A 244,260-nucleotide genomic window follows, 5' to 3' on the forward strand; every position below is an offset into this window, starting at 1 on the left:
CCCCTTGAACTTTTTCAACTCATGCAAGTGCCTTGCAGTTTTTATTCAGATTAATTTCAGCTGATCTACATGGATACTCTAGACTTTTAATCAGATATATATTTTTTGTTATTATTGTGAAATGTTTTGTGAAATTTATGGTTACGTTTTCACATGTAAAGAAAGAAAATTCCCTTATAATTATGGACTATGGTGTGTTGGTAAGTGGGGAAAACATCTAAATTTAAATCAGAATTTAAATGCATGAGACTCTGATACAAATAGTGAAAAGGTTAGGGGGGTGTAGACTCCCTGTAGGTATTGTATAGTGTATAAAAGCAGAGATTGGAATACTTGGGCTTCAAGTACATGGGTAGTACCACATAATTTAAAGGTTGATTCATATGCACTGTTTGTATTAAATTACTACTTTAAACAACTTTACATACAGATTAAACAGTAATTCCCATTATTTTCCTTTGGAAAATATAACTTTTCGCAAAAATCCAAAACCTAGGCTAATTATGTTTTGGGTTAAAGCCAAATGGTGGAGTAAACCGTGCTTCTGGGTATTAGACCTTGGTCCTCCATGGTGAACTGTGTGAAACCATTAACAAAAACACATCTTTTGGATTTACTTTTGTATATTGCAGGTATACCACTGCTAAGTGGAAGTTCATTACTATGTCCCTATCCTTATTAGGGTCAACTACATCATTAGGTCTGAAAGACACCAGGATATTTTAGCCAAAAACCTGGTTGTTTCTGCCTGGAGGCATAAACTTGGCCACCAGTGAATCTTCCCGAAAGACAATGACCTAAAGCACACATCGAAATCCACAAAGAAATGGTTAATAGACCACCAAATCAATTATGATCAAATTTCCTGTGTTTGTTGTTGTTCCCCTTAAAGATTGTGGCAGTAATGTGAGACCACATCCATTGTAGTCAGAGGGAGTGTGGCCAGGAGTGTGCTATAGCGTGACTGAGCGGCCTGTGTATGGGCTAGAGACTGGGAAGGAGCTGTCAGTATGAGCCTACTCTAGACAAGGAAGTATAATTTGCAACAACAATCACCTACAGTATATCCTTGTCTTTAGCTTAATAACTGATTTAACAAGAATTGCCAAAGTACTGAACCTCATTTTTTAGGATATATTGTACAACTCATTACACAATAACCACACTCACCATCTTAAACTCTTAAGCCCCCTCTCCTGGCCCCAGACTGATGGTGCAGCAGCTAACCAGCAGGGCTATTATCCTGCAGTGGGAGCCGGCTTCACCCGCAACTACAGCCTCAATGTCCAAAGTGAATAGCAACCTCCAGAGGTTGTAGTTGTGGTGCCAGGAGACCAGCTGTGGTACCAACTGAATGGTGTTTCAGGACAGTACAGGATCCACATGCTGACATCCTGAGAATGCTTCTGGTCCGATTATAGCTGTTGCTGTAGATTAGGACTGAAACGGGCGGAGATGTTGGAACTGTTCTATTTACTTTATTATGCTTACATTTTTGTATGTGCCCACTTATGAAAGTGTGTAGCTGTATCTGTGATTGAGGGTGTGTGTGTGTAATTGTTTATAACTATACTTGTGAGAACCCAAAAGGATAGAAAAACAAGTAAATTTTTACCTTTGGCATTTTGCCGGTAAGGAAAAATAGGATTTTATATCTGAATAATCCCCACAAGGGAAATAAAGTGTGAAATATGTTTGTGTTTCAATCTGGAGGAAAGCGTTTCATCTGCACCATTCTGAGGTGTTCCATTCCTGGTGTGTTCAACATTGTAATACTGCTGACCTGCTGACAGTGGAGACAGGTGTCACAGCATAGAGAGATCAGTGGAGACAGAGGTGTCGCAGCCAGGGATGGCGACAGCAATGACAGGGCCCAGGACAGAATTTAACGTTTTGGACCCAAAAAAGGGCCAAAAAAGTAGTAAATAGTAATGATATTACTGTCCAAAAAACAGGTCATAAAAGTTTTATTGTTTAATGTTTCAACTCATAAGTTGGCAACAACAGAACACAGGTAATTTATTATGGAACATATTTTCAATAAATAACCTACTAAGTCACAGTCAGCCATTACCTAACAGCTACACATATTTTGATGTAATTTTTTAGATTTGTCCTTCAATCAAATTTATTTATAAAGCACTTTTTACAACAGCAGTTGTCACAAAGTGCTTTACAGAGACACCCGGCCTTAAACCCCAAGGAGCAAACAACAGTAGTGTTGAATTTCAGTGGCTAGGAAAAACTCCCTAAGAAGGCTGAATTTTAGGAAGAAACCTAGAGAGGACCCAGGCTCAGAGGGGTGACCAGTCCTCTTCTGGCTGTGCCGGGTGAGATATTAAGAGTCCAATTGGAATAATTTATACATTTCTCTGGGCTAAATCCAGAGGCTATTTGATTTTAGACTAGGTCAGAAGTATGACCAGGTGGACAAGGACAGGGACAGCAGCGGGCCCCCCAAACCAGGTAATCCGCAGGTGTGGACCAGGCCCTCATCTCCTCCTAAAATTTTAAACTGGAGGAAACTGAGAAAAGTTGGAAGTGCATTCCTCATATCCCCCAGCACAATAATATAGCAGCGTAACACCTTGGAACTGAGACGGGGGGGTCCGACGACACTGTGGCCCTACCTGGGGGAGGCCCCGGACAGGGCCCAACAGGCAGGAAATCAATCCACCCACATTGCCAGGCATCAACCAAAGGGACACCCACCAACCGCAACCCCCCTGAATGAGGGCAGAGTATTGCCAGCAGCGTACAGCCCAATTGCACAAGTGCGCAACAGAGAGTCAACAACAAGCCAGTGACTCTTCTCCCGAAAGGCATTGGAGGGAGGGCATCCCAGTGGCAACGAGAGCCCACCTGGCAAGACCGCAAGGGTGGACAGTATCAAGCCTACTGGTCACCTTCACGCCCCCGGGCCAGGGTACACCTAATTATAAACCGTGCTGTAGAGATGAGTTTTTAGTAGACACTTGAAAGTTTGCACTGAGTTTGCATTTCTAACCTTAATTGGCAAATCATTCCACAGTAGTGGAGCTCTATGAGAAAAGGCCCGCCAGCTGTTGGTTTAGAAATTCTAGGTACAATTAAAAGGCCTGCATCTTGCGACTGTATGTTACGTGTAGGTATGTATAGCTGGATCATTTCAGCAAGGTAAGTAGGAGCAAGTCCATGTATTGATTTATAGGTTAAGAGTAAAATCAGCCCTAACCCTAACAGGCAGCCAGTGTAAGGACACTAGGACAGGAGTAATGTGTTCAATTTGTTTTGTTCTAGTTTGGATTCTAGCAACTGTGTGCAGCACTAATTGAAGTTTATTTATTAATTTGTCTGGATAACCAGAGAGAGGTACATTGCAGTAATCAAGTCTAGAAGTAACGAAAGCATGGATTCATTTTTCTGCATCAGGTTTTGATAGAAAGTTTCAAATTTTTGCAATGTTTCGAAGATGAAAATAAGCCACTCTTGAGACATATTTTATATGTTCTTCAAAGGAGAGGTCAGGGTTAAGGGTTACGCCAAGGTTTTTTACAGTTTTTTGGGATACGACCATGCAGCCGTCGAGGTTCACAGTGAGATCTGCTAACAACGCTCTTTGTTTCCTAAAACAAGCATTTCTGTTTTCCTTGAGTTTAAGAGCAAGAAAATCTCTGTCATCTACTTCCTAATATCTCAAACGCATGCTTCCAAAGTACCTAATTTAGGGGCTTCTCCATGCTTCATTGAAATATTTAACTGTGTGTCATCAGCATAACAATGAAAGTTTACATTGTGATTTCAGATTACATCGCCCAGAGGGAGCATATATAGTGAGAACAATAATGGGCCCAGAACCGAGCCTTGAGGAACACCAAAGCATACCTTTGACTTGTCAGAGGATATACCATCCACACTAACAAACTGATATCTTTCAGATAAATACAATTTAAACCAGGCTAGAACATGTCCACGTAGCCCAATATGGGTTTCCAGTCTCTCTAAGAGAAGGGAGTGATCAATAGTGTCAAAAGCAGCACTAAGGTCAAGAAGCAACAGGACGGATGCAGAACCTTTGTCTGAGGCCATTAGTTGCCTTCACGAGTGCAGTCTAAGTACTACTGACTGGAGTATTTCATAAATGTTATTTGTCTTTAGGAAGGCATTCTGTTGTTGGTAAACACATTTTTCTAAGATTTTTGAGGAATGGGAGGTTCAATATTGGCCAATAATTGTTTAATATGTCGGGATCCAGATTCGATTTTTTTAGAAGAGGCTTAATTTCCGCAATTTTTAGTGAGTTTGGTACACATCCGGAGGAAAGGGAGCAATTTATTATGTTCAGCATTGGCTGACCTAGCACAGGAAATAGCTCCTTAAGTAATTTTGTTGGTATCGGGTCTAGCTGAGAGTTTGTGGGTTTAGTAAATGTGTTGAGCGATATGGTATCAAAAAATTAAAGTGTCTCCATTGACACCTGGTCAGGGAGGTTCAGGACATTTTTAGGACAACTGAACTTTTGAGGACCAAAACTATTTAACTATTTAGTCAGTTATTTGTTTTCTAATGGTGATGAGAAACTTTTCATCAAAGTAGTTCATGTATTCATTACAACTAAAGTGAAGACCCACTACACTTGCTAAGCTTTGCTTTTTTGTTGACTTTGCAACTGTATCAAAGAGAAATTTTGGATTGTATTTGTTCACCTCAATCAGGTTGGAGAAATAAGCTGATCGAGCAGACGTGAGTGATTTTCGGTATTGTAGTGTACTGTCTATCCAGGCTAGTCTAAATATATCCAACTTGGTGGAGCGCCACTTTCGCTCCAATTTTCTGGAGGCTTACTTAAGTGCTCTAGTATTGTCTGTGTACCAGGGAGCAAGTTTCTTGTTGCGTATTTCTTTTGTTTTTAGTGGTGCAACTGTGTCTAATGTATTTCCCATTGTGTATAGATCCTCGATTTGATCGTTTACAGATTTATTTACTCTGGGGGTAAATTATTAGATCTACAATATCTATTTCTCATGACAGGACTTAATCTAAGGTGTGATTGTGTCAAGGTGTTGGACCTGAGACATGTTGGATGAAACCCATTGAGTCAATTATGGCTTCAAAGGCTTTTTGAAGAGGATCATTGGACTTTTCCATATGAATATCGAAATCGCCAAAAATGTGAATACTATATCTGCCATAACTACAAGGTTAGACAAGAATTCTGGAAACTCATTGAGGAACATTGTGTATGGCCCAGGGGGCCTATAAATAGTAGCTATGTAAAACGATTTATCGGCCTGGTTAACTTTCATGAGTAAAACTTCAAAAGAATGAAATGAAAAGAATGAATCCTTCCATTTCTGTGTTCCTAGTTTTGGTTGCATGGTGGCAATGTTTTAGCCAGATAGCTACTGTAGTTAGACACATTTATATTGGTTAAATTTGAACAACTTTGTAGGATTTTTTCAGTAAAAAAAACAATTGCTGCATTTTGCAATTACTCACTGGTCAGAAAGTGGTTCTGCACTAATGCCCGATAGAGAATGATATTCCGAATAAAAATATGAAAAATTGTATTACCTGTTCCAAAAAAAAGGGCTAACTCAGAGTTCAGCGTTCTTCTTAGCCTTGCTAACGTTAGCTTAGGGTTCCTGGTAGCTAGCTACAGAGAGTTGGTCTTAGTCTTCTTTCCCTTCTTTGCAGTTTTTGTAGTGTATGTTGTAGTAGACAAGGAAAGAATTGACCGTTCATCGTCCTGGTCTCTAGCTGCCATTACAGTTTCTTACAATAAGCGAACTTCGTTCCCTATGGCTTATTTATGCTATATATCATCCAGGTAAAATGTGTATTCACAAAATAAGCCAAGGAGTAAAGACTGCCTCGCAGAAGGTGATTGGCTGGAACGGGATTGCTGGAACAGAACTAGCTGGGAAGTAGCGGCATGCTCCAAAAATTATAAATGGACATTCCACTGGCACTGTACATCTGTTTTTTTACTGAAGAAATCCTACATAGTGCAGCTTTAAGAACGTTGTGTTGGCACTAGTGTTAAGGGTATCACTCTGATTGGCTGTAACCATTTGTCTGTGAACATTGTTATAGAAAAAGGTTGAATCATAACGCTGTATGAAAAATAGCAAAAAGCATGAATCCCTTCATCAATGCAATTCTTCTGTTTAATAACTGTGTAGCTTTCTCAACAATACGGAATTCTAACATTGAGTGACTAGTTAATAATTGTATTAAAGCCAACCAAATGGGCCCCCATGACCAACCGTTCACTGTTGTTGTCCCCTGTCGGCGGCACTGATCAGCACAGAGAGAGCAGCTGAGACCAGCTGGAGTGAAACTCTCCACAAGTCTTATCAGCCTACTGCACTCTGTCAGACCCATATGTTTTCCTGCCTGATTAGCGACAGACTGCCGACTGCCTCCGTCTGTGTCTGATAACAGCATCTGTTCTCTGCAGGTTAAAGCAGAATTTCTGGCCTCAAGTACCTGACCTTAGACATGATAGTCCCTCCTGGATCCCTGAAACTAAATACACAAAATACTTTTTTAGTGGTGGGATGGGTAAGCCTAACTCTTCCAAAATGAAAAAAGAAACTGTTACATTGCATATACACTCACCTAAAGGATTATTAGGAACACCTGTTCAATTTCTCATTAATGCAATTATCTAATCAACCAATCACATGGCAGTTAATTCAATGCATTTAGGGGTGTGGTCCTGGTCAAGACTATCTCCTGAACTCCAAACTGAATGTCAGAATGAGAAAGAAAGGTGATTTAAGCCATTTTGATCGTGGCATGGTTGTTGGTGCCAGACGGGCCAATCTGAGTATTTCACAATCTGCTCAGTTACTGGGATTTTCACACACAACCATTTCTAGGGTTTACAAAGAATGGTGTGAAAAGGGAAAAACATTCAAGGCAAAAATGCCTTGTTGATGCTAGAGGTCAGAGGAGAATGGGCCGACTGATTCAAGCTGATAGAAGAGCCACTTTGACTGAAATAACCACTCGTTACAACCGAGGTATGCAGCAAAGCATTTGTGAAGCCACAACACACACAACCTTGAGGCGGGTGGGCTACAACAGCAGAAGACCCCACCGGGTACCACTCATCTCCAATCCAAATAGGAAAAAGAGGCTACAATTTGCACGAGCTCACCAAAATTGGACAGTTGAAGACTGGAAGAATGTTGCCTGGTCTGATGAGTCTCGATTTCTGTTGAAACATTCAGATGGTAGAGTCAGAATTTGGTGTAAACAGAATGAGAACATGGATCCATCATGCCTTGTTACCACTGTGCAGGCTAGTGGTGGTGGTGGTGTAATGGTGTGGGGGATGTTTTCTTGGCACACTTTAGGCCCCTTAGTGCCAATTGGGCATTGTTTAAATGCCACGGCCTACCTGAGCATTGTTTCTGACCATGTCCATCCCTTTATGACCACCATGTACCCATCCTCTGATGGCTACTTCCAGCAGGATAATGCACCATGTCACAAAGCTCGAATGATTTCAAATTGGTTTCTTGAACATGACAATGAGTTCACTGTACTGAAATGGCCCCCACAGTCACCAGATCTCAACCCAATAGAGCATCTTTGGGATGTGGTGGAATGGGAGCTTCGTGCCCTGGATGTGCTTCCCACAAATCTCCATCAACTGCAAGATGCTATCCTATCAATATGGGCCAACATTTCTAAGTAATGCTTTCAGCACCTTGTTGAATCAATGCCACGTAGAATTAAGGCAGTTCTGAAGGCGAAAGGGGGTCAAACACAGTATTAGTATGGTGTTCCTAATAATCCTTTAGGTGAGTGTATATCTGTAGACACATGCTCTCATTGAAGAAGTCAAAACAACCAAAACTACGACTCTTTTAGTGAAAGCGTTTCTTAAGGGATGGTAGGCCCTCTAATTGCCCTCGATGGTTGGAGCTGACTGACTGGCGTTCATGAGCTAGCAGAGGCAGGGAGCAGTAGATCTAACGTGTGATTTTAAAGACTGGGGTAGAGGCGCGTATTTACAAAATGCACAAATATTTTAAGAAGATGCAGGATAACAAACTGATAACAGAAACAGGTCAACTGAAATATGAAGGCTAAATATCAACTTGACAATTGCCTGCACAGCATAGAGATTGATATAAGGTGCCCTCCCTTATTATTGGGACTGTAAGCATTTTCTTTCCATATTAGATTATTTTAAAATAAATAAACAGAAACCGGGCAGGCTCTGGACCTTGTAGGGCAGGGGTGATCAATTCTTACCCTACCCTCTTACCCTACCCTACCCATTTGGCTAATCTAAAATAGCTGGTGCCTTTCATAGCGCTTTCAATATCCATGCCTTCACAAAATTCATAAAGGTACTACTATGGGGATCATGCTCCAACCTACTCTATGGAACTGCATTTGACCAGCAAACACAACTTCTTTAGACTAGCTCAATTAGAAATAAACCACAACTGATTCCCATTTATTTAATTTGTATGACATTTTCAGAAATTATATAAGATCAAATAGGTGAAACCCTCAAGAAAAATGGATGCTTGGTGAGAGCAATCACATACATTTTCTCACAAATGTTGTGATTACTCCTTTTTGCACTTTTTGTATGCTACTTGCTACTTACCAATGTAACATGTTTACATGTTTTTTCTGTGTATTTCAGGATCCCAGAGAGAACACCAATTCAAAAACAGCCCCTGTTTCCCCACTCATCCAGTAGGGGTCAGAACCATATTTATTTTAAATGTGGTAGAATACATCTCTTAGAATGCTGCTAAATTGTGTATTTTTTTTTACATGTATTTGTATATCTGTTACAACTGTACGGCTTTACAGTACTTTGTTAAGTCCATGACATCTTTGTCCTCCTGTTTAATGGTGTCCTACTGTGTTTTCTGTGTGAAGGCCACCAGAAAGTATTTTAAAATACTGAATATGTATCATTTGTTCTTTAGGCAAACTACTATAACTTAATACTGAAATATAATATAATTCACTGATGTCATTCTAACTCTTGGTACATGGGTACTACAGCATCTGTGGTCCAAGAGAGGCCAGAAGGCTGCTGTGCGAGACTGGAACCAAACCTACATATACCTCTAGATGTAGTGCAGAAATAGACACACAATGTAGACCTAGCTATAGAGTCCTGCTGACACTTGGTCATGTTAATTACAGGACTCTAAAAGACTGGACTTTTAATGCTTTTTCAGAGTCGTGTTATCTTTCCAGATACTGAGCACAGTACTCTGCTTGGGTTCAACCCCTACTGTAGAGTTTTGATTAATGCCCACAATCCCTGGCACTCATTTTAATCCCATAAAATGTTTTACTAGCTAGCATCAACCGGCCAACCTAGTAAACATCCCTGGTCAGGATGTTTTGCTGTTTCAGCAGGAGCCGGAGAGGAAACATTCTGAATTGCAAATCTATTGAAATGCTTTTAACAAGGCAGGAACGGCTCAGGACAGTGAAACACTTGTCATGCTTTCAGAGATCCCAGCCTACAGACATCATAGTGTACTATGATGCCTGACACTGAATAACCATGTCAAGTGGCTAGGAAAGAGTTGTGATGTTTACAACCTCAGCCAGAAATGTGCATGAACACCTGTTTATATGCTCTGCTGGCCTGCAACGTGTTGTGCAGTTCCTACCATATCCAACAATTGGAATCTCACTTGTAACCTGCATTAATTAGTGACAGATTCAGGAACAGTGTGAAGATACTATCTAAGCAATTTAAACTGGAATAAAAATGTTGTACATGCTGTACTGTAGGCTAAATGAATGAATTTATTATTTCAGAATTTATATTTAAACGTGTGTACCAAAGGTCAACCTTCAGTAGAGGACAAAAAGGTTTTATAATCCCATTAGTAAATACCAGCTCGGTTTTGTATTTCGATGCCGGGCTCAAGTAAATTTTCCAGGTGGTACACTAGTATTTACGCCAAACTGTGAACGTAGCGTAACTGCAACGAAAGGAAGTGGGAAGGAGGGATCAGTGGCTGGCATGGTGTATGGAGGTGGTGTGGAGAGGGTAATCGTTTTTGTTGTACGCCTTAACTACTCCGAAGACGGGGGTTTTCGTTTTCAGTCCTGTCCGTAACCACAATAAGCCCGAGAAGGGCGCACGATTTTAACATTGTCGCCGCTTGAGTCTAAATTTGGAACGAGTATTTTTACTTAAAACTGCACACCTAGGTGTCAACATCGATTGTCAGGTAGGGAAGTGTAGACTAAGATCCGGAAGAACTCGCTGTACAGGTTCTTTGAAGACAATTTACTCAACGAATTCTATGGACTCACGACTCGTAAACTAAGTTTTCTAACAAGTTACATAATCTGACAACGTCCATCAAGAGAAGTATAATGGAGGACTTGAAGAAAAAAAAGCTGTATGTCTTGATGGATGTACTGTGCGTGATAGTGGGTAAGTAGGTAGCCTACAGTTGCTAAAGTGTATCAATTTTAAGCGGTGCTTGAACGTAGACATTATATAGCCTGGTAAGCACCAAGTAGGTCACATGAATCCAAACTAGAGTTGTCATTATTGTTCCTAAAGTTACAATATATGTACTATGGGTTTTCATAGTGCATATTTTGGTCCATTTTGTTTAGGTCAAATTCGAACTTTAGCCTATGGCTTTTTTTTCATTACAAAGGTCAAATTTGGGAGCTCAAATAGATGGTATTTAGGTATCGGACCTATACACTTAATGTTTTGTCGTCCCCAATGACCATGGTCCTGTTCTAGTCTGGGCTTGTCCCGATCTCATCAAAGAAAAGCCTGATAAAAGCTGATCGTTAATATAGCACTGTAGTAGATGATAAGATGTGTTATACCTGCATGTTGATTTTTCAACCCAGCAATCAATTGGGTTTTCCATGTGCAAACCTATCCCACTGACATGGTGATACTCAATTGCATCATGGGCAAATAGGAAAAGTGCATTATCTTTCCCATCATGAGCCATTTTCCGATACACTGACTGGGTTTGCAGGGTTTGAGCTGAGTTTCAGGAAGCTCAGTGTTTGTTTATGGAAATTGTGCTCCCCCTTATTCCCTATTTTCCTCAATATGTAGTCTGACCAAAATCCCTGTAAGAATGTGCCTCTTTTCCACATTCAATACATTTTCAAGGATATTGCTTGCATAGTTTAACCCACAAGCTACTTAATACTCAATTATTTCAATATGAACTCTGTTTGGGCATTCATGGTGCAGGCTGTCTTGCATTAATGTCATAGTGCATTAATGTGTCTTCTGTCAAAGTGATAGTCATTGAATATACTGTATGGGACAGAATAAAATAGGCTACCCATCTGAAGTGAAGCTATACTGTAAAAAATACATTGATGTTTTCATCATCATCCACTCTGAATTATTTATCTCTTTGCCGCTACCAATATCAACAAGGCTGAATATCTCCCGACTGTCTAGATATGGGGTTGTTGTTACATGGAGAGTGCAGATCCTTCACTTGGCCAACTATCACTGTGAAATGGTCGTGCCTTTGGCGGCACATTCCTTTGGGGTTGTTGTTATGCAGTTAGAGGACAGTAATAGCGGATTTGATTAATATGTCTGTTGGGACCTGCTCCAGTGAATCATCCCCGGGCTATAAGGAGGATCTATCCCACCGTGGGATAGTCCACATGTGAGAACACCAGTGCCTGTCTGGCTGCCTCTCCGATTAACTCTTCGGCTCACTATGTCACAGTCTTTGGCTTCTATTCTGTCAGTCAAACTTAGATGACCCTTCCCTCCCCGTGCACCCTCAGGGAGAGGGAGACCTCGTAAAATGCCTGCTGCTCATCTTAGCAGAATAGAAAGTATTTTTAGGCACAACAGTTATGGTGTGGCCACAAAAATGTCTTAAATGCTCTCTACTGCCCAATCTGTTGCAGTACTATGAGAACAATGTTATTGCTGGCTTGCATGTAGGACAAATTGTTAGAGCTTCTAAGTAAGAGTCCAACTGAATCACTACCATGGTTTGAGGTATTTGATATAAGGAAGTGAATGGTACAGTGGTGTGTTCTGTAGTTTAATTATTAGAAGGTGACTAGGCAGTGTGAATGAAGGGGTTTGCAAGAAGCAAGAACCAAAAGAGGTTCTATTCTTTCCTCAGGGTTATTTCTCTGCATTGTCTCTCTGCAGGGGTGTTCTAAGACCAGGGGCCAGTAATGTGGTTTAGAAAGAAAATCTTTTAAAAAAGTCTATCTATTCGGGATAGGGCTACATCATATTTTATTCTACTTTAAAATGTCTGTTAAAACCTAAAATGACCCCTGTTTGACAAATAGATTTTCAAAACCTGTAATGCTACTTTTTATCTATCCAGGATCAGATAATTTCTTGTGTAGTCAGACCTACACTTTGCCATCTACTGGACAGGTTGTGATACTGCTTCTATGCTGTGATAAGGAAACAGAAATGTGTACTACATTAATAACGGTCTTGATTAGAAATAATTAATTATCAATATAACAAAGTACCACATACCATCACTTTAACCTATTCATCCTTTTTTTTTAGGTGTCATTTTATTTTCTTTAACTACATTAACATTTGGTTGTGGTGCCTTTCACCAGTATTAATCCATCCTTGTGGGATCAAGACAATGACAAAATGTTTTTAAAAATCTCCCAGAGGACATACAATACATTTTCGTGTTTTTTAAAACCCAATTTGGAAGAACTTGCAGGACTGCCGCATACTGGATGTTTTTCCCTTTTCACACCATTCTTTGTAAACCCTAGAAATGGTTGTGCATGAAAATCCCAGTGACTGAGCAGATTGTGAAATACTCAGACCAGCCCGTCTGCCACCAACAACCATGCCACGCTCAAAATTGCTTAAATCACCTTTCTTTCCCATTCTGACATTCAGTTTGGAGTTCAGGAGATAGTCTTGACCAGGACCACACCCCTAAATGCATTGAAGCAACTGCCATGGGATTGGTTGATTTAGATAGTTGCATTAATGAGAAATTGGACAGGTGTTCCTAATAATCCTTTAGGTGAGTGTATTAATGCCCAGGGCATAGCCTGGCTGAATCGGGTGATTGCTGGTTGCATTTGATTTTTAAGACTGGTGCCCAGGAGAGTGGGCTGGATTCCCGCTTCAAGATGACGGACGGGATGGTTCAACGCAAAACAAGGATGTCAGTGAGCGCATGAAAGGCTTTAGGAAGAACATTTTAGGTTTTCAAACAATTGAAGTATTAAATTGTAAAATTGTATATTTTCCCCAGGCTATTTAAAGTAATCAGGGTATTAGGTGTGTTTTAGTTGGCTGTAATTGTTTTATAAATGTTTTATTAAAGAGAAGTCAGTACTAGTAAGTCATCGTCTTTACTGAAGTTGTCATTCTTTCATTTTTAATGTTTTTGTTTTAGGCAATAGAATCCTCCCTCCGTCACCAGATTACGTACACGGGCCATTATGTTCAAAACCAGTGGTCAGTATAGAACTTGGTTTAGAAGACGAAATAAACGTGACATCCCATTCTCCCTTATTAAAACAGAAAGCAGTATGTCCCCTCCCCAAACAATCTGCTGCCTGCCTGATTGTCCTTCTGTTTGGGTTTGTTGATTAGTGGTGATATATCTGAGACCTTTAGAGATGGTGAGATTACTTTTTTTTTTTAATATTCTGTTTTTGGATGAACTTGGCTTTTTCAATGCGGTGATCATCTGAACGAAGTTCACCTTTAATCCTAAACCCCAATAGGCTCTGTGCACAAGCTTATGGATGAACTTCCGCTTTAGCCAGATGTCGGCATATCAGTTTCCGGTTTACTTAAGGCGATCACCCGCATCGCCCCAAAATTTCAATTTTTAGTAGATGTCTCCAAGACCTGCCTAAAATAAGCATTAGTGATGTCCATCGAATTGTTGATGCCTGGTCCCCTGCTCCAACAAGCAAGCGGAACAAGGGATTCAAACTCTACGTATCGAGTTATCTGCACAACTACGAGAGTAAGTAGTTTACTGTGGTGTAAGCTAGCTAGCAACGTGTTCCTTTTTAGTGTAGTATTAGGCAGGACAATAGAACGCATAAAAATTCACCCTAGCCTCAAAAATGGCAAAAGAACGCTGGCTGAGCTGGAACGCTAGCGCGTCCCCATAGCAAGTGAATTGAAACAAACCTTTGTTCAGCCTCTTCTAACCTGAATTATGCTTAAAATTCGATAGCCGCAAAAAAGCACCAAAACAGGTCTCCTCTTTTATTTTACTACTGTAACCTCATTTCACAACGAAACTGAAAAATAACAACTGGCATAGGAAGTAAACATCTGGTCCTATATGGTATTAATTGCGCTTAAACCTGCGTTACGTGGAAGTATATAGAAAAATCGCCTTTTCTGACTATTTTTAGTCTAGCGTTTGAAGTCATTTTCCTGATTAAAATGATGCCCCACTTGTACCTTGAAAATTAAATGAGTCACATACATTATATTTCTTTTATTTCCCGTACAACAGCATCACTCATCTTGTTGTGAATTTAGGTGTTTACTAATGCGGATGAGTATTAGTAAGTAAACCGGAAACTGCAATGCAGACTTCCAGACAAAAGCGGACGTTTGTTACTACGCTGGTGCACAGAGCCTATTGGGTCAATCCAATAATTTTTTGAAAAAGCAGCCGCAAGACTCCTGTGTTCTCTGCAGCTGGCATCCAGGTTAATAGCACCCTGCTGCTAACCCTAGGGGTAGGTTCAGTTACCATGACAACACAGTTCAATTAAGATTGGAATCCCTGGAACTTATTTTAAGTCCCAAATCAATGTCTTTCCAGTTCCTTCTGTCAACACTTTCTGATCAATTTGATGAGGTAGGGGTAATTACATTTTTGTAATGCTCTGGAAATCTTCATAGCATTCTCAGTGTTACTTCTCAGTGTTTTATCTTCTCAGTGTTCTATCTCAAACACTGAGAAGTAAAACCAACATTTTCTTAAAGACCAGAATAAGCTTTGCAAATAAATATATGCTGTGGACATGTAAATGATGCTACACTAAGATAGATGCAATAACAAACAAACTTATCCGGCACCAGTGACTAGCCCAGGTCAAACTCAACAGCTGGGATGATAATATAAGGTATTGTGAGGTATGTGATTAGTTTCCAGGACAAAGAGGCAGGTTCGAAGTCACTAGTTGGAAGATTCTCAAGCCCACTGGTTTTACAGCCAGGGAACACCCATGAAGAATTACCGTAGTTGTTTTTCAGACAAAAAGCCTCAATGCTTTAGAGAAAAGAGTCAATGCTTCTGTTTGTTTAATTTTTGGGGATACTCATATGTCCCCTAGTTGATTGAGTTTGATATCCAATCTAAACTACTCACTGCTAACCCTCTCAATCCTTTTCCCTTTTTGGTTGAGAAATGGCTGAGGTTAACCCCTCCTTGGTTGAAGTTTTCATAGGTAGCACTACAATAGGCCAGCAGAGGGCCATTTCCATGTAAAACGAACCACCAAAATTTTAAGTTCATAAGAACACTTCAGATGTGATTATTTTTGTGAAATTAACCCTCATATTTAAGTGCTCAGCCAGTTTCCAGAGAATGTAGAAATTATAAAATAGCTTTGATTGGGCAAGGTGGTTTGGACAAAAAATATATTAGAAATTCATTCTGAAAATGTTGAAGATCCTTTGTTAACTAATATGTACCTTTTATACTTCGTTCAGCTGAGGGAGTTATGTTATGAAACTTTAAATCTGCAGTCTTCAAGTAAATGACTCTTACAAAAAATGCTTAATGGAAATTGTTGAATGGTCTTTGAAGTGTTCAATTTGGCAATCAATTGTTTTTGTTTGGACTCGTTTAAAAAAATAATATAATCTGGTGTACATTTAAAGCTGTACACTGCTCTTTTGTGCTTTATAACCTAAGGTAACCTCAAAAGACACCTTTTTTTTATGAAAAATGCAACTATTTAATTGTGTGCCTTTTATTTAGAATAATGTGTATTTTGAGCAACATATGATGAGACACTTTTTTTTCTCATTAACGGGTTTCTTCTCCGCTGTGATTTGTCTTCTCCTGTTTTTACCTAATCAAATACAGACACAGTCGAGAAGATATGTGACTGTGTATGAGTCATGTTCAGTCTCCAAACCCACATCACTAGACCCCCAGGGGCTTGGCATGCTTACTGGGGACCACGGGGAATTTTCAGCTTTAGTTTGGGATTTGGGATCTTTTTCAAAGTATCTCTGGCAGTTTCAAAAAGTGGGTGCAGGGCAGCAAAATGAATGCTCTGTGATCAGTGAAAGTCTCATTGTGTTTTCTCCTTTGATAAATGCCACAATGGGGACATTGTGGCATTTCTTCTTAGGTCCCTTTTAGATAGGAATTGCGAAATTATTTCTAAAAGTAATTTGGTCGTTTTTATGGTCACCATTTTAGACTTCAATGTTTGCTGCATTGTTTAATCATACAGACATTGCAGTAGATGTTACCCAGTCCATTCTGTAACGTTACTTGTATTGGGTAACATTAGCTGGCTTGCTAATAGCATGTATTATTGTCCTGTTTAATATTAAAGGGGACATTTTTAAGATGTTACCATTACTACTACCGTAACTACACAAGTAAACCAGAGCACATCTGCAGTTAATGTTTCAAATATTTTTTCTACAAAGTTGTTGAGTGCCTGAGCTATTCCCTATTAAAACCGTACGTCTGTCAGTTCCCTGGGCGGAGCTTCCCTGCAGCGGGCGGTTCCCTTGACCGAGGTTCCCTGCTGCGGGCCGCTGTCAGAATCGCGATGGCAGTGCAGGAATTATTAACATTACGCTTAGAACCTTGTAGACTTTGTATTGCTAACCTTCTACTAGTAGTAGAGCCACTGAAAAAAAAAATCCAGTCCACTGAGTATCGCGCTGCGAAATTACTGCTGCATTTATACTAAGCTGGAGACAATTTACAACGGCGAAGATCTGTAGGTCGTCAGTAGTGTAAAAAAAAGTAATGCATCGGTTTTGTTACCGCGGTTCTCTTCGCGTAGCGTACTGTACCTTTTAAACATTAAAAGAGGACGTATAATTCACGCCATGGTCAAATAGGCAACGTTTAGTCTTGGTCTGTGTGAGATTTAAGTACCATCTCTATGGAGCCAAATTGAGCTCAAATGTATTGACTGTAGGAAAAAAACGTTACTGAAATATTTAATAGTATGAAAAAACTGAATTCAAGTCGTCCGATCTTAAAATGTCTTGGTTCAAACACGTTTTTTCCACGTTCGCTTCGTACGATTGAAATGTATTCCCACCTTCGTTCGAGTCATGTTTTCTCGAAACCAAGTTTTGAGCCTCTATTGGCATTGAATTCTCTCACCCGATTAACCATGAATCACACCATTATAAGGTGAAAATCATAGCCTTTCCATGCACTGCTTACCCAGTGCAACATGTGGAGAGTATTTTAAGAATTGTATAAACTAGGCAAAATGTGTTAATTTAAACAGAATAATAAACTGTTATTCCCAGTTTGCATCTACATCACTGTTGCCATGGTCACAGACACAGATATTGTTGAAAGTTTAACGTATTCACGTGACTGAAGTTAGACAGGGGTTAATAACCATTTGGAAACATCACGGCAAAAAAAAAATCCAGTTAATGAGTTAAGTATAAACTTTTACCGCATTTGAATTTAGTTGTTTTGCCATTCCAATAAAACCATTTACATTAAGAACTACTGTATATTAAATTAACATTGATAGTTATTTATTAGTTAAATAAACCATAGCACACACATTAGACCGTGCACTGATAGGCCTGACAAGCCGTGAGTTTGCTGTGTTTTATATGCTCCTGTTACCCTGGTCACCCTTAATCTGGGGAGAGATTATGTTGGGGTACATAGTACATGTCTGTGACCACGGCAACAGTGACGTCGATGCAACCTGTGAATAACAGGTTATTCTGTTTAAATGTACACATTTAGCCTATATCATACAATTCTTAAAATTCACTCCACAGATTGCGTTGGGAAAGCAGTGCATACTTTTCACTTTATAATGGTGTGATTATCGGGATTATCATAGCTAATCGGGTGCGAGAATTCAATGCCCAGGTAAAGCCCCGACTCCACGCCAATAGAGGCTAAAAATTTTGTTTTGAGAAAACCTGATTCGAACGAAGGTGTTGAAGAAATTGTGATCGTAAGAAGAAGCGGTCGTTGAAAAAACGTGTTTGAACAAAGACATTTTAAGATGGGACGCGAAAATCCATTTAATGATTTTAGCATAAACTTTTTCCACGCTTGAATCAATTTTTTCATATGATTGTATTTAGTTTTTTCATACTATGAAATATTTCAGTTACGTATTTCTTTTCTTACAGTCAATACATTGGAGCTCCATTTGGCTCCATACATCTCAAATATAGCTTTTCCATTAGTGTCATTTTCATGCCAGAGCTGTGTGTTCGATTCCAATGTAGGACCAGGATAAAAACTATGTATGAACCTATTACTACTGTTCATAAGATGCTCTGGATAAGAATGTCAACTAAATTACTAAAAGGTAATATTGGATAGTACAGGACCTACTTCGGGGAAAGGATTTGACTCAATAATATGTTCTTTCAGCTCACTGCCCTACAGTTTCATATGGTTAGATGCGGTTTGTGAAGGAAACAGTGAAGCTTGTCTCTGGGGATTCTGGATTCTTATCCAGTTTGGGAAAAGGCATTATGTCAAGTTCTCAAACCATTTCCGATCTCTGATGATGTCACAGGGAATATTCATCCCAGGGCAGTTCAAATATGGAAACTAAAGGCAGTTAAATAAACAGTATGGGGTGGACAAATAATCAAATGGGTATGTGTATTGCAACATAGTTTTCTAGCAGTGACTAGAAACTTTGTGAATAATACATTTTATAGCTTGGATATTATTGCATTCAGTGAAGTGAAACTATACTTTGTTCATATAATTTCTGCATAGAACCTAGTGGCAGTTCCTACCTAGTGGCAGTTCCTACATAGTGATTGTTAGTTCCCAGATGTATGATTAAAAACTGTGTGGTCTCATGTCTTGTTGTTTGATCTAACAGAAGTCAGACAATTCCCCAGACCAGATTTAACTGCCCTCCATCTGCACTACTTGGTGCTCAGAATGCGTGAATGATGAGATCGAGAGAGAAACGAGGGGATTAGAAAGCAAAGGGTTGCAGGAGTTTTTGCTGTGACTGACTGGGGAAGTTGGGCGCTCCTCCTCATGTGAATTTGGACTCCAAAGCGGAGGTTGTGCACTCAGCACATACCTTCCACATTAGTCAGTCTAGCCTGCCAGAGCCGACTGTGGGCTGGGAGAAGGGCCCTAATCCCCACTCTACACTATGGATGATGAGGGAGAGATATGGAGGCAGAGTATTGGCATGATGAAAGATAACAAAGGGTGTGGTTGCATTGCCAGAAAGAGAAATGAACTGAGAACTGGAGGGAACATTTAGTGACCCTCACAAGTGTGGAACGACAGGCCATCCAGTCCCAGTGAAGCAGAGTGTTCTAGCACATGGCCGAACTTTGACCTTGTGAGAAGACCATTTCAGCCTGAACCAGTCAAGTCACAGCGCAGGAATATCCCACCTGATGAATCAGCTATTTAGTTGTTAATCATTGTTTCAACATGTTATTAGTCAAATACAGACTGTAGCAGATGTTGCAGGAATACTTGCAGGTGTTGGTTAGATACTGTAGGTACATGTGTATAATAAAAATACAGCTACAAATGTACAAATTCTAATCCTGTAAAACATCACTTCTTCTTTTAACAACACTCTGTATACGTTAAGGAACTGGGACCAATTGCTGTAGTTTTGAAAGTGAAATGTTTTCCCATTCTTGCATTATGATTTTAGCTGCTAAACAGTTTGGGGTCTCCTTTGTCGTATTTTTTGTTTCATAATGCACCAAATATTTTCTGCGGTTTTTCAATGACAGCCGGACTCTCTTACCACAGATCCATGCTGTTGTAATGCGTGCAGAATGTGGTTTGGCACTTTCTTGCTGAAATAAGCAAGACATCATTTGGATGGCAGCATATGTTGCTCCAAAACCTGCATATGTTGTTCATTATTAATGGTGCCTTCAAAGATGTGCAAGTCACCCATGCCATGTGCATGAATGCACCCCCATACCATCACGGATGCTGGCTTTTGAACTGTGCGCTGATAAAAGCCAGATGCTCCCTCTCCTCTTAAATCCGAAGTACGCAGCGTCCATGATTCCCAAAAAACTATTTAAAATGTTGATTCATCAGAGCACAGGACAGTATTCCACTTCACCACAGTCCATCTTAAATGAGGTCCCAGAGAAGGCAGCAGCATTTCTGGTTCTTGTTAATGTATGTTTTCTTTCATTGTAGCGTTTCACGGCCATCCAATATTGTTTTTCTACTTTGTCCCTTGTGTACTGAGATTTCTTTGGATTCATCATCAACGGTACATAATAATAATGTTATGTAACGTCGATGATAAGATCCCCAAACTCTTTGCAATTTTACGTTGAGAAACATGATTCTTACATTTTTACACTCTGCCTCTGCGGTCTTTCACATGGTGGTGAACCCCTCCCCATCTTTACTTCTGAAAGACTCATCCTCTCTGGGCTTTTCTTTATATACCCAATCATGTTACTGACCTGTTGCTAATTACCCAAAATAAAATGTTCCATCAGGTTTTTTTGGCGTTACTCCACTTTTCCAGTCTTTTGTTGCCCCTGTCCCAACTTTTTTAAACACCCCGTGAAGCAACAGCTGGCATCAAATTCAAACTGGGCATATGTTTCAACAGAAAATTTCTCTGTTTCAACATTTGATATGTTGTCTTTGTACTATTTACTATTGAATATAGGGTTTAAATAATTTGCACATCATTGCATTCTGTCCATGTTTAAATTTTACACAGCATCCCAAATTTCTTGGTTGTAATATTCCAGGCTGTGTGTTCAATTAGTTTTAGTTTACTGTATTTATAAAGCAGTGCAGATGCTGCCGAGTAAAATTGAGTCCATGGTCTGGTGTCCATGGTCATCCAGATGCAATTAAATCAATGGTCTAGTTGAGTAGGGCAGTACAACCATCAGGATGTTTGAGTCGTGCAACCATCAGGATGTTTCTGACCCGTCTATTACCTTTCTCATTTCAAGGCATCCATTATAAGGAAAATGTAAGATTTAAAGTGAGGACAGTTTGTTTTGTTTCGCAGGAAATTCAATTAACTTTGTGCATTGAAATGGCATTGACCCCAACCCTGGCCTCCACTGTGCAGACGGAGGGGATATGATGAATTGCGTGGCTCTTTGCTTCCAATGAGATTGTGGTCCAGATCATCCCATGTAATTGCGGATCAGCTGTCTAAAAAAAGCTGGGCTCCATTCAGACCTCTATATTTACAGAGCATGATAGTGTGGGAGGACACTTGGATTGAAGGAATGACATTGAATGAATTAGATGGAGAGTCTGAATAAGAGAGCAAAAGGGGAAGAGTCTGTGGCATTGATGGAATTGATCTCTTCGAGTCAGTTGCTTAAGTTCTCTAGATGAAAAGCATATATATCCAATGGCTTTAAACAGGTGGTGGACCTTCAGGTTTTTTCATATTGAACTTCACTTCAAGGGTAATTTGCCTTTCCTTGTGTTTTTTTGCCCCAAAATAGTATTTCTTTGCCCCCTGTTTAGGAAATGAATACATTATAGTATCTCTGTAGATTATTGTAAAATCAAAGGTAAAGGAGAAAAGAGCATTCATTTTTGAAATTAGGTTCTTTAATCTGAGGCAGAATACATTAACTACTGCTTCCTGTGACTTCAAAAAGCCTAATTACAGGTTTCAATAGGAGATATTTCACTGGCATCATTCCAAGTAGGGCCTCATATTTCCCTCAGATTGTTGAGTCAGGTGTTTTAGTTTCCTCACAAAGTGAATATATTCTCCTTTAAACTTTCTTTCCTCTTTGACTGCTTTGTTCTGTGAGTGCTTTAATTTGGTCTGTTAAAAGACCTTGTTCTGGAGTTCAGTTTGGGCGGTGGAATTTTCTTGTGGTATCCTGGAGACATATTTTGTCTGTCTATTTTTGCCTGTCAATGTGGCTGCATTTTGTTTGTGTATGTCTGTGTGCATGTTTTGGTGGAAGAGGCTTGGAAGTCTTTCAGATATTTTATGTAGACAGACCAAGATTTATTTTTTTACCAGCGTTGGTTAAGAACCAATGTTTTCATATTAACTTTTAGATTAATGTGTCTTTTTTTTTTGTGATGTGTCTGAAGTATAAATACAGCATTGTCTTACCGACCTGTAGTGTGTCATTTAAGTTCTGCTGCAACACAGCATCGCAGGAATTACCTACATATGTAACTATTTTGGAAAACACAGTTTTATTTTCAGTATGGAAATATCAGGTTCGAAGTTCAACATATAAGTGACATTTACCTACCATTGAAAGTTACATATTATGAAGCTGATTTTCCAGCACTTCACACTAGGGACACACTGATTCCCATTTTTTATGGATTCTGCGGACTGAACATTGAGTATCTGCCAATATCGAATACCGATCCGATACTGCCATTTTTTACTTTGTTGACCTGCTAAGATTCACACAATTCTTCTACCAGACTGAATTGTATGTCATACAATGTTTTATTACCAACTTTCTCAATATTTTAGATTATGAAACAACATCAGATCTTATTAAAATATTTTAAGTCATTCCCAATTAGAGCATGGCATTTGTGGGAATTCTATAGCATTGTAGAATGGGAAAGTGGATATACTTGACCAATAATTCACTGTAGTGAAACTGGGCATATGACAAACTCTGTTTTCCTTCACGTTTATACCTCATTATCAGCATTTGGTTAAAAACATACAATTCCATGTGAATTGACACATTTAGTTTCTTGTCCAGTCACGATTTGATCAAAGTGGTTCTAGAATAACTTTACTGTAGTCTAATGGTCCAGACTGAGGACAAACATTCAAAGTGGCGTTTATGATGATTTCAGAAGTGATGATGATGTCCTCCAGAAAGTTACATTCAGCTCAGATGTTTTTTAGCAAAACAGTGCCAAAGTATGACTCTAGAAATCATACGCACTGTCATGAACACTGAATGCGAGGGATATATAACCAAGAAACATAAGCCCACTCTCCTTCACTCTTTCTATGATTGATGTCTGGACTTGAATAGGTGAAGGAAGCTGGTAACATTTGTTCCCCGACTTTTCTCTGTGATTCTGTCTGACTTCTGTCTGTGCCAGCTCGAGACAGGATGCAGTGCCAATGAATTGCCTTTCAATAATCACATAAGCCTGACTGGTTCGACAATGTGCGTCCCCTCAGGATATAATGGATGGCCACATTGTCTTGTGGCACCACCAGACAGGATGGAGGTGCTGAGGGCCTGGAGGCACTGATGCTTTTATTACAGGGTTCTATTCCCTCACAACGCCTTCACTGCTGTGTAAAACCAGCTACTACAGAGTTCTATTCCCTCACAACGCCTTCACCACTGTGTAAAACCTGCTACTACAGAGTTCTATTCCCTCACAACGCCTTCACCACTGTGTAAAACCTGCTACTACAGAAATCTATTCCCTCACAACGCCTTCACCACTGTGTAAAACCTGCTACTACAGAGTTCTATTCCCTCACAACGCCTTCACCACTGTGTAAAACCTGCTACTACAGAGTTCTATTCCCTCACAACGCCTTCACCACTGTGTAAAACCTGCTACTACAGAGTTCTATTCCCTCACAACGCCTTCACCACTGTGTAAAACCTGCTACTACAGAGTTCTATTCCCTCACAACGCCTTCACCACTGTGTAAAACCTGCTACTACAGAAATCTATTCCCTCACAACGCCTTCACCACTGTGTAAAACCTGCTACTACAGAGTTCTATTCCCTCACAACGCCTTCACCACTGTGTAAAACCTGCCACTACAGCTGTGTTGTGCTGCTTTGGGTGGGAATCCTGCAGCAGCTGGCAGGTGGGCTACAGCTGCTGGTGTGCGCACACACACACACACACACACACTCTTAAAGAGCACAGAAAAATAATAGTTGGTGTTGGCTGGAAAACGAGTTTCCCACTTTTTCTACTTATATATTGTCTGCCAAACATTTAACTGCCTCGTTTGGTTATTTTTTCTGTCTGATCTACATTTGTGTGAATCTATCTCATCTTCCATTCCCAGTTTAAGTTTCCATCACCAGTGGTTGTCTCATTGTGCATTTATGCCGTGTCTGCAACCTAGTGTCAAGGTTAGGTGATATGACCAGTTGGTACAATGATACATCTTTATCCCAAAGGCTTTTGTTCATTCTCTAAGGAACACAAAGGAGATTTTATTAACTGGTGTCCTTGGGCTCCTCCACCCAGCCAATGTCTGTTTAGAGCAGTAGGGTGGGTGGGGGTTTGTAAGTTAGTTTCCTTGTAGCCATGCCAGTGTAACAAAACAATGGCACTCTTCTTCCCATGTGATGTAGAGTCTTTAAACCAGACTACATGTGACATAGATGTCTGTTGAAATTAATGTTGACTGGATGTTCAATTTATGTTAGTTAGATCTAATTTAAATATTTTGTACATTTATCTTATTTGTTATGTGAATGTATGTTATTACCTTTTAATTTACAGGAAACATGTACGGATGTATGTCAACACAATGTAGTAAAAAGTAAACAAACGAGGATATCGCAAAAAAATTTATTTGACAGTAAACAGACAAGGATGTATGTCAACACAATTTATTTCACTGTAAAAAATTTATAAAATAGGATGTATGAAAACAATGTAGTTTACTGTAAACGAACAAGGATGAATATCAACAAAATATTTTACTGTAAATGACCACACCAATTTGTTTTTCTGTAAACAAACACATGTTTTTTTTTTTAAAACCTTAATGATTTTACTATAATTTAGTCGTTTTTCCAGAACATTCACTCAGATGCAGGTGAGTTGCCTTCCCTTCACTACCATTGTTTAACATCCTAGTATGTATAGTCTACGGGAATATCAAAGGTCCAATCTAGGGTTTTATATGTTTACTATTTATACATTGTAAACATTACCTTTACAAACTAAAAAGTTCTGGTCTGGATCTGCCACAACATGTAGCTGTAGATGAATAATAGTGCCTAAGGGAGTTCTCATATATGCCTTAGGTCTTGGTTCCATTCCTGGTTTTACACAGAAAAGCCCTAGGCATATAGAACAAGAAAGAATACTCTCCTAGTGGCTGTGCCAAGGTATTATTTTTCACATTATTTCCAGATGTGGCTCAGACTAGAAGATTAATTAATTATTAGTTTGAATTATATACAGGAACTGCAGTAACAAACCTGTAAAGTCATGCTGTGTTTCTGGCTTTTCATGACTTCAAACAGGTCAAATGTGTGTGGATTTGAGGATGTTTTTCGAACATCTCAAGGACTTTCTCCATCCACTCAGTAGCCTTGAGCAGCTATATCATGGCTTGTTATTGCACCCCACCATATCAATCCCTTCTAAGTAGCTGCACAGAGAAGGGGTGTGCATGCACCTCTGAGTCCATATGTTTGTAAAGCCTTCAAATGCAGATTTACAATGACAATTCATAACCTGCTTTAGTATGCTGGATTATACGGTGCAATGAATGTGATGTTTGGTATAGCATTCCACTAGCCAAGGATTTCACGTAATGAGGGCAGAAACTACTCAGAGAACCTTGAAGAAAAACAATTCACCTCCCAGATTGGATTGTGATGTAATGTCTGGGTTTCTGGAAATGGAAAATATTGTTTCACTGACTGAATTTTCTTTTAAATCGTTATACTTTATCTAGCATCAGTAGCATTATCAGCAAACACTACTGAGGTAAATAATTCATCACCCTTTGAACTGAATTCTTTATGTATTTAAAGGTGCACTATACAGGTTTTCACGCCACCTATCAGCAGTGATTTGAATATCGGTCCTATAACTCCATTAGGATCTGACATTTTCATTACTAACAATGAGCGAATACTGACTGGTCTGAAGCATTGTCACCTCCAACCATCGATGCTGGAGCAATGAACACAGACTTTCATTTTATATGGGGTCCTTTCCATAACATAACTAAATAAATAGCTAAACCAATCAAAAAGTAATCTGGGCTGTATATTGCATCAGATGCATTGCCATATTTCAGAGGCTACAAACACCCCGGCCATCTACGTTTTACTTGCGGCAGTGGGTATAGTGTCAGTCCTGACACTGCCAGAGACTGTTTTTATAAAATTAACTGATGATATGTAAGGATTTTTAGTTGATATTTGTATGCTGCATAAAGCACCTTTAAATAACTTTTTTAGTATTTCATCATATGGTATTTTACTGGTTTGATCTACAGTTTTAACAAAATTAATTAGGAGCAACAACAGTCACATGATCTGCCCATTAAAAGGCCAACTTCCTAAAAAACATACTATTCTTAAATGTTCACACCTTGTCTAAAGGTATTTTCACCCTTTCTTAGATTGTCAATCACTAGCCCACTCAATATGAGGTTCAGTTGCACAGCAAATTCTACCTTGTTCATTTTGATAACATTCATAAATAAGCTTGCAGGGCCTTTACTTCAAAAAGTTAAAGAAATATATATATATTTTATGGTAATTAATACATTTTGCTCTGCTTGCCCTGTAATGCAGCCAGCTTCAGCTGTTAAATTGTTGTTGTTGATATTTTGGCCTTAGGGCTTATCAGCAAATGAAATAAATATTCAATTGGAATTTAATCTAGAGATTGTTCTGGACTGGATGAAACATTCTCTTTTTTGGCCCAGACATACACCTTAATTCCTATTCGAGTATGTTTAATAAATTGTATTGGTGTATGATGAAGCTGTGTTTTCAGGCATTTGCTTTAGCAGACAATGTTTCTGTACACACAATACATTTTTTTTTTGGCATTTATCTCACAAAATGTGTGAGCCAATTCCTTTGGAAGATCACATTCTCATCACGTTACATGCCTTTTTGGGGGGATCATTTTCTATGGCTCAGCAGGATATTTTGGGTACTTTAGCCAATGTATGCTGGCCATTTTCTTTTTTGCCTAATCATGATGACCAATCCATGGCCTACCAGCCTGTTTGCTTTTGCTGAGCCCTGCGGTGCATTTTGTAGTTATTTGTAACCAAAAGGTTTGCTATGTTTTGGTTACATTTTGTCAGATTTCTGATCCTTATAACGGCTTCCTTGATTTTCAATGAGACCTCTTTTGTCCTCAGGTTGACAGAGCAGACTTCAAAGGCACATGCAAAGCCTTGAATTGAGACTTTGACAGCTCTCTCATGCCTGCGCATAATGTGACAGAAAACGGATAACTAAACAGAAGTCTGTCAAACTAATTGTCCCAATACCTTTGTTGCCCAACAATACGAAGGCTTTCCATAAAAAGTGTTCTAAATGTTAAAACAATATGTACACAAATAAAAAGCTAAGAATCTATACTTTGGACTAACAAACCAAAAAACGTCTGACAAGGCTGGTGCACACTTTGAGAGGCATGTTGGACCACTCCTCGCATATTCCAAGATCCTTGATAGTCTTTAGTTTGTGTTTGTGGTCTGCCCTCTTCAATTCAGACCACGCAATTTAAATTGGGAGACTAAAATGACCATTGCCCAACACTGAAATTGTGGTCCCATTACCATTTTTGTGTTTATTTTGATGTATGTTTTGGAGTCATTGTCTTGTTGAAAGGTCCATCTACAGCCAAGTCTCGATCTCTTGGTAGAGGCAACCAGGTTTTGGGCCTGTTACTTAATGGAATTCATTATGCCATTGACCTTACAATGAGCCCCTGGACCACTATTAGCAAAATAACCCCAAAGCATCAATGATCCTCCACCATTTTTTTTTTTACAATGCGGATCAGGGTCTTTTCTTTGTGTGTAGTACCTTTTTCCCACAAAGCATTGCCAAAGGTGTTTATGGCCAAAAAGGTAAATTTTTGTCTCCTCTCAATGCAACAAATTATTCCAATTCTATTTCAAATATGGCTTGGTAAAGTTCAGGCACTGCAATTTGTGCATTGGGCTCAGTAGGGGCTTATTTTGTGCAAAGCTATTGATATTACAGTGATTTGTAATAGTTGTTTTTGAGGCATGTTAATCCCAAGATTCCACTAGATTGGGCATTTCTGAAACAGTTATCCTTGGATTCGTCTTTACCGCTCTTGCCATCTGGGATTTCTTGGCGACTGAGACATAGTAAAAAGTGAAGAAATTCATGACAGGGGTGCCTGTACTTTTGAAAGCTATGTTGTGTAACCTTTCTTTAAACACATTTCTTTACTATCCCATCAATTACGCAGGGCAGTGTACGATCGTTTAAAAAAAATATTATATTTTGATACATTTGTGTTTTAAAATCTTATTTTGAAATGTTGTCCCTTTTCTGGAAATAATAACCTTTATCCATTTCACTGGTTCAGGTGCTGGGGATAGAAACCAAAACAATTTGATCAAATAGATATCATAATTTCAGGCAATTCTTCAGTTGGACTGAATTAACCCATAGCCTGTCGTCTTGTTTCGTAGCTTCGTTGCCCTTCATCATCATGACGCTTGTTTTCCGGCCTTACAAGAGGGGTGTGTACTGTGATGATGAGGACATCAAGTACCCCCTGAAGCCAGACACCATCACGCATGCCCTTCTGGCCGCAGTCACCATCTCCTGCACTGTCGTCATTGTGAGTCCCTACGTTTACCTTCCTTTCTGACACCCTGGTCTCACTACATTGTTTTCCAGGCCAGTTGGACATACAGGCATAAGCAGCCAACTGACCAAACCAAGCAATACAATAACTGCCGTACTGGGGTTAGTCATTGAAGTCTCTCTTCTGATTAAGATATCTTCAGGGGAGGCCTACCTGGTCTACAGTAAGAGGATCCACTCCAACTCTCAGTTCAACAGGTATGTGGCAGCGCTCTACAAGGTGCTGGGTACCTTCCTATTTGGAGCAGCTGTCAGCCAGTCATTGACAGACCTGGCCAAATTCACCATTGGACGCCCACGGCCCAATTTTATGGCTGTCTGCAACCCCAAGGTCTGCAAAGGCTACATGCTGGATATCAACTGCACCGGCGACCCACGTGACGTCACTGAGTCCAGGTAGCTACCAGGGTAGACGTGTGTCAGGGAAATATTGTTAATGGCAGCATTGCTCTTTCCCAGTGCATTGTGTTCTACTGAAATGCCTGTGAACGCAGTTTCAGCTAAAGTTGAAATAGGTTTTTAACAAGGAATATATTTCTCCATCCCCCAGGTTGTCTTTCTATTCCGGACACTCCTCCTTTGGGATGTACTGTATGCTGTTTTTGGCTGTGAGTATCCAAGTGTTCTAGAAGAAATACAAATGTAGACTAGGAATGTCCTTGTGTTGAGCTATCTTAAGTGAACCTCTATTTGAATCAGGAGAAATGAGGAAGATATGAAAAGGCAGACCAGAACAGGCTTTACAGAGAGGGATTGTGCTCATGTAAGGGCAACTTTTCTGCTGGAAAATGTGGACATTGAGGCAGAGGACCTGCTGGATTAGACTGTTATTGTCCAGAGAAGGCATAGGTTGTTTCCTGTTACTGGTTATCCAGTTAAACAGCCCTCGGCTTGGTCTTTTTGTAGCCATGAACAGCCTGACAGACACACCGACAGACTGCCCGAAGCATATGAGCCTGTCCTCTGTGCCAGTCATAGCCATTGTTCATTTCCTCTGCTTTGTTCAGTCATGTGGCAGGCCCTTTGATTTTCCCTAATAGATGTGATTCATATCTCCGTATCGCTGCAAGTGTCCTGCGTGCTGAATGGTTAACTTGAATGCTGATATTGAGTGTATGTGCGGTAGGTGGTCAATATGGATCCCAACTTACACACCATCTCCTGCTGGAGCCCAGTAGCTGCCCAGAGACAGGAGTGTGCCAGTTAGACATTCTGGCAGCAGCTCTCCACATCTGGAAAGAGTTTTCAGTCCATAGGCACAAGTTACACCAATATTCAACACCCTTTCACGGTTTATGCAGTTGTAAGCCTAAAATATTTAAATTTTTGCTTGTTACTTGATTTAAGGAAAGAGTAATTTAGACTGTTACATGTTTATCAAACTAAGGACTACGTAGTGCTTTCATAAAATATACATGTAGAATGGACTCCCACACACTGTATACAAGAAAATAAACATTTACCAACAAATGCTTTTCAGACATTCTTTGAGGCGTATTTCTGGGACTGAAATATGATGGTAGGCATAGTGTAACTGCAACCAGTTTACAGACAAATAACATGCCTTATTTGATGAGATGGTTCTCTACTTACAGACAAAAAACCACTAATGATCTTCATCAGCAGTAAAGGCAGAAAAACTGATATGAAAACTAAAACATCTCCTCCCTTTCTGTAGCTGTACGTCCAGGCGAGGTTGAGGGCCAAATGGGCCAGACTCCTGCGACCCACAATCCAGTTCTTTCTGGTGGCCTTTGCAGTGTACGTTGGCTACACCCGTGTGTCCGATTACAAGCACCACTGGAGTGACGTTCTGGTGGGGCTCCTTCAAGGCGCTCTCATTGCCATCCTCACAGTGAGTGTTGCCTGCCTGCTTTTTATTGTTCCTATTTCCCTCTTTTGACTGAACAACGGTTTTCAGACGTGGGTGAGTCATATGGGACAGCGAAGCCGTGATTTGTATTACAGACTGCGGCCTGCAATTTGAGACCCTCCTGGGCCTGGCTTCTCTGGGCTATTTTGAGTGTGGGAGGGTTTGAGCAGCTTTCTGTGTGTTCCTTTCAGATGTGGACCAGCTTCATTGCCCCCCCCCCCCCCACACACACACACACACACACACACACACACCACCACCACCACCAGACATATACAATCACACTTTCTAGCCCTGCACTTGGGCCCTCTTACTTTGTCCGACCCACACTATTTCCTTCCTTCCTTTCCTCCCTACAGGTGCGGCATGTATCAGACTTCTTCAAGCAGCGTCCTCCCCGTTGCTCCAGACCAGAGACGGCTGAGAATGAAGAACTGGGGCGCAAACCCAGCCTCCAGATCGCAGACGCCGAGCACAATAACCATTATAGCTACCCAAGGCCTGTGTGAGAGGGACTGACCCAGGTGGCCCTGGACTATATCAACCACCCTCACAACAAACTCTCACAAACCACTGGACTGACAGAGGGGGCTCCGAACCCTCTATGCCCTTGGAGCACAGCTCCCTTCCAAAAACATGACTCACTCTCCCTATGAGTGCGAGAAGAATTTTGTACTGATGTTATATGTTGGCTTGTTTTTTAATATATCCAAATTGTGTTTTTATGTATTTTTTAAGCAATGGTTTAGGAGAGAATACAGGACATTCAGAAAACAAAGAAAGAGAGAGAAATTCCATTCTTTGAGAAGATGTCTAGAGTTGTCTTATTTTAGTGCACCTTATAGCTGTAATCAGAAGTAATCAGAACTTCAGTGGGAGTTGGGATTGATGCTGGTGAATGTTTCACCTATGTGAAATGGACCGCAGACCGTTAGAAATGGGGATATTGATTGTGTAAGCTTTGTGTGTTCATGAGTTATATACCACTAAATCATAAACTATCACTGCAAAAGTTTGGCACAAATATTTTAGAAAATTTGAAATTACTAATATAACTGCAAATGATGTGCATTTTGGCCCCTTTTTTAAAGAATATATAAAAATGTAAGAGAAAAATAATGTTAATTAAGATGTTCTAACAGTAACATTTCTCCTTTGACAAGAATCAAAGGTATTTGGAAAGTGTCTTTTAATTTATTTTATATTATAGATTTACTTTATTCATAAGGTTGGAAATTCAGTTGCAGCTAAATATATTGAGACCCGTACACCTTTCTTAAATAATTCCTTATTTCACAAATACATTGAAGGAAATGTCCAGTCTCCACACCTTATTGAATTTTCAGCTTTGTTTAACCTATTTTTTTTTAAATCAATAGCTGGTTCTTTATTGAACAGCCTTTGGCCAAGATAACTGCAGAAAAAAGCTTTAAGCTTTCTACACCTTTCTGCTGATAATTTGTCCAACTCTTCAGCACTGCTTAACTTTTTGAGGAATTCCCTCCACCAACTGCTGTTTACAGCTTGCGCCATAGGTTATGGATGTGATTCAGATCTAGACAATTTCTTGGCCACTTCAGAACGGTCCAGTGTTTCTTAATCATTCCAGAGTGCCTTTGATGTGGTTTTGTTTATGTTGTCCTGCTGGTGGAATTATTTGACAGTACAGATTAGCACTGCTTACCAACGTTTAAATCAAGTATTCAAGAAAAGGGAAACCCTCCGTTCAAGCATTGAGGCTACATATTGCTGTGGGCTTGATTTGCTGTCTTGTTCTGATGGCCTTGAATGTGTGCAAGGCATCATGAAAGTCATTAAGAGCATCCCTCAACTACTCAAATACCATTTTGGTTAAAAATCCTATCACAATCGATGGATATTATAAAGGTGGTTTCAATATTGTGTTTAAAATGCATTCTGGGACTTTTGAGAGTAACAAACTATTGAAACCTCCCAATGTGAGCTAGATGTGTAATAATGCTGTATCTTCAAGAAATAGAATCACTATCATACCTCCGTTAGCCATGAAATTTGAAGCCATGAAGTTTGAAAGCGAGTAGTTTTGATAAAATGGGGCACATATTAGCACATACAAGACAAACACATAAATCCTGGAATGCATCTTTAGAGAAAACCGGGAATTATTTAGGAAATGTACAAGGTTACCAGTTTTTTGGCCCTAACTGTATCTATTTTGTTAGCATTGTTTAGTTATTCATAGGTTACACCTGCCTACACCACAGGGGGGCTTGGAAATACAACAACGTTTTTTGAATAGCTCAAATTTAATAGACTCCCCGCCATATTAACTACATAGTTTTTGTTATACTGCATCAAAAAAGTTTGGTGACCTCAATATGATGACAAAAGGTTTAGCTACTCTTTTTTGTTTGCCTTTAGAGATGGTATCTTGTTTTCAAGTCATAGTAATGCACTTTAGACCAAATCTAATCAGCTAATTGAGGGTGCATTTTGTAGATTGCTCAGTTGGACATCAGCCCCGAACCAAACATTCAGAACAGTGTTGTGAGGACATATAAATCAATGTAGTGTGCAAAAACAATTACCCCCTGCTAGCCACTATGAGCCACAAATACTGTATCTGCTTATCATGTGACATTTTTCATAGTGCATGGCGAATGTGTGTAAATATGCATGTGAGTAGGTTCTTGTGTTTTTTTTTTTTCTTCTGTGGCCTATGTCAAACCAGTGTCTTCTTGGACTAGAGCCTATAAAGAAAGCCACAAAATTATTTGTTTCCAAGTTCACGGCATGAACCAAAAGCCTCAATGGGCCTTTAAGGGTTGCCATGATATGGAGCATCATTGTAGTCATTTATTGAAAGTTGGTATACTGCTTTATGCAAAGTTCAAATGTTTCCTTTTTTGTGTGAAGGGAGTAATGGGACTAAGTAGTGAAGAACTCCTTCACAGTGACTAAGTCCTTCTTGGCACCGGAGGACTGACGACAGATCAAGTCGGCTCTCGTAAACAGAGGCTCATCTGGTAGTGATTGTGAGACTCGGAGGGCTTACTCTGACCTGGAACTGTGGAATGGCCAGGCCCTCAGTGCAGACTTTTGGAGACGTGGTCCCTCGACTTCAAGACTTTTAAAGACTTTGCTTTGAATTCCAGAAATGAGAACCACCTGGCGTTTTGTTGTTAATCATCTTGCCTGTGTATTACCGAATCACTCTGCCTAAATGTAACCATAAAACAGTAGTATGAAAATGTTATGTGTTTCAGTGACATCCAGGTTTCCATCATCAAAGGCCCTGGTTAGCTTTTTTCTGTGTAGTGCGCTAGCCTTGTTCTTGGTAGTAGTGTTACCTAATGGCACTACTCCCTTTAGAGGATTGGTTTCTTAGAATGTGTCTGGGTTGGCCGTTTTTTGTATGTCAACATTATGCTGTTCTATTCACTCATCCTTCTATTCATAGCTGTGTCCGTATACATACACAAAAGGATTTAAAAATAAATATAGAATGTTCTTGAAGAAGTCTACGAAGATAGCGTTCATCAGGGTTTGACCTTCGATGTGTGCATCTTGTCATACATTCCGTTCCTCATTTAAACCACATTTAGTGTTTTGTAGTATCGTTAATATCTGCTGAATAATGGAATACTAGTGTTGGACATTTATTTCTCCCCAGAAATTGTATATGTCCACACAGTTGCATTATTATGGTGCATCCTACTTATTTGTTAACTAAAGCATCTTGTCAAATTGACTGAGATGAGCAAAGGTTAAACACGAGCGGAAATCACTCTGTGCTTGTTGGGTGATTGCCCTTTACTGGCTCCAGTCAATTTAACCACAGGAGGCCGATAAAGTTGTTCTTTAGAATTTCTGTATATATACATCTATATAATGCTTGCAGAAAATGTTTCAGATCCATTCACTTTCTCCACATTTTCTTGCGTTAAAGAAATGTTTTAAATGCAAAATTTTATCTTCAAACTACAAACCTGTTTCCAAAAAAGTCTGGACGCTGTGTAAAATAGAATTTTAAAACACAATGCAGTGGTGTGCAAATCATTTAATCCCTTTTTTTTTTATATAGTACAAAGAGAACATATCAAAGGTTGAACCAGAGAAATTGTATTGTTTTTTGTAAAATATATGCCAATTTCGAATTAGATGCCAGCAATACGTTTTGAGAAGGGGCAAGTTTTTTACGCAGTTGCATCTCTTTAACAATACTCTATAAGCGTTTTGGAACTAAGGTGACCAATTGCTGTAGTTCTGAAAGTGAAATGTTTTCCCTCTCTTGTTTGATGTAGGATTTCAGCTGCTCAACAGTTCATGGTCTCGTTTGCAGTATTTTATGTTTCATAATGCGGCAAATGTTTTCAGTGGGTGACAGGTCTGTACTGCAGGCAGGCCAGTTTAACACCCGGACTCTTTTTCTACAGAGCCATGCTGTTGTAATACGTAAAGATTGTGGTTTGGCATTGTCTTGCTGAAATAAGCAAGGCCTTCCCTGAAGAAGAAGTCTGGATGGCAGCATATGTTGCTCCAAAACCTATATATATTGTTCAGCATTAATAATGCCTTCATAGATGTGCAAGTCACCCATGCCATGTGCACGAATGCAATCCCATATCATCATGGATGTTGGCTTTTGAACTGAGCACTGATAACAAGCCGGATGGTTCCTTTCCTTTTTAGCCCGGAGGACGCGGCGTCCAGGATTCCTGAAAAGAAGTTCAAATTTTGATTAGTCAGACCAGTTTTCCACTTCGGCTTCTTCCATCTTAAATGAGCTCATGCACAGAGAACACAGTGCTGTCATGAGGACCCAAAGATCATGGCCACCCAGTAATGGTTTTCATCCTTGTCCCTTATGTACAGAGATTTCTCTGGATTCTCTGAATCTATAAATGATAGTATGTACCATAGATGATGAGATCCCCCTAATTCTTTGCAATTTTATGTTGAAAACGTTTTTCTAAAATGTTTGCACTACTTGCCCGCGCAGTCTCACAGAGTGGTGAACCCCTCCCCATCTTTACTTCTGAATGACTCATCCTCTCTGGGATGCGTTTTTTATACCTAGTTATGTTACTGACCTGTTGCCAATTAACCTAATTAGTTGTGAGATGTTCCACCGGGTTCTTTTTTTGTATTATACAACCTTTCCATTGTTTCGATGTCTCTGTCCCAGCTTTTTTTAAATATGTTGATTGCAATCACATTCAAACTGGGCGTGTATTTTTAAAGGAACAATAAAAAAATCAGTTTCAACATTTCATATTTTGTCTTTGTACTATTTTCTATTGAATATAGGGTTCAAATGATTTGCACACCATTGTATTCTGTTCGTATTTCCATTTTACACAATTACACATTTCTGGAAATGGGGTTGTACACATTTTTTTAAAAGAAAGCTGACAACTCATGTGTGGAAGTATTCATACACTTTGACATGACATCCCTAAATGAAGTCAGATACAACCTGTGTTCTTTTGATAATGCTTGAGGCCACCTATGGCCAATTTAATTGACTGGGCATGATTTAGAAACACAAACCTGTCACTATAAAGGTCCTATGTTTTACTATTCATATCAGAGCAAAACTCCACAAACTCTCCTTAGACCAAGGAGTTAGAATTGTGGCAAGGCATACATATGGTGAAGGTGATATAAAAAATACTCACTATGGACTCCATCATTTTGAAATTGACTTTCAGAAGTACTAAGTAACTAGGCGGTGACCATAACCCAATGGCCATTCTAACTAAGGCTCAGAATTTCTCTGCCAAGATAGCAGAACTTGCCTGAAGGAGATCCATCTCTGCAGCAGTCTATCGTTTAAGGTTTAGTGGCTGGACTTAAGCCATTCCTGAGTAAAAGGAATATGACATGCTGCCTAAAGGACTCTTGAGAGATGATAAAAATATGATCTTGTCTGATCACACCGAAATCAAACTATTATGTCTGCATGCCACTGCTAGGTCTGGTGAAAACATGATATTGCCCATCACCTGGCTAATACCATTCTTATTGTGGTTGGGATACTAAGCAAGACAATGCTAGAGTGGTTTCGGGAAGTCTGCGAATGTCCTTGAGTGGCCATGGCAAAGCCTGGACTTGAGCGCCATTGAACATCTGAGGGGAGACCTGAAGAAAACAGAGTTCAGCAATGCTACCTATCCAATTTGACAGGGCTTCAGTGGATCTATAAGGATGAATTGAGAGAAACTGCCCAAAACCTGCGGTCCACAGCTGGTAGAGGCATACTCAGGAAGACCACGAAGTTATTTAATAAAGGATCTAAATACTTACAGCAGTGGTTTCAAACCAGGGGTACTAGGACCCCCTCGGTGTACATGGCCTCTCCACAGGGGGTACTTGGAAACACTCGTGACAATATAGGCTTAATAGTTAAATTAACATGAGGGGGTACTTGTGGGGTACTCCGAGCAGTGCAAAATCTTTTTGAGGGTACATTAACTGAAAAAGGTTGGGAGCCACTGACATTTCAGTACAAATCAAAAAAATATATGTTTTCGCTTTGTCATTATGTGGGATTATATGTCAGTTCAATGTCAATTAATTAGTTACTATGAGTTGGAAGCCTGTTTGTCATAATCCACCTATTTGGCACCGTAAGTGTTGGGACACTTTGCTTGACTGGGGTTTCTGGTTAGTCAGATGCCTCGCGTAAAAATGTGTGAAGGCATAAGAGAGCTGTTGATGTCTAGTCAGATGAGGAACACTCCAGGAGGAAGGTGTGGATGTGTTAGCTTCTACCATCCACAGAAGGCTTCACTTTTAAAACTACAGAGGCTATACAACAAGGTGCCAATTACTAGGTAATCTGAAAAACGAAACGTCCTTGGCTTACTGTTGCTGTGGAGTGATGAGGTAAACATAAACGTGTACGAGAACGATGGCAAGAGAAAATAAGATCAAAGGAACCACCCAACTGCATAACGCCTCATCTGTGTAATATGTTGTGAAATGTGTTATGTTTTGGGCAAATATGGCTGTCACTGGAACTGGCTCACTTGTCTTCACTGATTATGTAAATGCAGACACCAGCAGTAGTTTGGATTCTTATGGACGAACACTGAACAGTAATTCATACAGCTTCTTTAATGAGTTGAAATTTCAGTGAACTCATTTGGATATTCAAAAAAAATCTTTAAATGATTGTGCAATACATATTGAGTAGAGCTGTTGTCTGAGTTTGTTAATCAGGACTAGCAGCTGTCCTCTGCTTGATTATACTAATCCATACATCTGCAATTTTATTCATTGAGGCAGACAAAATATATATAAAAGCAATACATTTAACTCTGGATTCATTCCCAATTTACATTGTAACTCATAATTATTTCACTGACTGAGCATTGGTAGATGCTTTGTTATGTCTATTACTTGGAGAGAAAAAAGCCTGACAATGGAAATAAAATCCCTATGAGCCTGTCATCCGTTCTTCCATTGACAGTGAAATGCCCATGAGTAAAGGTTTACGTGACTGTTATAAAAACACCCTGCATAACCTATTGTTCCTTTGGAAAGAAGAGGAAATCAACATTTCTATGTGAAAAGCTGTTTGCTCATTGTTCTACTACCACGGTTCTCCCATCTGAGTTCCTGTGTAAGGATGTCTTTTAGGGATTCTTACTCCTTATTGATGTTTGTGTTCTCTTGTCTCTAGCCATTAAAGCCAGTACATCCTGTGTACGCTGATGAGACAAGATATTCCAACCATGAAGGCCTATTGTAAAAACATAATAATGTATGCCATTTAGCAAATGTTTTAATCTACTGTAATTTACATTACGTGTAAGTGTCCCCAGATATCAAACCCACTATCCTGGCATTGCAAGTGGCATGCTCTACCAACAGAGACATATAGGGCACCTTTATGGTGTTGCTTCTCCTTCTGGCTTTGTTTTGATGGAGTGTAGTTGCTTTGGAGAAACTAACTTGAGGTGGTTAATCATTAGGACCTGTGATGTTTTCTGACCATTCAGGCATTGGTTTGATTTGTGTCTGAGAGCTCAAGGCTTGGCATTGCTGGGCTGAACTGGGCAGATCAATGATTTATGTTGTTTTAACCAAGACTCCCATTCAGTGGGTGATTCATAGCCCCAGCTCTGCCCTACTTTAGAAGTTCTGTACAAAACCCCCTTGACTTATATCTGGCTTTTCAACAAAACTAATTAAAAACAAGTGCCAGGGATTGGGAGAGGTTGAGCGAGACCGTTTTACCCCCTCAAAGAAAAGGACCTTACAATGGGACCTCTAAACCAAATTAAACACTAATTTATATCAACAGAGAAACATTGCCCCCCAGGGATATCCTTGCTGGCAGCCTAAATGAATGTGACTGTCACACCTAATTTAAAATTGACTTATTTCTATAGTCCTGTAGCCTATACCTTTGTATGTTTTGATATGAAGAACATCTCAGTAAGTAGAGTACATGTTGTTAATTGAATTGCAGCTAGGTACTGCATGGGTAAGATGCTTGTGGTAGAATTTTTTTTCAAAAATAAATAACATATACATTTTGTTTTGGAGCTCTGCTGGATATCCATTGTTATCACAAGGATTCTAAAAATATGTTACTATGGTAACAAGCACATTTCTGAGCATTGGGTGAATGAATACAAACCTGTAGCTGAAGTGGTAAGATGTTTTAACCCCTCTATTTAGCAACGTAATTAGTTCAGATCTGACTAGATTGGTCACTTCTCTACAGAAATGACTGTGATAACACTGCAGGTATGCATAAACCCTAAAATGTCTGCATTAATCCAAAAAACATGCATCATAATGACTATGACACAGTAACTTGCACAATTCCTTAAAACCTTTAAGCTTGAGAGGCATGAATTTTCCTGGAGTTGGGATTCTGTGAATGATTCTGGGCCTGGTGAAAAGTGGCTTTTCAAATGAGCGGTTGGATAAAATTCAGCTGTGGAAGCAGTATAGCAGTATGAGAGAGAGAACAAGCCCCTGCTGAACGGTTTGGAGCTCTAGCCTTGCAGTACGCTGCATTCTGGTCAGACTCACACACACTGTGACAACCATGTGGTCCCAAGATGGAATGTCTGGGCAAACACTGGTGCATGTCAGATTTCAGTCTCACATTGTCTCTTCGCTTCAGAATAAATTTTTATTTTCCAGTTATCCTTGGGCTGTGTCTCTTTTTATGTTCATAGACGCAGGACATGGTTCCAGTGCTTTAGACACGTAAAGCTGCTTTTTGAGAACGCCCTTGACCCTTCACACTGTCAACACAGACACACACACACACACACTCAATAGCTTGCTACAGCACATGCTGCTATCCGACTTAGACAGGGGATAAGACCTATTGATCAAATGGCTCAGGTCAAAGGTTATTTGGATCATTCTTAGTCTATTAGGTCACTTCCTCTTCAAAAATGTCATAGATCGTAGTTTAACTGCTCAGTGATTTGTCTTTCGTTGCTCTTTTGACAGGAGACTGTCACTATTAAATGCCAAATGTGTCTCCAAAAAGCTTTGTACCGGAGATGTCATGGATAAATATTTTCTTTTCTCATTATGGTTTTCCACCTACTATTTAATGCAGCACTTTGTCTCACTGCTAGCTCCCATTGAGACATCTCCCTCATGTGGCCATGTCTCCACGGCAGCCTTTCAAACTGTTCTTGTTCCTACCTGGGATCATCGGTCATTAGATGTCATCATGCCAGTACTCAAAATCTCTTGAAACTCCGTGTTAAACCACTGAATCATTCCTTGTACATTAGGCCAGGTTGTGCTCCACCCTCCCTTATCTATGAAGGAGCGTGAATACGTAATTTAGTTCAGTTTGGATTGATTATAAAAACTGTTTATTGTACCCAACCGGCAGGAACTGAATGGGAGGCCCCCACCAAAGCAAATATTTAGAAAAGTATGCATGTTCATTGTGAAACTGTGTCATCCTTCACATACCTGTTTGGTATTGCCTCCCTATCTTCTCTGTAATTCCACAATCCCATTAATTTCTTAGATTAACGCTCATTTCTTATGGCACACATTTGTATTTGCAATTTATATATTGGCTATAAAGGAACATGTTTTCAGGGAATCTATTTCCAATGCAAACCTTCCTTATGTGGGTGGAAGGGTTTTCTCCTTCCTCTAGCCTAGGAAAGAAATAAGCAGAGAGCAGCGAGTGTAGGACAGTAAATCCATACAGCAAGCCAAGCGGCCCGGTGAGACAGGTGTGCATCAGTCTCCAACTGGGTTAATGTATCCCTTGCTCCTGGCCTGGGGCCTGTCTGAACAACGCTGTACTTCTTCTGGCCTCTGGAGCAGAGCACCAACATCTGGCACTGAGCTGTCCCCGCCACCACCACTGACGACGGATTTATATATTTATGCACAAGATTTATATATTTATACATTTATTTATGGATTTTTATATTTACACATTTATACACAGCTGCGGTTGCTGTCACTTCAACTGCGCCTCCTAACATTATTTCATGGAAGGGTGTGCTCTGCTGTCACCTATAAGCCTATTAAGCTGTGGATGAATTATTGGGTCAATGTGAAAGACTGTCTTAGATGCTCAGCACCTGAGGCATGAGAGCTCTGTTTGAGTGACTGACAGGTTCCTTGAGGGATAGAGCAGAGGGCCCTGTTTCTTGTAGGAGATGATGTCATGTCACACCAAAGAAATAGGTGTTGCAGAGTCTGTTGGCTGTATCTGTTGCCCCATGTGTTCCCGGTGCCTATCTTAATTTGAGCCTATTTCACGCAGCAGGACATATTAATCGGTTAATGCATTAAGCATAATGGACATTTTTCATTACTGCAAATCCTTTTCTGATATAAAGCAAGGAATGACAAACTGGAAGCAGGCACAGATCTGGGAGGATCTTAGAAAGAGGGGGGTATATTGTGCATATATTACAAAAACAGAATGATCAAATAAAGAGTTGGCATCTGTAGAGTTATAATTTACAATGCATTTGATTTGCAGTATCATGAATATACATAGCTCTGCCTTCTCCAATATAGGGGATAGGATGTACTGACTCTCTGCAATGTCCTCTGTAGAGGACAGGATGTACTGTACCTCAGTGTTCTCTATGTGGGATTGGATGTACTGTATCCCAGCCTTTTCTTTGGGGGATAGGATTTACTGTATCTCAGACTTGTCTATGTGGGATTTGATGTACTATATCTCAGCTCTCTATATGGGAAATATAGTGTAATATATCCTAGCCCTTTATATGGGAAATAGGATGTGTTATATCTCAGCCTTGTCTTCAGAAAGACAAACCTTAACAACTTACCTGAAATTCAAATGTCTGTTGCATGACTTTACGTGTCATAATCAGTATATCATCACGCCTGTGCGCTGAAACACAAACCTCATAACTCAGGAGCTACGTGTTACTTCTCTCTGGATTTGACTAAATCCATGCCCCCAATCGACTGGATCTCATCTACTGGGTTTCTGTGAGTTTGTATTGGGTTGGCACAGTGGGCCTGTTCCAGCGCCAGTCACAGTGAGTGAAGGACCACAGGGGGAACCGGGAGGCCTGGGTTTGCTGTGCTCCGCGCAGCCTGGAAAATACAAGGTCCCATCCTGAGCCAGAAATCTGGAGCGGGGAGGGAAAAACAAGTGAAAAAAGGAAAATCTGAGTGTGATGGAGAGTTGAGGGCAGTTCCGTGCTCTGGCATCACCCCCCCCACCCCCCCCCCCCCCACCCCCCCCCACCCCCCGCAGGGGAAAACAGAAGCTTGGAGAGGGATGACACTCACATTAAATATGGGAGACAAACAAATACAAAGGAAGATAGAAGTTAGAACATTGGAAAAAGAAGAATAGAAAAAGGGTAGAGGATGGTTCAGTGGTCCAATGGAAGAGAATCCTAATACATGGATAGTTTTTCTTTATTAAAGCAATCATGAATGGAGCCAGAGAGGATAGTAAAGAGCTTTCCATGTGGCTGTCCTGAGGCAGACTTTCTGGCTGGCAACTGTTACAGAGAGACCGGGAAGACGATTTAGAGAACACACTTATCTTTTCAATTACAGGAACGCTACCGTGTATTCGAAATTAAACACTCAAATCTCACCAAAAAAGAAAATTCATGTTGTCACGTAGGTTGTTTGTCACTGTGATTATCACTCAAAATCCAGGGGGGTGGCGGGGCTATGTAATCATTTCAAGATAGAAATGTGTACCCTTTATTGTACAGATCACCCATGAAGCCAATGTAGGTCAGAATCTGAGAATTTGAAGGTGAGAGAAATTTGGCGTTTTCATGGGTGAGAGTAAAATAAATCTCTATTTTGATTGAACTACCAACATTTGTGAGTTTCTAGGTCAAGCCATGTGGTAACTATCATCTCAATTGCAATGGTTGGGGATGGTTGTCACATTGATGTTGGGGTTGCTAGTCACAGTAAGCTAAATGATGTTGAATAACCACCTGAAAAAACTGCAGTTATTTTCCTTGACAGTGAAAAGACACATGTTTTTCACATGTTGAAACAGCACCGTGCAGTACAATTTAATCTAGCAAAGAGCTGTAGCATATAGCACAAAACAGGGTGGTTGCTTTGTAAAGTACAGTAGGATTCATAACATCTATGATTGCTTCAGATCTGGTTCAGTTCCGACCTGTTTGTCAAGCAACATTAAGGACGACGTCTACACACTCTCACCATGGTGTTTTCTTGGGAGGTAGGCAGAAACACGCCCTCCACTGAATGTCAAGGACAACATTTATTTTCCTACCTTTAAAACCTTCTATGGTTCTGGGTCTTGTTGTCACAAGTGGAAAGAGTATGTTTGGTGGTTTATAACTGTACTTTGGAATACAATCTGAGGATAACCTGAGACCCTGGGATTTATCCTAACATTGGGACATGTAAACATATACTGGTGCCTAGAATACACTGAATAAAAATGTGCCAATTATGCCCAGCATTTCCTATTGTACACATCTCAGCCTGCTCAGTTTAAACAATAGGTTTGACACTCTTTACAAAACTGAGAAAAAATACTCCATTTACTCCAAAAGCCTCATAATATTTGTAAGAATATATATTTAGTTATTTTTTAAACAAATATTTGTTATCAATCTCACCCATAGCCACAAATTATGAACATGTGTCTGTTATTCAATCAAAGTGTTATGCTTTTGTTGAACTCGAAGGCTGACAAATTAGTGATTAAACTAATCTGAGATCTCAGTATAATATAGGTGTATTTTCCATATCACAGTTATGTGGTATACTACTAGATCCACCCTTCTAGCTTAGCCAAGCATCATTAGTAAACCAAATAATAACACAGATATTGTAATTTCTCCCTCCCGGGCTGCCTCCTCTCCTAGTCCTGGACTGCCTCCACTCCTGGTCCTGGACTGCCTCTACTCCTGGTCCTTGACTGCCTCCACTCCTGATCCCGGGATGCCTCCTCTCCTAGTCCTGGACTGCCTCCTCTCCTAGTCCTGGACTGCCTCCTCTCCTGGTCCTGGGCTGACTCCTCTCCTGGTCCTTGACTGACTCCTCTCAGTTTTCTGGGCTGACTCTTCTCCTGGTCCTGGGCTGACTCCTCTCCTGGTCCTTAACTGACTCCTCTCAGTGTTCTGGGCTGGCTCCTCTCCTGGTCCTGGGCTGACTCCTCTCCTGGTTCTGGACGGACTACTCTCAGTGTTCTGGGTGGTCCCAGGTGGTCCTGGGCAGTCCCGGGCAGTTCCGGCAGTCAACATCGCCGGTTTTCTAGCCCCCACCGTTCCCCTGGTGTTACCACCAGTATCCCAACACCTCACATCACAGAGTGTCCTGTCACCAACGACACACACCTGATCCTGAGTGTGTATCTGTTCCCTCTGCTCCCCCAGTCCCAATTGTAAGCTTGTTCATCTGTTCCGGGACTATACCTTTATTTTTGTATATCTATGTTGTAGATATTATTCTACTGTTTACTGTACGTTTAGCTATTGTTTGGTGTCTATGTTAAAAAGACCAAACTCTCATTATCCTGTGTCTGGCTCCTTCCTTACCCACACCACATCGCAAACAAAATCAGTTCTGTAGTTTTTAGTTATTGACTAGACATTTTCAGAAAAATATAAAAAGGTGTTAGCACTGTTGTCACTTAGGGTTACTCAGGGTTGAATGAAAACGCAAACAAAGCAGTTTGAGATTCGTTTCTGTAATGACATTTGTTTCTGTAATGACATGCACTAAAGAAGTTGTATAAATTATTATTATGATAATTATTATACGATGCTGTTTAGGTAGACATTAATAAGCCCGATAGATATTCTTCAGAGCTTTGTCCAACATCATAACACTGTCTTTATCCAACCCATCAGACCCCAGCATTGCAGATCCTCTCCGGTTTCCACTGATTGTTTTCATTCATCTGTTTTTGTCATTCAGAGAGAGTATTATGCATGTGAGGTGTTGCCGGCTGGTACAGATTCAATGCCACTAGCATTTTGGGTCCTTTGGTTCCATGGAACTGAGGTTGTCCAGGCTGCAGGGACACTCCTAGCCTGTGATCTCCAATATATTCATATTGAGCCAGAGAGAAATGTAATATCAAGATGAGGGTCAGAAAGACTGGGTTAACTTATGAGTGTATGTGTGGGTGTGTTGGTTTTAGCACGTAACAGCAAACAATGAGTGGGAGGGCATTACCTTTTTTCTACACAGTTTTCCTCTTTAGTCCATCTCCTGTGCCACGTTGGATAATGCATTTGACCCTATATGTTATTGGCTTTTAAAGTTATGCAATCCTGCTGGAGTCTGACTATCTACACAGAAAATGGTATTGAACTGGAACGATTTGTTGACCACCCTGAATGGATGCACTGCTGAGGAAACTCGTTGGTGTGACCTAAGCAGCAGCCAGCAGGACCCTCTAATTGGGCTGAGGTTGCCAGTGCCAAGATATAATAGTTTAGTTGATGATTTTTCTAAATGATACCACTGCAAGGAAAATATATCTACAAAACCCAAATATATGTGAATATATTGGTTCATTGAAATTATGTTTATTTTCAAGAACAGACATTTCAACAGTGTATTGATTGCATGTACATTCAAGCATTGTGGTCTGGTGTTGGATTCTAAAGAATGCAGTCTACTAAATAAAGTAACTCTAACATCTAACACGGAAATGTCCATACGTGTAAAATTAACTTCCCACATTAACAAATTGATAGTATATGGGGGTCTGTGCGTATAGAGAGCCTCTGAATGGCCTTTTATTGTGACAAGCCTAAGACACACCTGTGCAATAATCATGCTGTCTAATCAGCATCTTGATATGCCACACCTGTGAGGTGGATGGATTATCTCGGCAAAGGAGAAGTGCTCACTAACACAGATTTAGACAGATTTGTGAACAATATTTGTTGCTTATATACTCTTCTTACCTCTCACTATGTAGTTAGCGAGTGCCATGTTACAAGAAGTTCATTGTGCAGGATGACGCTGTGTTGTTCAGTGCATTTGACAAATAAACCTTGAAACTGAAACTTGAAACTTGAGGAGCTACTTCCTCACAGTGGCCACAATGTCGAATGTGTTTTGCTGTGTGCCTGTGTGCAAAAATGAATGAACTTCTGTGCAGATCAGAAGAGTACAGGGCAGATAGCAAGCTAGTTTAACAGTGAAGTGGCCCGGGGTTAGATGAAAATATATCTGCTTCTAGAAGAACAAAAGCTTTGTTCATACTACAGGGGCACCATGGTTGCAGAAACCATCGAACTAGCACAGTAACTGACCATTACTGATGTAACTATTAATGCTAAATTTGATTGCAGATAGTGAGCGAGATGGTCAGAAACTGTTTTTGTTTCTCTTAGTATTTTCATAATATGGATCTGACTACTAATAAAGATTAGCTTATTGACCTCATCACTTTAGTATGACTTCACTTAATTACTTACAGGAACACAGCGTAGAATCCGGCCTCTAACGTCTGTGAGACTGAACCTAAATAATAACATGACTTGTCCCTTACCGAACAAGAAAGGAACAAAATAAGCTAGTCCAGGAAGGTTTGGGGGGGGGGGGGGGGGGGGGGGGTTGTACTGCAGAGTGTCTAAAGCGTGTCTAAAGTGACTAAATGAGGAGACAACACATTAATACAAACAGAGATAGACAGACCAGCAAGAACATTTAAATGGATAATATCTAAGGCATGCCAAACCATTTTGTAGAGAAAAATATTAGAAACTTTAACCAAAAAAAGGTACTGCAGATGTATGGGTCATTTGTGCTTGTATTTATACTAGTTGTACAATAAACATGTTATATATGGTCCCATTAACACAATGGTTACCCTATCACTAAGTGGTTGTGACCATTGTTCGCCACATGCTATTCTCACAATGAAACGTCAAAACAACAGCATCTGTGTCAGTTAGATAACTAACAAGGAGGCATGTCATCATCTCACCAATACTACTAATTATATAAAAGGCTGTTTTGTTGCTGATGGTCGTGTTTGGCTGTGGTCTGTTCAAGTTTAGCAATACATTATGTCCTTTTAGTGCTTGGTGTAGTTGGCTAGCTTCATTCCAATACAACAACAAGTGGCTATTAATGACATTGATTACTAAGTCATATATTACTAAGTCATTACTTTGTTACTTTGTTTCTGGTCAGGTTGCATTGATTGATCCCTATATTATTTTCCTTTTCATTGGGGGAAAATTACATGTGATTTGCTCCAGACCACTCCCGTTCAAGTCAAACCAAGTCAAGCACAGATTATGGATAGTTCTGAGGCAAAAAACATACTGAATTAATTGCAACAAAACAGTTTTTGGAGGTTAAGCATTTTTAATCAATCACAGGTGTTAACACGTTAACTCTGAAGATCCTAATTACAGTTTTTCTAAGTAAGGAACGTTGATTGTATAGTCTGTTTCGGTCCAGTCACAGCAGTGGCCCTAACCATTGCTCCTTGTCCACATCCCAAGCCTAAGACTTGCCTTGTCTTCTGACCCTGGTGTTGTGTAAATGTCTGCTGTGACTACACCGAAACTCAATAAAAATAATGAGTAGTTACAATTACAATACTTATTCAACTGTAAAACAAAAGTTAGGACATAATACGAATAATGTAATGACAGTTTGTACCACTTCAGATTAGATTTGTTTTTGCAATCATTTATTTGTGAAAACAGAACTCATAACATGAAGACAGAAATGAATTGTTTTGCTCCAGCAGGTTAGCACCCTGCATTATGACCGTTTGGTTATAGACACTCTGGATGGGAGACCAAATGCAGCTGTAAGTGGTGCTGAAGGACCAGTATAGGCATCACTGTTCTCTCTCTAGTTAACATATCAATTGCCCAGCGCAGCATAGATGAGATTGCCTTTGACAGCATGCCATCTTCTGGATGGGAGGTTAAACAGGTGTCCTCTATGTGACTCTCTGTGTGCACTAAAGATCCCATGGCACTTATTGTTAGAGTAAGGGGGCTGGCTATATTTCCAATCCTCACACTATATCGCCCACTGGATCATCCCGAGCATTCAATGGGGTGATTATTCCTCTCTTCTCCTCCCATAGCTGAGATAAAATGTATGCCATCTCGAATGAATGAAACATGCCATGGTTTGGAGCATTAGCTAAATGACAATAATGTATCATTCTCCATTCATTGTATGTGGTATGACCTTGAGATTAATAAAAAAAAATCCAGGGTTTAGGAAAGAATCTTCTCTTTTTTCTAATATAACATGTAATATACTGACTCCTTGTGGAAATCTTTATGACTGCAGTCTTGATAATATTTTCTGTTAAATTGTTCCATGGTGTCAGTTTGAGAAATGTGATTTGCATAATATCGTGCAGATTTTTATTTTCTTTTGTTGTATGCAGTTGTGTAATATCCTTGGGGTTGTTATATTGTTCTGCAGGTGCTTGTGGCTTGTATGCAAAACTGGTGGTGCCATGCTTTTTGTTTGCTGTTATGCTTGTGTGTTGTATGTATCACAAGTAACCTAATACTTTAGAGACAGAATAAGCTATTTAATAATTAATTCGCATATAGTACATGACTTCCTTTCCAGTATTATTATTTACTATTGTTTTATTTAACGTCATGGTTGTATTTCAAATGTCAAATCAAAATCTGAAGTTGTCTTTCCCTGTAAAATAGAGGTTCTACCGAGATTTGAACTCGGATCGCTGGATTCAAAGTCCAGAGTGCTAACCATTACACCATAGAACCCACTGCGCATGTCGGATGAAATGAGTAAATATAAAGATCTGTGACAGGACAACTTGTTACGTTTTTATCCAAAAATGATGACGAAATATTTTTTGGATGACTTTATTTTCTTCCCACATAATTCAATGCACCCAGACAATCTGGTTAACTGGTTTCCCTGTAGCTCGCACACCTTTTCCCATTCATTTTAAGCAGTTGCAATGCCACAAATGAACAGGAGGCGGCAACATGTGCTCATCATGTGGTGTCCATGTAGTCCTTAGTGGGGCAGACCTACCTGCGCTACGTCACTCGGGACGTGTCACTATTCTCAAAGATACAAAACAGGATCATTTAGAAAAACAATGTATAGATACAAAATCATATAAAATGCATGTGCCGTGTGTTCATATAAAGCAGCCTAAAATTTTATTTCATGGCCACTTCAACTGTTTTGACTAATATAGGCCTAAAACCAAAACTGGGCATTTTTATCTGAGATTAGATCATCTTGTGGCGTTGGATAACTGGCCTACATTGACACATAACCTGTTACGTTGTAAAATGTCATGAGCTATTTTTTCTAGGTGTGAGAAAATAACCGGTCCAACTCTACATTATGTAATGATGGCAGGGCAGAGTGAACTAACTTGACAGTCACAGTTACCTTTCATCCTCCTGCAGAGTGTGTTGGAATTTAAAATAAATTGCTCATGGTACTGTTTCCCAATGGACTGCATTACATTGTTTGTTATCTTGACAATACAAAAAACACAAAGAAACTCAGAATATTCAGTACAAAAAGTATAAAAATATAGGCACTCACTATTGTAAGTCAGTCTGGATACAACTGTCTGATTATTAAATGTAAATATTGTCTTTCTTCCTTTTTTTTGGCAGGTTGCATTGTAGAATGCCTGGATACAGGACTTAACATATTTTTATGGTGATGTGGTTTATTCCAAAGACAATGCATCTGTTGTTGTGGTTATGTAATGTGTAGTATGTTGTTTGGGTTCACATCTACAAACTACTATTAAATAAAGGTTTAGTTATCAATTTCTAAATAATAGTAATATTATTATATAGAATTTGATATCCATAAGGCCATCAACAAAAGAGACATCCGGTAAGGCAAGTATAAAATAAAGCCCAAAACTGCATCAACGCGGAGTACAAACAACAACACAAATCTACCCAAGCATCCATTACAAATGACAAAATATTGATGCGTCCTTTTATAGGTAGAATATTGCAAAGCTGCGAGACCAAATAAAACAAGGCCCTTTCACCAATGCTAGGCAGGGTTATGGGTGGGTATGAACAGTCTGAGTCTAATGATTGTAGGGGAACCATTTTAAAAATCCCCTACAATATATGTATAACATATGTTGGTAAGAAATACATCAGCCTTAAAGATAAGCAGAAAATACTTTCCTACCAGAATGTGACCATAAATAAGTCTGGTATTCATTCAAACCAACCATTTTGTTGTTTACCCAGTGCTTTACATACCCAGTGCTTCACATGTTGTTTACCCAGTGCTTTACATACCCAGTGCTTCACATGTTGTTGACCCAGTGCTTTACATACCCAGTGCTTCACATGTTGTTTATCCAGTGCTTTACATACCCAGTGCTTCACATGTTGTTTACCCAGTGCTTTACATACCCAGTGCTACACATGTTGTTGACCCAGTGCTTTACATACCCAGTGCTTCACATGTTGTTTACCCAGTGCTTTACATACCCAGTGCTTCACATGTTGTTGACCCAGTGCTTTACATACCCAGTGCTTCACATGTTGTTGACCCAGTGCTTTAAATACCCTTTGCTTTACATGTTGTTTACCCATTGCTTTACATACAACTCATACCAACACTATTAAGTCTGAAAGTGAAAGCTTACCTGTGAAAGGTTTTGCTCTGTTTGTACTGGCATGTTTCTATGCAGTAGCCAAGACCAGTCTTTGAGTTAGTTTCACTATTGCAAAAAGACCTACCAAACTCATTGTTGTGGATGTGGTGTATTGTTTCAACCGCTGCTGGTAGTATGGACATAGCAGCATCGTACTGCACCAGGAATGTGAGGGACCATTGAGTGGAGAATTCAACATGAAAGGAGAGCAGTGGAATTCTTGAGTTCCCACATACACATGCCTGTGAGTGTTAATATGCCTGAGTCTGTCTGTGTGTGTGTGTGTGTGTGCGCGCGCACACTGATGTGGGTCATTACCCCTTCGCTCCCCCCAGGGGCCAGAAGAGGGGGGGGGGGGGGGTTCCCAGGGGAGGAGAGACCAATAAATCACTGTGCCGTCTCTGTGCTGACACCAGGCTTGTCTGCTGGGGGGAGGGGCGCTCACAACAACACTGGCCTTGTCTCTCTGTCACTCAGCCCCATGTTGGGCAGGAGCTATCCCCATGCTGCCCCACTATAGGAGGGAGTGGGCTGGGGGGAACAATTGGTTCAATTATGATACCACATTTTATAGTTTGTGGTCATTTGAAATGGATGTACTCAAACAGTCTAGTTTGAAGTTTGAAAATGTGGTGTGAAATCTATGAATCATAGGTCATTTTAGTGGTGTTTTTGTGCAGACGAAAACAGGTTATGGCATCTTCATACTTTAGCCTCTCTTGGATGTTCCTTTGGCTGCTCTGTTTGCCTATAGGTAAAAAGCAGTTTGTATTGCTCTGCTTGTTCAGTACAAACCCATATCTGTGCCTAATTCAGTTAAAGACTTTATGATTATACGGGATGCTGCAGGCAGTTTCCATTTCTTGGAGACAGTTTGAGTGTGATATATATATATATATTTATATATATTAATAAACTGGTTAGTTTGAATCCTGAATTCTGATCTGAATGGCTAATTGCCGTGGTATATTAAAGCAATAAGGCACAAGGGGATATGGTATATGCCCAATATATCACAGCTAAGAGTTGTTCTTGGGCACGACACACCGTACTGTGCCCAGACATAGCGCCTAAATCAAGGCTAAGAGCAGTTCATAGGCACGACACATCACAGAGTGGCAGTATACCACAAACCCCCGAAATGGCTTGTTGTTTTCATAAACCGATTAAAAGAATTGGAGCAGTAAGAAGTGCTGTGATGTCATACCAGAGGTCTCATATACCACGACTATCAGCCAATCAGCATTCGCGATTTGAAGCAGTTTATAAAATACCGTATACCATGGGTGTGACACAACATCAATTTGTATTGCTCTAATTGCGTTGGTAACAAGTTTATAAGAGCAATAAGGCATCTTGGGGGGTATGTGATGTATTGCAAATATACCATGGCCAATAATCGCTGTGTCCAGAACAGCCCTAAGCCATGATATATCGAGCATATTCCAAACCCCCTTGTGCCTTATTAGCTACATACATGTGTAAACACGCAAGCATGCATGTGTGTGATTTAAAAGGAGTGTGTTGATGGTATAGATTGTGTAGTTTCTTTTCAACAGAACATTTTCCTTTTAAACAGCCCTTTCCATAACGATATTGTGGTGATAGAGGATGTGTGAACTGAGGGCTGTGCTCTACAGAGACACCATGGGGACCCGCAGGCCTCCATCAGGCTCCAGTCAGTATCACCCCTCCTTGGCTGACCTGCCAATAGCAATAATGTGTGTCCTTCACTTATCACATTCTATCATCTATTATTATGCCTCCCCCAGCACACAGCTCACACCATACATCCTGCTGCCAGCCTGGCCCCCTGCTGCCCACCGTACCAGTCCACCTCCTATATGACACGTCTCCAAGAAGCAGCCTGCAATACACATTGCCTTCCTCATGACTTTTTTCTCTTCTAATAAATGTGATCCTGGACCCTGGGAGGGAGACCAGCGAGCTACATTAAAATTCATGGGAAAAAATTGCAATAAAATCTCTTACCCTCCCTCTCTCTATCCCTCCCTGTTTCTCTCTCTTTCACTCTCTCTCTTTTTTTTCTACCACCCTTGTGCACTCTTTCGCTCAATCTCTAATCTTTAACTCTCCCGGCTCGTCTTTCTTAGCTTCCCTCCTGCTGTTTTTCATCCCTCATTCTGTTTCCCTCTCTCTGTATCTTTCTGTCTCTCCCTCTCTGTATTTTCCAACTACACCTCTGGCAGGTTGTGATTTCTACTGTCAGAAAATTGCTTTTTCAATATCTGTCTCTCTAATTATGAAGCCTGCTAAAGGTGTCATGCCATCAGAATGCCAATACATGTTTCTAGGATTTCCTCTTTTGTAAATAATTCTGATTTTTAAATGAAACAAACAATGCATACAGAAATATGCAGGCATTGGGTACTTGAATCTCTATTGTTACACAATGGTTCATCAACAGTGCAAGTCTCTACGCTGGGTCATGTTCAGATTACACAATAATAACACCAGCATTTTTCATACATTTTTATAGAAATAATTTCAAATGTCTGGCAACAACAGTGCAATTTTGAAATCTCTTTTAAGACCCTTTATACAATTCTACAGGGTGGAATCTCTTAATGCTTATTTGAAATGTGTAAAACTGTGACCCAAATTTAGAATATAATTTGCTCATAGGTTCTGCCAACATTTCTTTCTATTCGTTGTGGATAAAAATCTACATATATTATGTAACATTAAAGATTTTTGCACTGATAGACTATTTGTGTGCAGAGGAAATAAGCTTTCTGGATACCGTAGGTCGACCACAACTCTGCATTTTCAATCACTAGCACCTCCAAAGGGTTAATCTGTCCTCTTAGCGGTTTCTGTGTACTTGATTGACATTTGGAGCAGTGTGGTGGCAGCGTTCTCCAATCATCAAACGGTCAGTGCACCCCACGTGGGTATTCTGAATACGCATTGGTTACTTGCACCAGTGTTGATTGTGGCTGGGTTGAGCCCCACGTGGAGGTTTCATTCAATCATTGAACAATTCCATCGTACCCCCACTTTCCATTGATGTCGGGTTCACGTACTGTATATACATTTAAACAAATGGTTAATGAAGACTTTCAATACAAAATAAAATATATATTTAGAAGTGGACTTTATATTATGGCCACTAAACACATTTGAGAAGCTGATATAAAATCACGGTGAAAAAAATCCACAAGGGTGTTTATTTTACTAATATAGCTTAGCAACAAAAACGAATGGGAAAATTGTGTCAGCAAACAGTTCTGACCTTAAAATTGTACAATGTATCCGTCATTTATTAGACCGGTAGGTAACGCTGTGCAAGAAGAGAAATGAGAAACCTCGTCTCCAGTCCTTGCCTGGCTTGATCTAGCAGCCTATTTCTGGCTTGATCAACGAGAAGAGCAGATACTCCCTTCTCATTCTGTATAGCAAATGTGCCTTTAGTTTCTCCCTCAAGAAAACAACTCATAGCTATCAGGCGAGGATCTGAAAAGGAGGGAGTGCGAGGAGAGCGAAGAGAGGCACTTGTGTGAAAGGAGTAGGGCAACGAACAAGACAAAAGAGGCTGCGGCTGCATTGAATGTGGTGGTGTCAGTCTCGAAAACCACATAGCATATAACAACCTAGCCGCATTTGCTCTTTATTCTGACGGTGAGAATACACCAGGGAGGGGACCATTTATGAAAAGAAAAGGCGAAATTCTACTCATTCGAAGTGCGTAGGTAGTCGCGAGGACACTAAACATCTAGTCGGACGGGGTGCATCTTTACTACATCGAGTGTTCTTTTTTGTGGGTTGGAGAAAGACCAGAACAAAGGGAGTCTTGAGCAAGGAATGAGCGAGTTGAGACTAGCTTTGCCATTACCGCGTCTGAAACCAGGCCAAATGCGTCTCTAAAACCGACAATAGAACGCCTTCTGCATTTCTGTCCGAGACCTACAGCCCTTAAGAGAGGAAGACGATAAAAACAAAACAAATCGGCGCACAAAATGTTTCCACAAAACCGACCTCCGGTAAGTAGTCCATAGTGTACGATTAGCATGTAACGTTCTGAATTTGCTCTGTTCTAGCTATTCTGTGAAGCCACATTGATCCAGAATACATATGTATATTCCAGAATATATATATATATATATATATATATATATATATCCAGGGAATATATATATTCCCTTGTTTGTCTATTGAATTATTTGAATTCAAGGAAACTAACTTGAGAAAGCATACAGAGGTAGGGCCATAAACTTGCTACATGAGAAATTGTTACATTGTATTTCTTCGTCGTTGTATCCAGGCTATTTGTATCCGGAATTCCTTTGTGATCATGTTGGTAAAAAGGGAACACATGCTGCAACATAGTAAACCCTTTCTCAGTTCACGTTTAGCACGTTAACGATGGTATGTGTAAACTCAGACAGACATTGGTCACATACGGATCTGTTATCACCCCACACCAAGGAGGGGGATTTATTCTGTTAGAATCTGGAAAACAAGATCACTTTAGTAAACCTCTTTGTTTGCAAATTCTGGCCTCCTGTCCTTATCATGTTTCAGATTAAAACATTCTACCTCAAGATATTGAAATAGGAGTTCGTATTGGCCTAGAAGAAGTGGTCTGGGTTTGTTTGTCTATTCCACACTCAGCAGTCTATTTGAGGGGTGAGTCAGCAGGGTCTGGGGTTGTTGACACATTTACTAAACGATCTATCCCAGTAAAGTGACACTCATTGTTTTCAAGAAACATTTTTTTCTCTCGCTAGTATTAATTACACTGAGGATGTATGCGCTCTTTGATTTGAATACATTTATCAATCTGACCTACTACACAACCAGTAATAGGACCTGCCACCTGAGTTGACTTTGAATTGTAAACTTTAAATTTAAATATCAGTCACGTGTAAAACTGTATTTTGATTTACCTGTTTGGTGTAATAATTTGTATCATTTAAAAACAACATGGGCAGGAGGGCAAAAAGAAAGTATAGGCCTTTGAATGAAGTAGCCTATCAATTAAGCTCCTATTTGAAAACAGAGTAACCCTCGTCCCTCCCCCATGCCGCCCATACACCCCACCCTGAGTGCTTTCACATTCATTCCTAAGGATGGAGATTAGGCACTATTGCTAAGTATGACGCCGGGTGGGTGGGGAACAGAGGTTTTTGGTGCACCATTTTCCCTAGAGGACATCATGGCCTTAACCAGGTTTTACCAGGGGACGTTCCCACAGCAGTGATGCTCCCAGGGCATTGTTCTCCCAAAACCTACCTGTTAAGAAAAGGAAAAAAAACAGTATTTCATGGTAAAGCCATGCATGTTTGCAAACAGTTAAATTTGGTTACAAATGGCTGTACCAGTCATTTTTATTACAATTATTTAGCAGTTTATTTAGGAAGTTCTACCACTCTAGGTTCTGTCCAAACTGAACCCAAAGTCCTCTGACAGAGGAGTGGAAGGTCCCTACACAGACCCCATGCTCCCTCAGCCCAGCCAGCTGTGCAGCTGATTGACTGGAGGGAGAGAACAGAACTGTATGTGGAGCTGTGGTTACAGCTTTTAACCCAATCCTTCTCATCTACCAACTCCACACTACGTCCCCTAGGGAGCTAGCTACCAACCACAGCTCAAATGTATGGTTATGCATCCTGGAGGTAGAGAGGCACTGGGTCAGGGAAGAAAGCACAGTTTCTGTTTCAGTTCGTCCACAACAGACTTGAAAACACTGTGAAATCCTTTGCCTCCAACTCATTGGTTTTCATTATGACTTGTTTCAAAGACCAGGGGAACACTAAATCAAACTGTATAATGCTTTAGAGATACGTTTTCTCAGGTTTCCAGCAACCAGGAAAACACAGTAGTGTATATTTTATATGTAACAGAGTATATAGCCTGAACTGTACGTTCATTACAGTGTTCTTTACTTAGTACTTTTTTAATGCTGTATTATTTATTCATCGTAGTTCATCAGAGGGGAAGTTCCGTTGGTATTTAAGTAAACACCAGACATGCAGAAGTCTGAAGAAACTATAGCTTAAGTAGACCAGCTCCACTCTGGTGTTCCAGGAAATCAATGGTGGACTAATTGTAGTTGTATCTGCCCTGATGTCATCAATACTTATCATCCAGTTCCCTTGGTGTCAGCACCTTGGTGCATATTACAGAACAAGCTGAGGAAATGTAATACACTGCACTGGTCAAGCTGTAGATTGCAGATGATCTCCAAAGTCCTGTTTCTCCAGGGAAATATATCTGAAAAAACCTTGTCACTTACTTCTTAGTAATGCCCCCAAGGGAATACCTTTCAGGCTCCCTGTAGCGCTTGGTGATCTTTCTTCATGTACCACCCGCCCTGAGGTCCAGTAATGCCAGAAGTCTCCAGGAGCTCTACTGGCCCAGTCAGCAGATCTTCCTGCTCACCCATCTGGCTGTGATTGGTCCAGGACTCCCGCTGGGCTGATTCTGATCATCCTGGGAGGGAAGGGCCGGGTAGAGGAGGGAGGCAGAAGGACATGCGGGAGGGAGGCCTCACCCCGGTGCCCCTACAGACCCAGCATGAATGCAGCACTTCCTGTAACCCAGCTTGCATTAGCTCTTTATTTCCAGTGTTGTCCTTGAGAGGAGCTTTGCTATCGATTAGACAGCCGCCAGCCCGCCCGCCTGTCAGGCACAGACAACGATTAGCTTGCACAAGAGAGGGAGAGGAGAGTGAGTGTTTAGGGCTAGGTTTGCACCAGTTCTGGAGGTGTGGCTCGGAAGTCTGTTCCATGGAAAGAACAAACAGGCTGTGGGTGGGTTACTTGCCTAATAAAGGAAGGCACCTATAGCAATTAACACAGCTGACAACCAAACTGTTATGCATCGCTAATGTACTCTGACAGCAGGGACATTTGAATAACGAGCTTTTGGGAGGCAAGAGGTGTGTGTGTGTGTGTGTGTACGGGCTGGTGTGTGTGTGTGTGTGGGGGGGGGGGGGGTGGGTGTAGGCGCTAATGAAACAGGTACCTTGCAGCCCTCCCTTTGGTGAGAGATTGTTGGGGCTTCTTACTCAGCTGAGCAGATACACTGTGTTGGAGGATGAGCTCTGTTCAGAGTGTCACTTTCCCAGTGAGGTTCTTTAAAATGCAAATGTTTTCTGTTGTTGTTGACAATCTGTTATTACAACGTGATAAAGGGCTTGAACTTCAAACGCTCTCTGCAACTTCAATATATTGCCATGTTTCACGGTTGTTGTGTTCAGTCTCTTGGGGGTATGCTTGGGTGTGAGTGCTGGGGGCTGCTACCCTACTATAGTTAGTATGGTTAGCGTGGGTTGGGTCTACTATGCCCTCCCTTCTACTGCTGTGTCCCCAGAGGCAGGCAGGCAGTGGACCTGCCGAGAGGGAGCATGGTGGGTGTTTACTGGTAACGATCATCAACTCTATGTAATTAGCAGGATGGTGAGTTGGCTAGGCTGGCTTACGATTCCTCTGCTGGGGGAGTGGGAGGATGACTGCTGGGCCTATTATAGGACATACAGGATTCTTTATGGTCCCCATGTGAGGAATGGTCTGGTCAGATGGTTGTAATGTAGTCAAGCTCCTATCTGGCTTCCTATGAGGCGAGGTTCACCAAAACAATATCATTTTGTCTGCCGCATGTTATCGGAGTTCATTTGATAATTAAGAAAATCCCCAGAGATCATGTATTTTTGTATGTTTTTTTTTTTAGTGTGTGTGTGTGGGGGGGGGTCGAGGGATGTGAGGTTTATTATTGTGTGGTGCTATTGGGCATAATTAGGAGTAAAATGAGAGAATGTTGATCACATGCAACTATTGCTACACCTACAGGAGTCCTGCTAGTAAATGTTAGAAACAGTTCAAAATGCGGATCAACCATTTAAAATATTAATTGTACTTGCATGTGAGAGAATGCTGCAATGTAGCTGGTCCCATCAGAAAACACTGCACACGTCAGACCTATGCGAACTTCAACAGCTGACTGAGATTTTCTGGAACCAATTCTTGATCAGCCTGTAAAATACATTTGGCAGGGTTTTAAGTCCATCAAAAGATCTGGAGTTTCCTACATTTTCTGGGAATCAAGTTACATGTGATTATGTCAATCACTTAATGATCACGGCATTGTATTTAGACATCACCCAGCCAACTATAATTACAGCATATACATTATCTATGCATAATTAAAAAATTACACTATCACTGCATTCATAATATTTTTCATTCTTTATATTTTGTTTTACCAAACAAACCCCCTTTACAGCATTGATTATGCATAGATCTCAATCACGTTCAATTAATAGGTGAATCTGCCAAACACGTTTTAAAGCAGATGGTACTAAACTATGGAATGTTCTACCTGTATATTTCACGTAGTGGCCGTCAGTCGTGGAAAAATCGAGCGATGTGCTTGCACACTGCACAGGAACCTGATACAATTCCCACAGAATTGTCTTCACAATTTTCTCAATGTATAAAAAGCCTAGTTCAGGATGAGAACAATCAAGCTCAACAGTTTATTTTTTAATCCAGGACTAGGCTTTAAACTTACCAAAATCAATAGTATATTTTAGCCCCCGTAGCATCAAGCTTTTCAGCTGAAATGACCATTCACTGCCAATTGATGGTGAATAAAACATACATACAAGTGGAACCTACATAAGAGTATGCTAATGAAAGCCAATACGGTCATCTTGGCAGAAAATTGTGTAATCTACTGTTTAATGCTTGTTCATGCATGTTCTTGAGACTTCAAACTAGCATGCTAGACTTCGAATCATTGCACTAGCACTAGCTAACAATTGTGCTGGTGCCCTTATAGCAACTTGCTTCAAATTGCAAACACATACATAAACAAGTCATCCCCATGTTCATCTGAGTCTTTGAAACCGCGTCTGCCGTGTCTGCCAAAGCTCAGTACTGTCCCTTTAAATATCAGTAATTTAAGAGAGTTTAGGCTCATCATTACATACAAATGCAAGACTGTAAATTGGCTCAGTTAGTCTGCGGCTTGCTATGTAAAGAGCTGGCTGGTGAGCCACCTATTCTCACTCCTCTTGAGTCAGACTTGTGTGTTGCAATATTATACTGATCAAACGCTGGTGGAGTTGAACATTCCATTAAATAATTGATCATCAGTGCATTACTGCAACACTGCCATCTGTAGGACTATAGTGGGAATGTTTGACTCTACGGACGCTCATGGAAAAAAAGTGTTATTTCACACTTGTTCACACAGACATTTTAAGAATTTGTCTCAGGAAATAAAAACGTTCAGCTAGCGAGGCTGGCATAGTGCTAACTTGATGTAGCATGTGTAATTTTTGTAATTTACCATATCCAGGGTGACTTACAGTAAGTGTATACATTTTAAAAGAACTACGTGAAACAACCACCCTGTTATAAGTGCAGGATGATGCTGAAAGCAGATTATTTTTAGGCTTACCTTCTTCCTATCTCCAATTTAAAAAGGGGGAACAAAATCCCAGTTGTCAGCCATCACTTTGTGTACTAGCCCATCAGGCAAGTGGCCCCTGGCTCCTCTTTTTCTACCCTCTGCATCCATTTCTTCTGGTCTGCGCTTTGGGGTTTCAGGCCGGTTATCTTTACAAGTGCTTGGTGACAACTGCTGATGTAAAAAGGGCTTTGTAAAATACATTTCATTTAAATGTATGCATATAAATGGATACATTTAATTGGCCTAACCGGGCATTTTGAGCCGCTGAAATGGTTTAAACCTTTACCTTTTTCAATGTACGCACAAATGCCATGTTATGGCACCTATGGTCTGTGTGTGAAGCATCGGTATTTTGCAGCAGGAGGCGGTCTGTGCTGCCCAGTGCCCAGCAGCCGCCCTCCCTGGCGAAGGATCACGTCAACTGGGGCAGCCCTGTTGGGCATCCTCCTGCCTATTTAAAGGCCCATTGGAAGCAACTTAGGCCCAATTAGAGCCCATTACTGTCATGGGATGCCTCTTCACCTCTCCACTCCACCTTCCAACCACTCTACCACTCGCGGGCCGGGCCTGATTTAATCACTGCAATTGACTTAGTCCTTCCTGAGCGGGACCAGGGCAGATAACCAGGGGACTCGGGGGAAGAGGGTGGCTGATCAGATAGCAGCGTGACCCTGCCCGCGCCTGTACGCCTCCTTCATGGTGCTTTCTACCTCTGGAACTCTCCCTGGCAGGAAAGAGCGCTGCTGTTTTGGGATCGGCACATTCCCTGCCTTACTATGGGGACAAATGGGATTAGTTGAAATAATCAGTGGGATTGTGTTGTGCCGGAGAGGAAATGTGGAGTAAGATCGCTGTCTTGCTCTGCCTGGCTGGATAGATGTCTAGGTGGGTGATTGGGTAATCCCATGGAGATCAGGTCAGCGGTGTTGCTTCTGATACTGCACACTAAACGAGAGCCGCTTAGGCAATGAAATAGAATGGTCAGGGTGATCTGACTGACCGCTAATCATGGGTCATCTCTGCTGCGCAGGGCGCCAGTCTTTTATGTTCTTGTTTTCTGTGGAGCCACGGGAGTCTGCTTGCATGTGTCCCGTCTGATGTTGGCCTGAATCATAACAGCCTCTGCAAAACAGAGCCAGAATGGCTGATGTTAGCAGAAGCCCAGGCAGCAGTTTTCTCTGTTTTTAATAAATCTTCCCAGTTGCTGTCCGCAACTCCAGTCAACTACTGGGTCAGCCTCAATCCCACACTCCTCCTTTCTGTCGGGGGAAGGCTCTCTGCACCTGTTCCCTAGAGCATGCCCACACGGAGGAAGAAATACAAAAAGAAAAAAGAAAGGGAGAGTGGAAGGTACAGAGATAGAGGACAGAAGGGCAGTATCCCCCCTCTCCCTCACTGTCTCCAAAATGGCCATGAAGCTGTCGTTCCTGAGACATCTTTCTCTGGCCCGGGAAGAGGAGTTGGTGTGTGTATTTGCACGTGTGCGTGTGAGACCTTGCCTGTGTTATGTGAGGGTGGATCTCTGCCAGCAGATTGAGTTGGAGGGAGGTAGGAGAGAGGGGCTCATTAGAGGCTGAACAAATGGGCAGAACCTCAGTGAACCAGCTCTCTTCTTGCAATCAGGGTTAGTACTGGTCATGTCCTTTGACCCCCCCCCCCCCCCCCCCCCATTCTCCTAGACCTGATCTGTGCCCGTGACGTGACTGAAGTCACACGTGACACACGTTTACAAATACACGTATGTCGGCATAGACATGCATTACATGGACACTCTGGCTCTCTCCGGCTCGTATCCTCTACCAGGGACTCCAGCAGAATGAATGAGCCGTGATCTTAATGTGCCTGTTACCCAATCATAGGGCCCTTGCGGAGGAGCTACACGACGCCTGCTATCTCCTCTGGACACACGGTGCAGGAGCTCTTCTAACAGAGGGCAGTGGAGTAAACGGCCTGGCCTCTGTGTCTTTAACAGCGGGGTGGAGGGTAGACGGGCCGGTCCTCCATTGACAGACAGACTTCCACTAGCACAGTGGCCGGGCCCTTTGTCTGCCTGTCCTCCAGCATTACCCCGGAGGCCCTGCTCACTAATTGCTCGGTGTCCCGCAGAGGGACCAGAGAGAGGGGCAGGCAGTTGGGGGTACTTGTCCTGTGCTCTGATCGGGTCCCCCTGTTCTCCTTTTCTCCTTCCTTTTTCCCTTTCAACTCAGACGTGACATTAAGCAAGTGTCTTAATTTGGTCTAGAGACCCTCCCCCTCTGTCTTGGTGTCACTCACATCTGTCCCGTCACAATGGTTCCTGTATCCTCTGGCCTCCCCCTCCGTCCTGATATTCTCCTTCCCTCTTGTCTCTTTACACACACACACACACACATACACATCATGGTTGTCCAATTCACTCCCTCACATCTCTCCCAGGACCCCCACACAGTTATGGTTTTTAGCACAGCATGCATCTGGTATAATAACTACTGTTTAGCACAGCATGCATCTGGTATTATAACTACTGTTCAACATGGCATGCATCTGGTATTATAACTACTGTTCAACATGGCATGCATCTGGTATTATAACTACTGTTCAACATGGCATGCATCTGGTATTATAACTACTGTTCAACATGGCATGCATCTGGTATTATAACTACTGTTCAACATGGCATGCATCTGGTATTATAACTACTGTTCAACATGGCATGCATCTGGTATTATAACTACTGTTCAACATGGCATGCATCTGGTATTATAACTATTGTTTAGCATGGAACACATCTGGTATCATAAATTGTGCCTCGCACATTGCACATATTGTATTGGTTTCACAGATTAAGGATGTTTACTTGACTTGGAATGTTGTCATGCAGCAATAAATCATTTATCACTATAATCAGGGAACATGGTCAATTCACCATAAGGCTTGTTTTCAGTACCAGAGAAGGAACAAAACGCTATATAAACTTATCTTGGTTTGTGTAATCATTTCCATAGTCTTTGAATTCAAAATGACTTGTTCAAGTACCACGCAGGATTGTGGCCATCAATCGTGGGAAAATGGAGCCATGTGTGTGCGTCCTGCAAAGAAACTTGATACAGTTCAGACAGAATTGTCCTCACACTTGCAAACCTCCGGGGGCTCTATCGAAAATGTGGAGCACTCTACCTCGGAAGATGACATCTCGGGTTATCGATATCTGCAAGTTACCACAGCAAAATATTCTAGGGTCTAGATTCCTCTTCGATATGTCTCTGAAAATGGAGCATAAAAGAAACAAGTCCTTGCTGGTTATGTATTGAAAAAGGTGTTTTATAAAATATGCTCACAGCACCTATTGTCTTTCTGCACAGGCACCTCTTCAGCCACCCCCTGGGTCCTCAGCATCTGCAGCAGCAGCCTCGGGGACCCCACAGGCTCTGAAGTTGACTTACCCAGAGACCCTGGACCGCATTAAAGAGGAGTTCCAGTTCCTTCAGACCCAGTACCACAGGTATACAAGCTCCCCAAAACCCACCTCAGCATTGTGTGTGTGTGTGTGTGTGTGTGTGTGTGTGTGTATTTTGCAGGCATGTTTATGTGCTAGCTTACATGGCTTACTGTGGCCATCCATTGGAGGATGGGGCCACGGAAATATAACAGAGACTAAACCACAACAAAGAGGCTTTCTTCATCCTTTAGTTTCTAGATGAAATGGAACATGCATCCTCTGGATATCGTTAACCATAGATGAGTCCTTCTATGTGTTTATGGGTCTCAATTATTTTGTGCATTTCTCTCTGGCTCTGAGAGTGAGTTTTCCTGGCATAGTTTCCTAAGTTATTGGGGTGTGTTGGCACTCGGTTATTGGGGGAAGGACTTTCAGAAGATTGAGACTTCACAAAACACGTGTGTGTGTGTGTGTGTGTGTGTTTGATGTGGGGTGTGTGTCTTCCTGTATGTCTCTATCTGTGTGTTTGATGTTTACTCTGTACAGGAATTGAGCCAAAGCAGGCCTAACTGGCTTTGACTGTGGGACCCTGCTCTGCCTCTCTGTTCTATTGGCACACCTTCACACAGTCCCACACTTTGATTTGACCAGCCAGAATCGGCTATTCCACACACTCTCCCAGCTAACTCCTATTGTGTGGCCCCCTCTCGCGCCTCCTCCCTACCAAGCCCCCCGCTCCCAGGCACCGGCTCAAAGGCTCCCCATACAAACAAGGGGCCAGCGTTCAAACAGCCTGGCTGATTCCAGACATACCTCTGGATCACACCACAAGCGTCACCACTGGCATTCAGCAGCCGGTCCAATAAAAGTATCACACTACAGTCCAACAGCAGCCTCAGAGACTGGAGACTGGCCAGGTCAGCCCTGTTCCACTGAAGCCAGGTCAGCCCTGTTCCACTGAAGCCAGGTCAGCCCTGTTCCACTGAAGCCAGGTCAGCCCTGTTCCACTGAAGCCAGGTCAGCCCTGTTCCACTGAAGCCAGGTCAGCCCTGTTCCACTGAAGCCAGGTCAGCCCTGTTCCACTGAAGCCAGGTCAGCCCTGTTCCACTGAAGCCAGGTCAGCCCTGTTCCACTGAAGCCAGGTCAGCCCTGTTCCACTGAAGCCAGGTCAGCCCTGTTCCACTGAAGCCAGGTCAGCCCTGTTCCACTGAAGCCAGGTCAGCCCTGTTCCACTGAAGCCAGGTCAGCCCTGTTCCACTGAAGCCAGGTCAGCCCTGTTCCACTGAAGCCAGGTCAGCCCTGTTCCACTGAAGCCAGGTCAGCCCTGTTCCACTGAGCCCCGGTTCTGAAGCCAGGTCAGCCCTGTTCCACTGAGTCCCTGTTGTAATAAAGAGACCAGTTTATATATTGGCTGTTGAACAGACTCATCTGTTGGACCCATGTATCCATATACTTGTACTTCCACAATGCCTTAACAGTTGGTGCACATCTTGATTATAAACGTAAAGACTGGTGTCCAGCTTTTTACGGGCAAACCAACACATGTCACTCTCCATGTCGTAAAACATATGGAGCATTAATAACACAATTTTACTTGGCAACAACCAAGCCTGCTGGATTAACATTGAATAAATGATCTTCCAACGACAGGCTGGCTCATGTGGCGGTGAGCCACGCGTGTTACTGGTGTTCCCAGAATGAAATAACGAGATGTTTTAAGTGTTGTCTTAAGGTATGTTCAGGACAGACATCAGTCTATTGGATTAGGTGTGACCTGATTGCCCTTTTTGAGACAGACAGACATCCTCTTCTTGCCGATGATCTCACACACACACACACACACACACACACATACACGCTGACCCTATTCCAGGCCTGTTACTGACACACTAATCAGACTTAATTTAGGTAAAACACATGGCACAAACACACACACACACACACACACAGCGGTCAGAGACAGACAAGCTAAATGCAGCCTCACACACGGATCCAGGCAGGGCTCAGGCTAGTATTTTGGCCCTATTGATCGTGACTGCAGCCTGATTGCTGTTGCTTAGATGGATTAGGAGGCAGGGAAGAGACAGAGTTAAATGGATTAGGAGTGATGAGCTATATGTGTGTCTTTCCTGTCTGTGCGTGTCTATCTTTAAGAGTGTGTGTGTTTGTGTATGTGTGATACGATATACTGTATGTGGACCCTATTGAAGAGGAAGACATTAATTAAACATGGCTAGATGGGTGGGTCGCCTATTGTACCGCTGTCACAGAACTCGTCACTGCATGAAGTATACTTGTTTGTGCCTGCCAAGTTACTTGTGTGTGTGTTCTGCATCTGCTCTTTAAACCACCTCTAATCAGCAGACTGAAGGAGACTGTCAGGAGCTGCTGACATGGAGCTCTCATTACAGTAATTACACACACACACACACACACACACACACTACCCTTGTGGGGACACAATCTTTTTCTCACTCACTCACTAACTATCCTTGTGGGGACTCCAAAATGTTTTCCCGTTCTAAATGTTATTTACCTTAAGCATGACCCCTGAGCCATAAATAGTCTGTGGATGTTCCACCCCATTGTGCTTTTCTAACCATCCTTGTGGGGTTTGTTGGTACTCGCTGGTGTAGTAAGACGAGGCCTGTGTGTGTGTCTTGAACTTGGCATAATTCATCAAATTATATATTATTTCTCTTATACTGCCTTCCTCCTCTGTTTAATGCCCTTCTCCTCTCATGGGTAATGTCTGACAAGCACTCGTATAGGAGTATTATTGCAGTGACAAACTGACCGGTTTCTGGTTTCTTCCTTTAAAAAGTGCTTCTCTGTTTGACCTGCAGTGTGGACATGTTTGAACAGACTGACAAAACCACATAATTGAAAACAATTTTTTTTTTTTTTACCACATGTATTACCTAAATATGTTTTGCCTATAAACATTTATTCGATTTGCTTGTTGGTGGCATCTATGATTAGTCCATTGATTTAAAAAAAACATGTTGATATTGCAAAGACAATATCAGATTTAAACATCCCTAATTTGAAAGATTATTAGAAAAAACAACATTGTAAAAAAAAAAAATCACTTAAAGCTGCAAGCAACATTTCCAGGCTTCAGCAGTGTATCCACTGAAACCATCAAGGCAAATTAAATATTTCTCCATAATGAGCTTTTTCTCTACTGTGTAGTCTCCATTCAAAAAGATGATTTGAAAACATGGCTTTTATAGCGACACAGTGTGGTTAATCTGAATGTGTCTCACCATTTTGGTGCACATATTCAACAAGTTTTGTTAAGACCCCAATATCAATATAAAGATATTTATGTTAGACCCCGTCCATATGAAAATTTGTGGTGGCCAGGTTTTTTAAGGTTTTAGTTTGTTAGAACCTCATCCAGAAATCCCACACCCCAAGTTACGTGCAAATCGGTCATTCCGTCCTAGAGGAGTAAGATTTAGCAGTTTTTAAGAAAATTCTAAATTTGGAAAATCCATAATGGTGGACTTCATGGGTCCTAGCAGGGGCGAAGCTTAGCTTTCTCTCCAATGGGTGCAAACCTTACCCACGGAGTCCCCATCTAAAAGATTGAGGCCGATAATATTGAAATTTTAATAGAATTTCTCAACAAATAAAAAAGATGTACATTTCATCTACTACGATGAATGGAAGCTTGTTGATTAGCAACAACAGCACGTACCTGCAGTTACAAAACGCTGCTAGCTGCTGTTGGACCTGGATCGTTACCCGTATTCCCCCTTTCATTTGAAGCTGCACTGCTGCTCCTGCCATTGTAACGTCAGATATGTCCATCTTCTCATGCTTCTGCTGCTCAACAACTTTACTAAAGATGTTTCTCAAGGCCACATATTATTATGTCAAATTTTTTAAATGGCTTTTCTTTCCTCTGAGTGACAGATATATCTATGTTCCGTTTTTATATTTTGTTACCAAAGCTAGCTTCCACAGCTCAGATCCTTAGCAAATGAGCCGACAAGATCCAATGTTATACCCCCATGGTCACATACTGGTTGATCATACAAATGATGGAATCATAAAACAAATAGAAGTGTTTATCACTTCAGTGTCAACTAAATAGTAATTAAGAAGTCAACAACAATAAAAAAAAAATCCTAATAGAACATTATATTTTCAACTAAAAGATAAACTTCTTGTGGGCCCCTCTGATTGGCTGCCATGGGTGAATCCATTAAAGTGCTGCTTCTGGGTCCTAGACAAAAATCAAAGGTAACAAATACAATTGGGTTTACAAACACTACAGAATATGTAGAAGTAATAATGAGCATGCAGTATACATGAATTTGGTTATGCTGAGACCTGTACAAGTTGAGACGCAAGTAGCTAAAACCTTTCTCATTCATCTTCGTTCACCTAAAAGAACCGCCTCCGACCCGTTCTTCGTTCACTACAGCATGACTGTGCTACATAGACATGTGGACCTCAGACTGGCCTTTGTCTGGGGCCTCCGAGTCACTTAGGCCATCCTTGTATGCATGAATTTGCAGTGAAGCTGTCATGAGGTTAACAGGCTGCCACTCAGAGTACCCACGTCTCTCTACTGCTATGGCATTATGACCTGGTTATACCAGGTCTGTACTTTAAATAACTGTGTGTGTTTGTGGTTCAGTCTGTTGGAATGTCTGTGAAGAGAGCAGACAGAACATTGGGTTTATGTTAGTCTCAGAGTTTATAGCTCAGGGTTGTTTGGGTTAGATGTGTGTGTGACAGCACGTGCGTGTGCCTGCGGTTGGGTGTCTGGGTGGTATATGTATGGCTAACCATATGTTTGTGGTGGGGTGGCTACTGGTTGGTGCCAAAGAGAGCTTTAATGCTGGTGTGGGTCTGTGAGTATAAACTCATGAAAAGACAGTCTTTACAGTAAACTACGTCTCTCCCACGTGTACACACACACACACACACACACCTTTTAAAGGAGCAGATGTGAGCGCTGCAACTCTTTTTACTACCATAACCACCTGTTGTAACTGCCATTGTTAATGCAGTAAAGGTTAGATTGTTTTGGACTCTGTCGCAGATGTGCCTTCTTGTAGTATTAAAACTGTCTTTCAATCAAGTTCCTCTCTGCAACAAATTCTACAAACAACAATGGCATATCCATGAACCAGATCCAGTCCACCTGCTGGCTGGAGATATTTGGCCAAATTGTCAGTATAAGTCTCGGCTGTCACAACATGAATGGAAACAATGCCTTCAGAAAAAGCCTAGACAGACATTAAAACTCTATCTCCTCCAGGCACCAGGAAGAATGGAGTGGTGGCTGTTCTGGGGCTTTCTAAATGAATGGACCTCGTTTTCTAACTGGATTGAGGCACAGCTACACTTAATTCAAGACCCCATTCTATTATCCCTGGGTGACAGGGGGACTCAGCACCCAGGAGGGCAGAGAAAGGCAATGCAGGGGAAACTTTCATTCCAATGGAGACATCGCAGAACGATTAGCATTTTTCTGAACAATATTGTCGCCCCTCTGCTAAATTCAGGTAGTGTTCTGGTGTACAGAACCATTTAAAATGACCAGGGTCAAGTCCAATCTGTTAGGGTATCGTGGAAATGGGACAACCAGACTGTTTCCCAGAAACATGCAATTTCACCCCTGAAATGGAAGATAACAATTTGACGTGCCTTTTGAACAACAAGCCGAGGAGATCAGACATTGTCTCTTAGGATGCTTGAAAGGCGACAAGGCCCCAGTTCTCCCATGCTTTATGCATATCTCCCCCATCTGACTGATTAAAAGTGAAGAAAATGGATTGGTGACTTTAAGGAAGAATCCAGACATTCCTGGGGACTTTAGAGATGCCTTTTGTACTTTATCACATCGTGTAATGAGCAATGAACTCGAGGAAGTAACTTCCCTCTCTACCTTACAGGGGTATATGGACGAGGTTCAGATCTCCTTTAGAGAAGAGCGTGTTATCAAGGACATGCTCTCTCACACAGATTACGTTTTTATAGTATGGGCTGGAAGAGAAAGACACAGTGTGCAGTGAGCTATGAAAGACGCTGTGGAGGCAACAGTAGGTACACCTCTAAATCTGATAAGCCCTAAACATTTAAACTATAATGAATAATTGGAGTGTAGTCATGAAAAACGTCCATCAAGAACATATGTTTAATGTTGCTGGCAAATAGAGGGGTCAATTTGAGGAGCTTGGCCATAAGCTTCATGTGATTGACATTTCCCATCTGCCAGAGGCTGCTCACAGAATCAGCCTTTGGTGCGCTACGTAGCCTCTCGGTTAGAGAAGAGTGGTTATTCGAGTTCACAATTTCATTTTTAGAGGGAAATGGTTAATATCTATATTGTACCAATCCGTTATTTAAAAGATTGCTGTGTGCAGGTTACTTAGCCAAAACACTGCTGCATATTGCTCTCTGTCATTTAATTTCCTAGCAAAGCACTTCTTTCCCAAGTAAGTTACCCATAAAGGGGCGGTAAATCTCAAAATGGATGACGGTGAAATGTAAAGATAAAATGTTTCACAGAGGAGGTTCTACATTATGGATCATGGTCAGTTTCTTTTACTTTCCTCTTTCCATCATTGTACTAACCAGTTACTTTTTATCTGTTCTCTTGTTTGCCATGATCAATTAAATCACAGAGCGTGTGCTTTGATGATTGTATCGTACCATTTACATGTAGCTAAGATGTTCTGTTGTACTAATGAGCTGTATTTCAGAAATTTTATAGTCATTAAAACTAACAGGATCTGTCCAACATTATGCGAGCTGTGGTGGCTGAGTCAGCCAGGTAAACCTCAAAAGAAACAGAAGAGAATAGGGCTGGTGCCAACCAGTACACCGCACATACATTTTAATATTGTCCACTAAAATCTAGCTAGCTACTGTTGCTGACCTAGGAACTACTTCGCTAACAAGTTTTTATAAAGATGTTTACACTACAGTGAACAGTGGCGTGTATCACCAAAGAGTCTAACATTTCCACGGAAGGTAACGTGAAACAATTTTGAGTTTTAAGTTTGCATTAAATATTATTTTTATTGCCATTACATTTTTGGGGTGTCAGGGGTTAAGGTCTATTTAGGGTGGCAGGGTTTAAGGTGTATTTAGGTTGGCGGGGTTTAAGGTCTGTTTAGGGTGGCAGGGTTTAAGGTCTATTTAGGGTGGCAGGGTTTAAGGTCTATTTAGGGTGGCAGGGTTTAAGGTCTATTTAGGGTGGCGGGGTTTAAGGTCTATTTAGGGTGGCGGGGTTTAAGGTCTATTTAGGGTGGCGGGGTTTAAGGTCTATTTAGGGTGGCGGGGTTTAAGGTCTATTTAGGGTGGCGGGGTTTAAGGTCTATTTAGGGTGGCGGGGTTTAAGGTCTATTTAGGGTGGCGGGGTTTAAGGTCTATTTAGGGTGGCGGGGTTTAAGGTCTATTTAGGGTGGCGGGGTTTAAGGTCTATTTAGGGTGGCGGGGTTTAAGGTCTATTTAGGGTGGCGGGTTTAAGGTCTATTTAGGGTGGAGGGGTTTAAGGTGTATTTAGGGTGGCGGGGTTTAAGGTGTATTTAGGGTGGCAGGGTTTAAGGTGTATTTAGGGTGGCAGGGTTTAAGGTGTATTTAGGGTGGCGGGGTTTAAGGTCTATTTAGGGTGGCGGGGGTTAAGGTCTTTTTGGGGGTGGTGGGGGTTAAGGTCTTTTTGGGGGTGGTGGGGGTTAAGGTCTATTTGGGGGTGGTGGGGGTTAAGGTCTATTTGGGGTGGAGGGGGTTAAAGTCTCTTTGCAGTGACTTGTTAAAAGTATTTTTGGGGTGGCGGGGTGAAGATTGGAGTTGGGGAACAAGGAAGAAGCTTTCCTCCATTGTGTCTGGGCTGTCGGGAGGGCTAACATGTTTTCTGCTGGGAGGGGGTGGTGTCTGCTGGGGTCTTGTGTGGTTGTTGCCATTTTGGTGGTGTTGAGGTTGTTAGGAGCTGAGGTGAGCTGTTCTGCTGTCATACCTCAGCTTTCTTGACGTGTTGAGCTTGTACTTTTGTTCCCCTTTCTCCTGCTGATATTTTATTGTTATTGTACTTTTTCCACAGTGCAGAGTTCTCCCAGATCGGTCTCCCCTTTCAGTTCCCCAGGTCTTGTTTAATTGCTTGTTGTTGTTGGGCTGGTCTTTTTTTGGGGGGGATGGGTATGTGCTTTGTGGTCAGCTTTCTGAGCTCCACCATCTTTCTCTCACTCTCTCACTCTGTAAACGTATTCCTCATATCAATGGACAGGCCGTGCACCTGGTCCGGCTCAGTGCTGTGGGATGGTGGAGAGGTTCTCCTCTTATCTGAGGGGCAGATTGAGGCAGGGGTATGATTTGACACGTTCAAGATGTCCTCACCAAGAGTGTGCTGCTCCTCTCGTGCTTTGTCTTACAGGAGTCCTGCTGAAACCGTTTAATGTTGCCCTGCACCAATACATAGTTCCATTCTTGAACAGGTTGAGCTGTTTCAGTGCCAGGGTTGCTGTTTTCTAGTATTCTTATTCATTTCCACCTTTGCCTGTGCCCCCTTTCTTGACACATGTAATGTGCTCTTCACTGCCAAGCTAGGGGCCGATCTCTGTGGAAAATTAGGTTGCTTATGCCCCCATTCCTGTTAGACTCAGCAAATGGTCTCTGAAATGGATTGTCCTTGAAAAGCTTATTTTTCTATTGTTTCTGTGCAGTATCATGTAAAACTTGTGATGGCCTCTGTATTGGGATAATACACCTCTAAATGATGGAGGCTATGATGCTTTGTTGCTGTTGAAGGTTGTGTGGTACAACATGATTAATAGTCATAAATATACAATTGAGAATATGCAAAAAATCTATTATTGTGTATGTCATTTTCTGCTTCAGGAATCTGTCTCACTTCTCTCTGTACATTATGTTCTCAGGTCTATCCTTGTTCTTTTTTACCTCAATCACAGGGTTCTGGCTGCGCTTTGTTTGATTATTTCACCTTTTGCAATAAAAAAGGGAAAATCTACTTGCTAGGACTTCTTAAAATGCAAGTCTTCCCTTAATCGAATTACTTAAACATGATGATATCAACCTGGGATTTGAGATAATGTTACAGGTTACATCAGTAAGTATACAAACGTTTGCTAGACCCTTCAAAGGCGTATTCTGGGATTTTCTGCTGTTGATAGTTATAGTGAAGCTGTCGAGGTCACTCTGGATAAGAGAATTTGCTTAATGACTAAAACATAAAATGTGTTAACCATTTCCCTAGGTGTCCAGTTATCCCTGTCCCTAAACAATGTTGTAGGATGTGTGATTTGTAGACTGAAATTAAATATTTAGAGTCTGTGCAACTTGAAGGTGATGAAAGGCTACAGTGAGTGGGCTGTGTATGAGGGAGACGGAGGGAAGATATGCCGTGTTACTCCAAAAAAGAAAAGCTCATTTATAGTTAATTGGATGTAAAATGAACATCCCTACACCTGGAGGGGCAAGGTGGCCTTACAGAACTCCCCAATGTGCAGCCCTCCCACCTGCCCTGTCAATCTGCCCCACCTGCCCTGTCACTCTGCCCTGTCAATCTGCCCCACCTGCCCTGTCACTCTGCCCCATCTGCCCTGTCACTCTGCCCCACCTACCCTGTCACTCTGCCCCATCTGCCCTGTCACTCTGCCCCACCTGCCCTGTCACTCTGCCCCATCTGCCCTGTCACTCTGCCCCATCTGCCCTGTCACTCTGCCCCATCTGCCCTGTCACTCTGCCCCACCTGCCCTGTCACTCTGCCCCACCTGCCCTGTCAATCTGCCCCACCTGCCCTGTCACTCTGCCCCACCTGCCCTGTCACTCTGCCCCACCTGCCCTGTCACTCTGCCCCACCTGCCCTGTCACTCTGCCCTGTCAATCTGCCCCACCTGCCCTGTCACTCTGCCCCACCTGCCCTGTCACTCTGCCCCTGTCACCTGCCCTGTCACTCTGCCCCTGTCACCTGCCCTGTGAATGTCCTCCATGGGACAGTATTCATCACAGTCTTTACTCAGACACTCATGTCACATGCATCGGTCACGTTTCCACGGCTCGAACGGGGAACGAAATGGACCAAGACGGCGAAAGGCTACCTTGACTCGTCTAAAAACAAACTCTCCTTTGCCTTCTTCATGGCAGGATGTTTTGAAACCTGTTTGGTTGCGTGGCCTCATTAACACCAGGCAGGTGTGTGTGGGTAGGGAATGCTGAGAAGGAGCACCGACTTAGCCTGGTCATTAGTCACCTGCCGCTGTGACGCGGACACCCTGTGGAATCGAGCTATACAGTACAGTCTTTTAATGAGACCACGTTTGTTTTGATTGGGGTTGTGTGCGTGCGTGCATGCGTGCGCTGTAAGGGAGTGTGTGCCATGCGCGTGCGCGGCTGGCTGGGTGTGTTAATGGTGCTCTGCTGACAGAGCTGTCTAAGTGCTGGCAGGCTGCAGATTTATAGTGCATTCCGATGATCATCTTATCTGCTGTCACCGTGCTGGCTCACTCGCGCTCTCGCTCTCTCTCTCCACACAAACACCCTTCTCTCTTTCTCTACATGCACTCTCTCTCCATCTACACCCTCCCCCTTCCTCACTCCCTGCCTCTTCCCTCCATCCCTCCCCCTCCCTCATTCCCTCCACACACTCCTCTGTCTGAATGCTGCTGAGCCAAGGACTAATTATTATAGGCAATCATTTCTACATGAAATGCTCCCTGGCTCCCCTCCCCCTCTCTGTTCCACCTTCTCCTCCTGCTCTTTTATGCTCTTGCGGTCACATAATGACATGGAGACACACAAAGTAGTGTATGCACACACAAGACACACAGCCACACACAAAATGGGTTTCTTTTTGTTTGTTTTTCATACATACAGTGGGGAGAACAGGATTTTGCAGGTTTTCCCACTTACAAAGCATGTAGAGGTCTGTCATTTTTATCATAGGTACTCTTCAATTGTGAGTGACGGAATCTAAAATCACATTGTATGATTTTTAAGTAATTAATTTGACATAAGTATTTGATACATCAGAAAAGCAGAATTTAATATTTGGCACAGAAACCTTTGTTTGCAATTACAGAGATCATACGTTTCCTGTAGTTCTTGACCAGGTTTGCACACACTGCAGCAGGGATTTTGGCCCACTTCTCCATACAGATCTTCTCCAGATCCTTCAGGTTTCGGGGCTGTCGCTAGGCAATACGGACTTTCCGCTCCCTCCAAAGATTTTCTATTGGGTTCAGGCCTGGACAGTGGCTAGGCCACTCCAGGACCTTGAGATGATTCTTACGGAGCCACTCCTTAGTTGCCCTGGCTGTGTGTTTCGGGTTGTTGTCATGCTGGAAGACCCAGCCATGACCCATCTTCAATGCTCTTACTGATGGAAGGAGGTTGTTGGCCAAGATCTCGTGATACATGGCCCCATCCATCCTCCCCTCAATACGGTGCAGTCGTCCTGTCCTCTTTGCAGAAAAGCATCCCCAAAGAATGATGTTTCCACCTCCATGCTTCACGGTTGGGATGGTGTTCTTGGGGTTGTACTCATCCTTCTTCTTCCTCCAAACACAGCAAGTGGAGTTTAGACCCAAAAGCTCTATTTTTGTCTCATCAGACCACATGAGCTTCTTCCATTCCTCCGCTGGATCATCCAGATGGTCATTGGCAAACTTCAGACGGGCCTGGACGTGCGCTGGCTTGAGCTGGGGGACCTTGCGTGCGCTGCAGGATTTTAATCCATGACGGCGTAGTGTGTTACTAATGGTTTTCTTTGAGACTGTGGTCCCAGCTCTCTTCAGGTCATTGACCAGGTCCTGCCGTGTAGTTCTGGGCTGATCCCTCACCTTCCTCATGATCATTGATGCCCCACGAGGTGAGATTTTGCATAGAGCCTCAGACCGAGGGAGATTGACCATCATCTTGAACTTCTGTTGGCGCAGTTATTAGAAAATGGAAGATGATACCTTCTCACCAAGCTGCTTGCCTATTGTCCTGTAGGCCATCCTAGCCTTGTGCAGGTCTACAATTTTATCCCTAATGTCCTTACACAGCTCTCTGGTCTTTGCCATTGTGGAGAGGTTGGAGTCTGTTTGATTGAGTGTGTGGACAGGTGTCTTTTATACAGGTAACGAGTTCAAACAGGTGCAGTTAATACATCTAATGAGTGGAGAACAGGAGGGCTTCTTAAAGAAAAACTAACAGGTCTACGTGAGCTGGAATTCTTACTGGTTGGTAGGTGATCAAATACTTATGTCATGCAATAAAATGCAATAAAATGCATACAATGTGATTTTCTGGAGTTTTGTTTTAGATTCCGTCTCTCACATTTGAAGTGTACATTTGATAAAAATTACAGACCTCTACATGCTGTAAGTAGGAAAACCTGCAAAATCGGCTGTGTATTAAATACTTGTTCTCCCCACTGTACATTAGAAGAGAATTGTGCTGTTGCTTTTTAAATGTGATTTTTACAACTGCACTGTAGCTATATGCATAATAAATCAGTTGGAGTATCGATTGCCTGTGTTTTGTGTATAATGTTCCCTAGCTGTTCTGTCGTATAGATAGTTGATACTTTACTAGTTTTTTTTATTATCTACTGTTAATATACCTGTTAAGTATGATTTGAAACACATTATTTTCTGCAATGACTGGATAAAAATCATCAAATCATCCATAATTGGTATATTAATAGTAAATAATGAGAAAATAAAACAAATCAACTATCTGTCTGTCCGCTAGGCTTTAACTCAACGTTAGCCTCATTGGATGCCTTCTCCTATGGAACCTAAGTCCGGAGCCTCATATGAGTCTGAACTGAATACCGAACAAGTCTTCTGAATTCCCCATAACCTGGCTGTCGGAGTAGCCATCTCTCCTGCCCCCACTCAGTGCCCCTTGTCTGATCTGCCCTCCTCACACCCTCAGCAGAGTCCTCTGGAGATGCAGTAAGGGCTCTCCAATCCTCTACACAACACTCAGCTCAACTGTTTCCTATAGATTCATCACATGCTAGAGATCCATTAAGCATTCTGAAAAGATTATATAATCACTCCGTTCTGAGAAGGGTAGTTGCCCTAATCTAAGAGTGGGCGTTTGTATGTATTGTCCGTTGTTCCTCGCCACACAATGTGAGAAAAGTCACCCTGTGATGCGGCCAACCCAGGTCTAGGTGAACAGATTCGGATAGAACCGTCACTTCTCAGAAATCCTGCCACGGATGACTTCTTCTGCAGGGAGGCAATTCCACTGTCATAAAATCTATCAGGGGAATAAATGTAATCCCCTGAGCTCTGCCCTCTCCCTCCAACCCCAAACCCCCCCCCCCCACCCCCCCCCCCCACCCCCCATCCTGCTGCCCCCACCACACCCCCTCCCCGACGGTGATAAATGAGTCAATTATGGACAGCAGTGCGGGCCTGCTGAAGGGGAGCGGATGTGCTGTTATTACCTGTTGCAGCCTGGTAATGTTTCAGTATTAATCATATTCTAATTTCCCAGGCCCACGCTGCTCTCCCCCGCATAAATCTGCCGCACGCAAACAAGTCCGCAACGTGCCCTCCGGGTTGAAATACAGCTACGGAGAGGGGGTGGGGCAGGGGAGGTGTGTGTGCGTGGGTGGGTGGGTGGACATGAGAGGGTCTGGCTTCTTAAAGAGGGCTAAGTGGCTCCGGGGTCCCATTGTGGGCCAGGGACGGATGGAGAAAAGCGGAGGAGGGGACAGGCCCAAGGGGAAAATGTTGGGCACTGAGCGGAAGGAAGGATGTGAGGTAGGGGAGACGGCCTTGTGTCCTGCCGTTCCATGACCCTTGGAGAAACGTCTGGTCTGGTTCAGTCTGGTCAATGAGCGCTGAACTGTTTCAAACATATGTGTTTCTCAATACATATGTCCCTTTTGTAGGACTGGGCCAACAAGTCCTTGATGGAGTTGTATGAATCTGAGACATTTAAGAAGGATGTCCATGATCCGAAACAACAGCAGAATACGGTCTGGTGTCGCTCCCACAGTCCAGTCTGCTGTGTAATCTGAAACCTAAATGCATACCTCTTTCCCTGCAGCCTGAAGATGGAGTGTGAGAAACTGGCCACGGAGAAGACTGAGATCCAGAGACACTACGTTATGGTGAGACTGCCACACACAGACACACACATTTGTTTTACTATCCTTGTGGGGACATGAAACCTAACCCAGAATTACGTTCCCTATTCCCTAACCCCAAAAGTAACCCCAACTCTAAAATTTTGACCAAAAATGTTTCCCTAAACCCTAAAGTTATTCACTAAGCCAGAAATTACATCTTCCCTAATGGGTACCCGCTAAATAGTCCTTGAGGACCAATTTCTTGAGGTTTTACTATCTTTGTGTTGACTTTGGGTCTCCACATGTACACAGACTTAGATTATACACATACACACCCACGCATGCACACAAACACTCAACACACACATTAAAAATCCACAGCCGTGGGGGGTTCTAACAAACACAACGCTGATGATTCATTTTTGCAGGAGAGGAGTGTAAATCTGTTGTGTTTTGTAAGATGTCGGTTGGACTGTCTGTCCTACAGCACAGCACTAATACCAGTCACTCCAATACCAGTCTCTCCAATACCAGTCTCTCCAATACCAGTCTCTCCAATACCAGTCTCACAGCACTAATACCAGTCTCCAATACCAGTCTCACAGCACTAATACCAGTCTCTAATACCAGTCTCACAGCACTAATACTAGTCTCTGGCCAGGAATTCAACCTCACACACTCTGGAAAACACCTGGACCACACAGACACTGCATGTGCATAAATGCATGCACCAACACACACACACACACACACCTATATACCCAACTTACTTACAAGGTAATAGGTGAGGGTTTTGTGTGTGTGTGTGGTGTATGTGTTGTCTTCAGCCCAGTCATGGGTAATCCTCCACATTCCCTTAGGGCAAGCGGTGATCAGAGAGGTCCCTAACCACAGCTGACTGAATGTTGCCCAGTGCCCACTGTTGCAAAAGGACCTATGTGGCAGTCTGGCATAGCCCCAGTACTTGGCACACATCTCCATCCATTTCTCCTTTTTCGGGGCTCAGAATTTTGGAGTCTGCAAATCGCCTAGCAACAGCTCTGAATCTTGGCACAGTATTGGAAAAGCCAGCTGTCAGGAAGGGCTATTTTATTGACACACATGCGCGCACACACAAACAAACACACACACACAACAGACTTCTATGGAACATAAGGGCAAGGACTCTCTGCTCTGCACTATCAGAAAAGCTCTGTCTGCTACTGCTTTATTTCTTCCACATAGCTGAAATATCCCTTAACCAGCCCTGCTGAAAATGTCACAATGCCACATTAGAAACGGATGATATTAAAATGACTGCTGTTGCCCAATGATGATTTTCCATCCTTGCTCTGAACCAAGTGATTGACACCACACCATCTCTTGGGTCACATGCCAGGTCGGCATAGCCCGGAGCTGAGGGCACATACAAACCCCCCCCCCCCCCCCCCACAAAGAAATTCAGCCTCGGAATGTGTTTCTTTTCATAGGTGTACAGATGGAAATGTTTAACCATCAACTTTTGTATGCCTTTTTACAGTACTATGAGATGTCCTACGGCCTTAACATTGAAATGCACAAACAGGTGAGTCCAACTCCAGGGTTCATTTCCTTCCTGTCCCTCCCGTCTTCCCTCTAGTCAGCCTGGGTCTAGGAGACTAATGTACTGGATGTCTGCTGTGCTGCTTTGAGAATCTAGAGAAACTAGCCTCCAGCTCAAAATGCTAATCCGCCCCTGAAGAAACCCATGGCTCTTTGTGCTACTGCTGATGCATTCATAGGACCTGCTGTCAGAGTTCAGATTTCTAGACTGACCAGAGATGTCCTTCCATCCCAAAAGAGCCGAGGCATCATATTTTCTTCCCTCATAAATGCTGTCCATTACCCCTCCTCAATTCCCTCCATCCCCAGAGATGGGCTATTTTCTGTTCCTTATATTTGAAAAGGGGTTTCACAGGGGAAAGGCCTGGTAAGACACCCCCCGTCATTTTGATGCAAACATTATAACAGTGTAGTCAGTCTTTCGTATATGCTACTGTTAAAATAATCATTTGGATGCCTTTTTGAATGTCTTGAGTATCGTTACAACACCACTATTTAAATAGAACAATTACCAGTTGTTTACCATTTATTTAAATAGAACAATTACCATTTGAATTATTTTGTTCCTGTAGGCGATCTGTTGCCACATGTGAGACGTGAGAGTGGTAATCTGGGAAAAAAGGGATATTTTGAAAGAAATCTCTTGAATTTCAAAAGATATGTCTCATTAGAAATGGATGATTTTAAAATGACTCCTGTTTCCCAATGATATTCCATCCTTGCTCCAAACAAAGTGATTGACACCACACCACCTCTGGGCTCTCATGCCAGGTCGGCATAGCCCAGAGCTGAGGGCACATACAAAAATTAATAGAATAAAAAAGAATTTGTAGTGGTGAGTGGTTTGAAACCTGGATCTGCTCTTTTTGTTAATTTACACTTACAAACATATTACCTGCCAGGGACCTGCAAGGACTTGAAAAGGGCATGTTTTGGTGCCTTTGGAAAATGATGACATGTCCTCTTTAAAACAACATGTCACTGTCATAGCAATACTGTTTTTTAAATGTTCTTACGGTTAAGGGGTGGTTACTTGGTTTTTATTATTATATCCAAAATTCATGTTTTAAATAGTTGCAATACCTAGCAAAACAAGGTATGCCTATGAAATATATTGCTAAATGGGATTGACCTTTGGCTGAGATTTGGTGCTATGGACAAATGACAGAAAATGGAGCTCTCCGGGCACACCATGATTTTAGAGATCATTTTCAAATAGTCCCACAATATAGCCTAGTATTTGTTTTAATAATCATATGCAGCATTTCCCCCTTATGTATTTCTATATAACCCCCCCTATCTGTTTCTGTCTTCTTTCCATCCTACCCCTCCTCAGCGCTTCTGTCTCTCCTGCAGACATACAGTCCATGCTGAATTTCACTTTAAATCAGGTCACTGCCTTCAGAGCGTCTGTTCTCTCCCTTCGTTTCGCCATCTCAATCGCTCTGCTCTTGACAAGCCACACGAATCACCCTGCCCTCCTCCTCTTCCTTCCTTCTGTCTCTCTTTCTCCTCCTCCTCCTCCTCCTCATGCATCCTGCCTCATTTCCTCAACGGCACAAGAGCCCCCCCCCCCCCTCATTCCCCCCACCTCCTCTTTTCATTTCCCGCTCCCATTTTGTCCCCTCCTCTTTATCCTTGTTTCCTTGCTCTCACTAGTCTCTCTCTCTCTCTCTCTGTCGGTCTCTTGCCCTCCCCCATCCCTCCCTCTACCCTGCCCTTTTCTCCAATCTCCCTGGCTCCGTCTCTCCTGAAGATGTCATTTAGTAGTTGGCGTTCACTAACAAGAAATCATTGTGTTCCCTGGGGAGGGCGCTGATGGATTTATGGAGGAGAGTGCTGAAAGGTGGAGAGGGGGTGGGGGGGCTGCACTGCTTGTCTGCAGAATAGTGGGATGAGGATGAGGGGGGTGAGATGAGCAGAGGGAAAGGAGGAAGTGTGAGGAGGAGGAGGGGGGAGTTCACCATAGCGTCAATAAATCAGTTAGAGAATAGTGTGCGCGGCTGTGGTGTGTGTGTGTGCGCGCGTGTGCGCGGCTGTGTGTGTGCGCGGCTGTGTGTGTGCGCGGCTGTGTGTGTGCGCGGCTGTGTGTGTGTGTCTGTGTGCGCAGCTGTGTGTGTCTGTGTGCATACGAGCGGCTGTGTGTGTGTGTGTTTGCGTGCGAGCGGCTGTGTGTGTGTCTGTGTGCGCAAGCTCGGCTGTGTGTGCGCATGTGTGCACGTGTGCGCTGTGAGTGTAGCAAAGTCTGTGCGCGCGGCTGTGTGTGCCTGCCATGTATACAAACATACATTGTCTTGTTCTACCGACAATTTTTTCTGAATAAACTTTATTGGATGATTCTTTTCTCAAATTGGTGGAAGAACACTTTAACCTGCAGCAGATAAAGGGCAAGAGTTAATGCAAAAACATTATAATATAAAATATCTAAATTGTGTGAATAGAACAACTCTCACAATGCTAGCAAGCATCATTATTAATCTTGTATTGGTGCTATACACTTTTTTAAGTAGGTATTATTGTATACTCTTTAATTCCATACTGATACACGTCAAAGTAGTTTATGACATAGGCAGTCGCTTAGAGCCCTCGACCTCTAGGGGGCCTTGAACCGATAGTGAGCATCGGACCACTAAGGGAGAGGGGGGCCCCAAATAACATTTTGCTTAGGTCCCCCAAAAGGCTAGGGCCGACACTGTTTATGGCTACTATACACAATATCAAATAAAGCTGATGGAACATATCCCAATGTAAACATTAGTTTACAATGTTGATATAGCCTACTATTATTTATTAACATTTAAAGCATAGTATGGATACACATGATATTTCCAAAATGTAATTAGCCATTACGAAATGCGTACTGCACTTGCGTTATCGTTTGAGTCATTTTATTGAACTGCATGGAAATATCAGTTGGAAATGTAAGAACAAGGGAAACCGAAAATTCAAAATAGATAGTTGACAAGTTAGGATATACCCACTTTTTCAGGCAACATGTGACACCACTGATTTTACCTGTAAGTATATATTGGGATGAAACGCTTTTAGGTGTGTTTTGATGTTAGTAGTATTTTTCTATCAACTTGTGGTGGCAAATGCTCTGTTAGCCAGTGGAAATGTTGCATTCCGTCTTGTTTGAGTCTACAGTACGTGATATTTGAAGTAATTTGTACTGGTGGAAGAGACTTAATGAACCCAGTCAATCCGTTGCCGCCAAATTAGAGAAAAATCTGAGGTAATTCTGGAATAACATTTTCCTCGAATAATAGCATGGCAACATTGGAATGAAAAAGGCAAACAATTTTGCTGATGCCAATGCATGCTTTTGATTGGACAAAACAGAAACACAAGCACCCTTTCCAAAATACTCCAATACATTTATGGTAGTTATATAAAAGACCTTCGTCACAAAGATAATTTCGCCCTCGTCTTGTTTTTTGTCAATCAAAAGTCAACCAAAATTGTTTGTTTAGTTGTTTTTCCTGGATCTATTTAGATTGCAATTTAAAAATATAGGTGTTTAACGAATATTTAGTTCACAAATTTAACACTGCTGTATGCCTGGCTATGTGTATGCCTGGCTGTGTGTATGCCTGGCTGTGTGTATGCCTGGCTGTGTGTATGCCTGGCTGTGTGTATGCCTGGCTGTGTGTATGCCTGGCTGTGTGTATGCCTGGCTGTGTGTATGCCTGGCTGTGCGTGTGTGCGCGTGCGTGTTTGTGGGAGAGAGCCTGTACGGCCAGGGTGAGAGGAGAGATAGAGACGATACATCAGAGGCTGGCTGTCAGTAAGATGAATGGACCTGTTATAATGATGTTGTCATCATGATCTTTGCATGCATATCATTACTGGCCTTAACAGGCCCGCATGCATGCATGCATGCATGTTTGTGTGTGTGTGTGTGTGTGTGAGTGTAAAATGTGGTTCTGATACACCACATGGCAGACCATGTAGGCTTGATTACTTCACTAATGGGAGAGAGGGAGGGAGGGAGGGCTGGCAGACATTCATGGAATAGCCCAGTGGCTCTGACTCCCAGCAGGTAGCCATACAGACACCCTGGATTGGGTGGCCACAGCAGATGCTGGCCATGAATATTTCAGCCTGACTCCCTGGCTGTCTTTGGATTTGCATGGACCAGATGTGAGGAGCTCAAATATTTACCACACACTAGCCCTTGAGCCAGGCCTGCTCAGGTTCTCAGGTGTGTGTGGGCGCTCCTTTGATGGGCACGCACACAGGTTTTTCACATACACACACACACTCTCTGTTTTTCTGCAGACTGAGATCGCCAAGCGCCTGAACGTGATCTGTGCCCAGCTCATCCCTTTCCTGTCACAGGAGGTGAGACCACACACACACACAGACACACACACACAGCAAATCAAACAGACATGCACGCACCAGAAATATACACACACACGCGCACGCACACACACAGTCATGCATATTAACACATCCTTAACACATCTCTCTCTGACAGCCACCCACACACACACACATTCACACACACGAGGCGTGCAGACGCATGCTCCTAGTAACTAATAACTCCAAGTAAAACAGGCAGCCATGCCAACAGGCAGCCATGCCAACAGGCAGCAGGAACACACACGCTGACATGAACTTCACAGTACTACTATTATTCCTTGAGCGCTCAGGCCTGCTGAACATTTACATACCACTGTTTAAATACATTGAAGTCATTTAGCCACTCACGGTAGGCAGGGCATATATTGTTATACATTTTCATACCCACAACGCCATGCTCTACCAACGTCATGAAGTGGCATTGTTTTATTACATTTATTTACATTTTCTTCTCCCCTCATCTTGCTTTTACCTTGGTTTGTCCCACAGCACCAACAGCAGGTGGTCCAGGCCATGGAACGCGCCAAGCAGGTGACTATGGGGGAGTTAAATGCGTCGATAGGGGTACGTGGACTCCCCCCTCTACCTCACACAGTGTGTACCTCCATCCTCATAGTCTTTATTTTCACTCTTTAGTTGTGTTATTTGTGGATAGCCCCTTCTCCGAACATACTTCTGATACTTGATTTGATTCCACAAACAAAGTCAAAATAATTTAAAATTCTATAAAAGTCCAGATTGTCCTGTTTGCACCGATACCCCAGGCTGGTCAGATGTGACACAAGGGGCTGGTGCTTTAGGGCCTCATCTGTGAGGATCTGCTCTGTGTAGCAGGTAAATGGGCGTCCCACTTCCAAGATGTATCCTCCCCCACAACAGCATTTTATACACACACACACACACACACACACAGACAAATTAGTCACTTAGTGCGGTTCTGACTGGAATAGGCTGAGATGAGCCTGCTGGGAAATGTACAGGGAGAAGGGGAATGAACGATGACGTGTTAAGAGACAACTCAATGGCCTCACCAAAACCAAGGATTCAAGTTTCAAATCACAAATAAGCCTAAGAAAACTGACCCAACCCCCTCAAAATATATCTTAGTGTGAAAAATGAAATTATCTTTCATACCTTAAGTGGGTTAGAAAACCCCAGACATTTGAACCTTATTTGAGAGATTATTATTTTCTTGGCCTTGAACTTCATACCATTCCAGTAATCATGCAAGTCCTACATGTTATTTTTGCCGGTCTTCTGGCATGTCTCCTTCCCTTGATACTGTTAGGCACCTTGCACTGGAGACACACCCCTCTCCGGTCAAGCCCTGTCCAGTCCATCTCCAACCCAGTAGACTCCCCACTCAACTGGGCCTTGTCCTTTTACCTCTCTCTTCCTCCAGCAACAGCTCCAGGCGCAGCACCTCTCTCAGCACGTGGCCCAAGGTCTGCAGGGCATGCAAATGGGACCCCACCCGGGGGGTCTCCCTCACCCTGGCCTGGCGCTGGGTGGAGGATCCGGCCTGCTAGCTCTGTCTGGGGCCCTGGGGGCCCAGCTGGCTGCCAAAGAGGGCCACGAGAGGGCCCACCTGGAGGCAGCCGCCGCTGCAGCCGCTGCCGAGCACCACAGAGGTATGGGCGGGGCCAGGGATGACGAGAGAAGGGAGAGAACATAGGTATAGGGTCTAGGCTAGGCTTGGCCAGGGTTTGGTCTAGGCTAGGCTTGGCCAGGGTTTGGTCTAGGCTAGGCTTGGCCAGGGTTTGGTCTAGGCTAGGCTTGGCCAGGGTTTGGTCTAGGCTAGGCTTGGCCAGGGTTTGGTCTAGGCTAGGCTTGGCCAGGGTTTGGTCTAGGCTTGGCTTGGCCAGGGTTTGGTCTAGGCTTGGCCAGGGTTTGGTTTAGGCCAGGCTTGGCCAGGGTTGGTCTAGGCTGGGCTGTTGGTTGGCCCTAGTTGGATTGGACTAGGGATTTATTGAATTTGATGACAATATTCTAAGTAGCATTGCTGGAGATTTGCATTTTATGTAGGTGAGAATGGTGATAGTCATGTTGTGTTGTGTTTACTCTGTTTTGGCTGGCTGCGGGGGCGTGGGGCGATGCTGCCCATAATGGACGTAGACCGCGAGGCTGGACCGGTGAGTAGAATACTGTCTAGTTATACTTCAATACATTGCCCTCTCTGGCACACTCAGCCCCTGTCGATGCAGAGTCACATTTCACACCTCTGGTTATGAAGTTGAAATGATTTATACAGTTCCTCTCACCTCATTATCACTCTCTTTAGAGCTCCATGTCCAACGGGGATAAAGGCCGTTCAGGAGCGGACTACCTCAGCAATGGGAAGAAGAGGAAAGCAGAAGAGAAGGAGTTCATGACAGACTATGTTAGTATGACAGACTAGCGCCGCGCTAGCACGACAGACGGTCACTTGCTCTAGATAAGTGTCTGCTACATTACTTGCATGTAAAATATTGAAATCAATCATGCCCGTAGTTTGGAAAGTACGGACATGTTGTGTGGCACGTCTCGGCGTACATCTTTTACTAAACCCCCATTTTGATTTTAGGGCAGCGATGCGGAGAAGAGTGATGACAATTTGGTGGTGGATGAGGTGAGTTGGCCCATCTCTGCGCCTCAGTTAATATCCTAATTCATAGTGAAAATTGACTGATTCAGATTGATGACAAAGCCTTCCGCAAGACCCACGGCTGGTTGACCCACCCCTTTGTGTGCCCCCCCCCCAGGACCCCTCATCCCCCCGCAGTGTGCACTCCTACTCATCCAGAGAGAACGGCCTGGACAAGCTGCCCCCCCTCCCGTAAAGACGCCCCACCTCAGGCCAGCCCCGCCTCCTTGGCCTCCTCCAGCAGCCAAGCCTCCCCCTCCCGCAGCAAGGACCGGGAGCCAGCAGTATGTACACGCCGACTGAATGCACATGCGCGCGCACGCACGCACACACATACATTCACATACAAGTGTCAAGTCTTAGAAACTGTTGAGCCAGTCCTGTTCATGCGTTTAGTGGGAAAGCCTTCTGAAACGATGCTCGTTAGTTGAGCTCTGGGTCAGATGTGCTGAATGTATGGTGAAACATGCACAGCCCATACACTCGTCTCCAGTGCTGCTTTTCCCCATTCAGCTTCACGCTCCGTGTCAGGACATCACCGTATGTAACCGTAGGCTGACTGAGCCTTATTGAATTCCTGCATATCTGTGCTTTGATCTGTCTTCGGCAGAGATGGATCGCATCCTAGATGCACTGTAGAACAGCCATCTGTTAAATACTGCAGCCATTCCAAATGTTTTCTGCATGTTGGGAGTCTGCAAGTCCACAGCATTAACATCTAATGTCTCTGTCAATAATAGGAGGAAGGACACTTAATGTTAACCTCACCCCTCCCCCTTGTTTTTCTCTTTCTTCTTTCCTCACATTCTTCTCTCACGCGCTCCCCTCTCCATCTCTTTCTGTCACCTGCTCCTTCTCACACACTCTTTCTCGTTCCCCCCCCGTCACAGAGGGAGAAGTCCAGCACCCCAGGTATGAAGCCAGGCACCCCCCACAGTTCCCAGGACTCCTCCACCCCCGGCCCCAGTGGGCCCCCACAGTTCCGCACCATCCCCGGCAAGCCTGGCGTTGACCCTCTGGGTAAGACCAAGCAACAGGCCGCGCCGCAGGTCACAGGTCACATGAACGCTTTATTGCTGAAGGAGAATCCAGTAGGTCTCAGTCATAAATGGTTTCAAATGCCAGTGTTGATCATCAGAGGATTCTTTTCTAAAGTGGCCAAAACAGTTTCCATCTACAGGAAGTATTTCAGACCGTGCATTAACCACAAAGGGAATCCACCTTTCATCCAGCTGAGCGTTCTAGATGCCTCTTGATCTGGTTTAACTGATGCGTCTGCTGATGTCTGGGAGAGCTGTGTAGTTCAGATTTTCAGCTGGAGCCTTTAAACAGCGAGATTAAGAGAGGTGACGGACTGTGACTGTGAACAGTTTTCATAATTGCGCTGTTTCAGTCTGTTGTGATGCATCAAACTGGCCGGCAGCTCCTTCTGTCTCCATCCTGAATTGTGTCCATCTGGCCAGCAGGGTGCGCTGGTGGTCTACTGCTGATCTGTACTGTGGCCGAAGCTCTGTGTCGATCTGATCCTGTTTGATGTAGAACAGTGCAGAGAGGATCTGAGATGCCTCCCAGGCTGCCTGTTTACACAGAGACTCTTCTATGTTAGCAAACTGTGTTAACTCTATCAGACACGCTAATGGGAATGCTAATAATGGCCTTTCCCAAGACAGTTAATACACACAACAGAGAATGGAATGAAAATAGAAGACTGTCGACAAATAAAACTGGATGGAAATGCCACCAATTCATCCTGATGTAAAATGGATGACAAAGTAGGGAAACCTCTATTTCAGCTGTAGATTCTCCTGAGAACCTCTGTATTCAAACATCAGCCCCAAGTCTGCTGGACTTCTCCTCGACTTATGAACAGTGTTTTGTAATTCACTTTGTCTCCGGCTGTTTTATTGATTCTCTCTGTTGAATCTTATCCCCTCTTTCCCCCTCTCTCCCTCTCTCCCCTGTCCATCAGCCCTGGGTCTGAGGAATCCTCTGGCGGTGCAGGGTGCGTACCCCCCAGGGGCCTTTGGCCTGCCCCCTCCGGGGGTGAACGGGGAGCTGGCAGGGGCAGCGGCAGCAGCCGCCTACGGGGCGGGGCTCCACCTGGTCTCCCCCCAGATGAACGGCTCCGCGGCCGCTGCAGCCGCCGCCGCGTACGGGCGATCACCGGTGGTAAGAGACGGGGAGGAGGGCAAGAGGGAGGGGGTGAGAATACATCAATGGTTGAAAGCCTGGTTACCCCATGTGTCTCCCGGGTTGGTCAGCACCGTCTGTGTTTGAGGGATTAGTACTCGACTAAAGGCTGGCCTTCGCTGTAGTGTCTCCCGGGTTGGTCAGCACCGTCTGTGTTTGAGGGATTAGTACTCAACTAAAGGCTGGCCTTCGCTGTAGTGTCTCACGGGTTGGTCAGCACCTTCTGTGTTTGAGGGATTAGTACTCGATTAAAGGCTGGCCTTCGCTGTAGTGTCTCACAGGTTGGTCAGCACCGTCTGTGTTTGAGGGATTAGTACTCGACTAAAGGCTGGCCTTCGCTGTAGTGTCTCCCGGGTTGGTCAGCACCGTCTGTGTTTGAGGGATTAGTACTCGACTAAAGGCTGGCCTTCGCTGTAGTGTCTCACGTCTGTGTTTGAGGGATTAGTACTCGAGTAAAAAGGCTGGCCTTCGCTCTGGTGTCTCACGGATTGGTCAGCACCGTCTGTGTTTGAGGGTTTAGTACTTGACTAAAGGCTGGCCTTCGCTCTAGCCTCTCCTTGTTGTGGCTTGGGTGCTGGTGAGCTAGAGAACGCGGTAGAAGGCCAGAGAACGCGTTCCTTCCACTCTAAATGTCCTGGTTCTGTAAGGGATGTGATAAGAACGTCGGTGGTGCTTCAGAAGTCCCGAGTCCACTGGGAGTTGCTGTGATGAAGCAGGGCCTTAATCATAATAGGGGTTATCAAGAAGTTCAGTAGAAAAAACTTTGATAGTGTCATAGTAAAATAAAAACCACCTTGCTTGGGCTTCAATTGAATTCAAATTTGCATGTCCTCAAAGTAGCTCCATCTCCACATGGAATGCTGTCATTATTCACCGTGGGAAACCAGAAGCGTTGACGTTTGGTGTACGCTGTTAACGCTCAGCTGCCTGTGCTAACATGGTTCTGTCTCTGTCCTCCAGGTGGGTTACGAGTCTCCTCACCCCCACATGAGAGTCCCAGGATTACCAGCCAGCATGCAGTCCTCTGCTTCAGGGAAGCCGTGAGTACAGTTCTTTATGGTCCTCTCTGCTTCTGCAACCACAACTTTCTTATAGTGTCACTGCACCCTCGTGTTCTCCCACCGCTGCCCTGTTATTGTAGGCTTTCACTGATGGTGGTAAACGCTAAGCCCTGGTTGAAGTAAAAACCTGTCCTGCTATCTTCTGCATTCTGTCTCTCCAGTGCCTACTCTTTCCATGTGAGCGCGGATGGACAGATGCAGCCGGTGCCTTTCCCTCCGGACGCCCTGCTAGGCCCGGGGATCCCGCGGCACGCCCGTCAGATCCACACTCTGAACCATGGAGAGGTGGTGTGTGCTGTCACCATCAGCACCTCCACACGCCACGTGTACACAGGGGGGGAAGGGCTGTGTCAAGGTGTGGGACATCAGCCAGCCTGGGAGCAAGAGTGCCATGGCCCAGCTGGACTGTCTGGTGAGTGGACACACTCTTTAACAGGGATTCATACTGCTTGATTTACTTCACGTGTCCTCTCCAATAAACGCGTTCCCTCTTTTCACCAATCAGAACAGGGATAACTACATCCGCTCCTGCAAACTCCTCCCCGATGGGCGGACCCTCATCGTTGGAGGTGAAGCCAGTACGCTGTCAATCTGGGACTTGGCCACACCCACTCCCCGCATCAAGGCGGAGTTGACGTCATCTGCCCCGGCCTGCTACGCTCTGGCCATCTCCCCCGACAACAAGGTCTGCTTTTCCTGCTGCAGCGACGGAAACATTGTAGTCTGGGACCTGCACAACCAGACCCTGGTCAGGTAAGAGAAGGAGGGAGGAGAGGAGTAGGAGGAAGGAGGAGGAGGAGGAGGAGGAGGAGGAGGAGGAGGAGGAGGAAGGAGGAAGGAGGAGAAGAAGAAGGAGAAGAAGGAGAGGGGCATGTATGACTCTGTCTGAATGACTGATTGTTAATGTTACCATGATCTTTGTTCCCCTCAGGCAGTTCCAGGGTCACACTGATGGGGCCAGCTGCATTGACATCTCCAACGATGGGACCAAACTGTGGACGGGGGGGCTGGACAACACAGTACGCTGCTGGGACCTGAGAGAGGGCAGACAGCTGCAGCAACACGACTTCACCTCACAGGTACAGATGGAACACCTGAAGCCATGTGAGATTAGCTGAGACCAGCTCTTCTGCTGCTTCGAGAAGCTGTGATATTATACTATGGTACCACTGTCTATGGTACCACTGTTTTTGGTACCACTGTCTATGGTCCTGTTCTCTATGGTACCACTCTTTAAGACCAGTTACTTTACTCCTCATTGTCGGAAGACGTGATGCTGATCATGATCTCTGTGAGATGAGTTCTGTTCAATGGTGTAATGTTTCTTTCACCTTCCTTCATTCTTTGCCTCTAGATCTTCTCCCTGGGCTACTGTCCTACAGGAGAGTGGCTGGCAGTAGGCATGGAGAGCAGTAATGTAGAAGTGCTACATGTCTCTAAACCAGACAAGTACCAGCTGCACCTCCATGAAAGCTGTGTTCTCTCACTGAAGTTTGCCTACTGTGGTACGTACCGCACTTTTTAATGCTTTCCTGGGTTGAACTAGTTTGAACTGAAATAGCCTATATAATCTTTCTCCCTTTGTGTGACTAAGTAGCAATCCCTGTTGGACATACCGTGTTTGTGTTTGTAGGTAAATGGTTTGTGAGCACAGGCAAAGATAACCTCCTGAACGCATGGCGGACACCTTATGGATCCAGCATATTCCAGGTAGGTCCTTGCTAGATGAGGATACATTTTTGTCTTTAGAGAAATGTGCTGTCTTGTTATTTAGGCCCTGTGTGTACTGTGTCTTCAGCTTAGTATGTACTGTACACTTATCTTTTATTACATTTTTTTAAAGACATTGCACTGTGAATAATGTTGCGCGATTCTGTCTGCGAGTGTGGCTTGACTTCATTCTTTGTTTCTCCAGTCAAAGGAGTCGTCCTCGGTGCTCAGCTGTGACATTTCCCCTGACGACCAGTTCATTGTGACTGGCTCAGGTGACAAGAAGGCCACTGTCTACGAAGTAATCTACTGAGGGAGAGCTCTGATTGGATGAAGTGGGGGTTAGGCTCCCATGGTGCACCAATGACTGTAAAGAGAGGGATGGACGTTGTGGAGACGAGAGACACGTTGTATTTTGTTGTTTTGTTTACGTTTGTAAAGGATGCAGATGAGGGCGAAGTCAGATCTCTGGAACTTTGACCTTTTTTCTTTTTTTTTTTTTTTTTAAATGCTCTGAAAAAAAGCTGGTAGTCTAGCGACACAAAATGTGGGATTCCTCCAAAGACCTCTTTGTTTTCTTTTTTTTGTTTCCTTTTTTTAACGAAATGAAACCTCTGTAGTAAACAAAACATTTGCAACAAGAAAAAAACCAATATTTTTTTAGCCTCTGAATTCTTGATGAGCTGTAGGACCATGTTGTGTGTTGCCGATGGAGGTAAGGGGCGGAGGGGGGTGAGAGGATGTAGGCCAAGAGGGGTGGTGCCTGACTGTGTGTCCATAGGTGACCAAAGTTGTCTGTAGCTCGGTCCGGTTCTCGTGCTCGTAACACGGTCTCTCTGAACACCCTAATCTTGGCTCCACCGGCCGGTGTCTCGTAGATGGCGTCGCGGACAGACGGCTGTGCTGTGTGATTCCAGTGAATCAACACGGTTGGTCAGCAGCAATATGATTGTATTATTGTATATGGTGAAATGACAGAACTTCCAGAATATGAATTCAACATTTGTGTTCAGTTTCCAGCAATTTCAGGAAAATGGCTCCATCAAAGCTCAACGTCATTAGTGTTTTCTATTGTATTTGTTCTGGCACATAGATATTTTCACTACTGCATCGTGACCTTTGAACCCGGTATAGCTATATGAACTGTAAATAAAGCTCTCTAAAGGCAGTGGAAGTACATTGTTCGTGGTCGGAGTTGCACAGATCCAGGATGAAAAGGAATTTACTACTATTGGAAAAACAAGTTGTATGATTTATTTGTACGATGGAATGTCCGTTTTAGTTTCGAGTGTCTCTTTAAGTGCGTATTCCCATGAGGGGCGGGGCTATGATTAACTACCATATGTGACTGACTGATGGGAAGGTGGGGAAGAGGTCTGTAGCCACACAGACGAGTGAGCGCTTTGGTACAGGCCTGTCTTTCTCCTGGTGGTGTAATAAATGTCATTGTCTCACTGTGTCCTCAACTGAAAGCAGGCCAGAGGAGACCTGTCGCTCCAGTGTCCTCTCAGTCCCCCCCTCCCCCCACACCCTGTGTACTCTATATATAGAAACCCACCACCCTGAGTGGGGCCAGGAGTGGGCAGTCCTGCCCGTGTACAAATAATGATGATAATGCAATGTGTTCAAAGCTACTGTGTGGCCCGTGTAAATCTGACCGGTCCGAAGGGTGTACGTGTTGACTTCTACGGAGACGTCACGGAGACCCTCCAGGGCCACGTCGTATAACGGTCTGTCATTTGAGAGGACGACCATGTCCTGGCGTAGACACCGATCTACGGGAGGGGAAGGATTGGCTGGTGCCACGTTGTCTCCGAGAGAAGATGGGGAGTTGGTGGGTACGAGCCAGGGGATGGACCACTGGGGCAGGTGAAAGAGGGTGGGGTGGGGGGGGGGGGGGGGGGGTGAGAGTAGATCTAGGTGATGTAACGAGACCAATAAACTATTTTGTATGGTTCTGGTTGGTATTGTCCTGTCTTCCAACATAAAAGCCACATGATATTAGAGGAAACACAAATGTACACGGTACTTGAAAAAGATGGACACAGTTTCTTTATTTATTTTTCACTTTCTTGTACAACACATGGGAAATGCGCCAGGAAGGAAACAGTGCTTTTTTTTTTTTTAAGTTCCTTGGCTTTAAAAAGTAACTAAATGATAGGTTTAAAATATAAAAGTCATTAACTGTGGGAACAGAGGAAGCAGAAGCAGGGGATATGAAGGTTTTGCTGACAGTGAGCGTAGGGAGACGGTCTATGGCTAACGACAGTGAGTTGGGAGGGGGAGGCAGGCATCAAATACTGGACACATCTCATGGTCTCCCGTCCCCAACACCTGCTTCTGTACACTAACCACAGACTGAACAGAAACACTCCAATAGCATCACACACCAATGACTGAACATACTGAAGCACGGTTATCACTTCTGCTTGAAACAGGAACCAAAAGAATTTGTCTGAAAAAGCTGTCCCAAAAATGGAGGGCCATTTTAAGGGCCCGTTCTCCAAGGAGGACACATCAGATATAAAAATAAAATAAAAAAAAATAAAAGAGTAAACAAAAAAACATCAATCTGCCCCACCACTGTGTGTTTCTGCTAGGGGGAGGAGTCAAACCCTCCTGGCCCCCTACTAACCAAGGTCAATTCACAGGCACAGGCAACCATAGCTTCCTCTTAAAAACAAAGAAACCAGTACTGAAACTAAAAATAAATAATGTAAAGCAGCTGTAGCGTGACTATAAAAAAATCTACACATTTAGGAACTGTGAGGCAAGTTCTAGTTAAGCAAGTTTTTTTTTCAGTATACATGGATATCATCTTTTCTTAATTTGCCACCCTTTGGAGCATGTAGTATAATACAAAGAGTTAAAGAGCATTAAGTAGGGAGCATCGTCAGGAGAACAACCCATTGGTGAGCATTAGGATGTACAGCACTGCTCCTGTTCAGTGTTTGTGGCACAGGGACCCACAGAGACCTAGATTGACTCTGCTCCTCATTAAATGCTGCCTTTGTGAGACGAAAATAAAATAGATATTAGGGGAGTGAGACGGGGAGCGCTGCTATGAATATTTAATTGGGTGAAAGGCTTTGTATGTGTATCTATCTCTCTGTGTTATGGTTACATCTCTGGGGCAGAGCTCCAACATGGCCTGGCTCAAGGCGCTAGATCTACCCAGCTCCTGACACCCCTGGCTGGGGAGTTGCGGTTCAGCGTCGGCCTCATTAAGGGTTCCACTGTCAGGCTAATGAAATCGATTGTCTGGTATCAGTGCTCCTTGCTGCAGCTCCCAGAGTGGCCCACTCCTCTGGGGTTTCCCTTCCGCTGAGCTCTTAATCAGGAAACCGTACTAATTACCCCTCCTCTCAATCTCTCTCCTTCCTTCTCTCGTTATCTCGAGCAGTCTACTTCTTTCTTTCTCTGTACTTATCGCCCCGCATATTCCTCTCGTCCTCACTTCTCTTTCCTTATTTCTTGCCTCCTCCTCAGGCTACTGGGGGTGGGTGCTGGATTAAACATCTAGCTGACATTAGGAGGAGTAGTGAGGGTCTTTGGGAACTGGAGCATGGGAGCTTTGCTACTGTACAGAAGAACCATGGTTGCCCCCACCTGCCTGGCTGTGGGCATGAATGTTGTTCCCCGTCCGACCCACCCACCAAGCCACCCGCCCCTCTGAATGACCCTGCCCCCTTCTCATGTTCTCAGTAAACCACCTCATACACCGTAGCCTTCTTGTCTCCAGAACCGGTCACTATGTACTTATCATCTGGTGACACATCGCAACTCAGGACCGACGAAGACTCCTTGGACTGAAAGAGAGGAGAGAGAGAGAGCGAGGAGAGAAAGGCGAGAAAGGACAGAGAGGAGAGAGAGAAAGGACAGAGAGGAGAGAGAGAGACCGGGGGGAAAGAATAAAAACATTGAGTCATTGAAGAAATCAGAGGAGCCTGCCATAGCCTGGATATTATGAGTAGGTGTAATAACACTGCCGAATGACTCACCGACCAATTAGCCACGTCTTAACCACGGCGCACCGAGTTTAAACACAGAGACGGACTAAGCAGTTGCAGACAGTATGAGACGGAGGTTAAGTGAGAGACGGACGTGTGTTTACTCAAGGAGACAGATCGGTCTGGGAAGGAACACACTTCCAACAATTGTTCAAGAGTGGTGGCTGAGTGACAGTGATGGGTGGAGATCTCCCTGAGGGTTTCGCATGGCACCACACATCCCTGCTCTAGTCAGGAAAGCGTCTCTCAACTCGCACCACGTCTAATGTGTTTCTGTGCTGTTCTGAAACGCAGCCTTCCATGGTTTGCTCATAGCTCAGCATCCCTTAATACAAGAGATGCATCGGTGTCTTGTAGCACATAGATGTATTTACTACAACAAAACAGAGCACTAAAAACCTCTCTCTTCAGACCCAATAATGGGTATTGTCAATCATCTCTTGTGGCCTGATGTATACCTGATAATAAGAAAGCGCAAGTAATTACATGGGATTTGATCATCTCGTTAATAGTGGTTGCTAAGCAATACAATAATGCCCCTTAACTGACAATGGTGCCTGTCTTCTTCTTCCTGTCTGACTGCCAGAGTGAAGTGTCTCCCCAGGTTCCTAACACAAAGTGGTTTGGCTGTGCTCTCAGCATCACTAGTCACAGACACACAGGGCTAACTCTTTCTGACTCCACACATTACCTGAATAAACAATCCCCACTCCATCCTTTATCTCCAGCAGGGTCTGTTTGTCAGCGTCAGACCTCTGATCCTGGCCCCAGGTGCTTCCCTATGCCTTCTCCTAACTCAACCTCTCTTCTTCACCTATCCATCCTCACCTACCTCTCTGGACCCATCCTCCCCCTACTCTCCTAACAAAGAAGTCAATGACAACCCAAATGAAACAGGTGGGCTTTTAAAATGGGCTCTGAAAGGAATCCATGGGGGTGCTTACCGGGTGCCAATTAAACTCTGGTAGGGTTTTAAAGCACCCAGCAACGATGTGCACAACATTTGGCTGATGACAAACATTTAAAAGATAAAAGTCTTTGTTTAAAATTTTTAAATAGACAACAGGTTAAAAACATTTTGACCAACAAGGATGATTCAAATCAGGGCATGCCGCATAATCAAACCCGAAGTGGAAAAATCCAACACCTGTGAAGGCGCCAGTGTGCTTGGTTGTGTTTGCTACTAGCTTAGCATACTCTTAAAAAAAATGCATCGCTTGATGACAATGGAAATAGCAGCAATGAAACGGTTTGTCTCTCTTAAAATGCCATAGCAACAACATAGACAGTAAACACTAGCTGAAAATAGTCTGAATTAATCTGAGATTACATTGATAAAGATTTTTTTTTTTTTTAAATGTGATCATCATGTACGAGCCAAGAAGTTTGTTTGGGAAGCATACAGACAGCTTGAGCTTCTTCCTCCTTCACATGCCTTATCACCCCCCCCCCCCCTTTATCCACATCCTTTATCATCCCCCCCACCACCACCTCCTCCACATCACAGGTTCACCACGGCTGTCAATCAGCCGACCACTAGTGTGAGAGAGACCATTTTGACTGACAGCCACGCTCACACTACAGAGAGCTGGAGGAGGGAGGGCGGGAGGTGTACAAAGGATGGGGTTGTGGTGAGTGAGAGTAAATGGAGGACGAAGAGAAGTGCGGCTGTAGATGCGAGAGAGATGGATCAGGGGAAAAGCAAGAGAAAAAGCAAAGAAATGGAGGCGGGGGGGGTGTGGGAGGAATTTGGGTTTTGGATAACAGAGTAGATAGATCCTGCGCTCCATCAAGGCTGCAGATCCCTTCCCCTTCTGCGCCACGCCATCGAGCAGCAATATGACAGCCTCCCTCTCTCCCACACGACACACATCTCTATCCTCATAAATGGCCCTTCCTTCGCTGTAACTCATTATCAGGCTCAGACATGCCCAGCAGAGAAGCAGACTATGCCGGGCTCGGCTAAAAATGGCTTTCTAAAATGTTGTCTGAAAAAATTCATCCATGTATTTTCTTTGTGAAAGGGGGGGCGTGGTGACATGGATTGCGGTGTTGCTGTATGTTCTCTGATAAATCCCAGTAGGTCACCTTGACTCATCCAATCTGTGATAAACTACATCTCCCTCAGTGACAAGATTAGACTGGGTAATAGATTGGAGTTGGTTGTGGTCAAGGGATTGTATAGGGCAATTCTGCCCACCTCACTCACCTGGAAAATACTGGCTCCATATGGTGTCCTCCATGCATTCAGCAGATTGTCCTTCCCAGTGCTCACAAACCACTTGCCTGAAACATGCACAAACACACTTTATATTTCAGAGTCAGTATCGAAGCATTCTACATGTAATTGGAATAAATAGGAAAGATAGAAGAATGTCAGAGTTGTGTCAGAGAACTCTGACTAGGAACCTGAGCTTCTACGTACCACAGGAGGCAAACTTCAGTGAGAGAACACAGCTTTCATGGAGGTGCAGCTGGTACTTGTCTGGTTTAGAGACATGCAGCACTTCTACATTACTGCTCTCCATGCCTACTGCCAGCCACTCTCCTGTAGGACAGTAGCCCAGGGAGAAGATCTAGAGGCAGAGAATGAAGGAAGGTGAAAGAAACATTACACCATTGAACAGAGCTCATCTCACAGAGATCATGATCAGCATTACGTCTTCCGACAATGAGGAGTAAAGTAACTGGTCTTAAAGAGTGGTACCATAGCGAACAGTACCAGAGACAGTGGTACCATAGACAGTGGTACCATAGACAGTGGTACCAAAAACAGTGGTACCATAGACAGTGGTACCATAGTATAATATCACAGCTTCTCGAAGCAGCAGAAGAGCTGGTCTCAGCTAATCTCACATGGCTTCAGGTGTTCCATCTGTACCTGTGAGGTGAAGTCGTGTTGCTGCAGCTGTCTGCCCTCTCTCAGGTCCCAGCAGCGTACTGTGTTGTCCAGCCCCCCCGTCCACAGTTTGGTCCCATCGTTGGAGATGTCAATGCAGCTGGCCCCATCAGTGTGACCCTGGAACTGCCTGAGGGGAACAAAGATCATGGTAACATTAACAATCAGTCATTCAGACAGAGTCATACATGCCCCTCTCCTTCTTCTCCTCCTTCCTCCTCCTCCTCCTCCTACTCCTCCTCCTACTCCTCTCCTCCCTCCTTCTCTTACCTGACCAGGGTCTGGTTGTGCAGGTCCCAGACTACAATGTTTCCGTCGCTGCAGCAGGAAAAGCAGACCTTGTTGTCGGGGGAGATGGCCAGAGCGTAGCAGGCCGGGGCAGATGACGTCAACTCCGCCTTGATGCGGGGAGTGGGTGTGGCCAAGTCCCAGATTGACAGCGTACTGGCTTCACCTCCAACGATGAGGGTCCGCCCATCGGGGAGGAGTTTGCAGGAGCGGATGTAGTTATCCCTGTTCTGATTGGTGAAAAGAGGGAACGCGTTTATTGGAGAGGACACGTGAAGTAAACCAAGCAGTATGAATCCCTGTTAAAGAGTGTGTCCACTCACCAGACAGTCCAGCTGGGCCATGGCACTCTTGCTCCCAGGCTGGCTGATGTCCCACACCTTGACACAGCCCTTCCCCCCTGTGTACACGTGGCGTGTGGAGGTGCTGATGGTGACAGCACACACCACCTCTCCATGGTTCAGAGTGTGGATCTGACGGGCGTGCCGCGGGATCCCCGGGCCTAGCAGGGCGTCCGGAGGGAAAGGCACCGGCTGCATCTGTCCATCCGCGCTCACATGGAAAGAGTAGGCACTGGAGACAGGGATGAGGGAAAGAAAAAGTGAAAAAGGTCAGAATGGTAAAAAAGGCAACCAATGCAATCAACGTCTGTATATTACTACTATCAGCAATGCACAAGCATGGAAGGCTGACTACACTTTAAAGGCATTAGATGCTGAGAAATAGTTTAATAGCTTTACACAATAACCGTTGGCAGAATGCAAAAGGGAAAAGTGCCATTTCTAATGGCCGATCAATAGTGTGACAAGACAGTTGTTGGCGTAATATCAAAATTGGGAAAAACTTGCTGCTTGCTCCAGCTGAAATTGCAACATTGGAGAGGAGACGTACGGTTTTCCCCCAGAGGATCCACCAGACAGTGAAGAGGAAAGCCCTGGCGCCCTGAGGTGAGAGCGAGACTCATACGCAACCTGGACAGACAAGGAGGAAGATCACACTATTTGGAGAGTTCTAATTACGATCATCCTGCCTTCTAACAGCTCAGAAAAACATCTTAGCAAAGATTCATCAAATCAAGTGATCTTTATTTATTTTAATTTCTTTAACTATTACCACGGAAAACATTGTCTAACGAGCCGATGTTGTTTGAAACCTGTGGTGCACATCTTCCACAAACTGGCTTCATTTCATTCCTAGTGATTTAGCAACCCGATACCAACCAGGGCAAACAGGTGTGTGCACTAGCTAGTCGATTAGGGACATTGCTGATTAATTCACTGCCAGGAAGAGATAAAGGCTGTCCAGAAGGTCTGAACCTGTTTGAGGTCTTCAACTCACCAAGGGGCTGCGCGTGTAGGCGCTGGCGGCAGCGCTGATCTGGGGCGAGAGAGTGAGGGGGCCCCCGAAGCCCCCGGGACTCGCCAGCTCCCCGTTAAGGCCTGCGTGGGACACCACCCCAAAGTGAGCCGGGTATGAACCAGAGGGCACAGATAGGGGACTGCGGAGAGCTGGTTGGGAGGGTGTTGGGGGGAGGTAAAGTGGGGGTAGGTAAGAAAAAAATGTTACTTTCCAGCAGGGTAAGAGAAGGTAAGACAGATGGCGTGGAACTGCTGGCTGTTCACACCAGTAAATGTCACAGTTCACACAGGTAACAGTCAGAGCTGACTTCTGACTAAAACGCTGCATCTTTGCTGCTTAATGCAGATTGCAAATTAGGACAGGTGTGAATTGATACCTTAGCAGACTGATGTGAACACGGCAGCACATTATCACAGGAGGGGCGTTTAAAAGGTAACAGGACTAGGGGACAGAAGGTACGACAGACAGGGGTGTCTGACTCACCCAGGGGGTCAGCAGAGGTGGCAGCCTTGCTGACCAATCGAAGGCAGGACGTACTCGGGCCCGCAGGGCCGGGGGTTAGGGCCTCGCAGTGAGACGGGGACGGGGTGCTCGACTTAGACAGTGGAGACCCAGACTTCTCCATCTACAGAGAGGAGAACCAACAAGAGATACTGTGAAACAACCAGACAAACTCTGGAGTTAGAGATATGTGACACGGTCTACATCACTTTACATAGTTGCCTGTAGTTCCATTAAATCTGTAGCTCCCACCTGTGCTGAGTCCTTGGCCTTGCCCACGGGGGGACTGCGTGGTTGAGGAGAGGAAGGGGCTGCCCCGGGGCTCCTGGGGGACCCTGGTAACTCCTTCCTCAGGTTAGGGGCCCGGTCCAGACCGTTCCCGTGGGGGGAGCGAGGAGGGGTTCCCACAGGGGACGTGGGCTCCTGGGACAGACAGACAGATCTCCAGGTCAGCCCATACCGCCAAGACCGTACAGCTTCACATTACCTGTCAAAAACCTGGAAAGCCATGAGCTTCTAAACATTCCAGACCACTTTAAGAGCTGTTGAAACACACAGTTGCCTGTTACTGCACGTCAAACACAGACGATTGTTAACCTCCCTGGCTGGCACAGCCAACTCAGAAAAAGCATTCACATCTGCTCCAAGTCTGCTGCAGTCAGCACTTCTAGCTGTCACAGAGTATGAACCAACCAGAGCACACATCCACCGACAGAACTAAAACCATCACCAGAGACATTGCCTCTCACAGTCCTATTAGGAACATCTGTCAAATTCTCCAGTAGTTCTGGCCGCAAAAATCACACATCTTTCTTGCTTTTGTACTGCGCAGTATCAAACACAGAAAGCTTAGATAAAACATATTGTGTTACCCCGCGTGAAGTATTTAAAGAATTAAAATATTCTCAGGGCATAAACGGCTTTGCATAAATAAAGGAAGCACATTGCTGCTATCTGATGAGAGGAGAGCTGTGTGTGTTTAAGAGTTGTGTTCAGCAAGGAGAGACTGCACTCACTAGCAGAGAACAGCAGCTAGCACCACATAATGAGCTTCCATAATAATATTCACTATTTACAAGGACTTGATGCAAGTGTCTAATTGTGCTATGTACAGTGCCCTCCACAATCATTGCCCCCCCTTGTTAAAGATGAGCAAAAAACCGCTATGATTTCTTTGTGTATCAGCTTGATAAAACATCAAAAATATGAGAAAACTCGAACCTTTAAGGTTAAACCGTTCAAAGATTGTAAGTACATGATGTTTTGACACCCCTGCATTCAGTACATTGCGCCCCCTGCTCATGCCAGAAAACAGCACTGATGAGGTGAGAAGAATCTGTTCCTAATGACTAAGATGAACAAAAACAAATATTAATCGAGGGGAAGATACGTATTAGATTTGGTTGGTAAGAATTTCCTCAGGGTGCCCGATTATAACACACCTGCTAACTTTGGCATCATCAACAAGCTGTTTCCCCACTGACAGGATGTAAATGGTGTTCTGCACGGTTCTCTTTAAACTCTTTAAACTCTGGAGGTGTGTGTGTGAAAGCTTAAGAGGGCAACTATTTAGATGATACTGGATTAAGATTTAAATAAAATACACCCAGTCGTCAAACTGAACACGAGGTCTAAATGAAATGCCACTTTGGCTTTTAAACCCAATTCCTCTAGGTTTGGGGATGGGGGGGAGGGGGGGGCAGCATTTGAGGTCATTAGGGTTAAAGGTCTGGCTCAAAGACAAAAAGACAGATCTGTTTTCTCTTGCCAGATCAGAGATTTGACTCAGAACTAGTCAGATGCTCTAGCCGCTAGGACATCTCACACGCTGCCATGTCTGGCACCAATGATCATACCTTCAGTTAAGGTCACTTAGGTCAACGAAATTTGGCCATTCGAACATGCAATCAAACAAAAACTGAATCCGCCAGTGCCGGTCGTGCTTTATAGCAAGCTGTATTGTCTGTAGAAGTGGCCTATTTCCGTGGCTGGATCAACTGGCCTCAGAATGTGTGTACACTGGCTCTCAAAAACATTCACCCCAGATTGTATAGAGAAACAAATGTGAAATCTAAATAATGATACCGATTGGGTGTTTATGCCACTGATGAATGCAAGTTAATAATGTCAAAGTGAAAAATAACATCTGCAAATTGTTCTTAATTAATTACAAATGTAAAACAGAAAATAATTGATTGCGCAAGTTTTCACCCCCTTTGGTGTGACACGCCTGAATGAGCTGTGGTGCAAACCAGTTGTCTTTAGAAGTCACATAATAATTGGAGTCGATTCTATCTGCATGCAATTAAGGTGTTTCACATGATTTGAGGTTAAAAACACCTGTCTCTGGCAGGTACCACGGACAGTACAGTTGCTAACAAAAACAAGGTACTGAATATCCCCCAGGGCACAGTAAAGTCCATTATTAAGAAATTGAGAGAATATGACAACTGAGAATCTGTCTAGAACAGGCCGTCCTCAAGAACTAAGTATCCGTGTGAGAAGGGTACCAGTCAAGGAGACCACCAGAGAAATGCGGTTCAAAATCAGTGTTTATTGCTGTAATACAGGGCACCATTTTCTAAAATTAGATCTCCATACCAGTTAGTTTTTCCTGTATGAATTAAATTAAATAAAAATACACGTAGAATATTCAGATTGGAACAGGTCAATGACCCCAAACATACAGCTGAAGCAACACTGGAGTGGCTTGAAAACAAAAAGCTAATTGTCTCAAGTGGCCCAGTCAAAGCCCAGACATATAGTAAAACCTCAAGAGACGATGTGGAAAGAGTTGAAAATTGCTGTTCAACAAAGGTCCCCATCCAACTTGACAGAGCTTGAGCCTTTTTTGCAAAGAATAATGGCCAACAATTGCTGTGTCCAGATGTGCAAAGCCAGCACACTCATTGTCTGATTTGATCTAGTAGTTACTTGGAACTAGGATGAAGTTGCCTGGAGTAGATTCTAATATGAGGTAAAAGTCATTTGACAGGTTTTGTTAGTACTGACGGAACGGCCAGCTGGTCCTAGATTTATCCCTTGGGTACCTCATTAGAGACGTCCACCACCAGGTTGTCCTCACTCTTGTCTCCATCACTGTCCTGTGAGACACACAGGAGAACATCAGAAACACTCTTTCTCACCTCAACATTATTGCCAACCCTTTGCTACCTCAGGCATACGCAACGACTCATACACATGTGCACAAAACACACAGGCTTGCTTGTACACGCACACACACGCACACGCACATACACACACGCACACGCACACACACACACACACGCACACGCACCCACGCACGCACACACACGCACACACACACACACACACACACACACACACACACACACACACACACACACACACACACACACACACACACACACACACACACACCCTATAGACCTCTCCTTCTGTTTGGCCATATCGCTGCATTACTCCTCTCTTTCTCTCTCTGGGAATAGGGGTGACAGCGATGGCACTTAGTCACCATGGCAACAGTGCTTTGATGTGATCACGGCCTGATATTTTGATTGACATCACGGTGGAGTGACATCACTCCCTAATTATATTGGGCCAGATCAGGGCCCTGGCAGAGAGGAAAGGAGGTAGACTATTTCTGGACAGTAGGAAAAAAATCAACCATGGTACAATGTAATACAGGAGGGCCGCTGATCAAGAGAGCTCTCCGTCCGGATTATTTTTAAAACCAAAAAACATCTCCCTTCAAAAATGATGTGATATGTGAGGCATACGCAGTATGCTCATTACACAACGATAGAGCGAGATCATGTTAATTCAAATGATCTATTTTGGTAATCTCTTGTATTCCATATTGGCAAAATTAAATTACAAAAGCAACTATCAACACAGTGAGTTGCAGAATCATTATGTGCCCTTGGTTGACCTGTGATGTCAGAGACTTGGTGCAGATAAAGTGTAAACACTGCAGTGCGGGTTTGAATGAATGGCATGCATACGTACATAGTGAGGTGGGAGGGCCTCCTTGTCTTCACAACGCCTCCTTTTGCTGTCGTTACCTCCCTGTGAGGAAGAATACCCCCCTGACGGGCCCTGACGCTCCTCCACTGGCTGGCTGTCTGTTGATGAGACAGACTTACTCTGCACACACACACACACACACACACGAAAAGTCGACACAGTTCGTAAGGCATAAAGAAAATGCAATCAAACTGCAAAAGTGAATGAACCTGATTCTTGCAAAAGCAAATGTAAAATCTGACATTGATCTAACAGAATCCCCTTTTCTTATCTATTTCTGCCATTTGGGTGATTAAAATGGAATATTATTCCGGAGGTCCATGTGGGCTAACTCTATTCTCTTTGATCCTTTGACTTCTACGGAACGTTATGCTCTTCGGAACTGGGAAGCAAGCAGACAGGAAGCTGGATGGACGGACAAAACCAGAACCCACAAAGAACCACAGTTTTCTCAACAAACTCCCAGTCTTCTCCTCCAACTACTCCTCCTCCAGTCTCTCCCCCTCTCACTCCTTTCCCCCTGATCCCACGCTCTCTTCCTCTAGTTAACATTCTAATAAATCAAACTTCCTGACTAAAAAGGATATTCAATGTTCTGCATTGTAGGCCTCTTATTCCCCTTACTGGTTTTGCTGTAGTATAACTCAGACTATCATTTTCAGTGAGTCGGTTATTCGCTAGCAGTAGCCATTCTCGTAGTAGCGGATAGAACAAAAAAGGCACTGCAATGTGTACCAACATCTTCCTGTAAGAAACTGTACATCTCATCTCTCAATGTCAACAAGTCTTCCCACCCCCCATAACCCCATTTGGTGTCATAACAAAAGCCATCATCTTAATAGACTAGTCTTTAACATTAGAGAAAAAAAAAACAAACAGAAAAGGAGCCAGGCAAGCCTAGTTAATACAGCCCGCAATCAAAAGTGACAAAAGTTGTAACCCTCACTGGATTTGAACCTGGGTTTCCCATGTGAGGTTTCATGTCTTTAACCCCTACACCACGGTCCTACATGTTAGTACAGGGTCAGTATGGCATCTCAACATTAGAACATTTTGCCACGCGTTAACATCACACCAAGTTTGAATATTTTGTTTCTTATTAAGTTTACTTCCACCACAAATAGCATCTATGAAATGTATGGCTTTTGCCACAGGCCGTTTTAACAGCTTATTATCCAGTAATAGGCCTACAAGTATCTAACTTACTACTTGAACTTTACACAGCCAAGGTTATTAATGACTGTGACGGGAGTTGAAAGAGGGACCTGTTGCTCCGTAGTCCACGTTTCTAACCATTACACTATTAAACAAGGGGTACTAAGTCAGTCAATAAGAGACATTCCCTCTTCTTGGCCGGCTCCCCTTATGCGGTCCGGTAAAAAAACACACTAAGAAAAAGAAAATGTCTTAGCACACTATAATCATTTTTACTTAAATCTTAACAGATCACAAGCTTTCCCTGTTTCCCTGTGTTAACAGAATGAGAGGACAGTGGTCTGGAAGTCCACCAGTGTGTCCATTCCCTCTGATCCAACAGTACCAATGTTAGAGTAAAACAGTGACCGCAGTACTGGACCCATAGAGTGTCAGGGGTCAGTAGTGTCCGTGGAAACGATCCATGTTCTATTGTGCTGTAGTGAAGTGACCATATTCACTGTTGTAGCAACTAGCTAGACTGGCTCGAGTCCTGTTCCTATTGATGACAACTCTCCAACACATCAGACCATTTTAGAGTTCGTCTTTAGAGAGACTCTCCAATTCCCTATGTTTTTATCACAAAACACACGCACACGCACACGCACACAGACACAAACACACACACACACACACACACACCAAGGTTACTTACCCTGCTGGGTGCACCCTCTGGGGAGAGAAAGGAAGGAGGGGAGGGGGGTGGGGGCATTGACGTCAGTATAGATAATAATAACAACCCTCCCACAGCAGGCCTGTCCCAGAAAAACACAAGCTTGGTATTGTTCATGTTTCCAATCTGCAGAGCTGCCCTATCGGTCTCTGTCTCCACGCCTCTCCTCGGAGAGACAATGCTCTCTGTCTTCCCCTGTGCACTCATTCAGCATCTGTCTGTGCTGTCTCTGGCTCTTTGGTTTTTTTGCAGCCAGGCCCTACAACCTTAACAGCAGCCATCCGTCAATATACGGCCTTGTAAGCAACAGAGTGCCATTTGTTAGTTGTTCTACGTTTAATTAGTTTTTTTCTCCTAGATATTGCCACACCATTTGAGTTCAATAGAAGTTCATCCATTCTACTGAAAAGCTGATATTTCGGTAGCACAGTTCTCCACCCTTCACACAGAAGTCAGTCTGACAGCCGTACCTCTCAGGTGCTCAGGGTCCAGGTGGTTGCGTTCATCCTTGGAGGCCAGGTGGGCTGAGACCCCTAAAGCTCCAGTAAGGGCCAGCAGGCCCGAGCCTCCCCCTATAGAGAGGCCTGATGGGTGGGGTGTCAGAGGGATACCTGGGGTGTGGTGAGACAGGTGCTGGAGCTGCTGCTGCTGTACACCAGGGAGACAGGGCAAGGTGGAAATAAAGAAAGAAGGAAAGAGTTAAAGAAATAAGGAAAGAAGAAAAGAAAGAAGTAAAGGAAAGAGTAAGTAGAGAGTGAGTAGACAAAGAGCAAGGGAAAGAAATGGTAGAGATATACAGAGTAGGTAGAGAGATACAGAGTAGGTAGAGAGATACAGAGTAGGGAGAGAGATACAGAGTAGGGAGAGATATACAGAGTAGGTAGAGAGATCCAGAGTAGGGAGAGAGATACAGAGTAGGTAGAGAGATCCAGAGTAGGTAGAGAGATACAGAGTAGGGAGAGAGATACAGAGTAGGGAGAGAGATACAGAGTAGGGAGAGAGATACAGAGTAGGGAGAGAGATACAGAGTAGGGAGAGATATACAGAGTAGAGAGAGAGATACAGAGTAGGGAGAGAGATACAGAGTAGGGAGAGAGATACAGAGTAGGGAGAGAGATACAGAGTAGGGAGAGATATACAGAGTAGGGAGAGATATACAGAGTAGAGAGAGATAATGGAGTGAAGGGAAAGAAGAGACGGGGAGTGGAGAGCAGAGGGCCACAGACAGATAAAGAGAGGCTATTTTCCAAAGGTCTTATTACAGCATGTTTCGGTGTGTGTGTGTGTGTGTGTGTGTGTGAAGGGACTTTCCAGTGAGAGCACGTCTCAGCTCTGATCACATTACTCCCTACTTTCACCCCATTGTTTCTTCCAGCACAATAAACACAGTAGAGAGGTGTGCATGCTACGGCCTGTGGGCGCGCTGTGTGCGATGATGTTGATAGTGTCACTGTCTGGGAGAGGGGGTGTCATGGTGACCAGAGGTGACTCACCCCAATGATGGCGTTGAGTTCGGCCATGGTGACCTGCTTGGCCCTCTCCACTGCCTGGACCACCTGCTGTTGGTGCTACACACACACAAACAGATGATTTAGCGTACTATATATACAGAGGCTCCAATATGTATTTACCCCCTTGGACTTTCCCACATTGTGTGTAACATCATGAAATCAAATCAGTTAAACATATAAATATGCAAATTGTGCTAAATTAATTACAAATATAAAACCTGGTGCAGTCAATTGTTTTTAGAAGTTTTATAATTAGTTGAATGGAGTCAACCTGTGTCTGTCTTCAGTTAAGGTGATTCTCATGATTAATGGTAAAACATTTAAATAAATTCCTAACAAAAACTACATTATGAATACAAAGGAACATTCAAAGCAAATCCAGAATAAGGGTCTTCAAAAGCGCCAATCAGGTAGGATATAAGAACATTTCAAATGCATTGAATGGAGAGAATATCGCACAACTGTGAACCTGTCTAGAACGTATCTTCAAGCAGATCCTTAAAAAACTTGGGAGAGTGGCAAAAAGAAAGCCATTGTTGAAAAAGATTCAAATCAAATATCAGCTCAAGTGTTCCAGAAGGCATGTGGGAGATTCTGAGACCAAGTGGAAGAAAATTCTATGATTTTCTGAGAGAAATCTCATGAATCATTGTTGTGGCAGCATCATGCTATGGGGATGCTTCTCTGCTTCAGGGCCTGGAAAGTTTGTGAAGATAGAAGGCAAAACAGATGCAGTGAAGTATCCTGGAAGAAAAGCTGCTGAAGTTTGCAAGAGACCAGGGACTTGGAAGAAGATCATCTTCCAGCAAGACAATGACCTTAAATATACAGCCACACTGGAGCAGCCTGTACCTCAGTCCAAATGAGAAAATGTGGGATTCATTTCAAATTAAAATAAAAAATTAGATTATCTACACATCGCTCAGCGGCAAAATCTCCTGATTAAATCCATTTTGATTGTGTGTTGTAACCCAATATAATGTGGAAAAGTCATGTTTAGGAATCTCATACATAAACTCACAATTTGCCACAAACAATAATACGTTGGATTAATATACAGCACATTTCTACCAACCAAGCAACTTGAAAACTCACCTTATCCGCTACCAGTGTAGCACCTACAAACTGGGTGGCCTCAATACACACAATCTAACACTGTATGCACATGCACTACTAATGTACACACTGATAAAGTAAACTATATACACACACACACACACACAAACATGCCAACCAACCCAAACGTACGGAGCAGGACTACACACTACAAACACGACAAGATACATGCCTACTTATTCAAACAGACACACACACACACACACACACACACTCACATAAGTAAGCACACACACAGTGTCAATATTGACCAGCACTGTGACCTTCCATCAGTGGACAAACACTCATCACAACGCATGCGCGCGCATGCAGACGCACACACGCACACAAGCAGAAATACACTATAAGCCTTTATCTACAGTTATTTACCACACATGGCAGTCACACATTCATCACACTAAAAAGGACATGGGACTGAATGGGGTCATTGTGTGTTTGCGTGTTGACAGATCAAATAACTACTATGACCTATTAACGAGGAAGAAATCTTTTAATAATAAATGCAATTCAATTAAAAAGGCCATGTGGCTATAAATAAATATCATATATATCATAACCAAAACATTGAAATGTGACAACATGCTCATACTGTAACACAAAGCATTATGGTCATATGTCTTGACCATGTATATTCCACATTTGAGGTCAATTCCAATGTAACGCCCATGAACAATGAGTAAATACAATTTCAATTAGAACAATATTTAAGTTATGAAATTGGAATTAGGCTACATGGGCTGTTTCTATTGTAATTTTAATCATTCTCCCACCCCCTTTTCTCCCAAATTGATAATAGAAAATTTGTGACAATAGTTCAGTCTCATCACAGTGGGCTCAGGAGAGTTGAAGACCGGGACGTGCCCTCTGAGACAAGTCCCTCCAAGACATTGATTATTTTCACACTGCTTGCAGGGCTTAAAATAATCTAATGAATTAAATAGAAAGTAATTACAAGAGGTATATTCTGCGCCCAAAGTCAACCTTTAAATAATTATTACTTGTCTTTCTGTAACCGCAATAGAGCTAGGCTGTCTAAACAGTAATGATCAGCCAGGAAGCCTGAGGGAATTCAATTGGAATTTCTGTAGAATTGTTAGAAAAATATATAGATTTTACATATATCATTATATATGATATATACATTGATTATATATATATATATATATCATATATATATTGATTATATAATATATCAATATTTATAAATATATAATTTTTTGAGAGAAATCATCTCTGAATTAAAATACTGACCTGTAATTTCAATTAAATTAAATAGAATTTACTGTGGGCTTCCCAAGTGGCACAGCAGTTTCAGGCAGTTTTAGGCCTGGGTTCATTTCCCGGATGTGTCATACCAACTGAGGCCGGGAGTCCCACAAAGGGCGGTGCACAATTGCCCAGCACTTTCCAGGTTAGGGGAGGGATGGTCGGCTAAAGATGTCTTGTTAAGCCATGGTCTATCGACTCCTTGTGGGGGATGGACGCCTGCAAGCTAATTGTGGTGGTTCGATGGAGGATTCTTTTCCAAGTGTGTTGGTCATGGATGAGCTAGCAGTGTGATAAGAAACAGCTCGGCAGGTATGTCTCAGAGGACGTATTTTCAGATCTTCAGGGAGTTGCTGCGATGAAACAAGGCTGTTGTCACAAATTCATATCACAAAAATGGGAGGAAATATAAATACATTTGGTTTTTCAGGGAGGGAATTGAACAAGGATGTCATTTATGGAACTAACCCAACCCCTGGTTGTTTCCACTGTCAGGAGAACGGCAGAGAGTGTGTTGGGGTGAGATATAGTGTGTTGGTGTGAGATATAGTGTGTTGGTGTGAGATATAGTGTGTTGGTGTGAGATATAGTGTGTTGATGTGAGATATAGTGTGTTGGTGTGAGATATAGTGTGTTGGTGTGAGATATAGTTTGTTGGTGTGAGATATAGTGTGTTGGTGTGAGTTATAGTGTGTTGGTGTGAGATATAGTGTGTTGGTGTAGGAGTGTGTTGTGTAGGGGTGTGTTTGTGTTAGAGTGTGTAATTGACACCTACTTCTTGAGAGAGGAAGGGGATGATCTGAGCACAGATGGCACTGAGACGCTTCACAATCTCCGCCTGAAACAAACGCAAACACTTCAGTTACATCTTATGTTCAGTGCAACATTATTCATTTATACAGTCTCCAATGGTCAGTAGTTACAGGGAAACACAGATCAATTACTTTACAGACACTTTGTTCTTGACTTACATATCACATCTCTACAATTATCTACAAGTTGGATAATGACATTGTCTCAGGTTAGTGAGGTGGCTATTTGGTGAGTCATCTTTACTGACAACGTAAATCAAAGCCTGTCATGCTCATGCCTAGGCTTTAGTTCAGTGGGCTAACACAATATTAAGGCATACAGGACACCTGGGTTCAAAAGTTTACAGGAGGGAGGGAAAAGGCTCTGCTAGATGAGCTGTGTTATTAGGCTTCAGTTTTCACATGGCCTTTCAACACCTCCATTTCTCATTTAGTGCTCCCTCTTCCTCTCACTGCCTCTCTCCTCTTCTGTCCCCCTCTCCTCTTCTGTCACCCTCTCCTCTTCTGTCCCCCTCTCCTCTTCTGTCCCCCTCTCCTCTTCTGTCCCCCTCTCCTCTTCTGTCCCCCTCTCCTCTTTTGTCACCCTCTCCTCTTTTGTCACCCTCTCCTCTTCTGTCCCCCTCTCCTCTTCTGTCCCCCTCTCCTCTTCTGTGCCCCTCTCCTCTTCTGTGCCCCTCTCCTCTTCTGTGCCCCTCTCCTCTTCTGTCCCCCTCTCCTCTTCTGCCCCCCTCTCCTCTTCTGCCCCTCTCCTCTTCTGTCCCTCTCCTCTTGTCGCCCTCTCTCTTCTTCTGTCCCTCTCTCTGCCTCTCTCACTCACTGCCTTTAATGCCATTATTCTTTCACTCTCTCAGGCCCATTGTAAATGCTTTCTGTACTGTAGGTGCGAAGACTCTGAATACTTTCCACTGCACATGCAGTGTAACACACAAGCAAACACACTCTCTCTCTCTCTCACACACACACACACACACACACATTAACATAAACATACATCTACATTTAAGTAAAAGCACAAACGTGGCAACACACATGACAAGTCAATAAATACGGTACACAGTAACATTTACAAAGGAATGTGGGCACACACCACACACACACACACACACCACACACACCTCTCAGCACTAAACCTAATTTTGTTCTCTTCACTCAGGCGTTCTCTCACTCTTTAACAGCCTCCTCACTGAGCCATTATTACCCTATTCATCCTTTCCTTCCCTCCCTCCCTCCCTCATCCTTTCACTCCCTTCCTCCCTCCCACATCCTTTCCATCCCCCCCTCCCACATCCTATCCCTCCATCCCTCATCTTTCCTTCCCTTCCCCCCTCCCTCATTCTTTCCCTCCATCCCTCCATCATCCTTTCCCTCCCTCCGTCCCTCCCTGCCTCATCCTTTCCCTCCCTTTCTCCCTCCCTCATCCATTCCATTCCTCCCTCATCTTATCCCTCCATCCCTTCCTCCCTCCCTCCCTCATCCTTTCCCTCCATCTCTCCATCATCCTTTCCCTCCTTCCCTCCCTCATTCTCTCCCTCCCTCAGTTCTATTTCTGTGTCACACAGAGGGAGACAAACTGAAGAGGACACCTCCTCTACATTGACTGATAGGGCCTAATGCATACATACACACACACACACAAACAAAGACACAAAACACACAAAGATACACACACACAGACACAAAACACACACAAACGCACAAACACACACAGACACACACACACACACACACACACACACAGACACGCACAAACACACGCGCACAGAGACAGAAATACATGCAGAGAAATACACACACGCAAAGGCACACACCCAGACACATATAGACAGCAAGAGGTAGAACAACAGTGCTAGCCTGTCAGAAACAGCCAACCCTATCTCAATACAAGGCCAAATGATACAACCCAGCTCTCTAATACATACAGCACTCTGTTTCCAGGGGAGATGATATAATGGGGGCCTGTGTGTACCGACTGACTGGAGTGTGTCTGAAAGTGGGATAGACAGAGAAGAAGTGAAAGAGGCAGAGAATAAAGAGAGTAAGCAGGGAGAGGGAGCCATTTAGTATTGATACAGTAGATAACTAATGTTGTGTAGCTCTTTGAAAGCTTGTAAAAGGGTCAGGAACAGGGTCTGTACTCTCCTATTGGCCTTGAGACAGAGAGGCTTTATCCTTACTGGACAGTCTCCATAACACACTATGTCTAACAGTAGCACACATAGTAAGCTCTTTTTTTCCTTATATACTCTTCTTCTTAACTCTCACTACGTAGTTGTCGGGCGCCATGTCACAAGAATGTCATTGTGCAGGATGACGCTGCGTAGTTTGATGGATTGGACAAATAAACCTTGAAACTTGAACTTGAAGACAGAGAAACTATCACGACTGAGATACTGACTAGCTAATGATCTGTTCTGATAACAGTCTGACTGAAACAACCGGCTCCCCTCAGCCAGGCAGCTGAACCCGGAGTCTGATTCTAGATCAGCGTTTGGCTGGCTGACACTGCTTTCACCAACCACGGCTGTAACTGACCCGGCAGAATGGGGATTTGGCAGCCTGCTTCAGATATCTGGGCTGCTTCCTCTCCCTCAACTCTTTGTCTCTTCCTTCCTCCTGGCCTTTTTTTTCTCCTCTCTCTCTGTCTCTCTAGCAGCAACATCATGGACTTGAGCTCTGCCAAACTAGTTCATAAGGGAGTTTTGGCAGGGTTATTGATAGAGGGAAGGATGGATGAATGAAGGGGTGCATGGATGGATGAATGGATACATACAAACAAAGTAGTAGGAGAGAGCTGTCAATAACACCTCAGGATAAATAGCCTGCCAATGGGAACATTGCTACCCCTTTGTCTTGGAGGAGAGGGTTAGTCTCTCAAAGGCAACATTTTGAACATACACTCAAAATTCTTCCAGAATGAGAGAGGAAGAGAAAATGAATGGATGAATGAGTCTGCAAAGCTCGTCAGATAATTTCCCATTTACTTCAGTGACAAAAACACAGGAGTCATTATCCTCACGCACAATGAAACAAAGGAGCCTTTACCGACACACTGAAACAAAGGAGTCATTACTGACACACTAAAACACAGGAATCATTACCCTCACGCACACTGAAACAAAGGAGTCATTACCGACACACTGAAACAAAGGAGTCATTACTGACACATTAAAACACAGGAGTCATTGCCCTCACGCACAATGAAACAAAGGAGCCTTTAACGACACACTGAAACAAAGGAGTCTTTACTGACACATTAAAACACAGGAGTCATAGCTAACATTTACATATAGGAGTCATTCCCAACACATTGAAACATGAGTCATTACCAATACAATGAATCACATGGAGGTGGATCCTCACTGTAAGATGCAGCCCTAAGCTTTGCTGGAGTATAGTGTGATGCAATTGCTTAGCTAATAAAGCATTGTGAAATTGAATAGCTCCCCTAGGTTGGCATAGTGGTAATGAAGGAGTGTGATGGGGAGCCATGGTGCCCGATGAATTTGGCCACTGCCAGCTGTGTCTTTCCCTTAGCCCCAGTGCAGCTGTGCTGGAAAGCATTGGAGGATGGGGTGGGTGAGAGCATGTGTGCTGTATAGTTAAGTCAGTCAATGTGGTTTTCTATGTGGATGTCTACATGTTTGTTTACGTGGTGGTCTACAGGGTTGTCTGTGTGGTTACCTGTGTGGTGGTCTACATGGTTGTCTGTGTGGTTACCTGTGTGGTGGTCTACATGGTTGACGGTATGATTGTCTGTGTGGTGGTCTACATGTTTGTTTACGTGGTGGTCTACAGGGTTGTCTGTGTGGTTGTCTGGGTGGTTGTCTGGGTGGTTGTGGATGGCTATCGGGTTACCTGTGCGGTTGTCTATCGGGGTGCCTGTGTGGTTGTCTATCTGGTTGTTTGTGTGGTTGTCCATTTGGTTGCCTGTTTGGTTGTCTGTGGTTACCTGTGTGGTTGTTCATCTGGTTGTCTATCTGGTTGTCTATCGGGTTGCCTGTGTGGTTGTCTATCTGGTTGTTTGTGTGGTTGTCCATTTGGTTGCCTGTTTGGTTGTCTGTGGTTACCTGTGTGGTTGTTCATCTGGTTGTCTATCTGGTTGTCTATCTGGTTGCCTGTGGGGTTGCCTGTGTGGTTGTCTGTGTGGTTTCCTGTGTGGTTGCCTGTGTGGTTGCCTGTGTGGTTGCCTGTGTGGTTGCCTGTGTGGTTGCCTGTGTGGTTGCCTGTCTGGGTTTAGTAGCAGTCCTCACTGCCCTCATCCCTGTGGCAGACAGAGAGAAAGAGAGTGAGTGAAAGAGGCTGAGAGAGTGAGAGAAAGAGAGAGTGTCCTTGGCCGACCAGCCAGCCATTCAGCCCTAGTACAGTCTTATCTGTCTCCTAATGGAACTTCTCTCCTCTCTCCAAACACTTAAAGGCAAATATTAGTAACCAATGACGGCCTAATCAGCCACTGATTGTGGTCACAGCCACAGAGGTATTCAATAAAATAACTGATCTCTTCCTCCCTTGTCCATCTCCACTATTCTCTCTCTCATTTCTGTCTCCCTTGCTTTCTCTATCCTCTGGGCACTAAGAGCTCTGTCTTTCTTTCAGTCTTTTTCCCCCTCGCTCTTTCCTCAGTGCACTTGATCTCTCTCCCTTCATCCTTTACACAAACCCTCCCTCTATCTCTCTCCCTCCCTCTGTCCCTCCCCCCTCTCCTCTAGGCAGGGTGCCAGCCCCTCTTCCTGGCACCAAGCCAGCCCCCCCCCCCCCCTCTGATTGATGGCCCCTCAACTCTATTCAGGAAGAGGAAGAGACACACAGAAGACACAGGGAAGAAGGAAAGAAGAGCAGTAAAGCAAACACACACAAACATGCACGCACTCTCATACACACACATACACGGAAAAACCAAACACAAACAGTGCAGAACAGAGCACACACACATAAATAGACCTATGTACTGAGCAAGCAAACACTCACAGCAAGACCCAACACACACATGCACACGCACGCACAAAAACTGATTCAAATCCTTCCAGAAAAATAACAGAGCTACGCCATCAGAGGCCTGGAAGATTAAGACACAGAAACACAAACAGACAGCCCCGTCACATACACACTCACTCACACCCATACACACAAACACACTCTTACTAAACAAGATATAGAGGCATTATCAAACAAACAGAAAAAAAAAACTGTACTACACTCATTCACGCATGAACAGACACATCCACGTACAAACCACACACACACACGCATATACACAAAAATGAAAAACACACAAACAGTGACTCTTGAGCAGACAAAAAGAAGCCTTTACGGAGCATCTGTGAAAACGTAGTCCTGCGGCCACATTTCTGCCTGAATCCCAGAGTCAGGGTTATTTTTAACAATTTCTCCCCAGAAATATAATGTGTTTACCCACTACAATTTGGGTAAACCCTAAATGCCCAACTAAACAATATCCTTAATTCTAATCCTAAACCTCATTAGAACTCTATCCATAACTTCAACCGCAAGCCTGAAAAATATAATTATAAAAGCCCTCACTAGTCCTGATTTACAATGGGTTACTATACTACACAAGATGCCCTCACTAGTCCTGATTTATCATGGGTTACTATACTATACAACATGTCCTTCCTAGTCCTGATTTATCATGGGTTAAAGGACTATACAACATGTCCTCAATAATCCTGATTTATCATGAGTTACTTTATTATACAACATGTCCTCCCTAGTCCTGATTTATCATCGGTTACTATACTATACAACATGTCTTTATTAGTCCTGATTTATCATGGGTTAAAATACTATAAAACATGTCCTCACTATTCCTGATTTATCATGGGTTACTTTACTATACAACATGTCCTCGCTAGTCCAGATCTATCATGGGTTCCTATACTATACAACATGTCTTTATTAGTCCTGATTTATCATGGGTTAAAATACTATAAAACATGCCCTCACTTGTCCTGATTTATCATGAGTTACTTTACTATAAAACGTGCCCTCACTAGTCCTGATTTATCATGGGTTACTTTACTATACAACATGCCCTCACTAGTCCTGATTTATCATGGGTTACTTTACTATACAACATGCCCTCACTAGTCCTGATTTATCATGGGTTACTTTACTATACAACATGTCCTCACTAGTCCTGATTTATCACGGGTTACTATACTAATGCCACATGTCCTCACTGTGCCGTCACCTTGGTAGTAGACAGACACACAAACACACACAACTCATCTTTATTTGTGTCTGAAAGGCAGTGGACCATACTGTGCACCACGGGGGATCCACACACACACACACACACACAAACACGAAGCGATGCACACAAACACACACACACAGATGAATGGATGTTTGACCCGTCCAAAGCCTCCTCCACCTGACCCACATACACCCCCTGTCCTAATCCAGGTCTTTAAATAAACAGAGAAAAAAGCACTGAAACCACTAAGATCAAGCCTGGATTACAGGATGAAGCGGGAAGAAGAGGGGAGCAAAAGATAGGGTAGGGGAGGAAAAGAGAGGAGTGGAGTGGAGAGGGGAAATCCTATTATAGGCAAATCAGCGTGTTGGAAATGAAGGCATTATAGCCAAGCCTCATCTCCACCTCTCCACTTCCCCATAAAACACACATATAAACACATCTCTAAAATTAGGTCATAACGGCAGCCAAGACCAACCAGCAGGCTGCATATTAATATGCATTTTATGTATGGAGAACCATAGAAACATGCACGGTGTAGTCTAAGCAGACAGCTAGCGGTAATTAGGCATGAGCAAGCTACACACACACACACACACACACTATGCCACAGATCTCACACACATTATGCCACAGATCACACACACACAAAATCCTATCTTTCCAAAAGTCTTTGGCTATCTCTCACTCACACTCACACACACACACACACACACACACACACCAGCATCATGTGACTCATGGTGAAATGATGGAACAGGAAGGAACGCCAGCTGCTTCGTCTGTCTTTAGAAGTCTACTGGGAATAGAGCAAGTTTAAATACACACACATGCACACACGTGCACACACACACACACACACACCTTTTTGAGCCTAGCAATGAATATATAAGTGGCCTTCTTCAGACCATTATGACTAACTATATCCACCAAGACTTCTAGAACTGACTGGTATCATTCTACAGTAGAAGTGTAAGGAGCATGCATCATCTCTTAAATTTATAACATAACACGGACAGTAGGCCAACATCTCTTAATGTATAACATCATGGAATATACTAGAACTACGAAAGAAGTCTTCTGCAGACCTTCCACCTCTACTATGTCACTACAGATGATCCCAATGCCATCTTTCTACTTTTCATCTTTAACTCATCACTACAATGAAAATGCATTGCTGTGAAAAAGTGTGTGGGCTGTCAGACTTTCTGGCTGGGTTTTCAAATAGAATATTTTCAAATTATATGTATAAGTAAGATTTGAATATTTTCAAATTGTGTAAGTATGATTTGAATAATTTTCTAATTGTGTAAGTATGATTTGAATATTTTCTAATTGTGTAAGTATGATTTGAAGATAGTCAAATTGTGTTAGTAAGATTTGAATATTTTCCAATTGGGTTAATATGATTTGAATATTTTCAAATTGTGTTGGATGCCTTTTGATCACTGATCTTATAACATTTAGCTTCCAAAAGTTATATTCCAGCCAAAAGGCATATCAGAAAAAAAATACAAAGTCTGATTTATTTTCTGAACTGGCCCTGTAACTATAGATGCTTCTTTTGGACCTACTGTGAAAATGCTACTACTTACAGCAGATTATACTGGGGTTGTGTACATATAACTAGGAAACAGTGTTTTCTGATGATCACCGAGATGTACAGATCATAAGGCCATAGCTCATCAGTAATTGCCATTGCCACAGCAGGAAGGAGGGGCAGACTATAAACCTATAAAAGACATACGCGAACAAACACATATGCAAAAACATACGAGAACCCACACACACACACACACTCACCCGAAACCTCTAAGCCGGAAGTAAAATTTAGCAATTTAGGGGGCGGCCAAAAAACCTTGTGGGAGTGATTTGTGAGGTTTTACCATCTTTCTGGGGACATCTGCTCCCTGCATGTAAAGTGCATGTACACGTAGACCTGGATCACACACCCACAGTGTTAGATCAGTTGGCATCACCAACCCTGGTGGCAGCCAGCCCATTCCCTCCTAATCCTATCCAATGCACACCCCACCCCCTTTCCGATCAGTAGAAGCTGGAGAAACTCCTGGAGACAGCGAATGACTGCGATGGCTCAATTAACAGCAGCAGCACAGGAGATGGCTCGGCGTGTGATAAAGAGGGGAGTAATGGCACATGGCTGGGGCTGGGAGGAGAGGAAATAAGAGCAGATACTGTTAAATCTATTCATGATTCATTATTCCTCGCTGGAGCTCAAAGCTCCCCATGTCGTTTCTCGGAGTAGACACTTTTCTTTTTTCCTTTTTCCTTCCCGCTCTCCCTGGATCTTTATTTTTTATCAATTTTTCTCTGTCATATCGCCTGCTCTCTCTGTTCTCTCTCAACTGTATCTCACCCGCCCTCTCTTTTGCTAAACGCCTCTCTCTCCCTCCTTTCACCATCTCAGACTTCTCTTCGTTCTCCCTTGCCCACTGCCAGCAGCCTCGCTCCTCTCTCCTCTGTCTCCTTGGCCAATCACTCCTTCTCACCTCCTCCGTTCCACCTCCCCCCACTTGCTTTTATTTTCTGAAACCTTAGAGGCAGATCTCTGTTCATATCTCTGAGGTGACAGTACAGATTTTTGTTCATATCTCAATGATGACAGTAGAGACAGACCTCTGTTCATATCTCTGAGGTGACAGTACAGATTTTTGTTCATATCTCAATGATGACAGTAGAGACAGACCTCTGTTCATATCTCTGTGATGACAGTAGAGACAGACATCTGTTTATATCTCTGTGATGACAGTAGAAGCAGACCTCTGTTCATATCTCTGTGATGACACTAGAGGCAGATCTCAGTTCATATTTTTGTAAGGACAGTAGAGGCAGATCTCAATTCACATCTTTGTAATGACAGTAGAGGAAGATCTCAGTTCATATCTTTGCGAGGACACTAGAGGCAGACCTCTGTTCAAATCTCTGTGGTGACAGTGGAGGCAGATCTCAGTTCATATCTTTGTGAGGACAGTAGAGGCAGACCTCTGTTCAAATCACTGTGGTGACAGTAGAGGCAGACCTCTGTTCAAATCTCTGTGGTGACAGTGGAGGCAGATCTCAGTTCATATCTTTGTGAGGACAGTAGAGGCAGACCTCTGTTCAAATCTCTGTGGTGACAGTAGAGGCAGACCTCTGTTCAAATCTCTGTGGCGTCAGTGGAGGCAGATCTCAGTTCATATCTTTGTGAGGACAGTAGAGGCAGACCTCTGTTCAAATCTCTGTGGTGACAATAGAGGCAGACCTCTGTTCAAATCTCTGTGGTGACAGTGGAGGCAGATCTCTATTCATACAGAATATGGCTGTGGTTCTGTTAGCTTTAAATCAATGGTTCTAGATGCTAATAAGAATAATAACAATAATGAGGTGTGCGTATACAAGTGTGTATTAACACACGTGTGAAATGGTAATGTGTGTTTCTACATCACAACTGTCCCCGAGACACCCTGGGATAGTGGCGTCACAGCCATCTGTCAGTATCAATGTCCACCCTGGAGTAATATGGGGCAGAACCAACAAACGTCAGGGGGATGTCCCGGTCCCCTGGACCTTCTACGGTCCAGGGTTTGCTCGGCAGGCAACCTACAGCATGTTATTGTGTGTCAGGTGCTGCAAGAACTAAGTCAATGTGTGGCTGTGGTTCTGGGTCCAATGCTAAACAACACCAGCAGAAATGTCCACGGCTGTAAAAGAGCCTGGAAGTCACCTTGAATGAAGGCGTCAGTCAAGTGGATAATATGGCAGCTCACTGCAGCGCTCTGCCTCGTGTCTGTGACGGCACATGAGCTGCAGTGAGAGGGACACGGAGGGCCTGGACTCTGCATACACAAACATGAACACACAGTACAATTAACACAACACCCAGACAGGACACTGGGGCCAATTAAACATTTGTTTAATGGTGTGTATGCGAGTTAGGTACAGTATCTTGTCACGGAAGCATGAGAGTTACCGGACACACTGACCAGATCAGACTTACCAGACAAACTGACACACTGACCAGATCAGACTTACCAGACAAACTGGACAGACAGACCAGACAAATGGACCAGACAGACAGACTGATCAGACAGACCAGACAAATGGACCAGACGGACAGACTGACCAGACAGACAGACTGATCAGACAGACCAGACAAATAGACCAGACGGACTGACCAGACAGACCAGACAAATGGACCAGAAGGACTGACCAGATCAGACAGACTGACAAGACAGACAAACCAGACAGACCGACACAGTGACCAGACGAGACAGACAGACCAGACAGACAGACCAGACACACTGACCAGACACACTGACCAGACAGACCGATTGACCAAACAGACTAGACAAACAGACGAGATCAGACTGACCAGACAAACAAAACAGACAGCAACATATGTCTTACCTGCTTGTGCATCTCAATGTTCAGCCCATAGGACATCTCATAGTACTGTAAAGAGAACAACACAAGCACATTCACTAACAATACAGGGGTCCCTTAACAAACAATCAGGTGATCAATGGGGGTGGGGTTATAACTTCCATCCAGGCCTGGAGATATAAGGAGGATCAGCCATTGTGATCAAGTCAGCATCAGACTCCGTAGGCAAGGGAACAGCACTGAGAATGACCACAATCCAACCTGACTCTCTCTCCCCCTCCCTTTCTCCAATCTCTCACACTCCCCCTCCCTTTCTCCAATCTCTCACACTCCCCCTCCCTTTCTCCAATCTCTCACACTCCCCCTCCCTTTCTCCAATCTCTCACTCTCTCACTCTCCCCCTCCCTTTCTCCAATCTCTCACTCTCTCACTCTCCCCCTCCCTTTCTCCAATCTCTCACTCTCCCCCTCCCTTTCTCCAATCTCTCACTCTCCCCCTCCCTTTCTCCAATCTCTCACTCTCCCCCTCCCTTTCTCCAATCTCTCTCTCTCCCCCTCCCTTTCTCCAATCTCTCTCTCTCCCCCTCCCTTTCTCCAATCTCTCACTCTCCCATTCCACTCTCAAACCTCTCACTTTCCCATTCCACTCTCCAATCTCTCACTTTCCAATCTCTCACTTTCCAGTCTCTCTCCCTCTCCAATCTCTCCTCTCTTTTTCACGTTCTCCCTCAACTCAATTAAAGTTGAAAGGGGTTTTATTGGCATGGGAAACATTTGTTAACATTGCCAAAGCAAGTGGAAAATAAGACAAATATAATAAGTACAATAATTAAAGTAAACAACGCACACACGCGCGCACACACACACTAATGATTAAATTATTTAGAAATAATATATACACATATTTGAGGTATGAATGGCATAGGAAAACAAATAAACTGGTTCATATGACTCATGATAACATTGCTGTTTGTGCTCCCGTTTTCCTTTTTAATGGCAACAGGTCATATCTGACACAATGAGATTCCACATTTCAGAATTTTGCGTAACAGATATTTTTTTAATAAAAAGAATAATGCAGTGATTGTGACATTAAGCATGTTATTCTTATTTTGGTGCTTTATTTGATTTGACAAAAACAATATCTAAGTTTCAAATATTGACTCTCAGGTTTTATTGAAGAGTATTTGTGTGTCTTGGTTTCACCATTTAGAAATCACAACACTTTTCATACATTCATGCTTATTATTTCAGGTCACCAAAAGTATCGGAACAAACTTTTGGAGTACAGAGTAGTAGAAAATGCTTTCTGTCCCAATGATTAAAAAAGTGCATTGTATTAGTCTCTAATGCGGTTGGCAGGTGATTGGGGAGTGCAGCTTTGTGTCCACCATATCTTGGGCAAATAGCTTTTCTTCTTTCAAGAGAACAAGAGATGTCTGGCTATGGTGGATTCTCAAGAGCAAAGCTCTGCTCACTGAATGTATATAGTCAAGGCATTTTTTATTTTGGGTGAATCCCAGTGGTCAATTATTCTGCCACTGAACTGTTAAGGTAAAAGTCTAGTTTGCAGTTTTGTCAATTCTTTACAAGTGTTTTCTCATGATTTAGTTGGGTGGGTGTTACTGAACTTGGGCCCTGTGGGATCTGTTAGTGTTTGGGAACAGAGATCCAAGGCCAGCTGGCTGAGGGGGCTTTTCTCCAGATTGATTCCTGTGAAGATGAAGGCTCATATGACTACAATATCAGCCATTTATCAAACGTCTCACCATTTCCTCTGTAATTAGTGGGGTCAAATTTGTCTTCAATCCAAATGGTTTGGGGTGATCAGACCTTGGGTCCATATACTGGGAAAGATGCCAGAGAAAAGGATAATGTGTAAGACAATAAGATATTAAGAACCACTTATTTGAATTTGCGGTTTGCAAATTTAACATTTTGTTAATGACACCATCACAGGGCATGGGTCTTGATATTCTGGGTCTCTGTGTTTTTAATTGTATACATTTATCAGTTCTTCTTATGATTTTGCATTCTAAATCAAACCATTTGTCATTGCTGTTGTCTGGTTGCTATTTTTAGATTTGATAAGCAAACTGAAAGGTCAAATATAGTGTTTAGTCTTTATATTGCCAGATATACATAGTCACTATTGCAGTGAAGCACTTTGTCAAGAAAGTTGTCCAAACGTGATTGGGTTTATGGTTTGGCCTATGTTTTTTGGTAGTTCTTTACACTACTGTCCTATCGGTAACATTTCCAAATAGTATGCAGATTGTTCAGCTTTGATGGCTCATGACTGAATACTGCACTGTGTTTTTACTGAGATCTGATAGGGGTGTCAGCAGGTCCAGTCTGAATGCTCAGAGAGATTTCAGGTGGAGGTCGATGATAATGATCTGCAGTCTCTCTCTCTCTCTTTTTCTCGTTCTCTCTCTGTGATCTGTGTGTATCCCTCTCTCTTATTTCCTGTATCTCTCTTTCTGGCATCTCTCTATTTCTCTCAATGTCTTTCACAAACACAGAGACACACACATCCTCTTGTGCCTTCTTTTCTTTGTTGATCTCTGAATCCTCTCCTCTGGCCCTCTCCGAAGCATCTTAATAAAAAACGTGTTCTTTTATGCAATCTCTTTTCATCATCTTTCCTTTCACCTCTTTCATCTCTCAATCCACCCCCCCCTCCCCCATTTTCACTCCCTCTCATTCTTACTCTCTCTATTCCTCTTGCTCTCTAACCATTTTTAATAATTCACACTCATTTCCTGACAATCATAAGAGATAAGTAGAGTACTGATGGCAGGTATAGTAATGAATGTAGCCATGTACTAGACACCACAAGCCTCTTCAAGGAGCAGTCTGGACAGGCTTTACACCAATCTATACCATCTCTCCCATCCATCCCTGTGTGTCTGTATACCCAGTACCAGTCACGCGTTTGGACAGACCTACTTGTTGAAGGGTATTTCATTTTTTTTTTTTGTATTTTCCACATTGTAGAACAATGGTAAAGACAAAACACTGTGTGCACAATTATTAGGCAAGTAAGTATTCTGATCGTATCATGATACATATGCAAATTTTACAGCTTCAAACCATATAAACTTGGATGCTCATTGGATTGAATCCTTTTCAGGTGATACGTAATTTGTGTAACGAGGGAGGGTCTGGCGAAAGTGAAAAACACCTTATATCAAGGTGTGCATAATTATTGAGCAGCTTCATTACCTCAGGCCAAAAAATACACAGAGAAGTCAAACATTTTAAAATGCCTTTCAGACGGATGCAACACTCTTGAAAATGCTAAACAATTTTGGCGCGACCACCGGACAATCAAATGTTTGTTGCAAATAGTCAGCTGGGGTTAAAAAAAACGCATGGAGAAGAAAAGGTGCAAATTAACTGCAAAAGACATGAGAATAATTAAACGTGAAGCTACCAGGAACCCATTATCCTCCAGTGCCACCATATTCCAGAAATGCAACCTATCTGGAGGGGTCAAGTGCTCAGAGACATGGCCAAGATCAAGAAGGATGAATCATGACCACCACTGAATGAGATTCACAAGTAGAGGCATATAGATTGGGCAAAGAAATACTTGAAGATTATTCAAAGGTTTTATGGACAGATGAAATGAGAGTGACTCTTGATGAACCAGATGGACGGGCCCGTGGCTGGATCACTAATGGACACAGGGCACCACTTCAGTCAGGCGCCAGCAAGCTGGAGGAGGGGTACTGGTATGGGCTGCTATCATTAAGGATGAGGTAGTTGGGACTTTTCACATTGAAGATGGACTGAAACTCCCAAACCTACTTCCAGTTTCTAGAAGATACTTTCTACAAGCAGTGGTACAGGAAGAAGCCCTCAGCATTCTAGAACGCCATGATCTTTATGCAGGACAATGCTCCATTACATGGATCAAAGTACTGTACTGCTTGGCTAGCAAGCAAGGGCCTTAAAGATGCCCGAACAATGACCTGGTCCCCTTCTTCACCTGACTTCAATCCTATTGAGAACTTGTGGGCCCTTCTCAAATGTGAAATGTACAGTCAGGGAAGACAACACACCTTTTTGAACTGCATTTGGGATGCTGTGGTTCTTGCTTCAGTGAATGTTGACTGTGAACAGATCAAGAAACTGACAGACTCCATGGATGGAAGGCTCATCGCAGTTATTGAAAAGAAGGGTGGCTATATTGGTCACCATCATTTTTAACAGTCCTGGAGTTTGCAGACATGCAGAGCAATTGTGGGATCCTTTTCCTACACTCTGCGGTCCAACTCATTCCAAACAATCTCAATTGGGTTGAGGTTGGGTGATTGGGGAGGCCAGGACATCTTATTCACTACGCCATCACTCTACTTCTTGGTCAGATAGCCCTTACACATCCTGGTTGTGTGTTTTGTGTTATTGTCCTGTAAAAAAGAAGAGATTAAAGTTCCACTAAGCACAAACCACATGGAACGGCCTATCGCAGAAGAATGCTGTGGTAGCCACGCTGCCTTGAATTCTGAATAGATTACTGACAGTGTCAACAGCAAAGCAACCCCACATCACAACACCTCCTCTATGGAAACCATACAGGCAGAGATCATCCGTTCACCCACCCTGCGTCGCACAAAAACACAGGGTTGGAACCAAAAATATCAAATTTGGACTCATCAGACTAAAAGGACAGATTTCAACCTGTCCAATGTCAATTTCTCGTATTTCTTGGCCTAAGGAAGTATCTTCTTATTGGGGTCCTTCAGTAGTGGTTTCTTAGCAGCAATTCACCCTGGAAGGCCTAATTCACAGTCTTCACTGAAAAGTTGATGTTGAGATGTGTCTGTTACTTGAAGTCTTTATATGAAGCATTTATTTGGGCTGCATCTGGGTAAGTCATCTGGCGGCAAACAACAAGCTTCAGTCAAAGTGTTACAAGAATTGTCTTTGTAGGGCATGTTGCAGATAGTGCAACAAACTAAAAACATTCTGTGGAAGGAAATCCGTATTCAGTTTGCTTGAGTGGCCTCCGTAATAACCAGATCTCAACAGAGTAGAACATCTTAGGGATAAGATGGAACAGGCTGTTCGCAGCATGAAGTTACCTCCATCCAATCTACAGCAGCTGTCTGATGCCGTCGTGTCAGCACGGATCACCACCATGTTTCTGTCACCTTGCATAATCCCAAAGAATTCTGTCTGTTCCCGTTATTAGAAGGAAGTACCTAATAAACAGGCCACTATGTGTATAAGATCATTGTAATTATAAATGTAATTTCATTTTTAAACGTTGATCTTTAGAGTATTTTGAAATTGCAATTACTATATGTACTTGGTTGTGTTTGCCTATGTATGAATATATACATGTATCAGAAAAAACTATTTATATTTTACACGGCGTTAATGTAAGATATCATCCACACATTAGCCCTAGTTGGATTTTACCCTGTACGAAGTTACTATAACGACATCATCCGGCTCACTAACATTCATGCAGTCTTATAAGACTATAAAAACATTCATTTGAACAGCCCACATTCTTAAAACTCAAGATATGCTTGTACTGTATCATTCTCAGCTGCCACCATTAAAAATCCCCATACACAGGCTTACAACAACTAATCAATTAGAAAAGGCAATGTCATAATAAAAATCATAATTTTTTATTATGACATGGCAAAAACACACAATTTATATATAATGTATATTAAATTAATCCTAGAATGTTTTGTATCAGATTAGTCATAATAATAGTGAAAAGATTAATTGATTATTAACATAGTTGTTCGTTCCATACCTACAGGCTTATGATCCCAGTCGAGAAGCTAAGCTAGCTAAGAAAGCGACGCTACGCAGCAGCAGTAGTCAGCAGCCACAGAGCTGTTATCAAACTTGATCTAGCACAGAGAGACGTGGGAAGCAGCTTTGTAGTGTTGTGCACGTTTGTCTCTTCTGTTTCTTAATGGCTTCATCTTCCCCTAGTTGTCTGTCTACCCGCCCTCCCACTGCCCCCCCCCCCCCACACACACACACACACACCCAAACACCACCACGTCCTTATATAATCTCCCTCTCGTGTCAGTGCATTCTCAGTGAGCTCTGTGTATAATCCCTGGTGTGTGTGTGTGTGTGTCTGGAGCAGATTGTACACGGCATGTGGCGGATGTGGCGGAGGCTCAGCCTGCTGACGCTGCCCACCCAACCACAACAAGGAGACTGTGTGTGTGTGTGTGTCTGGATTTTGTGTGTGCTTGTATGTGTTAGAGCGGGAGAGGGAGGGGGAAAGACGAGAGTGTAGTCCTGTAGGTTTGTCTGTGAATGAATGTATGTGTGTATGTGTCTGTGTTGGGCCCTCAGGCTAGACTCTGCTGGGTCACTGTAGTGAGACGATGTCTGTCATTGGCCAACTAATCTCTAGTCATGTGATAGTGCTCAACCATCAACAACATCCCCCCACGCATCCCCCCTCTCCAGACAGACTGTCAACTGACTAACGCAAAGACAGACACACTGACAACTGACTCACCAACACGAAGACAGACACACTATGAACTGACTAAGCAACACAAAGACAGACAGACACACTGTCAGCTGACTAACCAACACAAAGCATTCTTTCAATTCACATAACCTACTGCTGCTCTTTTCTCTCCTACCTTTCTCTCGGCCTCTCTCACTCCATTCATCAGTGTTCCTCTGTTTCACTGTGACTCATCGTGTTGAGTGTCAGAGTGTCTCACCAGCCAGCCAATCATCCGCTGTCTTTACTATTCAGTTAAGGCAACCTCCAGACATAAGAAGCAGCGCTGTGGAGTGCATCTAATCCAAGGAGATTTGGCTAAACAGGGCGTGTGCGCGTCTGTGCGTGTGTGTAATTGTAAAATGCACGTGCGTGCAAGTAGACGGCATTGTTCTTCACTCCGGTGTGTCTCCCCTTATCCCTCTCCTCCCACAAGACAGATACTATCAATGTGTTAATACGTTCATTAGCAAGCTGCCCTCACACGTCCTTATGTCTACTCAGGTCTGACTTCAAACTCCGTATTAACCCCACACAGAGAACCAACAAAACCCTTAGCAGATTTAGAACACTAATCTTTACCTACGGCTTCATCATCAGAGTTGGAGTAATACAGTTGGATTGACCTTGGAGTGCCTTTCCTGCTGGACCTATGAGGAGCTTACGTCGATGGAGCCCCCAGAAGCCAATCTGGGCGAATGTGTGTGCCGTTCCGGCATTCCTCTGTGGTACCAGACAGTTCAGACAGGTTTAAGACTCTTAAAACAGCCACAATCCTCCGCTACATCTGGCCCCCGTCTTTTATCCTCAAAGCTTGGGCTCACACTATCATGTGTCAAAGACACGGTTAGCGTACCAGGGAGCGATCATTTTACAATTCCATCTCCTTCCCTTCCTCCTGGCCCCTCCTTCCTCCCCTCTGACACTCCCTCCATCTCTCTCTCCATTTTCCCCTCCATCTCTCCCTGCCAACCTGTGACTGTAATGTTCCTGAAGAGAGCAGCGTGTGCCAGGCTGAATCAGACAGATGAGCTGGGAGTGGAGTAAGAGGCTGAGAGCACTGCATTAATCCCCCCCCCCCAACCCCGCCCCCCTCCCCCGGGATGTATAGAACACACACACACTGGCTGGGTGACCGCATGGATGGTCATTATAACTGGACCCCTGCGGAGCCCTTCTTCCTCAAACACAAACTCTACACACACACACACACACACACACACCCCAACACATGACACAAACACACAAGACAGAATCATGCCTATTTTCTGGACAGGCTCTGATTAGACAGTACAAGGATGTGGTCTTATTTAAAGATACACTGAGATTCCAGAAGAGCTGCGAAATCCGAGCCTGTCCAGTAATTATAAATACAACAGCCCATAGACACCCTCACGCCTGTGTGTGTGTGTGTGTGTGTGTGTGTGTTCATGCGTTTGGTTACACTGACATTGTCTCTATAGACTAATCACAGTAAACAAACAGGAGTGGGCTCCATACAGGCTGCGCAAAAAAGCTCCAGAGTGAGTGAATTAAACACCACAAAACCAGTCGACCCTGGATCCCTACTTATGCTTTTATATTATGGCGCTGACATTCCAACATGCTTCTCCAAATGAATCCTGATGTCTATTCCATGCTCAACATCATCATCAGCCGGGTCGTAAATCATTCCGTGGAAGCAGAATGTCAGCGGGCGGGAACGTCCCGTACCTTGGATTTAAAACTACACAATAATGAATGACACAGCAGCCTAAAGAAACAGTGGGCTGCTGCCTGCCTGTGGAAACAAGTCTTGACTTAGTATACATGACAGGTCTACCTAAATATAGCCTAAATATAGCCTTCTGGGTTAGCGCTGCTGCAGAGCCGATGAGACCTTGTCTGTTACTTCACATTATTTACGTGTCTGTGCTTGTGCTCTCCTTCTCTCTTTCCTACATCGCTCCCTGTCCCTCTACCTTTGTCGTTATCAGTCTCTATCTTTATCTCACTGACTGGATGCCTCTCGGTTCTATTTTTCACACTTTTCTCCCCCCTGAGACCCTTTCCCAGCCTCTCATCCTCACTCCGTCCATCTCTTCCTCTGTACCTCTTAATTCCTGTTCCTCACTCTTCCTCCCGACAGATCACTGCCCAAGCAGTAGGCATCACAGACAGGCTAATGTAGAGAAACCACCCCTGTTTGGAAACCTCGATCATGGCCTAGCCCTTCATGCTAACCTCTAGCACAGCTGTTCCTACATAATGTACATTTACACAGACGTATTCTTTTGTTTGTCATTTTAGCATGCTAAGAACACATTCTTATTTACAGTGACGTAGAGGTAACGGTCTGGCCCAGGTACAGAAAATATGATATACTGTCAACATGGATATCTGTCTTGATACAGCTACCCTCCCAAGTCTACTGAGACCAGGTAGGCTAGCGTTGGGGAATAGGCTTCATTCTCAACCGTTTTTGCCTATTTTTTGGCCAAGAAAGGTCATGACATTTAATATGCATGTATGATGGCTGATCAAATGTCACCATCTGCCCCCAGTATAACACAGTTCTCCAGTAAGGACTGCTACACAACTATCCACACACCGCTAACTGATGGATCAATCAAATATATATCCAACCCAATGTGATCATCTGCAAAATCTACTGCCTCTCCACCCCACCCCCCTCCACCCCCCTCCACCCCTCTCTCTCTCCACACCCCCCTCCCTCACTCTCAATACCCCCCCTCACTCTCCACACCCCTCTCTCGCTCTCCCCACACCCCCCTCAGTTTTTTTTATATACAATTCAAGACAAACAGAGATAGACAAGAGATATGGAGGGGCTCAAGCTGTGGCAGGGAGTGGGGGGGGGGTCATCTCCTATGGTGGTGTATTGGACAGGCATTCATGTGTATGGTCAGAATGACAGTGGAGCTCAGATAAGAGTGGCTGCCTTGAGACAGTGTTTTGTGTGCAGTAGGAGGTGACTAAATGGAGGAGAGAAGGAGGAGGCACATCTAAAACGGAATAAAACTCACCATGATGTAGTGTCTCTGCATCTCGGTCTTCTCACTGGCCAGCTTCTCACACTCCAGTTTCAGGCTGCCAAGTCAAGAGGTAGCACACACACACACACAGACAGACACACCTATCAACAAACTGATCTTGTGCCAGACCTACACTATAGCACCTATGACGACCGCCCTGCTCCAGCCCAACCTGAATGTCTCCTTTGTGTCAAACAGAAGAAGGGTTATTGATCTAGTTGGATCGATCAGACGGAGAGACTGAGGAACATGCCGGGAGACCATGTTATAGCCGTGGCCAAGAGTATTCAGCTCATGCTGTAAGCTGGGCTCTCACGATTAAGGTCACGGGAGGTCAACTCTACTCAGACCATCTCTTCCATCATAACATGGAAGTGCAGATCTTTTCACCATGACCTGCTAGCCTGAGGTTTGTGATGTTTGCCAAATCTGGCAGTATTTCCTGGGATTTGAAGATAATGGCCCAGAGTATGCACAGACACCATGATCTATAGCCCTCAAACTCAACTCAGTTCTACTGGCTTCTGGACCTTTTCTGGTTTGGTCTGTCTTGGACTATGGTGATTGTGTGTACATTAATGCTACAGGGTTACCATGGTTCTCCTAGATTTGTAACAAACATAAGACCTCTCACACATCACTTGAGCTTATCAGCTAATAGGATGGCAATCCTTAACTTTGAGGAGGCATTATTAAGTGGAGCAGCAGAAATGCTGCAGTATTTCCCAGGAGCATCACCTGGTCCTTTGGAGAAAGAAGTGGAAGCTGCTAACTGACGTCCACACATAAACTCATAGATGACCACATCCTCACTCTTCTAGCTGGGCCAGTAACAGAAGTGTGGTTGGTTTGAATCCGTGAACCAAAAAGTTGCAAAATCGGTTGTACCGTCAAGCAAGGCACTTACTAATTACTAAACCCCTAATTAACTTAGAAGATGCTCATAAGAGATAAATTACTACAATGTAATTGCACTGATGTACCTGTAACAGTCTATGGGCCTGACATGATGTGGATTGGAACGTACCTGTGGTATTGGGCCTGGAGGAACTGGAACTCCTCCTTGATGCGGTCCAGGGTCTCCAGGACTGTGAACTTGAAAGACTGGCCAGGCTGAAGAGGGACCTGAAGGACCGAGAAAAGAAAAAAGAGTCACACCACTCTGTCTCCTCCCTGGGTCTGTCTGTCCCGTCTCTCTCTCCTGGCAACCTGCCCTGCTCTCCAGAAGTGTCTCCATCACCCTCTCACAGCCACCCTCTCCCCTGTTCTCTCCCCCCCTCTTCCCCTATTGCCCCCCGCCCCCCCATCCTCTCCCTCTGGCAGGACGCTCTTGGTTAATGTATTCCTGCCTTCAAAGCACAGAGGAAGGGAAAACGTCAAGTAAATAACTTCTGGTGAATCACAGCCATTAAAAACGGCACTGTCTTTCACCTGCTAAAAGCAAAGAATCTCAACAAACGCCCCCCAGGAGACCCTTGCTCCCCTTGGAGCCTGTCTGAAGCACTTTGGGTGTTGTTCCCTTGGCTGTGTAGCTGGGGGGGGGACAGACACAGCAGGGGTGTTGTTTTAGAGGCAGAGGACGATAAACATGCTGTGCTAGTGGGTCCAGAGGTTTGGAGAAGGATTGTGCTGATATGAATATGACTGACAAGGTCCACTGGGGTTATTGTGACCTGATATTTATAGCTGCGGGGTTGGAACTGTCATAACAGAGGGACATAATACTGATACACACACTACACACGCACACACACAGCCACTACGCACGCACACACACAGCCACTACGCACGCGCACGCACACAGCTAAACTCGCGCACGCACACACACACACACACACAGACAGCCACTACACGCACACACACAGCCACTACAGGCACACACACAGCCACTACAGGCACACACACAGCCACTACAGGCACAAACACAGCCACTACATGTAATGACTGCCCTGCGTTATGTCGCATGCCCTCTCTCCCTCCGGTTCCCCCCCTCGCCGGCGTTCTAACCATCGGCAGGAGATGATGCCATCATCATCAGCAGCGCACCTGGACACAACTGCCCCTCATCACTCATTATGTTCAGTATATGTCTGCCTTGTTTTCGCCTGAACCTCACAGATTATGGTGTCCTTACGTTGTGACCCGTGTGGTGTTGTTCATTTGTCCAGAAAATATGATGAAGAGAAAGTGACTGTCGTCGTTTTGTCATTTTCCTTTTATGCCCTCACTGCCCTCGCACTTCACACTACACACACACACACACACAAACACACTACACACACCAACACACAACACACTACACACACAAACACACAACACACACACAAACACACTACACACAGAGGCAAATGTTGCCTGCCAATACTTGCTGCTATTTAACCACATGCTCCAGATCAGCAGCACAGACAGTCAACCGCACCGCACTTCAGTGTCTCTCTCTCCCTCCTCTTCATTCATTTCTCCGACCAAACCCAACCCCCGAGAGCCAATACCACACCTCATCCCTTCGACCTCCTCTTACCTAGACCTTTACAAGCCCAACTCTCTGTCCTCCCCGATCCCATCCTCTCTTCCAACACCATAAAGTCCAGTCTGTCCACAGGTTAGCTAGGCCAGGTGCTGGGTGGCTAAAATATTGGTGGTTTCACTGGGAGCCGAATGAGTCTAGACAAGTACAATTCCATAAACTTTCAATTAGGGTAACAGTGTAGGTCAGACACTCTTTCCAGTAATTACGCCGTGAGCCGAGCAGCTAGCCTTGTGCCGTAACGGTGAGGCAGCTGCCTAGACCGACGGGCTGAGCTCAGTCCACCACGCCAGAGGGGCCTGCCATCCGATTCCCCACTGACCTTGAGTCACACCACGCCGGTCTGACACATGCCACAATACGGGGGTGGCCGGGCTCTCTAACGACCGGTCCAGCTCAGACTGACCGCTGTCCCTCCCCGGCCACAACACATTACCCAGTGTGAGTCAGGCTCTCTCAATGGGTTGGGTTGTGGTTGGTTCTGACAGAGAGATATGGCTCTAGGGCCAGCGGCTCTGGGGCATAAAGTTGTGCGCGCTGTGAGGATTTCGGCCTGGTCGGTGACAGACTGCATCTCTGTTAGGGGGAGGTGGCTCTGCTGGTATCAGACAGCATGGGGGATCCTGAAAGACCAAACTGATCCAGTTAATCTAGCGGAGGAGGTAAGGGAGTAACTGACTGACCAGCAATGTGAGACAACAGCTGTCAATCACAATTTAGAAGAGCTGGAGCTGAGCTGGCACGGGGCGAGCCGAGAATTAAAAAGGATTATCTATGGATAGGAGGTGGAAAGAGGGGGGGGTGGGGAGGAGGTGAAGGGAGACGCTGGGCCAAGAGATCATGTAACAGTACAGAGCGAGAAGCCAGACCACAGCCTTCTCTCCTCCCCCTCATCTGTCTATCAATCACTAGGGGAAACATTCGATTTAGGCCGCTGGTTCTGGGCTGGTTCTGGGCTGGCAGCCGCAGCATGGGAGGTAGGGAAACAGATGCGGGTCTGGGACTGATCAGGACTGCAGAGCGTCTGTCTAGTCTGTGGCACAGTTTCTGTTCCGCCACCCGCTCCCTCTTTCTCACTCCCACTCCCTCTGTTTCTCTCTCTCTCCCTCTCTCTCTCTCTCCCTCTCTCTCCCTCCAGTATCCCCCCACACAGTATCCATCTCTCTCTCCAGTATGTCTCCTCTCTCTCTCTCTCTCTCTCTCTCTCTCTCTCCCCAGTTTCTTTCTTCCTCGCACCCCTTTATCTTTCTACAGCATCTCTCTCTCTACAATATCATTTTCTTGGTCTCTCACTTCCATTCTCCCTGCTTCAGACAGGCTGGAGGGAAAGACTTTCAGAGGGGCATGAAATAATCATCTGCCTGTGAAATATTTAGGAAAAAAGCACATGAATAGATGAGGAGCACCAAGTGTAGTAGGGAAGTGTCAGTGTGATCCCTGGTGTAGGGAACCGGGTGTGGGTCTTCTACGTCACCTCTGACTTCCTGAGCTACATCTCTACTCATTCCCTCCCACTCTCCTCCATCTCTCTCACCATTCTCTCCCTCTCACTCTCTCTCGTCACTCTGTGAGACAAAATAACTCTGGTAGTGTCTGTCTGAGGTTTGTAACAGCTGGCTGACTGATAGCACAGCCTCAGGTCTGTCCCGGGAGGAAGGAATGGTAGAGACCATGGCTACATGTGCTGGGGCACACGCCTACCAAGAGTATAGAATGGTAAGACACGCGCACGCGCACATTTAGGGGCTAGGGAGGGAGCAGTATCCTGGCCGTAATTTACTGCTTGAAGGTTCTGATGACACACTTCTAGTCAGCCTGCCAGTCAGTTACAATACAAGACCATTTGGAGATGGTGGCTTTCCATTGTGGTGAGAGGCAAAAGCCTCCACCAGCCAATACTGGATTAGAAATGGAGGGGTTGGCAGTGAAAAGGGGGTTTGGAGTGGCTCCAAACCCTGGTCAGATCAGTTCTCTTTAGAAAAAGCAACAATGGCTTTGACTGAGGGGAGACTGCATTAGGTTGAAAAGCAGAGCTAATCTGGATTGATGTGTTCATAATTGACTTAGAACCAGTTTCTTATCAGAAATGGGAGCTGAGGTAACAGTACATATGAAAAGGATGATTATATCACCCAGAAAATATTCAAAATGTAACTGCATTTCATTAAAATCCAGATGCAAAAATAGAAAAACAAGTACAGATGTATCCAAAGGAAAACAGGCAAACAACACAAAGCTAATGCCTGCACAGCACTGAGCACTCGCTCTACTCCAATTAAGGGAACATATGTGATTTGTGTAGCCAGATATTTGGCGTTGGTTTGTTTATTTGGCTGTAAAAAGTGTTAAGTTACCCTTAAAAGCCCAGAGAAGGGAAGTCAGACCCAGTACACAGACAGAACCTAGCTATAGTATCAGTACTGGGTTTAGCTAGACCCACTTCACAGACAGAACACAGCTTTAGTATCAGTACTGGCCTTAGAATCAGGAGACACATACAGGCCAACACGAAGACTAGACTTACTAGGCAGTGAAGAGCAAATACTTAAAAAGCATAGGTTGTGGAAAACCATTCTGACTGCAGGCTTGCCCTATGAAGCTAAGCGGGGTTGGGAGTGGTCAGTCCATGAATGGAAGTGGTGGATGGATGTGGATGGATGGACATGGATGGATGGACACGGATGGATGGAAGTAGATGGAAGTGGATGGACACAGATGGATGGAAGTAGATGGAAGTGGATGGATGGAAGTGGTGGATGGACGCGGATGGATGGAAGTGGTGGATGGACGCGGATGGATGGAAGTGGATGGATGGAAGTGGATGGATGGAAGTGGATGGATGGACGGACACGGATGGATGGAAGTGGTGGATGGACACGGATGGATGGATGCGGATGGATGGAAGTGGTGGAAGTGGATGGATGGACACGGATGGATGGAAGTGGATGGATGGACGCGGGTGGATGAAAATGGATAACATTTGGATGGAAGTGGTAGATGGAAATGGATGAAAGTGGTGGATGGAAATGGACAGAAGAGGATGGAAATGGTGTTGTAGAGTCAGTAGAAGCCACACTTCCCTCTGGTCTAAAGAGCAAATCCAAACACCCCAGGGCAGTGAAGGGAACATTGCCGTGTCAGGTTAAAAAGATGTCCTGACTCTCTGTAGTCTCTTAAGTTCCCACAGCTCTTATCATATAGGTGTTGATTCTGATGTCCTGGCTAGATGTCCAGTTTGACCCTCATATCATCATAGCTACATCATCAGTCATTTGCTGCCTATATATCGGCTCATAATAATAATAACAACATAATAATAATTGTAAGTTACTAAATGTATGTGGCATCTGTAGGTCGCTCTGGACAAGAGTGTGGGCTAAATTATTCCAATGGAAAATTAGTATGAACTGTTCTGTTGCCAATGCAGTGCTGCCAGAGAACAGACTCAAAACACACAGATTGCCAGGCACTACTGCAACATTGACACCTTGGTGGAGCAATGAGTAGCCTCTCTGTTCTTACTGCAATGACACACACGCACGCACACGCATGCACACACACACACACACGCACAATTGCAATCTTCAGTGGCAGAGTTTTACCTTGAACTTAACCCTATGATAAAAATACACTTCATCTTGATGGACACCACCAAAATGTACCCAAAATGTAGAATTTTCCCTGTTTCCTTGTATCCTTGCAGGGATTTGTAATACTCAAAGGCGCAATAAAACCTGTACACATATACACACTCTAGAGGTGTACCTAAAATGTTGAATTTTCACTCTAGAGGTCTCCTGCTCTGAATGTACAAGAGCTATTGCCCATCCTATGCCAAATTGAACCATACCTCTTCAACCCTTACCATAACAAAAACCTGAAACATTGTTCTCATGCCTCAACCGTCCCTCTCCGACCTCCAACTTACCTGTGATTTCAGACAGCTTATACCCAGTCTCTCTGTACATCTAAGGGGGCCGTCGACTGTCAACTCCAATTGAAAAAGTCATGGAATGGGACTGACCGAAATGCCTTATTTGAAATTTGACCTCTTACTCCATAACGGCAAAAATGAATGCACTTGCCTACATACTCTAACAAAATAAATTCTGCCCTCAGTACAGACATTGAGGATAACAAAGAGAATGGTTTCATTTGGTCATGATTAATTGCATTTTAGGACACTGACCTTTAAGTAGAATCACCCACTCGCATAAGAACACTATCCATCCGTCTCCACCATTCGAAGGCCCTCCTCCCATGAAGCTGGCTAGGTGACGACTGGAAGTGTGTGTTTGGTAACTCTAGAAACTCTGGGCGTGGCAGCTCAACCATTCACAGCCTGGTTTTACTGTTATTGTTTTTGGCTGAGGTTGCCGGCGGTTCACAGAGCAGTCCCTCGCTTCAGATAACACTAGCCACAAGAATCCAGTGGAACCAATTACAGTGTGCTGGTCCAGTTAGATTCTGATTCTATTTGCCTCGCAAAGCAGACCTGTGTTTAACCCTTTAGAAGGAATGATGAAGAGACCATGGGAGTCCACAGAACCAAGTGCTGTTGTCATGTCTATGCAGATTATGTATACAGTTACTTAGTGTTTCAAAGGCCACTGACATTTGCGAGTGATGATAGGATTTTTCCTCTCTGGTGGTGCATACAGGATGTACAGATAACGCTTGTCAAATCCAGTCTGACGTTTCAATTATCTGGATATTGATTTGTTTCTAAGATTCCGCTGTAGATATTGATTGATTTGGAAACCACTGAAGATATTGATATACAGCCCATAGAAAACAGGACTCTACCTTTGAAAAGATAGATACAAAACACTAATGGGAACTATACAGTCTTCCTCACCCTCTTTCAAGATCACACAAGCAAACACACTTCTCTGCACCCTCACACCTTCTCTGTGCTGTAGATTACGTTGCACCAGCAGGCAGCAGGAGTAAATTTCCACTGGCAGCAGTATATATTGATCTGTTAGAGTTGGCTCAATCTGGGACTGAACTTTATCGCATACAGAATACAACTCTCAACAAAACCTCTGATGTGACTAAAGACAGCTATATGGTTTTGGTGACTTCACGGCAGTTCCCATATATATTTTTATAAGCCAGGTGGTTTGAATGCTGAATACTGACTGGATGATAAATGTGGTATATGTAAGCAATAAGGCATGGGGGGGTGTGGTATATGGGCAATATAACCTGGCTAGGAGCTGTTCTTAGGCACCATGCGGCACAGAGTTCCTGGGCACAGGGGTTAGCCGTGGTATATCGCCCATATATCAAAAATCCCTGAGATGACTTAGACTTACAAACCGGTTACCAATGCATTTAGAACAGTAAATAGTGGTATAATGTCTTACCAATGGTATATGGCAACTTATAAACCAGATGGTTTGAATCCAGAAGCCTGATTGGCTGATAGCCGTGGTATATGAGACCGTATACCATGGATATGTCATCAAATCACTTCTTACTGCTCTAATTAAGTTGGAAACTGTTTTGTTAACCAATCACGGCTAGCATCTAACGCATGGTGTTTCGTGCTATTGAACAGCTAGTTGTTAGACGCCAGCTTGGAGCCAATCAGAAGAAATAACTAGTAAAAGTACAGAATGACAAGAGGGTATTTCTTGCGCATGCGTAAAAAAGATCGCCTACCCAGCGTTCCCTGCTGAGACGTAGGCAGTGTGAACGTGACAATCACTAATCAGAATGAAGTGCTAATTGTTCTCACATCAGAGTGCAAACCAAGAAACTTTATGTGCTCAACCCTTTAGAGCATTAAAAAGTCATGTGATGTCGATATAATGGTCTCATATACCATTGCTATCAGCCAATCAGCATTCAAGACGTGGTATATTCATTCTAGTATACCACACATATACATATACACATATATACATACATATATACATACATACATATACATATACATATATATATATATATATATATATATATATATATATATATATATATATATATATATATATATATATATATATATATATATATATTATAAAATTATACTGATTTTACATGCCTGCTCTTCTCAAAATGTTATCCATAAACACCAAATACAAATAAACACAAATACCTGCCTTTTAAAAACAGATACAGCACAAAGCACACATACAGACATAAACTCTACACTCTCTCTCTCTCTCTCTCTCTCAATCCCTCTCTCCCTCTCTCTCTCTCAAAATAGAGCAAATTAATTATATGTTGGGGTTCTAACACTAGCAGCATTACAAGAAAACTGCAGTGAAGTAACCAAAACTCTGTTTTATACAAAACAAAAGGAACACAAATCAACAGCATAAGTGTATTGTATTTGGACAATACAGAAAACGTTTAAGAAACATATATAACAAATAAATAAAAAATCGTGTCCCACAAAAAATATTTGGGGTCTGGCTGAACATTTCTGAATGCCACTGAACCAGAGTGAAGTTATAGTCAGTTACACCCCCCACACAACTAGCTCTGAACACCACCTGGGTGCTACAGACAGGGCCAAGGATGCATGTGTGTTAACCTTTTCAAGCACTTTCACAATGCCATTTAAATGCCTGTCCACATCTTTCAACGCAGTGACTGTCTCAGTCACTGGGCAGAGGTCAGAAAGAGAAGGGCCACTTACCGGATGCCTGCCCTGAGGGTACATTGTCCCAGTAGAAGAGATGCTCACAGTCCGCTTGATGGACAGGTCAGAGCCCGTCCCCTGGCCCTTCACTCCTTTGCCCTCCACAAGGAACACAGCCCAGTCCAGATCTCTCTTCCCTGCTCTGGTCTGATCTGGTCTGGTCGCAGGCAAGGCGGGAGAGCAGTCCTTCCTCCAGCCCAGTCCTGCTCTCTTCGCCTCTCTCCCTCACTGTCTTCTCACGGGAGCCTGTCAACACAGCTGGGAGAGCTCAGTCTGTCAGTGCATCCGACGAGTATAACTAGAAAACGGATCCCCGTGCCGCACTTTGGCTCCTTTTTCTTCTTTCCGTCTCCTCTGTGTAACCAAAGTAGCACTCTCGTTTCTCCTCTTCCTCTCTCGTTGTCCTTTTTACTCTCCGATCAGTTAGAATCCATACGCATTGACATGGCAGTGAAGCCTGAGCATTATATCGAAGTACCCCCCAGTACCTCCCTGTTCCGTCACCAACCCCTCCGACAACATAAAAACAAAAATACTACACTCCTCCATCCAAATTCACCAACAATCTACAGTACCTCCAGTCCCTCGTCTTCACATATGGAGCAGAACACGAAACTGAAGGGATGGCTTGTCTGTTGGAATAGAAAAGAAAAAGAATAGGGGGGGACTGGGAGAGAGGGAGATTTGTTTTTAATCTAAATGTAAAAAAACACCGGAAAGCAGGAAAGAACAGCAGGTCACAAGAAGATCCAGCAGGGTTTTCAGCAGCGAGTCCTACACTGTAATATATTGTGCCTGTTGGCTTCAACACAAACACACAGACTGCTAGAGCTCTGCTTAAGGTGGAGCGGCTGAGATGGCAACAAACGGAGAAACAGTGGATGATGATCCCGTTTCATTTGTGGTCAGGATGGACAAAGAATCAGCCTTGCACAGAGGCAAGCGCAAAAAGAGACACACTTCCTCACAAAGAAATGGTTACAAATATGAGTGCACATACACGTAAACAAACTTCTTAAACACAGACACACAACAGATAAAATGTGTCAGTTTTCCAGTTCACACTCAGACGCAAATGTACTTTTAAACAAGTAAATACCCCTGTAATTATTTGTCTAACAAGAAGAAAGTCCTTTCAGAACGTAAATGTATCTTCAGCAGACTGAATCTGTACACAGCTATGCAGTTTCAAGACATTCTAATAATGTAGCGGTTATTTCTGCCCAGACAGACCTATTATTTAAAGGGTATTATTTCCATAAATCTGCACTCCCACGGTTTGGCTATAGGCTAGATGAGTTTACAGAGGGCGGCTTCGCTGTTGAACTTGATCAACCAAGAATTAATCCTTTAAGGTTGAACATCCCCCTCTCAATGCTTCCAAGAGTCTTACCAGGAAAGACACATGGCGCACGCACGCGCTCGCGCACACGCACACGTGCACAAACACACACACACACTCTCTCTCTCTCTCTCTCTCTCTCTCTCTCTTACAGCACCTCGAAAAAGAGGTCACCTACAAATAAAGCTTTTTCTATTTTTACACAAGTGAGGTTTACAACAACTGACTGGCATGGTATACTACAGCTCTCACAGTATGTTCCTAAAAAAAAACTTGACTTCAAGATAGTCTAACTGTACCAGTTACTAACTAGCATTATTCCTATCCCAAACTAACCCCCACACGTCTCTCACAACGTATCCTTCCATCTCTTATTGGACTTCATCTCTTCATGTCACACACTTCATCATCCTCTCCCCCTCTTTCTCTCCCTGCTAGTGGTGGGTATTCCCTCACCTTCCACCCCTCCTCCTTGGCAGGTACGGGATTGCACTAATCATGGTTATCTAATTGCAGGGATTAGACAGGTAATTATTTACATGAGTCTGAGTCTGTTTCCCTCAGAGAGCGGATCGGGACCACAGGGTTCAGGCTGATGGGCTGTCTACGGGGTTGGATGTTCATGTGCCAGTCACCTTGCGTTGTATAATGCAGGCTTAGTCAAACCACATTTGTATATTCTATTCATATTCATATACTACACTTGATTGAGGTCGGATGGTGATGTCAGATAGTATAGACACATAAATCAAACAGACATTACAATCCTTAGTTGGAGTGTTCCACCTGCATGCCGAATTGGCACTGACGGAAGACCCCTTTTTATAGATAGGCCTACATGGCAGTAGCCTAATGAAAGCCTTATTTTAACGCATTCAGACCGCGTCAACAAATCCCACTGATTCTGTAAATAATGTCTTGAATCCTCAGAAAGTTTTTCAAACCTGTGAATGTGCAGAAAAAATGCATAACGATAGTGACACGACGATTTCATGAATGCCATCCTTTGGTCTCGGTATGACCCTCTATTAAAATTATGATTAGCAAAATAAAATGAATCACGATTTACCTATGTTACGATTTTGATATTATCCAATAGCCATTCTAAATCGTTCAAAATATGATTTTGACTTCGTTGATTGCAATTGGGATATTCAGTGATTCTAATGAGTTATCCCGTTTTTTGGGGGGGCTCTTATCGAAATGCCATCAAATAACATTTTCGGGAACAAACTGCTTCAACATGTCTAAACAGTTATAATCTATCGAAGAACATTGACAGCCATAGCTGCCAACAACTGAAGGTAATATAACTCCAATTAGACAAACCAACATTCTCGTTGAAAAAGGAAAACATTCAAGTTCAGGAAAGGAGAATATATCGTAATTCTTTAGGACCACCTTAAAAGCTTGCCACTGTCGAAAGTGCCTAATCGCTCTCTGATTGGCCGTGGGTGCTATCTACTTTAGCCAATAAACACCACTTTGTCCCACGTTGGGTCTTGACATCATCTGGAAAATCTGACCAATTGTGGCTCAGTTGGCCAATGACTGGCTGCGGGCGATGGAGAGGGAGTTGAGGAGTCTGTGGGGATTGTGGGCATTGAAGTTCCAATTATTTTGAACCCCCTCCTCACCGACTCCCACTGTCAGTCACGCTACATAAATGCTCAGTAAATTCCACCGTTAATTTAAATCCTTCTATTCCTACTGCTGTATGCAAGCTGAGCTGGCATGCTCCCTACTGGTGTCCACAGTCTGAATAGAAGATTAGAAATGTAGTGAGGGAGAGTGAAAAAATGTCATGTTAATGTCAAAGCAGAAAGTTTACAGTATCTTGAGATGAGAGACCATTCCATGCCGTGCACACATTGGACATATACTAATGAGGTGTGCGTGTGTGTGTAAAGATATAAGCCATCAGAGTATTTCTACTGTACTGTTATGGATCTGCATTGTACAGCTGTAGGATCTTCAGACATGTAGGGCTGGTTTCACAGACACAGAAAGTTTAACATTAAATAAAGTTTTCCCTAACCGTAATCCAAAACTAATGGGAACCCTAGTAACCCTATATTTTAGAAAGAAATAGCCATTTAGTATTTTGCCTTGTATTTTCTGTGTGGAATTCTGTTCCTCATTAGTAATGCACTACAAGCACACGGACAAACACAAACACATACACGCACACACACGCACACACACACTTGTCAGCAAGCATCGATTGTTCTGATAGATAGGCCTTATTTATTCCCTGAGTGAGTGTGTTTTCCACCTCTGTCCCTGTACCTTGTGGTCACCCTCACACTCCCTTTATCTCTCCATCTCCATGCTGCTCTCTGTCCATTTCTTTTCATCCATCCCTATCTCACTCTTTCTCTCTCCTATCTCCCCATCTCCCTCTCCCTCTCCCTCTCTCCATCTCTCACTCCTTTTTTCTTGTTGTTTCTCTCCCTATTTCTATTGATCTTTGTGTTCACCGGCCCCCCCTCTACCTAGGCTGTCTCTCTCAGTCATGTTTGATTATGCCCCCCCCCACTCTCTGCTCTTCACTTGTTGCCACCCTCCCCCCTCCCATGTGTGAAAGTCAGTCAGTGTCAAGGCATGTTTGACTATAATGATAGTTCTGTTTACAACCCCATCAACAGGAGAAAACATTCAACCTCCCTCTAAGCAGGATATGTTTGGTAATTTCCACTTTGAATGTTCAGACTTGGTTTTCCCTTATGAAAATATTATCAACAACAAAAACAAATTCATTCATTATAATCCACATCATTTGCTGCAGGATCATTTTCTGCTGTAGCAAACTGACTCAAGTTAAGTTCGTACCTGACAGGAAAAAGTGTGAGATTTTGTAAGATGGCAGTTGGAAAAAAATATACCCCTTCAAATGTGAAACGCAAGACATGCTTGGATGTTGTCATGGCACCAACAAAATAATTTGATTCAAAGTGGTTTGAACAGCACCTGTTTGTTTTACCTGTACTGCACCATCACGTCCAAAACACTAGCACTTGATCTTCTGACCCAGAAATGCAAACCGTAGGCTTGTTTGTTCATGTGTGTTTTCACAGTGAAAGTTCCCCTTCCTGTCTGTATTCTGCTCAGAGGCATGTGAGACTCAGTCACACTGCCATAATTTGGTTCATCCCACTTATTTCCTGTTGGATTTAGAGGTGGGTGTGCACACAGTTCAACTCACATGTACAAATGTCTGTGTGCTGTCGTGTACGTGTATGATGCACTATTCATGTTATGTACAGCATGTGTGCACGTGTGTGCACATGTGTGCACGTGTGTGTGTATGCATGCGCTGAGTAAGGTCACAGTGATAAACAAATGTTGGGAATGTCCACGGAATGAGAGATTCATCCAAATCCGGCACATTTCCAACTCAGAAACAGGGATGTATGTTAGCGACAACTTCCACTATGTGTGTGTGCATTGTTCTATATTTGTGTGCCAGCCTGCCAGGACCACGTGACTGTAGGTTACTGTTGCCATATCGGGTTGCTGTTTGTTCAGTGTGTAGGGCTGATGTCTTATATGTCACACAAACACGTCCAACCTTTCTGTTGATGTGTGATACAGCGTGGCCTTCATCGTGGTGTTTGTACAGCGACGTGTGGAGAGGTCTGTGACTCGCTAAGCACTGGCCAAATACCAAAGACAGATTTATCCTCACAAATGACACTTGATGAAGGCCAAGTTCCCTGTACATACGACGAACCAAAATGTATGTTTTTCAAATCATGATATATCACCAAAAACACAATGCCAAGATGCGCACGCTATAACCTCATATTTTCACGTTTCATATCTTCCAGCGATTTATAATTACCCCAAAGCTCCAGCACGTGAGTTCCCAAACCCCTATTCATCATATTATAATTTGTACTTCGTAGCTTTTCATCGTGGCTTTTCCCTTCCGTTATCACAGGGTGAGTCCTACCATGACTACCATCACTGTGTTTATGAATGTATATTGTTCAACTGTTTACTGTATACCAGTGTGTGGTCATTTTGCACAGCACATCCACGCGGGTCCACTGCTACACAACCCCTCTCTGTAGCTCTGTGTCTGTGTGGGTGCGTATCTGTGAGACTCAGTGTCCGTGCACATTGAGCCGGCCAGTCCATCCTTGGTGCTGTCTGTGGAGTGCCTTTCCCTTTGGGCTGCACTGTACTCTGATCGGGCTGCTTGGTTAAAGCCAATTGTGTGACTAATTGGGATTCGGGCGGGCTGCTGTGGATAAAAGCTTCTCTCACTCCTGGGCTATGTGGTAGACTGGAGTGGATGGCAGTGTTGAGGGAGGGGTGCGGAAGTTCTGCATGAGATAAATCACACACACACACACACATGCACACACACGCACACGCACGCACACACGCTCAAATCGCAATCACAGCGTGCGCAGGTGTGGGAAAACACACAGTGTGCATATACAAACATACCAATAATTGGCGTAGTGACGGTGTTGATGAAACCTTAAAGAAGTTGTGACACACAGGGAGGAATAGAAACCAAAAGAGGCGGGCAGCGAGAGGCTGGAGGGGAGGGATGGAAAGAGGGAGGGAGAGAGAGAAAAGAGAAGACAGTGTGTACATGTGTGCCTTCTGGCTGAGGGGCAGACGGTGGATGTCAGTGTTGAAAGATTCATGAAGCCATGTTTGGAGAATCCTTGGGGGAGCTCTGTTGTTTAACTGCTCCAAAACAGCTGGGCTCTGGAGCACAGGAAAGCGTGGACAGCAACAACACCTCAGTGTGTGAGTGTGTGTGTGTGTGTGTGTGTGTGTGTGTGCGCGCGTATATACATTCAATACGCACACATGTATCAAGAAACAGACCGGTTGTGCATGTGAACAAAAGAAAAGAGGTACTCAATGCAGTTACACATATCACTGACATTTCCTTTGTCAAGAGTAAAGCCAGTTTGTTAAAGTTTACTGATGTACCCAGCCAATAAGCCCACATGAGTCAGGTCTGAAACAGAGCCTAATGTAATGGAAACTGTCTAGAATGAGCCAATCTGAAGCTTCAAACCCAACGTGTTGATATTTTCTTTGAAATTAGATGCAGTCCTTCTGTGATAAAATCTCTACAGTGGGATGAAATATCGGACATTCCTATGTGGAAGCAGACGTTTCAACACAGACGTCTAACAGATGAACCCTGCAGGCTCTGTAGATGGAGATGGTTTCAGCCTGATCTGTAACGAAGACTCTACCGTGAGTCAGAATGTTTATTCAGACTCAGTGTGATCCCAAGCCTACATCCCCCTCACAAACTATCCCTCCCCAAGCCATATCACCACATCCCCCTCACAAACTATCCCTCCCAAAGCCGTATCACCACATCCCCCTCACAAACATATCCCTCCCCAAGCCGCATCACCACATCCCCCTCACAACGTATCCCCACATCCCCCTCACAACGTATCCCTCCCCAAGCCATATCACCACATCCCCCTCACAACGTATCCCTCCCCAAGCCATATCCCCACATCCCCCTCACAACGTATCCCTCCCCAAGCCATATCCCCACATCCCCCTCACAACGTATCCCTCCCCAAGCCATATCCCCACATCCCCCTCACAACGTATCCCTCCCCCAAGCCGTATCCCCACATCCCCCTCCTCTCCAAACATGACCATGATGTCGTCTGTCTATTTTAATTATTAGTCACATGCAAAACATTACATGCCACAAATATTTCTTGTCTTACACAATGGAAGTAAAGATAAGTCAATGAAAAGATAAAAGGGCTGATAAACAGATGAGGTATTTTATCCCTCCCCCATATCTTTTCCACCCTCAAGCCCTTCAATTTTTTCCTCTCCTGATCTTCCCCCACTCTGTTTCCTTCCCTTTCTTCCTCTTCCTATCTCTCCATCTCTAAACGATATCTCTCCATCCTTCTCCTTCCGTTCCCCCCATCTCTCTCCCTCCATATCCCCTTCCTCGCCCTCCATCCCTTGCTCTCTCCATGCCCCTCTTTCTCGTTGCCTTTCCCTCTCTCTATCAACACACAGCTGTGGAATGGCCAAGCAGGTTGGCTGCGTGCCTGGGCCATGTCATGCCAATTAAGTTCAGCAGCTAAAATTCTTCCATCTGGGAATTCCTCCCGTTACTGACAACATTAACTCTTCTCTGAACTGGAGAGAACTAATGCACATACACATAGTGAGACAAATACGCACAAACACACACTGAGACAAATACACGCACAAATAAATACAGCACACCAGTAAACAGATCCATAGTAATCCACGCCAAAGCAGACACCACACTCCCATTCACTCCCCCAAATGAAAGCACAAACGTATTTTCCTCAAATGGAAACACATATTCGATTTGATAAACCCCACATTCCTTTTTGACATGTTCACAATATCTTCCAACCAGAATGGTGGCAAGAAGAAATGCTAGATTCCAAAAAAGAAGAGAAAGATATGGAAAGAGACAAAACCTGAGTACGGGTTGGGTGGAATGGTGGAGTCTGGAGAGGTGTGTTGAGAGAGCCACCCAGAGACATCTACATCATTTGGCCAAATGACACCATCTGGTGGATGGCTGGGACATCATGGACACACAACAACAGTAGGGGAGGGGGAATGTTGGCAAGACTTCTGAACAATTTGGTATAATTCTACTGGAAAGGAATTCCATTTTCCAACATGTTATGCAGTATTATGGTCCAAATAAACCTGCATAGTGGGCTTTCATGGTTTTGTATTGAAGTCCTGTCTGCATTCACGGTCAGTCAGTTTGTCACTGCCATTTTGCTTGGAGTTCCATTCATTGGGGATTTTTAGCAAGAATAAAAATCAAACCATTGTGGTGGCATTGCATTTGGTTTCAGCAGAGTTGGAGGTATGTAACTGTACTTTTGTCACAAAACTCTTCCTTCCCTTATTATGTCAACCCCAATAGAAGTTACCAACAGGGTTGGAAAGTCTAGGCTCTATTGATGATAGCAATAATTACTCCCCAATGTAAAACCATTTAACCAAGTACTGTATAGCCATCTGGCTGGCTATGTTCTTCTTCACCTGCAGTTGAAAAGCATCAGAGGCAACATTTTCGGAACTTTCATCTTCTGAAGCGGCTTCATGGGACTTTATTATTAAGTTGGGTGGTCCAGTGACTGTGTCTGTGATCAAGTAGGGCAAGGAAACGAGCTGCTAGTGGATGTGACAGTTCGACAACAATTCAGACTGCCTTGAAAAAAACTAAGCTATGCAGGTGTTGGCTTTAGTGGATCTGATTGAATGGAGCCCCGCTTGTCAGAGTAACACTGAGCATGCAGGGTGTTGTCTGGTTCTGTGGGTTGGACCAGTCAGAGGCTCCGTCAGGACTGGAACACTGTGACTGCATGTTCCATAGCTGTCAGCAACCGTTGACTCACAGGCTCTCTCTCTCTCTGTCTCACACACACAACATGTGCACACACAACATGCACACACTCATACACACACTCACACAAACGCTATAAAAGTAAAAATAGAAACCCTAATTTCACATACCATCACACACACTCATACACATCTGCAAGTTAAATACAAACACACAGGTAGAACACACACACACACACGCATACAGACTCTCACTGACTGTTCTCATGGGCATCACACCCTAAAGCCCTACACACAATCCCACTATTTACAGGACATATACAACCTATTTCTACCCTGGGTACCTGAAACCTAAACCTAACTTAAACCTCAGTAGCCTAAACATTGTGCCTAAACTTTTCACCCTGAAGTTCCAGCACCAGATATAATCTATGAAATGAAACACACAATGCTCTTTATTACATCTATAGGCTTGTTCATATTGCAATACATTTTCCATGACATATCAAAGAAGGCTTGTGATGCTAGATTACTTTATTGTATACATTTGCAGGTAGCGTGCTGCACATTTTAGAGACCCCCCAGAATCCCCCCCGAAAAGTGTAAGCAACTAAGACAAGTATATCTGGCATTTTATTCTCCCTCTCGTAATGTAATAAGCTGCATGTTCTCAAATGTATTCCAGCTGTACCTCTACCCTCTCTGTGACCATAACCACTCCTCCCTCCTCCCATACCCCTCCCCTCTCCCATCCCTTACCCCTCCCCTCTCCCCATCCCTTACCCCTCCCCTCTCCCACCCCTTACCCCTCCCCTCTCCCCTCTCCCCATCCCTTACCCCTCCTCCCTCCCCATCCCTTAACCCTCCCCTCCCCTCTCCCCATCCCATACCCCTCCCCTCTCCCATCCCTTACCCCTCCCCTCTCCCCATCCCTTACCCCTCCTCCCTCCCCATCCCTTACCCCTCCCCTCTCCCCTCTCCCCTCTCCCCATCCCTTACCCCTCCCCCCTCCCCATCCCTTACCCCTCCTCTCTCCCCATCCCTTACCCCTCCTCCCTCCCCATCCCTTACCCCTCCCCTCTCCATCCCTTACCCCTCCTCCCTCCCCATCCCTTACCCCTCCCCTCTCCATCCCTTACCCCTCCTCCCTCCCTCCCCATCCCTTACCCCTCCCCTCTCCATCCCTTACCCCTCCTCCCTCCCCATCCCTTACCCCTCCCCTCTCCATCCCTTACCCCTCCTCCCTCCCTCCCCATCCCTTACCCCTCCCCTCTCCATCCCTTACCCCTCCTCCCTCCCCATCCCCTACCCGGTCTTTGACCTGGTGTCTCTGGGCTACACCTGACTCCCTAGGTGACAGTTTCACAAATCTCCCATGGAGGCTTGTAATGTTTCTACACAGCCAGAGCTTGGACAAGACATCCTACACTATCTATATACACAAGACATACAGACACACAGACTGGCATACGCTTCACTGACTGTGGACACCTCTGAGACAGATAAACAGACAAATGCTTCATTCACTGTGGATTCCTCTGAGACAAACAGGCGCTTCTCTCACTATGGAGCCCCTGAGAGACAGATTGACGCTTCACTCACTATGGATCCTTCTGAGACAGATGCTGACTAACTCTGTGGCATCACCATTGATTCCACGGATTCTACACTTAACAGTCTTCACCTTTCATCTCATTTCGAGTGACCCAGAACTGAAGCCTAGCGAAATGTATCTGATGCATGATCAAATTCAAAGATTAACAAAGAGCTCCACCCCTCTCTTTATAAATTACATGTAAGGCTATGGGCCATGTATTTGAAAGATGCTAACACCTGCAAAATGGTGATTTATCCAAAGCAGTGGAACTAATGCGGCTTGTTATTTCATGCATCTGGTTATATCATGACAGCTCTACGGTGCCATTTATGCTCAGCCAGTCTGTCAACAAAGCATGATTTTTCCTGTAAACTGGAATTGAGATCTGACTTCTACAAACCCAATCACATCGTAATTAGAGAGCAATTTGAGATGATGGAGGTTTTTGAGTGAAATGTTTCTCTCTGAGTGAGATGGTTCCCTCTGAGTGAGATGGTTCCCTCTGAGTGAGATGGTTCCCTCTGAGTGAGATGGTTCCCTCTGAGTGAGATGGTTCCCTCTGAGTGAGATGGTTCCCTCTGAGTGAGACGGTTCCCTCTGAGTGAGACGGTTCCCTCTGAGTGAGATGGTTCCCTCTGAGTGAGACGGTTCCCTCTGAGTGAGATGGTTCCCTCTGGTGAGATGGTTTCCTCTGGAGAGATGGTTCCCTCTGGTGAGATGGTTCCCTCTGGTGAGATGTTTCTCTCTGAGTGAGATGGTTCCCTCTGGTGAGATGGTTCCCTCTGGGTGAGATCATCCAATTAACATTCAATGCAAACCTGTGGAAAAAATGATTCCTGGGACATTTATTACATTTAACATTTTCCCTGAGATCATTTGGACTTAAAGACTAGCCTCATGGCAGTCGATGAGGATAAATTACTTCTTTGTCAGATTCTATTCTTTGTCAGATTATTCAGGATGTGGTTAACCAGAAGGAGACCAGATAGTGTATATAGAGAAGGCATGCATGTGTTTGTGTGAATGTGTGCATCAGTGAATGTATGATACGTATGAGTGTTTTTGGTTGTGAAAGTGCAAATGTGTCTACCTTTGATCATCCATTTGTAAATCTCTTTGCGTATGTGTGTAAACACTGGCTTGTTAATCACACCCCAGCAGAACCACAGAAGGTTTTATTGGGGAACGCCTGTCAGCAGGCAGACAGTTAAGACCGACTGGGTCACAGGACCCAGTCTGAGGGAGCCGAGTGAACCGCACTGGCAGTGCAAACAGACCACAGTATGACCACACCAGAACCACACGTCATTGGCCCAACGCCACAGCTTAGAGGAAGATCAGCGCCCTCTGGGGCTGGCGACAGCAGAAGGTTGGGATAAAACTGTACCCCTTACTGGACCAACTGACTGACCAATTCATAACTGACTGACTGATTTCCGACTGACTGACCAATTCATGATTGACTGACTAATTTATGCAGGCACGTGCACTTGAGCCCATGCCCTTTTCACCTCAGACTCAACACATGCCCTTTTTGCCCATCAGTTGTCAGTGCCGACGTTTTCTCCGCGCGACGCGTCATTCACTCAGACTGGCATGCATTGTCGGTCTGTGCGACGCGCGTCACTCGAACAGACGGCATGCGTCGCCCATCTGCATAATGCGCATTATGGAAGCTGACAGTCATGAGGAAGCCGATGGGCACATCGTGCTCAACGTCCGTTCCGATGCCGGCATTTATTTCCCAGGAGCCCTTTCTGGTCATTTTGGCCAATGCCCCTCGAAAGGTCTGTGCATGGCCCTGAATTCGTGACTGACTGACCAATTCATGACTAACTAATTTATGACTGACTGATTGCTGACTAACTGGTGATCCAACTACGGAAAATGTGCGGCTTGGCTGGAAGTGTTTGGCACGATCATATCATTTACACTGTTCCTTCCTATGCAGGACAGTACAGGATCATACACAGTAAGAGTTAAGAGAGAGAAAAGAAGGAAGGCCATTCCGGTACTTCTAGCCTGAGGTGTTTTCCTACTTCAGAGTGGTGATGGATGAAGGTTGTAAAGGAATGAATAAGAGATGAGGATCAGGATGAAAGTGCTTTCTAGAAACAGCAGTCTTATTCAACCAAACGCACACACACGGGACCAACCACCGGGCTTGGACCTGAGAGCCCACACCATACACAGCACAGAGCTCCGTCTGCCTCACTGACCAATACATCACAGACATATATATACACACACCTTAATAACATCAGAAACCCTTCATCTTCAAAGAGTATCCTAAATAAGACAGCTCAGGCTCATTCCTCCAAAATGTCTTTTTTTGTTCAGACTTTCGCGGATATGTTTTCCGTACTCAGTACAAATTAAGTTACCCATATCCATCCTAACCATACACTTAGTCCTATCCTAACCCCATACCCAGTCTAACCCTAAACTTAGTCCCATCCTAACCCCATATCCATCCTAACCCCATACCCAGTCTAACCATAAACTTAGTCCCATCCTAACACTATATCCATCCTAACCCCATACCCAGTCTAACCCTAAACTTAGTCCCATCCTAACCCCATATCCATCCTAACCCCATACCCAGTCTAACCCTAAACTTAGTCCCATCCTAACCCCATATCCATCCTAACCCCATACCCAGTCTAACCCTACACTTAGACCCATCCTAACCCCATATCCATCCTAACCCCATACCCAGTCTAACCCTACACTTAGTCCCATCCTAACCCCATATCCATCCTAACCCCATACCCAGTCTAACCCTACACTTAGTCCCATCCTAACCCCATATCCATCCTAACCCCATACCCAGTCTAACCCTACACTTAGTCCCATCCTAACCCCATATCCATCCTAACCCCATACCCAGTCTAACCCTACACTTAGTCCCATCCTAACCCCATATCCATCCTAACCCCATACCCAGTCTAACCCTACACTTAGTCCCATCCTAACACTATATCCATCCAAACCCTATACAGAGTCTAACATTATATCCAGCCTTACTCTATACCCAGTCTAACACTATACAGAGTTTGACTCTGTACCCAAAGTAAAACTACCACCTCCCAGTCATGGCCATATCCAGTTCCAGACCAACATCATATCCAGGGCAAGCTTCAGCGGACCAGAGACCCAGAGAGATCAGGACTGCAAGCCAGCCAAAAGGATGGGGAGGCATGCTGCAGCTGGGAGGAGGAGAGTGTGAAAACTAGGAAAGTGTTAGGAGGAGACCGTTTTGAGGAGGAGACTGTCAGGTGGAGGAGTGCTAGGAAGAGAAGGAGGAGAGTGCTAGGAGGATTAGGGTGTTAGAAGGAGTGTGCTAGGAGGTGGAGATTGTCAGGATTTGGAGTCAGGAGAGGAGGAGAGTGCTAGAAGGAGGAGAGGGTCAGGAGGAGAGTGTTGGGAAAAGGAGGAGAGTGTTAGGAGGAGGAGAGCGTCACGAGGAGCAGAGTGCTAAGAAGAGGAGAGTGTCTGGAGAAGCAGAGGGCTGGGGGAGGAAGAGAGTGCTAAGAAGAGGAGAGTGTCTGGAGGAGCAGAGGGCTGGGAGGAGGAGAGTGCTAGGAGAAGGGAAGGGCTAGGAGGAGGACAGTGCTAGGAGAAGAGCTGCTAAATTAATTTGACTTTCAGCAAGTGGGAGAGTGAATGTGAGTCAGTAACTGTGTTTTGAGCCAAGGTTGTGTGTGTGTGAGCTAGATAGTAGGTGGTGGAGGGAAAGGGTGGGGCAAGGTGAAACAGTAGCGAGCTGTGCGTTGTAGCTGTTGTGTCACTTGGATTGGAAGTGACAGGCAGGAAGCCCCACAGACAGCTGGGTAACAGCCCTCGACCACACTGGGGAGGGATTTACACTGAACTCCATTGGTACTGCCTATTCTCTCCCTCCCTCCCTCCCTCCCTCCCTCACTCTCTCGTTTCTTTCATCTCATGGAGAGAGGGGGAAGAGGAAGATGATTCAGAATGAAAGGGGGGGGGGGGTGGTGTTTGTATCTCACATGACTCTATTACACTGTTAATAGTCCCCATCCAACTTGGTGTTATGGTTTCATCTAAGCAGCTGCTGCAAATCTCACAGCAGAGCCCTGACAAGACGCATCGCCATTCACACACACACACACACACACACATGCGCGCACGCACGCACACACACACAAAGACACAAAACAAACCTCCTGACGTCCAGAGGTCATTTATGTTTGCAGGGGAATGAGTTAGGGGAGGATGTGTGGAGAAGGAAAAGATTAGAGAAACAGACATGGGTTCCCATGAAGGATCTACGGGAGTATCTGCATCCGACCCAGCTGTGTCAACACACAACCCTTCCACCTGGGCCCAGCCACACCATACACTCCACTGACACAGGGACACAGCACACTGACAACAGACAGATAAGAGAGAAAAAAGAAAAGAGACTGGCAGGGTGGAAACAAGGGTTGAAGGGTGTGGGTGTGTTTCTGTGTGTGTGTGTGTGTAGAAGAAAGGGAAAGAAATAAAGATTAAGATAAATGGGGAGGCCTTTGCAGAAAAAAAAAGCAAAAGAGGGAGAGACTGCCAGAGACGTAAGAGAGACAGAACAAAAGAGAGAGAGAGAGTGACAGAAGGAGGCAGTGACAGGAGGAAAGATATATGGAGGGATGGAGGAGGGGGGGGGGCAGACAGAGATTGACAGCTTCCGTTCCCTGGGACACATGAATAAACCAGCACAGCATGTATCAACTCTGAGAGAACGGGGGAGGCGGGGGGGGGGGGGGGGGGGGGGGGGGGGGTGAGAGAAAAGAGGGAGAGGAGAGAAAGAGAGAGAAATACAGAGAGCGTCTTCATAATCAAGACATGAAGGAGGGCAGGAGCGAGGGAGTGTGGTAAAGACAGCAATGGCTCTGAATGAGTCAATCATGATTAATCAAGACACTTCTTTCTCCTCGCTACCCTGGTTCTCCTCCCGTGTTCTCCGTCTCCTCAGCTCAGCACATGCACACAGTTAAACGACAGCGTTATAACACGGTCTCCTGGGCCTGTCCATCACTGTATGTATAAGATGCATTTATCGACGTATTTATGTTTTCTTATTTGGTTGCGCTAATATTACCACTGAAGTGAAATCTGAAAGATATTCCCCAGCCTTTACATAAAACGTGCTGTGTCGCAGAGGGAAAAAAAAACACCCCACCACATCAATGCTTCTCAGAGGAGTCTGTACCCTGACACAGAAAATAGGGCACTTTCATATTTATTTAAGTGCTGGGCTCAGATCCACCAGAGTCTGAGGGGGAAAGACGGAGCGGGGAGGAGGAGGAGGGCTGGAACCACAGTAGCTGAGGTTTCACCATCACCGTCTCAGAGTACACACCGACACCAGAACTTCCAGCCAAGGGCACGCTGTCATTCAACACACAGACACGCACACACAAACAATGCACAAATAAACCAAAAATGCTGTGTAACCGCTCGTGTGTGTATAGTGCTGCATATGTGTGCGTGTTGCGGGCTTGTGAGAGGAAAAGTAGCTGGTAATGCGAAGACCCAGGCTATGCATTTTACTGGTGGATACCTAAATTAGAGTCGTGTCGGTGACAGATGTGGCATGTTCCAACACGTCTCCAGCGTTACAATAAAGAACAACATGTGGTAGTGAGTAGATACACTTTAATCAGGAACACCATGAAGAAGACATCCCATTCCTCAAATATTCCATGTACTGTATCAGAGAGGAGCATAGAGGAATACCTCAGAGCAATTATCTAGTCAAGTGTAAAAATGACACACTGACATTTTTCTAAATCAACACTTCCTCCTTGTGGAGTTACAATGAACTACAAGGACTTGAAAGCACACCTCCACTGACATAGTTCCTATATGAATTCCTTCTACTGGGCAGATTATCAGCAGAGATTTTGGAGTAGTTCTGATATGAGTTTTCGTTATGACATTTCGTTATTTATCTGATGAGTATTCATTCTAACATTATTTATATATGAGTAGTTCTGAAGTAATGCTTCAACATTGTATTTCCTCTTGGAGCAATAGATACACAAACACACACCCTTGATTTGATTGACTTTATTTGTAAGGCACCAGAAGTACTTCCTTACTGCAGAACATTTGATTTATTTATAGTAAATGTTTGTTACTTTTTATATTTCAACCCTATATTATGATTTCATGACACCATTTTTTTTGCCAAGTTTTACATTATACACAAAATAAGTATTTAAAAAAAGACCTTTACAAAGCTTAAAATGCTTACAATGCTTAACGCTATAGGGCAAGGGGGAAAGGGCACGCATTGGGTCAGGGTTTAAAGAGCAAAGGTAAAGGGCAAAGGTAAGGGAAAGGTCAAAGTACTGCAGTTCCTCTAGTATCACATCAGTACTTTAGGACATGATACAGGAGTCATCCAGGACAGACACAGAAGATGCAGCCATATACATATACAGCTAGCTTTATATGTATACCTGTATACATAGACTGGCCCTCCACTACGAAACAAACACAGAGGAAATCAGAATCTCTAACAACTTTTTACTCTCATTCTATTTCATAGCGATAATATTCAAACAAGTGCATTGATCACAGAAAATGTGGACCAACCTTTTTTTCGTAACATTTCTTCGCTAATAGAAAGGACTCGGCCCCCCCCCGAAGAGACATGCGTTTGTGTTGCCTCTGCCCACACACGTTGCATATCACTACGCTGAAAAGAGTAAGTTGTGCTGTCAGCTCCGTTCACAAGCAGTTTGAGACTTTAAGAGCCACATGTGTCAATCCCAGGTTCAACAACGACCGACCAACGTTCAAATCTATAATACAGAGGTTTATGAATGCATTTACATACGGCTATGGAATCATTCCTCACCATTCTTCCTTTGATGCTTCATCTAGGACATTTACACAGATCTATGTACCCTCACAGTGTAACCCACCGAAAAAAGGAAAGAAGAATGCATATTACTATAACAGGAATACAAAAACAGAATGTATATTACTGTAAGAGGAATACAAAAACAGAATGTATATTACTATAAGGGGATTACAAAAACATACAGTAGATATATCACAGGCTGGGATACAAACAATGGTCAGACAACACCAATTCCCTCCCAATCAATCTTACAGTAAAACCACCACAGTCACCATCACACACATCTTCTATACCGTTCTCCATAGCTCTAAGGCTGCCCAGACCTTCAACCTTTAGTTCTGATCCTTAGATGTAGCCTGTGACACACATATCATGGCTCCAGCTAATATTGCGTCTAGCTGCCGTTTCTCACACTTTGGATCTCCAATAGGCTGTGAGAAACATTTTGGGGTGGAGAGAATTAGCACAAAATGGTGGCCATTTCTGCTTAATGTAGTCCAGGGGTGGCAAACGCACTCCTTTCAGGTCTTAAACGAGGTCCGGAGGGCCGCCTGGAAAATAGGTTACATTTCCCTTCCGTCACAATTTGTCCTCCATCCTCCAGTAGGCTACCAGAACACATCAGTTCAGAACAAGTCCAGCATCTAAACAGAAACAGCGCATTTAAAAAGACTACAATGTTAATCGAGAACATATTCTCCTCTACAGCAACATCCTTAAGAATTGCATGGATGGAATGAGGGGATAAATAAGCCAATTGGAATGATTTGGTGGCCATGATAGTATGAGGGTCAACATCCCTGCCCATATAAGTGCAATGGGATCTTTGGTAACCAACGTGAGTCAGGACAGCAGTTACTATGTTCCAGCTGATAAAGGGCACCCAGTGCCAGGGCAATGTTCCCTTCAATGCCCTGGGACATAGGAGTCTCCTTACATCAGAGGGAAGAGTGCATCCTACTTAGCCTTATTTAATTATGGGTGTTTGGTTATCACTCAGAGTGGGTCTGAGATGCCACAGGGCACCCCTATTTGTTTTACTCAAACCACCTGCGGGCTGGATTGGATCCCCTCATTCAAATGTTTGACACCCCTGATCTAGTCAATAAAAAATACACTTTTTTGATTTACTCATGCCCAATGTTTTGTCATCTAAATATAATGCTCAAGTAAGACACATTGACCCAGTTTGAAAAGTCTAATTTGAAACCTCCTGTATCCTAGAGAAACTTGCTTCCGTATTCCTAGTTGAGGGGAAGACTTGCAAGTTGGCAAAAAGCCTTTTTACAGTTAGTTTTCTGTTTGTTTTTTGAAGCAGGGCAGTTCATAGTTTGTATTAGTGATGACAACAGTGATATTTTTAAGCTTTGTTCATTGTTCTTCATGAAGTACCTTTGAATTCATGCACAAAATGACAATTTGTCACTCAGAATGTAGGTATTTACGTAGGCATGCAATAAATGACAAATTTTTCATGAATTTGATGATGCAAATGTGAAGCCCAATATCACTCTACAAAACAAGGAGCCAGGGGGCAGGACCTTCATAGGATATACATCCAGAGAGGACATTTTGTTCTATGCGCTAACAATAAAGACAAATGTTTCCTAAAATGTGTATGTGACAACTATTTTCCCACTCCCTTACTGCCCTCTACTGTTGCAGAAGCCAGGTGCACTGCCCCTGTCCTACACCACATCTCCCCCAGACATAATATTAGTTCACTTTACAGAAAGGCCATAACCATGTTGCCATTGACTGAATATGGACATGGGGACTGTTATGATAGTATTAGTAGCAAGCCTTTTGTAAATGCTGCAGTATAGATATTGTCTGAAGTAGCACAATACGTTGAAGAGGATTCTTTTGGGAATTTATCCACACATTTGTTTGAGGAAATAAAGAGAAACAGTATGAAAGTAGCTCTAAAGTAGAGATGAAAATCAAGAGCGCTTTTTAGATACAATCTGCTTTCTATAAACAACGGAAAGGAGCGCTAGAGTTTGACTGTGCAACAGCGTAGCTTTACATTAGGACAGGAATGCTTCTCTTCATCTACAGCCAAAGAGTGTGGAGGCAGAGATGAAGACTGAAAATGAGGTCAGAGAGCGAGGAGAGAGATGGTGTAACCATGAAAAGAGTACACAAGTAATAAAACAGAAGCCAAGCTCAAATCACAAACAGATTAACAAAAACAAAAGATATTCGTAAAAAGTGATTGTGTAAAAAAAGAAAATCAACACTGTACACAAATTCAAAGCAGTTTGAATGACAGCAAAAGCATCCGATAGACAAGAGAGCGAGAGAAAGAATAGAGAGAAGTTTAAAAGCCAAGCAGAGCAATAGAAAGTTCTAAGGAAGGGGAGAGGAGGGGGGGTTGGATGAATCAAGAGCAGGAACACAGCACCACAAACCCCCCACCCTCCCCCCGCCCGAACGCCACTGCTGACACGCGGTGGAGGTTCGGGGGAGACCTAGTCGGACTTGTCCCCATCCTCTTCGCGGTGACTGTCGGCTCCCTCGCGTGAGGCCTTCTCCTCTTTGGCCAGCTGGGCCTGCGAGGCCAGGATGGAGGACAGGGAGAAGAGGCCTGAGGACGAGGTGACGGCAGGCAGGGTGGGCTGGCTCAGACCAGGGGCAGAGGGGTCATGGGCAGGGCCAGTCCCTGGAGCTGGGACAGCTGGTGAGCCTGGAGCTGCTGCTGCGGACAACACATAGACACACACAGCTCAAACACAGGGGAGGCACGGGTACAGCTGTGGGCACAGGAGCCCCTGGCCACATGACACATTGAAAATATGTCAACACGACCTCTGCAGTGAACAAACCTGATGTTTTCTCAAATTGAAATGATATTTGATAACATTTTACCCACAGATTCTCAATAATATTCAAGTCTGGGGACTGTAAAGGCCATTCCAAAACCTGAATCATGGTTGATTTTAAGCTAGGTTTTGGATCACGGTCTTTTTTTCAGACCGTGGGACATAAGTTTCCTAGATTTGTTGGTACTCAGTAAAATCCAAGCTTCCCCGACCGGCACAGTGTTTTCTGTGCCACTGGCTCCCACAAAACCCCATAAGAGATCCACTCCCCTACTTAACGATTTGCCAGGTGTTCTCTTCAAATGCTTCTCCTTATAGAAGCATTTGAAGAGAACTGTGTCAACTTATACTTCATCAGACCACAGCACATTTCCAAGATGCCTCTGGCTTATCTAAGTGTTGTGTAGAAAGCTTCAGAATGTGTCTTCTGTGATGACATGGCAGGCGAGGTTTCTTCCTCATGACTCCTCCATGCCGATCATCTTTGGGCAACCCTGCCCAGCGGACCGGTGCACCATTACAGCCGGGCCAGTGGAACCTTCCAGTAGGTCCTTTTCCTTTGCATTCCTGACTAGTCTAGTTCTGTCAGAGCTTCATCTTGGTCTTCCAGATCTTGTCTTGACTTCAACAGTTCCCCTTAACTTCCATTTGTTTATGGAATTTTGGATAGCAGAAACTACAAGCACAAGGCGTTTACATTTCTTTTTATAGCCTTCCCCTGCATTGTAGGTCAGTTACCTTTTTTTCATGTCCTCATTCAGCTGCTTAGAGAAGCCCATGTTTGTTGAATGTAAGGACACTCAGAGGTTTCAAGAGTAGTAGTATTTATGAAACTCTGGAACTGTCATCACCTGACGTGGGTTAAGGCCTAATGATTCAATCTGAGATGTCAGAGGAAAATACCACCAGTGGATCAACAGGAAGGGTGCCCAAACATTTGCACATTCCACATTTACTGTTATATTTTTACAATCTGTTACAGGGACACTGTGTATAATCCTGCCTCTAATGTTTAGACAAGTGAATTGAAACAATAACATGACTTATCTCCTTCTCTGCCCTTACCAAACAGGACCGGAATAGTATCAGCTATATTTAGTATCAGCTACATGTCCACAATATTTATTTGACTTCGAAAATAGAAACACTGGGTATAAGTGTAATAAACTTATGTAATAAATCTACACAGGTACCGGAGTAGGTATTAAAGGGTGAATGGAAAATTTTATTTTAATTTAAGATAGTGATTTACATATCATGTTTTAATAAGAATAAAGATAATATTTTCATGATTGTAGCTTTTTCCATGAATTACTTCTTTGGGTCAAAATTACCCTAATTGCTAGTCCATGGATCTGAAATATGTTGATAGCAGGAGGGAAAGACAATACACAGACACACACACAAATCAACTGGCCTTGACATGATGCCAGCAAACGTCTGTAATTATGGTCAATATCTAAAGTGGCAGACTCAGTTCTCCAATAAAACCCAGAGCACCAGAGACATCATGATGATGGACGGATGGTTAGAAAGGTCGGTGTAACAGTAAAAGTGATGGAGTAGTGGTTGACCCATAGACGATGAAGGGAGCAGCCTACCCGGATGATGGAGTTCATCTCTGGAGGGGTGACCTGCTTGGCCCTCTCGATGGCCCCAAGGACCTGCTGCTGGTGCTGGGGGATAAACACACACAGGGGTGTTAGATGGATCAATACAGCCAACACTGACCCTGCGCCCCTCACCCATTCAGCCACCCATTCAGCCACTAACACTGGTCCAGGCTCTGATAGAAAAATCTATGATCTACTACGATTTTGTAATGGGTCAGGGTCAACTCGTCATGGACACCAATGAGCATATCTTATCTGTATCACAGCAGAACAACCCGGCCCCTTTCATTACATTGCATTAATCATGAATGGTAGGAGGACCTATGATAAAGGGAGGTGGGAAGGAGGGCAGAGGGGTGAAATGGGATCAAAGCAACAGTAAAGATGTCACCCCCCACAAACGATTCAACATCCGCTGAGCCAAACAGCTGAATTTTATAAATGCCAGATCTTAACAACAAGAGGAATCAATCATCCTAATGTTGTCAAAATCGTGGCAGTGGTGCCCGTAATATTAGGGGAGCTAGTGAGATATGACCCTGAGCATGTGTGCCAAATGTAATCACTTCGGGTGAAACAAATCAAGACAGGAGTCTGTTATTGTGCCAATAGAAATTAATGTTTTTCTAGATGTTGAGTTTCAAGAGTTTTTGCCGAACCGCGTAAAAGGAGCTGGCCAAGAAGAGCAAATGTCACCGACCGACCGATCCTTGTTAAATAGCATAGTGGTTAGAGACGTGGACCTGCAACCAATAGGTCCCGCGTTCGAATCTCATCACAGTCAAAGCAAATTATGCATTAGGATTTCTTCTAGATAGATTAAAACTTTGCTGGCTACAACCTTCAGTAGCTACATTATAGTAAACCTAAAATAGAACTGTTTAAATTGCAACTATTTCTGGTGGATTTCCGAAGTATGCATCCATGCATGATTTTTGGGGTAATATAGACAGGATAAAAAACCCTTGGGTATTAAAGGAGTAATGGTTTCTAGGATTCTCTCGTCTTTTCACTTGACAAAAAACTCAGTTATCATTTATCACTTAATTGCGGGCAGCGTGAACTAGGCTTGCCTGGTTCCTTTTCTGGTTTTAAAAAGTTTTTTAAATAGTTTTTCACAACATGATTTGACTGACCAGACGATGCTTATATGAATGCTTATTTATTCATAGTGGAAATGTTGTTTTAAGGTACTAAATCTGTTGAATGACCAATGCACAGGATTTCACAAATATAGGTTTAGGGGAATTACCTTATCATCATTTGCAAAGTTTGCTTTTAGATCACTTTTCACCATCTGGACAACCATGGGAATATTTATCATTTTGTATCGCTATGGCAATATGGATAATTCACCCAAGTGTAATCATAATAGTAAGAGGAATTACACATGAAGATAAGGCACAGGGCTAGTGGTCAGGGGTAAAGGGAGGTGGGTCTGATGGTGTCCTTACCTCCTGGGACAGGTAGGGGAGGACTTGGGCGCAGATTCCGTTTAATCTCTTCACAATCTCAGCCTAAGGACATAAAACATCAATCCTTAGTTTAATTGAACACCCATCAGGCTCACGTCATTATAGGCCCCAGGTTCCTTAAGGGCTGTCCACATGCACGCACACACACACACACACACACACACACACACAAACCAATATAACAAATGATTCAGGCTGTGACAATCATAACCAACTCAGATATGCAAAACAGTGTTAATTCAGTTGAGAATTCAGTGTGGCATCTAAGACGAGGACTCATTTACGAAGCACTGCAGCTCCCAATGAAACTCTGCACTCATCACCATGTACGCTGACATTGGTCTCTCCCTCTAAATCTCTTGCCCTCTGTCAGTTGCCCTCTCTGTCTCTGCCACTGTATGCCTGCCTCTCTCTGTCCATTAGCTTTAGCAATTGAAACAAATGTTTCCAATGCCAATACCAACCCACTGAATTGAATATCTCTTCAATTAAAATGGCTTTATTGGCATGGAATGTGTTACTACATACATTGCCAAAGCACACATACAGTATCTCACAGAAGTGAGTACACCCTTCACATTTTTGTAAATATTTGATTATATCTTTTCATGTGACAACACGGAAGAAATGACACTTTGCTACAATGTAAAGTAGTGAACAGTGTACATTTTCTGTCCCCTCAAAATAACACAACACACAGCCATTAATGTCTAAACCGCTGGCAACGAAAGTGAGTACACCCCTAAGTGAAAATGTCCAAATTGGGCCCAATTAGCCATTTTCCCTCCCCGTTGTCATGTGACTCGTCAGTGTTACAAGTTCTCAGGTGTGAATGGGGAGCAGGTTTGTTAAATTTGGTGTTATCACTCTCACACTCCGTCATACTGGTCACTCTCACACTCCTTCAACATGGCACCTCATGGCAAAGATCTCTCTGAGGATCTGGAAAAAAAAAAATTTTGCTCTACATAAAGATGTCCTAGGCTATAAGAAGATTGCCAAGACCCTGAAACTGAGCTGCAGCACGGTGGCCAAGACCATACAGCGGTTTAACAGGACAGATTCCACTCAGAACAGGCCTCTCCATGGTCGACCAAAGAAGTTGAGTACACGTGCTCAGCGTCATATCCAGATCTGGTCTTTGGGAAATAGACGTACGAGTGCTGCCAGCATTGCTGCAGAGGTTGAAGGGGTGGGGGGGTCAGCCTGTCAGTGCTCAGACCATACGCCGCACACTGCATCAAATTGGTCTGCATGGCTGTTGTCCCAGAAGGAAGCCTCTTCTAAAGATGATGCACAAGAAAGTCTGCAAACAGTTTGCTGTAGACAAACAGACTAAGGACATGGCTTACTGGAATGTCCTGTGGTCTGATGAGACCAAGATTAACTTATTAGCATCTGTGGGGCATCCTCAAACGGAAGGTGGAGGAGCACAAAGTCCCTAACATCCACCAGCTCCGGGATGTCGTCATGGAGGGTGGAAGAGGACTCCAGTGGCAACCCGTGAAGCCCTGGTGAACTCCATGCCCAAGAGGGTTAAGGCAATGCTGGAAAATAATAATGGCCACACAAAATATTGACACTTTGGGCCCAATTTTGACATTTTCACTTTTGACATGGACACCAATTAAGAATAGTGTGTTGTGTTATCACAGTAAGTAGTGGTAAAATAATCCAGATCATTATTCTGAATCATTATTCGGGGCAGAGGGAGCGCAACATGCCCTCTTCGGGGCAGAGGGAGCGCAACATGCCCTCTTCGGGGCAGAGGGAGCGCAACATGCCCTCTTCGGGGCAGAGGGAGTGCAACATGCCCTCTTCTGGGCAGAGGGAGCGCAACATGCCCTCTTCGGGGCAGAGGGAGCGCAACATGCCCTCTTCGGGGCAGAGGGAGCGCAACATGCCCTCTTCGGGGCAGAGGGAGCGCAACATGCCCTCTTCGGGGCAGAGGGAGCGCAACATGCCCTCTTCGGGGCAGAGGGAGTGCAACATGCCCTCTTCGGGGTAGGCCAGATCTATCCGTGAAAACCTGTTTCTATGGTCAGGTTGTGCTCCCCGAGTCTGTAAATATTGTTTTTCTGTTTTCAATCAGTCCCCCTCAGTCCCTTCCCCTCTCTGTCTCCCCCTCTCAGTCCCTTCCCCTCTCTGTCTCCCCCTCTCAGTCCCTTCCCCTCTCTGTCTCCCCCTCTCAGTTGGGTTTTTGTCTATAGATCTATGTATGTCTCAGACAATTTAGACTTCATCAACTGTCATGACAACCATTTAATGTAATGTTATTTAATATGTAAGTGCCCGGCCACATCGCTTGTGTCTTTGTCTTCATCGGAGTGTCTCAGTCTCCAAACATTATTTTGTGCCTCGTCTTTTATGTGAGAAAAATTGTGATGGACACACACACACGAAAATTCAAAATGTTTTGTCAGATGGCAGCTCAATTAATCTAGGCTAACCGGCAAGTGGGCTCACAACTGGCAGAGACAGGAAAAAACAGACAAAACAACAACAATAAACCTTTTTCAATATCTCCCCGACTACACTGTCTGGAGCTCCTCAGCTGGGTGGAAAAAAGACAGAACAATTGTCAAGGAGGAGAGAGAGCGAGACGAGAGCTGGAGAAGGAAGGGAACAGGATGAACACAAAACCCAGACGTGAATTCTCCTCAACATCCAGTTCTACACACCCCCTTCAGTTTCATCCAGTTCTACACACCCCCTTCAATTTCAACTTTAATATTGCTGCAGTTCATCCGCACTCACCCCACAAACCCCTCCCCCCCACTCCACACACACACACACACACACACACACACGATTTGTACTTGAGAGGCAGAGGGGCTGTGAGCACGCGTGACTCGATTTCTTGGTGTGTTCCGTGCTGCCGGTGAGGCTGTCAGGAAAGAGCCGTCAATCTTTCAGCGTGGCCGCCAGCGCCAGACGAGGTCACAGATGAGGCCAGGTCCACAGAGGCCCATCACTTTCCCCCCAGCAGCCGCCCCATAAATTACACCCTCCCCCAACACACACAGACACACGGAGATCCACCCAGGGCCACACCCCCTGATACGTAGGCACGGGTCACCGGATGAGGCCCTTACGCAGTAGGAAGCCAACCATGTATGAACATACGTGGACTCTGGTTTTAACGGGTGCAGTACTGCGCCGCTACCTTCATTAGAAATCTCGCCCCTCTAATGAGTGTCGCTTTCTAAATTATTCCAGAAACATGGCCCTTTGCTGCCAGTGTGATGATGAGATGAACAGACTCTGTTCTCCTACCAAAAAAATGCACTCCCTTTCTCACAAATGTTTGGTGATATCCAATTTGTAAACTGAATAGGAATATAAACACAGCATGGGGGGGGGGGGGGGGGGGGGGGAAGTGGTCCATTGTTCCGTGAGTAGAAATAAAAGCTATCCGGCTTTGTAACACAATGCGACATATGTCTCAAGTTTTAAGGGAGTGTGCTGTTGGCATGCCGACTGCAGGAATGCCCACCAGAGGTGTTGCCGCCTCCAACGTCCTTTTTGGGATTTAGGCCCAGTGGCTTCACAATCACATATCACATGGAACTACGAAAGCACTCCACAGCCGGCATATTCACTTGTTTTCCTCAGAGGGCAAACGCCCCCATTTGATGACCGCTGGCATGCTAAGGAGTGTACCCTATAGGGATGAATTCTGGTTTCAACTACATCACACAGATGGCAGATGGAGTCTATCCGATGGAGTTAAGTCACCACTGCATGAGGCCAACGCTGTCCGAGGCCGATACTGACCAGTTTTCTGAACCAAACCCCCTATCCTTAGTTAAGATATGTGACCAACAGACAATTCCATTCCAATATGGGACTCCCTGCCACATCCTATTTATGGCACAGTCAAGGCTTGAACCCAAGCTGTAGAGGAAGTGTCAGCACTATGATGCAGTGCATTACACCCCCGTGCCACTGAGATGACCTATGAAGATATCCCAGACAGAACACCAGACAGCTGATTTACTATTGAAGTACATATAGGGAATGGCAGAAAGAAACAGACTTACCTGCTTGTGCATTTCAATGTTCAGCCCGTAAGACATCTCATAATACTGGAAAGCAGAAGAAATAATCGGCGTCATTATTTTATATACGGTGTAGTAACGGAAAGGAGGGAACAACATCAGGTCCGGTAGACAGATTTTCTAGATCCATTTCTGTCTGTCCCACATAGCTGTTCACTGCAACTCCCCATCTCCTGGGTGTCATGTATTCGGCTATTAGCGTAACACTAGCCAAAACCCTTCTCTCACACTCACAGACACACACACACACACACAGTTCTAGGGGTCCTCCAACATGCCCTTGTCAGGTGGAAAGAGATGGTGTGAGTTTGTTCTGTGTTAATGAGCTGACCAGTGGCATTAGCCCTGTTAATCACCAGCACTGTCGGTGAGGGCAGGGGCTGCAGCAAACTAAAACACACACACACACACACACACAAAGAATGTGCAAGCGAGAGACGGAGGGATAGCAAGCCGTCCACCCCAAATGGCAAGTCCCTAAAGCAATTACAGCGCTGGAGAAATGGAGGTGCTTGTGTTAGCAGGCGGCAAAGAGAGGGAGCGGGGGAACCCGATAGGCAATTAGGGGAGGTAGGGCTAGGCTGGGGATAGAGATACACACACACACACACACACACACACACACACACAGGCACACAAACAAGCGAGCGCACACACACACACACACAGATATGAGTGCAGTGCCGCACAGATTACATGAGATTAAGCCAGTCAACGGATCAATTAGAGCCAGAATATCAGACAGCTACACAGGCCTGGCCAGAGACAATGAGATTAGCTAGAGGTGGAGAGTGTGTAGGGGGAGGAGAGGATGAAATAGAGGGAGGATGAAACATAATGACACCAGAGACAAAAGGACGACAGATGAGATGAGGAGAGACATCATACAAGGAGAGAGAGGGACTGAGAACAAAAACAGGGAAATCTACAAAGAGGCAGGAGAGAGATGTGAGGAGAAAAAAGGAGCGAGGGCATGGATCTACAGGAGGGTAGACATAAAAAGACGTAGGATACAGAGATATAACATAAAAAGACGTAGGATATACAGAATATTGTGGTATTATTGCTGCACGGAGGTGATGCCAAATTCAATTAGTTGCTTTATAACTATCCCATAAGACCAGGTTAACACACATCATATGCATTATTAGTATCCTCCTCCACATTACTGGGCCTTGTACTTTGTGTCTCCTATACACCGGCACAGAGTCTTCCCCTATACACCGGCACAGAGTCTTCCCCTATACACCGGCACAGAGTCTTCCCCTATACACCGGCACAGAGTCTTCCCCTATACACCGGCACAGAGTCTTCCCCTATACACCGGCACAGAGTCTTCCCCTATACACCGGCACAGAGTCTTCCCCTATACACCGGCACAGAGTCTTCCCCTATACAACGGCACAGCCTTCCCCTATACAACGGCACAGAGTCTTCCCCTATACAACGGTACAGAGTCTTCCCCTATACACCGGCACAGAGTCTTCCCCTATACAACGGTACAGAGTCTTCCCCTATACAACGGTACAGAGTCTTCCCCTATACAACGGTACAGATTGCAGGCAGGCTACTTTGGGACATTGCCTAGGGGCACTGGTGTAAGTCATCATTCAGACAGGACAGCGTTGTCATGTTGTGCTTTCGGGTGCTTGCAAACTCAACTATGGATGTATGGGTGGGAAATGCGTTACCTAGGCACACATGTACTAGTTAAAGGCTTCCGGGTTGAGCAAGCAGTGTGATCAGAATTGGAATCTTTAGTCTTAGATTTTCCACACCTGCTGCCGAGTTACTGCGGCAAGGCAAGGCCATAACGAGGAACTGGAAATTAGGACAGGATTGGGATAAAGCTCTACTTTTGTCTCACTTGACAAAAGTCCAATCACATTGCCAATCACATTTATCAATTCTCCGGCACTGAGGTTTTTCTGTTTTGGTGAGAGTAGAGGTTTTCTTCTGGCAATACGTCCAAAAAGCTTGTTGGCACAGTCACATGTGACTATGATGCTTGGATATTCTTATACCTCTCATGCACGGGGGCAAAAACATTTCCAGGCAAATATCCATTGATTTCAATGTATTAATTATCCACCAAGTGATAATGTTTTCAGGCTTATAGCTACTTTGTTATAGCCATGCTAAATTTATGAATGTTAACATTTCATTTGTGTGTTTTCATTCCCATGTTGATGGATGACTATGGTAGCTTGGCATGTGCGACACCACATATTTATACCCCAGTGAAACAGGAAGTCATGGATGACCAATGAGTTTCTAATGGCGATATATATTCTCAACATATATGTCAGTCGAAAACAATTGAATTAGATTAGATTTCTAGGGGTGTTGGAAATCTTGACTAATTGTTTTGAGAAAATGATTCAATGATACAGAAACTTTGACCAATTTCACAAAAGTGAAAGGTTCAATTTCTCTCATATTTTCCGTGTAAGATTAAGCTCAACAACTATCATATATTTTCCTTTTATGCTTTTTTTTATTGAAACAACAAAAAATACAACAGGAAAACATTGCACATATCTAGATCCACAGCATCTATACTATTACTTCCATTCATATTACAACAATCCGTGACACTCAAACACACACAGACACAGAAACACACACCGGATGTCTGTCTCACCATAATATAATGACGCTGCATCTCAGACTTCTCGCTGGCCAGCTTGTCACACTCCAGCTTCAAACTGCAGAGGAAAGAAAAACATACATAAAAAAAAAAATAACTAAATCACTTGTTTTCAGGAAGCGACCGTCACACCACTTCAGCGATTCAGAAAATGACTTAATTCCTCCCTCGGTGGATCTCACCGGCTCTAACAAGGTGTCAATCCGCCCAGAGAGACAGAAGCCTCCAAAGTCTACCCCACTAAAGGGCCCACAGCCTCTACACCCACGGAGCTTCAAATGCAAACAGTGGAGGGCTGGTGGATGTGCAGTTCTGTGACGCGCCGCAGACAGCCATTAGCTGTAATCATGTCACAGCACTCGCTGTAGATGTCACAGGAGGTGACAGGACAAAGGAGGCCAAGTCTCTGCTGTCACACCACTTGTCACAAACTTGGCTTTCGCACTGGAATGGTTCTGTTGTTGACGTCCCCCCCTGGAAAGTGTTCAGATTAAAATGGAGAGACACAGTGAGAGCGGTTTATGGATATCAGACAATGGCGCTGTCAGTGTCAATGTGAATGACAGCTCAATTAGGCAGAGCGTTAGCACTGACGGAACCTCATCATTGGACCTGACTGGGTGACTGCTGCTCATTGCCACCAGTGATTCTGTCACTTACACTGAAGAATTGTGGATGCAAATGGAACCTTAAAAGTGGCGCTGTTAACCCAGCACAGAGTGAAAAGGTTAAAGAATAAACCACCTCATTACAATTCCACAGCAGTCCTCAGATTCCCTGACCAAACAAGTGCTCAAGGGGAGCATTTCATTCAGACAGCTCTCCCTCCCTCCCTCCCTCTATCCCTCCCACAGCCCTTCATCTCTACTTCACTTGCAGCCTACACTTAGCCAAATCGCTCTTCCCTCCTACAGCAGCAGCAGCAAAATCCAACACACACACACACACACGTTGGGGTTGGTTGTCATGACTACTGGCCTCCCCTGCTGCCACCCTACCTGTGAGCGGATTGGGATTGTCTTTGTTTGCCTGTGATTGGTGGAGGCAGCCTGGGGGCTCAGAGACGCTCTCAAACGACACTTTGATGGAGTTTTATTGCTGCTTCTTCCGCCTCCAAATCGCTCCTGCTGTCATCTTTATTTTGATTTATGTATTCCCTGATCTATTTATGCATGGGGGGGGGGGCAACAGTTACAATGCTTGCAACAATGCTCTAGAGACCGCCTGCAGAACATTTCCCAGAACGCTGTGTTCTACAAAGCCGTGTCTGCGGCTGCTCAGCTCAAGTCAATAGGCGCTGCGTATGCATGCTCCGAATGCGGCGTGGAGAGAAGGTACTCTTTCAACCGCTTCTGTGTGCCTGTGAAGGGGGTTAAGCGTTGGGTCGGCGGGTGCTCAGGGGAATTACACACCAAAGCCAAGCCAATGAGGTGTTCGCGCTACACCACCAGCGGACTGATGATCAGACAGACAGGAACTTCACACAGCCAGCCAACGCACAGGCTTTTATCACCCTCTCCTGTGATGAAGCTCAATAAGACAGGGAGGAAAGTGAGCGTCAGCCGATCCTCTTCCCAGTTCCACAGGTAAAGACGTGAGGGAGGGCCAGGTATGGTTACAAATCCGAAGGGAAAGAAACCGTAAGCAGGCAAAAAAAGGAATTCTCCAAACTAAGTCATGAATCCAAAATAGCTGTACACTCTGATACATCTCTACACAGTAAAACAGGTTACCTCATGCCTTGCAAATGACCATTTGGTTTAGGAGTGTCTATAGTGGTACTAACAATACAGTTATCACTAACAACACATGAAAAACAACAGCATTGGATATTCTATTTCCTAACGGAACTGACTCACATCCACTGCACTGCTCTTAAAAATAAGCTTAACGAACCTTGGTTTTAATATGCAGGTCATTCCCACGCGCTTTTGGGAAAAGAAACATGAGGTACAGCAGTAAACGTTAGTGCTGCACATCGTGTACATCAGCCATCTAACAGCAGACATGATTACTATAACTTACTCCGCAGTCCCTCTGATCTGAGAAGCAACAGTGTTTAATAGGTACCTGTGGTATTGTGCTTGGAGGAACTGGAACTCATCCTTGATTCGGTCACATGAGTCGGAGGTTGTGAATTTCAGCTGCTGTGATGAAGCCTGTGAGAGGGGGAAACGGGGAGAGAGACACACATGATCAGACTCATATCAGTGAAATGAAACGAGAACTAGCAGTAAAACTGTAGTTATAGCCATTACACGGTCATTGTACCAGCATTGGTGCTGGTGGATGAACTAAGTGCCAAACTCACTACAGTACTAAATCCAGAAGGGAACAACATTTCAGCAGGCTGCATAATGGGTCACGTGGGAACATTTAAAACAAATCACTGGTCCGAGTTTCAGATCATCTGTATTTATTACAGGCAAATATACAATTGCAGTAACAATAAGAAGTATACTGAAACATTATTTGCAAAGATCTAACTCCCATTCAACACAGTTCAGCATTAGTTTGTTTTGAATCCAAAATGGGCTACTTAGTGTCTCAGTCTATTGGGATTTTGTACAACACTTTGGACTTTTCAGAATACATTTCAATAATGCAACACATGCACTAATAATGATGGATCCTGAAAGGTTCTGAGAAACGTGTTGAAAAGGCTGTGAATATATTGATTTTAAATGGGAGGCACTCAGTCAGGCCGTCTGTGGACAGTGATGACATAAGGTACTTGTAGAAACCTTGTCCTAAACGCCAATGTCCGGTTCTAAATCTGACAAACTGTTTGGCTTATTAATGGAGATATGCCAAAAAGATCTAACAACATTCCAATTATTTCTTGGAGGCTTTTCCTTCGTTCAGCATTCTATCAATCCCAAAACAAAAGAAGGCCTGATGCTATGCTGGTACCACATTCCTTTACTTAATATCAAAACACGTGTGGACCATGGGAAAAGTGTGGCATAAAAGCAGACCTAATCAGAAAGCGCTTTATTGCCAAGTTTCACAACAAACAAGGAAATTGTTCTGGCCCGTCAGCGCAACAATTTACACAGAAGAAATAAAAACTAATAAAAACAGTAGACGGAGCATAAAAACAGTAGACTGAGCATTAATAATCATGTCCATTACGATGATCATTATCACTAAGAAAAATATCTACACAAAACTAGCCAAGCATTGCCAACAGGCTCCAAGTTCCAAGTGACCTAACCTTTCACATTATTTATCCAGCCAACAGTGACAAAGACAAAGCAAACCGCAGCTATATTGCCTACACAAGACAAAGTCTGTGTCAACAAAGGGCACTTAAGCAAAGTGGCACTGGCTGCTTGATGCTCCTACCACAGCAGGTACATGACCATGGTCATGGCCAAAGGAATTGTCACCCTTACACATTCTTTAAATAACTCATATCTTCTCTAAAAATAAACAGTATACACAGCCAGACAAAACAGGAAAATGTGTCCCTTTTCTTTTATTCGGACTGATTTTGATATTTCAGGTACCTGCAACTCACCATAAGGGTGCTCACTTCCAAAGGGAGAATCATCGGCTTGAAATTAAATTATTTCTTAGTACTTATTGGTGCCAACAATATTGTCCAAGCAATTTTAGGAATTATTTGTGAAATATGCTAATATTTAGTAAAATGCTCAGATTTTTCGGTTTTGTTCAACTGTAAACCAAAGAAATACATACACAGACAACTAATAACTTTAGAATTTCAACAATATTAAATAATAAATGGCGCATTAATTAAATAAAGTGCAAGTCCACAAATGTAGCCCTCAGATAGTGTTGGGACTGAGGAGGAGGATCTGGTTTCCCCTGTGTGTAGCACAGTATGTAAACGTTTAAAATACCTAAGGTTCTCTGAGTCAATAGCCTCAGGTGAAGCATTCCAGTGGAAAGAGCGAGAGGGAATGAGAGGAAGTAAGAGGAAACTAGGGCCCCGGTGTTCCTCCCACACACTAGTCTATCAGTCCTGCTTCCTAAACAGCTCTAACCAGTTCTTCATCACCCTGCTTCCAACCAGAGGCAGGTACAATAGGAGTTTACAGCCTTGACTCCTACACGGCCACAACTAGAAGCAGGTAAAAGTTGCCTCTAACTTCACACACCATGCTATCGTTAAGGTATTCTGGCCTATATAAACATGCAGCAATGCAGCGCCTTCTGTTGACGACGTTGTGAAGTGACGAAAACAAGAGGCACAGTAGGGCATCAGAGCACACAACAGATGGATGCACATAATGTTAATGAAATACTGCCGTAAGATGGTGACACATGCCATCTGGTGTGACAAAAAAGGTGCCTGCGTGCTGTGTGAATGTAAAATCGTGTTTGTGTAAGCTAATGTGTTTGTGTGTGTACTTGTTTAACCACATGAGAAGATGTTTTCTTGGGATTACTATTTTAGGTTTAGGAATGAGGTATTAAGCGTTGGGTTAGGTTTAGGAATTTGGGTTAGGGGCAACAGGGTTTGGAAAGGGTATACATTTTTGTCCCGAAAAAGTCTGATGTAGTAAACGGAGGATGGGTGGGTACATATGGACGGGTCGTAATTCCTCTGCCACCCAAGACCCTCACACGCAGAGGAATGGAGACGTGTCCTGCGCTGAGAAACTCATCCAGCTCCTGGGAGATGAACAGGTCTGCCACAACCACTCAGTCCATTTTTGTTACGGCAATAAGCATAGGCAGTTGAACAGCTTCTTATTTAAGTTATCTACTTTTTAATAGTTTTTAGGAAAATGTCACCACTACGTTATCCATATACTGCATGTACAGTAACATGGTATTATCACAAAATGTGCCATACATTTTGAAATGTCTCACAGAAACACAAATAGCTAGTGTGATCAAGTGGTGCGGAATTATGTCTGAAATACCTCCAATCACTCATAATTATATAGGGAGACTGGACAAACACCCCAAATCCCTTTAAGGTGATCAGTCAGACGTGCATGATTTTGGACATGTTGTTTCGATGTTGTCAGCCTATTCCCAATTGAAAATATACATACAATTGCAGCTTATTATTCAATCGGAATTACCAGTAAATAATTTTCAATTAGCGGTAGCTGACCAGCAGCCAATAAATTAATAAAATACAACAAATGCACACTACCTGACTGTAAGAAATCACAAAATACTATTTTAATAACAAACATCTAATACGTAAACCAACTGTATATACAGTAGCTACACAAAATACTATTTGTAAATAAACCAGAAAGAAATAGCTTGCTGAGATAGCAATGACGGATGGCTACAAACAGGAAACAGTTTGGCCAAGCGTGCGTATGAAAGTATATTGTTTATGCAAATCAATCTTTAAGACCAACGGCTCTTCGCTGTGTAGTCACTTCAAGTTAGCCAGGCTATCCTCCCCAAGCCAAGCCCCCAGATAAAAAAAGAGAAATTATCATACAATCCGAGTGAAATCTACTCTGTACCATAATGTCTATCTTAAACAAGGATTACATAGCCAATCCGATGTTTATGCTCAGAAGATCAGACCACAAAGTCAGGAGGAGAGATTACCCTGTGGGAGCGACTATGCTTCACACACACACACACACACACACAATACACCGGGTATCATCAGAAAACATCCTCCTCCGTGTAAATCCTGCCTGAGGGGAACAGCAGTGAGGGGATTGCATTTCCTGGAGCTGCAGCTCCCTGTTAACATCTACATTGGAGGGAGAGATAGCTTGGTTCTAATCATTCACCAATGACAGAATATTACCAAGATCAAATTCTGTTCCACATGAAACAGAACCAGCGGGAAATCTGTCATAGACATGTAATTAAAAGGAAATAGAAATCTGATACCCAATACATGTGTTATAGATACATCCTGTGGACATGCCAAACCTGCACACAAAGCAAGCTGGAATACAACACCAGCTGTAATGAAACCATACCAGTGTACCTAATGCATACGGTCTTCTCCAAAATAATTGACACGCTTGATAAAGATGAGACAATGAAATAAAATACGATGCCATGTTGTATTCTTTCGCTCTATGTTTTTTTTTTTATACTTTTTTTCTCTAAAAGATGTGTTCTTTTAATTGGCACACCCTTTCCCCAAGCACACTCTCCTTTCGAGGATAACAACACAGACTTTTTCAAAAAAGTTTTCTGGGATTGGAGAACTTGGATCTTAGACAACTCCTTGCAGATCGTTGACAACCCTAAAATATCCAGGTTAAATGTATGATGTCGTTCACCTTAACAAGGGCCCCAGGAACAGTGGATGAAAAGTTCCACAATCCGTGTGGCAAGTGGATATTAAACAGCCATTTTTCATTCACAGATGTAGATGTCTATAATTAATAGAAAATGGAAAAACATGCAGGCCATGCTATTTGTTGGTTACATTCTAAACATAATAGAAAAAGCCCTAAAGCAAATAAAAACTCATAGGAAAAGAAAGGATTGGCAAGAATTTCCACAAATGTACGACTTCCAAATCCAAATACATCATACTTTGACAAATTATCATTTGGGATTTCAGATTAACTTGGGTATATCAGGTTTATCTATCTACATTCAGTCCTAAAGAAGTTGCCAGGTTTGTGAAATTCCCAAGGACTTATAGGAACGGTTTCGCAGACACAGATTAAAGCCTAGTCTAGGATTATAACAAGCTCAATGGAGTTTTCTACTGAACCTGATTTTTTTAGTCCTAGACTAGGCTTACCCAATGCGAAACTGGCCCATAGTGTATTGAAGTCTACAGAACAGTGAAGTTAATCTGACATGGGGAAATTATTAAGAACTGCCAAAATCCCAAACCAACCTATCCCTTTATTATAGCTCATTATACAACACCATGTGGTAGACTCCTGGCCATCATTTTATAGCTTGAAAAGTGAATTACTGCTGGTGTGGGCATTTTATATTAGGGTGTATGCCCGCCGAGAGAAATGGAGCATATAACCGTGATAAAATATAAAATATTAAAAATTATTTGTATGTATAGAATTTGATCTTATTCAATGTCTTTAAGGGAATTATCAATCATCCATAATCTTGTATAATTACAATGATGGGAACAACCCACAACCCCCCCTGATATCAGTGCATAAGCTATAAACGGAATACATTTCCACATTTAAGCCATGCAATTACTCAGGACAATGGAATCTAGCTACAGATGTTCTCTTCTCCTTTCAGATGCAACACATTCTTACTGTACAAGAGACAGTACTGCACTGTTTGTAGTCTACTCACCTGGTAAAACAATGGTTAATAAACAATGAGGGGTGCCAATAAAATCAGGTGGAAAAGATGTTCCTCCAAATTCTAATTAGAGTTTTATTTTTCCTGATCTTTCTCCTTCACTTTCAGGATTTGAGATGTGAAATGAAATGTTCCAAGTCAGTGTTTCCCAATCCTGGTACTGGGGACCCCAACGTGTTCCCTAGCACTCACACACCTGATTCAAATGAAAGACTTAGACAGGTTGATTGTGTCAATCATGTGCTTAAGTAGTAGGAGGAAAAAAATTCAGGCGTGTGAGTGCATCCCAATGTCAACTGAGTTTCAATACAAGTGTTGTAAGTCAATGTCAATTATTAAATCACATCATAGGACCATGATTTAAGACCTCAAATAGAACAAAACCCAATTTTATTTTGCCGGTCTAGAGATGGTTTGGTACCGTTGCTCGTAACAATATATAAATAAAAAGGACCTAATAAGGCGTAGGACCACCCTTTGCCTTCAGAACAGCTCCAATCCAGTCCTGAACAGTGTGTACTTTCACCATTCTTTAAAAAAAGCCTCTAGTTCGCTGAGGGATGAAGAAGGTGGAAATCTACTTCACACCCTGTGCTCCAGAACTTCCTGTAAACGGACACCCTGCTGAGTGTCCGTCTCTCCATGTCTTTGATTTGCAACCACTATTCCTCTTTGTCAATGGAATTTGTCAATGTTCGGCACCAGCTGTCATGATATTTGAGAAAGTATCCCTTGACAGATTGAATCATTTTGCAATGGATTTGTAATGGGAAAAAAAGTGTTTCCCTCTTCCCAAAAAAGGTGCAAAATCTCAAGAGCTTCTGAATCCAATTAGACTTTATGGAGGATCATAAAAGCTGAGTCCATCCGCAGATACACTGCTCTTCCCATCTCTGACACAAAATCTTACATGACGTTATCTGACCATCCCTTTATGTTAATCCTTTGGGCGGACCTTCTCTGATCTGCGACCATTGTTTTACACCTTTCTGAGATCCGCCCTACAAACCAACTTCATTAAACATTGGTGGCGCAACTTCTAGAAACCAAAATAATGGAGGCATTTGGGCCCTTAACTTTAAGGCACTTAACTGTACTTTGCTTATACACCCAATTATTTCAATGCAAGACGTATACATTATATATGGATGATTATACTGTTTACCATACTGACTTGACTGTCTGTGTGTGTGATTAACCGACTGAAACATACATAAAGTGTATAATGCATTCTTATGAAAATCCCTCTACAGATGCACCTGATTTAGGGCACCAACTATTTGGCCTCTTCGGAACTCCGTTAGTTGCCTCATGTCTCTCTGAAAACTAAAATATCAAAGTGATAATTCTTTAGAAATCTTTTATAGCAGACACTTCTACTGCTAATTGACCATCAACCTAACGTGACCTGCCACTAGCTACCCTGGGACTGGATAGAAAAACGTGCATTCCACACACACTGATGGGCAATTTTTCTGGAAATATTTTGCCAAGTGGTATTTTATTATGGTAAACCAAATGTGAGAATATTGGCTAAACAGGGATTGAATAATGGATTAGAAAGTATAGTACTGTAGGTGGGAGCTTACATGTCTGACGAAGGTAATATTTGTTTGACAGCTTATAGTGGAATGTGTTAAAATGTTATTATCTCAAATCTGGTGATGCCATGCACATATTAAAAGGTACCCTGAACTAGAAGCATCAAAGAAATCCCAAAACATCACTGAACATCCTGCTTTTTGACTGTGTGGGAAGGTGTTCTTAGAAGACTTCATTTAGTTTTCTGTAGAAATTTAGATTGTGTGCTTTAGCAAAAAGTTCAGCATTTGACCGGAGGGGATTGTCCAAGGAGGATTGTGGCATGTTTGACCAAAAAGCAGTCAGGATTTCTTACGTCTCTCTGTCTCTCAGCAATAGGTCTCCAACCATATTGCCCCTATTACGGAGTTGGGGACGGATGGGGTAAAACTATCATGCATTGTGTCTGAAGGTCAGCTTGAATCTGTGTGGCAAGGTGATCGAGGTGCCTTCACCACCATCCAAACAATCCTTTGCTGCGATCCTCCAAGTTCAATTGCAGCCTCGACCAGGGAGGTTGGCAACAGTGACATGTGCTTTAAACATCTTGACATCATCATGTATGGTGGAAACAGGAACATCAAGTTCTTTGGAGATGGACTTGAATCCTTGTGCATGCTTGGCCAGAGATGGACTTGAATCCTTGTGCATGCTTGGCCAGAGATGGACTTGAATCCTTGTGCATGCTTGGCCAGAGATGGACTTGAATCCTTGTGCATGCTTGGCCAGAGATGGACTTGAATCCTTGTGCATGCTTGGCCACAGTCTTGTGTCTGACCTCATCAGATAAATATGGTTGTCAGAACAGCTCCAAGCCTTCATGGAACGGGGATTGTGGGTGACAATGAGAAACTCAAAAGTGGATGAACCAATTGGAGACTCCTGAACTAGTCTGTAACGGACAGTTAAAGAACTAACATTGGAATAAAAGCTGATCACAAGGCAATACATAATACCAGACATTTACTATAACTGGAAAACAACCATATATCTTTATCATCAAGCATATTTTGACTGGCCAGTGAGCAGTCAAACTGCCACAAATAAAATGTATTAACAAAAACCCAGCACTTCCTGCTGTTAAAATCGTAAATGTTGGTGACAAAACACCAGACCTAAAGCAGTACCTCTAGTGCTAAGATTTGCCATTGCATAGTTAGGACACACCCCAGGATCTTAAATTCAAGAATGGCACTCACAAAACATTCCATTAAAACATCCCATCTTAAAAGTTGTAGGCTTGTAGCCATTGTAGTGTTGGGCAGAAACAGGGATAGCTGGCTGGCTCAGGGCCACACTTATTCCTGCATGTTAAAGGCTGAGGAATTGGATTGTGTCTTCAGCAACAGACCTGGCTTTAGATACAGCAACAGGGAGCCTAATCCTGTTTGGGACAGAAATTTGATTTTGATGATTATCTCCATGGACCAGGCAGGGGCTTACCCCCATTCCTGAGACGCTGTTATCCCCCACCCTCAGCCCAGCTGATTTGACCTCATTAAGATGCTTTAAAGGGGATTATTCCACTTTTATCACTTCTAGTGAAGTGCTCTCGCAAACAGGCTGTCCCGACATGCCTGGCCAGGCATGTCAGTCAAAACACATATAGACACACACAACCTGAAATGGAGGGCATACCAGCATATACCATACCCCCCATCCCACATATTCAGACAGAATTAGTACTATACAGACAAGCCCCATCGTTTACATTTCTCAAATCAAAATACAAGAAGTTCTATTTGGTCAGGACTTGTATTAGAAGAGGAATTTTAAGTTAGAAGGCTGAAATTGTTACTTTCACACTAAATAGGACCATGGAGGATTCATACAGGACAAAGAATTGCCAAAGAGGCGCTTGCGCATATATTCACTGTATCTGATCTCCCCTATTTTAACATATCCTGTGTGAATTGAGATTAAGCATACCTCTTGTCTGTTTTCTTGACTGGTGATTCTGTTTGAAAATAAACTAAATATGCTTCTCCGCATCTCTGCACAAATTTGGGCCTTAAGCCAGATTCGCACAGGACTAGTATTTCTAGAGAGCACTGTTAATGCAATCATTAACCCAGAATATCCCTTATTCCAGTGGACAATCAGCACAGGACGTGTTGTTTTCCCAAACAACCCCCTGTAAATAAAAGAAATTTAAACACCCGGGAGATTTGAGGATTTTTTTCGAAGTGTAAACATATTTCATCATGTCCCGTCAATAAGAAGTTACATGGATAACTCCCAAATATAGTGTCCATTGCAACAATAGTTCAATTGGTGCATTATGTTGTGTCAATACACCCACGCCATCAAAACCTTTTGTTTTCAAACTAGAAACTCAAATGCCTAACGTATGACAGTATTAGATTGTGCACATACAAGCTTATTCAGCCCCCAAAATGTGAGATGAAATCATTTATGTGCAAAAAAGACAAAAGTCCATTTTTAACGCCAAACCTGAGTTGCTTGGTAATATATTTGTTAAAATAAAATGTTTTACACAAACCAAATGAAATAAATTATTCATGATGAATTAATCCCATTTTTGTCATAATCGTTACAGGTTTCCAACAAGACTAATTGTTTGGATGTTTTATCAATTCTGAGGTAAATAACAGCTATAATACTGTACAGATTAATAAACCAATTCATAATGAACGGAGTTTTGACACTGCCCCCTCTAACACATAGGCCTTTATCCCTGCATTCACAGAGTGAACATATATAGGCTTATTATTATCTCAATGTTTTTAATTAAATAGGTCAAAACATAACCTTTCAAAAGATGGAGTAAAACTAGGCCTGTGCAAAAAGTACCACGGACACAGATGCACAAGTGCCGGGGAAGGAGCATGGGGACTACAACAACTGGGGGAGAATGCAAGGCATGGGGAAATGGGCAATTTGTCATGAGTGGGGAAAGCAGTGGGGGCGACAGGGATTTGGTTTGGAAACCATGGGTGAGATTAAAAACGGCCCGGTGAAGGAGACTGTGAGATTACAGAGAGCTCGGTTGTGCCTGTGATTGATGCCTGGTTGTAAAAACCAAGGTTATTACTTACAAGGGGTCCAAAAGGGAGGGAACATGATTACTCCCAGGTTCAGAAACAAATAAGTGAACAATCAAAGCAGAAGGATGGAAGGCCTGACCCGCATCTCACACAAATGCTCCCTCTACACGCTTTCTATCTGCTGAACAACAACCACAGCTAGCCGGTTAGTAAAAGCCTGCTGACACAGCCTAGACCTGGGAACCACCAGTCCAGTCTGGGAGGTCTGCCTGCCATAGATCTCTGGGGGTTTTAATGAGCTCCAGGATGAGATGTTTTGTTGCTCCAGAGTCATTCGCCTGCCCTGTCTTTCTGAAGGGAGAGTGTACAGCTAATTCTCTTGTCTGGCCTATGCAGTTCCTGTGTTCTGGCAGGTCTGGGGCCTGTGCCGGGGTTGGCCAATCAAAAGCCCCCCCGCCGAGCCGCTTTGTTCCAGCCCAGCGCCCTGCTCAGGGGTGCGGTTTCCCCCCTGCGCTCACACAGCAACCACTGAATACTGATGCAGCCGACGCTCCACTTCTTACCTCCCCTCCTCACGCTCACTCCCACACAAACACACAACGCTTGTACCCTCTCTAACACACACACACACACACACCTAATCATGCTCCCTGCCTCTCACTTCAGGAATAATGTATACAGACAACAAAAGGCCAACCCACACAAACAAAGCATGCAATCATTTATGAACACATAAAACAGAGGCTCATAAAATCCACCCCCACACAAACACATCAGTCACATAGGGAGAGCAGTCAGGAAGGAGCTGGGTGAAGGGGCCAGAACAGGTGTCTCTTCGTACGATCTTCAGGTCTTGGAATAATAAGCAAAAGAACCAATACTCTAAGCCCGCACAGATTCTTACACATTGAACACTCCACTTTTCAGAGGAATGAAAAAGCACAAAAAAAATAAAATAATTTTAGCCGCATTTACTGCAATGGCAAATAAAAAAAGTAAAGTAAACACCATTTAGACTTAGCACAGGCATTCTTATTTTTGGAAAAATTGCTTATAGTGAAATGTTTTTTGGGGCAGAACCAATCTTTAGTGTTAGTAACCAACAGACAGGTAAGAACAAAGAGGGTTTTTACTTTATATTTTGTTTCACATAAAGTATTGAAGAATACTCAAAACAACGACATTTTAAAACGTTAACTCCAAAGGCAGCACACGCAACTTTCTCCGCCGTGAGTCTAGCAGTGTGAAGAGCAGCACACTGTGTACGCTACTTATTGACCAAGCACAGGAGCGTCTTTAAATTACGCTACATTTTCCGAGACATACCTAAGAAGACCTGAGACACTACATTACTGTGTTGTGTACACATGCAGATATCGATAGATGGAGACACCACTTTCTGAGGTAACATGCGCCACATTTTAGGGCATCTCCAGAGGTTTGCAATTGCGAAGATTCTTTTCCATGATGAAGTAGGACAATATAAAACATGCTGATTGTCAGATCCATGACAACAATGGACTGAGCGGCAGGGGCAAAGAGACCTGCTCATACCACCAGGAGATGGATGACTCTCCGAGTACAACAAGCCTCCGCATGACTTCAGGGTGAGGTGGGGGGATAAGCAGAACAAAAAAGGCAAGTACTGTAACATTTGACTTTGAGTAGTAAATAGCTAACTTAATATACTTTAAATACCTTATGAAATGACATTTGGACACCGATAAAGGCTCGGTCAAGTTGCTGTGTGAGCATCTTCCTCTTTTCACAGCCAGCAGTAAATATAAATGAAAAACATTATGCAAGTGGGTAAAACAAAGCGCATTTCTGGTTTGTTCGTGGTCTTGCGTGTGTGAGGAATGGGTGTGTGTCTCTGCCTTCATAAAATGTGTGTTCATGATAGGGACTTGGAAAATTCCCAAATCCCTAAACCCACAGTTAATGGAAAAAAGCCAGGGCGGCCCTCCACAAAAATCTATATCACCTGTGACCCGTGGCCTGCACTCAGCCCCTTAATAGATGCACTCCCCGCAGGGTGGGGGAGGTGGGGCCCTGGGCCCTCTGTCATGCTAATAAGCAGCCCTGCCCTTAACAACCCAGACATCTGCTGGCTGTGTGTGTCAAGCTCCACATTCAATTTGTTCCCCCGAAACAAAAAGCAGATAAGACCCTTGAGGGCAGTAAGGATGTTTGTTTGAGTGTGTGCGGGAGAGAAAGTGTACACACGTACATATGCCATGTCTGCATCCTTGTTGTTGGGTATGTGTGTAGGTGAGAGGGACAGCGTGAAAGGGCAACCTTTATTCATAGGCAACCTTTATTCATGGGCAACCTTTATTTCTTTTTAAATGAGAGTGCAATCATTACCGCAAAGACAAGTGGATTCCAGTGTTGGCTAGAGGAAGGTGAAGAGGGCACCCCTGTGTACGTGTGTGTGTGTGTGTGTGCGTGAGCAAGTAAGGGGTGGGAGGGAGTTTGTTTAATGGGCGAGACAGGGGACCATAGGGATTAAGCTCCCCCCAGCTGGAGGCTTTAGAGAAAAGGCTGGGGGCTGTTCTGTTAATTCAAGTGGGCTTAATAATGCCTGCGCACCCCGTGGCCCCGACCCTCCCACCACTACATCAGATCTGGGAGGAAATGCAGCATAAAGGAAGACAAGCAGGGAGGGTGTGTGTGTGTGTGTGTGTGTGTGTGTGTGTTCATGCAACCTGTGAACCACAGCAAACATTGCTTGCTGGTAACCCATAGGATAGTGAACATTTTCTCTGATATGACAATCCTGTGGGTTCTACTTACAACAGGAACAGCTTTCTTGATGCACAGGATTAAAACAGCCAACACACAATATGGTAATTGCAATCATTTGGGTCAGACTACAGCCACAGATAAAGACTTCTCAACTTAAACCAGTGGATTCTACTGAGCCACTATTGCGAGTGACAATAGAAAAATATAAGTCAAACATTTATCTTTTACCCGGGTCATCTGTCGACAATCCATCATCTGACGTTTGTTTATCTGCGTTAGTCACCCACAACCAGATATGCAAATACACCTGGGTTTAACACCTGGCGCTGTCTTTGTAACAGAGGACTTGAAAGATGACTGATCCCGCTACAACTACTAATCTCCCACATTAATCCTTCACACGTTCACTTTCTTAAAGACATTACATTCAGAACCCCTTGATTGCATGAGGGTAAAGGCAAAATGGCTTCAATTTAATTACCTTACCATGATAACGTTTCTGAACCAGGTGAGTTTGAGAGACTCATCTCTTGTCAGTCTCTAGTTTGTCTTTCCTCGTGACAGTTTTAATCTCTGACACTCAGATCTACGGCTGTCACATACTTCCAACCACAGGGCCTGTGACAGCCTAGCCAGCTGCAGCACACAGTTCAGTTTGATTTGAGAATGGCTACAGCAGTACAGGGTGGGGGAGGAGGTGCTTATGCTCAAAGGGTGAAAATTGCTGCTGCTCTCGCAAACCGTCACACCAAATACATAATCCCAGTTTTTAATCCTGTGCGTTGAGTCTTAATACTCCCATCAAGTATCATAAGAGCACTCAATTGGATTAGGAGAGAAGGGTCATGTTCTCACCTTGGTAAAGGTAAATGAACTCCAGTGCAGCAAAGAGAAGACTAACTATGACATCTCCCGACAATTGTCTATAGAATTCTACTTTGTTTTCCTCCATATGTCTCTTATTAGCGGAATCAACATTTTGAAGCTTTTTTTTATTTTTTTTTATTGGACGATGAAAGACATGAAGGTGTAGAGCCAAGCCCCACTAACTGCTCTGTTATCATTTTGAACTATTACCAAATAGGTTCAGCTCAGTCAGCGCAAGGGTTCCACACAGCAGGATTGAGATCTGGTTAGATCTCTCACAATTAGGAGCCCATACATTCTCCACTACACACTGGTGAGGTGTCAAGTGGCTAAATCTTCAGCCATCATTTCAGATAATATTAGCCTCAGATCAGAACTGAGCTGCATGCTGCACTGACTGACTACACAAGGACACACCATTCATGTCACAAGACATCCTGGCTCCAGCCTGAGCAAACAACTCTTCCCCAGTATGTGTTGGCAGCGGTGACGACAAAACGTTACTATGGAGCGAGCGCACTGTGGCAACATCAGTCTTGCGAGTGTGTTTACCTATATTGAAATCCCAAGCTTTAATTTTTCTGTTAGTTAGCTGGACGTTGATGGCAGTGTTCCTTTGTTACATGATTATGTACACAAACATGTCAGTTATGTGACCATAGGGTGAGAGTTTGGTTTTCCCATAGACCAGTTTCTGTTACCATGGAAACTTGATATTTTGAAAAAAGATTGGATGCTGCCCGACACCAGTCAGTAAAGTCACCAAAAATAAAAATGTTTCATGCTGGGAAACAGTACATGTTCCAAAACCATGTTTAAACACAGCACATACCTGTTACTGTGGGGTTACAGGCATTGAATCACCTGCAAGCAACACCATTCCTATACCTATGCATGTCATGGCTTTTCACTGTCAAGAGAGCCACATACACAAGAGACAACGGCTCTAAATAAATAGCGTAGCAATCAAATCATGGACTGAATTTCTGGTTAATCTAAATCTAAATGCTCTTAACATCAGACATTAACAGTGTCTCAGAGGGAAAAAGTAAGGGCTTGAATGGGCTTAAATGTTGCACTGGAAGATGACTATGGGATGATTGTTTCATCTTATGAGAGTTAATGGCTTGTTCCTTGCATTTTACATTTCAGTCATTCACATTGCATCATGTTGTTCTTGAAGAGCCAAAGTAAAGCTTCGGTTGAATTCAAGGTCAAAATTTGAAAGATGGATAAAAATAACCAGTGTCATATCAGAAGTCTATCACGTTTTTAAATATTACACGCGTTTTGCACCACGATGGAATAGGGCTGCAGGCTGAGCCAGATGCCCTGTTCAAAGGCCAGAACTTAAGTCACACGAAAGTGATTTTTTTTTTTACTGAAACCACAGATGCCCACGGAATGAAAACTTGTTCAAAAAAATTCAAATAACAGATGGATGTTTCTGAACGATGCACCATGCTGCCTTGTTGACAAAATGACCCAACAGCACAGAATACTTCTCAATTTATTAGGGCCACCCTCCCTCCGCGCTTTTGCCCGTGGACTAGACAGGCAATTGCCCGGTGTACACAGGTCTAGCTTAATACAACTGCCGTACTGTCATCATTTGGGGCTACCTGTAAAAGTAATGTCTGCACTACAATACAGTAAAATAAATAATATCAATCGTTTCATTGTAAGTTTAAGGAAAACACCTGGTAATTAGCTAGAGATCCATTTTGATCATTAACCTGTCAAATCAAAGTCAAGATAGATAGGAAAATGTGTGAACACAACAAGATCGGCAAAATAACCACTGCTACTGTAGTGGATAGGCCAACTTGTACAGAAACGCACTGTTTTGGTAATCAAATTGCTCGAGGGTGTCTGCTTAATTCAGAGCTGAACTAAATTTGACAATCCTCTTTTCTGAGTGGCAGTTACACGCTGAACGCACAAAACATCATTCATATAAAAACATTTGACACAAAAACACAAAGTACAATGTCTGCCTTATGTTCATAGCTAGCTGGATACACGCGCAAACAACTTCAGTGCAGAATAGAATCATTACCCTATACAGTACTGTAACGTAAAAAGAAAGCTGCATGTGCGTCTATGTGAATATTAAATTCAATTCACTTACTGAATGTCTGGATTGTGGAAACATCATGTCAATTCCTTGTTTATTGTTTTCCTTTCCAAATACGATGAATAATAAGGGTTCAAATGCTGCCACAAAAATATTGGCTTACGTTGGTCTTCTCTTTGTCCGCGTTCGCAAGCTTGCAGCTAGCCAAGAATCACACGAGCTGACCAGATAGCTAGCTAGCTCTTCTCCCAAAATTGGTGATTCAGCTGCCGTAGGCTAATGATAGTTAATCAAGATCTCTTGTAAATCCAGGAGTATACCATTCGACACAGAGGTAGCCTATTAACTACCAAGTGGAACCTCGTTCTTTGCTGATGAACTACAACGCTCAACCATTAAACGGTCCTTGCTTAATTCCTCAAAGGCTGTCGCTCAAAATGATTCATCATGCTAGGTTTCAGCCAGTAGGTCGCTTGCTAGCTAACGTGCTAACTCAAGACATACATACAGTTATATAGACAGCAAGGTCTTATCGTTGGTTCTTTTGTTTGGTCTTCTTTCGCCGTGTTTTTGCTAACGCAACCAGGCTAAGTAAACCTATACCTAGTTATATTCGCTAACACAATACAGCTTCGGGGGGGGGGGGCTTGATTTGCAAAAATAACAAAATGGACCTCGGGATTTGCTTAAGTTGAATCCCCGTTCCCTTAAAACAAACAAGAATTAGAAGTGCCAGAAAAATAAAATATCATTTTGATCAATATTAATTATCATATCAATATTAAATCACATTAAACGTTAAAAGAAAACTTTCAAATGATACACCCTCCGATTCTGTCAAATCTATCCCTCGCCGAATAGGCTGGAGTCATTCCATTCCCGAGGCAAGGCGCGACGTTCCAAACGCTCCACATAGAAATACATAGAACAAATCATATCATATGGCAAGATCTCAATTGCGTCCTATTTAAGTCATCTGTCCTACTCAAAACCAATTGGATGAGAAAAGCACAGGTCCCTCCTTTCTAACCTTCTTCTCCAATGAGTTTTGAGAATAAGTTGAGCACGCGAGTAAAATAACAGAGATTTCCCCCATTTCATTTAAAACGGTGAGTAGTAGTTGTTCTAGAATATGCATTTCTATCTGAAACGTTCTACAACGTAGCGCTTTTAAACATCCGGCAAAAAACGAGCACAGCTCAGGTAAAGGAATGTCACGTGTACACCAAAATTCCACCTAAACTTAGCACAAAAGCTTCTTTCAACAGTAACCACAAAAATGTCACAACCATTTTAATCTTAAACACACAGTCTGGGACTTTTTCAATTTACAAAATAATATTAGAAGTATCCCATTAGGGCTGGATGTTTAATATCTAGTTAACATGTGCATAATCTAGAAGTAAAGCCATAAAATTCCAAGTCTGAGAGCTAGTGTTTTGATGATATTGGCATAAATCAGAATATGACATAGTACACAATTTAATGGAAGCTTTCAGGCTCCACATTACCACAGTGACTAAAGATTGTACATTGCATATAAATATAATTACTTTTATGTTCTGGATGAGTATTTGACTAAATTATGACACCTACTGTAGGTGCTAGTGATAGTGTATGTATCAAAAGCATTGTATACCAATGAATCAATAATATAATGACAAATAAATCAACCAGAGTATAGGAACACATTTTATTCCAATTTAAAACAGATAATTTTTCTTTTAAGGAGAAGGCTATGAAAATCATTTTCATGTTTGAATGAGGTTCAGGCAACAGTGGTTGAAATGAAACATACAAAAGAGAAATATGGCTAAAATACTGTAAATTAATAACCATTAGGACCCCTTTCTGAAGGGCTTTGCATTAATACGTTTTCTCCCAGCCCCACCCTCCCCCACCTCCCCACCCAAACAAACACATGCAATTAAAATGACATTTCTTTAAATACAGCAGTTCATTATTAATCTTAAATACAGAATAAAGTTGTCCTTTTTAGTTCATTTTCATGTATTTATCATAATCACATACTTAGTGTTTATTTGTTTTAAAAAAGTGGACCATGAAATACATAGGTCCTTTTTATGATTTTTCACAACATTGGCACTTGTTAAGAGTCTGGCTCTAGAAAGAAAGGGGATTGGCACACATTATTGTACATCATTTACATTTGGTATACTTAAAAAAGAAAAAAAAATACATTACTTTCAATTTATACACCACTGCACAGTTAATTTAACCTCTTATTTTAAAAATCTATCATATTAAATGGTCCTAAATACAAGTGTTCAGGTAATGTGTCAGCCTTACAAAAGAGATGGTCCATAGTCCATCTTACAAACTGTCCATAGTCCATGTGATGAAAACAAGTGTACTTTGTGTAAACCGACACACTGACTTTATGCGCAGAAAACCTAGGGTGGAATTCGTATCTACCAACAGCAGTGATGCCTGCGTCAGACTATTTTTTTTTCTCCATAGTTTTGTTTAGCTGAGCAACAAAATCATAAACCTCAAAACCACTTGACCACAAGCTGCTGTGGATGCCTACAGTAAAGACAGCAGAAAGGTGTACAACAAAACTAAAACTTAGGGGTAACAAGGAAGAGAACCCAGCATGAGTGCTGTATGTACAGTAGAGCTAGTCTACTTCACCTAAGCAAGTAAACCACAGGATAAAGGAGATGGAGTGTGCTTCTTGAGGTAACAGAGCAGCAGAGAAGCTGTAACCACTCTAAAACAATTCAAAAACAAGCTGCCGTGCGGGTGGAGATCTGAAGTACCACAAGCATCATCTCATTCTAGCCTTCCCTGGCAAGATACCTTTATACTCCAGGGAGCACATTGGCCCAAGCTCACCAAGTTCAACCAAGACCATCCATTCTAGCATAAGCAATCAAGTCTAATGCTCACATGTTTAATTTAGTCAAAAACCTCATCTACAGTTGCATAGGAAGCAATCTTATATGCTTCCTACATACACATCACAAAGACTGTGGAAAATAACGTATTGGCTGTGAGAGTATGACTTAATAAAGGCCCAAAAAAGTTGTGCCGCAGAAAACAAGACTCCTTGCCACACCAAGTTGTCATTAGAACAGCCACATCCACCAGTGGCCAAATGAAAAGGTAACACACAAAATGACCAACATGTCTCAAACCATTTAAAAACAGTGTGGCACTTCATATCAAAAAGATGTAATACCTTCCACTTTCAGCGGCATACACATGAAGATATCTCTGTTAGCTGCACCAATCATTCAACAACGTAGGTGTTTGTTATGAGGCAATGTAGAGGAAAAGTAAAAGTGGCAAATACAAAATGGACATGGAGAGCATACTTAGTGGAGACCCAAGCCAAAATTACAGGCAGAACAGCCCTAGGTTGCAGTTCACTATACTTGTAAACACACAGATGTTAGAGAGAGCACAGACTTGACTTGGCAGGGTAGGTGCTTGCCATGTATATTGAGAAGTACTTGGTCACCCTGTCTCCCTTTAAGCCATAATCACTGGCACCAAAAATACAAGATATGAAAAACCAGTTTGTCATTATGATAAATATCAAGAGTCTGTTAAATATCAGTTGACTGTTTTAACACTCTGCTCTTTGTAGCGCTAACAGCACTGTGGCAATCAGATGTCTTCCTCAAAAACAATCCTGTCCAATTCCAGTCATGGCCATTCTTAATGTACAAAGGTCAAGCATGGAAACATGAAACATTAGCAGAGGATCCAAAATAAAAAGTATTCACAAAAATGGAGCAAAGCTCGGCTGAAGAAACCATGTTCAATGACATGAGTGGCAGGTGAGAACGGAAGGGCTGAGGCAGACAGCAGTGTGATCCCTATCAAAGTGTGGTTTTACTAGGCTCTGTTCTGGGCCCAAATGGGTTTGTGAAAGTTTACAAGAAAAAAGCCAGCAGAATTCATCCTCTAATACAAACTGGCATCCCTGGACAGCTCTTTTTTTGCACTCTGAACCTTCCTCCTGGTGTCAACACACCCCAACACCAGCTCCCTGATTCCTAACACCCACATAAATTGCACCTTTTGCTCTATATCATCCATAGAGTCCTGTCATTCTCTGTCAACTTTGCTAGTAGTAGCCCTTGTAATGAAAAGTTATGAAAACTCACCTGAATTACATTGCAAAGACAAAAGAGCAGTCTATTGACATTTTTAGCTATGGAACTATCAAGCAAGAGACCAGATATGGGATTAAAAACCACTACCAAATAAAAAATTAAATCTTAAATTACAAAAAAGCAAAGCAGTTAAATTCAACCACTGATAAGATTCTTTTTTTGTAATTTTCCTATTTGCATAAAGCGTCAACCCCAAAATAGAAATTCATTTTTGCATTCTCAAGCATTTCAAATTGAAATGGAATAGAACGGCAACAACCTAAAGAAAGGTAGATCACTTGCCGATATCATTTGTTTACAGCAGTCTTCCATCTGATGGAAACACTTCTGGATGGAAGCAGGGCGGAAGAGTCTGGTCCATAATTACACAAACAACTTATTAACTACTACTGTTTTTAACAATATTGGCCAAACAGGGAGAAAAAAACAAGATAACTTCACAAAGAGAAGCTGTACTGATGTGTGGATGACCAATTTGTGACTCAGGACTAAAGCTTTCTTTATTAAAACAAACTATTGTTACTACTCCTTTTTGTCATCCACACATTAGGTACAGCAAGTTGTAAATAACCCAAATGTAATAAAAAAAACACATTATCAAACAATTGTGATTATCAGCCAAAGGACACTGTATAGCATGCAGGGCTCTACGCTAACCTTTTTTTAACAAGGACACAAAATAAAGTAGGTGCACAATGAAAAATATTTGAGCTATTCCTAGCCACAAATATTCTAATTTCTGGTCACACAATAAAATATTGAAGAGCATATGCAAGTAAAATGGATGCACTGTAGAGCCCTGTTGTGGCAAATAAATTAGTTTTGCCAAAATTAGTGTACCAAAATTTCAATGCAACTATGAAAGAACACAAATGTAACTAGACATTTAGTTTGTCACTTCCATCATCCCAGACACTAACAAGCAGGTTTTGTTCCTCGTGTCTGAAAGTTCAGGGGATGCAACTGATACTGGCAACCTGATTGTATCTACAGCAAACAAAACAAGCTTTCAGAATTTGGCAAACAGTACAGCATTTTAAAAAGTATGAATTATGACAGATGAAAAATAAATAGTGCCGTAATATTTAGAATGTTAAGATGCAGCAATCTTTATTGGTTCTACGGAAAATGTTGATTAATATGTTTTTGTAAGAAATTGGGGGCAGTGGATTTAGAATAATAAAATACCTTCAGGAAATCAGATTTATTTCCAATCATGAAGGTTTCCTATTGTGAGAAAAACTGATGTTCATCTTCAACTAACATCTTCATCACAAAGTGGTAGTAGCAATAGTAGTAATCAATAGTAGTAATCAATAAACCTGTCTAAAATAATTCTTAATATACACTCAATTCACTTCATCTCTCCCTCCCTTGCTCTGTCTGTGTGTGAGCATCCAACTGAATGTAATCCACACACTTTCTACATTCGACAGTGCAAGGTGACTTCTATCCTGGAGTAAGGTGTGAGGAAACACACACACACAACCTAAGAAAGCTCGGAGGGTTCCCACCACACTGCAGCACTACCTCTACCTGCTCTGAGGATATTCTATGCAGTTCCCCAGAACCCTGGAGGACACCCAGCCCACACCCCTATTCTGCCCGTTTCCTTTTCTACACCTCAGCTCATCTCATCTCTCCTTCCACCAAATCAAACAGACCTTCCCACTGACTCAAACTACTTTCCCCACTGCTCCTTTAAGAGGGGTGACCCCAAGGCCTGGGCCTCCAAGGCAACACATGAGACCTGTGAACTAGCAGGCAGGTCAGAGACACCTCGGAGCAGACGTGTGATCGCCTTCAGGAGGGATGTGGGCTGTGGTGGAAAAGAGAAGAGGGGGAATGACTGGAGCTGGAAAACACCCAATTAAACAGACAAGGAGCAGGAGGATGTTGGGACCTGCCGGTGAATTTAGGCTGGGATATTACGTAGGTGTTAACAAGTGTGTTAGTGCATGTGTGTGTGGGGGTGTGTGTGTACTGAGATTGCCTTTTGGTGCATATGTGTGCTGTGCGTGGGCTGCATGTCTCTCACACTTTCCATTCCTCCCTCCCTCTCTGTTTCTCTCTCCCTCCCTCACACCAGGTTGTATTCTTTGAGGTTGAGCTGCAGGATGGTGTCTTTAACAGCAGCAAACACAAAGCGGATGTTTTCCGTGTCAGTGGCGCAGGTGAAGTGGGAGTAGATGATCTTGTCGCTGTCTGGGTTAAGGTCAACAAACATCTTCAGGATGAACTCCCGTCCTGCCTGTGCATCTCTCTGGGGGCCTGGGGATAAACACAGGGGCACAACATTAACACAACTGTAAGAAAGACATCACCAGATCTTAAAAAGGTAAGTGATTTAAACGCATTGTTACTGAATGTAGTGCATGGCTCTAACCCATTTGGCCATGAATTTGTATTTTACTGCAGTTCAATGTCTAGCCACATGGTGTCACTATATACAAACAAAGAAGTGATGAAATTCAACATGTCACTTTCCCAGAAGAGTTTGAGATATGACTATCATATGCTTAACATTTGCCTCAGGACCTGCCATGCTACTGGACATAGCCACATTAGCCAGCGCAGAGAGAACATGGAAAGCAGTTTACCATCAAATTCAGGGAAGTAGTCAACCAAGTGGGAGTACATGATTTTCTCCTCCAGGAGGTCTTTCTTGTTGAGGAACAGTATGACTGAAGAGTTCTGGAACCAGGGATATGTGATGATGGTCCGGAACAGAGCTTTGCTCTCCTCCATCCGATTCTGACAGAGAAAGAGAGGATATTGAAACCAACCAACTAAAAAATCTACTACAATAAATTGAAGTCAAGGAAACCCTTGAAAAAAAAAAAAAAAATACATTTTATAAACTTACAACATATATGCAAACCTAACAAAACCTGCACAACTTGGAGGATTTATTTTAAATACAAATGCATGGACAAATACTGAAAAACAACATTGCTTTCAAACAAACACGCAAAAATGCTCATTCACGAGAGTATTTTGTTTCTTCTAGTCCTAACTGGTTGTTCATTCTAAGTGTTTAATAACTTCGCAGGATCCCACCATTTCAATTTCCAGAACCTACATGTTGACATGTAATCTTCTTTCAGATTTTCCAGTGTGCCTTTACAGGCCCACGGTTGGGCAAGTAAGAGTTAGCTGTGGTCAGAGTTAATATAATCATTGTCTTCTTCCTGTCTGTGTGTCAAGAGAGCGGCCTGTCTGGCTGCTCCTGTGATGTTTACTGTTAGATCAGGTAGACCCAGTGGCAGGGCAGGAGGATCAGGATGTCTTCATCCTCCCTGATTATCTCTGCTCTGCCTAACAACGTGGTCCAGCACTGTATGAAACTCACTGTCATGTGACAGTTTGTTGTTCCAAACCAGATCCTTCCGTTGACTTAACAGCCTGATCATATCATCCTAATTTTAACTGGCTCTTCATTTGAAATTTAAAGACCAACCAGCAAAAATAGACACAAAAAAAGTTACATAAAGACATCAGGTTACAATTAATATCACAAATCCACTACCATCCTACTGAATTATTGTATAAGAGAATAATAAATGACCGACCTAGTGAATTATTGTTTTAGAGACTAATAAATGACATGTTCCATCTTACCTCATTGTCAGACTCTACCAGGACCTGATCATACTCGCTGAGGGCCACAAGAAACATGATTGATGTCACATTTTCAAAACAGTGGATCCACTTCCTCCTTTCTGACCTCTGACCCCCTACATCCACCATCCTTTATGGAGGGGAGGGACAACGACAGATTGAACCATGGCAGGGGGAGAAAAATCAACAATTAGGGACAGGCAGTCAGTCATACCAATTAAATAAAGTGGCCTAAATAAAGATTCATAATACCTGGATTTTTTTACAACCACGTACACCTCTTACAATACAATAAGAATGTCCAGCATCTGGCCTGCTTTAGAGCATGAAACAAACAATAGTCAAATTAACTCCATCTATTTGGAACTAATGACCATGTGGCCACTAGGTTCTGTTTTCCCCGTCAATTCAGACTGATCATTCTTATGCACTTATACTGTACAATATATCAAACAAACTGCAGAGAGGAACAAACCAAGTTAAACCAAAAACAAAATGACAGAAAAGGTATGCACTGTATAGACTCATGATCAGGTTAGTGGATGCAGGTGTGCTAAAGAAGCTAGCTGGGCAAGGCATTGTTGCCCATCTAACTAAGTTAGCCAGTGAGCATACAGATTCAGAATACAAGCCCAGCAGCAGTGTGGGAAGGTAGACGAGCAGCATGGGTGGTTGGGGAGGGGGGCGAATGAGGGAGAGGAGCACAGGGAGAAAGAAGGAAGGAACACAGGGAGATGTGGGTGTGGGAAAGCACATTGTGATCTTTTGGATTAGCTGCCATGATCCCTCTTCACAGACCAAGCATGGGTGCAGAGTGATCGCAGGAATTTTGGAATACTGCTAAATATGATTTTCAACAAACAACCTGGATTTTATCAAATTTTACATGATGGGCAGTGAGTCTATTAATTAGAGTGACTTTTGTTGACAGGAGATATCTGAAGCCTGTCTTAGGGCAGGAACAGGGCAATGTCCATGTTCTATCTATAGGAGGATCTGGCCTTTGTCCGTGTTGTAGAGGAGGATCTGACATTTCCAATGTTCTAGAGCAGGATCCGGTCTTTGTCTACATTCTAGAAGAGGACCAGGGCTTTGTCCACGTTCTAGATGATCTGAATGTGGTTTCTTTAAAAGCTCAGCCAAGTCCTGCTGCTACATGATAGTCATTGGCTGGTGCTGCTGCCAATTCAGGGAGGCATTGATAAATGGGGTCCTCTAGGAGCGCCTGCCTAAAATAAAGCTCCTTCAAATCAACCGACCTCCTTTTCCTGTAAAGGGATGAGTGACCTACTTAGCAGGATAAGCTCTCCTATGGCGGATGAGCACAGGGAAATCATGACATTCTCAACTTCAAAAAGGCAAATAAGAGAGCGAAGCGCCGGGCCGAACGCAGGCGACATGCGTGTTTGTCCTCATGAAAGCCTGCCTTGTGCAGCTGCTTCGAGTCCGAAGCCCTCACACTCACACACCCAGGGTTGGAGACTGTTGCACACATCACATCGATGATTCTGCAGGCTGTGTCCTCAAACACTGGCGTGGTGATTCATGGCCTTCCAGTAGCAGCAGAGTCCAAACGCATTGCAAGCCTGGGAGTTATTTCGAGCGCTGCTGCGCGTAGGAGGGGCTGACATGCTGGCTTCTTATCGATTTGCACTCTTTTGTAAGCACTCGCATTTGCTGAATTCGTCTCCAGCCTCTTGGAGGACGCGGGTGCTACTCCGCACCTTGGTGACCAGTGATCCGTCTTCTCTCACTGGCCATACCTAGGAGGCCTTCTCTACGCTGGCCTGACAAAGACAACCCTAGGAGCAACACCCCAGTGATGTTAGGGCCTAGTCTGTCGAATGAGTAGCGGGGCTTATCATTTGACCCGATCAGTACTGCACCATGCATTGCAGGGTGCAAAAGGGTACAAACTGGAGGTCAAAGCAACAATGAGGAAATACAAGGAAGCCCATGAACCACCGATGTTGGTCTTGTGAGGGAGAGGAGGATTTTTAACCAAAACAAAAAGGCAATCAACATGTCATTTATTTGCTCATTGAGGGAGGAACAAGACACTGGGGGAGGCATGGAGGGGTTAGTAAGTGTGGATTTTTCTTTCTACCTGAAAATGATGCTTTGCAAGTCGAAAGGGTATTCAATGATTCCTGTGGTGGGGATACGAACCCTAAGCACATCTTGTTGAGTTGGTAGATAGTTTGGTTCAGCAATACGATCCAGATCGCTTAGATAGCTACAGACAGAGACAGAGAGACACAGAGGATGAAGCATAACAGCAATACCCCCCCCCCCCCCCGCCCCGCAAAAAAATAAAAGCATGTGGAACAGCAAGTCCCAAACAGGACAAACCATTCCTGAGAGTTTTGGGGGCCAATCCTTTCCCAGTCACCTTTACCAGTCACCTTTACCACCAATCAAACCCCATCATCTCTCAGGAAGTTGGTACAGTCCCAAAGAGCAGCTCTAAGAGACTCTGTCCGTTCCATGTTTTCTATTCCCACCGCTCCTTCATTCTAGTGGGCTCAAATTAAGGCGGTTCGATAAGATCTGGACTGAAGGCCTTTTTTCTGTTTTGTGGTTGTAGTTAGGAGTTGTGATTTGGCCTCAGACAGCCTCGGAGCTGCTGATAGCTGGCTAGGAGTCTCAGAGAGCGTGCAAGCATGGCCCAGAGCTGTGCAGCCAGCAGCGGCAGCGGCGGACGGCAGTGGAGACAGAACAGTGGCGAGAGTAGAGGCAACACTTCAAACTGGTACCTGAAGATTATATTCTCCAGGTCAAAAGGGTACTCAATGATGCCAGTAGTGGGGACTCGAACCCGCAGCACATCCTGCTGAGTGGGAATGTACCCCGGGGCGGCTATTCGATCTAAATCTCTAAGATAACTGTGGAATGAAGGGGGACACTTGACACGTTGCGCGTGCCTGACGCTGCATATGTATACAGGCACACGAAAAGGTATACAAACACACCCGCTCTCTTTCTCAAGCCTACAACACATCACATAAACACAGCAGTAATTTGGCTAGAGCGTGGACTGATTATCGCCCATGTTCTTAGTTCATAGCAAGATAAAGCTGAGTAAGGACAGGAACTGCACTACCAGGTAACTGTTAGAAAATGGATATTGGAAGGAAACCAAGGATATTATAGCTGTATTCTCATACTCCTCCATCAAATAACGAAGGGAGTGCTTGGCTCCCTGAGCTGCCTCTGCCCAATTTGGGAGTCCCCAAGACCTTCATGTACACAAAATAAACATGCCGTTCAGGTTGTCATAGGTTAGTTCAAATAGAACTAAGGTGGAGTAGGATGAGAAACTTCCCCTCCATCTGTCCCCCCCCCCCCCCCACTTTCTCTTTCGGTTAGTCTGTCCCACTGTTACTGCCTTTCACTTTCTCTTTTGAGAAACAATTACAAATACATTCACTACAGTGGACATTCTTAAAAATTCACAAATGTTTCTACCTACTCTTCTCACCACTGTAGCAGTTGAGTGTCTATGCCAGGAATAAACTTACTATTTAGTTGAGTCTGACAGCTGATATTCACGCCTGCGGTCATAGGCCTCCTGGATGCCAGGGTCTGTCCATAGCATCTTTATTGCACTGATGTAGGGCTGTTCAAAGGAACATACCTTCTCCACGTCCACCTCTCTCACCAGTAGTGCATTGGACTGTGGGGTAGAATGGGGGGGAGAAGGAAAGCACGTAAGTAAAAACATTGAAAGCATTCATCTACTATTGGCCTTATTGCACCATATTTGCACTAAGACACACATATGTTCTTATGTCCAACTGCCATACAGATTTTTTTTTTATCCAAAACCCCCATGTTTCAACATTGTTTTCAACATTGACCCATACTTAGTCTATTTAAATTGCCAAATAACCAACCACTATAAGGATTAACAAGAGTAACAAGGATCAATTTATATTATGTAGCCATGATGGCATCACCTTGTAGTTAAACTGAATGTACTTTCATATAATACAACTTTATTTTGTTTTGGACATTTTCATCAATTGGAATTATAATTGAATCAAATGTGTCTAATTTATATGCATATATATGAAAAACCACTTAACTGTAATTGGTCAATAGAGGCCATGTTTTTGACATAGGGGCCCGGTTTAAGCACAGAATAAACAACTTGGTCAAAAAGATGTCAAATATCAAGTTACATGTGAAGATGGGTCATTTGGTTCACTCACATGGGCTCTCAAAAACATCCTTCTCAAGAGCTTAGGCAGAACATGTATTGGCTAGGGGCAATGGGCAAATTGGCTATTGTTTTTTTTTTTTGTTGAAAGCATCCTTAGAGACTCCTGCTTGACTATAAGTGCCAGCTCATTCCAAACGAATAATCACTAATAACTAGTGAATGGCATTTTTTAGTTACGGATTTTTTGAGCAGGCTTTAATCATTTTGTTGTCAATGCTGCAACCACTTAGCTAGTACAATCTAGCTCTCAATCTCAACAGTTCTGGCTTGAATACCAGACAGAGAAGTTTTTTTGGACAACACGACTGGTTAGATGTGGCAGACAGCATTCAGACCTGGTTATTTTCTCTAAATGAGTAGCCTTGTGGACTACCTGGGTAGGCTTCTCTGGATAATAATTACAGCTGTTAATGCCCATCACATGATCCATACATTCCATGTTTTCATATTCTACACTTTTGACTGACTTAAGACATTACAGCGGTTTTGTTCAGCATATTTCAATGATGAATTGGCCTACGCAAAACCAACAACCATTTATCAACACGTTGCTCTGGATAAGAGCCTGTTAAATGATCCACCACTAAACCATTATATTATATTTAGCTGCCTAAGCCACAAATATCTGGCATATTTATACCTAGTACTTCTACCAGAGATTGACAAGTCCAACTTTGTCTCTCCCTTGTATTCATGTACTGTAGCCTTTCATACCAATTCTGACTGGGCCTAAAACGTAATAAGATCGCTGTGTATTAGGTACAAGCATATTGGTGACAATGTCCAAGCCAGCTTACAAACCATTTCAGCAAACTTGAAGTACAGTACACACTCAATAGGCAAACCTAAGCAGAAGTTGTCAATTAATTGACCTTTGCACGCTGTCCATGTCACACAGACTTATGCTTTTACATTGCGCACTCTGTAAGAATGAATTGTCTCATGATATACTCCTGAAATTATTCGGCGTTATTTGCCAAATAAACTAAAATTAACAACAATAGTAACTTGTTAACAAAATCAGACGCCAAAACCGCAATACACACCGAACATTGGGTTTGTTGACTCCAGGATTTCTCAAAGATACATAGTCAGTCTGAAACATGGCTCATCTTGTATTGACAGATTCCTCTGAATAGTTGCAGGCCTAGATAAAGCCTGAAAAGGTATTTCTGTCAACACAACCACATCAGTGACTGTGTGTTTGTACCTAAGGACAGCAATGTGTAATAGCCATCCATTATATGTTTTATGGCATGGTTTACAGCCCTTTTTATGGTCCATTTCAATGTGTTTTGCATTTGATATCGTCAACATGTGTGGTTGGACAATTTCATGCTGAGATTGCCAGCTGACAGAAATTGCCAGTGAGCTGTCCGGAGTAGACGAGAATTCAGAGAAGGCCGGAAGGTAGAAGTCGGTATCTAAATTTAGAGGCAAATTCCTAATGTAGGCTCTACAAGCCATTAAGGGTGTAATGCCTCACGCATTCATATAAACAGTCAAGTACAGGGACTTCCATTGCCATAAAAAAAACTGGGTCATTCGAACTGTACCAAACCGTGACCCGAAACACAATATGTACAGAGCTGTGGGTTGGTACACTGTAACACAGCATTTTGCCCCATTTTCACTTGTTCAAGATATATTAATTTAAGGTTACATTGGTGCACATTTATAAAGATCCCTTAAAAGGGGTCAGAAACCAGGATTTTTCTCATGATCCGAAAATTGGTCTTGCTGAACAAAGTCAGTGGCCATGTGTTAAGCAAGCCTCTCCCTTCTTTTCTGGTGGAAAATAATAAGGCCCCAGGAAAACAACTTGCATTGTGATTGTATAATAACTTAAACCAAATTGTGGAGAACACAGCCATTTCAGATTCATGTAGCGCCTTCCCAAATCACTAGACCCCTTATGTAAAAATGTATTAGCTTGATCTTACAGTGTAAATGAGAGAAACCTTAACTTTGAGATAAAGAAAACAAATAACATGAACCTATAATACTGTAAATTTACAGTATCTCACAGAAGTGAGAACACCCCTCACATTTCCGCAAATATTTGATTATATATTTTCATGTGATAACACTGAAGAAATTTCACTTTGTTACAATGTAAAGTAGTGAGTGTACAAGCATGTATAAGTGTACATTTGCTGTCCCCTCAAAATAACAACTCACAACCATTGGCAACAAGTGAGTACACCCCTAAGGGAAAATGTCCAAATTGGGCCCAATCTCACTTTCGTGAGAAACTATAACAGCAAAAGCCTGATTTTCAATGCAAAATTCAAGACAATCCCTGGAATAGATTCTACTGGATTAACAACTTGTTAGAAACCATGTGCTTCTACAATAACTAATAATCCATCAGATAAAGGGACAATTTGCTTTTGCATCATTCATTTAATTTACTTCTTAATTCAATAAGTAATTTAGCTGACACCCTTATCCAGAGGGAGTGCATACATTTTCGACCTGGTCCTCTGTGTGAATCGAACACACAAAACTGGACGTTGCAAGCACCATACTCAACCAAGTGAGCTACATGGAACAACAAGACGTACGGAAAAAAATTGAACGAGATTCTTGAACAACTATAAATGCAGCACTACTTATGATGGTCAAACAGAAAACAGCATCGAGACTCTGCTTTGCAGAACATACAGGTACTACCCATAATAAAAACTAAAATGTTGCTATTGCACCCCATGGCATAGAAGCGATTTCTTCATCTTTGCATTTCGTAGCTGTAGAAAGTCCAAACCGCACCTAGAGTAGGTGACATTGTACGCAAACTGAAACAGAGGCATTTTGGTAATACTCTTTAGATACAGTGGACCCTAAGGGGCTTCCCCATGTTTAACCTAATGTTGTGACCAAGAGACACCAATGACATTAAAATGATTATGGATCTTGAATAATGCAGGTTTTATAAAGTATAAAGGTGTTGATCCTCATCAGGCCTCTAGGTTATGAATAGGAGTTGTGCTATGGCCAGGTTATTCTGAAAAAGATACCAGTTTGATGTCAAAACGTCACTCATCATCCAATAGATGAAATGAGATAAAAGCAATACATCTCTGCATTTTCGGTTCAGTGCTCCAACTAATTCTTGCCTGGAAATATTCCTTACGGCATTTTTGCATTGGTAAGCCTTTTTTGCCAGATATGCTTTGCCCCACAGCACACCTAAATGTAGCCTTAACAACTTATAAACAAAGTCAACCGTTGCTGTTATTTATCAGAGCGACTTATGGTGGGGTGCATTCACCTTCAGATAGCCACAGTCAGTGGGTCAACTACAAGCAAAAAAACAAATACTCTATCTTGACACAAAACATGATTCAAAAATAATTTTGATATGGATGGTTAGTCCTCACATTCATAGGTGTACATGAATGCGTGGTCACATGTCTACAGCCCATTACCTCAGCTTCTTACTGAAGCAGGCAGGGTGGGAGCTGCGGATTGCCACATTAAAGAACATATGATTTTACTGAGTGACGTTGGCCATAAATTTTGTGAGACCAAATCCTAGGCCAGTGCCTCTAACTAAAAACAAAATGCTATCAATGCCACCAGGGGAAGTAATTAGTCAGGAGCCTTGATACAGTAGGAGCACCTCTGATTAACCTGTCATAATTGAAATATATCCATTTCACTGTGTTTGGATATCACGCAATACCAGGTCATCTGCATACGTCAGGAGTCAATGATCCATTCAAGAACTAAGGTAATGGTGCCTGCCCATTTGATGCTCCAATGAGTGCTCTTTAACATAGCCAGGCCATGGTTTCCCAGCCTTTTGTTCCCAAGGGACTCCTTTTTCACAATGGAAAAGTACATCGCAGACTTGAATAATCCTGATTTCCCCGACTGTTATTTTACTACCAAATATTATAAAAACATGCAGTACATAAAATCTCAATTACAATACAGTCCCCATCCACTCCTGCTATCGGCCAGCCAGACTCACCTTGTTCTGTTCATACTTGTACTGGATTTTGAGGGTCTCGGAGGCACGGATCATGGACTGCATTGAAGTGAAGATGTTCTGGTACACCAGCTTGGTGAAGCCCCTCTTGTCCTCGTCTGTGTAGCCCGTCCCGTGGATGATGCGCATCTGTTTGATGAAGGTGCTTTTGCCGCTCTCGCCAGTGCCTGCAGGAACAGATAAGATCACAGACCGGTCAGAGCAGGGACACACTCATGCCTCTGGTTTGAGAGTCAAGACCCCTATACTCCTCCACATGACCAGTCACACGAAAGCCACACTAGGGGGGGATATTGGCAAGTACCTTGCGATACGATATAGATCACAATACATGTTACGATTCAATACATCACAATATCATAACTGAATCATGATACTTACTGAAGTGCTAAAAAAAAAAAATCAAATAATATTAGGCTATATACTTGAAAAGACAATCTTTAGCTAATCCCCATGACCAACCCATAATTAATAAAAGAACCACTCAATATGAACGAACTTAGAACTCCTAAATGTAACCCTTTAGACCCCAATAGATTTCTAGAATGCTGCTGATTACATTTATATTCACACATTTCAAACAAAATACAATTACAAGTTAACTTTGTTTTTAAAAGCACACACACTTCTTTAATTTGACAACACATTAATGTAATATTTGTTTTCCCCAATTAGCAATCAATTGAAAGAACAAACGTCTAAGTTTGCATAAAACGATGTATTGCAACAAGATTGAGACAGCAGTCCCATTAGGTCCACACAGATGCATTGCTAGGATCACAATTAATTTGTGGTTATACACTGTCATGAAAGGAAGTTATCACTACAGGGTTGCTGTTGTCATCTAAAAGATATTACCAGCATTTCACAGCATAAAATATGGACAATACAAAACTTATAGCCACCGTTCTCACCTTGACATCATTATCGCTTCCAAAGACGTTTCTAACTTCGCATCACCGAAACAATCTCTTCTAAGTCGTGGCCACTTTGGCGCTATCATTTTAAGTAAGGAAATTAACAAAAAAAAAGTCAAATGACGACATAACCTTTTCTGGTTTCTTATTAATTATGACATCCATGGGAATACAGTAACAGGGTTTTATCAGGTAGATTTTGTAACAGTAATAGTTGTGTATATGTCAAAGAAACATGCCCGTTCAGCGACAGCTACAGTAATTTAAAAGACGCCTGTCGACAGCATGAATAAAAATCGATTCTAGAGATCGGAAAATAGATACAATATTGTGAAAAAAATTATAATGATTTTACATGAAATCCCTGTATTGGCACAGCACTACGCCACACAAGGTTTTATCCAGAAAACCAAGTGTACTTCGTATCAAAATAGCACATAATGCTATGATTACATAACACTTCAACAATGCTACAAGAAAGGAGGGTTGATAGTTACAAATCAGAAACTTATTTCCACGCTCAAAATGAATTTTGGGGAAAACACAGGAAGTAAAAAATCAGACTACAGTAGACATAGTAATGTAGAGCTCTATAAAATAATCCTTGCAATTTTTTGGTCCAATTACATTTATTTTCTTTCCAAATTCTGTCATACCTTTTTGTTATTCTGTTTTTAATATCACACCTCTTCATAAAAAACCTAGTCAGCTGTAATATTTTCATCCTTTTTCCTTCATCCACTAATTACGATGTTAGTCAACAAGCGCATCACTGCTAGGCAGGCAAAACTGTCAGAATGACATATTGGTTTCTGGCAGCTCCCATGCCTGCAGTGTGAGTATGATTTCTATGAGAAATATCTGCACACACACCGCAAGAAAATCATAAACTTGAACATAAACTCTGCCGTTAATGTTGATTCATTTGAAGGGTACTTCAGCATTTTTAACTAACACTATGAAGTGAGCGATAAGATCCATGTGAAACCGCTACAAAACCACTGAGCAAAAAGGCACAAAATGCAGTGGTCATTATTACTAATATTACGTGACAAAAAGATTTAGATAACACTATTTTCGTTCTCTGTTTAGGTCTGGATTACGTGATTCAGCAAGTCGGAAATTACAGGGCAATAGCATTTCTCTTCAACATCTTTGGTGCAGAAGAGGTTCCAGCAGTTGTTGGGTCGGTCATGCTGAAGCTCAGTAAACACACTTGTCACACTACGGCTCTGCACTGTATTTATTTTTCAAGCTCTGGTGACATCCCAATTTCACAAATCTAGTCTACAAATAAGTGGTTGTCACAGAGGGGTGCATAACTGTAGTAAAACTAGTATTAGCGCATTCTCTCTTTTTTTTTTTTTTTTTTAAAGGCTGCCAATTTGCTTTCAGCACTGACGAAAATTCTCTCTCATGGTTATTGTACCTCGGCAGCAGGTGCTTCGCACTAAAAGTTTAGAACATTTTATCGCAAGTAAATCATAGTATACATTCTACAGAAACTAAAGGCCATTGCAACACAGCATCTTAGCACAGAAACAGGCCAATTGAGGAGCCATCTTGTGTGCAGGCATTTCCTGGCCTTGCCTCAGTGACTCTAGTGAATGTTACTGATCCTGCCGCTACTACTACATTAGGCTCTAGAGACAATAGCAGAGTTCAGCAAGACGACTTAAGGAAGATGTGATAGACCCATACAACTTCAAAAACACAGCACATACGGTCTCCCAGTGGATGTCCTGACATAGTTTTGTTCATAATAGAACAGTGGTACATTTGGTATTGGGGAATCTACAGCATAAAACAGCAAGTGTGGTTTTCTCCACAGCTCCCCCTCCAACCACCCAACCATCCATCCTCTCCAGGTAGCCAGGCTGAGTCACAACAGCAGCTCAACTCTCCTTCTCGGGTGTTCTCTCTCATTCAGCTCTCCCCCTCGCTTCTTCTTTCTTCCCCTCTTCTTAGTGTGAGAACTGCATGCTTCCATGGCAGGCTGGGGAGAAACATGAAGTAGCCCATTGCATAACGGCTGTTGTCTTTGCTTCTGTAGACCTGGATGCATGGCAGCAGCTGCTAAAGAAGAGGCAAGACTTCCTCTCTAGCACAGGTATCTGAAATGCACAGCTGAAAGCCAGTCCTTCAGACATCAGCTACCATTTGATTAAGGTTTAAGATGTAGAGTTTTCTGCATTTCTTTTTTCTTAGCACATGAAGTCTAAGCTCTTAGCCTTAGTGTCAGGTGAATGGGCTTTTCAAACATAGCAGGCTTTTAATAAAATACTGATCAGAACAGTGTGTGTGTGGGGTACTGTATGCATTACTCTAGTCTCTGTGATAAAACTAAATTGAGGAGTGTCTGAATACCCCAACCGGCTTTCAGCAAAGGATCACTGCACCTCAGTTAACTAGGTCAGGCCAGACAGTTCACTATAGACAGGCCAACTTAAAGAGCCACAATTAGTCCTACACACCTGTCTCTTCCCATCTAACAAGAATGGAGACACACAATGGAACCATGGAGCAAAGTCAAGGGACATGGTAACATGGTTATCATACCAGGTACTGTGTAGAATCACAGATTATGAGGGCTGGACAAGGCATGAGCAATCAATAGAATCAGGCGGAGGAATCGCACACAATGAATTTCCAGGAAAAGCTCAGAAAGCACACAGAGACCTCAGTCATGAGTGAGGAAATTCTTGGAGGCAGGATACAATCTGGTGTTTTTGTCCCCCCTTTCTCAAGTCAAACATCAGCTCAGCAACCAAAGATCTAGGAAATAATCTATATTCAACACTAGTACTGTTGCTAGAGTTGGAGAAAAATTTCTTGTTACCATGGCAGCTACTCAATTATCAATGATTTTAGAAAGTCCTCCATGTTATTCCCCGCGTTACTGCCCACTTAAATCGTTTAAGGAAAGGCAACTCTATCATGCTCCAGTTTATTCATAAAATATACTGTAAACAAACAAATCCATTTTGTTAGGACAAAACCAGCTCCACTGTTCTTTCTCCATGTTTATTTAGGTAGTATCCAACATAATTGCCAGAGCAGGTATGTTGAAAAGCTTTGTTCAGATCAACCATGAGCACTTTCTTCTAATTAGCCTACTTCCAGTATTCAATAATGGTAACCCAGTTTCAAATGACAGGCTTACTTAATGAGACATGTTCAAATTACATCCTGAGGAAATAAAAGGCAGGCCTAATTTTGACCCATCATTATTATATAATTAACATTGTGCACGTCCTCAGTAAATACAATGTAATAAGTAATTTCTTGGACAGAATACGTAATCATAAAAAGGAATTACTCCAAGGAAACAGTGGGCTGGAGACATCCAGCTCCATAAATGCCTTTGCTTTGTAGAATAATAATTTATCTACCCGATACCACAAGGAATTAGGCCCATATACTTGGTTGCTATTTTTCAGAGAGGGGTGGAGGTATTGGTTCCAGTTATGATCTCTAAATATATGGAAACAGAACTTAATCCAAGCATTGGAACAATTACCCAAGTCTTAAGTTCTATATTAAGTTCTAGGGCTGGTTATCGGCACTGATAACCAGACCTTTTGATTCGAAAGGTCTGGATTAGATATTCAATAAATTTGGATATAAGGATAATTACAAGGCCAATATTGATGAGAGATTCTCTGAAAATGAAGGGTGAGCTGCGCAGGAAACCCTTTAGCTTGTGTAACATGGTAGTATACTAAAGAATAAGATTAAACTGGAGGCCCGCATATGAAACCAAAATATAGAAATCTGCTGCAAACCGTTCAACTGAAAGATACAGCTGAACGAGTAACTAAAAGGACTTGTTACTCTCAAATCAGTAAAAAGTTGTTCAGCAAGAAAAAAAATCACAAACAGCACATCACTAGTGACAACAGAGCTGCCAAGACTGCTGGCTGCTGCTCCAGGAAAATGTCTAGAATCTCCAGCACACCATTCCACCAGGTCACCACATCAATCAGCAGCTTAAGTAAAGGCAGAACCAACTTCTGCTCGTCTTTAAGCAAATGGCCGGCCGAAGTGCAACAGTGAAAAAAAGGTTGCGATGCACCTCACCTAACCAAGCAAGCGTGTGATCTCTGCAAGCTTGAGAACAACCCACAAGGCTAAGTTGAGTTGGTGTGCAAAATGGCAGCTCCATTAATGCCACAACACGTATCATATTAGCAGCATTGTCCGTCACGATGGCTGGTTCTTTCACTCTTACCGCCCACTCATTTAACAACTCCAAAGAGAAAACGCATAGATTCTTAAAAATCCATCTCTGGAATTTAAAAACCAATTTCAGAATGTCCAGACAAGAACACCAATACATCTGAAAATCAATATAAGATAAAATGTCACCAAAACTTCAAACACCAGAAAGAAGCCAGACCATCAGTGACAGGAGTGATGTGTCACTTCACCACAGACCCAGGACTTCATGAATAACCATTACCTCAGAGTGACAAAATTGGTCACATTTCACTTGGTTGGCAGTGGAGAGCCACAGAATGCCTACCACTCCAAACTAATAGAGGGCAATAACTTCAGGCTGAGGATTACTTCCTCTCAGAGGAGAACAAAACCATGCAGTAAGTGTGACAAAGTGTAGGGGTTAGGCCCACTTTTGTAAATGATTCTCCAAAGTTGCCCTGCGATGCAATGAGGCAACTAGCTCAGCAAAATGTCACCAGGACACAGGCTGTGTTCGCAGGGAGGCTTCTCCGGGTCAGGTATTTAACAGGCTGGGTTTTAACAGATCTTGAAACCGTAACACTTTGTGAACCATTCAGCCAGAGAAGATTTGCATTGAAGTTTCCCATTTCTTGATGTTGGACAGCGGCTCCGGACAAGCAGTCTAGTAGCTGTAGCGAGATATAACATTTTACATTATTCATTTCCCGTGACCGTGTCACAAGACGATCCCATCCCCTGTCCCTCCCCCATATAGGTCTGTGCTGGTGCAGCAGCTTGGCAAAGGCTGCTTCCTGAGTCAGTCGGACTAGCAGGCACTAGGTATGATGTACATCTCAGTGGTATACAGGGGTCTTCTCTCCTTTCCTTCATATGCACTAAGATGAAATAACTACACACGTGAAATTACCACAAACTGGTACAGCTCCTCACTCACTCAGCCTGTGTTTTTCAGCTCAGTACAGATTGAGAGGAGACCGTCTTGTTTGTAGCAGGTTTTCTTTTTTTTTCTTCACTAAAGGGTAATCTCTGAGCATCCACTGAGTAGAGGCAGAGGGAAAGAGAATCTCTGTTGAGAACAGCTCTATTCCAGTTTTGGGGGCATTCTCAGCATTCTTTTCCTTGTAAAGGACTTAAATGTCCATCTAATCATTTGCCTATTTTGGTTCCCATCTAATCAGAACCAACAGTACTGGAAAAGCAATATCTCCCAACGAGTAAAGGAATAGTGGGTTTTGGAATACTTTCTTCGCACTGACCAGCTAACTTTCTTGAACTTAAAAAATAATTGTGTTGGGGTATATGGCCTTCACATGTACTGTAATCAAATCACCAGGCCTTCACATGTACTGTGAACTAGACACACGCCACTGGTGAACCCAGACTAAGCAGAAAAACACACCGCCTAGAAAAGGATAGGCACTATTAGGCCACAAGGGGTGACCTAGCCTCATATCTTACTTGTTGAGTAAGTGTCTTGGTATCAAAGCATCATCATGAGTGGCATTGAAATTAACATTGGTATAGACTTAAAACCCAAGACTCAGTAGTTACAAATGAATATAGAGTCTAGGCTTGACATATAGTGCCTCAGAATGTATTCAGATCCCTTCAAATTCTCCAAATTTATTGTAAATAAGAAAAGGAAATCTCATGTACAGACAAGTATTCAGACATGTTATCCAGTACTTTGTAGAAGCACCTTTGACAGAAACCAGAGCGTTGAGTCTTGTTGAGTAAGCCCCTACAAGAATACCTGAATTTGCCCCTTACCAGCACAGATGGTATTCAGGCATAATAGTTTGATTTTGATCTAAACAGAACAGAATAGTTCCCTCAACCTCTCAGAGTCCTTAAAGCATGTCATATGTAATTTACACAGTAGAGCCTTCCATCCAGCCACCCTAAAATAAATGCCTGAATGATGGAGCGCTCCAGAGATGGTTGTCCTTCCGGCAGGTTCTGCTATGAAATGTAGCACTGTTGGAGTAGAAGCACCTTTGGCAGCACTTGTTTCTTGGTCACCTCCCTGACCAAAGCCTTTCTTGTCCGGTTACTTTGGCCACGTGGCCAGCTTTAGCAGGAGACTCCATGGTTCCAAACATCTTACATCACAATCAATAATGGACTCACGTCTAATCAATTGAATTAGGATTCCTACCAACTTCTAGGGACATCAAGGATTATCAAAGGATGTAGAACTGAGCTGAATTGGAATTACGTCAAAGGGTCTGAATATTTCATTTTCAATGAATTGGCACAAAATTCGGAAATGTGTTTTTTATTTGTTATGGGTCATTCAAATGTATGAATGATTCCAAAAAACGACATCTATAACACAAAAGGGTCTGAATACTTTCCGAAGGCAGCGAAGGTTTTATGGCTTTCAGAGACTGCCACATAACCGCTGAAACTGCTGTATCAATATTACTGTTTGCACAACCAACAGAGCAGACGAGCACAGGTTAGACTACAAATAGCAGGCCAAAGGCTGTTTTCGCACAGAGATTAAACTAGTCTACATTTCATTGCCCAGTTAACATCAATAAGCAATCATTTTCAAAACTGAAAAGACAATCCCATGATCAGTCTGTTCATTCATTCCATCACTTCTGTGCTGCTCAGGAAAGCCTAGCTTCTCATTGTCAGGCATTGTTTGAAACCACAGCAATGTCTAATGTGACACTATTAGTCTTGTGAGCCTAAACAACATGTGATAAAAAATGTCAGCTGTGCCTATAGTAACAAAGTGGGCCAAAACATGAGATCAGCACTATGCTTACATGCATGATGGTGAACACAATATAATAAAGTAAACATTAGTTTGCCACTTGTATTCAATTTGAAAAGAGTATTTGGGGCTACAAGGCCCATACAGGAATAAAACCCACAACTGTGGTGCCATGGCATTACCACAACCAGCTGTCAGGCACACATGTCCCAAGTCAGTGAGTCAAAGGAACTGTCATTACAGCAGCGGAGCAGAACTCATAGCCGCCGCCGCCACCACCCCAAACTGCGCTGTGCCAGGAAGTGAAGGATTATTATTATAATATGACATGGAAATCCTGTGGCTACACCACACTTTGCATGGCGATAAAGCTCCCATGCAAACACGCTCTCTATTCTCATCTAACTGAAGGCACCACCAGCTAACATTAACACAGCAATAATGCACCACTTGAAAAAACAATGCCAGCCCCTATCTCAAAGAGAAAGGCACCCACTGCCTGCAGGCCAAGAGTTATCCCTCGGTGGAAGACTACGAGCACACCTTGTGTGTACTACAGACTCACCCCCAGGTCAGGATGAACCGGACCACCACTCCAACAACCACTGGGGGGGGGTGAATGCAACGCATAATTAATAACTGATGTGCACATTAAAACAGATGTTTTGGCAGTGGAACTGACCATTTGCATGTTTATAAAATTAATATGTATGATCAAATCAAATGTTGATTATATAACATTTGATTTTAACAATGTTAACAAACCAAAGGTTATTTTGAACCCTAACCCACTTCGTAAGCAATATATGCACACTAACAGTAAAACAATTTCTTACTGGCGCAATAGATTTTCTTTTTAATTAACAAAAGGAGTAAATTCATAAAGAATGACAATTTGTTTATACAGAAGTACCATTACAGAGTCAATACGCAGGAGGACATGGTAGTCAAAGTTTATGTACATACAGGGTCCAGTTAAGATGACTAGGAAACAAAAAAGATAAACCGTAACATCAGTGCATGTGATGAGTGTTTATATGCATGTTGAGTGTGTTTGAATAGTCAGTACTAAGGGTAAGTGCTAAAAGCGGAATACGGAGACGGTCCGGGTTGCCACTGAATAATAATTTTGCCGTCATGAAAGCCATGGATGTCACTGCAATCAATATCATTCAGAGCAAGAGAGCCTCGGCCATAATGTATGACGAGAGAAACTACTGGCACACAAATCAAATGCATGAGGTTGTCGGGAGCAGGGGAATCTTAGACACAAATGTTATGAAGATAGTTGTGTGCCATAAACTAGTATGACAGGTCAAGTCAACTGCGGATTAAAGGGATAGTTCATGATTTTGGAAGATGTTTATGGATACATTCTTTGAAGAAAGTGGCAAAATAGTGTTAGCACAATTGCTAACAAACTGGACCCTTCAACAACGATTAAAACAAACCAAGGTCCCATTCAAAAAATTTAGGCTATGCATTTACAACTGGAAGTAGCACAGGATAACAGAGTTTGCTAATTGACGTTTTTATTTTCCCAAATGTGAGTGATTCACTTAAGTTATTTTCATTGCTGTGGTTACTGACACAGCAAGTGCGTGAAGGCACCTGACTAGAGGGAAAATAACCTCTGTTACGCTTTTGTGTAAATTCTTTAAATTGGCAATTTATTTTTAACTATATGAAAGATAACAGTATGAAAGCAAACAACACTGATATAACACAGAAACATATTGTAATGTTTTCAGAGCTTTTCATTTCTTTAAAACTAGTCAATGGCTTAACTGAAATGGAATAGAAAACATCTTAAGTTAACAAGATTGTTCATTTGAAGTTTTATCACTTTGACACTACTCGATATACAAGCAGACACTTAAAGGCAACACTTAAAGGCCAAATGTTTAAAATTACAAGCAGAAAAATACAGGAAGTGAGCCTGCATAAGCCTTTCAAAGCAGTTGTCTGACAATCAGATCAAAACATGGTTCGTGGTGTGCATGCCATGTTTATACCTGCATAAACATGGTAGCCAGGAGAGGCAGGAGATAAAGTGCTTTATTGCAAAACTCCCAAACTAACCCTTTTAGGCAGTTGAGACAGTCAGGTGCTCAAATGTAATGTGCCTTAGTAGGCTGGTAAATAAGAGGTGTTCAATCGAAAGAGAGATCTTTGGGTGTGCCGAAACACAAATACACATCTTACCTCCTGATCTCCTGCGCATCTCAACAGGTGCTTTGTGCACGTACTAAATAACCAGCTAAAAAAATAAAGAAAAGACTGATCTGAATTGTGTGTTAAATCACACCAGACCTAGACGTGTCAAGGTCACATAAGGAATGCGCTGGTCATCAGTTACAAGCAGCATTAACATCAGTGCTCAAGCATTAACCCCAAAATGACAGAGCTAAATCAGAGAAAGCTGAATGTCTTCCATTTGTTTTTGTAGAAGCTTGCTGACTAAGGGACCACTGTGCTAAGGACAATATAGGAACACTGTTCACTGGATACAAAGCAGAGGGCTTGCTCTGTAGATCTGGGTCAGGTGTAGAGTGACAGTGAAGTGAGGGCGTGTCCATGTGTACAACAGCCTGTGGCCAGGGAGAAAGGGCAATCAGCAGCAAGCAGATATATTTTCTTTTAACAGGCATGCACAGTCACAGCAAAAAAAAAAAGAAAAAAAGAAAAGGGCCAGTTCAGAACCATTTCTAATTACTGTGTACACACAGACATTCCTGACACAGCTCTCTCTATAGACATCTCAGAGGGTTTTGTCACACCGAGCGATTCATTGGATGTGAACCGCGGCACTTTGGCTGCGGAGGGAGGTAGAGGTGGGCCACCCTGTGGGAGGCAGAGGGGAATAGGGAGGTACATCAATCCACTCACAGCAAAGCAGCCTCATTAGCCAGAGGACAGCTCCCCCAGGACATCAACAGTTGGACAGGCCTGGGATATGACTGTAGTTAAGCATTCAAAATGCATTTGCAGATTCTGGCAAGGGTGATGTGTTTCTCGGTGTCCCTTCATTTTGGTCAGTCCCAAGGAAGGGACAGCAAGGCTTCTCTCGATGCCTCTGCTGATACTGAATAGATACTAATTACAACAATCTACAACCAGACTCATCAAATACCCCAATACAACACACTGTCTACAACCAGGGTCATCAAATACCCCAATACAACACACGGTCTACAACCAGGCTCATCAAATACCCCAATACAACACACTGTCTACAACCAGGCTCATCAAATACCCCAATACAACACACGGTCTACAACCAGACTCATCAAATACCCCAATACAACATACTGTCTACAACCAGGCTCATCAAATACCTCAATACAACACACTGTCTACAACCAGGCTCATCAAATACCCCAATACAACACACTGTCTACAACCAGGCTCATCAAATACCCCAATACAACACACTGTCTACAACCAGGCTCATCAAATACCCCAATACAACACACGGTCTACAACCAGACTCATCAAATACCCCAATACAACATACTGTCTACAACCAGGCTCATCAAATACCCCAATACAACACACGGTCTACAACCAGACTCATCAAATACCCCAATACAACATACTGTCTACAACCAGGGTCATCATGTAACTTAAGGTTGTACACAAATTTCACAAATATCATCAACAACAGTTCAAGTAATGCCAATATTCTATGATAACGCAACAGGCTTACAGCTTACTGATCAAACTTAACATTACTGTAGAACCGTTTATAATGTGGCTGTCTTAAATAAATCTATTTCAAGCAATAGATCTCAGCCTATATTTTAACTCAGGCAGTGATCTAGGCTCAAAAGAAGGGCGACCAAGGCAAAAACTATTTCCTTATATTGCTAAATTATTACACAGCTTTTTAATAAATCATAAAATGCAAACAAGCCTATGGAAATTACAGAAGGGATTACTAAAAAAAAAATCCACAATTTGAATTTACTGATCTGAGGCATCTAATAAAAAGGTTGGCAAATGTTGAGGACGGCCCGGGTCCAAAATGCAGAAGTCCAAAGTCAGGGAACATGTCACACTGAAAAGGAAACTGGGTTGTATGGCACTACTGCAAGACTGAATACCGGCGGTAAGACGGCGCTACAAGCAGCGGGGTAAGTTCATTTAAAGGCATGTCAAGGGGGAATCGGACATGCAAAAGTTAGGTACATCCAAAGACATGATAAAGCAACACTCCCTTCCTACAAACCCTTGCTCGAGCAATCAAAAGTCCCCTTAAACACGAAATTCTATGCTATGTATTGGACTCTTTTTAAAAAAAAAAAAAAAACTCTGCAGACAGTGCCAATTCTGTTTTCGAAGGCAGGGTCAAATTTCCTTTCAGACCGTACATAAAAATACAAGACTGGCGTACAAAGCATTAGACATTTTAAAAAGAAAAAACTAGTTTAATGATTAGCGATACCTGATTATTTTTTTTCCAATAAATACATTTCAATGTAAACAGAGTTGTGAGTCATTTATTGCATAGATTAAAAGTACTGCAAAACAAATCAAAAGACTTGATGTGGTATTTGAAATGTCATAACAATCATGCAGCTTTACTTTTATGAAACAGTCTGAATAACTTGCATAACCATCAGAATAAATGACAGAATACTTTAGTGTCAGCCCTACCCAATACATTTAAAACAACAATATGCAGGCCAGTAGCAGTTCTGCCCAATGAGTAAAAGTTCACTATGACCTATGGTCAGACGGCAAAATAATCAGTTTTATCATAACAAAAGTCATTACGATATTAACAAATGCTTCAGGATGAATTTTCAATATTCATGTTTTAGTGTAGTTTTGTCAATTTTCTTCAACCTCACCTAGCTTGTTTGAAACATGTACAACTAGCAACCTGACAGCAAAAGCGACTCATGTCAGGGAACTAAAAGAGGAAGTAAATCATCGCAATTACATTATAGCCCACCGCCTCCCCTCACCGCAATGGTGTGTTCACAAAATAAACTAAATAATATTTCTAAATTACAATGAACCCCTAGGTCTCTACAGGCATGTCCTATACAGGAGATGACCTCAAAAACACAGAGTGAGTACCCTAAACAATTAACATTACTCAGTTACTAATAAGCGGCAGATCTGGTGAACAACAGTTAAACTATCTCAGGTTTCTGCTACGGTGTGAGAGTGCCGTAATTGTCTGTGGAAATCATCTCCTGCTTTGTTTTTACCTTTATTTGTTTGCCTGTTTTTATGTAGGTCTAAAACAATAACACGTGTCCATGTTTTCCAATATATAATTCTCTCTACTGTACCTGAAAACAATATAGTACATTATACAACTGCATTGAACTAAACATTATGTTCAAACACTAGAGTTTGAGCACTAAATTACCAGAAATTCCCATTCAAGACATCCATCCATCCATATCAAATTAGTACAGCAACAGATTTATTTCCCATAGTGCCCACGCCTATGTTGATACCCGTTGGTGCCTCCAAAGGATGAATAGGTACAACCATCTCAGTGATGTACTACTAATTCAAAAGATTCAGTCAATTAAACATTTTTAAAAATATGGTTGTTTCTTTCAACCACCAAGTTTCTAGCACTACACAATCAAATGACCTCTCCTGACCACTTATTGAGACATGTTTGTCAAATCTAGTGTTAAACAAGGCGATAGGGAATGCCTCACCTATTTAGATATTACATTTTGTCTGCATTGTTGAAAATCCAATAAGTTTGTTAAACACTTAATTAAGAATGTAAAGCTTAAGGTTGCTTTCTGGTGCCATCTTGGCCGTAAGTGAATCAGGTTGAAACCTACCAAGAAAACTCCAAGACGCACAAGTAGCAGTTGGCTACCATAGACGTGACACTTGATACCTTTGGGAGATAGTAAATTCCACTGGTGTTTTACTAATGATCATGGGTTAAAATCTGAACACTAAGTGCTTTAAAATAAAAGCTTGGGTCACGTATCCATTATTATTTATTTGAATTAGTTATTTGACTATAAAAAGGCTTTCCTCTTTGTATTATTAGGTGTTCCAAGTAACAATTTAGATATAATACATTATTTGATTTAATTTGTTGATAGCTAGAAGCTAGAATGATATGATTAAGCCTATGTTCAGCCAAAGTCCCCCAGAGTAATTAACAAAATGAGAGTTTGATCAATATAAAATAACAGACCCAGGGGTCTTTCTGTTTCAGAGTAGTATGTTTAAGGTTTCAAACATATATAATATTCTTAATCCATCAAGTGACTTAATGATATCACAGGTTTCATATAAGGTTAAAGTTTACAGGAGAGACAAGTTTGGACGAAAGCAATAACTAATGACATGGATATGTAACCTAGCAACAAAAATGCAACACAATCCTTCTCCCGCCACACACAGGATTTGTAATCACAGGATTTTGTGAGAACGAGCTTAAAACCACATGGTTCGAGATGACAACACGAAAGAATCTGGTGGATAGTCTGCTGGGTCAGAGTATTACTTACTCCATTATTGGGCAGGGGCGTAATATATTCCTCCATTCACTGAACGATGACGTTTCTCATAATTTCGACACTATGTCTTGATACGAGCAGAACTGTTGACTGCGGTTTCTAGGCAACCCAACGTGACTGAGCTGAATGGTGCATGCTGACTGCTGCACACAGCTGCAGAACAGAGGGGCAGCAGGGAACAGGGACAATTCGCTAACTCTAGATTTAAAGGGGCCATATGTAAGATTAAGGTACCACAAGCATAAATGACCAAAATATATTCACTAATCATATAATAAAGCTAACGATTTGAAATCGTTGCCAGTACCTGAAATACTCCCCATTTAAACTATCTGTCCGGTCCGTCTATTAGTTTGCATTCACTGGTAATGTACTCATTCTCGCTTTACACACTGGCTGCACTATCCTCCCAAACTGAAACCACCCGGGACTAGCTAAAACTCCTATTGTCTCGCACAAGAAGGGAAGAGGAGGAGACATGATATTGTTTAAGTTCACTCTTGTAAAAGTTAGATGCAGTATTCTATACAGTGTCCCTTTAAAACTTAAGTCTAACCCACAATATAATTTGTCTGAACCACAAACCAACCCACAGATTGAAGGTTAACTGTTTTTGTTTGTCATTTTTGAGGGGGGAGAGTCTGACAAGATGTAGGGCTACTCTCTGCCTTGACCTATAATTATGGATATGAAAATATGGCACATGAACAAAAACATGGCAACACACCGAAACTGAAACGAAAGCGTTAGAGAGAAACCCCAATTCACAGCTGCAGAAGCTCAGACTGTCCATATTTCACTTGTGACTTTCATTAGCTACACCACATAGTGGTGCTTTAAAGTCTGCCTGCCAACAGCTCTAAACAGCTAACACAATCAGCTACACCACTGAAGCACAATCACAAAGGAACAGCTAATTTTTCTTCTTAACACACCACTACCAGTAAACTCTGGAAAGGCCCATGACAGGCGCCAAGTTGTTAGCCTATTGAATTTTTACTAACTTTCTTGCACAAGCGACCTTCAGTAGGTAATCAGAGGCCTGTGCAGGCCACATTTCGTATATGGCCTATACAACGGCAGGACGAGTACTGTACACAGGATACAGCAGGGTTGTTTTGCCATGGTAAGTCTACTCATACCATTTAATAATACAAGAGTCAATAACACACAAAACTCAATGCAATATTCCTTGAACAAGCTAACAAGCTACCGCAGTACCATTTTATTAAAAATACCAAGTTCGGTTAAAATAGGCTGCCTTATCAAATATTAAATAGTGCACTGTTCCTCCAGTACTAATAATATGCACACAGAATAATTATAATACCTATAATTACACACTTAAAAAGGTACATAGACTTAAACGACGCATATTCTCAGTATGTCTCCCATTATAAATGCTATAGAACAGTGTACAGAGTGCTTGTTTTAAATACCCAATACCTTCAATATCTTCATTTTCTATTTTCATCTATTTACTTAAATTTGCACACGCATGCAAGCAAACATCTCACTGTTAGTCAACACAGGTTAATTAAGCATGCGAAATTAAGTGTTATTTGATATTTCATGAAGAAAGGACTGCCTTTGTCATGAGATAAGCATTGACGTAATGCATTGACATGACACAAGTCAAAACTAAACTAGGTAACAATAACAAGTTACAACAAGCTGAAGCGAACCACCTATGATTAACCACTTGGCAGCTTCACATTTCTGTAATCTGACCGTTTTGAATTACAACAAACAACATTCTGCCAGCTTGAATCATTTGCATCATGTGACTTTGTCAAACAACCAGTCCATAGCACACAAATGACAAATCATATCATTGACATTTGACAAATATTCTGAATGGAAGCAGAGGCTAAAACTAAGTCACTGGAAAGCATTACTAAACAGGCGGGGTCAAACAACAACTGTCTTTCCACATTCTTCACCTTGTTAACATGTGAGCCCATCCAAATTCCGGTGCCTTTCCCAATCAGGAAGCCAATCCATTTTGGTCTTAAGTCGGAGGAGAGTTCTCCAAGCACTTGAGTCCCAGTTAACTTCCTTGTTAAGTGAGCAGGGTGGAAAGAGACAGAACATGTCTGTGTCTTTCCTGGTGATGTCTCATACCAAGGGCACACCACAAACCCGCAGCATAACGTCACAATGTGAATTTAAGGGCAAGCAAGATCTGAAATATTTGTCATGTTTTGTCTCATTTCACTAAGCCTCCATGGTTTTATTGATCGCTCTAAGAGTCAATTTGATGTGTTGTCGCTGACGTCCATAATTGTCAGTCAGACATATTTTATAATAATTCCTAGAAGGCATATTTATTGAAATATGTACATGGTGTAAAAACAAAAACTCTAAAATATTACAACCCGGTGGACATTTCTAACTGGTCTGCTAGTCTCTCCCCTGAAACATCATCCAATAGACAGGATACAGCTAGCTAACTAGCCAGCTTTGCAATAAGCATAATGAACCATACATTTGAACCAGAGTAGACGACTGTACAATAGATTCAAAAGAGTAGTAACGAGATGAGGGATTTTCCTGACAAGTGAAACAAGTTCAAATATGGATTGAAGAAAGTTTTTACAAATCTAATTTGGACATGAATAGTTCAACTGGACCAAAGCACCAAATAAGTAAATTCTATTGGCTTGTGACTGTTTAATGCTAAACAAACCGTAGGAATTTACAATTATTTCAGCCAGCTAGCTACTCCATTAAGATAAGGGAAACTACCCTAATTTCCTCAACACCGCCATTAATTTGAGCCTTGCTCATGCCTGTAGGAATTTACTATTGAGATAGGTGGCTAGTTAAGTTCATTAGTGTTATCAGCATCAGAAACAGTTAACTGCACCTCAGATTGCAGCCCAAATGGAAGTTACTTAAATATTGGCTAAATGTTACTAACAGACATCAACATCAAAAGTTCAGAGAACATTGCTTGAAACCGCCATTCATGGCCAAATTGCTGCAAAGAAACCACTACGCAAAGACATCAATAAGAAGAGACTTACTTGGGCCAAGAAACACAGAAAATGGACATTAGGAGGGTGAACAGATGATTTCCAGATGTGTGGTTCCCACTGTGAAGGATAGAGGTATGATGGTGTGGGGGTGCTTTACTGATTACACAGTCAGTGATTTATTAAGAATTCAATGCGCTGCATCAGATGACCTGCCTACAACTACCCCCACCGCAACCCAACTAAGATGGTTTGGGAGAAGTTGGACCACAGAGTGAAGCCAAAGCATCCAAAAAGTGCTTAGCATATGTAGGAACTCCAACATGTTCCAGGTGACTACCTTATTAAGCTGGTTAAGAGAATGCCAAGAGCGTGCAAAGTTGACAAAGGCAAAGGGTAGCCATGTTGTAGATTTTGAACGTATTTTTATTTATTTGTCTAACACTTTTTTGATTACTACATGATTGCTAATGCATAATTTTTTATGTCTATCATTTTACAATGTGGAAAACTAAAGAAATACCCTTGAATGACTAAGTGTGTCCAAACTGGTACTGTACTGAGACAGGTAATGTAGCTATTCTCCATCACAGGTGTCAAGATTAATGTACTGCTCAGGGATATAGCATGATGGGCTACCAAAAATACATATGGTTATTAGGGATGAGAGCAAGAAGTCCAACAGCAGCCAAGCATCAATCCCATCGCCAGAACAAGACTCAAAATGTATTACAAAGGACCACCATCTCCTCCCCTATAACTCCCATCACCCTGTCAAGTTCATCGCAAGTTATTTCATCTGGAGTCTTAATAAACTGCATGATTTCCTGAGTCGTAGTCGTCGGAACACAGAACATAATCATTGCGTGACTCCCATGTTTACTTTGGTTGATGATGTACAGTCTTACCTCCCACAGTCATCACGGCATAAAGAGAATTTCGTTTTTGTGGTGTGTTACTTTTTCCTGAGTGTTGATATACCAGTGATTGTGTAACTTACCACAGTTTCTGGAAACATTTAGTGCATTCTCCACTAGTGAGACAACATTCAAATTAGTTGTAATTTGCCTCCCATCCCATTTTCACATAGATGGGTTCACCATTCACTTTGATTTTATTTAAATAGAATCAACAGTTACCCTATATTAAAACAATTTACAATGTTACAGTGTCCTGTAATTTTATTTAATTAACCAGCCCATTATACTTGTAAACTTTCAGTACATCAAGTAATTATTAGCTAATTCTTGAGCAGACATGTCCTTCCTCAGATAGCACTAGTATCAATTCACAGATCTCCTATGGGGTATGTCCATTGTTTGTGTAACAAAATGTTCTTGGTATACCATTGTTGTTTTATACAATTGTTTAAGGGGACGCATGAACTAACATTCATTTCTGATTTACATTGAATGTAAGTGTGCTCTCCAACATCACTAAATAATTGATGTAACCAAGGTTCATGGAGAGAACTCTTGCTATTTAAGCAGGCTAATTTCAGTCTCATGGAGGGCTGCAAATGGAACAGACTGACTGTTTGCCCTATAATTTGTGTGGGAGTCAACAAGTGCATTTTGTTTCAGTGTGGATCAATTTAGTCCGCATTATCAAATAAAAAATCTGATCAACTTGTATACTTTTTTAATAAAATGTGTCCACTGTAGATATTTGCACCCAACTGCTAGTTAAATAAAATGTATACACTGTAAATATAGGCACCACACTGCTTTTTAAATGTGTCCACTGAAAATATCTGCACCCAACTGCTTTTTAAAGGTGTCCACTGAAAATATCTGCACCCCACTGCTCTGGCAACTGCAGCTGACTCATCTTTGGAAACCAGCTCCATGAACATTAACAACAGTTCATTATATGGTTATTCTATTAATTTGCAAATACAGGCATCCCCAGCAGCATTTTTCACATAATGCATTTCAAAGAAAATGATCCAACCACACCAAACAAACAAGTTGTTTCATCGTAGTAACATTAATCACAAGACATAGGTAGAGGTTATTCGATATGTACTAGCTTTTCCCATTTACTTCTCATACACCGATCAGCCACAACATTAAGACCACCTGCCGTATCTTGTGTAGGTTCCCCTTTTGCCGCCAAAACAGCCACGACCCATTGAGGCATGGACCCCACTAGACCTCTGAAGGTGTGCTGTGGTATCTGGCAGCAAAATGTTAGAAGCAGATCCTTTAAATCCTGTAAGTTGCGAGGTGGGGCCTCCATGGATTGGATGCGTTTGTCTAGCACATCTCAAAGACGCTCAATTGGATTGAGATCTGGGGAATTTGGAGGCCAAGTCAACACATTGAACTCGTTGTGTTCCTCAAACCATTCCTGAACCATTTTTGCTTTGTGGCAGGGTGCATCATACAGCTGAAAGAAGCCAACGCCACCAGAAAATACTGTTGCCATTAAAGGGTGCACATGGTCTGCAACCATGCTTAGGTAGGTGGCATGTGTCAAAGTAACATTCACATGGCAGGACCAAAGGTTTCCCAGTAGAACATCACACTTCCTCCGCCGGCTTGCCTTCTTCCGATAGTGCATCCTGGTGCCATGTAAAAGGACATGATTTATCAGACCAGTCCACCTTCTTCCATTGCACACACGGTCCAGTTCTGATGCTCTCGTGCCCGTTGTAGGCGCTTTCAGCAGTGGACAGGTGTCAGCATGGGAATCCTGACTGGACTGAGGCTACACAGTCCCATACACAAATTGCAATGCACTGTTCTGACACCTTTCTATCAATAATAGCATTAACATTTTCAGCAATTAGAGCTACAGCAGCTCGTCTGTTGGATCAGACCATGCGGCCCAGCCTTCGCTCCCCACATGCATCAATGAGCCTTGGCCACCCATGTCCCTGTCACCGGTTCACCCCTTTTCCTTCCTTGGACCACTTTTGATAGGTACTGACCACTGCAAACCAGGAACACCCCATAAGGGCTACAATTTTGGAGATGCTCTGACCCAGTTGTCCAGCCATCACAATTTGGTCCTTGACAAAGTTGCTCAGATTTTTACGCTTGCCCATTTTTCCTGCTTCTCACACCTACTTTGAGAACAGAATGTTCACTTGCTGCCTAACATATCCCACCCAATGACAGGTGCCATGATAAGATTATCAGTGTTACTCACTTCACCTGTCAGTGGTCATGTTATGGCTGATCGGGGTAAATGACAACATAAACCAACACTACTCAAATTAGGAACAAACCATATACTTTCCCTACTTGAAATATAAAAAAACCTGCCCAGTAAACGACAAAATGCACAGAAATGCATATAGAGCATAAGATATAGTCACAGCCAAATTGTGTCAGAGTCCGTTACTGTTCAAATACTAAGAATATAATTGATCTTCCAACCACAGATTAGCACCATCTTGAATGGATATTTTTATAAAGAGGTCATGAAAAGAATAGTTTCCAATTCAATCGGAGTCAGTGCCTACCCTACCATCTCACTGTTTATTTGGGTGAGGAATAGCTAGGCGAAGGGTTTCCTTCTGCTTATGTTTTTTTTAATAATTCTTTATATGATGGACAATCCAGTCAACAGAATCAAAACTTCAATGAGGTTTGTTGAATCACACAGACCGAGCCACACAGAATGACACCAAAAACAAGAAAAATGAACCAGGCAATCCTAGTTCAGCCGGCCCGCATCTAGAAGGGATGAATGTTGTTGCCCCACGGTGGATTTCGAACCAGGGTCTCCTATGTGCCAGGCTGTGTCTTTAACTACTACGTCACTAAGTTACCAGTCGTTTTGGCACTGTGGCCAGGTGCCAAGTCCTGCTGGAAAAGGAAATCAGCATGTCCATAAAGCATGTCAGCAGATTGAAGCATGAAGTGCACTAAAATCTCCTGGAAGACAGCTGCATTGACTCTGGATTTGATAAAACACAGAGGACCAACACCAGCAGATGACATGGCACCCCAAATCATCACTGACTGGAAACTTCACACTGGACATCAAGCAACTTGGATTCTGTTCCTCCAGACTCTGAAGAGAGGATTTTGGACTGGAGAGCAATGGTCCAGTTCTTTTTCTCCTTCACCCAGGTAAGACACTTCTGACATTGTCGCTGGTTTAGGAGTGGCTTGACACAATGCGACACTTGTAGCCCATTTCCCGCATATGGCTTTGTGTGGTGGCTCTTGATGCACCGATTCCAGCCTCAGTCCAACTCCTTGTGATGCTCCCCAAAGTTCTTGAATCAGCTTTGCTTGACAATCCACTCAAAGCTGCGGTCATCCCTGTTACTTGTGCACCTTTTCCCACAACACCTTTTCCTTCCAGTTAACTTTCCATGAATATGGTTTGATACAGCACTCTGCAAACAGCCAGCCCTTTCAGAAATGACATTCTGTGGCTTACCCTCCTTGTGGAAGGTGTCAATGAGTGTCTTCTGGACAACGGTCAAGTCAACAGTCTTCCCTATGATTGTTTGTGCATACTGAAGGCTCAGTGAGTTAATTACCTTATTAGAGCTCTTCTCAGGTCGACATTTCTGCATTGTAAATTTTTTTATACTCATTTTGATATACTGGATTTTTGCTTTCCATGAGCTGTAAGCCATAATCATCAGGATTGAAACAAAAATGTCTTGAAACGTTTCACTTTGTGTAAAGAATCTAGAATATATGAAGGTGTCACTTTTTAATTTATTTGCTTAATTCAAATTTTAAAAAAATCACAATATTCAGATTTTTTAGATGCATCTGTATATTACCCCAAAAAGCATGCATGGATGCATACTTCAATGACCCAAAAGAAATAGTTGCAATATAAAAGTAAGTTTCACTATAACATAGCCATTGAAGGTTGTAGCCAGCGAAGTTGTCTATCATGATCAAATCCTAATGCATAATTTGTTTTGACTGCGGTGAGGCTCAAACCCCGGTCACCTGCATGGCATTCCCCATCTCTAACCACTATGCTATTTAACAAGGGGTAGTCACTCACTCAGTAAGAAACATTCCCTCTTCTTGGCTAGCTCGGCTTACGCGGTCCGGCAAAAACAGTCATGTATGTGAAGTTTTATCTTGTTTAAAGTGTTACATGCCTCCTTTCTTGCAGAGACCTTTTGACAATGGTAAATTGTGTTAAGGCCACGTTTGTGTTGTCTGATGACACCGTCTCAGTTTACTGCCACCAGAGCTCCAAATTAAGCTTAAATATTCTTGCTATGTGACTTGGACCTTCATTTTTGGAGCAACAGTACACCTTAAATAATAAGTAGAATTTAGTAGTTCTAAATATTAATATTTTCTCTACCAGTGTTTCCATACATTGGGATTTCTGGTAGTATCATGACTAGAATAAATTAAGCTGACAATTTCTTTTATTTTTTTTACTGAACCAGTTCAAAATATTAATCTGCCCAAGAGTAACATAAGGTAAAGAGTACTTTCAACTGCCCGTTGTCTGTAGTGGTAGCATTCATAAATGAGAGGTCAACAATCAATCAGGTGAATAGCACATTTGAGTAACATCTCCCGCAGCTTTGCATAACTTCATATGCATCTTGATTACAGATGCTAACTACCATATCAAACTATTGCTTTGATACACAGTAGCCAACATTGAGAGGTGGAAAATGGGCACACCTAACAAGCATTGCTCAGTGATTCCGCGGGCTGTCAGTGCTGTCTAAATCACTCAGCCTTGTTTTTGTGCTGCTCCTCCAATTATGTTTAATGACCAGGCAAAAAGTTCTCTATGCTGAAACCATAGTATGGGTCTAAAAGCAAAGGCTGTGGCTACACCAGCAGAAAATAATTTTTAAAAATCTACAATTCATTCATTCATTTACATTGAACACTTTTTTTTACCCTTTAAGTTCCACACAGATCGGTGGCAGAGAAGTAGCTTTTATTTTAGAACAACGCAGCCCATCAGGGTGGACATTGTGTGTCACTCGGGCAAATGTGTTCCATTGAGAAGAGGGCCTGAATGTCATGACTCTAGGTAAAAACAGGGTGACTGGGGGGCCTTTCAGAGTTCTAAACAAATCTCAGCAGGAGGAACCAATTACGATGTCCAAATGATAGTGCAACTGGTAGTTTCAAGTGTGTGAAGAGATGTTGGTGCAGGGAAAGAACCTGAAGACAGCAAAATAAAATGCAAAATCGTTACGCTAAACCTACCTTGGGGTGGGGGTTCAAAATAAAAAGCATGTAACATTATCACATAAAAACAGACTGTATTCAATGACGGAGACATGTTTCTGAGGGACTTATCAACCCTTAAAAGGTTCGAACCACATTTGTTGGAAGAAAAACAGTGTTAGTCAGTACAACCGCATTGTGTGGCTTCTGGAGGTTTCTAGTGTAACCACAGTCCAATGTTAACGCATGTTTCTTTAGCAAAACCAAATCAAAGCCAGGTGACCACACATGGGGTAACAAACCCTAGTTAGGGATCAACTGCACAAACTAGAAAGGTTGTGTAGTAATTTAACAATTGTATTTATCACTGATATGAAAGATAGGTTTCATGTTTTCAGCATGTTTTGAACACAATGCATTCTCCTAAAATTAGCTTTGGTTCATAGCTTTGGCTACAGCGACTGACAACAAACAAGAAACAACTATGACATATAATATGAATCTTGAATGTTGACTGGCTCATAGTTGTCACATGAGTCTGCATACTAAGAGTATGACTACAATGTTTTCTTCTGCTCCAATTATGTTGGTAATGGTTTAAATTAGCAATAAGATCTCAGGGGTTTGTAGTTAAAATTATAAATTATACATTGAAGTTTCAAAATAACAGGAGTCCAGGTACTCAGCAATGTGACATGTCTAAGATCAGCTCTTAGCTGTGGTATATTGGGCATAGACCACATAACCTTGTACCTTATTGATTAATCATACTAGAATCATGAACAGGCTTCTATTATCACACTCTGCCATTATACATTGTTGTGTAAGAGAAGAATGAAAACAAGGTGACGTCAGTTGAATGTGATGGATCTATGTTATTCAATGAGCCCCTGGTTGTATTTTTTTTTTAACAAACATGTCAGAAACCATACAACCACAGTGATAGAGTTCTCTGATGTCAGCCCTGGAGGCCCAGTGCACAAAAAATGCCTGCAAGGATGATTTTGTGACCCAAGCTCCAGATTATGTCTGTAATCTAATTATTTGCTTAATTTGCTGCTCCTTTTCCAAAGCTCTATATCCCAAGAACGACAGAGACATTACCACTGACTACAGAACCTATTAAACTTAACTGACTGGAGCGTACTTACTGAACAGTGTAAACTAACTTCTACTCTAATGCATGCAACATCGATTCTGGTTTACAACCGTAACTGCATAGCTAGATGTTTATGATAATATAATGTTTGATAAAACAGTCTTTTGATGTAAGTCTACCCGGCTTACAGGGAGCTACAGTATGATCACCTGAAGCAATGTGTGTTGTTGAATGTCTGTCTTTAACAGATGGCCATATTATTCAATGCTGCCATAATTCATGTAAAATCCTCGGGTGCCAGGCCTATGTAACAGCAGATCTTCGAGGAACGTGTCCTCAATGCCATCCAAATGAGAAATCGCTTTACATTTCGGATAACGTAGGGAAACGTGGTTTACGATTATATAATCGTTGCAAATACACATGCCATTCACATAAGTACATCACTGTCATTTAATTAGATATCACTACAAGTATCACAGTAATGCACAGTTGAATGATATCGGTTCATCAATGATAATACTAGCTATTAATTTTGAAATGTACAACTTTTACATACCAATAAATTAAAGATTTCAAGCATCCATCCACATAATTATGCATGTACTAGAGAAAGAATTGTTTAATGTTACTGTACCCAGTAAAAGCAGTTTGAGTTCCCTCCTCGCGTCTCGCTTGTCACGGCGTAGTTGCTTTTCGATCTCCGCGTTGATTCGTTTGGACTCCTTCGCCTCCTCGCTTAGGCAACAAGCCATCATGGATTCTAAAGTCATCACCGCAGAATGCCCGAGTTGAATGGGCGCCCCACACTTACTGGCAAATATTTGTCTCTATCCCCTTCGTAAATAAAAATAGACAGTCTAGGGGTACAAATAAATACGTAGACAAGAGGATGCAACAAATGTAGCCAGATAGCTACGAAGTTTGGCCTCCTTTGAAGACGCCTGTAGTTAGCATTGGGCAGCTAGCTACAATACAGCAAATATGACAGCTTTCAAGTCTCGTGCAAATGTATTCCGACCACAAGTTTTGGGAAATGAACGCAGATTCAGACAATAGGGCCCAACTTGCTCTGCTAAACTCGATAGCACTCAACAAGAAACAACATATGAATTTATTAGCGAGCACTTGACAGTCAACAAGATGGCTAGGTACTTAAGAGTTTGTCAAAAAATTACCTATATCTTTCATACGAAAAGTCGTAGTTTGTCTGAGGCGCCGACTCCTCCAACGCATCTAAATTGCCGTGTGCTTACCAACCCGACTCCCGGAGACTACGGGACAAACTTGGCTGCCACATCTAGTCTCCTACGCCTACATGCCCCAGAACCAAGACCATAAAACGCCTGAGTAATGACAAAGAACGTATGTGAAACTGTCCATTAGCTAACTCAATTGCTAGCTAGTTAACTAGCTGTCAAATGAGAACAAACCACGGATATACAAAAACAGCCGTAAAATAATCTCTTGGACAAACACCATTCGCTTTATCTAGGGTAGCAAGTTGGCTAGTGCTGTGTGCTAGCTGTGACCTAGCTAACTATGTATGGCTAACCCGCTAACATAGCTAGCTGGCTAAAATTTATATTTAGGGTGGCTAACATTAGCTAGCCATTGATATTATTTGGCTGGCTAGCTAAAACGTCCGATTTGGTAAACGTTCTTCATTGTGGTATCATTCTCCAAAAACGTATGCCGATTACAGTTCTCAAAAAGGAATAAAAACGCAGCTACAAAGGGAGCTTTATCGGTTTCGTGCGTTTATCGCCCCTTTATTTTATTTTCGTCTAATGATCGCGCGTCGCCCCCTTCAGCCCCCAGTATGATGTACACACTACCTTGTTGCTGTCGCCGCTTGGAGGAAACCTGACTGACAGCTCACGAGCAAATCAAAACTGGTCATAAGAGTGGTTCATACTAATGAGCGAGTTCGTTTTGCTTGGACATCTGCACCGGGTAGGTAAAGATTTCGCTTAAGGATTACTGGAATGGTCAGAATGCGTCACTCCAGGGAACCGAAAGATGCAAAACGAACACTATCGATTTTACTTTATAGGTGGAGTTTACGCTCTGTCTATGGGCAGGTTATGGCCGAGTTCCGCTGGTCAGACGTTGCTTGCATCAACCAATGGCTGCATGCCACGTCACTGACTTTGTCATCACTTGACAGATTGCTTTTACGTACGATGTGGTTGGAGCTTTACCTTAGAAATGTATCCAGATATTGTACGATTAGGCGTCAGAAATACGTAGGCAGAGCAACCGAAGTTTGTTTGAGAAACCCACGAATTGGCGGGTGCTCGTGATTAACAAAAAGGCTGCAGTGGACTAACATACAAAACACTGTGCGTTAATTGTACATCAGTACCCATTTACATATTGTAACTTCTGGTTTTGATACTTGCGAAAATAGCCAATCTCTTTCCGATTTGTTTCAAAGCCTTTCAACCACAGATCCAGACAGCGTTCAGTGCGTAAAATGTACTGCAATATCACATTTAACAGAAACGGTGCGGTTGCCTAGACTGAATGAACACTTGAAAAACGAGAGGTATTTGGTTTTGGATTGTGGATCATCCCTGATAGCAATGTTTGCTATGATACCCTACGCATAAAGAGGATTGCGGTTTTTGCGGATTACTATGAAATTTGCATCCGTTATCGTCCGATTTGCACATTTTATTAGGCAACTCGCACTTAAAAACTGCTGGTCCACCAAAGGGTTACACAGCGATTCTACTGGCGGGGCACGAACCCATCGTTGGAGGGCAGCGGGTGGGCCAATAGCTTGGAAGTATTAGGGGTAGAAATGTAGGCTATTTCTTATTGTTCTATTGGGTTCCCCTTATTTCCATCCGTCCGTTCCGACAACTCCGCCCTTTTTTGCAGTTTCATCTTAAGCCCCAGGTCTGTTCACCGCACTAACATTCAGACAGAATTTCGACGCAATGACTAAATAGGCTATTATCACTTGATTATGATCTTCATAGTATGTGCCCGCTTATGTGAAACATAGTTGAAGTTTAAGAACAATAATCTAGTTTTGATTTCAGGTTAAATCATGGACTGACATAGGGTGAATTCGGGTAATCTGGGACATTGGGTAATGTGGGACACCTAAACTCCAGTGTGTTTTTTTTCCTGATCTAACTAAATCGAGTGAACAGGACTTTTGCTATAGGTTTGGTATGGATGTCATATAACTGAAATCACATGACATCATGCGAGTGATCTCACAGAATGGGAGAGGGTGTTAAATCAGATGTTCCCCTGGAAATTGCATGAAAAGGTCAGTGACATAGTGCAAGATTAATGATAGGGTATGGATCTGTCATAAATAAGACAATGTTGCTAGTTGTTGTCAAATTATGTTTGTGATCAATTCAAGCAACAAAATATGCATTAAAGTGTTGAAAATGTGATTTCGTTTTTTCCCCCCAAGCATTTTTGTGTTGTCCCACATGATCAAAATATGATTGATGATGTTGGACAAATGCTTTGGGTAATCTGGGACAGTCATTTATGTTCTTTGAATAGGGGAAATATGCATTTTGGGACTTCCTTAAGTTGCATACAGGTTATTTGGTTACATCATATCTGTTTAAACTGATTGTCTGCTTAGGGACCAAACTAGCTAACATGTTTTCTGGTAGCATACTTAGCTAACTGCGACCCAGCTCACTACCATATTAGTTAGCTCTTCAGACCCATTCATCTGCCTATGGGAACAGAGAAGGTCCCAAAAGCGCAGAAGAGTGGCTGTCCTGTGCGATCTGCAGCCATTGGTATGACAAAACAGATAATGGCGTGATAGATGACGGGTCTCTCACCAGCAAGGACTGTTTTAACAATTTTAAAAGAAGGAAGAATTTAAATGAATAACCTGAATAATCAGTTAATCGCTGTTGCTTGAATATTAGTAGATTAAAAAAGAAATGCTATACAATTTTAATAAAATTAATTGAAATGTATTAACATGATACATCAACTAATTCCATGTAGAGATGAAAAGTATTTTACTGGATATCTTTATGAAAAAATAACTTTTTGTTTATGAATTTAAGCAATTTCTATGAATACTATGATATTTCTTATTTAGCTTCTTGTCCTTGTCATGTTTTCATCATGTTTTTTATACAAATTAGTGAAATTGATCTTGGTATACATAAAGAGATTTAGGCTTTTTTAAAAGCCTAATACAAGTGTCCCAGATTACAAAGTGACCTGTCCCAAATAATTAAATTCAGTCAGATAATTTTTTTTGTGTACAAAGAAAACTAATAGATGTGGCATGTCTCCTCTGGGTATAATATTCACATTATTTCCTCTGGTGTGGTTAGTAAATCTCTTGGGGATTTCAGAAAGGTATAATGTTTTGATCTAATGTGTTAGACAGATATCGGAATAAATCAAAGAAGCCAAATTACCCAAATTAACCCCATTTCTTTATTTTAGCATGGGCCTCACAATACTTTAGATATTTTTTTGCTGTTTCAAATGTTACCATTGTTATAGGCAAATAAGGTTGAGCCAGATGACACTATGTGGAGAATGACAGTAATTGCAAGTTGTTGTGATGTACTGCTCTTCATTCTAAAATCTTTCCATCCATCCAACTAATGACTATGTTTGACACTGTCCTAAACTTTCTCTCTCTTCCAAGTGTCCTTATGCATTCCTATATGCTGCCCAATCTTGATATAATAACTCCCTTGTCTTTTAATCTGACCAGTTTAGTCTGTTTCTTTCATATTAGAACTGAAAATAGGCTAAGATTAGTTTTACTTTTCAATGTAGGCCTGATTTAAATGTAAGATGTCCTTCTGTACCAAATGAAATATGTTATTTTTACAAAAAACGGTGTGTTTACAGTTGTTCTTAAAAATACCTGTAGTAGAACCACAATGGCCCAATTGCATGCCATGTACTTTGAGTGCATTTCTTTGACCTACAATTGCAAATTCTTCATCACACCTTTTTTAATTGAATACAAACATTTTAAAGAGTTTTGTTTACAGAATATTAACACATTGTTTTCAACAGAAGAGAAAGGTTTTCAAATGTGTTAACTGTTTCCAGTAGTCTGGGTATTCTGCTGTACAACATTATAAATATCCTTATTTATAATGTTGGCTTAAACAGGCATGATATATGCAAAGATCTAGGCACGGGGATCTAATTGCATTTTATACAACAATGCAGAGATGCAAAGGAGTTGAGATACCTTTAAAACTATTTTCCAAGAGCCTGAGAGCTCAAATGGCCAATGCACATTACTTATTTTTATAACTCTAATATTAACATAACATGCTAATAAATGCATGGATGTTAGTCCAGGTTCTAATTGCAAATTAATTATTCTATTAATTTTAAATGGTTGGACATGCACAAATCGTAAAAACAAAGCACTTGTCCTCTCTGGTTCTGCCCGTTCCTTAACAACATCTCAGCTGCGTTAATGTCAGTTAGCAAAACTGGGCTGACCAAAATACATCCGAGTAGGAGCCCCGAAGCCCATGTCTGGTGACACCCCAGTTCGCATGAGGTTAGTGGATTGTAGCTGAAGGTTTATATTATTCTTAATCATGCTTATTTAGTTGTTGCATAGATACAGTGGGGAGAACAAGTATTTGATACACTGCCGATTTTGCAGGTTTTCCTACTTACAAAGCATGTAGAGGTCTGTAATTTTTATCATAGGTACACTTCAACTGTGAGTGACGGAATCTAAAACAAAAAGTAATTTTTAAGTAATTAATTAGCATTTTATTGCATGACATAAATATTTGATCAGCTACCAACCAGTAAGAATTCCGGCTCTCACAGACCTGTTAGTTTTTCTTTAAGAAGCGCTCCTGTTCTCCACTCATTATCTGTATTAACTGCATGTGTTTGAACTTGTAACCTGTATAAAAGGAAAAGAGCCCCAGACCATCACGCGTCCTCCTCCATGTTTTATAGTTGATGTCACACACTCTAAAATCCAGCACTCATACGTCTGTTTCCCACAGACAACCTTTGGATATGATGCTGAGCATGTGCACTCAACTTCTTTGGTCGACCATGGCGAGGCCCGTGGAACTAGTTCTGTTAAACCGCTGTATGGTCTTGGCCACCATGCTGCAGCTCAGTTTCTGGGTCTTGGCAATCTTCTTATAGCCTAGGCCATCTTTATGTAGAGCAACAATTCATTTTTTCAGATCATCAGAGAGTTCTTTGCCGTGAGGTGCCATGTTGAACTTCCAGTGACCAGTGTGAGGGCGTGTGAGAGCGATAACACCAAATTTAACACACCTGCTTCCCATTCACACCTGAGACCTTGTAACACTAACAAGTCACATGACACCAGGGAAGGAAAATGGCTAACTGGGCCCACTCACTTTTGTTGCCAGCGGTTTAGACATTAATGGTTGCGTGTTGAGTAAGCAAAGGTGTACACTCACTACTTTACATTGTAGCTAAGTGTAATTTCTATAATCAAAGATTTGCAAAAATGTGAGGGGTGTACTCACTTTTGTGAGATACTGTGTATATATATATATATATATATATACACATATATATATATATGCTGACAGAATAGGGCCTTCTGTGGACGTTAACTTACATGTGAACACAGCAATATTTTCTCTCCTGCTTGCAGACTATATCAATATGCATTGCAATATGCATTGCAATATGTATTGCATACATCCAAACTGATACAGACACGATCATGTTTTCAATATTGTCTTTCCATGAACTCAGTGGTCAGTTTATTAGGTACACCTATCTAGTAGGTTAGAACCTTTTGCCTGAATTGTTTGGGGCATGAATTCTACAAGGGGTCAGCAACATTCCACTAAGAGGTTGGTCCATGTTGACATAATGGAATAATTTAATTGCTGCAGATTGCGCAGTGATACAGTGGGGAGAACAAGTATTTGATACACTGGTGATTTTGCAGGTTTTCCTGCTCACAAAGCATGTAGAAGTCTGTAATTTTTATCATAGGTACTCTTCAACTGTTTGTGACGGAATCTAGAACAAAAATCCAGAAAATCAAATTGTATGATTTTTAAGTAATTAATTTGCATTTGATTGCATGACATAAGTATTTGATACATCAGAAAAGCAGAACTCAATATTTGGTACGGAAACATTTGTTTGCAATTACAGAGATCATACATTTCCTGTAGTTCTTGACCAGGTTTGCACGCACTGCAGCAGGGATTTTGGCCCACTCCTCCATACAGACCTTCTCCAGATCCTTCAGATTTCGGGGCTGTCGCTGGGCAATACAGACTTTCAGCTCCCTCCAAAGATGTTCTATTGGGTTCAGGTCTGGAGACTGGCTAGGCCACTCCAGGACCTTGAGATGCATCTTACGGAGCCACTCCTTAGTTGCCCTGGCTGTGTGTTTCGGGTCGTTGTCATGCTGGAAGACCCAGCCACGACCCATCTTCAATGCTCTTACTGAGGGAAGGAGGTTGTTGGCCAAGATCTCGCGATGCCTGGCCCCATACATCCTCCCCTCAATACGGTGCAGTCGTCCTGTCCCCTTTGCAGAAAAGCATTTTCCACCTCCATGCTTCACGGTTTGGATGGTGTTCTTGGGGTTGTATACATCCTTCGTCTTCAAACACGGCGAGTGGAGTTTAGACCAAAAAGCTCTATTTGTGTCTCATCAGACCACATGACCTTCTCCCATTCCTCCTCTGGATCATCCAGATGGTCATTCACACAATTTTCATAATTTTGGTTCTGTAAGCCACCACAATGGATTTGTAATGAAACAATCAAGATGGAATTGAAGTGCTAACTTTCAGCTTAAATTCAAGGAGTTGAACAAAAATATTGTATGAAAAGTTTAGGAATTGCAACCATTTTCATACATATTCCCCTTATTTCAGGTGTTCAAATGTAATTGAACAAATTAACACAATCATAAATACAATTTTCATTTTTAATACTTTGTCGAGAATCCTTTGCAGCCAATGACTGCTTGAGTTTTTTCTTCAGCAGGTGAAATGCATGCTCGATCAGGTTGAGGTGAGGTGATTGACTCGGCCATTGTAGAATATTCCTCTTATTTGCCTTAAAAAACTCCTGGGTTGCTTTTGCAGTATGTTTTGGGTCATTGTCCATCTGTAAAGTGAAGCGCTGTCCAACCAACTTCGCTGAATTAGACTGAATCTTAGCAGACAATATATCCCTATATACTTTTTTATTCATCCAGCTGCTTCTGTCTTCTGTCACATCATCAAAAAACACTAGTGACCCAGTGCCACTGGAAGCCATGCATGCCCATGCCATCACATTGCCTTCACCGTGTTTTACAGGTGATTTGGTATGCCTTGGATCATTCCAAACTTTCTCCATACTTTTTTCTTCCCATAATTCTGGTAAAGGTTGAACTTAGTTTCATCTGTCCAAAAAATTATCTTTTCTAGAACTGGTCTGGCTTTCAAAATGTTTTTTTTTTTGGCAAAGTCTAATCTGGCCTTTCTATTCTTGAGGCTTATGAATGGTTTGGACCTTGTAGTAAACCCTCTGTGTTTGCTCTTCTGAAGTCTTCTCTTTATGGAAGACTTGGATAATGATATGCCTACCTCCTGCAGAATGTTCTTCACTTGGCTGGACATTGTGAATGGGTTTTTACTCACCATGAAAAGGATCCTTCGATCATCCACCACTGTTGTCTGCCGTGGACGTCCAGGCCTTTTTGTGTTTGCAGAGCTCATCAGTGCATTCTTTCTATCTAAGAATGTACCAAAATGTTTTATTTGGCCACTCCTAATGTTCCTGCTATCTTGAGAGCTCCTTTGACCGCATGTTGTGGGTTCACAGCAACAGCTTCCAAATGCGAATGCCACACCTGGAATCAACTCCAGACCTTTTACCTACTTAATTGATGAAAAATAACAAAAGAATAGCCCTCACCTGTCCATGAAACAGCTTTTAAGTCAACTGTCCAATTACTTTTGGTCCTTTGAAAAAGGGGGGCTACATATTAAAGAGCTGTAATTCCTAAACCCTTGCTTGAATTTGGATGTAAATACCCTGAAATTAAAGCTGAGAGACTGTAATTTAAGCCCATATTCATTATTTATTATTTATATTTTGGTAAACAGACAAAATAACAAAACTTGTGTCATTGTCCAATTATTTCCTGAATTACGTACCAGTGTTCTTGGAACAAAAGGGTTGTTAAATCACAACTATATGTGTTCTTTTGCAAAACAGTAAATTCACCTTCAAAATGGAGTTGTCTTCAAACTAAATTCATTAACAAATTATATTATGACATACATTTATAAATACATCAAATTAGTGCATCAAAGAAACAAGTATATATACAAAGAACTGAAGACAAAAATTAATGTACCTTGATTGCAAGCGGACAAAACACAAACTAGATATGTATACAATGTTTTACAAAACATACCCAACAATTGAAACATAATTCCATATCCAAAATGTGCAAGATACCTAATTGTATGATTTTTTTCTCATTCTATTCATCCAGGCAACTGGTTCATAAAAAACTATTCTGCCTGCGGTTTTTGAGGTTTGCATTTCATCATTCTGTTGGGCTAGCACTAGGACATTCACCAATGTTGGGAGGTGGCTTTCTCACCCCTCCTGAACGAGGGGTTGAGTGTCTGCTTACAGTACATAGCCAATTATAATCTCTGATGTTCCACCAGGGTTTTTTTGCATTACACAACTTTTCCAGTCTTTTGTTGCCCCAGTCCCAACTTTTTTGAAATGTGTTGCTGGCATCAAATTCAAAATGTTTCTTTCAAGAAACAATAAAAGTTCTCAGTTTCAGCATTTGATATGTTGTCATTGTACTATTGTCAATTAAATACAGGGATAAATGATTTGCACATCATTGCATTCTGTTTTTATTTGCATTTTACGCAGCGTCCCAACTTTTTTGAAAACAGGCGTGCCTGTCTCAGTCAGTGAAAATATTGAGGTTATCAGAGTCCCTTTAAAAAGCTTTTTCCAATGTTAAGGTCTATCTAGCTGCTATCTCAGCTTGTCACATAGGCTTTGATAACTGTACTGAGGACACAGTCATTGATATGCAGTTTCATGAAGGATGTCCATCAACTATGTTAAAGGCAGTTAAAGGCAATAGCCCCACATTGTGGGACCTATCTATTCCACTTGAGGCACTCTTCAAAGCCACTGGAAAAGGTGGAGTTCAGGTACCTCTCCACTTACACTTCTCCCCTAGGTTAGGTTTTGGTAGCAGCCATGGGCCATAGCTTGCACTGCCTGAGCTGAGCTCCTTAGATCTGCCTCTTATGTGCAGTCATCCTGCCTTTGTATTGTCACAATTAGTGCCTAATTTCCTGTATTTGGCATAAAAGGGGGGACTTTCCCAGTTCACACCCCTTTACCACATCTCTCTCACTCCCCCTCCCTTCCTAAGCAGCAGCTCACCTCACCTTGTTCCCATGGCAATGTGGAGCTCAGGTAATCTTAATATCTGAGACCTGTTGGAGAGTGCATGAAAGGCCTGACTAACCGGTTCTTCCGGCTGAGACAACAGATTGACATCCAGAAAGTGACATACTTCTTGTGGGATTCATATTATACTGAATACACTACTGGCACTGTACTTCGGAAAGATTTTTGGGCATTATGAGTGACAGTCTCCGAAACATAATCTATAAGAATAGTTATAAATTCCTGACCGATAAAATATATTATTTTATTAAAGCTGCCATAGCTGTGTTATATCATAGCTAGACTCGGTCATATTGATATTTTTGACCTCGTTTAACACTTCCTTTCAGGAAACATGAGGCTTTGAAAATGACTGTGGCAGCCTGAAAGAGGGATGGACCTAAGTCGAAACTTTATCCTCTCAGCAGAAGTCCAATCACTCAAGACGCATTCCATTGACTCAGTGTTTTCACCTAACTACGTAGTCGGCATATTCTGCTGTAGACCCAGTAGAATTAAAAGAGACGTCTACTGATAAGTTTCAGGCGAAACGTGATTGAAACTGGGAAATACTCTGTGAAATCCTCATGCGTTTAAATAAATATCACGCGAGAAATGGATGGCGAGCAACGAGTCTGGTGTAGGCCTATCTGATTGGGTACAAGAGGTGTGACACATCGAAGGTAAATCATTTTGACTCAGTAATAATATTTGTTTTTAATAACTGCCATGTTTGTTCGTGACCAGAATTGTCATAGGTTTTCTACCGGGAAAGTCCTATTTTTTTTATTTAGATAGCCTACCATAATAAAAAAGGCAATTCAAGTTTAGTCTTGTTGACGCGCATTTGTTATACATGGTATACATACATGGTATAACAAAGAAGAAACACTACCCGGGTTAGGGTTTTTATGTGTCACACTATGCAATTTATCACGTCTCTGGTTAATACGGAACTTCCATTTGCATATTTAAAAACATTTTATAGCCTAAATAAAAACGTTTCTGAGGATGACATCGTTGTTCTGGTTGGGAAGTTTATTTTTACTTATTCATGAACAAATCTATTTATCTACATACTTTAGTGACTTCGACATGGCGTGCTGGCAATGGTGCCGTCGGACCTGCGTTTGTTGCCTGGACGATGAAGAGAGGAGGACCATTGCTATTGACAAGGAAATTCAGAGTATTCTACGACAGCAGAAGAAGAGGGAACGTAAAGAAATCAAAGTTCTTTTACTCGGTTCGTAGAGCCTACTTCTAACTTCCTTGCTTGTCTGCGCATCAGTCATTACAAACCGTGAAGACTGATTTACTTTTAGAACTCATTAAAAACGCGTCATGAATACGGACAGGTAGAAAGACCAATTAATTAGAAGCCAAATTGACTAGGCAAATACTTTTTACCTATGATATGAATAGAACCAATGTTATATTCTAGATACGGAGGAAACCTTGATATCAGGCTGGGTATCTGTAAAAGCACGGTCGATGTAAAAAGGGCTTTATAGAATACATTTGATTGATTTAACGTGGTCTGGGTGTGCAAAAAAGGGTGAGGAATGTATGAGGTGTGCACTTGTAGGGCCTATTTTCTGTGATATCTACAGAAAGACAAATATGTCAAGCATCTGTTTTTTGGCATGTTAACGTTTGAAGAATTCGAAATATGTGGTCATGAAATACCTTTCAAAGTAGCCAACATTTTAAAGAAAGGGAAATATAAGGCAATGAAATAGATCTTTATTTAGTTGTCTGCAGACAAACCAAATATTTTGACCTGAAGTTGTTTGGTCAGATGCATGACAGGTAATATTTGAAATAAAATGTAAAGTGTAAAGAATGGTGTTGGGTTTTATACCTCACTAGAAAATGTCTTAGTAAATCTGAAGGTCAATCAACCAAATACTACATATGGTCTGGAACTTTAATACATTGCCATTAATACATTTACTTTTAATTACTTATAAATAAATTCAAATATTACGTTTTGGGCTGGATGTGTAATATGTTGTTAAATGGGCATTATCTATAAGTAGAATCCCATTCATACCTTAGTTAGCCATGATATTCCAAGTTTCAAAATGAGGGGTTCTCATGGCTGGGTCACAAACTAGCACATAGACGACATACTACACAATTCTGGGGACCCTTTTGACCCAACAGCGCCACTTTTCAACCAGTGGCCATTATTTGCAGACATCATTTTTAAATGTAAGTACAATGGTGGGAAAACACTACCCACCATTGTTGGGAAAAAGTAAATAATGTACATTCAATTTAATTGATCAAATAAACCAGATTTGCTGATACATTTTATTATTAATTTATAGACAGCAACCCTCCAACACTCAGACATCACTTACAATTGCAGTATTTGTGTTTAGTGATTCCAACTGAACAGGGGCAGTAGGGATGAGTGGTTTTATTGTGTGGTTGTATTGGTGGAAATTGTGTGTGAATTGAACTTTTGAATGTCAGCTGTACAGAGGCAAACACTCCATCCAAATTGACCATCCAAACAGCTATGTACATTTGTAGTATATGAATTACTTTGTAACTTTTTATTAGTCACGCATGAATTATAGCAGATTATGTTGCGGGTTTAGCAAACTTTTTATTCTTTATACCACTGGTATCAACTATTTCATCATAACCAATTCATTACAAAAATGATTAACTTGACTTGATTAGTACACGTTATTTGTCATTTACTGTGTATTCCTCTCAAGCATTTACCTTTGGGCTGTTATAGCAGGTTTCTTACAATGAAAATTATTTGAAAGAAGGTGAGATGAGTTTATAGTTAGTGAGTGCTAATGTGTGTTGTTTAATGGTGAGTCTCACTTTCTACAGTGGCTGAACAATATTGCGTAATATTCAATTGCAATCTATTTTGAATTATCTTCTGAGAAGTGGTCTTCTTCAATATTTTCTTCTTTGTGACTTTCCTATGGGCTGTGTGTCCTCAGGCACAGGGGAAAGTGGAAAGACTACCTTCATCCGACAGATGAGGATCATCCATGGAAGAGGCTTCTCTGAGGAGGAGAGACGGGACTTTGCCAAGCTCATTTACCAGAACATATTTACGTCTGTGAAGGCTATGACCCGGGCTATGACCACACTCAGACTGACCTACGCTTACCCAGACAATGAGGTTAGAATCTGGTGGCATACTGTACATGCTGTTCAATCAAACGTACCTTCCATAATTATTATTATTACTAAAAACTCAAAATAACTTAATTCCAAAAGCACAGAACCATTGTTTTAAAACCATAGGAAGAAATTATCAGTTCAGTTTTAAATACAGATCTGATATGATTACACAAAAGACCAATATTGGAAAAATCATTAGAATTGGAATCTCTCTGTACATGTAGCCTTTGCAGCACGTTTTTCCCAAAATTAAACATGTATATGTGAACTGTCTTTTGTTTTGGATTGGACTGGGTTTTACTGATCTGCCAGCACTGAATAAAGCGACCCTGTCTCCCATTAGGTGTATGCCAGGTGTATTCAGGAAGTGGACACGGTGCAGGTCACCCAGCTGGAACGAGGCTATGTGGACGCTATCCGCAGTCTCTGGGCTGACCCAGGCCTCCGTATCTGCTACAACCGCCGCAGCGAGTACCAGCTGCTGGACTCCACAGAGTAGTGAGCACAACCAAACTTTCTCACTATCAAAGAGGCTGTTTTCACTACAACAATTGTCCTAATGACAAATTAATGTAATAAACACATAAGTAACATTTTCGATTCCCGCTCAATGAATGAGAAGCTTTTGCTTTGGCTAGTCTCCTGTCCTGGATTATGTATAAACTGACTTACTATGTTGTTTACCTGATAACTAATGTGGCACTTTCTGTAAATCAAGGGCTGTTGCTGGTGATATATAGAATTGTTTAAGTTGTTTCCCAACAACAAAAACATTTTCTGATTCTATTTATACATGGATTTGGACCAGACTTCATACGACATTTAGCATTTTAATAATCACGGTTAGATCCATTTTGTTTTATTCGCACAATATTGAACAGCACTACGGCACATTATCATTATCACCTGCAAAGTCCACAATGTCCACTGGATGGGGCTAGTCCTCTACTATCGAATACATTGCCGTCTCTCAGCCATGTTGAAACCGCATCTACACAAACAACCATCTTGTCAGGTAGCGTTCATTTGATTTCATGTTATAAAATATACACACACAATATACATCGTTTCTCAAAAGTTTACTTTGATGCTTTCCACATATTCTTGAATTCAACCTGATTGTGAGGAGTTTTCCCTTTTAGAAATAAAAGGGAAGTATTACGAGAACATTATTGCGAACGGACTCAACTCTGTCCCTGCTGTACTGATGGACCACTAAGTTCCTTTTGTACCTTTCCTTGTATATCTCTTCCTCATGTTTTAGTCCTTCTACTCTCTCAATATTTACTCAGCCAGCTCTAAGTCATTATAGCCTGTGTGATAAGAAACATGCACACGGTCAGTCAACATCCAATTAATGTCAGGTTGTATCAACAGAAGGCCATGAAAACAATATTCCCAACACACTGATAAGGACTCCATGTCCTTTTGTGTAATTTCCCAACTCCATTCATGTGTAGATGGTTTTGGCATACAACACACAGCTGATATCATATGTCTCATGTACAGAACACGACAGAGAGAATGAAATTGCCACCACTGTTTTCATTACCACAGGAATCGTCACTGTAATAAATGGTCTCTTCCTCTCCTCCTGTCCTTTAAAGCTACATGACAAATTTGGACCGCATATCTGCCCCAGACTACATCCCTACTGCTCAGGACGTGCTGCGGGTTCGGTTTCCCACCACCGGCATCCATGACTACTCCTTCACCATAAAGACCATCACTCTCAGGTGACACAGTCTCACAGTCTAACTTGTGGCTCTCAGATCAGTAGAATACCTCAGATCTCCAAGACCCCCCAAGATCACTCAGATCCTCCAGATCTCTCATTGCGCTCAGATCACTCCAATCCCTCAGATCTTTCATATCACTAACCACTGTCCCGCCCACGCATCAAAGGAAATAACTGAACACCAGAACAGCCTATGAGATGGTGGACTACTCAATAGGTTCGCTTTCAGATAAAGAATATCAGCTGACTCTACCCATGGCTGAGTTGTACACAATGGTTTTGCATGCAATAACAATTTACAGTATACAATAAACTTGCTGAAAACTCACTTTTTTTTTTTTTTTCTCAAAGAACATTGTATAATGTAAATGAATGGTCCTGTTGTGTTCAGGTGCAATGTTTTTTCAGCCACTGTTGATATTCAGGTTTAGACTGTAGGCAAGCAGAATGGTGAGATTTAATTTATGGCCTTTTTAGAGCTGGGTGCTCTGTGAGGCTCATTTGCATGTGGTCTTGGAAACTGTGAAAAACAGGTTTGATGTGTGACGACAGGAGAGAAGAGGAGCATAGTGTACACTGGGGGGATATGGCAGCCACTCTTAACAGTGTGAGCTACACCTCAGCAGACTGCAGACACTTGTAGCTTATTAACAACCCAAAGCAGCTGCCTCGTCAAGACAAGCCCCAGTCATGCCTGGCATTACAAACACCTTATTGATAAAGGACACAACCGTGTGTGTGTGTGTGTGTGTTAGTATTTGTGTGTGTGTATGTGTGTTGAAAGGTGTTTCACATTTTCTATGTTCCCATCTCTGCCTCTTTCTCTCTCTCTCTCT

The 244,260-nt window shown here is 42.7% G+C and overlaps 6 protein-coding genes and 1 non-coding gene across 14 annotated transcripts in view; 3 read left to right on the forward strand and 4 right to left on the reverse strand.

Moving 5' to 3' along the window:
* Positions 1 to 9,970: 9,970 nt before the first annotated feature.
* On the forward strand, positions 9,971 to 35,061 carry plpp2b (phospholipid phosphatase 2b). The gene is made up of 6 exons (XM_010871736.5): positions 9,971 to 10,429; positions 28,595 to 28,746; positions 28,906 to 29,168; positions 29,323 to 29,380; positions 30,451 to 30,627; positions 31,005 to 35,061. Exons 1-6 carry the CDS (start codon positions 10,369 to 10,371, stop codon positions 31,152 to 31,154), a joined length of 861 nt encoding a protein of 286 aa, XP_010870038.2. The 5' UTR covers positions 9,971 to 10,368; the 3' UTR covers positions 31,155 to 35,061.
* Positions 35,062 to 48,797: 13,736 nt separating this feature from the next.
* Positions 48,798 to 48,869, reverse strand: trnaq-uug. The gene has a single exon. It is a non-coding gene; the product is annotated as a tRNA-Gln (tRNA).
* Positions 48,870 to 54,055: 5,186 nt separating this feature from the next.
* Positions 54,056 to 91,868, forward strand: tle2a (TLE family member 2, transcriptional corepressor a). The gene is given in 22 exon segments (XM_010871737.5): positions 54,056 to 54,768; positions 63,547 to 63,686; positions 77,661 to 77,724; positions 79,202 to 79,246; positions 83,545 to 83,607; positions 84,121 to 84,225; positions 85,034 to 85,262; positions 85,702 to 85,763; positions 85,913 to 86,011; positions 86,195 to 86,239; positions 86,373 to 86,435; positions 86,437 to 86,538; positions 87,145 to 87,274; positions 88,224 to 88,423; positions 89,405 to 89,484; positions 89,667 to 89,838; positions 89,840 to 89,917; positions 90,011 to 90,258; positions 90,437 to 90,584; positions 90,860 to 91,010; positions 91,139 to 91,215; positions 91,421 to 91,868. Coding segments are annotated over 22 exon segments (2,433 nt in total). The 5' UTR covers positions 54,056 to 54,744; the 3' UTR covers positions 91,529 to 91,868.
* Positions 91,869 to 93,244: 1,376 nt separating this feature from the next.
* tle2b (TLE family member 2, transcriptional corepressor b) lies at positions 93,245 to 141,030 on the reverse strand. 5 transcript variants are annotated; one of them, XM_034293736.1, is made up of 20 exons: positions 140,174 to 141,030; positions 132,019 to 132,116; positions 130,983 to 131,046; positions 121,474 to 121,518; positions 110,816 to 110,878; positions 107,641 to 107,715; positions 106,618 to 106,795; positions 106,130 to 106,146; positions 104,263 to 104,400; positions 103,323 to 103,376; positions 100,525 to 100,695; positions 100,255 to 100,396; positions 99,751 to 99,851; positions 99,304 to 99,383; positions 98,736 to 98,985; positions 98,395 to 98,642; positions 98,107 to 98,254; positions 97,651 to 97,801; positions 97,435 to 97,511; positions 93,245 to 95,024 (listed from the first exon to the last, which is right to left on the reverse strand). In XM_034293736.1, the coding sequence occupies exons 1-20, from the start codon at positions 140,195 to 140,197 to the stop codon at positions 94,917 to 94,919; spliced, it is 2,232 nt and encodes a 743-aa protein (XP_034149627.1). In that variant the 5' UTR covers positions 140,198 to 141,030; the 3' UTR covers positions 93,245 to 94,916. The 5 variants fall into 5 exon arrangements, with proteins under 5 accessions (XP_034149627.1, XP_028977379.2, XP_028977380.2 ...); XM_029121546.2 differs by having other exon boundaries at positions 99,751 to 99,920; positions 140,174 to 141,025; XM_029121547.2 differs by having other exon boundaries at positions 99,751 to 99,920; positions 106,618 to 106,792; positions 140,174 to 141,022.
* Positions 141,031 to 156,534: 15,504 nt separating this feature from the next.
* tle5 (TLE family member 5, transcriptional modulator) lies at positions 156,535 to 188,425 on the reverse strand. The gene is given in 8 exon segments (XM_010871743.4): positions 156,535 to 159,986; positions 159,989 to 160,052; positions 161,778 to 161,852; positions 163,244 to 163,306; positions 167,308 to 167,352; positions 169,970 to 170,033; positions 172,046 to 172,134; positions 187,574 to 188,425. Coding segments are annotated over 8 exon segments (588 nt in total). The 5' UTR covers positions 187,601 to 188,425; the 3' UTR covers positions 156,535 to 159,825.
* A 773-nt stretch (positions 188,426 to 189,198) lies between these two features.
* On the reverse strand, positions 189,199 to 230,048 carry LOC105011594 (guanine nucleotide-binding protein subunit alpha-11). 3 transcript variants are annotated; one of them, XM_010871748.5, is made up of 8 exons: positions 229,923 to 230,048; positions 228,722 to 228,847; positions 203,493 to 203,677; positions 198,810 to 198,964; positions 197,396 to 197,524; positions 195,289 to 195,418; positions 194,268 to 194,421; positions 189,199 to 193,938 (listed from the first exon to the last, which is right to left on the reverse strand). In XM_010871748.5, exons 2-8 carry the CDS (start codon positions 228,840 to 228,842, stop codon positions 193,748 to 193,750), a joined length of 1,065 nt encoding a protein of 354 aa, XP_010870050.1. In that variant the 5' UTR covers positions 228,843 to 228,847; positions 229,923 to 230,048; the 3' UTR covers positions 189,199 to 193,747. The 3 variants fall into 3 exon arrangements, with proteins under 3 accessions (XP_010870050.1, XP_010870048.1, XP_010870051.1); XM_010871746.4 differs by lacking the exon at positions 229,923 to 230,048 and adding an exon at positions 229,263 to 229,910; XM_010871749.4 differs by lacking the exons at positions 197,396 to 197,524; positions 229,923 to 230,048 and adding an exon at positions 198,045 to 198,173 and having other exon boundaries at positions 228,722 to 229,910.
* Positions 230,049 to 238,768: 8,720 nt separating this feature from the next.
* Positions 238,769 to 244,260, forward strand: part of LOC105011595 (guanine nucleotide-binding protein subunit alpha-11) — a 10,490-nt gene continuing 4,998 nt past the window's right edge. Inside the window, exons 1-5 of one of the 2 annotated variants that reach the window (XM_034293955.1) lie at positions 238,769 to 239,210; positions 239,613 to 239,770; positions 241,500 to 241,684; positions 242,030 to 242,184; positions 243,294 to 243,422. In XM_034293955.1, the coding sequence (XP_034149846.1) occupies positions 239,623 to 239,770; positions 241,500 to 241,684; positions 242,030 to 242,184; positions 243,294 to 243,422 (617 nt within the window). In that variant the 5' untranslated portion in view covers positions 238,769 to 239,210; positions 239,613 to 239,622. Of the gene's footprint in view, positions 239,211 to 239,268; positions 239,496 to 239,609; positions 239,771 to 241,499; positions 241,685 to 242,029; positions 242,185 to 243,293; positions 243,423 to 244,260 lie in introns of those variants that run through there. The other variant, XM_034293956.1, reaches the window with a different exon arrangement.

The sequence above is a fragment of the Esox lucius genome, chromosome 8, assembly GCF_011004845.1.
Source record: "Esox lucius isolate fEsoLuc1 chromosome 8, fEsoLuc1.pri, whole genome shotgun sequence".
Lineage (NCBI taxonomy): Eukaryota > Metazoa > Chordata > Actinopteri > Esociformes > Esocidae > Esox > Esox lucius.

Bases quoted from the DNA above. Each gene is read 5' to 3' on its own strand.
- LOC105011594 (XM_010871746.4), bottom strand. From the start codon at position 229,320: ATGCGTTGGAGGAGTCGGCGCCTCAGACAAACTACGACTTTTCGTATG. The intron at 198,965-203,492 runs GTGAGTCTGGCT...TCTACCCCACAG, and splicing joins ACAAGTATGAACAGAACAAG to TCCAATGCACTACTGGTGAG. The intron at 197,525-198,809 runs GTAAGTTTATTC...CTCTGTCTGTAG, and splicing joins CTGTCAGACTCAACTAAATA to CTATCTAAGCGATCTGGATC.
- tle2b (XM_029121546.2), bottom strand. From the start codon at position 140,197: ATGTACCCTCAGGGCAGGCATCCG. The intron at 110,879-121,473 runs GTAAGACATATG...CGTTTGTTTCAG, and splicing joins ACATTGAGATGCACAAGCAG to GCGGAGATTGTGAAGCGTCT. The intron at 106,796-107,640 runs GTGAGTCACCTC...CCTGGTGTACAG, and splicing joins AACTCAACGCCATCATTGGG to CAGCAGCAGCTCCAGCACCT.
- plpp2b (XM_010871736.5), top strand. From the start codon at position 10,369: ATGGAGGACTTGAAGAAAAAAAAGCTGTATGTCTTGATGGATGTACTG. The intron at 29,381-30,450 runs GTGAGTATCCAA...CCCTTTCTGTAG, and splicing joins ACTGTATGCTGTTTTTGGCT to CTGTACGTCCAGGCGAGGTT. The intron at 30,628-31,004 runs GTGAGTGTTGCC...TCCTCCCTACAG, and splicing joins CTCTCATTGCCATCCTCACA to GTGCGGCATGTATCAGACTT.